Source organism: Zonotrichia leucophrys, chromosome 1 (genome assembly GCF_028769735.1).
Source record: "Zonotrichia leucophrys gambelii isolate GWCS_2022_RI chromosome 1, RI_Zleu_2.0, whole genome shotgun sequence".
Classification (NCBI taxonomy): domain Eukaryota; kingdom Metazoa; phylum Chordata; class Aves; order Passeriformes; family Passerellidae; genus Zonotrichia; species Zonotrichia leucophrys.
In genome coordinates this window covers 112308345-112543462 of record NC_088169.1, presented here as the reverse complement: position 1 = coordinate 112543462, position 235118 = coordinate 112308345, and the positions used below count along the sequence as shown (strand labels likewise).

The window sequence follows — 235118 nt, the reverse complement described above, 5'->3', positions numbered from 1 at the left end:
AATCTCCTCTCTCCTTTCCAGCCTGAGACCATATTGTCTCAGCAGCGCTAAAGCCAAAGCCATCTTCCCTCACAGATATTGAATCCCAATCAGTATACTTGGGAGATGCCTCAAAATCAGATGTTCAACCAGGATGAAGTTTGGAACTTCCCAGGGAGCCAGCTGGAAGTGCAGAAGTGAAGGAAAGCTTTTGCAGGTGGGTCCCACTGGATGCGTGCTGAAGGCAGGGATGTGCATCCCTTTTCCTGAGGGGAAAGAATGTGCAGAGGCTGCTGCTGAGGCTCTGAAAGGAGCTGGGCTTCTTCAGGGAGAGGTGTGCTGCCTCAGCACAGGCTGGGAGTGCATCCAGCCACTGCCTTGTCCTGCTTTAAAATATCAACTGGAGCCCGAGCTCCAGGGGTGGGGAGTGAAATCAGCTGGGTTCCAGGGAACTCTGCCAAGTGACCCCAGGGACATCAGGGGAGATGGGGGATGAGGGTTTTAAACAGCAAGTTCTATGGAATATAGACCTGTCCTTGTCCTGATCCCACTCAGCTTCCCTGGAACCTCTGCTGGCTCCTGACACAGCTGGTGCAAAAGTGGTACCTCTGCATGGGAATTTCCACTCTCCATGAGGCGCTGTCAGGTTATTCCAGCAGGAATTCATCAGGGAATGTGGGGCTGTGGGTACAACTCACCTGAACTAGCAAAGCTGATAGCAAACCCCAAATCCAGGCACCACATAGAGAACAATCTTTGTGCTGGCCTGTCAGCTAAAACCCCTGGGCTGGGAAATTTCTGCAGCCAAATACATGGAATGCTCTAAATCCCAGTAGCCAGCATTCCCCAGGGGGACAATCCAAGTCCCAGGGTGGCAGCTGGTGTCCTTCCCCTGCTGCTGGTGGGACAAATTCCCCTCAGAACGGGCAGGAGCGGGCCTGGGGAAGTGCCGGGAGGTGAGGCCGCTGCAATGTCACCTGGATCGGGAGGTGAGGCCGCTGGAATGTCACCTGGATCGGGAGGTGAGGCCGCTGGAATGTCACCTGGATCGGGAGGTGAGGCCGCTGGAATGTCACCTGGATCGGGAGATGAGGCCGCTGGAATGTCACCTGAATCGGGAGGTGAGGCCGCTGGAATGTCACCTGGATCGGGAGGTGAGGCCGCTGCAATGCCGGCTGAATCGGGAGGTGAGGCCGCTGCAATGCCGGCTGAATCGGGAGGTGAGGCCGCTGGAATGTCACCTGAATCGGGAGGTGAGGCCGCTGGAATGTCACCTGGATCGGGAGGTGAGGCCGCTGCAATGCCGGCTGGATCGGGAGATGAGGCCGCTGGAATGCCGGCTGAATCGGGAGGTGAGGCCGCTGGAATGCCGGCTGAATCGGCTGGGAACATTCCTTCCCTGCAGGAGCCAGAGCAGATCCCTCCTGGCCAGGCTGGGGGCAGCCGCTGGATCTGCTCTGGGGTAGAACCCCCTGCCCTGCCCTGCCAGCAGCCCTGACTCTGCTTTCCCTCCCCGCTCCTCAGGGTGTCAGCGCTGCCGTGAGGGAGCTCAGACCCAAAAACCCCACAGCCCACAGAGTGAACGATCCCAACAGAGAAATGCAGCGTTGTGATAAAAATTCTGTTAAAAAGGCTGTGACAACACTGTAATGGGATTCCCAGGAACCTTCTGGTTTGCTCCTGGGTCTGTTTTTATGTATTTTTAGTCCCTCAATGGGCAGTTTGTAGAATTTATTCTGGGACTCCGAGGTTGAGCAGGGCTGGCTTTGGATTGGCCTTCACCTCTGCTCCCACTTGGGCCGAGCTGGGCGGACTCATCCCCTCAGCTCTTCCCTCCAAACCATCCCTGACTCATTTCCCTGCAGGTGAACCCGGGTTTGGCCCCAAGCTGTCCCCTCCCCGCCTGCCCTTGCCCTCACGGGGTCCCTTCTGCTCCCCACAGTGCCCTGGGGACACCAGGGAGGTCCCTCTGCCTTTCTCTGCCCCTCTCCAGCCCCGGCCGCTCCTCTGCTCGCTCTCTCTGCCCCTGTCCCACACAGCGGGGCACAAAAGGGCAAAGGGGTCATTAATTCAATTAATTCTGCAATTAATTAATGTATTAATTCCAATTCCCCAGTGAGAAGAACACGAACTCACAGCCACCGAGGCCTGATGGGTTCCTGCAGTGAGAGCTCAGCACACATCCACAGAGGTAAGTCCAGCATCTGAAGGAAAAAACAAAACACAGGCGAAAAAAGTGATTTATTTTGCTTCTAAGTTATTTCAAGTTCTTAAAGCCCAGCCAACGTTTGCTCTTGATTTTGGTTGGGTGAATTGTGAGCAGTGGGCACAGGTCATGCCATTCGTGGGGGCAGAAAAAGTAGATTGGGCTCACCTTATTTCAAGTTATTAAAAAAGACTTATAACTCTTTAAACACAACACCCTTCAATTACCATAATGTTTCTTCCTTGATTTTAACTGAGTCTCAGTATATTTTATAAAACTTAAAACAACACCTCCTCCTTAACAGACTCATAAAACATTAGACAAAAAGTCCTAATACCAGTCTCAGGCTTACACAAGAGACCCTCCCCACAACCAAACAAAAAAATCAAACTAATGTACCAAAAGTAGACCTTATTAACATTAAAAATACAGTTCAACCACATCCAAAAATAACTCCAAATTTATTTCCTCCAAACACCAAATACTCTTCAAATTCTAAATCAAAAACTCTTTAAAAAGTAACACAAACCATTAAAAATTATTCAAATATCAAAAACCTATACATAAATATTACTCAAAGCCCACAAAAATATAGAACGTTCTAATCAATATCCTAAATACAAAAAAAGCCCACTATACAAATTAGTACCATTCTAAATAGAACATAAATAAAAATCTTTTACCAAGAAACATAGCTCCCAATAAATAAAACCACCATGTAAGGATATAGGTAGTAATAGTAACCCAACAATCTAAGGTTTCTCCAAAACACTTTCAAAACTTCAATATTTATAAATAACAACCTACAGTAACTCAAGTATTAATAAAATCGAACAAAATTAAACTTCACTACATTTAAGTCTAAATAGTCTTAAATTTCATTTTATCACTGTAATGGTCTAATAAAATTAGGTTTATTATTCCTTACTATCAGAATTAATTAATTCTAAATCTTATTTAATGAAACTTATCCTAAATTTTATTATAAATCATTTTTCCAAACTATAAAGTATATAGTTAATTTTCTTAAAAAAGTAAAACAACTCAAATTAAAACAACTACAATAACACTCTAACAAACACCTACTCATAAGTAAAAAAATACAGTTGATTACATCATCCATTTCATAAAAAATCTGTTCTTCATTACAATGTCTAGTTTTTATCTTTTGTAAATACCACCAAAAAAATAGCAATTACTATTAATATCATACTATTTTAAAATTTTTACTCTATTTCCGTAATACATAAATATTTTTAGAAAGTTACCTTAGGTTCTCCAAACACTTAGTACTAATAGGCTAATTATAGAAAATTATTAATTTTATAATAAACAAAATTTATAAAATTTTATTATAATATTTACAACTGACTTTCACATACTTTACCATCTCTTTATGTAATTACCAAAACCACATAATTTCAAAATCCCACTTTTTTATTCTCTAACTACTTATACATCTCTGAAACCAAGTGAACTCCCTAACTAATCTCTACACTAACTCTGTCATTTAACCTAATATTATCTCATAATTTTACATATTTTTCAAATTTAACAAAAAACTTCATTAAAAACCTCCTCCAAACTATTAATCCTATCACTTTCCTCAGTTATTATTATTACAAAAACACTTCTATAAAAAATCCAACTACAACAATAATTTATTTTTCTAAGTTTCATACTAAGTATTCAGCCTCTCCTACAGCTACATTTCCTGCCCCCTCACACTCTCAGTATCCAAATCCACAATCCTGTCTGTAACCACTTTCAAATCTTGAAAAAATAAGTTTACTATACTCAAAACATCTCTATTCTAAAAATACTTTTAAAAACCCAATTATTAAATGATTTAATTAATCCTTAATCCTAAAATTTTTACTCATAACTACTATTTTTAAAAACATTACATAAAAATGTATTAAGTAATATCCACCAATTACAGTTTAAACTACAATCAAACCCTAATTCTACCGAAATAAAATAATTAACAAAAATCCCAAATGTTTGCTTTATCAAAAATAAATTTCAAATAATTTTAACTTAAGACATTGACTTTATCAATATAACAACTAAACCTATTTTTAACTATTATGTAACCTTCCACTAATTTAAAATTTATCAACGGTTACAAACTCTGAAATAATATACAATATTTTAATACTTAATCAATATATCATTTCACATGTTACTAATTGTATATAATCTAAATAATTCCTAATTAATTTAATTTTTCTCTTTACTGCATACATTATTTTAATCTAATATTTCTCCATACTTATAACAAAAATAATTAGAATAATATCTTAAATAAGTATCTCACAAATCTCCATGCTATTTTATAAACCAAGATGCATCAGTAGTTTATTTCTCAGATGAAAACGTGAAGTTTACTTACATCTCAGCAAGTACAAAAACCCAGGTAAGTTTCAATAAAAAACACAAAACCACATCACACAAACAACCACACTGACAACTCCAGCACTAAAAAATCAATGTAAATACAAATGGAAATTACACAAAAATTCCAACTTACACCTAACGTCTTGTATTACACCCACCAAAAACTATTAACTTTAAGTGTCTTTATAAATATAAAAATCAATAATATAAAATTCTTCTTTAATAATAGCCTAAAAATATAAAATTCAATCAAATGTTATGCCTCTATTTAGTGTGTTTACTTTTAATTATACAACTTGACTAATGAACCAACCTAAACCAAACATTTAAATAACTTCAACTAAAGTTTCAAGTTTAAATACTTTGTCACTACTCAAGAAATCCATTCTTTACTTACCTAATCAATATACCAATTACAAATTATCCATATAAATCTATTAATAAAAATTTCTTAATACACAGTGAGAGGGGAGATGTGGGAATTGGAAAACCAGAAACTTCCAGAGACACCCAAAGATTTGATCTGCAGCCTGGGAAGAAGCTTGGATTGATGGAAAAATACAACACACAGGCATTAACAGAAAAATAATAGATAAAGCAGGGAGGCCTGTGGCTGTTTCTAATTAATGGCCAATCACACTCAGCTGGCTCACACTCTCTGTCCCAGCCACAAGCCCTTGGTATTCATTCCTTCTTTTTCTACTCTTAGCTGGCCTGCTGATGAGATCCTTTCTTCTATTCTTTTAGCATAGTTTAATGCCATAGATACAATAAAATAACAAACGAGCCCTGTGCCCCACGGAGTCAGGGCCTGTCCCTTCCCTCACCCTGCCCTGTGAGCAGCCCCGGCTGGGCTGGCAGCAGTGGCAGCCCCAGGCAGTGAGGGCAGCAGAGAGGGCAGGAGGAGCCCTGGGTGCCTCTGACTCACCCACAGCAGGGCAGGGCTGGGCTGGGGCCTCTGGGCTGGGGCTGCTCAAACACCAAAGGTTTGGGCAACGCTGGGAGGAGTTTGGGGATTCTTCCTGGCCTGAAAGAGAGGAGGAAAAGAAAATTATTGCACTGTGGAAGTCAAAGGATCCAGCTTTCACACTTGTGCTCTGCTGGCTCACTGTGGGGTTTTATCCATGAGAGGTGACACCAATTCAGACATAACAGTGCCCTTTTCCAGCATTTCTATTCCCAACCATTTCAGACATTAAAAGGAAGCTCATTTTTCTTATTGCATTCTTTGCCTCATTTAACAGAACCATTTTTATCTCCCTTGTCAGTCCTTTAGCACTGGGCTCTGTACAAAGGGATGGTGCCTCACAAGCAATCCCAGAGAGAAACCCCTCCAACGCTGCCAGGGGAAGGTTCCAAGGCACTCCAGAGCACAGCCAGCTGTCCCTGCCCTGCCAGGCCACACAGCCCTGTCCCATCCAGCTGGGCTGGGCAGGCCAGGCAGGGGCTGCCCTTCCTCTGGGAGCACAGAGAGACAGCCTGGGCAGCACCTGGGAACAGCAGGGGAAAGGCAAAGGGAAAATGCTTTCTGTCAGAAAATGAGTGTCTGTAATCACAACTTCTGGACAAATTCAGTAACACACTTTCATATGATAAATATGGGCCCTGCCCATCCTGCCAGCCCAGGTGAAAGCAGGAAGGAGAGCTACAGGAACAGCAGGAGGGCAGAGTCCCTTACATGGATGGATTTCCCAAAGTCTCTACTGCACTGTACACTCTGTGCTCTTTAAAAGAATGGATTGCTGCTACAAAAATGATATTTTATCAGCCACAGCCAGGGCAGGGTGAGCTACAGCTGCAGAGCCAGGTGTGGGGGGAGAGCTGGAGAAGTGAGGGAACAGGCAATCTTGTCAAAAATAAATCTTGTTTAGATTCACCAGTGCTGGGAACAAGGCAAACACGCTGTCCTGGATGCATCAGGGACACAGTGGCCCTGCTTTGGCTGTTGTCCTTTGCCCCCAAGCTTTGGCCTCACCCCTCTCCAGAGGAGCAGGGAATTCCTGCAGGGTCAGGGGACTCTGCTCCCACTGCAGGGATGTGCCCAGGAAAGGAGGGAGCTGCTCACAGTGCCTGAGCAGTGAGGAGCTGTGCCACGGGCAGCTGGGGCTGGAAACCCTCACTCAGGATGGCACACTGGCTGTGCCAGGAAGCACCTGCACTCACCTGTGCCCATTCCTGTGATGTGTCAGTCAGAAATCATGTAACCAGCACCTTGCTCCTCACTGCACCACTTAGAAATACATTAAAAACAGAAAAACCCCAAACAAACCAACCAAACAACACCCACAAAAGAGAGGGCTCAGTGCAGCATCACCTCAATGTTCTGCCCAGGGATGGACAGAAAGGAGGAGGAAAGCTGTTCTGCCAGTGCTGCCAGGTCTGCACCAAGCAGTCTGAAACAGCCAAAATTGCCTCACCTGCACTTCCCTCCCTGCCCTGGCTGCTGAGGGACAGAGGCACCACAGAGCCCAGGCTGGCAGCACTCACACCCTGCTGGCACAGACACCTCCATGTTCCATCTCTGGCCCAACAATTCCAGGATGTTTCTGCTGTCCTGTCACACTTGGCAAATGTCACTGACATTGATGCAGGCACAGACGCCCTGTGTGGCTCTGGGGTCAGAGCCCCTTTGGCACAAATACCCCAGAGAAGGTTGGAAGGAATCTGATAAATATTCCTCACACAAAGCACAATTTATCAGATTATGCTCCTTTCTGACCCAGACATGGGGCAGCTGAGAGGCATTTTAAAAACTTGGATTCCATGTTCAGTCTCATGTGAAGGGTGAGACAATACAGATGTTATAATTCACCCATCACAATCAGCAGCCAACTATTTCCTAATTCCAATACACTGTGTTTCTTGGCCTATCAGCTTCTGCCACACCATGCTGTAAATGCCTTAAAGCCAATAATCTAAAATTACCCCCTGTGAATCTTATTACAATGCATCTTTCATAGTTCTATTTCTCTAAGGTATCCAGTCTTATTTACAAAGTCATCCTTTAAAACTTGTTTCTAGCTCCAGTTCTCTCTCAGCAATGCCTGTCCTATTCCATGGCATTTCTAAGTCAGCATTTCTTATCTCAGAATTTCCATACAGATCCACACTATGTGAGCCTTCTGTCAAACTCTGGAAATTTCCTACACATCCATTTCCCTCCCAGAGCTGTTCCCTGCCCAGCCCAGGGGCTGTGGGTGCTGCTGCAGGGCACAGGGGCTGGAGGAGCTCTGCAGTGTGACATTAAACAGCAAAGCAATTGCCAAGCACAAAGAGATCCATCCTCACCTGCTCTGATGGCTGAATCCCTGCGGCTCATCCTCAGCTGTCCCTGCTCCAGGGAGGATGGCCTGGGCTCACACGCTGCCCTGCCAGCAGAAGGGAAAGGGTTAATGGAGCTTTTGGGCACGTTCTGTCCCAGAGGGGTTGGGCACAGGCACGGGAAGCTCTCACACACACAGAAAGGGTTAATGGAGCTTTTGGGCACATTCTGTCCCAGAGGGGTTGGGCACAGGCACGGGAAGCTCTCACACACAGAGAAAGGGTTAATGGAGCTTTTGGGCACATTCTGTCCCCAGAGGGGTTGGGCACAGGCACGGGAAGCTCTCACACACAGATTATCCCGAGCCAGAGCCCTCCAGGGCACCCTGGAGACAGAGAGCAGGAACAGACCCAGCTGCAGCGCTGATCCTGCTCCTGCTTTCCCCCAGGGGCAGGGACAGCATTCCCTCCCGGCCCCGAGAGCCCCAAGGACAGTCACTTATTGGGGTGGCACTGGAGCTGCCACTTTGCTGCCACTCCTGCCCTAGAGCCAGCAGGTTTCTGTGGGAGCAGGAGTTATTTGTGCAGGTCAGAGGCTGCACATCCCTAGAGCGTTCCCTTAGGGACACAAAGCTTCCCACGTGCCTTTTGCAGTCCAGTTTGTAATTTAAGTGCATTTCGGGAGAGTTTAAATGGGAATGAGGTGCCCCGGTGCCAGCCCAGCATCAGATATGGGGCATGAGGAGACTCACCAGACACATTCCCTGCAGACTCTCCCCTCTCAGCGCTCCAGCCGCAGCATTCGCATTTCTCACCGAGTTCTCTTTCCAGGATTCCCAGCAGGAAACTGGTGGCCGCTTCCAGATGCAAATCCCCAAGGCAGCGCTGCTCCTCTCCCCCCCGAACCCCCCCTGCCTCCATCCTTTCCTCCTTTTATAACCTCCGCCCCACCCAGGATTCACAGGGAGGCTCCCAGGTGCTTCCGAGACCCAAATCATTCCAGGTGTTTCAGGAATTAACAGAAATAAGCTCGTCCCTTTTGGGGTAACAAATTATCTCTTTCCCCATTCCCCCTTCTGTCTCCTGTTCCCTAAGGCAAAACACCCGGATCAGGTGGGGGCCAGGGGAAAATGTCAAGTCCAAACCCAAACCAAAGTTGTTTTTCCATCGGTTTCCCTCAGGCCTGTTCAGTTTCCCCGCTGTTCCTCGGCCACAGGAGCAGGTTCTGTCTGGGACCCGTGGGGTGGCACAGGGACCCCCATCCCGCTGCCAAGGTTTTGGAGCCTGTTCCATGTATAACTTTAGATGTCCTCCACATCCCAGCAGCTCTCCAGGGGGAAGGGGACACCACACCACTGGGGGTACTGAGGAGTGACTTCATCCAGCCACACACCTGCAGCTGTGGCTCACTTACCTGTTTTTCCCCATGCCCAGTTTCCCAGGTAACGTTTGGCACCAGAAAGCAGCCAAGATATTGCAATGCTCTGTTAGCACTACAAACCAGAGGCTGGATGGATTAAAAAAAACTAATTTAATAATCTCTTGGTCTCAAGAGATGCCTAATAGCCAGGAGCAGCTAATTCACAAAAGCATCAAAGAACTTCAATCAGACATTCAGTCCAGAGTGACAAGGCAAGGTTTTCTTTCTCTGCATCTGAGGTAAGGTTAAGCTCTTTAACAGCAACAGTGCTGCTGCTCCAGATCTGCTTCAGTGCCTCCAAGTGTGACAGAGGGAACCGCAGCCCGTGAGTCTGCAGGGGAGAAAGAGACACAAAAAACCCCTCAGCAAAGTGCAGTGACTTCGTTATACACCAAGGGAGGGAGCAGCAGGAATGTGCTCAATTCCCACAGCACACTCCTGTGCATGGCAGCAGCCCCCAAAAGAGAAGAGTTTTATCCAGAGCTATTTTACTTAGAGGTACCCCTTCCATGCCGTAGCACATTTTACAAGGTAGGGATGTTTATGGCACATGTGATATCTTCCTGTGGTTTCCACACAGAAGGAAAAAAAAATTAAATTTACCCTCTTCTCTTTTTTAAGGGCAGGAAGGAAGGTCCTGGGATATCTATGTGCAGCCCAGGTACCAGTGTCCAGCCTCAGCTCTAAAGGAGAAGTGAGATTTACCTCAAAAGGAAAATAACAGCCTTGCAGCAAGCCAAGGCCAGGCTGTGCTCTGCTCTGCCTCTTTGCTAGAGTTGTGCAGAGCTGAAATACATTTCAGAAGAGTGAGTTCTTCACTCCAGTGCTGACCTGCCCCTGGCTGAAGTGAGCAGCCCTACACAGGGTGTTCCAGGGGATACAGGAGCTGACACAGGTTTAACGTGACAGAAATGAGGTGCAGTGATCCCCATGGAATGTGGGCTACATCTGCAGCAGCCTCCAACAGGACCTGCTGAAGGACACACGAGTAAGAGAAGCTTTTAGTTGCTCCAGCAGCTTTGCTAACTGGGCCACAGGGCATGCACAAGATATCCCATTAGCATCTGAAATGTTTAATTAAGCATGAGATCACATTACTTAGTTCTACTATTCACTGCCTGGGTTGCAGTTTCAGCTCATCCCAGTACTCTGGGAATGGGCTGAAAATCTCTGGGTGCTGAAGAACACAGCCAAACCCACAGTGGCAAGATAAATTTTGGGGTGTGTTTACAGGAACAAACCTGTGCCAGGCCATCCTCACTGGCAGTGTCATCCTCTGTCCCCATCATGTGAGTTTCTCTCCTGTTCTTTAAGGAATGATACACATAAACCATGTCCCTCCGAATTTCATCCTAAAAGACAGCAGGAGGAAAATGGTCACAGGTGCTCCTCACACTCACCTCACTCCATGCCAGCTCCTTCATTCCAGAGGCCACTGCTACAGCAAGGAAAGCAAGTCACCTTCTCAACTGAATGACCCAAGAGCCACCTCCCAAAGCAAGAAGGGACTCTCCAAAACACCTCTGAAAATTTCTTTACAACCTTCTGCCTGATGGACTGATGCTGTGTAGAAAAAATGCCATTCAAAGCACCTCTCCTGAAAAGTCTTAATGAACAGGTATGCATCAATAAATCTCTAGTCTGATCTGTCTCTTAAATATCACATGGCCATTATCAATCCTTGGTCAAGGCTGTGCAATAAAATTGGAAAAAAAGTTTCCAAACTCTACACAGTCTCACAGCAATGTGAACATAAATAAAATGGAGGAGAAAAATGAAAAAGTTCTGGTAGGTTTTTCTTGAAGGGACACACTCCACTCATAAAGAAAACAAACAAAAAAAGCAAGCACAAAAAAACCCAAAAAACTTTTACAAGATAACTCATCCTGTGTGTGTTCCCCCTCCCCAATTTTTTTAAATTAAGATGACAAAAAACCACTTCTATAATTTCATACTAATAAACCCTCACAGTTAAGCAGCAGAGTAAACACAGAATGATGCAAAATGCCAGTATCTATGTCGTGGAACATTTAATAAGTGCCACTGTCACCCTCTAGGTACAGACATAACTCAGTAGTGAAGACTAAATGTAACCAAGACAATTCCCTCTCTTCAGGAACCCTAATTTTATAACTTCTTCATGTTTTAAAATACAATTTTTTTAATCTATTATCCAGAGCTATAGAGGCCATTTGAGCTGCTGTAATGACCTAGCCCACGTGATTGAGAATCACAGACTATATAATCCTGTGCCTCCCTCCAGAAGGCTGGAATGTGCTCAGCAAACAGCCCCAGGATCTCCTAACAGCAATAAAGGGATGCAGGATCCAGAACTGCACAACCCTTTTAGCACAACAGAGCAACAATTCAATGCCCCCCACTCCCCACCCCAGGCATACAAGGGGGGCTCCTCATACTTACAGCATTCTCTTGATCTGGTTCCACAGTGATGATAGCATGGTCTCTAAACTGCAGCCTGATTTTGCTATCTATTTTTGGCAATTTCCCACCTAAAAACAATAAATTCTCCCTTAGAAAAGGAAGAAAACCAGACATGATACAAATTGAGCCCCCTGTGCACTACCCATTCTATCATAGCAAGATTTTGTGGTTAACCTGTGTTTCCACGGCCACAAGTTCTCAAACTTGTGTTGGAAAGAGAAATGAGAAAGATTTTTTAATTCTAGGAGAACCTTTATTTCAATCTAAGGGAAACAGGTCATCTCTCCTACCAGACACTGGGAATTGACCAAGAGAGGTGTGCAAACACACACAGAGCCAAGCACCACACAAAGTTGGGCCCAGACTGTGATCTTGGCCTGCCAGGAAATGCTCCAAGTTTTAAGAGGCAGACTCAGGCACCAGCATCACATCAGCTTTGGGAAGCTCAAACTCTACCTGGAGTGAAAGGATCAGAGTCAGATCCCAGGCACGGCGGCAAGCGGTGCGTGATGAAATCCTTCTTCATGTCGGACGACCTCAGCTCCCTGCAGCTCTCCAGGCTGTCTGCAAGCCTCCTCAGGAGGCTGCTCAGCTTTTTGGTGCACTCAGCTGTGTTCACCTGCTGAACATCCACAAAGGATTCGAGCTGAACACACCAGGCCTATAGCAGTGAAAATCTGGACACTTCTCTCTTATCTTTGCTCAGTCCCAAACCAAGTTTTGTTTCTTTTACACATTCCCCATGAGCTGTTCATATATCAAAGCTGAAGCAGCAGGACAGGACCACCATAAGGAAGTTCCACAACAATTCACAGCTTCAGTGACTTCAAGATTGAGAAGCTTGGCCTGACAGATCACCTGGATGCAGCATTATTCCCTGAGTCCCACCCACACTAACCATGAGCAGTTGCCTTGGAATGCTTGTCCTCAGTGCCACGTCCTCTTTTGCTGTATCAAACACCAGGCCAGGAATTGCATCCAGTAAGAAATCTCCCCAAGAGCTGAAGGACAGGAAGAAGAAAAAACATTACTGAAATAGTTCACTGAAACAAAACACACATCCTACTTTTTGTTCCTAACTAGTGTTAATACAATGAACAATTATTAAAGTCTCCTGATTTTTTTTATCATGTCCACTCAAATGATTCATTGTCTGCCACCCAGTGGGAAGAAAGAACTCTGGCCAATAAAAGGAATAGGACCTTTACTTCTTAGTGGTTCTTTTGCCCCCAATTTCCAAATGTCTTCAGCTATTCACTGCTTTTCCAAACTGCCCTGCTTATCCCACACGTGCACACCTCTCTGCCTGCTGGGATCTGGTCCAGACAAAATCTGCTTACACAGAGATGTCCCTTTTGTCTTGGTGCCTAAAAATACCTGCAAGTGCCACCTCCACAGCTATTTTCAAATTCTCTTCAATTTTCCAAGGAAATGTTTCCACATCATACTTCCATCTACAAGCCAAATCAAACCACCAGGACTGCTGCTTCTTTTACCTACACTTGCTGACAGCAGGGCCAGAGGAAAGCTCTTACACTTCACTGCCAATAACCTTAATGGATGATGATTCCACTTTTTACCTTGGCAAGAAGAGCAGTTTTGAAGCTTTTGCTGCTCTCTGCTCAGCCCTGGCAGACATCCCCAGGGAATGTGCTCCTGACAAGTCACGCACTGGACTGGCCCTGGGCTGGTGCAGCCATGGAGAAACTGCACTGACTCCTCAAATCTCCAGCAATCCCATGACAAGGAGCTGAATCCTTTCCTTCCCAGCACCCAATAAATCCCTACAGATCCAGCTGGACAAACCCTGCTGTGCCACAGGAAGAAGGAGCAGCAGCACTGACACCCTGGGCTTCCACAGCAGCACAGCTGGTGGTCAGAGATTCATCTCACCTAAAATATGCCCAGACTTTTCTGCCCTGTTCTGCAGCTAACAGAAATCCTTCCCAATTCCTAAGGCAAATAACTCCAAGCCCAGCACCTGAGAGCTGATAAGGTGGCAATAACAGCATTTTCCCCTGTGTGATAATAATGTTTCACTGGAAGGACAAGGACCTGACCCGTGTCAAAAGAAATCTGACTCTCATGCATGGGGTAGAAAATGAAAAACACAGATCAGCAGAGAATATTTGCATGGAAGAATTTGTCTGAAGAGGTGTGGGTGACCATCAAATACAGAAATAAATCTGATTAAAGGAATAACTCATGGCTCTTTATCTGGATTATGAAATGAACAGCAACTTCAGCCACTGGTGAAGGTTTTTTTAAAAGACAACAGTAAGTTTGCAGATGTAACATTATCTTCCACATTAAAGTCTCCAGCTGGTAAATAATAAATACAGCAATTAAAAAGCAATCAAGCTTGCTGCATGAAAACCTGGCAAAGAGGCTGCTTCAAACAATAATGGTCTCACTCCCCTCCTTCTCCCAAACCCCAAAACTTCAATTACTGCTACCTCAACACTTAGATTCTGTCCCTAACAGCAGGGCTTCTGTGTAATAGTGAGTATCTCCCTATATTCCATGGGGGAAGCTGGCATAGCCCTATCCCTGTGGTACCCACAGGAAAACAAACCACACAAGGCCTGAATGGGATGAACAAAGGAAAGACCCAAGCAGAGCTCATTACAAGGTTATTTTTTTTAAGAAACAGGACATCACTTCTTTGAAATACCAGCTTCAGGTCTGTACTACTCACAGACATCACCTGGCAGAGGAAAGCCATGCAAAAGAAGAAATAAAGAGGAATTACTTGTTTTGGTAGGTGCTGATGGTCACGTGTGTTGAATGGGAGATCCCCTGAGGAGTGTCAGCCTGGTGAATAGTCCCTCTTGGGAAGTACAGCAAGTCACCTGGCTGCAGGAAAATCAAAGAGAATTGATACATTTAGGCCACTTGGACAAACCTTACTGTAGTCCACAGAAAATAACTCTGAGCAGACAGACTGACAATATATATTCCTTAAAAATCACAAAACTGAGCAATTCTCCAATGTACACTTTAATAATATAAAGCAGTCTAAGCCTGAAGTCCAACACCTCAGATTTTCCAACCTACTGTCAATATTTGCTCTACACCTGTCTGCAAACACGAGCTTTTAGCATGCTAGAACATGCACAGTCCTGCTGAGGGGACAAAGAATCAGCTGAGATGCATCTGCTGGTAATTCAGTGCCCTGGGAATTTGGTCAGGTCATATCCAAAAGAAAAGGTCAGTGTTTCACAAAAAAAGTCAAATAGTCTGAAAATTTTAGTTAAAACACTTAAAAACCAAATAGAACCTTTCTCCTCCCCTATCTTCTCACCTATGTAAATTAAATATCTCCACAGAGAACAGTAGAGATTGGGGAAGTTGAGACAAGAAAGAAGTGCAAAGCACAAGAAATTGCCTCCACAAAGGAAAAATCAGTTTACTCATGGCTTGTCCTATAAACACCAGCACAAAGAGAAGGGTCATAAAGCAACAGTGATGAAATCTGATTCCATTTTAACCTTATGGTCCTTAAACTTGGTCACATCAGCTACTTCTAAGAGCCTACCAAGCATGATTACTTTTCTTGCTACCACATCCCAGCCCACCTGAAGCAGTTAGATTACAATACCTTTAATGTGAATTCATGTGTGGGACTCCCAATCCTGTCCTCTGGCTCAACGTTGTACTCCCGAGCCAAAGGCACCGTTGGTTTGTAGAGCCTCCAGTGCTTCTCTCCTTCCAGCTGGAGGATGAACACCTGCAAAAGACCATCAATCCAAACTTTTGGGGGCCTAAGGAAGCCCTGCTGCCCCTCACACATCCAGCTCACCAGGTATTTAATTTATCCTCTGAGGAACCAAGCCAGCACCAGAGACAGAGATACTGGCAGACGTTGCTTTTCTGACAAATACAGATTTTCCCTTCCCTGTCCTCAGCTACTCCACAGCACAGCAAATACAATTCCTTTCACATCACCTTGTAGATATCTAAATGCACAAATTTACACTTGAACTAAATTCTTGTACTCTATTTAGAGACAACAGAGAGAATAGTTGTGAAGTGTGATCTGTTTTATCCTGAATTTTAAAACCCCTGTTCCTCTCCAGTCACTTAAACTTAGCCATTACTATTAGTACAAAAACATATCAGGAAACACTTGTAGTTATTTACAAGTTTTCAGTGGAAAACCAGAACTCTTTCTGGAATGTTTATTGAGGGGCAGAGGTGGAAACACACACAGGAGCCCACAAAGGGTCCCACAGACAAGGGGGTGCTGTCCTACCTCGACATCATCATAGTGAGGGGGAAGGCCCTGAGACCCCTGGGGAGTGATGTAAACATTGGAGCCCACCAGAGACCCAAAGTAACACTCCAGCTTCTCCTGAATCTTCCACAGCTCCTCCTATTAAAAAAAAAAAAAAAAAACAAAACAAAAAACAAAAAGATGCTGTTAGTACTGAAGAGCTCAGCCAAGCCTGGCTGCCACCAGGGGAAGAATGGTGACATCCCCACAGCAACACACAGCTGGGAAGCAGCTTCTCCTCAAGGCAAGCACTGCACTAGCAAAGGAGATCTGCCATGAAAGTAATGGGTAAGCCAAAAACTCTGGTGCCTCAACAGAACACTGATGTTTGCTCTCTTCCCTGTACCAACTTCAGGCTGCAAAACGAGGCAAAAATGAGGCTAAACAGACTAAACCACCCTCATCTCATCAAACAGAGAATAACACAAAGGTTACACACATTTTACAAGTGACTCCAACTGTTTGTGCTCAAGCACAAGCTTTACTCATTCATACCCAACATGTGACAGGGAAGCATCAGGAGATGCCAACAACTGAGATCAGTCAGTGACACCACAGTGGGACTCAGCTGGGTATTTGGGTCCTTGTTTGGGCCTTAGATTGTGCTGACACCTTGGGACAAAGAAGGACTGCCTAAATCAAAGCACCTACAAGTATCCAAGTCCTTTACAACAGTGCAGCACCACTGTCTCCTCCCATGCACAAAGACTGAGGACACACAGCTAAAATGGGGTGGTCACTTCCATGGTGCAATTCAATGCTAATCCACTGGCAGGAATGGTGCAGTGTCCTGGAAATACCTGACATGGTTTCACACCTCATCCTTGATTAAGGGGAAGTGGTACAAAACCCCTGTTTGCACAAGAAAAAGTGGGGAAGAAGAGATAATTTAAGCACAAATGCCTAATTATCATATATGCATTTAAAAAGCACACTTAATATTACAGAGAATCATTATAGCATGAATCAGACTTTGTTACTGCAGAGCACTGAAACATGATGGCAGTGCAGAAATATAAACTGTGTTTCAATACAGTTCATGTAAAGATTCCAGCAGGTCACCAATGCCAACCTCCCCTGGGGCAGATATGAAGCCATGTCTAGTGCCACTCAGCAAAAGCCACACCGCACTATAAAGCCAGCATTAATTACAATGAAACAATCCCACCTTAAATCTCTGAGGTTGATGAAACTGTATTGTTGCCTTCTTCTGCTCAAAATCCTTCTTGAGCTGCATGTAATTCACTCGGCCTTCTTTATTCAAAACCTTCTTTTTCCCACTGACACACCTGCAGACATTGACGTCTCGCCCGTAGTGCAGGCCCTGGCTGCACAGCTCCTGCAGCTGGCACAGCTGGAACAGGGACTGGTAGTAAGCAGCCACCAGCACATCATTCCTCTGAACAAGCAGTGGCTTCTGCTCCCAGTAGTCCCTGAAAAACTCCTCTTCCTCAATGGGAGAGATCAGGCTCCTGAAGAGGCTCTCTGGGCTCTCAAAACTCAGGACTGATGGAGAAGCAGCTGTGTCCAACCTGGGCTTTTTGCACTGAGCCTGTGTTTGCTTTGCCACGTCTGCAATCTTCCCTCCCTTCTTGGGCATCTTCCTGTCCAAGGGGAGAGAAACCCAGGACAATCAGCAAAACACAACCTCAAGAGGTCACAGGCCCAGGGCAGCAGCCCTTGCCCCATCCAGGGGGATATCCCAGTTCAGGAGCTCACTAACTGCTCCCAGCCCTCTCCCAAATCCCAGCACACTCCAAAGGGCTCTGCTGGGAGCTCACACCCCACAGCTGGGTTTGTACTAAAGAACATGTGATGGAACCCAGTGGATCATTACCAGAGCAGGAACCCACCCACACAAAGAACCTGTGGGCAAGGGGACATGTAGCAAGAGTTGCAAATTATTCAAAAAATAAAAATCAACTCAGCTTTAAGAGATTGAGTGGCAATATGCAGAGCAAGGTGGAGAGAGGGGGCAGGATCAGAAACTTGTATTTTATTACACTTCCTTCAACAGTAGCAGTTTACAAAAGCGGGAATATTTAGCCTTTCTGTTGATGCTATGTAATTACTAAATCTACAAGCTTAAAACTTGTAAAATGTACCACTTAAAAACCAAAATGCCAAGATTCTGCTTTGATTTCTGCCAAGCTGTCAAACTTTGTGGTTTATGCAGAATAAAAATAATTCTTTCATATAAGTACAGATATTTAATTTTAAAGCTTTAAGTCATTTACTTTGTTTTTCCACAGTATGTTGTGTAGAATTATGCAATAATAAAAAAGTCAATTCACAAATGGTTTAGCTGCCAAGTTCTCAGGAAAGTTAAGGCACAAACTGAGTTAGCAGCAGGTCTGAACCATGTGCACACAGACTTGCCTGGAGTCTGCTCCAGCATTTCCTCCCCAGAGCAGCAGCAGCAGCCTGGGGAGCTGAGCTAAGCATCCTGAGGATGAGCCAGCCCCACCCCTGGAGCAGCAGAGCCTGGCAGCCAAAGCCAAAGTGACTCTGGGCACATCTGGGCGAGTCTGAGAAGCCAAGCCAGGAGTGAGAACATGCTGATGCTTTCACTGCCAAGTAACAATGGCACCTTTCCTCCCAAAAGCAAGTGCTATCAATGTACTGAGATGCTTTTGCCTTATCCTGAAACCCTAACTCCAGCTGTGGGTGGTATTTCCAAGCAGCAGGAAGTTCTCCCGTGCAGCAGGACACCCTGCAGATCCCCCAGCTCCTGGGCTATGCTCCATCAGCAGCTCCTGGAGCAGCCTGTCCCTGTGCTCTCCTCAGTGCTGCAGGAGGGAATTCACATCACCACCTTCCCAGCAGGATGGACATTCCCAGTGCAGAAAGCCATTGTTCTACATGAGGTAAAGAAATGCTTAAAAAAATTAAAGACTGAAAATTAGTCCTTGGTTGGTAGCAAGATCTGAAGATGCTGCTGGCACCAGGATCTAAAACTGGTGCTCCCCAAATGTCAGGAACACAAATGCAACCAACCCTGAATTGATGGGTTTGAATTCCAGACCTAAAGTCATAATTTTAACCTCTCAGCTTGCTCAGATTGATCCAATGAAGTTAAATTCATATAGGTACTGTTCACAGAACTCTGCTTCATTTACACCATGTGCTTCTCTGTAATGCTTTGTTATTTATTACAACTGCAAACCCAGGATTGGTTTGGGCTGGAAGAGATCAACTGGCACAAACCCCTGCCATGGGCAGGGACATCTCCCACTCGATCTGTTTGGTCAAAGCCTTATTCAACCTAACATTGAACACTTCCAGGGATGGGGCAGCCACAGCTTCTCTGGACAAGTGTCAGGGCCTCACTACCCTCACCAGAAAAAATCCTTCCTTATATCTAATCAAAACCTACCCCCTCACAATGTAAAACCATTCCCTCCTGTCCTGCTGCTGCAGACCCTGGTAAAAAGTCCTTTCCCTGTCTCTCTTACAGCATTGAAGTACTGAAAGGCTGCAAAACTATCCCTGGAGAGCCTTCTCCATGCTGAACCAGCCCAGCCTGTGTTCACAGCAGAGGAGCTGCAGCTCTCCGATCATTTTGCTGGCACCCTCTGGATCGTCTCCAACAGCTCCCGGTGCTGGGGACCCCGGAGCTGGGTGCAGCCTCCGGCTGGATCTCACGGGGCAGGATCCCCTCCCTCCTTCCCTCCCTCAGGCCACGCTGCTTTGGGCGCAGCCCGGGACACGATGCGGGGCAGGCTCCGCATGGCCGGCTGCGGGCCCGCTCTTCACCTCCCCACACCGCCGGGTCCCTCTCGGCAGGGCTGGGGCAGGATCCGAGCAGCAGAAGGGGCTCGTTCCGTGGGAAGCAGCGGGAACAGAGGCGGGCACGGCGGCTCCAGGCACACGCGGTGGCTCCGGACACACGCAGCCCCGCCGCCATCCCTCCCCTTCCTTGCCCTGCCCTTGCCGCAGCCCCGCACTCACCCTGCGGGCGGGAGGGAGGGGATGGCTCGGATCGGATCGGGTCGGACCGGGATGGGGCCGGGCTGTCCCCCCACCCCGGGCAGGATGTGCCGCTGCCGCGCTGGGTGTCACGGGAGGAGGCGCTTCCGGGCGGCCGGGAGGAAATGCAGCTCCAGTGTCATTCCTGGGTGTATTCCAACGGGAACGCCGCGCTGTCTGTGCTGGAGTTTTTCATAGGATTAAGTTTTGTTTCGTACACACAACAGTGTCTGGGCTTTAGCTGTGCAATCTTTTCCTGGACCAAAATTCCAGAGTCCCTCTGAAGCTCCCTCAAAGAAATCTTCAGAATCCTTACCGAGCACATGAAAATTTCCATAAGTGTTGTTAATTACCTTTACCAAAGAGGCCTGTTAATGGTTTAGTTTACATTGGCTAATGACATCGGGAAAAGGTGTTAGGTAGGCTTTGCTAAAGCTTTATTCTTGTGTACTGATAGTTTGAAGAACTATAAAACCTTTAAGAATGAAGTTGTCCGGACTTAAAAGTTTGCATCACCTACACTAACACCCACCAGGATGTTTTGTTATTACAGATGGGTGTAGCTGCAGATGTTTAAAAACAGTGAGGCCACATCCTGCACCTCAGCTGGTGACAGAAATGGTGACAAGCTGTTATTTCTGCTCCAGAATTCCACAAAGTTCCCTCAGCATAACTGCCTGAGTGCCATCGGGATGAACACTCACCAATGTGTATTTACATCGTGCCTGTGGTGCTTTAACTCACAGTAAATGTTGTGGGATATTAAACCCACGCATGGGACTGGCTGCAGCACCAGCAGGAATGGGAAATACTCGTCAATACCTTTTTAAAGACTTCCACGCTGGTCTGCAGAGACAAATTGAAAGTATTTATTTCCATACCTGTCAGGAAGTTAACACACACCTCACAGGGTCATGGGAGCTTAGCCAGCCCTCTAGCACCCTCTAGACAAGAAATAGTTTGTTGAAATATTGTTTGTTACCTTTTACTATTTATACAAGCAATAGAATTTTTTAAGCATTATTTATCCTGATATCATCCCTATTATTAATATAATATATATTATAAGCTTTGCTGTAAAAGTGTGCAGTTAAATGTCATCATCATTTACAAGAACAGGACAAGGGGGAATGGCTTCAAACTTAAAGAGAGGGGGATTAGATTGGATATTAGAAAAAAAATTCTTTACTGTGAGGCTGGCGAGGCCCTGGCCCAGGTTGTCCAGAGGAGCTGTGGATATCCCATCCCTGGAAGTGTTCAGGGACAGGTCTGAGCATCCTGGTTTAATGAAAGGTGTCCCTGCCTAGTACTCTGGGTGGGGAGAACCCCTGGCCACTGGTTTCATTCACAGCTGAAAGGAAAAACAGCTTTCTCCACCTGAAGCAAGCCCTGCAGCTCTCTGTGCCTGTACAGATGTGCCTGGAAGGTAAAAGCAGGCAGGAATCTCCTTTCCCCCACACCCCCATGTGAGGACCAGGTTGCTGCAGCCTACCCAGGGCTTGGGCTGTGCTGCACGGCTTCTGCTGCTGCAAATCCTGCAAGGAATTTAGAAAAGGGAACTGATTTGGACTCTTTTCTCCATTGGAGGCTCAGGCTTCACTGTTGGCTACACAACAAATACTTCTTCTTGTAGGGCAGATAAATATGTGAAAACAATGATGTTATATTAGTTCATGTGAAAAGTTTAGAAGACACACATCTGGAGCAACTAGATGGGATCTTCTGAGGCAATGTGGAACATCTGTGAGGATGCCTCACACAGGCAGTGCAGCAGCAAGGCTGTGATGGTGCATTTTTATACACAGCTACACTATACATCTGCTCAGCTGGAGCTCTGCTGTGCTCTCACTGTTGCCAAAGCCTGTGTGTCCTTTGGCTTTGCATTCCCAGCATTGTCATTCCTGATATGGCTCTGCTTTCCATGACAGGATTTCCTGGAAAAGTATCAAAGCTGGCTCAGCTCTGATACATTTTTTTGGCAGCAATCTGTCCCACTCACTGAGTGAGGTTTCAGTCACTCAGCAGGCACCGTGTCACCACTTCTCCAGCTTGGAACTGGGAGCCTGACAAATGCAGCTCTTTGAAAAAGTTAAGAGACGTCACCATGCTCTGAGCAAACAAGATGGGAGCAAGAAAATAAGTAAATTGAACAAGAAAAAAAAAGTAAGTAAATAAAAGAACATAAATAAAGAAATTAGAGAGTGGTTTAGACTTCCAAATTTATTCCCACTTCCTTGACCAATAAACTTGACCAAGAATTTACCTTGTCACAGTTTTTGTCACCAAATGATCATTTTGAACTTCAAAATGATAATTTTGATCTGACTTTGTAAATATAAACTCAGCTCATTAAATGACAGACAAACCCAAGGAATTTAGTGGAAAATGCTCCTTATTTGGGAAAGTTACATTATCTTGATAAAATAATCTTGATTATTTTCTGGAGCTGTGAAAACTTTGTGTTTATCCCTGAATATCCTTAATTCAGCCTCCTTAGCCTGAACCTAAGGATATTTCCATGCAGGATTCATCTGAGACTGACAGGTTTCCTGTATGTGTCTCTGTTTTGGCACAGCTGTTTCCTTTTATTTCCTGGAATTATGCTGGGCATCACTGCTGCAAGGGGCAGATGCAGCTTCTCCTCACTGGAACATTCAATCTCAAATGCCAGAGTGAGAGGGAGGGAGGCAAAACCCGAATTTCACGTGCAACAGAAAGCAGAAGAACTAAAGGCGTGGTTGGTTTGTTCTCTTGAGAAAATGGTCCAAAATCTCTGTCTCAAAGCCTGTGTTTCTAAGCCAAAGGTTCTGCAGGAAGCAGGGGATTACAGCAGGTAGAGGTGAGGCAGAGGTGGGTGACTCATGAAGGACACAGCTCGTGCTGGGGATGCTGCTCATCCACCTGGGAAGTGGCTGCAAGTGCACAGGGTCCATAAATACCTTTGTTATTCCAAGGACTGCTGAGCCAGATTCTTCAAAACAGAGGTCCCATGGTGAGTCATGGACAGCTGACAAGGGTGAAGGGTTTTCTTCAAGTGTTGCTGATGCACAATCTACAAAGCCCCATCAGCCTGGCTTCCTGCACTGCTAAGCCATCATTTCCCCCTGGTTCCCATCCGAGGGCAGAGGCTGCTAAGGTGCACAGGGGTTGCCCAGGAAAATTGGAATGCAGGAAGGAGACATGGACAGGAGCTGTCCCAAGCTGTCCCAAAGCTGTTGGTGCTGACTGCTGACCAAAATGGAGCACAGATGAGGAACAGAGAGGCTGATTTGAGAGGAAGGGCTGGAGTGCAGACACAGACAGGGCAATAGCTCAGGGGGGAGCTGCTGTCTGTTCAGGGGGTGACAAAGGGCTCCCTTAGTGAGCACACAGCTCCTGTGCTACTGCAGTGGAGCCTGTGCACGGGATCACCCCAGTGAAGCTCTGTGTAGTCCAGCTGGAAAAGAGCCCAGACATGCAGGAGTTTTTCATGAAGAGTTTTGCTGCTGATCAAACCAGGTTTGATGTAAAAGTCTCTTTTGGAAAATTGGAACCTTTTCCTCTACTGCTGTTGCATTATTTTTGAAGTATGATGCAACCCTCATACACAAAATAAAGCCTAGCTTATAAGCATTTTTGTTCATATGTACAAACCCCAGTAAAAAAAGTTGAACACAATATATACACTGGGAAATATAATCCTGGAATAGGTGTCAATAACATGATTGTTCTGCAAAATAATCCTGCCCACGTTGCCCTTCAGAGATCTCTTCCTCTTCAGGCGAGGTGTGTCAGCATTGGAGATGTTGGTTTGACTGGCCCTGGTCTCATTCTCCTCACAGGGCTCTGGGAAGGGGCTCAGGTCCAGGTCCTCATCTGCGTCGTGGTAGCAGCCGTCGAAAGCCATGGCTTGCACGGCGTCCATGCTGTACATCCCTGAGGCCTGGAAACAAGGGAGAGTTACTAGCAGGAACCATGGTGGCAAAGCAGAAATGAATAAACCAGAAGATAAAGAAAGCTTTCCCCTCAGTGCTGAGCATGTGGAGAACAGGGCTGTCCCACAGTATGTCTGTCTGTGGGGCCTGTCCCCCTGAGCTGGACATGAGCAAGGAAATGTCATCAAATGTCATAAACCACACTTGTCTGCCTGATCACTGCCAGCTGCTGGCTGCCAGTTCGTGCCTCAGCTCCTGAAATAGAGCAACCTAACTCTCTCCTGTAGGTCTTGTGAGAAATTACTTCAAACATTGCTGGGAGTAGGTTTTTGATGGGATTATTCAATCATGTGAGCAACGTATGCATTCTTTCTGGGCTCCTCCCCTCATGATATTCCAGCAAATGAGTTTACAGAGGGGATATTCTTCAAGCAAAGGTTTTATAAGTGAGAGCTTCACAGAAAGCAGATGTTTAACTTGTGGCTATTTCTGCTTCAGGTACACTTTTCTAAAATTACCTTGTCATTCATCTGGTCTTAGGACACAAAAAAAAAAACAGGAAACAGGGAGGAATATCATACGAGGGCATGCTGAGGTCTATTTCAGAGACAGGAGAAATACCTTGATTGATAGGTATTTGAAAATAGAAGGAAGGTTATATTCCTCTGAGGGGGAAAAAAGGGGGCAAAAAATATCCCTAACCTCTGCCACAAGGGAAAGGAGAGAAATCACAGACCTTTCAGGATCTCAGAGAGGAGGACACTGTGTCCCTTCACCCAAGTGAAAAAAAAAGTGAGATACAGAGTGGAGACAGAGATTGTTACTGTTCTGTTATCACAGGGGTGTATTAGGATTACTCTGTGGCTTGCATGATGCTTTCAGAAGGCAACAAAACACAGAGGGTTGTACCTTGCCCCTTTTTTTGAGCTGTTTTCTCTCTTCAATGGTGGTGAGATAGTTCACCGCTGCGTACTCGATGACTGACAGGAAGACAAAAAGGAAGCTGATCCATAAATACACATCCACAGCCTTTATGTAAGACACTTGAGGCATTGAGGCACTTACTCCTGTCATGATGGTGGACATTGTCAGCACTGTAGTTATACCTGCCAGAGAGAAGAGAGAGGTGAGCACAGCTCTGGCACAGGCTCTGTTTAGCCCATCCCCACTGCAGAGCTGTGTGAAGGAGTGTGACTGACACCCCCTTTAGCTCCCTCCCACAGGCTCTGGCAAGTGGAGTGAACCATGAAGGACCCATCACACACAATGCTGAGAGCACTGAATCCTCTCTCTGCTCACAGTGGTCACTGGGCTGCACAAGGAACAGCTTTCTGTGGCAGCTTTGGGCACTGCCACACACAGGGGAAAGCTGTGGCCATTCTTCACTTCCCAGAGCCAGGGCTGCCGCTGCGTATTTTCTTGTCCAGGAAAATCACTAAAGAATCATTTTCCCTCCCAAGCCTTTCTCAAATTCTACTTCTTGAGAACAGATATAACTCCACAGCTCTCTAAAAGCAATCTAGCATAAAAATGCTACAGCCACTGAAACTAAGAAAAAATTGTTTGCCTCAGTGTGAGCAAAATTTCACCCTCATCTTTTCAATCTCTGCTCTTACATCAGCTGTTCACCTCATTTTGGTTTGCTCCAGCTCAGGAAAAAAATCCAACATGTAACTCAGGCTCTGCTTTTAAAGAAATCAATGTAACTCTGTGAGACAGCACTGTCAGCTGAGTCTCTGCAGCCCTTGTCCAGTTCTACCCCAGTTCAAGTCCACTGGAACATACAAGAACTCTCCCCCTACCTCTCTGCAGCTTTTTTAGTTTGAAGGATGGAGGGATGGAGCTTGAAATACACCATATAAGAGGAAATCAATTTATTTAATGTACATATACTCTTGGCCAAGGAGCTAGGCTTATTAAACTTTGTTGTTAAGGTTTCCTATAAATTATGTATGATTATGCTAATGAAATGTGCTTTATTCATGGAACTCCTGATGCATAACCTTCTGCAGAAATCCATACATAAAAAACATGATCAGAAAAACCATCTTGACAACATTAAAAACTGCCTACTGAGAATTAAAAGGTTATTTGTAAAGATGAAGTTAAATTTCTTCTAAATAAAAGGAATTCATAGATGCATGAATAAAAGTAGGTAGGAGGTACCATAATTTGTTTACAGATTAACAAAGAGATGTATATCTCATGTATTAATAGCTTTAGACTGTGCCAATAGAAAGGGATCTGAGTGGCTACAGTCCTATTTTTTCTAGGAAAAAACCTATATCTTTTTGATATAGTTACAGAGAAAAATGGCTTCTGGGACCAGCATCAGTGAGAAGAAAGAACAGGAGCTTCTTTATTTTAACCTGACAGCTGCAGGACTCAGGTGCATTGTGGTTGCATTAGATATCTTAACAAATTTCCATCAGATCTTCAGAGATCCTAATTTTTGAAAATATCTACTCACTCCAGGGCCATCAATATTATATTCACAACAAAGACAGCCTTGAAGTGGCATCCAATGATACACCAGTGAGAAAAAAATAAACTTCGATAAAAAACCATAATAGCTCCTCTTCTCCTGAGCTGAGGAGTTCAGAACTTTTTGGCTTCCACAAAGATTGTGTGTCTTGCACAGCTAAGACACCAAAGCAAACATTTCTAAGGTGCCCCACAATGAAAGGCTTTGCCACACAGGCAGCTGTTTCCAAGTTGGTAGGCAGACAGTGAATGTTTCTTGAGAAAAAGAAGAGCTGCAGAGCTTTTCCACAGACTGGGCTACACCTAATGATCCATGGATTTGGGGAGGGATCTGACTGCCTGTTCCTACCTGTTACTTTGCTGGGAAGAGGGAAGGAAAGCCCAGGTTTTGTAATTAAGTAAAATTATATCAGGAAATCTGCAGAATCATCCCTTTTTGCTTTTGTGTGAGCTGTTTCCAAAAATAGCAAAGCCAGTCTGAACAAACATCCCCTTTCCAAATGCAGAGACTGACAACAGAGGTAATAACAGTGTTGTTCAGGCAATTATCTGATATTTTTGCTCATGTACTGTGTAAATAAGCTAAGGAAACTCCAAACCCTCCCCCCTCAATTCTATACCTCCCAAAGAATATACAGCAAAGATTTACCTAATGACACCCTGGCAGGAACAGCTCTTCTGTCAATCCAAAAGGAAACCCAAGACAGCATCACCATCAGCATGGCTGGGAAATAGGATTGCAGCACAAAAAAGAAAATGTGTCTGCGGAGTGCAAAGTTGATAAACAGTCTGTTGTACCAACCTATTGGGGAAAAAAAGGAGAGGAACAGGTTGGGGAGAAGAGAGGAGAGCTGTGTTATTTGTGAGCTCTGTTTGCTGGCCCCTCCTTCTGGCAGGAGCAGTAAATGCCTCAGAAACCTTGCCAGCACCTTAGTATTACACAGTGCTTTACAAACTGTCCATCCTCCCTCATTTATGGGAGCATGTCTAAAACACTCTGTTATAACTGAGGCTGGGAAATTGAAAAAAATCGAATGGACTTGAAATGAACCTGCCAGGAGAATACAGACAGGATACAATTGTGCAGTGATGCCAACACCCTGCCTTCCCTGATTTACCTGACAAGAAGCAGCCCTTCCTTCCTGGTTTTTTGGGTGTTTTTGGTGGGAGCTGCCTGCCGGCCCAGCACTCACTTGAGAGGACAGGGTGCCATCTAGTGAATTTAGGGAGTGCTCAGCCTGAGCAGCGCTGCATCCCTGCTGCACCTCCTGCCAGGTTTCAGGGAGGGAAAAAGGCAGAAGTGGGTGCCTGCACAGCATCTGCCTGTCCAGGACCGACAGAGGCATCTGTGAGCCTGTGCTGGAGCACTCCTGCCATCACAAAGAGTGACTCTATAGAGAAGAACATATCAAAATAATATTAAATGTTCTATTGTGTTTTCAGCTTTGTGGAGAAGGTTTTTTGCTTTAAAGATTATTGTCTCTAAAATGGATTTAAATTGCTGCTCCTCTGGAGGCCTGGGAACTCCAAAAGCCTAAACACCACAGGTGCTGTTCACTGAGATTCACAGGACAGGAGATGCAGAACCTGAAATGCAGAAAGCTGCTTTGTGGGAATGATGACTCTCATTAGAGTGCTGCTGATTGTTCTCCACTGTCATTTACTTGGAGGGTAAATTTGCTTCCAACAAGAAACAAAAAAAACAAGACAAAGTGGAACCTCCTGAACAAAACAAAACCTCAAAGCCAAAGCCAAGTGTAAGTCTAAATTCTGATTACCAGATATGCTACAAGTATTATCCCAGTGGTCCCTGGGACTTAAAAAAATCTTTGCTTTCACCTTTATGCTGCTGAATAAGCTCACCAACAGAATCTCTGCATGTTAAGTGTAAAGTTACACTCTGCAAAGTCCAAGATGCAAAGCCCTGGGTGCAGGGCCCTTGTGAGGGTGCCCTGCTGTGCTCAAGGCTCTCTTTGCTTGCCTTGAGTGGTTTTGGATGAGAATAGCAAGGCAGAAAGAAGCCAGCTGAGCTCCTGGGACCCAGTCTGGTGGAAAATATTCCAGTCTCCTTCTGGCAACAAGGACAAATTGGATGCAGCTCTCAGCAAGGCAGAGTTACCATAGCAGGGTATCCACATGCCAGTGGCCCTTGAAAGATGGAGCTCTGTTCTTGGCTCACACAGGAGCAGGAGATAAGGGTGAAGAACCTTATCAAGCTGTGAATTCCTCACTGCTAAGGTGCATGGTAATTTAAACTGGAATTTCTGCATTCAGTAGCAGCCACCACAATTTTGGATGGCCCTCATTTGAAAACAAAAAGAAAATGACCTGTAAATAAAATGCACTAAATAAATATATCTGCTGCTTTCTTTAAAGGCTTTTTTTCCAAAGACTTGTGCACTTCATCGTATTAAATGGAGTAATTTCTCTTTTATTCATCTGTTTTGATATAAAGGGCATTAACCAAAATGAAATGAATTGACTCAGACTGTAAAGTACAATAGCAAGAGTGCTGTTTTCTTTGGTTAAAAACCTATGGTTAGACTACTTACATAGAGAAGTGTTTCAAAATTTATAATTTCATGTAAAACACAAGGAAAACAAATCCTCAACCTGCATGAAATCAAACCATGAACCCCTAAAGCTTTGTGCAGTTTGCCAGAAAGTATAGAGCAAGATCAACAGGCAGAAATAAAACCTGTCTGGGGCAGATCAACCTGAATTTAAAGTATGTTGCACTGACATAAAGTAATTTTTTTTCCTGCAACTTTATGTATAAACAAGGAAAATTAAGCAAATCATGAATTAGACCTGAACAGGTAATAATCTCATATGAAAATCAAGTTAGCAGACTTTTAGTGATGTTACACAGCTCCAAAAGTCAGGATATTTCAGCCAAGAAAACACTGGAATTCCTCTTGTTTGCTTTCTAGCACCTGACCTTTTAGGAATTCCATTTTCAAGCTTTTCTGTATAGCCAGGACATAAAGATTCCTGTAAATTCAATATTCCAGTGGCTTTCAGAGAGGCACCATGATTTTGCAAGAGCTCAGAACAGCACAATTTTGGTTGTGGTTTTTTTTTTTTTAGGTTCTTAATGCCAGATATGAATTTTACAAGTATTATTACGGCCTTTTTTCCCTAACATAAAGTTTTATATTGGTAATGCAAAGAGAACCAAGGCCCCAGACTGACAAGACCTCATTTGAACTGATGTCTCAGCAGCCACTGCCATTTACTAGCAAAGAATTTGAATGTGAAGGACATTCTGCATGAATTTATCCTGTGCTGCTCTCTCCTGAGGAGAGGGGCTTACTGTACCAGTGCTGCTGTAAAAAGCAAGTCCACTGGAAGCACTGAACTCCTCAATGAAGAACTGGGAGAGGGAGATGTGCTCATCTGTGCTCAGGGACTTGTTGCCATGTTTCCAGTACAACATCAGATCATCCTCATTGTATGCATCTGTGAGAGAGCAGAAAGTGAGGTTATAAACTTCCTGAAGTGAATCACTGCCTCTTCCCTCTCTTAGGGACAGGAGGCCACTCAAGCAATCTGGAAAAACCCCAAAGAGACCTTTTTTCACACCAATTTGTCAGCTGGCATGGAAAAATTTTGCCAGGATCATGTTCCATCTTGCAGCCCAGCCCTGTGCCCTGCCAGCAGCTTCCAGCTGAGGCAGGGGTGAAAAAGCAGATGTTTCACACTAACACAAGCACCCATCTTCATTTTTCCAACAAGTCAAATTCTGACATTTTATTTTACTTTTAATCTGTACATCTTTTTTCTCAGAGAAAAACCCCTCATGATTTTTGAGAGATTTTTAGATTTAGGCCATGGAATAAATACCCAGTGGGAATAAAGCAGGGTGCATCAGGGTTTTTCCAATTTCCCAAAGCTCACTGAAAAATCTCAAATTGCTTACAGTTCAGTATGTACATGCTGAAGGGTTCAGGTGACACCTCAAAGCAAGTGAAAGAGGCATAATGCACAAGAGGGAGTGCTGGTAAGGATGCACATGTGAAGAATCATTAGGAATTAAACTTACAGCTTTCCAATTCCAAAGAACAGTTCTGTGTGTCCAGAGGAAACCTGCTGAAATCCATGAAGCACATAGCAGAAACTGTTATTCTGCAGAAAAGTAGAGAAAAACAGAAATAAAATGAAAAAGTTCACACTTTCTTAGCTGTGCACACACCTTAGTACCAATCTGCTGTTTAGAATCCTATTGATTGAGGTTTTCTGACATTTTAGATGCCTCTAAAATAGCTTCAAGATGGTGAAATAAAGTTAAATCAGTGAGAGACCACCTTTTAAGAAAAAACATAAATAATCTTTATTATTAAATACATTACCTTTGATTTTTAAACCCTATATTTGATCCTTCATTAGCCTTTCACACATTTTGGTTTGAAGGTTTACAATTACAAAAATTACCAAAGGGAGTTCACACTTCATTTGATTTCTCATTGACTGAAGTAGATAATATTACAGATTAGAGCAAATATTATTCCAAGGGATGCTTTCCCAGCTAGAATGATTATAATATTTAATTGTAAAAAGAGATTAGCTGCAATTTCTGGAAGCTTACTCTCCTCTTAAATGGAATGCTTTATATTGTAAAAAGCTTAAGGAAATCTAGGCAAAGCCTATTTTATATTCCATCTGCTTTTCCATAAATGTTTAGAGGACAAATACCCCTTTGTATTTAATAAAGAACAAACAAAAAAAACTGAACCTGCTAGGGGCAGCAAATTAAATATGGTAAATATTGCCACATTTCCCTTTCCTGTCACAGCTTGCATGCCATTTGATGGTTAAGTTCAATTTTTCAGTTTTGCCCAAATGGAATCCCACAGGGATTTCAGTGAAGGTTATACAAGTGCCCTCTGAAAACCTGGGCTCAGTAACCACACTGTAGCTGAATTTTTACAAATATAAGACTTTACTGGCCTGAAATCAGATTCTAAGAGTGAAGACATGCATAGGACTTCTAACTAGGGATGTTGTTTCCATCCTTCAGCTATTGGCTAAAGGACATGGGGAATAAGAAAAGGAAGTCTGTTTTAGCAACAGCTCTGGATTTTGCTTTCACTTTGCTTCAATAAAATCCTGGATGCCAGGCACTGAAGAAAAACTGAAATATGCAGATTTATTGCATGTAAGTATCTGGAATTTAATTTACTTACTACATGTAAAACTAGCAATAAAAAAGGGTATTTCAAAGCACATCTAAGGAACAATTCCTGCTTCTCACTTGGAGAATCACTGATGCAAGCCTTAGTGGAGGGGTATAGTTCCTCTGACCCCTCCTTCTCAAGAATTATGGAAATTAATACAGCAATAAAAAGCACACTTCACCTCATTGTTCCTTACTTGAACATACACTACTTAAAAATAGTGTACAGCTGTTGTTGTGAGGATTTCTGCATGTCCTCATGACAGAGGAGAGAAATTCATTAATTGTTGCAACAATTATTACACAGCCACAACCTCAAATGCTTCCATAAATCCTTAAACTGTCCACACTGGATGAAATATCACTTCTGTGCTCAGAGCTAATTAGTACCAAACTGAATTTCTGCAATGCACAGGCCTCAGATCCCTTACCCTAGGGGGAAAATTGCTCCATTGAAACTATTTCTGCCACATCATCCAAATCTCCTTCATAAAGCAAAGCAGTAACATACACAGGGAAGGGAGACACATTAATGACCTTGCTGTTCCAGTTCTGGAATTGCTGTTTCACTTTCCAGTTCCTTTTAGTCCCACAACACTGGTGGTATCAGCACCAAAAATCTGTGCCTATCTAGAGCCCTGGTTTGTATCACTGGCATGTTAACTGGTTGAAAATAGCTGAGACAGTTTCAAAAGACTCAGGAAAAAGAATAAAACAAACAAAACTACCAAAATTATGGTTATTTGTTAATAATTATGGGCTTTACTGTACTCAGTAGCAATACTGCTAGAGCCACTGGTAAGGAACTAACACTTGATATTTCCCTTGATGGGAAACAATATCTGAATGATAGAAAAAATACATTTTCAATCCTCAATTAATTTTCCCACTGGCATACCAGCTTCCCATGATGTGCTACCAGGGGATTAATGCCAGATTCTTACCTGCAAGCATTTCCAGTCATTTTAATTACATGAGAACTGCAGCCATGGATGTTCTCAGGGAAGGGTATTTCCTCACCTCAGGCTGAAGAGCACGTTGCCATCAGGGTACACTCGGAGCATGATGTTTTCCACAGTTGTATCATGGATGAAAGATCTTTTGGAGTGCACAAAAAACACATCAGGCACCCAGATCTTCTTTATCAGCCGTCCATCGAAAGTCATGCTTTTGTTTTTGTTGCTGCGGAATGAGAGCCTCTCATCCTTCCAGTAGTGTCTGAGATACAAAGTCATGGTGAAGTCCTTTGTTTCATTAAAAATAAAAGGAGACAATACTTGTTTTAGTCATGTGCAATAGAAAACACACCAATTACCTATGCAAAGGATCAATTTCTTCTTTGCACATTATCTGAAAGATCCTTAATAAGAGGAACCAAGCACCACTCAATGAGTTTGAATTTGAATATTGATGAGATTTTGTCTCATCCCTGGTGTCTGGGACTAAGACTTCATTTATCCTTAGACAAAACTTCTACATATTTCAGTGGTCTTCTGGATTGGGCCAGCTGTGCAGTGAGAAAGAAGCTTTAAAACCAGACAAGGGTAAATGGAAAAAATGTTTCCTCTGGAAATCTTCACAACCTTCTCCAAGAATGGGCTGTGGTTCCCTTAAGGTTCCTTTACAAAGGGATTAATTGCAGTTCTTCACGAGCACTAGGTCAATTTTTTAAATCCACAAATCTGTTCATTTTGTACAAATATTGTAGAGGGGCTAAATGAATACATTTATTAATCAAATGCATCATAAAGAAACAATTCAATGAATATCATAAGAGTAAGGAGTTAGATTTTACAATATTTTCAATCACTACACTATTCTTTTAATATTTTATGATCCTATTTAGAGAAACATCACAACTGCAAATATACTTGTGGGAAGAGATGGAGAGGATGCTGCAAAGGCAGTGTGAGCTTCTGCACAGCCTGACTGCTCTGTGTTCACCTATATAAATTTTGTATTATTAGGCAGACACCATTTATCTCAGTAAAACAATTGCTTCGGGTAAGAATACTGTGAAGAAAGTTTGATCTTCCCCTGTAATATGATTTTATGGCCCTGTAATATGATTTTATGATTTGGGTAGGTTTGTAAAGGAGTGCAGGAGCTCATACTGACAATATTAGTGACAATTTGGGGTGAAGAATGAACAGACTGCATTCCAGTACCACAGGCCCTAACTGCAGTGTCTCCTCCCCAGAACCATTTCTGGAACTGATCTTCCTCTTTCCATTTGTTATGATCCCAGCTCCATCCATGCCACAATTATGGAACACTCAGATTTGCATAGGCAATAGAAGCAAAGGACATGAAGCCTCATCATGCAATGGAACATTGAGAGCAGAGCACTGCCCACTCTGAGCTGTTCCTCTGGCCCAGGGAGAAATTCAGCACTTACTAATGTAAATGCATGCTTCAAGGCAAGGATGTGCTCTTCAGGGTTTGCTTTCTTTACCTTCATTATTCTGTACCATCCATCTGGATATTTCTGAACCCCCCTGTATTTTTACTGAACCCCTTTATTCCAGTCCTGCTCACCATGTCCACTTCAGAAATGCTGTCAATGCTCTCCACCTGCACATCAATGCCCACAGGTATTGGTGACCCTGCATGGGAACAGAAAGAGGCATGAGGAGCAAAAATCCATCTTTTTAAAGGGGAGACAGCAACACCAGCAGGATACAGAGAGTACTCTATCCCAGAATTTACTGCAGGCTCTCCACCTTAAACACTGAATCATAAAAAGCAACAAAGTAAAACGGTTGTGAAAATAAGCACAAGATGTTCAGTGCTCTTTGTGCAAGCAGACCAGTTGGTTTTGGCCAGCAGTGGCAAAAAAAGTCCTTGTGATGCCACAGCAAATTAATGAACCCCTTGGAGTGCAATTCAGAACCACCATGGGAAAAAGCTGATATATGGAATACATCAAAGATTGCAAAGCTTTCTTACCACTTCCAATGCTCATTCACAAAAAAACATACTTATTCTGACTCCTATTATCTTTAGTTACTGAGCTGTTCAAGGTTTGGTATAGCTGTTCATGAAAAAGCATTGCTTGCTCACAAGGGAAAAGCTGTACACATGCTAATCATGTTCTGTCACTGTGTTGTGTATTTACTGAGTGCATTTTTAGCATGAAGTTACTCCAAATCAATTAAAAATTACAGCCAAATATGAAATGATTTCCACTCTTTTCAGTGGGAAATATCAAGAATGAAGGATTTAGTTCTACATGGGTTATGTCATTCCACTAATTGATTAATCATTTCCTGACAGGGGAGGAAGAGAGGAGCATGCTACAAACCACCACCCCAAGAATATTCTGCTTTTAGCATGAAAATCAGTAGTAATTATTGTACACAGGATTCCAATCACTTTTGTCCAAAACAGCCAGCTAAAATATTTTTTAAGTACACATTTCAAATAACCAGTTAAAAACATCAATACAGTGAAGTCTGAACAGCAACACCTTTTCTAACTTGTCTTTTTCTTGTGTTTTCCTTTTAGCCCTGTCAATCCAAAATAGTCCAGGAACATCACTCTGGTGATAACCAGCCACAATATTGTGTCCCTTTTTGGAATTATCCTTAAAATAGCAGCCTTCCAGGATTACACAGCTGCCTCCAGTTCTTACCAGTAAAGATCTTGAACTATTTTAGAGGTATTTTTAAATCTGGCTCTGTAATCTCTTGATTTTCCTTGTCTTTTTTTAATGGGGAGTCTGTCCCTGCACAGAACAGATGAAGATGCACTGTGCATGGGAAATGAAGTGAGATGTGCTCAGAGTTAGCAGGGCACACCAGAAAATATTTAGGCACTGACAAGAGCTGGGCTCCTTGGCTCAGAAATTGTGTCCCTCTCTGAGAGAATGCCTCCCTCAGCCTCTTGGCCAAAGCCCAAAAGAAGATTCAGGACTCTAGAAAGCAAAGTTTGTTATTAAAACACCAAGCAGTACTTTAGAAAAATGCTGCTGCTTCTGGAGAATAGAGACAGGAAAATCCAGCTGCTCCAGAGGCTGATGCACAGAAGTATCAATGAATATATTCAGCCAGATTCCTTCATATAAAACAACAGAAGTTTTCATACCTCTCCTAAACTAGTTTTGCCCACTTCTTTCTTTGTCTTGATCACAACACCAAAATAGTTTATTTACACGAAATACCAGCTTGTAGCAAATACTGGTACAAAAGTGCCTGGTTGTAATCTGAGTCATCTTTTCTGTATTCCACTGAAATCTTGTAAATTAAAAACAGGTTCAGCCAAAGTAGAAGTCATTGTGGAATTTATACCTGATGTGAGCATCGTTCACAAAAGGCATTCACACATCATTTAAATGCAAACAACAATTTATACTGAATTATGTGGGTGGAACAGGAGGGGAGGGGGAGCAGCTCTCAATGTCAAGAAAGGTTTTACCAGTTCCTGAGGCAAGGACAAATCTAAAGCAAATAAAGTTAAATGTCTCCCATCAGCATTCTTCAGGCAAACAAGGAGCTAAGCACAAATCACATCCCAGAATCAGACATCTGACTTTCTAAGCCTGTGTCATGTGGAGTGAGGAAAAGGCTTTTCTTAGTGACTGCTGCTCCAAGCGTGATGACAGCAGCTCTAGTATTTTTTGTCATTTCAAAAATCACAGACAATTTCTTACCCAAACAAATATTATTCCAGTGTGAGCAAAATTTCCATCAACAATTCAGCTCCTCTGGGCAGATACAAAGGAACTGATCACAGAACTAGAAATCAGTGGCAGCTTATGGTTATGTTGGTTGCATGCACACAAACCAAAGTGCCCCTGTCCATAAATACACACAGAGACACTGATTCTTGGAAAGGACAGCCTGTACTGCACTGGGAACTACCATAAAAATATGCTGGTGGTGACCATGAATAGCATAAAAGAAATCAGAACCTATGGCCAGGAGAAATACAGTGAACAATTCTAAAGTGAATTGAATAAAAAGGGAACTGTTACAATTAAATTCATTCCTGATTAGGTAGAAATGCAAGAAGTGTGAAACAGAGTGCTTGAGAAAAGAGTCCTCTTCTCTGTCTGAAGAAAGACAACAGCCTTACTCATGATGCTCAGTGAGAAACCACTGTCCAGTCAAGCATTCAGCACAGAGAATTATTACAGCACATCCCCTACCCCAGCCCTGATCCACTACTAACACATCAGAGCAGCTGCAAATATTCCCTTCCCATTCTGACTCTACTTTGGCAACAAATGTAAGTAGATAACAAAGACAGTAAAGACTGCACAGATATGATCACTGTGCTGTTCAGTTTTCTCATCTGGAGCACTTCTATACCATTGTCACAAACACACCCAACAAGATACCTATGGCCTCAGTCTGGCCTAATCCTTCATGGTTTTTGGGAATATTTGTGGATGTGATTAAAAATCACCTCCACTAGAAACAGGGATAATTAGCTATTGGGAACAGGCTGCTAGGAACTGTAATTTCTTCATCCCTTGGATTTGTTTTGTCACAAGAGGCTGTTTTTATTAAAAAAAACATAATTACAGTAAGAGTAGAAAAGGTTCCTAAACCAACCAAAACAGGAAAGCAATTTTTCCTACCTCTGTGTCTACATCAAGCTTTCTCCCTGCTAGACTGAGAATTTCAATCTCTGGCTGACCATCAGACAACAGCATCAAATTCCCTTTAAAAAAAAGCAACCAGAGCAAAGCTGTGGCTTTTATTTCCCAGTTTGACAAAACTGGGGATGGCAGAGAGGATTTTGTTATTAAATTGAGCAGCTTCAGTTGCTTCTGGAGAGTCACTACAAATCATTATTTTAGAGGGATTAGTGATTTTCACAATGGTGGCTCCACAGATTTTCAGGATAATTACTCCTCAACAGAAAAAAAAAAAAAAAGCATTGTTTTCAGACAGGTTTAACTTCATGCAAGCCATTCCCAGTCTTTTATTTTAAAGGTTTAAGCATAGCAAAAGAATTCCTTGATGAGCATGGAATTTTATTAATAGATAGCACATCAGGCAAATTCTGTAATACCCTTTCTAAAAGGGATATTATGTAAAAAGGCTATCTATCCTTTTAGCATTTTTAGGATCAATTTCCACAGCAATAATGACTGGTTTAGTGAATGCTATAATATTTTTATAATAGCCAGACCTTTGGGCACACAACAGATTGCACCTGAAGATCTATGGGATAAATGTTGAATTTAGAAACAACTGCACACAGCTGGCTTTGGGTGCTGGAAAAAAAGGAAAGTTTACCAAGTCTACCAGTAGGAGATAGAGACTAAGGCAGAATTAAGATCTGTAGGTGGATTTTGTTCTGAAAAAGAGGAAGAAAGCTGGTTAGAAATGTAAACAAGCTCAAGGGAGTTGAAGCTTTGTGGATTTCTAAAATTTCTTCTGGCAATGACAGGAACAGGAGAATTACTGGCAACAGTATTTTCTTCTTGTTCCTAATATATTTCTTTCTTGTTTATGTAAGGAATGAAGGTGGTCTGGTATGAGCAGTAACCAGCCCTTGAAGTGGAAGATTTAGCAATGTGAAAGAAAAAAATCCAGAGGAAAACTGTTAGAGGTCTTGCAAATAATCAATATATTTCCCCTCCCCTCCTGTCCTGGACCCCCAGATATTCCTTCCAGTAAGAGGTGACAAAAATTCTATTTTCACCCATGTGAGTCTTCACCACAGGGAGAAGACATTTCTCATCTTTCAGGAAGAGCTGTGGTGCAAAAGAGAAAAGGTCTTGGTGGCAAAGAGCTGCTAGAATTGCAGCACTTTTTGAACATACACTGGGCCATATTTTCTTTCCTTCCCTCCCCCCATTTACCTTCATATATAATATATTTTTATATATTATATAACATATATTATGTATATATATGTATTATACATCTATTTTGAAGAGGGAGGAAGCATAAAGGGGGAGGTGATATAATGGGATTTCTGACCCTCTGAAAATTCAGAATGAAGATTATGTTTAATTGCAGATTGAGATGCAAATTTTCAGGAAAGACCTCTTGACCAACTAAATGCTTGTGAATTATTTTCATAATTTCTAACACTTGTTTATGTTATTATCTTCCATATTGGTTGAAAAAGAAGAGATCATCAATTTTAAAACTTTAACTAACACACTTGTAATGTAGGAAACTACAGGTCCTTAAGACACAAGGTAGAAGAAAAAACAATATATATATAAAAAAACAGTACAAAGACATTTATACACACATGCATGTGTTACTTCCACCAGTACTTTGAAATAAGATAGTTCAGAAAATAAAAATATATAGATGAATAGATGTATAATAGGAAAAAAAGTAGATTTAAAGCATTTCTATGGATTTGCTCTCAGACCCCTCTCAGCATGGAGTTTTGGCTGCTATGGCAGTTTGCATTGTGGCCCTCAGATCTGAGCTGATACAAGTCAGGATATGCTGAGAAGTCTCGTTCCTTGTCTGTGCTCACCCTTTCTTGCTGAGTTTAAAACTTGGGGATGAGCATTCCAAGAAGTGCTGGCAGCATAATTTCATTTCTGACTTTTTCTCCACTCCCAGTTTAAGCTGCCTTCTCACTTCCAAACCAAACAGGACCATGATATTACACAGAAGGCAAGAATTCAAACAACAACCACAACAAAAAATTTAGGAAAGAAGAAAACACCACCAGCTTCCATCAACAAGAGCCTGGCTTAGGGAGTAAATACAATGCAACAATGCCAAGTTTAGATTTTTAAAGTTTGGGTGCACTGAATTGTTGGTTTGCCTCACTTATCCTCACTGTATAATGAACTGCAAAGTAACATTTTTAAAGAGTAGGATCAGCTTGCCAGTAGTTGCTGGGTTTGCTTCATTTCAATGCTCTGTGTTTCTCTGGCTTTGATCTCTAATCTGCTAATAGACAATGTCAGGACTAAATTTAAAAATTTACAGTCAGAGTGTCAAATTCTGATTGTGCAGCTGCAGTGGCACTGCAAGCAACAGAAGAATGCCAAAATACACTTGTATAAATGGCAGCAGAGTTGTGTTCATTTGGTAAAAAAATGGATCTGTCACCTCCACAATTATCTCCAGTAACACTGCAGCCAGCAGCATCAGTGCCCAACAGTTCTCCATTTACTTCCCCCACATTTTTCCCTGTGCATGTTTGCTCAGTTTACAAATCCCTCTGTTTTAACTTTGTACAACTTAACTGTAGGTACTAAAAATTCTGGGTCCTGTGGTCCACTCATTTACATGGCATGTGTGGGGCTAAATGAAATCAAGCAAGGCAGGCTTAGATTTAAGAGTTCCCTGAACTGAGGAATCTGCAGCAGCATGAATTTTCTTGCTACCTTTTCTCCTAAACTGGTGCAGAGGGTGATTGACCTTCTCAGGCAAAGGAGCACAGTGGAGCCAGATTAACAAAATCTGTCATTCCAACTCCCTGACAAACCCAGAAAATCACAATGGGGTATAGGAGAGGGGGAAAAGCCCATTCCTCTTCTACAGGTAAAGAATAAATACTTTTTAAATAAAAAAATGTAAATAATAAATACTTGTTTTTCATCCAGCTTTCCTGATCTGGTTTTTTGTTGTTGCTGCACTGATGCATTGTGCTGAGGTGAATAAATCATGTGATGTGACACATGACAGATACAAGCCCCTCATGAGTCACAGTACGGAGCTGCTTCATTAAATCTGATGAAAACAAACCCAGGATTTCACCTGTGGTAACTGCACAAAGCCACAGTGCTGTAAATAAGTCTCAGAGCAGTTCAGGGTTATGTTCTAAGTGCTGTGGCAATGGCTGCAGCAATGATATCTCTAATTTCTCCCTCTTCTCTGGGTAAGATTCCTCCTGCTGCACACTTAATCATCACTGTTTTTCAGAGAAATCCACACCCCATGTCTGCTGTCATAAAATAATCCCAAGGATGTTATTCAGATTCATGTTTCTGTAAAGAAATTTGTCCACTGATGAGGTCACAATGGTTTGTTAAATCTCTGCTACTGCCTTATGAATGCCAAACCACTCCTTACTCCTGCAACACCACTGGAATCAATGGGAAAACAGGAACTCTGGGTTGGCACTCATTTCACTGGGACTTTTTTCACTCTGTGCTGTAAAAATGCCAGTGGATCTGTTCTAGTCTAAGAGTTTCACATTCCACATCTTAAAGGAGTTCTGAAAATTTGGAAGTGTGTGAAGAAAAAGGTGCTTCCCATGCCAGTGTGGCATGTGGGTGACAGAGGAGAAGCAGAGCTGAGGCACTGTCCTCCTAAAAGTTATTTCTGAAAGCAGAGCTGAAATCACAGCCAGGGCAATGTGATGAGTGAGAGGCCTGTGCAGTGAAGTCAGGGGAAAAACTACAGCTGGCTTCAAGAGGAACTGAATGGGCTCTGTGAAGAGGCAGCTACAAAAAAAGGACAAGGAGAAAAAGCCTGGGTGTGAAAAATCCTCACTGCCCCTGGAAAATGACAACTGCCAGGTCACAGGGTGTGTTCTCAAAGCTGCTTTTATGTACATCATCAATACTGGTTTCTGGGATGACCCAGTGATAAAGGACATCCCAAACCTCTGTCTGCTTACATGGAAATGCTGCATTCTTTCTGAGGTGACACTCTCAGAAATTTACATTCCTTGTGAGGTAACAATAAGATGTCCAGATTAACAGATATTAGACAAGACAGGTATTAGGCAAGAGGAAATCTGAATTTCTGTTGCCAAGAAACAGACTGTATCTCAACTATTATTCAAAACCAGGCAAGGTTTTTGCTGTCTGACAAGACATCATTTCTATGGTAACAAGAAACCCTTTCCCATTCTCCCAGTGCATCCCAAGATGTTTTCCTTACCCATTCTCCCTCCTGGCACAATCAGCAGCCCCAGATCCCAGCAGCTGGTGTCAACAAGAGCAGCTCCCAGACCTCAGCTGGCCTCCCAAATCTGTGCTTGTCTACACAACTGATTATTGGTCCTCAGATATTTCCTTTTGGCCTCATAATCCAGAGCAGTCCGGTCTAATTTTCATGAATCATGACAAGGGAAGTGGTGACGCAAAGGCTCAGACAAAGCTTATTAGTGGGGCAGCTTTCTCATTTTCCCTCCCATGAAGGAGAGTCAAAACTGAACCCAAACTGTGAACATCCCATTGAATACTCCCTTGATCCAGATGCAATTTAATTAAATGAACAAATAATCATCACAGTGCCCAACAAGACAGAAACAATATCATAATAACCTGAAGGCCTGTGGGTAGTTGTTGTTGTTGTTTTTAATTTTGTACACAGCAAACAGGATTTAGGAACTGATGGATCATTTCAATCTCTCAAATCAAATCTGATGAGTAAGTAATTTGCTAATTGCTACTGGACTGTGCCATTTACAGGGATACCTTAATCACTGTTCTCAAAGAACCTTTTTCTAATACTATTTTTTACTTAGTTCTGTAAAGCAGACAACTTGAGCAGTTCCTCCTATTGATACACTAAAGGCAGAGAAGCCCCTTGTCTTTGACTATTTCTGTATTTCTTCTTTATTTCCTGAAGTACAACAACTGAGCTGTGCTGCCATTAAGTCTGCCATTCCATTTGAAATGACCAAGTTGAAGTAAACTCCCAGAGAGAGGATAAACTCTTACCCAGCCCAGGCAGGTGCTGCTTACCTCCAAACCCAGGTCTCAGAGCAAAGTCATGGTCCTCTATGTGAAGGAGCTGCTCAGTTTTGTGTGGTCGGACCTTCGTGCTGTCAAGTTTCCTTATTTTAATTTCTCGTTTGCTATGTTTAAATTAAAAAAAAAAAAAAAGTGAGAAACTTATTTTATTTCTGCTGCCCTGACATTCACAGTGCTAGTCAAATGAAATAGGGACCTGGGAATACTGGGCAGCTGAATTTGGAATGTTAAGGGTAAGAACTGTGCTAATAAAGCTGGAGAAAGATATATTGGGAAGGGTTGGGAAATGAGATAGGAGGGTGCCCAGGTCCATGAAGAACACCAATTGTTTATAAGAAGTCCTAGGAAGAACTGCTAGATCCTCTGCTGTTCTCCTCAGAGATTGCAGCTACCATTATACAAGAGAATAGAGCTGTTTAAAGTTATTATTCACATAAACACTTGCAAATCATACTTGGAACTGACACCACATATCCATGATTTAACCACTTCATACATTATCCATACTACAGAGACAATGATTCCTTTTCTTATAAATGTGGTTTTTTTCCTAGGAGCTCAAATGAGTCAATCATTTTTGTAGAAGGACTGAGAAAGGGTGATCCTGGATGTAGGGACTTGCAGGGGGACTGGCTTTAAGTGGAAAGAGAGCAGGGTTAGGTTGGATTCAGGAAGAAATTCTTTCCTGTGAGGGTGGTGAGGCACAGGCTGCCCAGAGAAGCTGTGGATGCCATCCCTGGAAGTGTTCAAGGCCAGGTTGGATGGGTTTTGAGAAACCTGGTCTAGTGGAAGGTGTCCCTGCCCATGGCAGGGGGGTTGGAATGAGATGATCTCATGATTTTGTATTTTACTGTACACATCAGGAACACCTTGCTCACAGAAGTGTTCTCATGGGAATGCAGTGCTTTGGCAGGTTTTGAGATTCCTTTCACTCAGGCTATTTCAGAATAGGTCAGACATTTATTTGCAGGAATGACTTGAATACAGCTGCTTTGCCACAGGCAAAGGACTCTCCCTAGACACAATTTCTTTCATGCCTTCTGTGATTCTCTGGGACTTTGCTGCAAGCAACTGTAATTATTACTTTTGACTGAACAATAGAAATGTGTTCTGAAGATTGGCCCTGTAGCCAAACACTGCTTAAGGCAAGGTATGGAACACCTTAGGATAAGGTGTATGCCTCTATTTACTTATTTTTGTCCTCCCTCTCACTTTTTTCTTAATAAAGAAGCCCAAGAAATTACTTCTACATTACAGGAATGATGAGGTGGCTGTTGGGCTACTCAGAATTGCTGGGCTTGAACAAATTCATTTACCTCAGTATTCTTGAATGTCTCTGGCAGTGCTGTCTGAATCAAATTACCAGGGCCATCAGAAGGTCCATGAAGCATTTCAAATACAGACTTTGGTTTTTGGAGTATGAAATCATGTGGATGGTGAAATGCAAGCCCACGCTTCAGAGAATTAAAATCACCACAGATCAAGCCTGCAGCAGGGTACAATGGGCAGCAGAACTGAACAGCTGCAATGTTCTACATGAGGAAATTCTGCTGCCTGGGATCCAGGAGAGGAGAAAATGATGAATTATGTTCAGAACGCCATGGCACAGCTAATACAGCTGGGAAGCATGAGGTCATTTGTCATCTGATGTGCCAAGGAAAAGGCCTGTTTGATGCTCCAAGGATTTCACTGGAAGAAGCAGGCTGGAACTGATTCATCTATTACAACTCCTCACTGGATGCAAGTCTGTGACTGAGGAAGCCTTTCCCTGGACAAGAGAGGCAAAACATAAGCTACCAGGGCAGGAATTTTCTATTTAATAAGCCACTGGGAAGAGTTCTTCTGGGATTTTAAACTACAAAGCGATTTGGAAGGAGCATGGCCTGCTAACTGCTCAAGGTAATGAGCTTAAGCATGCTGGACAGATTCTTACACTCCTGCAAAGGATTTGGAAGCCTATGGAAGTAGCTATCATGCATTACAGAGGCCATCAAAAAGGGAAAACAGCCCCCAAACTGGGAAATGACTTTGCTGGCAAAGCAGCAAGAGGGGTTGCAGAAAAGGCCATTCTTGCACTGGTAGCACAGACAGAAACAGATTTGTCAAAGTTTACCCCAAAATATGATCAGAGGGATCACAAATTAATTAAGTTTCTTGAGGCTGAGACCAAAGAAAGTGGGTGGGCTGTAACCCTGGCAGGACAGGTTGTAGTTCCACTGCTGCTCCTTCAAGTAATAGCCCAGCAGGAGCATGAGAGTACCCACTGGAAAACAGAAAATCCTTTAGAACATCGGGAGAAAGCAGCAACAGGGAGAAGAATGATTGATACTGTACAATCTATACCAAGCAAGTGTGAAACCTGTTGTAAAAACAACCCTGACACAAGCACAAGAGTTGTGTTAAGGATAACAAAGACAGGAGATCTCCCAGAAAATTACTGGCAAATAAATTTTGCTGAGATGCCACACAAGGAGGGATGGAAATCTACACTAGTAATGGGGAATCCCTTCAGTGGATGGCCTGAAGCTCACCCCAGTCACCAACACAGCAAGGGAAGTAGTGAAAACTTTGCTCAATCCTGTAATTCCAAAGTTTGGGGTTCCTCTGGAAATGTCAGCAGATAAAAGACCACATTTAGCAGGATTCTGGGACTTGTGGTAACCACATATTCCCTGAACAGAGAGAGACATTCTCCCAGGATTTTCCTGGGAAGCTGTGAGAAGCTGTGGGAAACTTAAAAAGAAGGGTTCAAACAATTAATATCTCTCTTTCTGTAACTGTTGTTTATAGATATGGTTCTCCAGAATGTGCCATTCATAGTTCACCAATAGTGTGAGAGAAGATTCCTAAAGGCCAATCAGGCCTTAGGTGCACCATTGTTTCTATAAGAACTGTTGATTTCTAATAATAAGATGTCTTTTCATGCCTTGTGAATCAATCCCTTCCATGGACAGCCTGTCCCAGAACTGGACAGCCCTTTTGAGGAAGACATTTCTGTGAAATCATTAGCAGAGGGATGCACCTAAGGACAGGAAATCTTTCTTTACCCAGCAGCAGTCATAGTAACAAAGAGAACCCTGGCATTGGTGTAGATCTGGGCAATGAGAAAAAGTTCTTGGTCTCAGTGAGGCACATGCTCAAGAAACTACTGCTTCCCCTCATAGCTGTGCCTCCCACAGCTGTATTTCAGACAAGGGCTTATATTATGTAAATTAAATGCAAATCTATAATTACAGTCCAAAAGAGGTCATAAAAAGCACTTGAACTGTTTCAGATCACGCAGGGAATTCACTCTTGCTGGTACTTCTATATTAAATAATTGGGAGCACTAACTTTCTGGCTGAATACTATTGCATGGACCTTGGCATTTGCCAGAGATCTCAAAGAGCAGTTAGTCTCTGCCTACAAAACCAAAGCAGCTAATTCAGAATTAATTAACAATGGACAAAGATGTGTCAGGCTTTTAAAGACAAATTTAGCTGCTCCTACCTAGCCTTGAAAACCATTAGCAAATGAAAGGCTAAAGGTCTGCTCAAGGGCACTTAGATCATGTTTGGTTAAAGCATTTAATCACTTAATGTCATCAGTGTAGCTCCATAAACCAATGGCATGAGTGTCCCATCTGGTTGTCTTTAACTCACCAGGCTATCAAAATTTTATGCTGGTTCAAGGAGAAATAGGACAAGTTCATGGAAAAGAAATCCACTGAAGATCACTAAATCTACAGAAATTACACTCAAGACAGGATGTACTGGAGGAAATTTGGTGGCTTGGTACAGCTGTGAATATTAGGGGGAAATATCTTATTTACCCAAGGTTGTGCTTGCAAGCCCTTGTTATAAACTCAGTACAGTGCAGGGATCCCTGGAAAGATCCTGCTTGGCTCTTCTGTTTCAGAGTTCTGCTAATGACATGGCAAAAGTTCTTGTAGGAAACTAGAGAAAGGGTTTTTTCCCCTACCATCCCTTCATATTCAGAATTAAACTAAGTAAGTTCACGAGAAGAATACTATTAAGGTGCCTTTTGTGAAAAGAATACACTGGATGTCATGGCCATAAGTTTCTTTCCATTGCTGTGTCCCCAGGATATTCTAGCTACTACTAAATCAAAGGTATCCAAAAGGTAGAAGTTACAGAAATCTTATACCAAGGGGAGTCCATGGGGTAATCCACTGTGAGCTCTTAAATGTTTAAATACATCAAGCCTTGAAACCCAGATAAATGAAATAATCAAAATTGCACAGTTCTCTCATACACATGAAAATGCATTTCTAATTGTTCAGAAACATCAGCAATATGTACCAAGAAAAAGCCCAATTTTTTGACAATCAAATGTTTTGTTCTTTGCTGTAGGAAATGGACTATGAGAATAATCGCTTTCTCATGTACTTTTGGTTAATGCTTCAAAATCTTCTTTACAGGAGAATGCAGACAAACAGCTTTGGAGGGAGAACTGGGTTACTCTATTAAAACAGTGGAACTTGTAGGTTAAGTAACATTTTCACATGGGATTCTTTTTAAAAGGCCACCCATTTAACCAAGGCCATCTGTCAGCTGTGTCCCTAATAACTCCAGTGCTGGCTGAAAGATTGTTCCCAGAAAGAAAAAGAAGCTGATGCAAAGTCAGACCCTGATGCAATGTACTGGAGGATAATGCAGCCTTTAGAACAAAAGCAGAGAATGAAACAAAGAGAAATTAAACACGTTTGGATCCTTTGCAGAGAAAAGCTGATTTGCTGCTGTTAAGCTTTGGGATCCTCTGTGGATCAGATTTTCCAGTCTTCTTCCCAGCTCAGAATCACCAGGAGCTAGGAAATGAGGATGTGGGATGCCAAAGCTTGCCTGGTACACAGAAAACTGCCCCACCAGGCAGCAGCAGATGGATTCCTCCTTGTTCCTTTCTGATAAAACACTCGTGCCTGTCTCCCAGGATTGCCACGTGGATTCATGTGCATGTGCCAGTAAAGAGCTGTGACCATGCAGAGCACACTGTGTTGCAAGAGGATTGTCATCAGGATGGCACAAAATTTCCTGTCCCCTACCACCAGGCCCCCTCCTGCTTTGTGATTTGTTAGGTCAATGATGGAACAACTGCTCCCAGCTAAGGCAGAGCAGGATAAATGCAAACAACAGCAGCACATGCTCCCCTCTTACCAGAGACAAAAGTGTAGCAGCTGAGCTTAAAACAGACCTCCCTTGCCACTGCCACTACCAAGGTATTTTATTCTGTTTCCATTTGATTCTTAACTGCTTCCTGAGATTGGCAAAGCACAGATGAAATCTTATGTTGATACTGGGGCCAGTTCTGCTTATTTTCCTTTGTTATTACAAATAATTGTACACCAGCACTCGACTGTTTGAGTCTGCGATTCTTTTCATGAAGAAAATAACTGGCTTGCACCAAACTTGGACCCATAATTTTGAGCAGAAACCCAGAAGTCCTGAGTGACACAGCACCTCTGGGCACCTCTGTTGTGTCATCTCTTACCCTGCATTGCTAAACAGGATTTTATCAAGAATTGGAGGGTTCCAAGTGGATGATTGCACAAGAAATGATACAGGATGTTAACAGCTGTACACCTGCTGCAAGGCATGAAACTTGAGGGGGAAAAAACAGCTTAAACATATCAGAGGAGTCCAATTATGTTACTTTTCTTCAAAATGTGATATTGGACAAATAAACTATGAGCTCCCAAGAAAAAGGAATTTTTCTTGGATTATCACTGGCAGCCACTGGTCTGTTCACACAGTATTAGATTAATCTGGAAACAGGTTGAGAGATTTCACATGGCAGATGTGAGCTGCCTTCCTGGGGAAAAGCACTGACACTTTGCCCAGAAATATACAGGTAAAAACCTCTCAATCATTATTCATTTTCAACCAGCTACTCAATTGAAAGGCCAAGAACAAAGTCAATTTTCAATGTCTAAAAACACTAAATATATTCCAGAAAGGGAACATGTTCTGTCATCACTACAAATAAAGTGCAATTCACCTCATTTAGTGCCATAAAAAAAGTCTTCTGTAGCTTTATAGTGTAGCTACTCTGCTGTTTAGGTAATGGAAGGCACTTTGTAACACTGGCACAGCACTTTGGAAGGCATTTCTGCTTCTTGTGAGGGGAGTTAGAGGGCAAGAATACTTGGAACATCACAGCAAGAATCTGGTAGCCTTGTATCAGACCTGGTAAAAGAGCTGGGTGTGGGTGTGAGTGGGTACATAACTGCATATTTTTGAGACATTCATAAAATCCCAATGTGAAAGGTCTGGTTATGAAACAATAATTAACACTTCACCATTTCTGCTTTGGGAACATCCTATCAATATTATGCACACTATAAACCCAGAAACTGGAAAAACAGGACCGTGAACCAAAGGGGTGTGCTGAAAGGTGGCTGACAGCATGAAGTTTCCCAGCTGAACAGAGACAGATAAAGTCTATTTCTTACCTGTTATGTTTCCTTGGGAATGACATTTGTTGCCGGCGATGAAGACGGTGATGCTGACTGTGAGAGCTGTGCAGCACTGCTGTTGGCCACAGGCAGGTGAGGAACAGAAGTTTCATGATCAGGACCATCTCTTCCCAAAGAGAAATGCCTGATCACCCAATCCACCTTGCTGACTTCTTATTTGTTAGTGTTTTTACCCTTTAGAAACAGCATAGCAGACAAAAGATGCACCTGAAGCAAGGCATCCCTGAAGAGAGAAGACCGGGGCATCCCAGTTCTGATGTCCTCGCCGAGTTCCCCTCGTATTTTGGCAAATCATAAACATTCCCTCAGCTCTACATCCCTGCAGCTTCTGCTGTCCAGCCAGGAGCACCTTGTTTTCAGCACTGGGGAAGGTAGGGCAGTTTGCCTGGCCAGGCTGCCTTGCTCTGATCCATTGCTGCCTCTCTTTCAGCAAAGGCGCGGGTTTAAATTCTCCATCACCCGCTCAGTAACCTCCTGGACATAGCCTGTGCAGCAAAGTGATGTCAAACATTTAATCCCCCTTAAATCCCACACAAAACCATACAAAAATCTGCTTTAATGACAAAGGTCTCTAAATTAATCTTGCTTTCTATAGATGTGTGTATCTGCTCAAAATCATCTTCTGCACAGATCAAGCCCTTTTGTTAACTGGCTACATTGCCCTGTCTTCCCAGCCATTAGCATCAATGCTGGCTCTGTCAGCTGCCAGCACTTGGTCAGTACACACACACTTCCTTCTGAACAGAACAATATCACAGCACAAGCCCAAACTAAAAATGAACTCCTGTTTTGATACTCCCCAATACCAGAAAACACAATTTCCCCCCTCTCTCTTTTCTTCTTCTTTTACTAAGCTCTGCAGCTATTTAATTCACCCTACATTTACAAGGTATGTGCATGTCTAAGATCCAGTATCCTGGATAATTTTATGTTTAGTTCATTTAGCCTGCCCTACCTGCTCAACAGAAGGTTGAATTGCAAAACATTGTATTAACGAAATGTTGCTTAAGCAATAACTTGTACATGGCAGCTAGAAATGATAGTAAGATTTCTTAAAACTGGACAATATTGGGGACACAGCTGATACAGTCAAATTTATCCTCTTCAAGCCATCAGCAAGTTCAGTTGTTATTAAAAGCAACACCATACATTTCTTTTTCTTTATCTAAAAATCAGAGATTTGAAACAGAAAGATCAGGAAATGGAATATCCCACCTCAATCTAGCAGCTGGAGGAGTAATTTGGGTCTCCTAGCAGGAGGCTTCATCCTAAGTAAGACAAACCCAGGAATAAATCCAAGCCCAACACCGTGTCTGCAGAGACTGTGAGCACCCACACACCCTGGGACAATAATCCTGCCATGTGGGCAGCTGCTCCTCAGAAGCTCCCTGAGATTTCCAACTAAACTTCACCTGGGCCAAGAAATAATTCTCAGGTATGGGTGATTTCCAGGTGGAGGTTACCAATGGACAGCTAATTCCCACTGTTAGCCTTAGCTGGGTCTAAGATCAAAGGCTCCCAATCTTAATATCCACATCATTCAGCTGTTTTATACTTTGATCCTTTCCTGTTCAGCAAATTTAGGGAGAAGAATTTTCAGCCTGGCCCAGGGACAGTCACAGAGTGCCTCTGGTGTTATTCCACGGTGGAATTTCCAGACATGGTAAACATGAGCTGCAGTTAGTAAAACCTGTAACAGGTTCCATTAATTTGCACTATCATTTGGGTGGGAAAAGGAAAATAAGACAATAACTCTAATGAGAATTTATTCCAAGTGGAGATAAATACAAGCTCCTGAGCCAGTCTGGTCAAGTTCCCCAGTGTCACTCAGCCTACACATATCCAAGTATTAGCCCACTAATTAATTTACATGTAAGAAAAAATCCAAGAGCCTTTGGATCCTCTTCTTTCCCCACGCAAGCACAGGCCCAAGAGTGGCAGCAAATTAAATAAAAAGCAAATGACAGTGCAGGTTGTGTGGTAAATATGTTAGCACATTTCTGCATGTCTGGCTACCTGCACATCCATCAGAGTGAACTCATTTTCAACCACTTTCCTCAGCTATAAAAGAATACAACATTTATACCTTGTCTTCCCTGCTAATTCTAGTTCCCATTGTTCCCAGACACTGTGGACAAAGCCATATTTTGGATGTTAATATAATCCCTAGCTGAATGCACTGGCTGTTATCCCCACTAAGCAGGAGACACTTAGGAATGGGGACAGAGAGGATGTTCTGGGTGCTGAGGTTTCCCCACCAACAGCTCTGCAGGGTACCTGTGGGTACATCATGTCATGCTCATGTAGAAACCTGATGATTTTGTGTGCTGACCTCAAGGAACTCAAAGGAGTCCATTAGAAAGAAACAAGTCAAAAGGGCTTTGTGGATTTATTTTCCAGCTGGAAAGGGGAGTGCAGAATGACTGGCACATCCCTGGCCAGGCTGCACAGGGATGTGCCTCCCCCAGGAGAGGGAGTCTTTAACAGAGACACAGGAAATTAGAGCTACATCGAGCTATCATCAGCTCGTTTTCATCGAGCCATCAGCACCCTGCTGCTTTATTACTCCTGGCTGTAGCAGCAACTTTACCACTAAGCTGTGCTGCTGAAAAGACTGCTCCGTGGGGAATTTCCACAACATGCTGAATGCTCCTTTGACTATCCCTGCTAAAATCAGCTTTAATTCAACAAACTAACTAAATAAATAAAAAGAAAAGGGCTGCATGCACTGACATATTCACCCACCCAATGTCATAAACACACCTTGGGAGGCCTTGCCTGAGCACAGTGAAAATCCAAGCACTACCCCTCTGTCCTGTGGCACATTTCCAGGAACAGTGCAGCCCACACACATGGAGGGGAGCCTCTCCTGCAGAGGGGAACCAAAAGCACTTCCACTGATGAGCATAAATATCAGTGAGGGCAAACCCACAGCAACAGGGTTTCTTAATGCTGGACCTGATTTCATTTCCTCTGGGGAAGGGAGCATTACACAGAGCAGATTATACCACCACTACAAATTACCATTAAGAAAACAGGTTAATCTCCTAAGCATTTGTCAGTAATAAATTCCAAAAAGATCTCTCTTTGGAGAAGAATAAAAACAAGATAACACATTTTGCTTGTATTGGGCAAGTTGCTGATCAGTTCTTGTTTTAGACACAGAGCACTGTCTCTTTGCCATCAGTAAAATTATTTCTTTAAAATAATCTGTAGCCTATTAAAAGTTTGCCATGCTTATTTTGCTGGGACTAAGCCTGGCACATGGTAACAGTGCATCAGCTCATTGAACAGTTTGCAAACAAGCTAGCAAGGAAAAGAAGCAAAGGTGAACACACCACCTGGTTTCAGAAAATGAGATGCCTTCTTTAGTCAGCAAAATAAAACGTTCCTTCTGGTAACTGCAATCTGGAGCTACAGAGCCCTCTCCACCACAGATCACAGAGCACAGCAGATTGACAACAGCTACTGTAAAAACAAGAACAGAATACCAGGGATGAAGAAATGCTTCAGAGGCTCGAATTTTGCAGAAAATCTGATCCCACCTAAAGGCCATATTAAACATATGGAGATGAAAGACCACAGCATACTATTAAAAAGAAATTAGCTGCAGCAAGAAGAGATGCAGTGTGGAATGGGGAGTGTAGGTTTACATGGCAAGTATTTTTTTCCTCTCCTAATCAGAGAATGAAATACAAGAAAGAAAACATTAATAAGTCTCCTAAGAGGCACTCACTTCTTACAACCAACCAGCAAATCACAGAAAGCAGATTAACCACATCCATGACTCTGAGAGTGTGAATGCAACACAGCAGCACAGGAATAGGCAGCATTTTGCTTTTCTATAGTAACAGACCCAGTGCAGAGCACTCACCATTTATATCATGGTGACTTACAAAATTAATGTTAGAACTAAGGACAGTTTGTCCTGCTTATATTAACACAAATGACAAACCATGTTTCAGGAATGAAGATATCCACTCACATTTCCCAACAGGATGAAGTGGGAGGAAAGCAGAGGCTGGGAATTATGATTCCAGTTTGCAGCTCTCAGAACAGAGCAAGTGCCTTTTCTTTTCATTACAGAACAACCAGCTGTTATTTTTCACTAAGGTAAAGGGCAGCTCATTAAAAAGTAAAGGTCAGCTAAACACTTTCCTGAACACAGCTGTTGTGTGATATGAGGTCTCCTTGGGTGTGCAAGAATCCAGTCACAAACAGGGCAAGGGACCTGTACAAAGTCTGCAGCTTTGAGAGCAGAGCTGGACTAAAATGCCACAGACTGGAGACCAAATTCCATTCCTGAGCCTTGTCCAGTTTCTTATTGTCTCTGTCCACTGCCTATTCATCCAAAGGATATTTTAAAACTGTACTGCAGGATCCTCACAAAACCATAATCCACCAAAGGCAGGTATATATTTTCCCATATAAAACAGCCTCTAAATTCCAGGCTTGAACAGGTGACTCTGTTTGGCATAAGGGTCTTTTCTGCTTTTCCTTGAATCTACAAAACTCAGGCTTCTGTTTGCTCTGGAGCTGTGTTGGCTACACACTTTTTTGTATAATCAGACATTTGGTTTGAAAGAGTGACAAGAAAAACAAAGTAAAACCACACATTTCCCCTAACTCTTTGCATTCCCCATTTCCAGAGCCTCTAAATCAGGGATTCTTTCCCTTTCATCATTCTGCCCTGGACAGAACAATCACTGAATTAATTTCATCCCTAAATCCCTTTACTTAGCTTCTACAGCAACAACCCTGAAAGTGGAACAATCAGTTTTGCTGCCTCTGGTTAAGGAACATCTGCATATTGAGGGTGATCTCTGACAAAACAAGCAGCCACATTTTCCCCAGATTTACATTTGTCACAGCCTCAGTGGCAGAAATCTTTGCCTTTCTGCCACCTCATGCTGAGCACAGGCATGGAACACAACTACCCTACTCCTGCATGTATGCCCATTTTTTCCCAGGAGTAGTTTCTAGAGTTTGTTGCTTTATTTCTGTAGGATTTAAAAAGAAAAAAAAAATCTTTTAGCCTCTTTCCCAAGTCAGAGAGGATCAAGGGGCTGACCCTTAAGCCTGAGCAATTCTCAGAAAGCAAATGTTTGCAGCAGCACACTGTATCCCCAAGAAGAAGGCTACTTTGCCATATGTATGGCCTCAACACTGTGCTTCAATCCCAAAAGCAATATACACTGCATGGGATTGTTTTTTATTCCCTGATTTCCTTGGCAGTCTGGTCAACAGCACAGTCTTACCAGTCAGATCCTAACTGCTGCCTGAAGTTCTCTTGGCTCATTTCCCCCCCAGACCAAAACAAAACAATTCAGCAAGGGTGTTTACTCTTTCCTTGCTGCCAAGCTGATGTGTATTAAGTGTTTCCTCCAGCATTCTCTGTTTGCTGTCCAGGAATCAGCAACATATCTCTGATGGGAACTAATTTATGAAATGTACTGCATCTCTACAAAGCTCCTTTTCTGTCACCAATGAACACAAGGAGAAAAAAAATTATTGAATAGTGGGGAAAAAAATGTGCCTTTCAGCTTTGGCACTGCAAACATTTTTCACCTTATAGTGAAAATAGAGACAGATTTATTGATTAAAGTCTGATCTCTACAGGCCACAGAACAGCTTCAAAAGCCATCAGGCACAACTCTCAGTGGCTGTTTTCCAGGCTTTTCTTTCCCATTGATATCTTCCAGAGAAACATATGTTAACATCACAGAGCAGGTGCTCATTTCAAACTGGAAGCCAATTTTTACTGTGTGAATTGTAGTCCTAAGTAAATATACATTTAAGTTTACATATATTTGAGACTTAAGAGGAGGTAAGTGCATTCGGGTTTTCTAAGGCTTTTCTGTTTTCCTAGGGGCTGACAAAATAATGTAGTTCTAAATCAATAAATATCTGAACAATTCATGCTGAAATCTTGAAGGAGAGAAGCTAAGTGATGGAACGGCAGCAGAGAAGGATGGTTGGAAATCTGCTCATAGAATCACTGAATGGTTTGAGTTGAAAGTGACCTTAAAGACAATCTCATTCCAACCCCCTGCCATGGGCAGGACTCCTCCCACTAGAACAGATTTTCAAAACTCCATCCAACCCGGCCTTGAGCACTTCCAGGGATGGGGCATCAGCCCAGTTTCTCTGGGCAGCCTCTTCTAGTGTGGTCCCCATGCTCACAGGAAGAATTTCTTCCTGAAGCTCCAGCACTTACCCAAACTCTTGTGCTCCTGTTCATCATTTCCCTGTTAAGATAATGCCCTACAAATGTCTGGGCTGGGAGTTACAATACAGGCATGCTGGCTATGCCATGTTCCATCCTTAAAAGATATATAACGTACAGCTGAGATCCTCAACAAAATGGAGCACCTGTGCTGCAAGATCAGCCAGCTGTGATGCCTTCAGAGCAGAAATCCTGATCTGGTAATTGCCTTCAGATGCAGGAAAAGCTGAGGATGATTCTGGAATGTGTCAACATGGATTTCTGTAAGACAAAAAAAGTCACCCAGAGAAATCCAAAGTCTTCCAGCTCTGCCTCCTCACCCTCAGGGGCCAACAAAGGACTCAAGACAGACTCATTTCCCTTTTGCCCCCCTTTTATTTTTGTGGGGGAAAAGCCCTGGGGCTGCTCACTGGTTCACAAACCCCTTTGTTGTCCAAAAAATCAAAATCACTACCCGGTGTGCACCACACCAGTGATTACACACTGAGAGACATTGTGTTCACCTCAGGGCTATACAAACCTGGCTGCTCCCAGGTATTCCACAAATCCAGCACCCAGACTATCAAAACTTTTCAGTATTTATGCATATTAGCAAACAAAGGAATTAGTGTTTACTGACTACAAGTTACACAGTTCTCTTATTAATTAGCATTCTGTCTTCTCTTGGTTCATGATTCTGCCACTTCCAATGCTAATTAGTCCATATGCTCAGTCTTTCTCTTACTTTGGGTCGGTGGTCACGGTCTGCCCCTGCCGGGATTACCTTTTACCCCGCTGGAGCTCATTGCTGAGTTGGCTTTATTGGTTTCCTCCTTATCTTGTGGGTTCTGTCAAGTGCCCGTGTGGCCCGTAAATTCTGCATTATCAGAATAATATCCTCATAAATTATCAGAATAATATCCGCTATCAGCGGCACATCCTTCTTCCCGAGCTTGGTTAACCTCCCCCTACATCTCAGAGCATTAAAACCCGCTGAGCCCTAAAACTAAACAAGGCAATTCTACCAACAATTCATTTGTCCTTCTGCGCATCGCTCGGCGCTTGCTGGCAGCTGTGTTTCACGGATTAAATCCCATTTCTTGTTGAGTAGGCTTGAAAGCATGCAAAGACCGAACAACAACGAGCATCCCTCCGTAAAAAAACTTTTACGTGTTCCATATTTTGCAACACTTTTCCACTAAAACGCGGCTAAACCGCGGGCGTCTCTACACGGACGCCGCCAGCAGCGCCCTCAGGCAGCCGACATGGCGGCCGCTCCCTACCAGCGGCCGCGAGATGGCAGCGCCCGCCGCCCCAGCCCCAGCGCCGCCGGCAGCCGCGGCCCGGGGCGCCCTCCGGAGGGAACGATGAGGGCGGAGGGGAGGTGCTGACCCGCCCGGGGCTCGGTGGGGACGGTGGAGAGGGGCGAGAAGGGCTGGGGAAGGGGAGAAGGAGAGAAAATGGCCGCCGCTGGTGACAGCGCAGGAGGGGCCGCTGGAGGTGAGCGGCCCCGCACGCACCTGAGGGAGGACAGTGTGGGGAAAGGCCAGCGAGCAGCAAGTGTGAGATGATAAAAGCGAAGGGGGGAAAAGAAAAGTGATTGTGAGGCTGGCCAAACATCCAAAATGATCCAAGAGGTTCCCACTGGACGAGTCCGTGTCCAGCAGCCTGCTGTTCTTCACAGTGTTGTTCCTTACAGAGACCGACTTCCAGCCCCTCAGCACAAGAATAAAACAGGCTCTGCTGGCTGTGATCTTAATTCCTTCAGTAATCCTCACTGTATTTTATGGTGTGAGGGACCACTGGAATTCATGTAAAATTGAAATAAAGTTAGCAGCTTCGTAAAGTATAAGAAGGTAGGGAAGCCATTGGAGTTTAGTTGGATTTATTGGAAATGAGACCACTAGAAAAAGGTAAAGGCGTTCATTAGTAAGAAATGAGCACACACACACCCTCTCCCCAAATAATTCAGTATTGGGAATAGCCTGTTTACTTCATGTACATTAAGAATGTTTCAGTTTGTGAAAAGCACCAATCACTTGTTTTTAATTTAAAAAGTTTAATAGGAATAAAATGGTTATAAAAATAGCAATGTAATTAGAGTAGTAAAAATTTGGACTATTTGGATTAGGACAATATGAGACAATAAAAACAAAGAGCTACAGACGGTCCAGGTACCTCTTTCTTGGCAAAATAAGCCCAAAAAAGGACCCATGTTAACAGAGGATTAACCCTTAAAAACAATAGCCTGTTGCATATTCATATGTCTCATACATGATGCATAAATTCCATTCAAACACAGGATTCTGCCTGGTCAGTGTCAGCTTCTTCCTCTTAATCCTAACAGCATCTTTAGGGCTGAGTGAGGTGGGAAGAAGTTAGTTTCTTCTGATAATGGAGCAATAAATTCTCTTTCTCTGAAAGATTTAGGTGTCCTGTGGCTGCTATCTGGTGGGAGTACCTCATTCCCTTCTTTTAAAAAATATCCCACATACATAGTTCCTATTATAACTTTATGTTATAACCTAAAACTATATTTAACACACTACTTAAGAAAACTAATACAGCATAAGATTCTAACATGACACATATAATATTCGTTTTAATATTTGCAAAAAGTACACATTTTTCACAAGTTGATAGTACACAGGAGGAGTCTGCTCAGGAATGGTACTCCTGGCTGCAGCCTGAAGCAGCAGCATCCATAATAGGAACCTGCAGCTGGAGTTCCAGAACCTCCTTACCCAGTGCAGGGATCAACACCTCCCTCCTTGTGCTTGTCCTGAGCACGCTGCTGCCACCTCCTCTTATGCCATTCTTTGTGTCTTGTTTTCATCCTTATTTGCTTGGGGTTGCTTGCATTGGAGACCTTAGATATTTTAATTACTGACTGCCAGAGGTCCCAGTTTCTCTGAGTCTTGTTCCATCAGGCTCAAACACATCCTCCACAATTGTATAACCTGACCCAGACACGGCGTCCTAGTACTGTGAGGCCCCTGCCAGGTTACATAAGGTGACACCATCTGCACTGACATCTGTGACCTGCTGCAGGTGGCATCGCTCTGCAGCACTTGTTAAGAAGGGGAGGAAGCTCCTTACAGCAGAAGTCTTTTTTTTTTCACTTTTAATCTGATCACTTTCGCACAAGGCATCCCTAGCAACTCAGCAATGGCCTTTGTCTGTCACCAATACTAGCTGGAGTGATATATATATATATATGGTGGAAATAAACACTACAGATTTGCTGATGTGGAAATAATTTGAGGGCAAACACAGTAGGCATTTTGCCCCCAAATTTCAGAAGTTGTCAAGTGCAAAAATTCTTCAGGTAAGAAATGCTATTTTGCTTGCCTCCTACTTTGTTAGTCCCGAGTGGTCATGTTTAAGATTTTCCACTAGAGTGGAAAAGGAAGAGTAAAAAAAAAAAAAAAGAGTAAATATAGTTTTGTTTTACAGAGAGTGGTTCTGTGAAGTATTACATTATAGCTTTTCTAGACCCACAGTGCTTAGAAAGGAAGGTGTAAATTTGCTAGGCATTCCTGTGGCAGTCACCACAGTGTGTGGACTTGGAGAATATGAAGAGAAAAAAAATAAATGCTTGGGAAATGCAGAGGTACTCCAGCACCCTGAGATGGCAGGAGTGTGATTAATACTGTTCTCATGGAGGATTGCATGTGCAAACTCTGGCTGAGACATTTCCAGGAGTATGAGCTAATGGAGAATTGACCTTGAGTCCTAGTGACAAATAAGGCTAATTATTTTAAAGGTTCTTTTTGAATAAACACTGAGCTGATTAGAACCTGTAACAAAGCCCTGGGTTTCACAGGCTCATGGATTCGGCACCTAAGAAACCTCTCCAGTATTTCTGAAGTGGATTTTTTCCTTCCTGTAACAGAGGAGCTTCTCTCAGCACACGGAGGACAACGTGCAGCTGTTGTCAGTGCCCACCCTGTGCACCTCACTGGATCAGCCCCAGGCAGCAGTGATATCTCCCAGCCCCAGGGCAGGCAGAGCCTCCAACAGACCCAGAGTTAAAATCAGCAGCTTCAATCCACACCCCGCGACTCCCAGCCCTGCCGGCGTCTCACAAGCACACCGCGGGTGTGGGTGCCTCCCACAGTGGTGACAGCGAGGGGATTTATTCATAGGTGTGTTTAAGACAAAAAAATATCACACTGAAAATGCGTGATGAGAGCATCCCCATCTGCATCTCATCTGAGTCTCCGCTCTGAGCAGGAGGCAGGAAGCTCAGGGCTCTGGATTGCAATTTGTGAAATGTCAGGGAAAACAGAAACTGATTCTGATTGTCTCACTGGAAAAAAAAAAATCTCTCTTTTCTGCCTTTCACAGTGCTGCTTCTACCTCTTTGTTTTTCAGGCTGCAGATCAAGGTGTTCAGGAGTTGAGAGAAGGGCAGTGTAGAGAGTCCAGCACATCACAATTCAATGCAAGAGAGAGACAGGGTCAATGATTAAATCGGCCAGCTTGCAGGGCTTTCAGCACTGGGTAAGGAAAGCTGTTTGAAAAGCTACTTTCTCTCCTGCAGCATTAAGTGAAAATGCATAATTTGTGTTTTTAGGGTATTTGTAGTTGAGAGCATTGGGCAAACATTCACTGCTTGGTTTTCATAGAATTTCCAGCCCTTCTGTTGTCAGTGCTCTGATCCTGCAGGATCTTAACTCCAGCCTGTATAAAACCAGTGTAAAAAAGACATATATTAACACAAATATTACTGCTACAGAGGGAGTGAGGAGGGCAGCTGTATCACTACTGCTAAATACTTTTCCTTACTAAACTCTAGATCAATTATGCTTTGACATTAATCCTTTATCCATAGGAGGAAAAAAAGGGTTTAGAAAGATTGTACATCACCTAAAGTCAGCCTGAAAGTGCAACTATGCAAATTGAAGTAAAAAGCAGTCATGAAGCTTAACATCCACTGGCAATGATTCACACTTCTGTTTACACTTTGGAAATCCTCTTGGCCTTAAATTTTCTCTTGGGGACATGTGTTTTTACAAGACAGTTTCTCACTTTCATCTTCTCCTGCCCGGAACAGAGGCAGGAGAGTAAAGGCTGTAACTCTCAGCAAACCTACCAAGTATAGAAGGGATTAGGTAGGGGTGGTATTATTTGCCTTGTCATTGCTGAAAAGAATGCATTTTCATTACATTGGAGTATCCTACTTTTTAAAGATCTTACACAAGACAAAGGGATTTTTTGTATGTTTGTATGTTGTTCCCAGCTTTCAGGAGATTGAGTTTTCTACAAAGATGTCAGTTGTGGTAAGAGTTTGGTCTTTTCAGCAGCTTAGGGGAAGGTAATCCATTTTGCACTTAAACTGTACCTCTACCTTTCCATGTCCTAATATGCCCTCCATTATTTTAAATTGCTTCATTTTCTTTGCTTACAAGTGCTCTACTTCTCTAATCTTGGAAAAATTGCCCTTCCTCACACTCTACCTTTCTGACTTGCAATAAATTAGCTGCTGAACTCCATGACAACAAAATTGATCATGTCTCCTCAAGCTGTCTCCTTATGTCTCAGGCAAGTTCGTGGGACCTTGTCTTCTCTGACATCTCCTGTCCTGGTTTTGCTGCAGAACCCTCCAACAGTGACTGCTGAGTGAAAGGAGACAGTTCTGGTGCTGCTTTACCTGATTGTTCTGCCACTTTCATGAGCATTTGCTTCCCTGGCTATCAATGATGGCTTTTGATCCTATTCACTTCATAATTGGACAAATTTAAACTTTTGCAACCTTCTGATTGTTTTTTCAGCCAGTATCAGTGCTCCTACTTGCTTCTCACCATTTATAGCCATTAACTGTCCCTTCACAGAGGCAAATGTCTGGCTGTAAATCTGCAGTAAGGGTAGAAGAGCAGCCATTCCTAAAGTTCAGCTCTTCAGCCAAACCTGTATTTTAAGAGGGTTTTAAAAAGTGTTATTATCATAACCTGGATACTCTTACCTAGTAGGATCTAGAAAATAGGAAGGTGAGCAGACTACCAAAATTCCTGCTAATTAGCCCAAGCTGCCTGCAGTATGAGTGGAATACAGTCTGAAATCATTTGGCTTTGGGAGGCCTGTAAAACTTAATCAACAGTTTCATTAATTGCCTTGTCACTTTTTGACCCACAGGGACAGAGTTTCTATTTCTGCAGATAGCAGGAATCCAGTACTAATGTCAAGTCAGTAGCTTGGACTAAAATGAGGGATACTTTGGTGGAGACAGGGAAAACAAAGTTTGTACAGTCTGCATGTAGACTAGAGAACAATCAGGTTTTCTCAGAGGTGATATGCTCAACCCCTGCAAATTCAGGTTGAAAAAGTGTTTTGATTAGAGTTAGAAAAGGAGCCATACCCAGCAAGGTTCTGTCTCCTCACCCCCTATGGATAAATCCTCTAATCCCACAGAAGTAAAAAAACCCCCAACTTTACCAGTGGTTTTGGAATGTCCTTTCTTCTGAAAACACTGTAACTTGTTCAAAATTCTGTGTGCAATCAGCTTAGCAATATTCTGCCTGCTCCACACGCACGGGAATTCTCACCCAAGCCCCCCTGTGAATTCCCTGCCACTTACTGTGCAGCTTCTTCATGCTTTAAATAGCTCCCTGCTCCCAGCTGACATTCCCAGCCCACAGAGATCTCAGTATTCCCCTGCAGCTCCTCAGTTTGGAAAATCTAGAAATAACATGCTGTTTTACTATTATCCTTGCAAGCTGAGGTGAATCTTCTGGAGATAGTAAAACCAAGAGAAGACTCCTGCATGTGCAGCACTGAAATTCTGCAATACATAACTGAGATCTTCAGCTGGGCTCGTTTGTCACCATGGGGTTAAATCCCCAGGATGGCTGGTGCCTCACGTAAGGGGAGCCTGGATTATTTGGCCATAGACTTAGAAAGGTGGCTCCAATTTCAACTAAAAATACATTTGCATTCCTTCTGCCTTATTCTTAACCACACAGCTTCCCTCCCACAAAGGCACAGCCCCTGTGCACTCCTTTCTCCCCTGCCCAGACTGTCTTTGCACAGCCCTGTGTGCCTCTTTCCCAGCTCCCACTCTCAAGCCCCACATTGCTCCCAGATTTAAGTCCCCAAAATCATCCAGAACTCAATTTGTCCTTGCTTAGGCAAAGACAGAGATTTCAGAATTTGAGGGTTGTATTATACAAAGCACATTGGTGGGTAAGATGTTATATTAAAATAAAGTCACAGAAATAATTTTATTCAATTTGCACTAAGGTTTACAATTTTTTTGCAATTCTTGTTTAACCAAGACAGGTTTCTTTCTCAGAAGTACTTAATTACATGAAATACTAAAGTATTGCATTGAATCACATTAAATACCATGAAGTAAACCTTGTTTGTTACTAAGTTGATCACAAAGTATTATTTTACTCAGATGTAGTCTGGACAGAATATTTTCAGATTCACTGTCCCAGAAGCTCAGTAAAACACAGAATTTGCTCACTTCTTAACAAACAAACAAGAGTAAAAGGCTAGATAATAATAACTTTCTTGACATTCCTTCATGTTTCACATCTTCTAGGCAGAGATGCTGGGGATCAGTTCTTTCCTTTAAATTAAAAAACAAAACAAACTGAACAACCACCTCACTTTTCCCAGTGTTTGGTTTGGAAAGACTAAGATACTTTGAAAAAGCTGTTTTAATGTATTTTTTTTTTTTTGGTTTTTGGTTTTTTAAAATGCTCTTGCCCTGTCAGTAATTAACAGATCCAAGTAATTTTAACTGGATAAGTTTTCATTCTATTCTGTTTATTTTCTTTAATTGTACAGCCAACCTCATAATTGGCTGCCAATTCATTCAGAACTGTTCAGTATCTTTGCAAGCTTCTAACAAGAATTTGTTTTCTTCACTAATTATTCTTGAAGAAGGTAATCTATATTATTAAATATTCTTCAGGTCTACTTTCCTGTGGTTTATGAGCTCTGGCTAGCTTCACTCATCTGGAGAGAAATAAGACAAGTAAGTCTCCAGAAAATAATATTAGGGTTTACAACAAGCCACACAAGGGATAGCATTTTGAAACCAACAATTATAGAACTTTTATGTTAAAATATTTCTGTAAATCGTAAGTAAAGTCCATTGGGATTTTTTAAGAATGAAAATATTTTTCCTGGAGAAAACATTTGTGACTGAAAGGGCTGTGTGTTGCCTCTGGGGACCCATTTTACTGAAAGCAAAGATGGGGAGTGACCAGTTGGCTAAGAATCATTGAACAGGCTTAGAAAATCCTGCTCTTGATGCAGCTGATTTTGGCAGTAGCTTGAAAAGTCTTGGTGTGTTCTGGTACCTTTTCTTACTGGCCAGCCATGACCACAGCATTTCCATTTCCCAATTTTTTGGCAGCATCTGTAAAACTCTTGATATCTGAGAGTGCAGTTGCTGAAAGCTTGAATCAAATGCTGCAGGCACTGAAGAGTCTCCCAAGAGCACCATGTATAAAATGCAAAGTCATTATGTGTACATTTCTATAAACCAAATGGGTGCTTCATCTTGCTTTTCTCCCTGGTGTTCATCTGCATCCTTCAGTACATAATTATCATTTTTGACTGTGCATTTCCTTACCTATCAGGGTGTACCAGCTTTGGCTCTCACAATACATTTCATATTAGCTGTCCTCTATGTTTGATACATTGTTTTAGGAATGCAATTATTTTTTGCTGATATCTCCACCACTTTGATTAATAAAATAAAGCCACTACAACAGGAGGTAATTTATGAAACACTAAATAAGAAGCTCTCTCTCCCCTCAAGAGCTAAGACAAGAACAAAATGAGTAATCAGGGGTGATAATTGCATTGTCTCATTCCATTTTCTTTGAAACCTTATTACAGCTGTCCCAAGAACACGTGCATTATGCAATCCAAGTAATGAAAGAGCAGTTCTAAAAGCTAATTATCTATATAAAAATCTAGAGTTGATCCTTTACTCCTTGGAAATGGGAAGGTAATTGCATTGGTGTGCCAATTCATGATCATCACCACTGGGTATCACATCCAGCCTCAGAGTACCAACTTCTCCCTTTCATAAGGTGTTGGAAGAAAAAAAAAAACCTATTCAAATATTGCAGTGAGACCATTCCAGCACAGATGTGATTTTCATTCATCATGGGTCTGTATCTGAGAGAAAAATGCATGCAAGATCCAGTGGCTAAAAACTGAAGAGAAATCTTGTGGCCTGGAGCAGGAGGATTATCCTGGCACCTTCAAGCTTTAAAATCCTTTGAGCCACTACCCACGTTAGGAAAACACTAACATCTCTTCAAGCATTCCTTCCAAGCCACAGGAAACTAGAATGAGAAGAGGAAACAAATCACAAGTGGTTGCATACTTGTAATTTTTTGGTGCTCCACTGCCCACATTTCATGGCATGGAAGTTACCTCAGATGGCAGCAGTGGGGTTGCTCCAGAGGCTCTGATCAAAGAGCAGACCTGGAAACTCTCCTCACTCAGCAAGCCTTGGCTTTGCAGCTACTGCAGAGACAGCAGAACAAAGTGAGAAGAAACATTGCTCACCATGGGGATGAAGACACCGAAGATAAGGGCTGAAATGCTTCCCGACTGAAATGTAACGCTGTGAAAGAAAATGTATCAACTCTGCTTGGGAGTGGATGAAGAAAGTCCTAAGAAAGCAACATGAAACAGTATCTCAAATTATCCATTGTTATTTCCACAGGCTTTCTTGGGGGCTTTGTTGGTTTTTTCTTCAAGAACAAATCATTAGGAGACTACATTTGGACACCAACCTGCCACTTACTGCTGCTTCTGCTACTGCCATGGCCCCAAGCTGATGGTACAACAGCAAGAGGCCAGCAGCCAAAATGCATTAGGAACTCAGCTGACATCAACATCTCTGCTGAATGTCTTGTACCACACTAATGTCTTGGTGCAGATTGGCAGTACAGATATTTAACAGTGACTTTTCTGGACAGACAATAATTAACAGGCATGCAGTGCCATAAACATGCATTTTACAGCAGGAAGAAGCACCCAGGCTCATCTCATGAACAAGAGGAAAACAACCTTGAATTCAGCTATTGTAAATATCCTAGTAGAAAAAGGCCATAATTATTCATCTTTACAAATAAAAATATGACTGATAAGTATAATCCTCCCTTTGGATTAAAATCCAAGTTTGCTTAGTGCTGAGGTAGAAGAGTTTCAATAAATGTAGAAGTGTGTGAGAAAATGGTGTCTAGGAATTTATCTTCCTTGATGATAGATCATTATGTATATGCAAATCATTGTGCAGCAAATAGAAGTTAGAGATTATTAAAAATAAAAATAAACCTGCAGTTTCTCAGTGATTTAGTGAAATGCTACTCAGAGTATAAGGGCAAGTGATCCTTTTATGCAAGAGAGTAGCACATCTCTTACTAGGCCCAAGAGATGAACGAATCATACTCACCAAAATGACCAAAAATTGGGGATCCAAACTTGTTTTGATTAGGTGTGGGATTTCTATCCTGTGCCTTTAAAAGCTGGCAGCTTAGCAAAACCATCAAGCTGCATAATTTCCCACTGGTTAGAAAAATACTGCTGATGATCTCTCAAGTGGAACTGAGCAAAAAACCTTATCTCATGCAAACAGTGAGATGTGTATTTTTGGGGATTCTTTTTTTCCCCTCTGTGTTATATAATAAGAAATCAGGTGTGTTTACCATGGAAATACTGATTCTTCATTTCAACTGCTGGTTTTTAAATAGCTGCCTTCAATGTATATATTGATCTTAGGATTGAACATTGATCTGTTAAAAATGCTAGAATTTGATTACTACACACTCAATGCAGATTAATGAATCTGCAGATTCAGCTACACAAGATCCCTGTGCTCATCCCTCAAGCAAGGATGTTGAGAAATGAAAAAACCTGGCACGTTTATCCTGGACTTTTCAGGCTGTAGTGCACAAACAGATCAAAACCCACCATCCCTTACAGCTCAAACCCACAGCCTTTAACAGCAGTGCATCTCTCAGCTGGTAACTGCATTTTTTTGGCCACAACAAGACCATGTGTTGTTCACAACGGCAGAGCCCAAAGTGATGCACAGTGAATTAAATAGAGAACTAAGAAGCCTCCCTGTGCTGCTGCTATTATGGAATCATTTTTGTTCACTCACCTGGAGGAAGAGCTGCTTTTAACTCTTCCCTTCTCTGCCCTCTCCTCTGCTTTGTCCATCAGCAAAGGGACCTTGCTGGTTGTGCCATTTTGGAGCTGGAATTCTTAAAACCCCGGTTTGGAGATGAGGAATTTCAGGTAACACCTGGCAAATCCAGAGGACACTGCTGAAACAATTCCAGTGTTCATCCACCTACTGCATATGGAATATAAGGAAGAGGAGCCAACTCAAAGGTTTCTGAAGTTCATTATGTTTTTTTCCAAGTAAACAAAAAAAGTAATTTTCCCCTGAAGAGTAAATTATTTTTCTTCATAGTCTAAATTTTTCAGTAAGTGAATTGAATCCGATGGGTTTTTAATGTTCTTGTAAAGCCAGGAAAATGTATTAGAAATTGCTAACATTTATCATGTTCCTTGGTAGAATAGTTAGAGACTTTGGTTAAAAAGAAGCCCCACACAGATTGTCTCACTTGAATAAATACTATTAAGTAAATAGCTAGGGCTGCTAAACAAATTAAAAGGAAACAAAAGATAAATAAAATGATATTTCTGCAAGAAAAGAGTGTCCAAATTTAGCCCATGCAATTTTTGTCAGAAGAGAGAGGCTAAAATTATCTCCAGCTAAACCAGAGGTTCTCACATACTTGTCATTTAGGAACTCTTTCAGTGACATGCAGGCAAAGACTGGAACTGACAATTATCCCAACAGAAAAAAGAACAACAAAACGGAGGTTAGAGGACGCGTTATTTATTGTGCTCATCTGACAGCCCAAATGCAGTGAGATGAGGCAGAAGTGCCCAGGCACTGTTTACAGGAAGAATCATCTCTTGAAATAGATTTTCATTTCCCTTTGCTCTGTCATAATTAGAAATGTCAAATTTCTTTGGGGACGAAAAAGAATAAAAAGGCGTGGGAGAAGTTTTCGCTTCCTCTTCTTCCTTAGGAAATGAAAATATGAGTGAGAATTGAAATATCTGTCTGCAATAAACATAAAATAAATATGTTTTTGCTCAGCCTAAAACATATTTACATTTTTGGAAATGTGGAGTGCATTGCTCATAATCTAGTTAGTTCATCAAAAGTATATTCAGATATGAATTCTTTACCTTTGAATGATGATGAATCTGTTATCCAATGAACTTAGCCTAAGATCCCAGCAAATCAGGAAAAGTTTAGGAAATGCTGCATGTAGAAAGTAACAGGGTAGCTGAGAAGTGCAGGAAAAAGTGGCACACACAAGCTGTTCATAGATTTTGGATACCAAGGCATATCATGTTTCTGAAAACAATCTTGGAAAATTAATTTTATATAACAGCACATCTGTTATAGTCGACTTACCATTGCACACAGGATAAAGGAAGCACAATAAATGTGGTTCACAAAATCCCCCAACCCACAGCAGTAATTGTTAAAAATTAAGTTGACTTTTGCTGCACCTGTGGTGCTGGGTATTTTGGTTGGTTGGCTGGTTTGTTTGTTTTTCTCTTGATTTCTGCATTTAAATCCAGGAGATTCCGAGATCCTCAGGTCCTGTGCACTCCAGCTGGCTGACAAACCCTTACAAGAAATGTTCTTGTTCAAACATGGTCCTGTGCCATGTTGGAACAGCATGTTTCTTCTCTCCTTTCTTCATTTCATTTTGTTTTGTGAACTGAAGATTCTAAGGACATTCAGTTTTCAACACATTTCCGTAAGGAAAAACGCTGCCTGTGTTGTGAGAAGGGTGCAGTGGCTCCAACAACATAAATTCCAGCTCACAGCTGTGTTTGGATCCCAGTCCTTGGCTCTGGGCATGTGTCAGGCTGCCAAAAACTCAACTTCCCAGCAAAATGGGGAGCCCTCCCTGTCTCTGCTGGCTGCTCATGAGAAAGGGCCGTGGCTTCATCCAGTCCCTTGCTCAGGGCAATCCACGAGGCTTGGATTACATGGGAATCAGCTAGCTCTGCATGTTTCACAGCTCAGTGAGCAAATCTGAGAACAAATTGATGGTTTAAATTGAATTTTGCTTCTGATGTGCCAAATGGACCACCTGGGTAGATTCCTAAATCTGAATGTCTGGCTGTGGAGTACCACCCTCTGAGGCAGCTGAATCCCATCCATCTGGCACCCTCCAGCCCACAGTTTAGCCCAGAAGTTGCATTTTTCTGAAGTGCACCCCATCCTAGGGGGTTACCATGGCAACTGAGGGCCGACTGGCAGATGCCGATCCTGCTGCAGCTCCGCTTCTGTCAGAGACAGCTGAACCACTAAAGCTCCATTTTACGGTCTTTGTCGTAAGACCTAAGGTGGTTAAAGAGCTCAGGGCACACCTGCACAAACCCACCCCATTCAGAGCTGTTATTCCCCTGTCAGTGACAAGTAATTCCATTTCTTGCACCAGCCTGTTTGCTGTTTTGAGAAAGCCCATGAAGCACTCAGCTTTGCCATCACACAGCTCACCAAGCAGTGCAGCAGCAATGCCACTAATGGTTTACCATGAAAAACACGTGCTGCCTCTCCCCAAGAGGTTAATGTGAAGCTGCCAGTGTGGAGACACTTGTTAGAAACTGAGTCACTTCCTATTTTTAAGAGGCTGGTGGAAGGGGACTCACCTCAGAAATGTTAAGGCTCCAAACCCTGCTTTTATTGTTAGGCTGATAAGGGATGATAGGCAAATTGTTTTCTCATTCATGCCCAGTTTCTCAGTCTTTTGAAGAGGACTTTTGATGCTGTCTCTCTCTGTAAACTGGTTCTAACAGCATTTCAGAGCTAAGCTGTGTAGAAGCTAAATATGATCACCACTTACATCAGCACTGAGGTGACTGCCGAGCACTGTCAGAGGAGGATGGCAACATTTGACTCACAGCCGCATGTCCTGATGCTACAGCATCCCCTGTTTGCTCTCTGGCTGCCAGAAGCCTTGGTGATATGGCTCAAAACCTTGGTGAGCACAAATCTGGGGCTGTGTTGCCAGGCAGAAGAGATTCCCAGCCTCAATTTCCCATCTCCTCTTTCTTCAGGAATATATCCTGGTGGATGTCCCTTATTTTTCAATCTGTAGTTTCACTGAGATGTCAGCTGTCCTCTCATGGAAAGGAGAAGCCCATTTCTCTTCTGCATCACAGCAGAGTTTGTTATCCTGCATGGATCTGCAACTTGGAAACACTTTGTTAGAGCTGTGTGGCCACTGCCCAGCAACACAGGAGGTGACATCCCTCTGGCAGCTTTTAATGCAGGACACCCCCTGCCATATTGCAGGCACGTGGCATTGGAGCATTTCCCTGCAGCCCAGCTGCACCTCAGTCATCTCTGTAACATCCCTCTGCTTCTAGACTGTCTTTCAGTGAACCAAAGTATCATTGCTGCATTGAAAATTTTCACCCTTCTTTGTGTCTAACTCACCTTTTCATTTATCCTCACATTGTTTGCTTTCAGCTGCTTTCTCCTTCCCAGGGAATGAATATGCAGAGGGAAGTGGAGACCTTTCTTCTGCTCCTCCTGTCTGCTCTCTGCCTGTCCACTGACAGACCAAAACTGCATCTTGGGTTCACTCTCTTAAATATTTGAGTCACTTCTCCGAACTGCTTCATGGAATGCCAGCAAACAGAGGGGAAAGGCAGCATGAGAAGCAGGATGTCAGAAATTAAATCAGTTTCTCATTTCTGTATCTCTTGCCCAGCTCTCCTCTGTAAGAGTATGTAACAGTCCAAATTTAGAGCCTCCAGACTGCAATCAAATCCATTCAGCGCAGCGACGTGGCGTTCAAGTGCTGTGAATGAAGCTGAGTTTCTGAGCCATCACATGGATTTGCAGTGTGCTGGGGGAGTGTGTGACTGTCACCCTTGGTGGCACCCAGGGCCCAGAGCAGGCACAGCGTGGTTGGGAAGAGAGAGGGGCTGGGAATTGCTCCTGCCAGGGGGAGGGGTGCTGATGGAGAGGCTGACTGTAAATCTCAGGGTGTGCCAGTCTCCCTGCTCTTGGGCCAGAGAGAGAACCCCCAGCTTCAGTGTGCTCATTGCACAACCTTTACATGCAGTGGTAGCAGGTGCACGGTATAATTTTATCTAAAAAGAAAAAAAACACCTGAGAAAAATTGGAAAGAATTTTGAAGTAGGTCTTCTAATGTGCTTGTGCCTGGAAAGCTGCTGTAGTGCAACCAGCATCCAAGCCAAAAGGTTTTGTCACAGTGCCTAACACTATTTTTAAAGCTATGTTCATTTAAAGACTTAGAGAACTCTTCCTTGCTCTTTCTAATCCTGGGTAAAATAACCACAAATTATTTTAAAGCACAGTATTTCGAATTTGAATGCTCATGGAATTAAGTAGCAGTCCCAAACACTCTCCCATGAACAAAGTGCTGGATGAGCATCCTCAGAGCTGTCTGCTGACAACTATGGCAACATTAAGTCAGAAAGAATTGAACCCCTAACTCACCTTGCACAACTATGAATGGTCATCACTCTCTGAGAAACAGAAACTCCATCTTGCAACTTGGCCAGTGTCACACTCAACCCACCATTAAAAAGTACCTAGTGTTAATTATCATTCCTTTAGATGACTTAACTGTTACAGGTTTGTTTTAAAGGTATGTGGTTTCTAACAAAATTTCTTAAGAAGTGAGCTGAGGAAGGAGAAAATCTTGGAAACAGGGTCTGAGCATGGAGTCATGCTGCAGAGGGGAAGAAGAACTGCAGTGCTGTTTGTGAACAGCTGCAGATTCCCTGGGATTTGTTTTCCAATTAGTTACAAAGCTCATTAACAAACTCTATTTAGAGGGTTTTCTATTTAAGTGAGATTTTCCTAAAGTAGTAGCCATCAGTTCTTATTTGGATAGTGAATCTGTCAAATTCCATGGCCTATGCCAATGTACAGCCTGCAAAAAAAAAAGGGCAGCATGATAATATGGGTAGAATAATAATAAGGAAAAAAAGGAGCTTGCTTTGAAGAGTAGCATATCCCTATTTTTCCTGTCAAAACACCTTGCTGTGGGTTGTAGTAGTAGTTGTTTTTTTGAACTTCAGTTTGCTCTGCCAGTAAAGGGAAATTAATCTAGAGGGGAACATTGACAGAAAGTTCTTAAAAGGCACCGAGAAGGTGGATGGTGCCTTTTCATCAAAGAGAACAAAGCAAATGCAAATACTAAAAGGTACATTTAAACCTGTGGAAAATAAATCTCTATTACCTTAAATAACTCAGGCTCAGCAGTACAGAATGTCACTGAGAAGACAAACTGGATACTCACACGGATAAAGGTATTTGTGCACTTCATAATTCATGGAAAGAGCTTAAAATTGATTTCACCCCACATTTCAAAGACTAGTTCAATCTGTCCTTAGGCAGGCAGTGACCTCACAGACGCCTCCTGTGTCATTCCCTGTGCTTCAGCTGAGGCTTTTGGGGGTGGCCTCTTGTTGAGTGTGTGACTGGATCAGTAGGAATATGGGCTGGGATCCAACTGCTGCTAATTGCAGCTCATTTCTTCACAGTGCTGCCAGCTCTGCCCACGGAACAGGACTATTCCCAAGGATTGTGAGTGATGGCCTGAGCCTGGCTCAGTGGGATCTTTCCATAAAAAACTGGCTTTCCATAAAAGCGTGGCTCAGCTGTCCCAGGCACCCCCTCTCAGTGTATTCATGCCCTGCACATAACCACACACACTCAGTGGTTATTTTGTTGGTACAAGGCCAGTGAAACTCTTATTAAACATTTACTTTTGGAATTTCTTCCTCAAAAACATCGTCTGGGATATTCTCAAAGAGCTAAAGGTGAACACAGTAGCCTACTGTAACATTTATCTACTGCTGAGGTAAGAAAAATTCACAATCCAAGTGATGCAGGATGCCTTTAACAAACCTGTCCTGCCTCCATCAGGGGAGGCATCAAGAGCAGAACTCAGAGTGGTTTGTACAAGCTCAGCATCTTTGTCATTTAAAGGAGATTCTGTCCTACAGGGACCATCTGCCCAAGCTTCAGGACACCAAATTATTTACCAGGAATTGTAGCAACATATCAGAGAAGTTGCTTTTGATCTTTGCAATGGTGTTAAGAATAACCTTCCTAGAAGTGACACCTGAACCCTTGCTCTTCCCAGCACACAAGCAATGAAAGTGCTGAAGTGGATGTGCAATCCTCACAGCAGGAGAGGGTGCTCCCTGTATCCTTATCAGCATGCTGCCCATCAAATCTGGGCTGTTATTAGGAATAAACGTTTTGGAAATGTCCAAGAGCAGCAGGAACGGGACACTAGAGGGAGCTCCAGCAGCACCACCCACCTCCAGCCTGAAACCAAACCCCGAGCAGAAATTTCCTTCTCCAGTTGCGAGGCTTTGGGATGGCTTATTGCTTTGATTAACTTCTCTGCACATTTGGATAACATTTTCCAATATTCTTTTGCAGCTGCAAACTCTGGAATTGCCAGCATTCCCCATTTCTGCCAACAGCTCCTATTATTGTACAGTTCTAGGAACTCAGATTTAGCCCATTACATAAATGTTAATTAAAAAAACGCCAACCCAAACACTATAGATATCTTTGTTTCAGAAAAACTGCCTGAAAAGCTTCAATGAAATTTGAAAAACCCTCCACATATTACATTTTTTCCCTTATTGAGATGAAATCCTCCTTTTAATCAGTAAGCCTGCAGCTGTGCATCAGGAATTAAAGCTAATATTTAGCCTTTGAATAAATAAGAGACATTTTGGGAATAATGTTCCTACTGGGGAACTGTGGGGAAAAAAAGACAAGATTATTGCTGTTGGTATGCTCTTTGCTGGCAATTGCTATAGCTAAAGCAAAAGTGGCAGAAGCAGCTTTTTTATTTTTAGAAAGATATCCACAGTGATTTATTAAACCTCTCTGGGGAAGACAAAAGCTACCCTCTCCATATATTTACTTGAGGAAGAATTTATTTTCAAGGCAGAAAACTATTAATTTCTAAATAAGAAGAGTCAGGCTTCTGTAGAAACCCCAGGGCTAATTTTGGAACAAATTATCTCAAAAATCAACTACAGAGAACCCAACTGCATCAAACAGTGTGTTACTCTATTTCATTCACAAAATTGCTCAGGAACCCCAGCAGTAAAGCAGAGAATCCTTTTTTATCTACATACTAAACACCTTAGATATTTCCTGTATAGCTCTTTTAAATCTAATGAGAGCAGAACCTCTGTTATAAAAATTCAAGCTTAATTTACACGTGATAGAAAACCACTGCTCAGTGCAGTGCTATGAGCAGCAAGGTTTGAATAGTGCTAAACCCCTGTGTTCCTCCCTTTCCAAACAGATACACCACAAATTCATAACACATTCTTTCATTTCTTACTGATCTAAACATGATTAAAATGTTATCTCATGAGAAAAAAACCTACAGTTATGCTCCCTTCTCCCACAGAAGGGCCACTTACTCCACCAGAAAAGACAGATATCCATATTAGCTGTTCCTCCCACTCCATTTCCTTAACAAACAAGCACCTTACCTTGACATTTTCTCCTCTCTCCTGCTGATGTCAGGTAAACATCAAACACTGAGCAGATCTCCATCCTCTCTCTGTGGCACTGACCTCCTCAGGATGTGATGCTTCCTGGGTTTCGCAGCACTCCAGTGTTTGAGGTGTCCATTCTTCTCACATCCTCTGCCTCAAAAAACCTCTTTCCCCAACAGTTATTTTCTCCTTTGCCAGATTCTCTTCATTGCATCACTTTCAATGATTTCTTAACTGCTCCTTTAAAACAAACAAGGAAACCACCCAGCCACCCTTATCCATCTCCTCACACTTTTTCTCTCCCCTTATGTTATTTTTCCTTTGCCCAAGGGAATGTCTTCACTGTTACTGCCAGCTGAGTTCCATATAATTCCCACTTCTCCTCCCTCACAAATTTCTCTTTATCTCTTCAGTTGTTTTGGTTTTCCCTTTATGTCCCTTCAGCCTGCCTGCACTGTGAATCAGGACATCAGAATGTTGTGCTAATGTTCTTTTTTATTTCGTGTGGGGAATTCCTTTTGTTGATGTCAGCAAAGTTTGTGCAGCTCGTGTGATGAATGTGTATTTGAATGGCAGCAGGGTAATGAAGCCTCCAGTACCCTCATCCCCCTGATTTAGAATTCTTCCCAGCATTCTGTATTCCCCAATGGAGCCTCTCAGCATCTGCCATCCTTGGCAAGAACTGCCATTGAGCAAACAGCTCTTTCCTTCCTTCACTTTCTCTTCCCCATTGCCATCCAGAAATCTGTGCAGGAAGGTAAAGCCCATAAAACAGACTGAACAGCCTTCCCAAATAATTGCTCCTAGGAAACAATGCACAGGAATTTTTAAATACACGTTCCCTAAATCCAGTGGAAATGAAGATGTACCTGCTGCTGTTGCAAAGGCAGACTCACAGATCTATCAGTGAAATACAACAATTTCACAGCATCACAGACCCAAGCACAGAGAGATAATTTTTGCCTACATAAGTGTGGGAAATGCAAGAATCAAGAGATACAGGATCTTAAAAGTCCCCAGTGCTCACTGCAAGAAATAATTGTGCTTGTCACTTCACAAACACTGTAAGAAAGAATGCAAATACTGCAAAGGCAGCAATGGGGTTGTTGTTGCAAGGTGATAAACCAATTGCTGCTCAAAGAAAAACCAGAAAACTACTTAAAACAACCAAATCTTTTAATTAGAAAGCAACAAACATGCAAACAGCAGGTATAGAAATTTATTTGAACCAACGTTTTTACTATAATGAAAGTTACTTTAAAACATTGATCCAAGCTCTCACATTTGCTGTTTAAGGAAAATATTGCACTTGGCATCTTCTAGCACCCCTCATACATGGCAAAACATTTTAAAAACATTTTTGTTTATTTTAACTTGCACACTCTCCCCAAGTCATGCACACAGTCATTCAAAAAAACAAAAGGTTAGGTTATCCAAAAGCAATACCTCAGAATTGCACTAAAGCTCTGTAAGGAAAAATATAATTAATGTCTTATACAAATTTCATTGACTTCCAGGTGCTCACACACAAGTGTTGGTTACTCTTCATCTTCATTTTCATTCTCCTGGCCAGATCCTTCTGATCTGTCACCTTCCAATCGGTCTGCAAAACACAGATTTAGTAAAAAGAAATTGCAAAATTTTCTTTTTCTGGTAAATATTTATTACCTGTTGTCTCCCTAGACTATTACACAATGGGATATGTCTGCGGGTTTTAGGGTAGAAGAAAGTCTGTGTGCACTTACAGCAGAGAGTGGGTAGAAATGTTACCACAAGAAAGAAGAAAAGGAGAAATGCCCTTAAGGATTTCCAGGCATGAAAGCAAAATCTGTGTACAAAAGGAAAAACCTTGTAGCTGCTGACTGGCTGTCAGCACAGAAAAGATGAATGCAAGTATAACACTAAAATGAGATGGTGACTACAAAGGACAGAAATGCTGTGCTGGGGAGCTGAAACTACAACAGCTACAGTTAGAAATGTGGATAGTCCAGAAACTGGGGGATCACTGCCTGTCACTACAATACATCAGAAAAAGTCCCTTTGGATGTAAATATTTAGAGAAAGGCAAATACAGAAATGTGTGAGGGAACATGACTGGCTCAAGAGCAATCACTCAAGCAACATGCAGTCAGGTTTAGAAACTCTCCACCCAGCCATAACAGATTTTTGCTGAAATTGTTGTAGCTGAAGTGTTGGGCAGTTCTTTTAGCATTTCACTCAGAAGAGATAATGACAACTTAAGGAAACACAGGGGCATGGAGGTGCAGCACTGGGCTGGACACATGGCACCCTCCTGGCTCCCAAGGCTCACAGAGCAGCCAGAGGTGAGAGGAGCAGCAGCTGCCACCAGGCACAGCTTCCTTCACACCTCACCCCTGCCAGCCACTGCTCTGCTCAGCCAGAGTCCCCAAATTCACTACTTCCCATCACTTTCACCTTCATCTACAGGTCTCTTGGGTTTTTACCCCATATGCCATGCCAGCCTTCCTACACAGTGTGTGATGTCTCTCCACTGTCCTCCATCTTCAGGGTCAACCCACTGCACTCAGCTTCTCCAGCACCAACATCCAGTTCCCAGTGATGATTCTTCCATGCAACCCTCTTATCTCCAGTTTCAGCCCCATGGGAACTGGAGGGACATCCTGCAGCCCTGGGAACAGCTGCCACAGCCTCAGCAATGCCTCCCACACTCCTGAATCTTCACACCTTCCTTCGCCCCTAGACAACTCCCACAGTCACAGCCAGTTTGTCTTACAGTTCATTCCACTCCTCCCCAATAGTTTTCCCATCATACTCACTGGAAAGATCACTCCTGAAGAGAGGATTTTTCAACATCTAAAAATAAATTTTGCTCTTTTTTTGAGATGAAAAAAAACCAGCTGTAAAAATGTTGCAAGTCTCACAGCAAAGAAGCAATTCCTAAGTATTAAGAGAACCTTGAACAACCCTTGAATCTCCTCACCAACTCCAAGTACAGTCACAGGAACCAAAGGTCTTGATGGTTTCCCAGCCAAGCTGCTCTTTCACAGAGCAGTGCTGTGGACAAGCTTTTCAGAGGTCTCTCACCTGCTCTTATGTGATTCAACGAAGCCAGCATTCGGAGCATGAAGGAAGCTGGAACAGTGATGGTGTTTCTGGTCTCCTCCAGCATTAATTCATTACGAGTTATAACCTGCAGGCAGGGAAGGGAGAAGATCAGCATCATAAATAAACACAGAATTATACTGCATTGATAGGGGCTTGTAGATACGAAGTTTTTGTGCAAAAGCTATTTTACAGAATCCAAAATTACCATAAGGGAGCAATATTTTAATAATTGCTATTGAATGCTGTTGTCTGGGGTAAGAAAAATCAGCCAGTGGACTCTGCCTGCAGGTGTCCAATTCTCTGTCTAAAGAATATTCCAGTGAGATCATGGTTCCATTGTCCACATGCATGGCAGATACTGAGATGAGTGACTAAGAAAAACTCTGGAAATCTTTCACGAAGTAAAGCAGATTGATGAGAGAAAGAGCTGTTTCCAAATGGCAACTGTTGTAGAGAACAAAGTTCTAGCACCAGTGCTGGCCAAGAATGTGGGAAGGAAAAGAGATGAGGTTACCCTCAACTCCTACCTTCATGCTGCTTGAAACTTTTGGAGAAAATCCAAGGAACACAAGCCATTTCTATCCCACTTCAGGAACATTCTTTAGCTCCATAATTCTTTGTAAACAGAGCTACAGCTTGTCTCTAAATGACTTGAAAGAGCCAGTTCCTACTGTCGCATTTTCAAGGAAAAAAAAATCCACTAATGAATACTTTAATTTCTCTTCCTCATTCCTTCCTCAGGGTACTTCCTTGCCATCCTTCTTTCTTCCTCCATAAATTTTAATCCCACACTGTAGGTTATCCCACCTTTTAGACTATATTCTTTTGTTATCATGAAGTACAAGAATTTCTTTAGGTAGAGACAAGTTATGACCATTTTCAGTCTTTGCTCCCAGATCAGCTGCTGTAAGACAGGAAAATAATGAAATTCTTGTTCTCTCTGAGACTCTTCAAGCCCGTTCCTCTTGTGAGGAACATGTTCTTGCAAATGTTTGCAGTTTCTTCTCCCTTCCCAATCAAAGCACCTCTTTTCTGTCATTCTCACCTGTTTGCCAGGCACTTGGCACAGCTGATCCCTCCCTAACAGGAGCAAACTGAGAAGGCAGCAGGCTGTTCTTTATTCCTCTTTCACCCCATATTTCTGCAGTGCATCATCAATAACCCCCCTGACAACCTGGTGCTGAGGCTTTGTCTCCATTCAGAGGTTTGTCCTCATCCCCACTGTCTTTCCCTATTCACTGAGGTCATGGCCTCTCTCAATTTTAAATACATTTCTGTATCTATATGGAACTTTCCTCAAACACAGTGTTTTCTTCTCAGACTTCCCCCCTTCTCTGGAAAATTCAGTTCAGGTATATTGGACACTTGTTCCAGCCAAACTTAACATGGTGAGAATTATTTTATTGCTATGAACATCTCCTGTCCCCTACATAGGTATGTCAATACAGGGAATAAATTAAAAAACAAAAACCATGTAAAATTACAAACAGCACTGCAGTCAATTCTTCTGAGAGTTCTACATTTTTATTAAAGAAAACATAACTGTCTAAATAATTTGCAATTATTAGAAATAAAGGAAGGGAACTAAAGTATAATAATTAATTTTAGCACACAAGCAATACTTCTAAACCCCAAAGGCTCCAAAACATGTCACGACTAAAGCTGTCACACAATATGCAAGGAAGGGTCTCTTCACTCAGTGCTAAAATAATGGAAAAGGTTCAAAACTCACAAGTGGATGGTTTGGGGTTTTTTTCAAGGGATAAGGGCTGTGTGTTTCTCTTTGTTTAAAATATATTTAGCACTACTACAGAGTAATTAAATTATTTAAAAATGTCCAGTCTTCTCTTTCTGTAGTGCCCAAGAGATTTCACAAAAAAGCCTTCAACCTGACCACCCCATAACCCAATCTGTCCTATAATATTATTTACAGAAAACCATGTAACATTTTGATACATTGTGTTATATAAATCACTCAAATATGATTATTCAGCAGTCAGTTATATGGTCACCCCAGGCCAGTTGCTATATCCAGTTATTGCTCTGAGGGCAACATGAAAATAATGAGTTACATAACTTCACACTGGACTTTTATAACTGATTTGGCTTGCAATGTTTGCTTTATTCCATGAGGTTCCCATGTGCAATCTTAACCTTTAAGTCCCTTTTATGCCACTGAATATTTAATAGGATTGATTTTTGTACTCTGTGCTTTTCTGTATATCCTTGTATTACCTTCAGTTTATTTCCCTCATTTTCCCTTCATTTATTAGTTTAGAGACAGGCACTATGTTCATTTATTAATTCCTGCCAGTTTTCCTTCTATATCTGAGTGTTCACACTTCTTCCAACTCCTTTCATGTACATAATAGCAGATCATGTTATATAATTTCTAGGAGAGCTGAGGAAATGCAAAGTGCCAAGGATATGAAAGTCAGCTGTTCTGAAGGGCAGCTTTTTATTTGTAGCTCATTTGCTGAACATTAAATAACTGTGCTAATTCAATATCAGTAATTTGTACCAGAGGCTTTTATAGAATTAAAGACACAACATTACCATGAAAAAGGAGGAAATGTTCTTACCTCATCTGCAAGTTTTCTGTTAAAAATCTTGGATTCTTCCAGTGGTGACCAAATTTTTATATCATAATCAATACCCGAAGAGGCCAGAACTAGAAGTAAATAACAGTAATTCTAAATTAAATGTGTTATGTTTATTGGTATTTTCTGCTCTTAAAAATATTTCACTTGAAGCATTTATTTGCAAATGTCAGATCTCATTCTGAACAGAGCTTGTAATTACCAAGTCTCCACACGAGGTCTGCTCCATAGATTATTTGTTTTTGAATCTATCTATGTAGATATGAAGAAAACAAATGCAAACAACAAGACTCCTTGTTTAAAATTTGAAAAAAACCACCAAAATATACAAAAGATAGAAGCAAAAAGTAAGAGCAAACCCAGCCACTACTGACCCATTTCTGCTGATAAGTATATGCATTAATAATAAAGCTTTAGAATTTGTAGACCCAGTACAAAGGCAGAACCAAGATAATTTCAAATGTATCTTTGATAATTTCAGTGAATTTAATATAAATTTATTTGATATTTAAATATAAAGATGCAATGGATGTTATTATAAATGAAGTATGAAAAATACGAAAAATTGCAGAACATTCTCTAGATCAATGCATGAAAGCCACTGCAGGAATTAAAATTCCGTGGAAAGCTCTCAGTAACTGGGAAGCTGAACAAGAGTAACTGTCCTAGAAAGAGGATGAGCTCTCTTAGTGGCACCTTCAGAGTGTGACACACTCCAACAAGACATCAGCAAAGCTACAGGGCACTTTGAAAGGTGCTTCCAAAAGGAGTATCCAACTCAGGACATTTACAAGAACTCAATTTCAAAAAAAAAGTTACAAGTTCAAGGCTTGTAGGACAATATTCTATGTTCCCCTAAACTATTTGAAAAACCTCCAGCCTTTTTTAGCATTATTATAACAACTTTACTTGCTAATTTACTAATAGCTGACTCTTACAACACAGCCAGGTAAGCTGTGAAAAAAAACAAACCTCACAAATACTTTCCCTGACTGTGTCAGAGGCTGGAGGATGGTTCAGATTTCCCAGCTAGATGTGATTCCTTCTACTGCTTTGGTCCATCTTTTCTATGAAGGATTTCCTCTAAACACAAATTATTAGGATTTCTGTGAATTTTATTAATTACTCTAAGGAAGACACCCACTTCCACTGCATTTTTTGATTAGAGCCAAGAAGAGACCGGATTCCAATATAATTTCCAAATATTGCTGGCATTTCAGCAACTCCATATTTCCCTCATTTGTGTCATAGAAAACATTTTATGTGTTGAGGGCAGCAAAAAATTGAGATTCTTCTTATTACATCTGACAGTATTTCTATAAATTCTGTGCCAGGAGTATTTGATTTCAATAAATTTTTGAGTAAGGAGGGATTTAAGGGCCAAAGGTCATTAGTAAGAGGCAAAATTAAAAGCACTGTTATCTGAATATTATAAAGGGAAATATGAACAACATCTCACTAATCATTGCATTGCTGTGTTGAGACAGAGTTTAGGACTGAAAGGCTCTAGTGCAGATAAGCTGGATGTGCAGAGAGTGAGAATGCTGCCCTTACTGGGGTCAAAGGGGTGAGGCTGCAGGCAGTTCACCACGTGGTTGTCGGCCTCCAGCAGCATCAGGTGCTCGGCAGTGTGGCGGTCCCAGATGAAAATGTGGCCACAGTCTGAGCCACTCATGACAAAGTTGGATCCCCAAAAGTTGGCTTCCTTTATCTGCAAGAAAAGCAAAGCTTTGTAAGACCCAGCCAGTGAAAAGAGCACACTCCTGTGTCTGTACTAACAGTGCTGCTGAAGGAAAGCTCAGCCCATGCAGAAATGAGATTGAAGAAATTTTAAAGGAAACATTTAAAGAAGAGTGATTTAAAAAATGAGAGTTCAGAAAGTTTTAGATTTCGAGAGCAAAATAGCTGCAAACAGGAAACAAAAGAGAGAGGAGTTGGGGCAGACTGAACAGTATGAAAATAAATATCAGCAGATCTGCCACTTTGTGAAGTCACAGAAATTATACTGAAGACAGGGGTATGCAAAGGAGTTTTTAAGAAAAGTTTGGCCAAGTTAAAGTTTGTGACAGGCTAATTCCTGGGGGAGATTTTCCATTACAGAGAAACAGGAGACAAGACAGAAGCTTGTGAAACCTTCCTCAGAAATCCCTTCTGATTTTACTCAGCATAGGACCTCAAAATAACCATTGTGAAATGATATAAATTTGCTATCCCATGTTCTCTACAGGTGAGAGGCTTGATGGGGTGGCAAAGGGAGAAGGGACATTGCTTCAACAACAGCCAGAAAATTCAGTCACAAGATGTGAGCTGAGAGCTCCCCAACACCCTGGTGTTTGTGCTGCAGGAACAAGCCTGGAAGGCTGAAGTGTAGCCTTGTGTGTAGAACTGTTATTTTGAGAGCCAGCAGTACCTCCTACAAACTCTTTTCATTGACATCCAAGGGGCAAGAGAGGTGCCTGTGCAAGCAGGAGCTGCCTGGGCAGCAGCTTGGATTCACACAGAGCCTTTGCAATGCTGCAAGTTCAGTTTGGCATTTAGGAGTAATTCCAGCATAAGGGACAGAATTTTGAGTTTGAGACTATTTACACAGAATCCTGCTATGAATTATTTTGCAGGTAAGGCTCTAAAGAGAGCCATGCCTGGATCCTTATCTTTCTTTTTGCAGACATCCCTCAGAAAATGCCCTGAAGAGAAGGGCAGAGACGTTGCCTTGCTCTGTGCTTTGCCTCAGCTACATTGATACAGATTCATTAGGAAGTTGAACCATTATGCTGTTAGAAATATGTGGTTTATTTCCAGCATAAGTATGCCCAGGTTTAAATTTCAGGCTTGGTAGATCTTTGTCTATAGAATATGTCCCAATGACTGCAGTCAGTGCAATAAAGTCGTCCTGATGTCTAAAAATAAACCAGAGAGGCTGCATTCCTGTAATGAATTCTGATGTATTAATCTTTCAGCAGCTTTTGTCCTATAGCTCCTTTTAATACATATTTTCATTATCCTGTTACATCTAGATTATCCCAAATAATAAAAAAAAATAATTTTCTATTTTAATTTTCAATCATGACCTCTTCCTGTGTCATGTGTATTCTCTTACTCATACTTCTCAATACTCATAAAACCTAATTTTAGCACCCCAGAAATGAACAGAACTGAAATTCACATTTAAAAATTTTGGTTTTCAAACGTTTCTAAAAGTCACTGTTTTAAAAGCAGGACTATAAAAAATGTAAGATTACCAAATTAAGTTTTTAAAAGTCCATTTGCTTGCATAACTTTAATTCACTATATATGCATATACACACACCCATATATATGTATGTACATGTAAAATACATATATATAAATGGTTCATATAATTGACAACACAACTTGATCCCTGGGCTGCTCAGGTGTGTAGGAAACAAAGCTTTTTAAAGCTCTCTCCTTCATAAATTTGAAAAGGAAAAATCATTAGCTCTTGCCTTGCAGGAATGAGGGCATTACTCAAACCAGCAGATCAAAAAGAAGTTTGCAACCATAGAGACCAACAGGGAAAACAAAATTACATTTTCTTTCATTCTGTGCATTCCTTGCCATAGGTGCTGGTGTGAAACAAGGGCAAAAAGACCAAGAAACCAAACAACAAAATCTCTTAAATAATCTATACAATAACAGCTATGCAGACAGAGATTGAATTAAGCCTGAGATGAATTCACTTTTAGTATCTTTTAACCACAAAGTGCCTGATGCCAGGAATTTTAAACTAATCAGGGTTTGATCAATTCAAATACATTTCTGAAATACAGTGCAGAACTCCTTGTCATTAATCAAAGTGTATTCTAAACCCTGTTGCTTATGTAGACTGAAATATGAATTTAGTCAAGCATTTTCCCCTGTGTAATCAAAGCTATTCACACAAACCCTAGAAAATGGTTTTTTGGGGGTAAAGGGACTACTCCTCTCATCAGCTGCAAAATAACACACCAGCTATTTCTGCAAAATACCACCTAGAACTCAGAACTTCACATCTTCAAAATATTGCAAAAACCAAAAAGAAGAAATAGCAAGGAAAGCAGCATCTGTTTTTCATGCATTATTGCTTTACAAACACAGTAACTGCGTTTTTCTTAAAATACAGGATTTGGTTTGAAAAAGACAAGGCATCTAGTAGCTAAATTATAATTTAATAACTAGCACTCCTTCCTTTTTTTAATTCAGAGATGTTAAGGTTCTTCAGAACTCTGATTTGATCCTGACTTTCCCTTCCAAGCTCTTTAAATGGAAAGATTAAATAATAATTTTGAACAGCATGGAAGGGAAAGCAGGCACATTTTGGGAAGTAGGCACATTTTGGGAGGTAGGCACATTTTATGCCACATAAGCTGAGAGAGAAAATGAAAAAGAAGAAAAAATGAAAAAGAAGAAAAAATGAAAAAGAAGAAAAATACCCTAAATTTTAATGGATGTTAAGAGGAGAGACTCTTAAACTCAGGAGTATTTTAACGCCGTTCACAGTGACACGCGTCACACTAATTTTAATTTTCACAGAGCAGTTCTGTGCCTTCCAAGTGACACAGAAGGCCCAGTGCTTCCAGAGCAGCCCCAGATGCCTTTTTTGGCAGGGCCAGCAGGGGCAGTGCCCTGGGTGAGCCCGTGAAGCCCCAGCCCCAGCCCCAGGCCGTACCATGGTGCGGGAGTTGCGGTGCCCTTTGTAAACCATCTTGATCAGCGGCCGCCGGATGTTCAGCGTCTCCAGCTCCTCCATCTCCTTCCTCTCCTTCCTCCTCCTGAAGAGCTCCTGGATGCGCGCCACAGCGGATCGTCTGTGAGGCAGAGAGAGCAGCACTGAGAGCCCAGGCACTGCCAGGGGCTCCCAAACACCAGCATTAGGCACTCCACCACATTCTCCATCAGCTTGACACAGACATCAGCATCATCCCAACTGTAAAATTACAGACGTGAAGGTTTTCCATCCTGGCTTACAACAAGAGTAGCATGCAAGACAGTGGAATGGCAAGTGATGCCAGGTTTTGTTCCCCCTCCGTAGAACAAACTTCAGCTGCTGGCAAAATTCACATGCTATTTTATTTTCATCCTCCACCCATACTGAGGTAGCAAAATTCTGTAGTGGAAAAAAAAAAATCTATGCCAGAACAGAAGTTTTTAAATTTTAAAAAGCCATTAATGATCTAACGTGTCTCTCAGTCTGATTTGGTTTTTCATAAGATCAAATTTTTTTTTCAAAAAAATCTATGCCAGAACAGAAGTTTTTAAATTTTAAAAAGCCATTAAGGATCTAATGTGTCTCTCAGTATGATTTGGTTTTTCATAAGATCAAAACTTTTTTTCAAAAAATCTATGCCAGAACAAAAGTTTTTAAAAAGCCATTAATGATCTAACGTGTCTCTCAGACTGATTTGGTTTTTCATAAGATCAAAATTTTTTTTCAAAAAAATCTATGCCAGAACAGAAGTTTTTAAAAAGCCATTAAGGATCTAATGTGTGTCTCAGTGTGATTTGGTTTTTCATAAGATTTTGTCCAATGTATTTCTTGTCAGTATTCCTCTATGAAAAGATTCAAGATTTAGACAGCTTTTAAAAAGTTCCTACTAAGGAAAAGATGATTTGATATCAATTATTGGAGCACCTATCCTATATGACAGCAGTAAGGTTTACAGCTGGAGATTTCCTAAAATAACAGAGGAAAAAACAGAAGCCAAATTATGTAATTTGTTTTGTGAATGTTTAATTCCAGGAACTTAATTTTTTATTAATCTGTGAACAGACCTTGGTGTCAAATTTTTCCTGTTTAGCTGTTCAGTTTGCAGATCCCCATAATTCTAGCTGTGACCAGATAGTCACATCTCAGTTCTTTTTCTTCTGTCATTCCTTGTCATTATTAGCTTTGAGGTCCTGAACAAAGTCCAAGGGGAATGCCACTCTCAAGAAGAAGCAGGTACAGATTTTAGCAGAATGCAAGAGTGAAATTATCACAGCAATTTATATCATCCTAAAAATTAAACTGATTCAGGAACCTTACTATACTGCTGCCCAAAAGTAACTTGAATTTGTTTCTAAATAATGTTTTCCAATGTTTTAGTCACTGAACCTGGAGACTCCAGCAGCAAGTCCTCTACTCCAGAAAAAAACCCCACCAGATCTAGCTCATCACTAATTCTCTCAGCCAGTGATCTGCTTAGATTTTTGTCCAAGTTTTTGACACAATTGAAAGTTGCACCAAAAAGTTAAAGGTGAAATCAATATTATGCTACAGCTAAGCGAAGGAGAATGAATGTAAGTCATTAATGCAAATTTATTTACTATAAAAACAAATAAACCAACGAACCACACACTGTTTTACTAAGACTGATCACCTAATACAGCTAAGCTTTCAAAATAAATTTTAATACTTTTTTATAGAAACCAGAAGAGTTTTGAAAGCACCAGCCAACAGATCCACTTAACAGTGTGCTATGTATTATAATAAATTTCTCAGATGTTTGCCTAGCAAACAGCACCAGAAAAAGTAGACTACTACTACTTTGTTGGTGAGAGTTTTCTATCCTTTCAATCCCCAGACAATTTCCTGGTTCATCTTTTTTATACTACAGTAAATAAACACACTATTTTTATTTGTATTTTTTAGTTATTCCTTATAATATGCCAACTTTGAACTTTAATCTTTAACAGATTTAAGAGAGTTCTTCACAACATCTTCATACAACAGAGGAGTAAAAAAAAAGCCTTTGTTCTTTATCTACTGTGCTTTAAAGATCACTGAGTTATTCTCCTCACCAGTTTGCTTCTACATAAAGGAAAAAGGGTGACAGACACATGATAGGCTGCATCAAACACTTACAGAAACTTCATTCTTTGTGCAGATTTGGGGTTTACTTGCTTTTAAAAAAAAGATGGGGTTTTTGTGAGAAAGCAAAAGCATCTATCATTTACTGTGGTTCCTTTTGGTAATTTTGGTGCATTTATTTCCCTAAATTAATTAAAGATGTGCAGTGAAGAGGCTGGGAAGTTAAACATCATTAGGACTGAGAGAGCAGTAGACTTGTCCAGCTGTTTCAGAAGGGTTACTTGCTGGACAGCAGTTACAGGCCTTGGGATTAGAAGATGATATTAAAGTAGCTAATTGGTAAAGCAAAGTAGTTTCTTGCACAATTTTTCATCCAAACATCTCTATGAAAATTGATCTCCTCCTCTCCATTTCCCTAGGCTGAAATATGCAGACATTACAAAAAAACCTCAATACTACTCAGCAATCAGAATCATGCATTTTTAAATAAGAGCAGAAGCACAGAAGCAATTTTTGGTTAAAACTGTCTTTCAACTAAATGGAGCTCTGAATTTAACCTCCTCATTTGGGGCCTCATTTCAAAAGGCAGGAGTGGATTTCTATTTAGTTTCCTTGGAAGCCAATGATTACCTTCACCAGGGAGAAGGCAGCCAAGCACACACAGCTGTCATACTGGGATTGAGCCTTGCAGAAAGCAAGAACATGGCAGAGGCAAGTCTGCTCCAGAAAACATAAACATGAGCCCAATTTAGTGACATTTCAGAAGAAAGATCATTACAGGAAAAAACATTACAGGAAAAACCCCTCTCTCTGAGATAACTACAGATTTTCTAGAATTATTTTTAAGTCATACACGTGCAAGAATTTTAAAATCTGACATAGCTCTTTTCATTTGTATTTGTGATGAGCAATTCCTGCCTTTGCCAACACAAACACAGAAGCAGCCTCATCACTTGGAGCATCAGTGGGTACAGAAGTGTGCTGTGCAATTTGAACTGCTCTGAGGTCAGCTTGAGCTGAGCCTGGCTGAGAGCTGCTGCTTCCCTTCCACTGCTCTTCCAAGCACAAAATGTCAGACAATGGAATTTAACACATTGAGTTGGCTCTCCTCAGGCAACCCCATCAATGGGAACAGCTCTAGGAAGTATTCACAGAGCACTGCTTTTCCCCTTATGATCAGCTAGGTTTAAAGCCCTCAAAGTTAATAGTTGTAATTAATTATCAAAAGTCCATTTAAATTAAGCCCGAGATTAATGGAGTAGGGATTCAGAAGTGAAGCCATATTTTTTTACTTAAACATAGGTTCAAGATAGGCAAACAAAAAAACAAACCCACAAAAATTCTGTGATGCAAACTGATTCACAGCTATATATTATAAATGGAGAAAAATGGAAAATATGCATACACATAAGCTAAGTCTGAAAATATAGAAGTTGTCACATAGGGTGTTTTCTGTATATTTAGAAGTTCTGAAAAAAAATTCTGTTTTTTAAAAACAAGAATCTGTACAATTTGCACAATTATATACCTGGTTTGTTTGTTAAAGGACAATAATGCAGTGGCTGCCATAAAACTCATCTGGTGCCTGAGATAACCCTGCTTCTTCCAAACACCATTATCCAGGCCGATAATGGTCAGTCTCCTGAGCTCAGCTCACGTCTCCCTGCTTCCTTGCTCCATCCCTCCTGTCTCTGCTCTGCACTGAATATTGAGCTCAGTATTGATTCCTTCAGGACTGAGGATTTTTTTCATTTCCCAGGTTTCCAAATGTACTCACACAGAGACAAACCTGGTCTATCTATTTTTCATAGTAGACAGCTTTGGGCTGGAAGGGACCTTAAAGATCATCCCCCTAAGCCCCTTCCAGGGACAGAGAGATTTTCCACTGGACCAGTGCTGAGGACCACAAACCCTGATTCCTTCTCTTGAGCTCTCTGATGTTAACATCTTATTTTTTATGCACTCTTGTTGCCACCTTCTCCTTTGCACTGTTTTCCCTATCCAAAACAATTGCAGAGAACCTAAGGCTTATAACCATTAACTTAGATCTTATTTCTCCAGTGCCTCATGGTCATTTGGACAATGCTGTCAGGCACATGGTGGGATTCCTGGGGGTGTCCAGTTGAGTTGGACTCACTTCTGGGTCCTTTCCAACTCAGGGCATTCCATGATCCTGATATTATTTGTGTGTGTATCTAAACTACAGCAGCAAACCTTGATCCAGGTCTGGCATTTCTTCATTGATCCTGTAAAGGAATCCAGGTGCCAGCTACCACTGATCTGCCCAAGAATTCCAAAGGCTTGTCTTAACCACCATATTAAAATAGATTCCTTGACTAAATGCCAACATTTGATTATATTTCTGATATTGATGACTTCCTTTAGGAGCCTCTGAACCTGTGGAAGAGATTTACTGCTGCTGTCAAATTTCAAGCATTAAGACAGCTCAACACCAAAGGCAAAACCATCCTGTTAACAGCACACTGACACTACCCCTAAAACCCAAGTTATTTCACCGTTGATCATACAAAACCAAATGTTTACTGTAATGTCCTCCTAGGTAATTCCCCAGCTTTCAAACACAATCAATGTTTAAACTATTCTCAGTTACAAAACATTTAAAAATTTTCACCTGATATGCTGATGAATGATGATGAAAAGCAGAGAAAAAAGACTGATAAAACATTCTATGCTGAATGCATCATTTATTTTATATTAAATTTATAGCAATATGAAACTAATTCCCCTGGGCTGTGCTGAAGAGCTAAAGAACTCCTTGGTAAGCATGCTGAATATAGAAAGAATGCCTATTGTAAAATTGCAAGTACAAACAGCAAAGATTCCTGAACCTCTAAGAAAGCTGACGAGTTAAATCCAGGTATTCCAATTGCAGCTAAGATGAAAATATAAGACAAAGAAATACAGATCTGCACCATTTTCCTGGAGGCATTTAAAATAGAGGACTCAGGCTAAGTATTTTATGGAACCTTATCCTGCACCTTTGCCTTTTCAGACACAGAAAGCCAAAATGTTCATTTTCATCATTGTAACAACTTTGGGCCATTTCCCCTCTAGATGGCCTCTGGCTGGAATCACAGCAGAAAGTTTCTCCCTCTTACAGCATGTGGCCAAACACAATTACCCAAATTGCCTTATATGTTCTTACAACTGCTTCCCTCAAGTATTTCAATGAAGAATATGAGATCAAGTGATTTTTTTTCATTTAACTTCATTAAAAGCAATATAGTATAAAATTTAGCATCTATCTTTCTAAATGTGTATAACCCAGTATAGCTCTAATAATTATGCTTAGTTCCATAATCTTGTTCAGGCAAAAAATATAAATGGTTTTTGATCCATGTAGTCTTATATTTTTGTCCAGAACTGGATGTTCTCTACTACCAGACAAAGCAAGTCAGCAGTAGCCCATGCAAATAGAACTCGTTCCTCAGCAGCTCAATTAAAAAAAAATAAAAGGAATATTTCTTTTCACAAGCTACACACTTCTCAAATTCCATTAATTTCTATGGCACACGATAAAAATGTTAATAGGTTGTAAAATGTATACACTGCCATTTCTTTTCAATTTCCATGCAACACATGCAGCTAAATATAACTCAAGCAATATGCTCTGTAATTCATAGCATTTGAAGTACAGCAATTCTTAAAATGCCAGTTAGATATGAAAAACCAGAACCTGATAAATCCAAAATATGGCAATAAAAAGGAGGAGGGGAGGAATAAAATAATTAATTACCTCATTATTCTATCACCTATCGCTGTTCCTCTGATATTATATCTAGTAAAGGGAATAACAACTGAAGTCATTCACAAATGCTAGGCACCATGTTTTTCAAAGGTTAGCATCTCTTACAAAATGTGCTCTATGAATTCCAACTGAGAAGGCTCCTTCCCAGTGTATGAGTCAGTATATGAGACTACTTGTATTTCAGCAAAAATAGTATTCAGATTATATAACAGCACACAAAGTAAAGGTATAAAATGCAGTAATTCTTCATAGATCACAGCAGCTGTATCATCATTTCCATTTTACATTTGTATTTCTTTAATTTTAACCTTAGTTAAAGCTAGTTGTAGCTTTTTCCAGGCTTAGCCTCCGCCCCCAGATCAACTTCAAAGTCCAGACAAAATTAATTCAGTCATTTAAGTAGGAAATCAGCCCTCAGAGAGCTGTTTTGACTAATTTGTAAAAATTAAGATCAATCAATTAAAAACTGCACTCTCTGTGTATGAAGAACATTTTGCACAGATTTTTTTTTTCCCTCTCCCACAGATTACAAGGTACCACCCTCTGTTTGAACTAAATTTACTGGATTCAGGAAGTTTTAAAGAAGAAATGCCCTTGCATATGTCCAGACTGAAAGACCTGCACATGTTGTCTTATTTGTCAGACAAGGCACCTTTTCCTGGGGATTCTCTAAAATACACAGGAGGTTATTTACTCTGATGAGTATCTAGCTAAACTGCTCTGCTGTACAAAAGAGGTTTTAAATTTTTTTTCATTTTAGAATATTCTGCGTGCTGCCTAATCCATTTTGTTTAAAAGAGCATGCATTGACTGGCCCAACAACATGAAAAAATGAAATAACTGCTTAGCTTCTTCTAGTCACTTGTGAAGACCATTCCAGTGATATCAGTGGTTACAGAAATGCTGCTGAAAAAGAGTCAGATCTCACATTCTCAATTATTTCTTGTAAAGAAATGTCCTTCTGTGTCAAAACTCTTCCTAGCTGACTCCTAGTCACCATGCAGCTGACTTAGCCAATCAATCTAAGGATCATGGTATTTCTCCACATTTTGGTGCTACTCTTTAAAGTTCTTTTCAAAAATATTAAAGCAGGTGCAGACTTTGCCCAGTCCTTCCTGGTAGCCCAGTTTCAGGTTAGTTGGTGAGAAACGACCAATTCTCATTATGTTTTGAGATTATAAGTATCCACAATATGAGATTATTTGAGAAAAATATCAAACCCTCAGCTTGAAAACATTACAACTACAAATAATATTCAAATAATGGAAGTCTTGTACAATTAGATTTGCAAAATAAACAATATTTTTAAATAAATCTGAAATCTACATCCATCTTAGTAAAATTAAGGTGAGATGCAGCAGGAATTTCTCAATTTAATTAGATCTCTGTTTAACAGAGCTATCAGAAGGGTAACTCTGCCACTTTTTTCCTTAAGAGGAAGCTACAGATCATAATTTCAGAATACAGAATCAGAAATCTAGCCTTCTGTTTCAGTGGAGAAAACTGTACTTCAAGTGGGAAAATGACTCAGACAGATTTCTTTATCTGAATTTCTCCACCTGTAGAATATTCTGCTCAATGTAAACAAGAGCTATTTGGTTTATGAGAAAACACAGCCTAAAGAAAAACAAATTGATTGCAGATAAAACCAATAATGCTACATATTGGAAAAGGCTTATTAGTCAAACATTTTTTTCATTCTGTCTCAGTAGGCTACAACAATCTTTTTAAAAATTTTTTGTCCTCTAGAAAAATGAAACTTTTTTTCTTCATTACACAAAATATGTTCACAAAAGGTAGATTATTGCAGCCTAGTCTTTCTTCTTCAGGAAAAAAAAAAAAACACAGCAAAACCAAACTAAACCAAACCCACAACAAAAAAGACCAAAGCAGCTCCCCCTAAGTATTCTACAGAGAAAAAAAATTTACTTTATTACTCAGATATTAATGCCATTAATTATCTTATAAGATGACACATTGGAAAGTAAAGTATTAGATAAACTTGGAAAAAAGTGAGATTTAGTAAAGGAATTGTTAGATAACACAATTTACTGAGTGAGGAAAGAGAAAAGAAGCCTGCAGAAAGCATCCTGGAGGAGTGGAACCCCAGACTTGCAGGCAATTGTGTGCCCTGTATTGCTACTGGTCCTTGAGCAGGGTGTAGGAATGGAATCATGCAGCACATTGAGGGTAGGGAACTTATTAATGAGGGGACTGTAGGGCCTTGAGAAAATCAGCAGCATAAAACTGAGTTATACACCTCTGAGCTTCCTTCTGGTGAAAGGGAACACTCATCAATTAGGAATGACAAAGTAGGGAAGAGTGCAGGGTGTGCCTGACCACGAGCCCCCACTGGAGCAGTGACAGGCAAGAGAGGAGGAGGACTCAGCCCCAGCTCATTGTGCTCACAGAATCCTCCCCAGACCCAGAGTAACAACCACAGAATTACTCCAGCAAAACCCAAACAGTGCAGGGGGCTGGGCTGCCACATTCAGGCAAAAAGTGAAACATGAAGAGGAGACAGAAGCCAGCATGATGGCAGGAAACCCATGAATTTTTACTGCAAAGAGTGAAAAAAACTTGGCACTCAGTCTAAGGAGACAAAACCTAAAAATGGACAGGATGAGCATCATTCAATGATGAGCACTGAGTGTAAAAATTTATTTCAATCAAAACAGAATGTTAGCACAGAACAAAATGACCAATTTTAGTTCATGTACACCCAAGGTAGCAGCAATGCTTTGAGTTAGCTTCCTACTCATTAAGGGACATGGGGGATTTTATATAAATTTGATCAGTTTGTGAAAGGGATTTTAGGTTATAACAACTGCCATGGTACTACTAGAGAGAACTTCCAGTTCCTTTCACTCTAATATGAGATATAAATACTAAGAGGCCTTAGAGCTATAGCTTTTAGGACCATCAGTGTCTGCTTCCCTTCTGAAAATCCAAATTCCTTTGAGCACACACAGGATGTCTTACTTTTCCTTAGTATCTCAGAGTGCATTTGGAAACTCCTGAAACCTGAAGAATAAGGAGGGAATGTAATGCTCAGTAGCTGAACTGGAAACCTTCACTGCTTGCACACACACAAAAGCAGAACAAAATTATCTGGTCAGGCATTAAACCTGAGCAATGAAAGCCTACAGAAAATCCTAAACCAACTGACTATGAAGCAACTTTTTTCAGATTTTATTTGGGGGAAGAATAAGGGAGCAGGGGACTGCATAAAGGATTTTAATGATATCATTCATTTGGCTGAATGATCTTTCCTAGGAGATAAATTTAAACTGTTACAGGAAAAAAATCTCACTGCACAGAGAGGAAAGGAAGCATGTCAGATAAATTGTAACTTCATTTAGGATGTCCCCACTAGTAGGAAATTGTAACAGCTGTGTGATACCTGCAAGTGTAATTCTTTTCACATTGCTACAGAAACTATTACATTGTAGAGACAACATGGTGCATGGAGGGAAGCTATGAATCCTGCTTGAAAATGGAGATGGGATTAAAATTACAGGGCTTTTCACAGCTTGCTCTTCAATCACTGGATCATAATGAACATTGGCTCTGCAGGGGAAAATATTTCTGCCATTCCATATCTGCCTACAAAAACTTAGTACTGCATGGAAAGTTAATGGGTTAAGACAGAATCTGTGTATATTGCCTCCTTCATAAAAACTGTCATTTAGTGAGCAGAATTACTTGTGCTTTGTAATAAACAACCACTGACTGTTCTTTTTGCCACTACTGACAATGTGCTGGCTTACTATTTCTATTTTAATTGCAAATTATTCAAAACCTTCTCTAGAAACAGCTATTAAATTCTTCCTGATTTCCTAATGAATATATATTGTAAATTCCTGTGAAGAATCTTCATTGCTAGCATAAGAAATTAATAGCACTGTCTTTGAACAGGAGTACAGCAAAGGTATGTGACATGAGGTTAAATTACATCTACAGCTAGTAAAGAGGTATTGTGTGAAGTCTAACAACAGAAATGTTGCTTAAATATTTTTATAGTTTTGAAATTAGTGAAGAAAGGTATTAAACCAAAAATAGCAAATTGAGGGTTCAGTTTACTGAATGATCAAACAAGTATGTACAGCTCTTCATATAAAAAAAGCACAAAGCTTACTAAATGCATGTTTTATTCATGGCAACAGCTAGTCTACCTTTTTTTAACTGACATACATAGTAATATTTAATAACCAACAAAAGGAAAAGGATTACAGTTTCTCTTTCAGAGAAAAAGAAGAATGAAAAATTGAACACATCCATTTTAATATATGTACTGCAAACACACCATTGCTGCACAAGAGCGGTTAAAAGCTCTTGCTTTGCCAGAATAAGAACACCTAAAGTACAACTGAAAGTGATGGTCCCTGTCCCCAAATCTATGAACTTTCTATACGTATGACTAGATATGCAAATACTTAGCACTGAGGTATTCAGCAGGCAAGAGATCAGCATAAGCAGGTATTAGATCTGCAAGAGCCTTCCTGGCTTGCAGGGAAAATGCAGCTGTACAAATCTTACACATAGGCAAATTACACTCAGCCATCAAGCTCTTGGCCAGTTGTCAAAGAACAACTTGAAGGATATGAGGGCTGAGTTTCTCCATCTTTCATTCAAAGCAATGAACAAGAAAAGCTAAAGGAAAACAAAAAGCAAGAAGCATTTGCCAAGCAGAGCAGGTGTTGGCCTCACCTGTGGCCAGGGCCTCCCCGATACCTGGCCCCGGGGATGAGGACGGGGTCGTCGTCGCTGTCGTCGGTTTCCTGCAGCGCCGAGCTCCGCGTGGAGGCGTCGTCCGGAGCCGCCGGCCCCGAGGGCTCCGCCTGCGCCTGGGGCTCCTCGCTGCCCACGGGGCTGGGGGCACTGGGGTCGCTGCTCTGGCTGCACAGGGCTTGGTGTGCCCCCTGCTCGCTGGAGCCTTCTTCCTCTGCGTTCCCAGACACAGCATCGGGTTTTTCTGCTTGAATTCCGGAGTGCTCAGGAGCAGCTTTATCTGATGCTGCTGAAAAGCAAATATTGGGGAAAACAAGTCTCAATAACAACTATAGTCTATTTTAGAAATGGTCAGCAAAGTTAAATTATGCAAACTGAGTTCATATTTCATTCTCTACTTCTTCTTGTAACTACTTGAAAGAGTACAGATACATACTTGCTATGTACAGATACCTACTTGCTTCTGCTGTCTCTGCAGCTTCATCTGTATCTTTCAGCTCTTCAGCACTTGCATCTTCCTTGAGAGATTCATCAGAATCCCCTAAATTAAGCAATTTAATGGTAAAGCACATGATTTCAATTAGATGCACATCTATAATGTAAGCAAGTCTAAACAACACCAGCACTCCCAGAAGAAACCAATCCAAGCAATCCACTCCAAAGTCAATGTCTCTACTGAAATCTCAGCTATCAGTCACATAAAAATCAGTATATATAAACCTATCTAGTTGACCAGGTCAACACACTAACTAAGAAAAATGTAGTAATTTCTTGTTCCTTAATGTATTTAACAGCCTATACTATGAGAACTTAAGCAGCAAAAATAGCATTTGTACTCTTAATACAGACACTAACTATTATTTCTGAAGACAAATGAAGTTATCAGTCTATTAAAAGGGATTTTTTTTGGTATTTTTCTGGAGGTAGTCATTTGACTTCACTGCACTTTTGGCAATGAACTGAGCAAGACAACACATTTAATAAAACACAGTGAAAGCTTGAAGGAAATGTAACAGAATTCCAAGCAATCATTTATGACTGCAAAGTGCAGTTGTTCTATTTTCCTATACAAATCGAGGCACAATATCCCCTAAGAAGAATAATGTTTTTAGAACTAAAGACAATGTAAGTTAATGTTTATATTTATTATAGCTATCTCAGGTTAATGTCTTCTTTCCTAAAAAATTCATGCTTTATTACGGCAATGGGAGTCAGGGACATAGAGGGCAGAATTTTTGCCTTAGCATTAGAAATCCCAATGTTTCTTACTTGTTTCTTCCCCATCAGGCCCTGATTCATCCAAAGCTTTTGTTTTTACAGAGTCTTCTTGGCCTTCAGTTTTGCAATGACTTCCACTCCCTCTAGAGCTTGAATTTATGCTGCTCCTGGCAACATAACATGGAAAAAGAAAATCATTTAGGATCATGTAAATACACAAATAAATAAATAAGATCATTTCAACAGCACAGCCTGACCAACATTATCTATCTCACTGCAGTAAAGTCAGAGCTCCTGGCAGCAGCTACAAGCAATTCTCAGCAATTTCAAAATTCTCTCTTATTGTGTCCATTGCCTCATCCCACACAATTCCTCTGCATCACAGAACCTGGTTCTCTCCTTCCTATCTTTTTCTTTTACCTTTAAAGAATATTGTCATTGCTTTTCCAAATATTGTAAGGATTTGGTTTATTTCAGTATTTGCACACTTTTTAGAAGTATAAATAATCAGAGATCATCTTATTAGAGGTATGACAAGCTATCAACTGAGCACTAATAAATGTTATTTCATTCAATTAAAAATTTGATTCAGATAAAAGTCTCCAGGCCCTTCAACTCTAATTATCATTCCTGTACCTTTCAAAGTATGGACTGTCAGTTCTCAAAGTTTTGTTATTTCTCAAGATTCACTATAAGCTGGTATTTGACATTTACTCCCCATTCATGCTTAGATAATTATTGTGGGACACCATTTTCTCTTTACAATATGGAAAACAAATCCTCAGGAAATATGTAAAATGTTGTGCTGAATGTCACTGAAATTCATGTTTTTAGACTCTAGCAAAGACTTTCAGGAAATGAGGTCTTGTTGCTGAGCTTTCTAATGTGATGTGGCCTAAAACTCAGGCAAATCATTGGACAAAAGCAGAATTATAAGCATGATTCTCAATAATTTAGAGTGTCTCTTTACAAATATCTTCTGACTTGTGGATGTTATTAGCAAATATTTAATATGCTACATTGCTAGAAGCAGCACAGATCATGCTTAGTTGAGATTCTTGAGAATTCAGTCTAGACTTCAGGAATTTTATGTCTTATGTTAAATCAGAGCTTTTACTCTTTTTGATGAGCAATATTCTGTGTATTCATTGCTGTACTGGATTTGGAAGCTGTAGGAAAAATTTTGTTAACCCTTTCAGTATTTCTTCTAAATCCAGAATTTTCAGCATTGCTTCTGAATGGCCAGAGAAGAAGGATGCTGCTAGACACCAGGTGGAGGATTTTTGCTATGTTAAGTCTCATCTCTCTATAAACCTTATCACAGCCTAAGCAGTAAAATATTTTTTTGACTTGTAGGATTTAAATGTCTTCCTCTATTTCATTTTCACAACTTCCAAATCTCAGATTAGGGAGTTATTTGTTCTCAACTGCATCATTTTGTCAGATGGAATTGCATCTTGCTCCTGTTGCTCCACTCTTCAGCACAATGTTTTTAGTCAGCCTCTGAACTGACAATGACTTGCAACTTTGTCCTACCAGAAAATGCTTCTTCCTCTCACTACCCACACCACACTACCCACCACCAAACTCCATGGAATTTGCTGACTAACTGCAGAATTACATAAAAGCATCACAGCAAAACTATTTTTTTCAAAGTTTGCTGGATATTGGAGGAAAAATCAATGTTTCAAGTTTCCAAACTGTGAGCAAGGTGCATGGGTTGTGTCTAAAGCCACAGCACTTTAGAGTGGCTAAATGTGGCAATTTCAGTGTTTACAACTCAGGAACTGAGTCACACAAAGACTCACTTGCAGAATAATTATGTGATTATAGAGATTCACAGTAAATACACAAAAACAAGTCTCTTGTATAAATTTCACATTAGAGTACATCTATTTTATGTTCTGAATGCATTAAGACTACAGCCATTTCAAATTGTGTAGATACATCTAAAAACAGACATAGACCACAGGAAAAATAATTAATAGCTATGCCAGACAAGTGTTATTGATATGTGCTAATCATGAACTCGTCAAAACCAAAATTAACTTGTTCTTACCACTCATCAGTGAAGTCCAGTTTTATTGTGCTTGTAGTTGTTCCTTCTGTACTGTAGTGCAAACTTAAAACTGGTTCACCTGTTCCTGTTCGTGGCTTATCACTCTCTGTAAATATGGGGTTGATAAAGTTTGAACAGGCATTAGAAATGTACATAAAGTTGCTAGAATTCTGAAGATTAATTTAATTATCAAATGTGGCAGTAACATATATATTGTCTGTTTAAGATCTCTTACAGACCAAGCAAAAAGTTAAAAAGTTCCAGAGTAAACACACCAAATTTGCAATGCTTGTAAAATGGTCTAACATTGTATGTAATTATAAGAGCAAACAAAGGAGATGCTGTCCTTCAACATGCAAGTAAATAAAATTTCAGATAGGTATGTGTACACACAATATAATCATTAATAAGCAGATCCATTTCATAGCAAATATATTAATAGGATTATTTTTAAGTGGTATTCAGTCTTTTTGCCTTAGTAAATACACATGAAAAAAAGATTATGAGATCTAGACATAATCAGCCTAGAAAAATCACCATCCTGTACTTTGTTGCCTACTTAGAACCCAGACAACTACCAGTACCCTTAGCCTGCTGTAAATTGTCAGTCACTTGTCATAAAAATACTGTAAATTCATGTTTCAAGAGTTTTATGCTTAAAACCCTATTTTAAATTATGATAACTGGAAGCAGAAGGGAGCACTTGTAAAATGGGCTCATTCACAATTTCCAAAAGCAACAGAAGTGAATGGAACTGAAAACTACAGCATACTGGTCACTGCTCTGCTGCAGAGATGGTTCTAAGGATGTTCATGGGCTCCTTCAGAAGAGAACTGCTCAGTGCCATCTATCCATCCATCCATCCATCCATCCATCCATCCATCCATCCCCTTAAAGTTCATGGTCACCACCTATACACAAATGGCAAGTTTGCCATCAGTCTTGAAGTTGGGCATTATTAAAAAGTTCATGAAAAGCAGCATCAGATGGAGCCTCACTACACAGGTGCCATTCTCTCAAAGGGAACGTTTATTTAGTGTATTCAAATGGCCACTAAAAGTCTCTATAGTCTTGCTTTTCCTGACCACTGAGCCTTTTATCTCAGGATTATTTGGACAAAACCTTCTGTCCTTTCTTTAAGTTTCTAGAATACAGAAATGGGACTATAAATATCCCTGCAGTATTGGCAGCACACTGACAAGTGTAATAAAGGAAAAGCTGCAGATCATCTTTGGAAGTCAGTTAAAACCTAACGTTGCATTCAAACACAAGCCTACAAATTTCCCAACTAAAAAGGTTGTTGTCATAAAAGTAATGACTACAATATTGGCACAGGACACTTAATTTTAAAGATACAATTAAATTATAGCAACTATGAGATAGCACATCAGAATTTAAGCTAACAATCAATGCTCATATTTTTAAACTGCTGACAGGCAGAAGCCCACTCACAGGATCAGAGCAGTGATCAGCTGTGCCAAAAAACTTTAAATATGCACTTCTACATGTTCTGAAGAGAAATTTAAAACCCCAAAACATACCACAAAACCCCTGAAAAAACAAATTAGAATACTTTTTTTTTAAATGAAAGAATTAACAAATTACAACTATGACCCCAATAAGTAAAAGGTATGGGCCCCACTCCATGGGAAGAAAAGCTTATAGCCCTTTAAATTAAAAGTTCCAGTTACATTCTTGTTAGAGTGGAGCAAGGATAAAACTGATTGAAAGAAAGTTTATTTAAGGAACTAGGAACCTATGAAATATAAGGAAATATTTTATAGTGCTATATAGACAGTTTGAACCAAAGTGACATTCTTCCTTAACTAAATGGGTTCTTCCTCTATTTTTTGACAATCTATGATTTTTAAAATCTCTTTTTATAAATGTCTGTTCAGACTTCAAACATCCCTTCCTCAGCAAGTAGAAATATTGATTGATCCCACGTATTGCACAAGTCACCAGGAACTGACACTGAAAGCCAAAAGTGAGAGTGGGAGAATTCTTCAGCTTCCTTTTAACAGCCTCTGACAAGACAGATCTTTGAGCTGGGAACCCGGCTAAAGACAGAATTTCCTGCTGTGAATAATCCAAGACAACCCCCAAATAATGACTTTACTCATGGACTTCCTACTGCTGTGCAAGGTTGGCTTCAGCACAAAACCACTTAATGCTGCCAATCAAAGCAACCAAACCTGGCTATCTACAACGAGCCTAACTGAATACCAGGATTGTATTTCTTAAAATCTCAGGGTCTGAAAATCCAACCAAGATGCATAAGGACTGGCTGCACTTACTCTGGAAGCAATGCTTGTACTTGTCTGCACCCAAAAATTTGAAAGAATTGCTGCAGACTTCACAAAAGAGGACATTGACTGACAAATTATTCTTAAAAGTTTCTGGGAACAGACAGCTGTAAAACCAAACTGGTTAATAGCATTTTCCTAAATGTACAATAACACCAACTAGAATTTGGATGGGGTCAGTTTCTTCTTTCGAGTAGCTTTAGAGCATAACATAGACACTAATAAGAACAAGAAACCTTTAAAAAAGATGAGAGAAGATTCTGATAATAAACTGCAGAGAATTAGTTGTGTGGTGCAATATTTGATATTGAATTTACACTGCTAATGAAAGTTGACTGGGAGCATCTGTGAAGAAAATGCTTTGCCTCCTACATAACTGAACATTCTTTCAGTTATGAAAGAATAACATAAACCCTACAAATCTTGAACTCTGTTTTCTGGGAGAAATGTGATGGCTAAAGACTGCCCAGATTAGAATGAAGCTCTGTTCTCTTCTTCTACTAAATTCATCCCATCAGAGCAGATCTACTTCACATTGAAAATGAAGGGAAGGAGAGGAAAATGGTCCAAATTCTTTGATATAGGCAGTTCAGTTTATTAGTCTGGTTGCCAACTCTAGCAGAGTAATCACTGCTACAAGAGAAAGCTGTAGCTTGTCAACACCTTACTAAATTTCATTCTAAATTACTCAAAAATACCTTGAAACTTTACTTAATTTTGCAGCCAAACACAAGATATTTTGAAGATACTAACAACACTGTCTAAAGCAGACTCCCATTAAATGGTCCATTCTCCAGGCACCCACAGCAAGGAGACACTTTTAAACTATCACTCTTAAAACTGAAGACAAAATATCATTCATAAAACCTGACATGAAAAACAAATCCACAAGCCAAACTACATAACTGACAGCAACAACCTTCAGACCCACTTTTTCCCTAAGAAAATGAACCTGTGCAAGTGTAACTTCACAGACACTGGGGCTGTCAACCATAAAGAGTTAAGTGCATAAGGACAAGTTTACAGATTGCATTTCCTAATTAAACTAACACTGTAAGGAACTTCAAGCCAGTTTGCCACATCTCAAATGCTGCCCTGTTCACTCATCTGTTGGCAACCTCATGAGGAGAGGATAGATAACTTCTCATTTTAAAAAATCCAAAATAATTCCTATCCAGCACTATGTTCTGTGTGAAGATCTAAGAGAGACACTTCTGGAAGGGAGAAAAATTGATCCAAAGAGGACAAAATAAGTTGTGCATTTCAGTAGAACAGGAATTCTGTGAGAATTTAACACATGAAATTTAATCAGGCCTCAGGTTCCCTCTTTACTCATTCCAATTAAGGCAGTACCTTAAAATCCTAACACTGCAATAGATCTAAAGGCCAACCCTCCACTATGACAATCACAGTCCAAAACATTTTTAAAAGTCAAGTGTAGACAACTGTGATCCATTTGAAATCATTTTGTACACACAGCAATGACTTCTGGGTTCTGCTGGACTATCAGAATGTTGGCATTATAAACGGATGGGATTGCAAAAGAATAAAAAGATCTTTAAACCCAAAACCATTCTTAAAACATGAATGCCAACAAGAGAAACAAGTCCAACAGAAGACAGCTGATTCAATTCCAAATTAAGAGAAGGCAGGAAAAAGAAGGAAAGGTAATTCTGTATGAGAAGAACTGTTAAGACCTCCTTCATTAACTATTTACACTGTTTTGAGACTTCAAATGGAAGTGAAACTAATGCAGTTAAACTTCAGAAATTCAACTAGAACTCAGCAAACTATTCTTTTTGGATATCATTTGCACAAAATATTTCCTAATAAATTTGCTCCTTTTTCAAACTCCTAGTTTTACAAATTAGAAGTAACATTGTCTGCTAACAAAGCAGAAAAACCTTGCCTTAAAACAACTGGAGAACTGGTGTACTGAAAAGCAAATGTATTTTGGGTTGGTTTTTTTCTACATATTGAAAAACCTGAAGTGCTTCTATGAGAGGAAATCTCTTAGTTCAAGTAACTTAATGAGGAAAAAACCCCCCAGTTTTCCTAAATTTTTAGTTGTAAGAATCTTAGGAAACTTACAGACTTTCTATGTTAGTTCTAAGTTATTCTACTCTGATCAAATAATGTTTTATTCTGAGTTTAGAATTGAGATCATAACTTGGCCACTTGTTATAAGCAAGGTTTCCATCTAAACCTGATTGTTGGAATGACGTAGACTATTAAACCATGAATAATTAACAAATTTACACATGGAGGTTGAAGGTTATTTCATCCCAAAATGTATTTCCACAAAAAGAATTCATTTTGTCAAGGTGCACCTTGATTTCCCCCCCAGCATTCTGGCATCCTAAAGTAAGCCATAATCTCAATAGTTGCCAAACAGATATTTTTCAAAAGAGGGATTTCAAAATGGCTTTTTAGTTTGGAATGTGAAAGAAGACAAAGCTGTTTTGTGGGGTTTAAGCTATTAAATCTCTACAGACGCTTTGATATGGAAGCATAATGCAGAGTGTTTGGCAATCTATTTTTAAATTAGCATCTATCACTCCTTAATTATTCAGCCATAAATATTCCCTACAGATGACATTGATGCAGCTGGAATAGGGTCACCTCTGGCCCACTGCAGTGCTCACAGTTTGGAGACTGATGCATAATGGGCACAGAGAAAGCTCCCAGGCATTCTGTCCACCCCCAGTCCACAGGGATCCTACAAGAAACACCAGTACCTGTTCAGCAGGAGGGGGGAAGGACAAGGGATACAGAGGGAAGATGCACCTCAGTGCAATGGGTGCTCTGGAGTTACTCAAACTGTGCAGGAATCACAAAGCTGCACATCACTCATGGATAAGAGAAATAATATGGCATTATGAAATTAAAGGTTATTGTAATCTCGATATTTGCCCTTTGATCCACAAAGAACCATTCAGAAAAAACCCCAACCTGTTTAAATAATTAATTTTACTTTGCATTTTACAAAAATATTCCAACTGTCTGTAGAACACATGAGACATTTACTGTACCTACACTGAACCGTAGTAATTGCATGAAGAACTGAGCTTAGGATGGTTTTCAAAAACAACAATTAACCTCACTCTGTTAATCATATTGATCATTAAATAACGAGTTTCCAGCAGATCTGCTTACAGAATTCTACTATATGTGGATGAACAGCATTTTTAGACTGTTTCTCATCATGAAAAGCAACTTTAAAAGAAGCATTGCAATCAGCTATGGCTGGGTATAGCGCATTTCCTGTCACACGCACCCTGTGGCTCATCAAGTGACATGGATCCAAGCTGTTTGTTAACCACTGAAGAGGGAGAATCTGAAACAAAAACGAGATTTCAACTTAAAACATAAGCAGCAGAGAACTGCACAGCAATGTCACGATCATATGTTAGTTTAAAATAAAAAAGCAGCAACATAAGGAAGCTTTGGGTTTGTTTAATGAGCAGCCAGCCATATTGCATTTTCTAGGCATGACAGAAGCAAAGCCACTTGTTTCAAACCATTATTTATTCACTGAACGGCCTGAAGCTTGCTGACATGTTGATAATGAAAATGCCTGTCCATTACCAAATATTTTACTGTGTTCTTCACACTTCTGACATATCAGGAAAAACACTGAAGAGTCACGACTCCTAAAGCCTTTGCTCCAGCTACCAAATGACACCAGTATTTCACACCACGTGCAAAATGTAAATTTCAGAATATTTATACTTCAGCATAAAATACTCCATGGCATACCAGTACCTCCAATACTTAAACACTCTTTTAATAATAATATTTTAGAACATCAAAGCACCAAAATACATCCCAATTATATGACACTTTGGTAGTTGTGCATTCTTAGATGCTGCACCTCTAGAGAACAAGTCTTGATCAGTTTATCACAATAGCACACCCGTCAGTCTTACAAGCATCCCCATCAATCACATAAACAAATAAATAGAATAATCACCCCCCTCAGCAGATAAGTGCCTTTTTTACCCCTGGATACTACCAGTTAATAACTATCACCAGCACTCATTCACTGCACAGACACAACAGATGCAATATTCAGTATTCAGTATCTTCTGTGAATCTATTTCCTTTGTCACCTCTGAAGACCAGATCTTACTTCTATATTATTTGAAGATAAGCTGATGTACATAAATTAATGCAGCATTGTAAAGATATTGGCTAGAGTATTATATCTGGGTTCCACTTGATAACCATCTATTATAAATAAATCCATCCTAAACTGAAAGGATTTAATATCCTGTATTACAAACTGAGTCACAGTCTGCCAGCATCACAGCATGCTAAGTGACTTTTAACATAAATATACATCCTATATCAGGAAAGCAGTGAAATAATACTCTCTCCTACAGGAAGCTCCCTTCCAGCTTTGAGCCAGACTCACCAGTGAGACCTGTTTTGTAGTACAGCCATTAGACCTGCTGAATTGACCAAGCTGCTTTAAATACACATATTCTCAAGCAGTTGTTCACTCCCAGGCATTGGTGGAAGCATGGCAGTGTGCTCCTTTGCCACACTGATATCCAGGAGCAGGGAAGGGGAGGAGGAGCAAAGGAGAGAGACCAGGAAAGTCTGAGGCAGTGTGCTCTGGAGGGTACCTTGCTTTGGGAACTTGCACAGCTTATTTCTGTAACTGAGGAACATTCAATTGGTTCTGGTTTGTCTTCCTTGCTCAACCATGCCCATGCCTTGCACCAAGCACACCTAAGTTAGACCACAGAATTTATCATCTAGATTTATGGCATGCAGCTATTAAGTAGAAGATTTGTAGCATTAATATATTTTACTTTCCAAAAGTGAAGTGTGCTTTATATATACTACCTAAATCAGAAGAGAAGGATTTACAGGGGAGTTTTTTCAATGGACTAATAAGCCACTTTTCATAAGGTAAACCAGAGCAAAAAGCTGGTGGACAGATGCTCCATGTCATGAGATGATCTCCTTGTGTTCCAGCAGACTCAGTACAGGAATCTGTGCCTCTTTCAAGGGCTGGCTTTGATCTTGGACTCACAAAGTTCATGGCTGGGATTAACTTGTATCAGAAAGGCTAAAGGGACGCCAGATCCTGGACTAGAAGCTGAGAAACCTAATGCATGCTGTGATCCCAGCCACGCTCTTTTCCTGAAGTGCAATTCTTTCCAAAAGTTCATATGCCCTTATTTAAAAGGTATTTTGTGCTGCCAAATATTTCACTTGGCTGGAAAAGCTCATCTCATCAACTCTGTAATTCAGACTTGTATGATCAGAATACTGAATTAACATATATTAATTAGAAACATTAAGAAATTACCTCTACTACCCCTTCCAGCATTTCTAATTTTATTAAGACCTCACTCTATACAGCAGTAATTAAAAAAGTAGGTATGTTTTGCCATGTGCATCATTCAACCACAGTAAGTGAAAATGAAAAGGTTTCCAGGTAGGAGTCCATGCCAAAGGAGGCTTAAACCTCCCACATCTCACTGTTACACCCAAGTCTCCATACAACTTTGTGAATGCATTTCACTTTAATAAATGAATATTTAACCAACATACAGGAAACATCCTAAATACCGGAATTAGCATGGTTAAGAATAGAGTTGTTTGTAGCAATTTGAAATCTCCTTGTTTCCTTTTCCAAGCACCCTGAAGCCACAGATCACCAGCACCCCTTCAAGTGGCTCTGCAGTCTGGAACCCCCACCTCAGGCAGGGGAATCAGCATGACCATGAAACCAGCCTAGAGAAGTTCAGGTAAATGCCTCTTTTTTTAATATATGGCTTTGTTTTGTAAAAAAATCTGAAAAATATACTTTTGTAATTTCTTATAAAGCTTTTGAAAAAAAAGCATTACCAAAACTGTGCCATATAGTTAAAAAAACAAACAAAAATCCAAACTCTTACCTGAGCCTTCACAGGCTGGGTCTACATCCCAATGCAGTTCACCACTGGTTGTAATGTCACCAGTACATTCTAAACTGGAGCACCACTTAAAGAGGGAACTGGAGATTCATAAATTTGGGGAACCTCAAACAGAAAATAGAAGATAATTTTAAGGTCAGTTATATGCTGAAGGATCTTCCTATAGTTTGGGCATCAGCACCTGACTTCCCCAAAACATTAGCATGCCACGTCAGTTTTGGTTGAAAAAAAAAAAAATCTTCCTTGTATCACCAGTTTCAAGGTGAGGTCTAAAGCAGTGAGAATTGTTTTAAAGTCCTAAACATGATACATGTAGAGGAATCTAAGAAATTAAATACTTGATTTAATTACTGTAAATAATTGCTTTGCACAGTGAATATGCTCTCACTTACATATTGTGCACTTCAAATATTATTTCTACATCTTCAAATAAAATTCCTACATTTGAGTGTTAGCAAAGAATCTAATGATCAAAACTGCTGTCATTCCCTTGTTCTCCTCCAAAAGCTTTAACACAGAAATTAAGGTCCAGTTTGCTCTGCTTTAGAGACTCAATGTATAGATCAACCAAAAGCTTAAAAAAAAAAGTCAATTTGCAGCACAGGTTCTGCAATATGCCAGCATGCACATGTATATATCTGCATTCCACAGTACAAATCAAATTTTCTTCCTCTAGAAAAAAAAAAGGCTAATATTGATTCATGGTTTTGTGGGTAAGATTAGGTACAATGACCACTGCAGGAAACCTTGATCTATAATATGTTTTTTCTTTTTCACTTCATGACCAGCTGGTTCACATTTCTGTTACTTTTCAAATTGGATTCCATCTCCCTGAAATTCTCAGAATGATAAGTGATGTAGTAATGGTGATGCATATGTGGCATAGCAGCAATAACAACAGGTTAAAAAGGTTCACTTTCTTTGTTGTTTGCATATAGCACATAAATGCAGTTGTTTAAATACTGCACAGGATGTAATGTTATGAAATGCCACAAAAATGCAAGGAAAGGCTAGGTTTTTGAGGGAGAAATCATAAATAAAAATCCAACTAAACTGAAGTATTTACTATAGTTTCTCTAATTAAATAAAGTGGCAACCAAAAAAATCTGAATCCATTCAATACCTAAAGCAAAGGCTTGAATATAAAATAGATCTGATCCATGCAGCACACACTGCTTCTAAAATTCACCCAAATTCCAAATTTAGTATCCACCAAAACAAAATCTCTCTCATCTGAGACCTTTTGTCTCAGAGTCAAAACTCATCTCCCTTTCACATTCAAAACTATAAACTTTTGACCATATTTTTCTAAATAGGTTAACTACTACAGATTGAACTTACAAATTCTCATGTAACTGGGAGACAGAATAACTACCACACAGTCTAATTTTCTATTAAACCTGTAAAAGCTTTCAGCTCTTGACATTTTCTACTTGTAATTTCTTACATGGCTGGGATATTTTTCTCTTCCTACTCAAGCTTCTGTGCCTGCAAAGATAAGGAGTAATAATGAAGTACAAATCAGAAGAAGTGGCCATGGTCTCACGCTGAATTCCCTCCAAAACTGCAATTGCAATTTATACAGGTTTTATCAGAGCAGGGATTGAGAACCTGCAGACACATTTTGTGGTGCAATTTTTTTGTTTGAAAATTTACATCTAGTATGTGCCTGAAAACAGAATATCTGCTTCATGACAGGGCAGCAAAGACAACCTTTCAGGAAAAAAAATAGAGATTGTCTCTGTATAGGAATTTATTACTTTTACAAGACTCCAAAGAATTCAAAACTACTCATTTATTTCTCTCCTACATTATTTCTGAATAACCAGCTAAGCACAGGGTTAGAAAACAATTGTGTCTATGGAGAAGCAAGGAACCAAAAATGTGCAGCACTGGTTTTCCAAAGGAATAGACTGTGAATAAGCAACTTGCAAAAATATATCTTGGGAGGTCAGAAAAGGAAAACAAAACAAAGAAACTTTCAAAAAAAGAAAAGAGCAAGTACAGAGAATATCAGAGAATATCTCCATGTCCAGACTGCAGAAATCTTATGAAGTAAATAAGAAGTGCAAAGGAGATCCAGAGTCAAAAGAAATGAGCTTCATTTGTTCCCTCCCAGAGCAGAGGAAGGAGGAATGCAATGAAAGAAGCTGCAAAGCACAACAGGAATAAATTATTTTTACACATACAAATAGAAAGGAAAAGACAATGTAATCTATTATCAAATTTCTCTAGAACTAATTGGCCAAACATATTAAATATTTTCAAATTTAAATTTCTCTTTTTATAACTTCCACTGTCAATACTGCTGAAGACAGCAATTCCACCCACCAGACCAAACCTCAAGAAGATACATCCCAATGATCTGGAGCTCAGGGAGAAAAATGGCTCCTCTTTTGTCTCCCCAGAAATAAATGTTTCCACAGCACTGAGTAAATCTGTCTTTCAAAGCAATTATTTAGTAAGTAAAATGGTTAAATTTGCAAATTCATTGTCATGTAATGCATGATATGACAATGTAAAATGTAAATGTAAATTAATTTACATGCAGAAAGAGATAAATGTTTGAATATTAGTTTCCTCCAAGGCTGTGTCTGTGGCTCCTGGTGATCCCAAACAAAAGGATTGAATGTTTCCAATAGTTCCCCTAAAGTTCTAACCATGGGGGAACTAAAAAAATTCCAAAAGGCAGTCTTGGGGAGGTCCAAATGATGTACAAGACCCCTCTGTCTCCCAGTCAAAGCATCAGCTAAGCCTTCCCATTTGTGGGACTATGGATCCCACAGTGTGCTGTAGGAACCCCACAGGCAACAGGGAGTAAAAAAATGATATTGCATCCTTGAAGGAGCACTAAGGAAGAGATGGGAGAGATGTACCCAGTGAAACCCAGACCAGCACACCCTTCAGAGGTAGCAAAATCCCCACAGATAAACCTCCAGACATGGTTGTAAACAAACTTTATTCCTTACTTCAATTCAGTGGGAAGCAATTCAGCAAAAAAAAAAATTTAAAATTAAGCCATTTCAAAAAGGAAATGAGAGATTAAGATTTATTGACTGTGTTACAATTTTTTCTCTATCAATACTTAAATTTAATAAGTTAATAAATTCTGATATTCAGTTTGCTGGGAAAAAAAAAAAAAAGACAAAACCAAAATTGGTAGATTTTTGGGGTGATTTTTTGGCCTGGCAGGAACCTGCAGCCCTCTAAAACGCCACCACTACCACTGCTCTTCCTGTTCTCCTACAGGTAAACAGGCACCCATGGGTGCCATCCCTAAGATGGGCACACACCCTCTCAGGATGGACTGGTTTCCAAAACCCTCTAAAACCTCATTGCAATATTTTCTAGTGTAAAAGTTCTTCAAAATTCAGTAACTGCATGCTGTGACTGGAGCATCAGCCACTGTTACATTAAATTGTTCTGTGAGCTCCAGATTAAGGAATAGACTGAACCATGGCAAGATAGCTGTAAATGTGTGACACAATCCTTAAAAGCAATTTAGCCACATCTCAACTGTCACAGGATTTATCCACAGAAGAGGCACTGCTAGACATGACTTTGCAACACAAAATACACTGAATTCTCACACTGCATGCAGCTCACTCATTTTTACATGGTGCCACAGCAAAGTTTGTTTCAAGTTTATGCTTTAGGGTTTGCCTCTTTATGCATATGCATGCTTCTGCCCTAACTTTCTCAAATATGTTATTGCAAACATATTTGAGGCTTTCTTGTGATCATTTTTAATTTCAGTAAGACAAGAGAGAAAGAGGATGGTGAAATGACAAGTTGCTCTGTTCAAAAAACGAGAGCATATCTGGGGACTTTGGCTAGGTACAGGTATTTTCACTACACTTATTGTAAAGCCATAGCACCGAAGAGTGCCAGAACTCTGTTTTACTGAATTGTTCCTCTGATTTAGAACACATGCTACCCCAAAGCCAAGTTGTAAATGTTAATGTTGGATACAAGTAGCACCAAAATGTAATTTCAGTGTGCAATTCTCCCTCTACTCAGAACACAGCAATTTCTTGCTCAGCTGCTCTAATAGCCATTGCACAAGCCTGATACCATGCACCTAAAAAACCATTACCACATAGTGTCACTCAACCCAAACATGTTAGATCAATAAACCTGTCCATCCAGGTTTCCCTGCCCATGTGATGATAAACACCACCACATGCAAGGCAAGACAAGCAGCGAATGCAGGAAATGCCTTGTTCTGCAGGAGAAGCATCTCAGCAAACAACAGCAGCACAAACTACAGCTACATCACTGCTGGAGAAACCTTGGCAAGTGACAACCTGCTGCCTGAGGGTCCTGAGAGGAGCCCTTAGGGGTGGGCTGCTCAGAAGAGGAGGGCTGTGGTGCAGAGCCCTCAGCCAGCTCTCGCTGTCTCTGCTGCTCTGCCTTCTTAAGCCTCAGTCGCTGCAGGCCCCTACGGATTATTGCTAACTCGGGTCCCATTAACTCTGACACACAGGGAGGGAGACAGACAAGGGGGGAGAGAGAAGCAGTGAGTAATCAATACATGGAATATAGAGGAGAGGTGAGGGACTGACTAAAGAGACAAGCAACAGGTACTAAGTGTCATTACAGTGGAAAAAAATTACTAGCAGCCAGAAATCATCAGATAGAAATAATGAAATTGGTTTTCTCTTCCTAAAGGCATCAATCACAGGACTGATATATGCAGGATTTGTGCCATATAATACAGCCCCCTCCCCATCTCCAGCAATGAAACCATTAAACAAAGAATTAGTTAAGGAAAATAGATACAGCCTGGTTACATCAAAACAAAGCACACAACAGATGTATTCATTTTGATGACCCTAACACACAGAATAAATGAGAATATTTGGTGTAAAACTATGCTACTGTGGTCTACAGGTAGTGCTTCAAAATGAATGTAACAGCTTCCTGATGGTTCAAAAAAAAAAACCAGGTAGATTTTGATCAAATCAAACCAGTGCAAAAAGTAAACTGCAACTATGGAAAGAGGTGGCAAAACAACAGCTAAACCAAAAAATAGACTTCTCTATGAATTCATTTTTAATTTCAGACATTGCCTGTGCTTAAGGATTCACAGTCTGAAATCACTGTTAAGTGGTCCTACAGACAAAGTAATTTATAGGATCAGAAGCAATCCTTAGTAGCATCTTCTTAATAGATTATTCTTTTAGTCCCATCTTGAGAGGCTTCACTGTTTTCATCATTTTGTCTTCATTCATTTGCCAGTTAAGCTATTTTGGCATGTTAAGTTCATTGCCTGATTACCAGTACTTTTGCAAACTGCTATAAAATGAGGTGACCAAGCCATTTTTTATTCTTTCCATGCTCTTTGCAGATTTCTTCCACTTACACAAGTGCTGTGTGGCAAGTGCTCCTCTTTAAATAACACAGATTGTGTCTTTAATAGCAGTGCCTGAATCACACAATGTTAAAACAGTAGAGAGCATTACACTGGCATGGGGCCTTTCAGCCAGGCAAAAGCTTAACAAATGTTCTGTAACCCTTATCCATACAGTGAAACAAATTTTCTTTTATTAAGAGAAACAAACCCAAAACCAGAATCTAGTAATTGGAAAGTCAGTGACAAGCACCAGTTAATACTGAATGGTCATGAGGTTTAATGTACTTAGTCTAATATAATTTCTGGGAAAAACATACTCTCAGTTTATGGTTGATAAGGTGTAACAAAAATAAAGATATAGTTCCTAAAAGGAATATGGCATCAGGGAGATTTGCTCTGAATTATTTTCATGTCCCAGAACCATTTATAGAAAGAAAAACTCCAAATAGCCTAAGGAATACTTTTATGGGAATTTCAGTGATGCCTAAAATTGCAGTTTTCAGTACTTGCTGCTGATTCAGTTTCACTGAGTTAAGAGACAGCCACAATTTAAGATGTAACAAGAACTACAATACTAAATATAAAAGCTTCTATCCTGGATATGCTTTCAATATATTCCAGAATATCTAAGCAAATGTTTATTTTGCCAGCAAATGGAGTGAAGAAATAGAAATAAATAAAAAAACTCAGTTATTGTCACATTTCCATTCAAAATTTAAAAGCAGTTACCTTATATCAGAACACATATTAGGGTTAAGCTGTGTACTAATTAGCCAACTGGCCCCCTGCATCGCCTCCCCATGTGTATCTGGAATTTTATTTATGACAAAAACTGTATTATATTTTACTATTTGTTGTACCTAGTGTTTATTAGTGGTTTAAAACATCAGCATCTTAAAACTAATATACAAAAATTAAAAGTTTCCACTGAATGGCATAAGCAGGGCAAGAAAATAAATTTGTGGTATTTTTCCTTTGTGACAAGCATGACAATCTCCAGTAATTGTTCTCATTAGATACATATATTAAAAATTATTCAAATGTTCTGGCAGTAACAAGCTACTGAGATTTTGCACTGATTTTGTTGTTTAATTGTAACTTAAATGTTCCACCTTCTAGAATACATATTCTGCTAAAGAAATCTATCCCACCAAGACCCAGCACCAAATCATTTCTGTACTAACTCTATTTTGAACAGGCACTTCATCTCTTAATATTTTAAAAAGTAATTCAGATATAGAAGCTCAAATGCTCATCACATCACACATATTCTGGAACACCAAACCAACAATAAATAGGAACTGTATGCTTATGCAAAGGTACTGGGATTTCAAACACAGGATTGCCATAAGTGCCTGTGTTGAGTGTAGAAATGATTTATGGAAAGCTGTTTACAGGCCTGGGTTAGGAATTCATGCTCTGATTCTAATGAAGTAATTTCCTGAAAACAAGTTCTTCATTTGCTGATTCTTTGCTACAATAGTCAAACTTGTATCTGCCATGACTTTACACAAAATAGGGGCTGAAAACCTTTTTTCCTTTCTTCCACCTTCCAAAATGCCTCCCCAGTCACCCACTTCTTACAACACACCTCTGTCTGGCCTTCCTACTCAGCCCCACTGTATTGAAACTATTCCTATTAGCACTTGCCCTCTCCTGTCAGCCCAAAAAAGCAGCAGGTTTTATTCACCTTTAAATGCAGGTGAACAAGGTCAGGGAATCCTGTCCTTGATGCAGACGGCAGATTTATAAACTACAGACTGTAAGTACATAAAATCTCACAACTGAGCACAGCCACAGATACCAAGGTACATAAACATTGCAAAATGGACATTCCCAATGCAGCCTGCTCATTCACAGACCCAGTGCTACCCCTCTGCCCAGGGGCCTCCCCTCTTCCTGAACTCACCACGTCACCCAAAAACTTGTTTTACAGTCATTCCAGTACCCCTTTTGCATTGCTTCTGAAACAGCATGCTTATAAGGTGTGCAAACACCTTGCACTACTACATTTATGCCTGCATGAGTCCTGTAGACAATTTTAAGCTGCCAATCTGACACCCTGTTTAGATTTAGTCAAAGAATCTAACAAATATTATATAGCAAATTAAAAAGTATCTATTGTCTGTCAACCAAACATCACTACCCCTTTCAAAACTAAATATATTCTGAAATCCAAAGTAACACTGAAAAAGAAGAAATACTCTTAGAAAAGAGCTAGACTAAGAAATAACTTTAGCTTCATGCTAGCAGAATAAACTTTTGCTTAGAAATTCAAGCACATTCAGAGAAAAATATTTTTCTGGTCAGCACAGATTTCTTAAAATGCAGGCTAGAAAATGCATCACAGTTCTAGAAATCCTCTCTGGTGCATTATATTTTTGAAACTCACAAAGTTTCAATGACATAGCTTGAAGCAATTCTGTTTAATATGGTAGATTCTGACTCTGAAATGTTGAGGATGGAGGTTCCTCCTGAAGGAGACATTCCCCATCTCCCCTGATTTTAACATGCACAGGTTCTGCTATTCACTGCACTGGTGCTGCTACAGCCAAATCCCAGTGGAAGAGGGAAAGATGTCACTATACTCCATGAAGACAACAACAGTAAGTTTAGAAAAATAAGCAAAAAGTTTTTATTTCTACCTCAAAATACTGGTGATCCCCTTGCAAATTTCCTTTTCAGACAAAGCTATAGAGTTGATGGTTTTACTCTTTCTTTAAACCACAGCTGCAACCACTAGGTAACTATAAAACACTTAAGTCTCATTAAGGATGTGCAAGGAAGAAAACAGATGGAGATCTACTACCCAAAATATCCTAAAAGAGAATTGTTTCTTATTTTTCACAAACAATGACAAGATGGATTTCTTCTCACCAGACTGATGCAGCACAGGCTGAGTTGAGGCCCCAAAAGAAGGCCTTTGCTCATTATCAGGAGAGGACAGTAATGAAGTTGAAGGGGGACTTTCTGTTGAAGATGATGTTGAGGGAGCTTGAGCTGACATGGTAGAAGAGGAAGATGATGGAAGCTGTTCAGAACCATCTACTTCCATTGCAGTTTCTGATTCTCTGCTAGGTGCCATGTTATTAGTAGAAGGAGCATCAGTCCGATTAGTCCCACCTTTGATTAAAAACAGAACAAAAAAGCAAGAAAAAGAGCTCAAAAGTAAACTTACTCTGCCTCTAAAGATCCCTGTGCACTATCATTCCTGTAGCAAATAAATGTGCTCAGTTTTTCAGTGCACTAAAATTTTATTTACACCTAGGAAAGGCTGATATTCCAAGCCTGCACATCCACTATAAACACAATTTCTGTAGTTGAAAAGAAGGAAATCACCTCTGGACCGCGATCTCCCCCGTCCTCGATTGCTCTGTGCAACTTCACTGGCTTCTTCAAACCACCTTGACAGCATGTCTGACATCCTCTGCATCAGAGACACATTGGGACTCTGCTCCCCTGTAGAACAAGTGGTGCTGAAGTTTTATCTGCAAGTTTACCAAAAAGTACCTCTCCCCCCACATTTCTTCCAGGAATGGAGACCACCCCTCACCCCCTTCTCCCACAAGAAACAATTCCCTTCAGCCTGTTCCCAATGGCCCTGTCTGTCCTCATTTTCACAGTACAGCTCTCTGACCCTCTGCTGGGATCCCTCATTCCCCTCCTGTACAGCTCTGACCTTAAAAAATGGAATTGCAACAGCCAAAGAAAACATACTAAAGGTGGTTACAGATGCCATAAGGAATATTATCAACATATTAAAAAATGTGTTTCAGAAGCCCATAGGCAACAGAACCACATGCAGATTGTAAAGGAGCAGATGGGATCACATCCCCCAATGTTTCTAATCCACTAATTCCAAATAATGGTAAGAGGACAGGCTTATGTTCTCTTCCTAAACAGCATCTCCTACTGCCTGTGTCAGGTACAGAATCCCAGACACTTCTACTCTAGTTTGGGGAAGCAGGAAAATGAGAACAACACAGATAATCTGGAAAGGGAAACTGTAGGCAGAAAAGGGAAGAAGATTAAAGGGAACTAGAGTCAAATACTTGGAACCCCACAACTTGTCAGATTTAAACAGGAACACATTACAGATGAAAATTAAGATGAGTGACAAAAAAGGCTCTGCCCTGCTTTGGTATTCCAATTTTTGATACCCAAGCATTCTTTGGAAATGGTTTATTTACTAAATTCTCAAGCAATTGAGTAATATATTATAAACATGAAAATTTAAGCATAAAAATTTGCCGCCCTGTGTTACTAAATGACATTATGAAAATGAAAAGTATAACATAAAAATCCTATTGCTTTGAATTCCAGTCCCCTAATGCAACCATTAAAGAGCATTTCATTTGTAATTGTGATTGCATATGAGGTGTGACTGGGAAAAAAAGAAATAAGTGCTAGTGTTAGTCCCTGAGCAATGACAATGAAAACAAAAGCTCTCCTTTACTTACAGCAGCCTAAATGAAACAATATCTTTTCCCTGGTAAGAACATTTTCAATATTTTCAATTTTTAAAATCATTGTACAATAGCAGCTCTGTGCTAAATTCTAGGAATTCCATCTTAAAGCTTGGCTGATTGTTAACTTAAGGACAATCTGAAGCACGTATTTTGGGAATATGTCAGAAAAACTGGAAAATAAAACCCAAATCAAAGCAAGAAAAAACCCAAAATGAAACAAGAACCTAACAAAACACAGCAGCAAAGACAACAACCCTTCAAATGCAAATGCATTTACCATCTCTCTCCCTCTCACTCTCAGGCCTTGCTCTTGGCCCAGTATCTGACCAATCCCCTCTGAGCCGCAGACGTTTAACGGGAGGCTGACGTAACTGGGGGAGAGAAAAAAGGAGAGAAAAGCATCACACAGCTATTTATGTTCTACAGTACAGGATTCTGAGCCTAAAGATAAATCTCTATTTTTTTAAGTCACCTAAATTCATATCTGTCACCAAACACAGAACGTCAGCCTTATGTTCAGACTATCCATGAATAAGCACAACACTTATCAACAAAATGCATGAGTTTTAGCTTTAACAGTCTGAATAAATGACTCTCAGAACTAATGCAGTTTTTATTTTAAACCAGCTTCATAAGGTTGAATCTTTCTGTAGTGACCTGTAATAATTAAGGTTTTCTTAAATTCAGCCTGAATTCTGCAGAAATATTCACCTCTTCACATTAAAAATTATATAAGAGTTTCAGCTTAACAAAATGTGGATCTGTAATTAAGCAAAAGGAAAAATATCAGAGATTAAAAAAAGAGAACATTTCATGCAAATAAACTCTGGTTTATTTTCAACCTAATTTCTTTTAGCTTTTATAATACTTTTTTTACAGCAAGAAGTATCAATCACTAAATGGGTGGTGTTATTTTCAGCAGCTTCAAGAGAAACAGGGAGTGCTTTGCTCATTTAGAAAGGCAGGTCAGAGTTTGAAGTCAAGTGTATTGGCTGGATACTTCTGGCCTTAACAAAAATAAAGAAACCAAACCAAACAAAATCAACCAGCCAACCCAGAAACTGCTGACAATTTTAAACTAAATCCCCTGTGGTGAAAGCACATCAAAGTTTTAATTTTCATGACTCCACTAGCAGATTTCAGAAGAAGTCTTTACATTTCTTCTACTGTATACAACTTTAAGCCAGGCTGAAATAAAAATACTCAAGCAATAACATTTTTAGGGACAACAAGGACAAAGAATAAGCATTTAAAAGCAAAATTCCTGACTATTCCTGACTAAGAAAACACATAATGTAAAATGTGTTTGAAAACATTTAAAAATGGTTCCAAACAGATTCTAAGAAAAAGGAGGAAGGAAATGTCAACATCACACTTCTCACAGCAAAAAGGAAACAGGAATCATCATCATTATCATCACACTGATCCTGCAGTTGAGGACAGCAGGATGCTGACAAGTCATTGAGAACTCCCTTGTGCCCTCAGACTAAAGACGAGGAACTCAGGATACAGAGTTTGTGAAAGGGTGAGCAAAACACCAGAGATAAAAGCAGCGGATGGTTGGGAGAGTGCAGGGAGAGACAGAAACAACCTCATTGCTGTTAAAGGCATTTTTTAAATATAGATCAGAAAACTTAGATTGGAAGGGTCAGCATCATTGTAACTGAGTTGATGATTAACAACTTCTAGAATTTTGGAAATTTTAGTACTGCTCCGTAACAGTGGCTCGCCTCCTTGATCTAAACATCTTGTACTCCCTCATATCTGCCAGGAAATGATAGCTTTTACCAAGGAGTATTAATATTTAATTTCAAGGAATATGCTTCTCAAAGCAGCAGAACACAGAGTGACCTGCCAGCCTTGCTGGCCTTATGCCCCAAGGTTCAGGCAGATGCCTTCTCATCTCTGAGAGAGAGGGAAACCAAACGAGAAGAAAAACCACAGTGATAAAATATGGTAAATAAATACATAAATAAATATGTATTAAAAATACACAATTTTTGTGACAATCTATTTGTCACACCAGCAACATTATTTTCAGATTAAAGGGGAACACAACTGATGGTATTTCTTATGTGCTGCAAGATATAAAACATAAAAGGAGCTCATCTCAACCACTTGCCTCTTCCCTTCTCTCTTCTGCAGAAGGGACTTTAAGCTCTCGTGCTGTGTCATCCTTGGGATCAAACAAGTAAATGTAATCTGAGGAGTAGCTCACAAGGATCTCTTGGCCATCTTCACTGTAACACAGGGATGTTACCCTGCAGGATTTGTTGTTGAGATGAGGAGGGACGAAACGTGCCACCATTCCAACAGTGCCCCTGCCAGCATAATTCCCTTTATTAAAAAAATAAAAGAGGGGAAAGAGAGGAGGAAGAAAAGAATTACACATCTACAACTGCAAATTTTCAACAGCTTCAATAAACACCTTATTTGGGATCCAACAAAAGAGAATCAGGGAAAAGCTACGTATCCTGTAGTTTCTGCAATAATTTTGATCTGGAGAATGACATATCAGATTTTACAATCTTTATTATTTTTGTTTACAAATTCTACATACATTACAAAAAATAAAAAATGAAAACACACTCACTTATATAAGTGTCTCACATACCCACCACATGATGTTGTATGGAAGCTATCTGTCAAATGTGGCACAAATAGAATTTTTAGAATGAAAAATCACAAAACAACAATGCAAATCTATATCTACACACAAATTAGAAAGAAATTTAGTGCCTTTGCACTACAAAGGCAAGCACAGTGCAGGATATTATGGATTTCATGAGATCTCCCATAAGAAGCATCAAGCTCCACCATAGTAGAGTACAAGACAAGAACTTAATTAAATTTCAAGTGGACCACTGGAGGCTGCAGTCCCTGGCTTTTTGGAATCCTGGAATCACATGTTTCAAGACAAAATAAGAGAAATCACAAAATGTCCTTTTCTGCACTCAGTACACAAGGCATTCTGAGATGCCTGAAGAGATTAGACTTACTTTGAAGATTTCTACATTAGCAAATATTAGAGTGAAGTGACTCTGCTGTTACAAAGCACAGTTCCCAGAGAAGGAAGCTACACTTCTGCACTGTTCCACTTGAGCCATTCATCACCTGTTTTGAAAATAACCTGACCTGGGCACTGCTAGTGGGTAGAAATGGTCTCTGCACCATGTGGCTCCTACCTGTTGCCCTTGTGCCAAGCATTCTCCTGTCATAGATCCTCACTGAGCTGTCAGAACAGCCCACAGCCAGGTAGTAGGGGATGGGTGGACAGATAGCAACAGAGGTGGCAGCACGACGACAGTTTATTAAAATATCCTGGAACACACAAAAATACAGCATTGAAACAATAGCTTGAACATTTGAAGTATAATTTTTTGGTTTGTTTTGTTTCACTACACAGGGCCTTCCCTTAGTCAAGGAGATTTTGAGAAAATAGGTCTGGCCTGTGAAGACAGATCACAAATGCATTATCAGAAAAGCCACTGCACAGAAGGAAAACTATCAGAGAAAGAAAGCTGGTACCAGAACAACTGAAAAAGAAACCTAATCAAAACAAAAACACAGGAACATTGAAAAATAGATAAGCTAAACAGACTTATAAACTACCTTGCATCTTGGATTTCCTTATGGAAACACAGTAACTGTGAAGGTGGAAGAGCACTAAATATGCAGAAATACTTTAAATCAATTAAAGAATTAGAGTAGGTTCCATCTACAGGCAGATAACTAACTGGGTAAAGGGGAAAAAAATGAAGGAAACTCCTAGAACTGGTAAACGTGCACAAGGCTGAGCAAAATTAATCAAGACTAGCGATACATACTTTGATATTTTTGTTCCAATTCAATATTAAAATTATTTCTAAAATTCAAGCACAGTGGTCACTGGTAATACCAGTAAGCTAATGTAATTCATTACTAAATCTTTTATTACAGAGGGACAAAGGATGCTCAAGAATACAAGGCTGCAGGTGATTCTCAAGGCTCATATTTTGCCTCCAGTTTTAGTGTAAACCAGACTAAAAGATTCAATTTCAACAATTTTTTTCTACCATATCTGAAGCCTCACACCAAACATTTTTATATTTTTTTTAATTAAAAAATGCCAAAAGAGATAATAAATTTTAAAAAGAAAAATGAAAAGACTCTGCAAATTTTATTGTTCCTTGAGAAACATACTGTCCTCTCCACCAATGACCCTGAAATCTATTACTTCTAAAAGCTTTACCAGAATTCATATCATGTGTTTGTGTGATGCAGAGCTCTACATTTAGGTAATCTCTATTAAAAGATTTTTATTGCTATTTTATTTTACTTATTATTATTATTGAAATCTTTATTAAAAGGTTTCATTCTTACATCTTTACAATCTTCCTTTGTGCAACTTGTTTTGATGCGAGTATCAAACCATCTCACAGTGCCATCCTCACCACAAGAGAGGAAAGTGTAGGGATCATTTGGTACTGTCATAATCTGCTCAAAAGAAAAAAAAGATTATTAATGCCTCCAGAAATAACACTAAATTAAAAATAAAAGGATCAATATTTGGAGCAGCAGTAAGGCTCAAGGACTCAAGTCAAGCTTTCCAGTGAAGTAATGAGAAAAACAGAAAAACTGATGATGTTTCTTCATTTTCAAGAAAAGGTCTGAACTGTTGAAGTCAAAGGAAACTTTTAAATGTCACATAAGATTAAATATCCATAGGTCAAAGCTTACAGTTGTTTCTATTATCTTTTAATGCACAACATACATTTACTGCAAGCACTTTTCAGATACCTTATCAGTTTGCTGCAACAATCAACAAAAGCTCTGTTTATTCTCTATCAAGTAACAGAAGACAATTACAAACAAAGCCCTCAGAAGTCTGAATGGCCTGAAAATACTAAATGGCTTTTATTCCCATTGGGTTAGTCCTTTACATCCCAGGTAGTTCCCTGCAGCAAGTGTGCATTAAAGGCTGCTATCAAGCTACCTCCTCACTGCAATATTTTAATTTTTTTTTGAGAGAGCACTGTACTGAACCATTTTCCTAAGCTCAGCCCTTCTCCAGCTAGGGACAACTCAGATGGAGTCTCACATGAATGGCTTCACTCAAAGCCTCCTCAAGACAAAATAAAAAGGCAAGTGATCATAATGTTAAATATGACCTGAATTCCACAGGTCAGGGAATGCACAGGAAATGTCAGTTTACTTACACTCTGTATCTTAGAAGAGAAAACAGACAATGTTGTGGCACTACTTTTATTCTTCTACACTCTTGCCACTATCAGTAGACATTTATAAAGCAACAACAATGGTTAATAGTGTAATACATCCATGGAGCACAGAGCATGAGTGATTCTTTAACACTTTAAATGAGATGATTTATCACCCTCACCTCCCAAAATTCTTAATAAAAGTAACTTACGGATATCTGCAAATCTCTCTACCTGAAATGGGGTTACAAAGGTGACAGATGAAGGCTTCAGCCTCTCTTCTAAGGCTCAGCACAGTACCTGAGACAATGCTTGCTGTGCCAAATAAGAGTCTAACTTGCAGAAAAAAGGCAAGGTTTGAATACCAACAGAACTGCTGAGCTATGACCACAATCCTTCAATGTATCAGTGTAACATATTGAAGACTAGTTTTCACTACCTATTTCATTCAAATTAACTTCATTTGCATAGCTATAATAATCCACTAAATTCTTCAAGCATTTAGCAGAGCTTTCAGTGAAAACATTTTGCTCCAATAATGTTGCTGAATGTGAAAAGCTCTTATTTTTAGTAGCTGTGTTTTATTTTTGCTCACACTGATGCAATTTCACCCTATCCATGTAATATAACTTGCACGTGGCAACTTTTATGTCCAGTGTTCACAAACATCCTAAGTTCTTTATAAGCACAAAACCAGAGAAATGGAGAAGTGCAAGCCCCAATAATTGAGTCAATATTACTACATTTAAGTTCAACAAGTACATTATAAATATAAAATTGGTTTTCTACTAACTAAAAACTTGTTTGCTACTTAACTTTAAAAGTGTATAGCTGTATGATCACTTCACTGTATTTAAAACAAGAAAGTAAGAAGTGTTCATAAAAGTACATTCCCTTTCTGAAATGTAATTCACGTGAAGGGCAATAAAGAAAAGATTTGGCTGAGAAAAAACAAACTTGTCAAGGTCTTGTACAAACAATAATTTCTTCAGAAGCATGTCTCAAGAGCCTCTCCCACTCTTATTCTCACTCAGAACTGAAAACAATTGTAGAAATATCTCACAGTTTACAACAATCTACACCAATTTCCACACTCCTCTGTTTCATGTTTTTGTAATGTCTTGAACTGCCACAAACTCCAAGGGCTGCATAAATCCAAACCAAATTCCAATTTAGAATTGGTACCTCAGGGGCAGCTTTTAGCTTTTGTTATTTAGAGAACCCAGTGAGTCAAAGTTCTATATTTAACATGATGATGTGGTTGCATACAGCTGGGCAGTACCATCACAATATTTAGAAATTATCTCTCCACTCCAGGAACCTCCCAACCTCAGTGCAAAACAGGATAAGAAAAACAACCTCATAAAGGGACAGAGTTGTTAAAACAGCCAGTGTCACATAGAGGTTTTGATATTCCTTCCATTAACAGTGTTTAAAAGCAGCAAAACCCACCAAAACTGAATCACACTCCTGTCATTCAAAACAATAATAATGCCCTCTTGTTAACATATTTGGGATTATTTTTGTTCAGCAATAAAGACCATTTTGATGGTGCAATATAGCAGGGAAATGTAATTGGTGTAATTACAACCATAAGGACACTTTTACTACAGGAACAAAAATTAACTCTGGCAGTACTTCAGCCACTTTCTTTTTTCACACACCTCTATTCTTTTTATGAGAAGTTTTAAAGATTTTATTCATTTAATATGCAAAGAAAGTGATCTAAAAGCTTGCTATGAAATCTGAGCTGGATAAATAAAAAACCAATGGATTTGGGATTTTTCCCCTGTGTGTGTACTGCACTAGTGTTAAAAAAGCCCCAACAAATAGTGAAAGTAACAGGAACATTTATAACCTACCAAAAAATTTACAACTTTTTTCTGTTTTAAGCATAGTAAGTTTTGCAAGCAGCATCTTTTGCTGTTATTTAAAAGAGGCAGATAGAACAACAAATCTTTCTATTTTCCTAACTTAAGTAATACTTTGCTTCCTCAATGGCCTAATTTATATGAACAAAACTTCCAAGGGAGGACTGAAAAGACTGTGGCTAAATTTACACTTAAAGAGTTAACTAGAATACACAATAGAAAAATTATCTACAATTCTAAACACATTTTTCAGATTAAGTTATTTACACATGCTGAGTTAAGCATTTCTTAGAAGAATCTAAATTGTGAAAAAGGCATGGAACTGCTGAAAAGTTCAGGGAAGAGGGGAGGGGCAGGGGGGAAGAATAAAAATAAAAATGCAAAACAGTCACTTCCCCCACCCCCCAGCCTACCTCAGGAAGAAATTCAGAGCTCAATTTTAATCTGTTTTGCTCAGCTCAGTGAAGGTGAATTCATATGTGCAAAGTGATGTTAATAGCACCACTTTTTGCAAATTTCTCAATTTAATTTAGCACATTTCTCCCTTCAAGTCTACTTTTTAAATGGGATAAAAAAACAATTCAAAAAAGACAGAAGAAAATTTGTAACTCTCACTGTATTGCAACGAAGTTCTCAGCAGTCTGGTTGAAATCTTGGGCAACAATACAATAAAATACATATTTTACTGATCTTAAACTTATGATTTATTTCAGGAGGTACCTCGTAGGTAGTCCCATAGTGGCAGGTGTACTGGCATTGCCTGTTGGTCTCTGCATCCTGTTCAACATTCGTGTAGAAAATGACTCCGTCCCCGGAACAAGAAACAATCTGTTTGTCATTGGTGCATGGCAGGAACTTTGCACTGAAAATATTGGCTCTGTGTCCTGAGCGAATCGTTGTGAGAACCTGAAGAACAAAAGAAAAAAGGAGGCTGCAGCAGGTCAGTGTTTTCCAAGCAAATAAAGCATGGAAAAAACTCAGACTGTGAAATACCAGTTATGCACAGGCTGCCAGGGATCTACAGTTCAGTACAACACAACACACAAGCTGCCTTTACACCAAATTTCTTCTAAGAACAAAGTGGTTCTACAAGAGAGGTTTGCTCAGGCACTTGCACGAAGCAGTCTGCAAAATGCAAGGGCTGGAATGCAGCTGCCACCTTGGGTTTTGCAATGCTGGTTCCAGAGCACACCAGGTTTCTCAAAATGAAACATCAGTCAGGGTGATGGTGCAGCCACTCAGCACTTCTGTGAGGGGAGACTTAGAAGATCTGGGACATTGTAAGCCAAGAAGAATAAGGTACTGCAATCCAAGCCAACTTTATAGACTTTAAAATTTGATGTTACTCTTCAACTCACTCTAAAAAAGGAGAACTGATGTTTATAAGCAAGAATGTTTTGAAACTAGCCAAAAATAAATAAACATTTAAGAACTTGATTATACAGGGTAATAAACCAGGACTTAGACTCATTTATCAACACTAACACAGAGAAACATATTATTTACTTCACCATCACAGCTGATTTTAAACACTTTTTAGTGACTCTTTATCCTTCCTCACATATTTAGTGTACCAAAACTGAAAAAACCTCCACATGCTTTCCTGTGAACAAGTAAACATGATATTCTTATTTCTCCCATCTGCAGCACTTGAAGCAAACTGCATTTTCACCACTCCCATTAGGAAAGAAATACTCACCAAGTTGTTTACAGTATGAAAATTACTTCCAAATTTCCACTCAATTAACTTAATCAAAGGAAGTGTTTTGCAAATGAAGTTTTTCTGTCAGTAGCAGCTCATGACTAACAGTTCAGAAGTGCTATTTCACACCTTTTAAATAATTCCCACAAAAAAAGTTTAACAGTTTATCTGTATATTCTGAAAGATACAAAATATTGATGGCTGAAGTCTATTTTTCCTACTCTACCTAGATAATAACAGAAAATATGGTAATAAGGATATTTGCCAATATGACACAATTACAACACAATTATGATACCAATTTGCTGCCTTTTCCTGTATAGATTCTCTTACTCAAGCCAGAAAAAATTAAGCTAACATAACTGTAACACTCATTAAAAATCACATCTCTAGTACATTTCAGGAATAACACTGATCATTGAGTCTTCTTGCTGGTACCTGCTGTTTTATAATTGCATTTGCATGTACTGGAGAAAAAAATAATTCAAAAATCATCTTCTCCTCTGCTGTTACAAAAAAATAAATAACTCGGTGAAAAATAAAAAAAGGAAAATAAAACATCTCCTGCATTCCTCATTAGGTTTAAGTAGAGAAGTAGCACACAACAGGGGGGAACCGTCCCATGAAAGCATAAAGGTTTAAATTGCAGCACCTTTTAAAATATTAAAATATTTTAATGTAAAAATTATATAATGAGCAACTATCCCCTAGTAGGATATGAAAATAAACTCTGCACAATAGATAACATTGAACATCCTTTATTTGCATGAAAAATTCTTATTCTGCAAGTCACTCCACCAACACTCACTTTGGAATATATCCATCATCCTCTTCACAGCTGTCTTTGCTACCACTTTTCCAGCAGAACTCCCAGTCCAAGAGAAACCCTACCTAGTGATACTGATCTGAACTTTCAGGCTGACACCAAAACTGAAAGGAAGAGATGAGGTTTGGAAGCTCTGGCTTATTTAGGGAGGTGAGCAAAAGGACCTTACCTATAGGCCCAGGCAACACTCCAAACCACCACAGCCCTTCAAGAAAGCAAACTATTATTTTCTACTCAAACTCTCTTCCACCATACCTTCTGTTTCTCCCACACATTTAATTTTTGAGCATATCCTCGGGGTTTAGTTGTCAGCCTCCAAGAGGACACAGCTCAGAGCATCTGTTCTACCAAACTACCAGCAGTTCCTCCAAGAGAAAGGGGTGGGACAGTGCCACTACCTGATGGATGCCAGCTGGCACTGCTGGCAGTCTTTCAGCTGCATGGCAACCCTTATTTCACTACAAATTATTCTCCATCCACTTGCAGGCACACCAAGGCAATGTAATTTTACACTGGAGTGAACTATTTTAATCAAGATTGACATCCCAACAACATTACACAGAAAGACATTACATACAGTACATTACACAGAGCAAAAAATACAGTATTTTAAAAGTGAGAGGAAAACAGTTTATCTGACTACAAGATTTCATGAGAATTACTGAATCCTATTGCTGGTCCTGACACTAATCTGTGGTGAGACCATGTTCCCTTTGTGCCCAGCCATGTACCGTAAAATGGGATAATACCAATGCCACAAAGGATTAGAACTCTCAAGTTTTAAAGCACTGTGAATTTTTATTCCCCTTTATATACACTAGGAAGAGCATGATATTATCTTTTTCACATAATAATTAATATCTGAAAACTGATATATTTAAAAATATCTTTTAATACCTTGAAAAACAATAACTGGCATCCTATTTGAAAATTAACAAGCAGCCAGAAACAAACCTACCTTTCTGCTGTAGGGATTAGTAATGACCAGGTTGGTGTCATCTGAACCAGATAAGATATATTCTCCTGTATCATTCCAGCAAATTGTATTCACCTGCATGAATAAAAAAAAAAAATTGTTTAGACTTACATTAATTCAATTTTCACCATATTAAAACATCAAACTCATCCAACACTACAGAAATAGGAATAAACAAATTCAACTGAAATGATGTAATTTCTAAGCAGCTAGCATTAAAAAAAAATTGTGTTTTTAAAACAAATTGATAAGGGAATCAACCTGCTTCACCTACGGCATCTCAATTACTCCCTCTGCTCCTCAAGAGTTCATCAGGTAAATTAAGCTTCCCACAGTAGCCACAATTTTACACACTCAGGTGCTTTAATGAACCAAATCTACTCCACAGAGAGTTCTCTGAATTTGAACTGGAGAGCATCACAGTGCTCTCATTCCTGCATCTTCACCATATCCAAATTCTGACAATCCATTGCTTTGCACACTTTTCAGTGACCACACCTTCTCAGGCAAAAGCAATGCAGAATCCATCCCAGATCCCTTTTGAAAAATGTGAGTAGGCTGGGAAAGAAGAATCCTACAGTGAGGTACAGAATTGTACTGGGAGAGCTTTACAACACATTTCCTTATCAATTCTCCTTGTCACAGGACTGTGCTTAATAATGTGTCAGTGAAACAAAGCTGTGAAAGCACTCAAAATCCAGGAAGCTCAAGAGGTATCCTCCAAGCAGCAGCTCATGCACAAGCACCAAAGACTGCATGCAAGACCATTATTATTTCAAGTAAGGCTCTAAAATACCTTTTAAGGGTCAAACTGCAGCCATCACCATTTTCTGCTGGCTAGATTCTGTTGGCAGAACAGCTGCCTTAGTGTGATGTACCAGACTGGATTACAGAATTGGTAAAAAAACCACTTTGTTCTGAATTATTTTCTTATGCCTTTTTAAAAATTCACGTGTTTCAAACTGAGCCCCCCAATAAAAATATTTTTTTGTTTAAAATAAACACACCCATTCTAGTTGCTGTTTTAATGACAAGTTGAGTGGGGGTTAGTTGCAAAGTCAGAGTTAGCAGTTTCAGGTGGATCACAGGGACAACAGCACCTTGAAATTCTCAGGTGCAGGAACTTGAAGAGATCTTGGTGTTAAACATGCCTAAGCCAGGGCTAGCTCAGTGCTCAGAAACAATCAGATATTGCCAGGATTTATTAGGAAATGCACAGAAGAGCAGGATACACATCCATGCATGGCAATCCCACGTGTTCCACACTATGCTGTTTGGTTCACATCCCACTCCTGTATTCTCCATTTCTATTACTGCCCACTTGGAAAGAGAAATCATGACAAGGAATTACTGGGGTGCTCACAGATATCTAACACTTATTATTGCAACAAGCAAATAACATGTACTACTCTAGGGAAGGGAAATGACAGAAGATTATGAGAACATGAATGACATGGAAAAAGTAAAAAAGTAATTTTTTGTGGATCTTCACAGTACAAGAAATGGAAGATCTTAAATGAAACAATTCAATTATACATGGCTCTTTAATGAAACTGGAAATCATTGTTATAGAAGACCTTAAGCACCAGAAGTGGAAGGATATACATATTCATCAAAGAGAAATGAAAAATGATCAGAAACAAAGGTGCAGCTTCCATCTCTATCTACCCATTTAACATGATGTGTTCTCCAGAACATCCATCAAATACTGTCTGCTTGCCCTGTCTCAACTTCCTTCAGAAATATGTGCTGGCCACTTTCAGGGCCAGGTTATCTGGCTCCACTGAGCTTGGGGATGACCTTGCATGGCTGCTCTTATGATTTTATAACTCTGGCTGTCAATCACCAAGAACCACAATTTCAACTAGCCCCCAGAACCATCTATCATTGAAATAACCTGTCCTGACAATGGCTGCACTCTAAAATGTTGTCAAACAGTGCACAGCACTACAGCCAGGGCAAACACACAACCCAGCAATGTTTATTTTCATCTACATTTCCTCTCAGGCAGAAAAGTATTATTATCATTGCCCTAAAGAAACCAAAATGCTAATGTAAGAACACAGGAATAGAAACAAGAATGAAACACTGAAAAAACAAGGAAGCTACCGAAAATTTTTAAGTCATGATACGAGAAAGAAAAGTTAGCACAAACAATTAAACAAATTGAGGGGGTGGATGTGTATATTTATGTATAAACCCAAAATCTGAATGACAGCAAAGCAGAGAAACATTGAAGATGCAAAGGGGAGATGAGATTGTCTAAATTGCAGCATCACAAGTCTACACAAGACATCAATCATTCTCCTCCAAAATTCCAATTTCATTGCAATTATTGCCTCAGTTGAGCAATTTTAATATAGCCTGACCAGACCAAAGTTGGTTCAAAAAATAATCCTGAATGACATAACCAAATTACCAGAGGTCTGTAACTAAACAGGCTTTTTTATTCTGTACCCAATCACCTTCTCAGCTCTGCTGGCAATAAATAACTCAAATAGTAAGGAAGTTTTTCAGTGAAATCAGCTTGTTTGGAGTGTTTTTCAGAGACTTTCCAGTCAATATACACAGTGTTCAGTACAACTCACTGACCAACACTGAATAACCCAAATAAATTTGCATATGGATCACTAAAAAACCAGAATTTTAAGAAGTTCTCTTCTCATTCCATGGTAGTAAACTACTAAAATATAATGTAAAACAAGAACGGGGTAGAAAATTGCTTTTTATTTTGAAAAAATATTGTACTACCTGCACTGTCACTCAACACCCAACTAAAAGTATAATGTAACAGTTACTATTCTGAGTTTGGAAACCTTGGGAAAAGGTGATGGACCCAGAAGAAAGGATACATCAAACACAAATGACAGACAATTACTAACAAGCTTAGAAAAGCCAAAGGGTGTGAAATTAGTTTTTTTCTATTAAGTACTCCACATTATTAATTGTATCTAATTTTATTTGTCACTCATCTAGCCTTGCAAGGAGTCAGTGGGCACTTCTGATTCATTAGTCAATTAGTCAGATATAAATTTACTATCTCTCAAAGACAGTGCAGGAGGCAGTGCAGCCAATCCTTAAAAAACAAAAAAGCAAAGTCCTCACTTCCATGCAAAGTGACCTCAGAATCAAGTCTTTTGTGAACAGAAGAGATTAACAGAATACAAAAATAGAAGAAAAGAAATTTAAATGGCTGTAGATATCCAAAATATCAGGAATGTCCCCCAGGCAAAGAAGGGGTAAAAAAGGCAGTGCTTTTCATCTGTGGAGTACAAGGTGAAAATTGTCTCTAAGAAAACACAAACTCCCTACACTGGGTTAAGCCTGGCTTTGAGGAGGACACCTGAAAAGGACTTGTTCCCAAGTGCCATCCTGAAGGAGATGAATGCCATGAAGAATGCTGGTTTGTTATTGATCTGAAAATGAGACTGTACATAGAAATGAGAAGTTACTCCTTCAGGTAATATTCTTTATTTCAAAATGTAGTATTTACTCATGTCAAATGCTTCATCTATGTCCTGCATTTCAGCCTTCCTCAGCTTTCACAGGACCAAACCAGGAAGAAAATAATCAGTATTTTTACCGCAATTCAATGTGTTTTAGAGTTTCTTTATCCTCTACTTTCCTCACACTTCATTGCTGCTGGTCCAGATTGCTTCTCTTTCAACATTTCTCCTTTGGATTTAATCACTTTATACAGAACAGCTCACCTACCTCTGTACATTTCCTCATCTTCTTAAGCTCCCTTTACAGCTAACACAGAAAATGGCAAGTTCTGGCATACAAATGATCTTACTGAATTTGACCATGTGAACCTTGTTCAAAGAGGCAAATCCTGCCCTGGAAGGAAGATAAGGCTACTGGCAGACATCAATAATTCTGCAGAACCAATTCAATTACTTCACACAGTGCTGCTAGAAACTGTGTCTTCAAACCAAGGGGAAAATGGGACTGTTTCAAAGAGAATTGTCCCTGAACTCTGGGGTGAAAATATTCCGATTTTAAACAAAAGGTGTTATGATAATATTACTGTTACAGGAGTGTGGATATGTGAAGTAATTCATGGAATATTCCCTTCTGCACAGATATCCTGCCTGGGTATGATTATACACACAGTTGTATCTCCCACAGGATCTCTCTTCTGTCTAACGGGTAGGAACTTGGACTTTACTTTTATCCTCAATTAGTAAAAAAATTTCTTGCCTTAAGTAAGTTGTCCACCATGTCCAATTACACAGCATGCTTTATACAGAAAATACAAGTCACAGCTTATTCAACAGAGCAATGAAAAAGTTCTTAAAAATACCAAGCAACCAAACAAAACCCCAAATCCCTGCCATCCAACCTTCATTAAAAAAACACAACCACCCAAAAATCAAATCCAGAAACACCTTTTAATAGGACAATATGTCATTAATTGCCTACATTTGAAACGCACGCTGAGTTAACAGTTATGGGGAAAATAAAAAAAAAAAAGCCTAATTACCACTGATGGTAATAAGGAGCTTAATCAGTAGAAGCATTGTAATTTCATTGATTTCTATGCCACATGTTTTTTAACAATAAATAGTAAGAAATTATACTGAGTGGTTGTTAGCCTTAAAAGATAATTCCTTACAAAAAATGACACAGTAAATGAGGTAGGAACTCCTAATATCCCATTCCTTAAAGCTGGAGAGTTCTGAGCAAATTTAACTTCTAAAGACATTTTTTCAAACTGTAGTACTTTAATACTGTATTTAAATACTGTAGTATTTTAAAAACCTGCAAACAATGCTGCAAGTTTACAATTTAAGCATTTTCCACCCACTGAAACAATCAGGCCATATGTTAAAGCATACTTTCAAAGCTAACATAATCACATCAAAGTTAGTTTTCAAATAAATATCCATCAACAGCCAACACCAACAGCCAACACCAAATCTGCAATTTCTATTACATGACACAGAGGCAGATAATTGAATAGAGATCAGTTGCTTAACATTTAACAAGTAGTGAAGAAATATTTTCCTATATTCTATTTTAATAGGAAAAAATGACTTTTTTTACAAGGAAATAAAGAAAAAATAAATAAAAAGCCCTAACCAACTTCAGGAAAAGAAACTTGAAAATTTTAATGTTAAGTATTTGAGGAGATGAAAAATTACTAAGAGAAGAAATTTGGAAGCAAAGTATCACTGTTACAACCTTGAATATGAAAATTAATAAATACACATAGAATCATAGAATTGTTTGGGTTGGAAGACCGTATATAATCATTCTTGTAGCATTTCTTGAAAAAAATTAGAAATGTATATATTTGTTTCATTATACCAACAGCATCTGAACTAGAACATTAAACTTATAATGGAGTCAGCACAGGAAAAGTAGCTCACATTTACACACAGCAATTCTGTGTATAAATCCTGGCCTTTCCCAGACTTTCCAGGCTCACAAAAACACAGGCACATCAAAATCATACTTCTGATCTTGAGAAGGCTGGACGTTAACAACACTTGTTCCTTAAAATTACTACTGTGTTAGTTTAAAATTATATTGCTCCTCAATTAATTAGAAGTCCAAGCAACTCAAGCTAAAATAATCATTATGTTTGTACAGTTTTAGAAATACACATTCAAGTGCAAAAGATTGACTTACATTTTCTTTTTTATAGAATAATTTCATTTTTCAGATATCTTGTACAACAAAAAACATAAATTTCTGCTCTAATCCTCAAAGGTAACATGGCAGCCTCTTTGTCCTGAACCTAGTTTAGGTAAAAGCTTTCTTTAAAAGGATATGTTTTAAAATATCTGGACCCCTTTCAAAAATTAATATTAATATTCAAATAAGCCTTTCAGGAAGGCTTAATTTTGTTTCCATTCCCTATTAGTCAGCATGTAGCACCTGATGATTTGCTTGTTGAAATTGGAAAATAAATCACTCAAAACACTAATAAATTTTTAATTCAATACAGTATAGCAAAAAAAAAAAACCAAAAAAAAAGAAAAGACTTCATTTCAAGGTTTAAGATAGGTCCTAACTGAAAATGTAACAATGTGTTTAAATGGCAGGAGAGATTAAGTCAATCAGCAATAGACACAAGATATTCAAGAAGAAACAAATAGCAAGAGAATTCAGGTGTGGATCTCAACAAGCAGAGTGGTCCTGCTCAGCTTTAATGTACAAATAAAAGATATTTGCCTTTTTAAGTTGAGGGACTATATTACCATGGCAACAAAATCACAGTTGAACAATTTTTAACAAACAAAAAAGCAACAAGTGACTTACACATCCATCATGCACATTCAAGGTTGCTTCAAGTTTTAATCTTTGGATGAATTCTCTTCTTCCTGTGAAGAAAAATACCAATTACATAACTTCTAAAAACTGAAGTAGTTAAGAGCCTGCTAATGATCACTCACAGGTAAAAACCTAAATGGTAAAGAACCAGAATATAAATTTAAATCTTGAAACAATTCATATGGTTCTCATTTTACAAATCCTAAGACAAGCATGACATTTTCTGGTTCTTCCAACACCTTTAATAAGAGTGCAGAAATGCAAAACTAACATTTCACAGGTTCACAGGCTGACGGTCCCTCTAAAACTAATAACATGAAAAAGGAAATTAATCCTGTGGTTATTTGGTTCACTTAGCTGAGAGGGAGCTATGGTAACATAGTTCAAGCAGTACAACCCTTGCATTTGGGAAATTAACATTTAAGACCAGTAACATTCCATTTCATACCAAGTATGTGAAAAGAAGAGATGAAGGATAAAGGTGAAATCAATAAACACATATGAAGACAAAGCCCCAGGAACTTTCATGTCTTTATACCCTATGTACAAACTGATTTTATCACTGCACTCAAAACCACTACTGTACTAAACACATGAAGAGGGAAAACAAAAGTACATTGACAAAAATGTGGTCTTTTCCTGAACTACATGTTTCAACACATGGCTTCAACTCTCAGGTTATACTGAATCTAATATTCCCCAGAAAACACTCTCAGAAAAGAAAAATACTGGTAAATCTAATATTTTTAACTTCAATCCCCATAGCTCTTAAACTCAAGGACCATTTCCCCTTTTTTAATTCTGTTAATACATGTCTCAGAATAAAATTCCAGGTAAGAGCATCAGACTGTAAGCCTATGCCAGGCTGCACTGCTTCCAAATATGTAACTGTGAAATTCACTCAAAATGAACCTTAAAAACCTAGAATTAGGAAAAGAACAGCAAGAGACTCCACATCTGAAAAATCCTACATTTGTGAACTTGCTTTGGTTCAGCTCAAGGCAGAGCCATGCCAGAGCTCGGTGCTGTCTCTGGCAGTGTAGCTCATATTTGGAAAAGTAGTTTCTCCTCTCTCCTCTTGCTGCTTCTGAATGCTTTTAGTTTCTCCCGTACACTCTCCAAAAGAACACCTGCTACCCACACCTGTCTGGAAGCAGGCACTGAGCATCCCTGCCCCTCTCTCTGCTCCCAGGCCAGAACACCCTTCCAGCAGCAGCAACTCCTGCACCCCATCCAATGCTCATGCAGCCTTCCCCCATCAGAAGGTCTGGGCGAGATACCTCAGCTTGGCTGGAAGTAGAAGCCACCTCCAGAATTCAGAATTGCTCATAACACTGCTTAAATACCACATCAGATGAAGATCATACTTGGGCAAAATATTTTTTCTGTTTCAAGAGGAGGTACTTAGTGGGTGAAATGGTTATAAAGTGCTTGCACTTAAAGCACATCTGAGCCAGCTTTAAAATGATAAAAGCCAGACTTCCCTCATGCCTCCTTCTATAAACACTGAACTTGTGACATCTCAGGCGCTACAATTTCTGCTACCCAGGAGTAACCATAATTAGAGAAAAATTAAAATAATGACATCTTAAGCACCATGCTCTATTAGCAAGAATGCATTCTTTGATTAGGAATACACATCTACCTAGTTCATTAGGCTTTCTTTACCACTTCTCCTGATCCATTTTTCCCCCTCCAGGAACACATTTCAGCTGTAGATTCTTAATGGTTGGTTTATTGTACCTTTCTGTGAAATCCTATTATTTTTTCAAATCAAATGATTTCTGTGTTTTCAATGAAGATTCCTACTTTCAGGTTAATTTGATTTCTTCAATTGCTTTTAAGTAAATGTGAATGCTGAGGTGGGAAATATCACCTGCTGCATGCTTAGCTATCATTTTGCACAACAGAAACTTTAAAATTTGCTTCTGGGGTGCTCCTGTAATGCAAAATACAGAGCAGAAATACATGACCTCCAATAGGATAACTTCATTAAGAACTGTATACTCCATAGACCAACACAAAAATACAGTGTTTGCCAGAGCCATCACACTTTCATTGAAGAACAGAAAAAATCTGATAGCAGTGGATGATTGTTGGGCATTGCATCACGTGCATAAAATACATGTGGAACAAGGTGATGTCTGCAGAGCAACAGGCAGGTGCTTGCTGAGAATCCTCTGTACACACAAACACCAAAGATGATTCAAACTAATTTTTAAAAACAAACAGAGGAACAGATTTTACTCCTTCCTGTATGCTCTGGTTTTAATCCAAATCACTTAAACCAGCAAGCAAGAAACAATCACATTTTCAGTTTCAATTTTTATTTCCTTGGAGAAATCTGTTGACAAAAGATATGAACAATTTGTAGCTGTCAGATTAGGATTTTTTGATCTTAATAAGAACACAGCATTCATACAAGCTTCAGTAAACCTGAGATGCAGGCATAAGGTGTCTCATATATTCAACACTTGGCCATTTCAAACATTATTTAAAAATTGTTAGGATTGCATATACGATTTGTTATATATGTGTTTAGTTATTTATCCTTTGATCATTTTTTTATCTAAATATTTGAGAAAGGAATTAAATGCAAACAAAATTACAACTTAAATAGTTTCTATATTCCCTAAAGGAAAAAGGGAGCAAGGAAGAAAGTTAAAATGTTTTTCCTCCAAACCCCCTCTTATTTGATTAAGTACTAAAAGCAGTAAGACTATGAATGGATTGTTTGTAGTTTATCTGATCATTCAAAACTAGAACCACCAGATCTTAAGTGGTGCTTTTACTCTTAAATAAAAACCTGAACAACATGAATAAACTGATCTGAAGAAAATACTGCCTCTGCTTTTGCTGTTGTTAAAAGCTGAGCAAAGTCAGTGAATCTGTGCTCCTTGTACTTCAGCAATGACTCCCACAGGTTCACTTGGTTTGATAAAAATGCTCAGCAGTAAGTATTAGAATTTGTCACCTGAATATTTTTGTCACTGATCCACTTTTATGACATTGAAAAAAATTAAGAAGCAATACCTCTTGGTTTGTTTTGTATTTACTCTTCAGCATCTCAGCTCTAATTGCTGGACTTCCTAACAGTCAGAGGCTCCACATCAAGGGCTCTGCTCTCCCAAGTGACAAGAATCTTCACAATCCTTAATTCCCATTCACCAAATCCAAAGGCTGCCTGTTCCCTCCACTGTCCTACAAAGGCAGCTCTCCTGGCTCCACTTTCAGCTACAACCATGGATGTAACCCAACCTTCTAACAAAACCCCAAAAGTATTTTCCTTTTACAATATCAGCATCAAGACCTCTGCCATGTTTAGATTTTTCCCACCCCAATACTGAGAACAGGCTCTCAAGCCAGAAACTTTTCCCCCTTAACCATGTAGTACCCCTAGAAAGGCAATAATTTAATTCTGTGAAGGTGCTTCAATATTGTGTTTCCTATATTCAAATAAGGCCTAGGACATGGATCAAGTGATCAAGCTGTCATGACCAAGATTATCTCACTGGACACTTGGGGTTTGTTCAAAACTGCTAAGGTGAATTTACTAACAAGAACACGATAAAGCAAAACAAAAAAATAAGCCCTGGTAAATTTGAAATGGCTGTGATGACCTCCCTGTGTTTACATAGCTGAAATTTGGAAAGCTGTCAATTTAATGCTCCACCCACCCCCTTTCACTAGTTATGCACCAAGTGAAGCCTCAAGGTTCAGTGCTGCTCTCAGTACAATGATCAATAACATTCTCAGTTTTTAGCCATCCACCTATTCTCACCAAACATTATGCACTACTGAAGCCTCAAGGTACAGTGAAACTCTCAGTGCAATGATCAATAATTTTTTTAGTTTATATTAAGCAGGAGATTTAGGGATCATTCTTCGTATGAAAGAAGCCTCAACTTGAGTCATTCATGACACAAATTTAAATATGAGAAAGCAGGGGAAAGAGAAGCTGCAATTGTTTCTTTGTAACTTTATGTATTCAAAACATCCACTGCACACAAGGTCAAACCAAACACTGCCTTGCAATTCCCACCTGGAGAATTACCCAGCCTGGGTGTCTGGGCAGAGCTCTAACCTCACTTCAGGGAGCAATACCAAAATAAACCAGCATCCCTTGTACTCCCCACTCACAGTCCTTACAACGCCATTTAGGTCACGATCCTCAGTTTAAGAATTGCTGATCAGGTGCTTCCTGTGTGCCTGTTTTGGCAGAGAGAGACACACCTTTCTTTTGTAAGTAACTTAAGTCAAACCTGCTCCAGAACTGATGACAGCAGACAAGTTAGATGCTCTGAGCATGCAAAACCTTCATATATTAACAACTGGGCTCCAAAGTTTCCCCTTGAAGAAGTACAGATCATTTCATTATGAAGGTTTAGCTTTAAAGCACACTTGTGCTCCACAGAAATTTAACTAAACTTTGATCCAAAGCAGCACCAGCACAGTATAAGATGTTAAAAGACAACCCTTTTTCAGTAATAGACCCCATTTATCAAATGAACACTCATTTATATCAAGCTGGCTCTTTGCAAGGCCAAGTCCCTCAGCGCTGGCTCGCTGTGACATTTGGAATGCCCTAGTTTAAAGCTGAAATGGAGCCAGCATCTGTTCCCAATGCAGAGCACATGGTATCCTGCACTCTGAGTGCATTTCAAAACTTCTCTTGGTTTTTCAGGGTACCATTTAGGCATTTCTGAAGTCACCCCATTTGTATATAGCTGATTTTGCTGGATTAACTACCTCAAACTCTTCTGATCCACATCGAAACACAATTTTTCCAGCAACCAGAATTTTCCATATACCATAAAGCAAACAGGACTACACATAATAAGCACTGAATTAACTTCCATCAAGATAAGTTAAAATTCTTGAAGATTAATTACAACCTTAAAAATCACTTGTTAGTTATGTAGGCCAACACTGGCCCTACTTTATAGTCATTGTGACAAAGGCTCAAGCAATTTATCAAAGGAAAAGAGTGAACCAGCAGTACTGCCAGAAACCAAATCCATGGGTGTGACCTCCAATCCTTTGAACAATGCTCTCTGTTATATTTCCTCACTCTTCTGCACAACTGCAAAAATGCCAAAAAATATAACTCTTGGTTCTGTCAATGTTTAAAAGATTACCTTTCAAGAGACTATGGTCAACTATTTCACTATGGTTTAAGTTCAAAGCAGATAACCCAAATTATTCTTTGTTCTTAAAGATACATCACAAAGCCTGAAAGAATGAACAATACGAAGAAAACACAATTTTTTTTTTATTTTCTACAAAGAGACTTTGCCATTTTAATATGTCAGAGCTTTGCTACTAACCAGCCAGCATCAAACAACATTGTGCTAATCAAGCCTGTACTCAAATCCTAAGATAGGCTCAAGCAATGAGCTTTAGGTAATAAGAAACACAAAACTTTCAGATATTATAACACCAAGACAGAAACTACAGAAGACAGGACACTATGCCCTAAATTATAAATCAGCAAACTATAATATCTCATATTGAGTATATTCATATAGAATCTGATCTCAAAAAACCCACAAACAACAACAAAGACAAACAAAGAAAAAAACAAAACAAAAACCAAACTAAACAAAAAAACCAAACGACCAAAAAAGAGATCTGATGAAGTTTTGGAAAAAAAAAACAAGCAGTTCAGCAATGTTATACATTTTAGGGTAATAAATAAGCATTTTGGAAAATACTTCTGTTTAGGTTTGCTACTACAGAATCTGCAAAAATAGATTACTGTAGGTAAGAGCATGGGTAAGTACCAATGGCTGTAATTAACTTGAAACATGTTTTGGATACTGAAAGGATACACTCCCAAATATAAGCCTCCACTGGGCTCCATAACTGGTAAGGTTACAAGCATTTGGGCTTTAAACCAATGTCTTTGATTTCTGTTTGATATTTACCACGGTTTATGCCTGAAAGATTTCATAAAATTCAGCTGCATTAATACAAAGTATTTAAGGTGTTCTCAGTGACAAAAATGGACAAAAAAGGATAAAGTCCAAGTACCTTTCTCAGGGAAGGCACTTTATCTGTGCTGCACTGACTGGTGCTAAGTGGATTTCATTCACAAGTACACCACATTCTGACAGATATCCTTACACTTCCCCTTACACTGCCCATACTTGTCTTCTGTATTGTTCTTGCCACAGATTGCAAGTGAGGTTTTGTGACAGGAGGAAAAATATGCCAGTTTTCAGCAACTTTGGTATTCATTCAGTCCTTTAAAGTAGTCTGATGATCAAATATAAACTACTCACTGAGACAAAAGGCACTTGAAATTTTTATATTATGCCACAAATATTTCTGATTTCTATAGAGCAGAGGACAAAATTCATATGAAAAAACTAAGAGAAGTTCTATCTATTTAAAAGATAACACATACCACCTTACTCCTCTCAACAGAAAACTATCTGGCATAGCTCAAGTGATTAACTGGACATAGGATTAACTACATGAAAAAGCTTTTGCTGTTTTCTCCACCAGCACTAAAATAGGACTCCCAAAGAAACACCTCCAAATTCCAAAACAGATATCAACACAAAAACAATAGTTACCAGATCAAGAAAAATACACTTTTGCCCTGATTTCTTCTCCAAAGACAAGTCGAAGGAGGCTTCTATTAACAGAAGGGAAAAATAAATATTACGCAGATTGTTGCAAGCTGGAGTAAACAGTATTACTGTAGGTTTCAATACACCTTTGGAAATGCTTTTCTTTGACTTTTAGAAGTCTTCATCTGAAACTATGTGGGCAGCAATGTTGAATACTTTCTTATAAAAATGCCATCAATGCAATAACCCAGCCAATCCTTAACACCACTTGGAGAAATGCACATCAGGAACTCTGCTTTATGTTCTCAGGTGCTACTGAGCACTGTGACACCCAAGGTTCATTAGGAGCTCCACCTCCAGCAGGAAAAGATGATATCCAGGAAGCTGAAATGCAGCGCTGCTCCACCCCAGTGCAAAGTTAAAATTGCTCCTAGCAGAACCAGCGTCTCTCACCGCCAAGCACTCCGGCAAAATGAACACTGGAGCATGTGGAATGGCCAGGAGAAGGAAAGAAAAAGTGGAATTTGCTTTTAAGGGATGTCCTCTTTCCTGCTGAGGAGGTGTGTGCCCCCACTGTCACCAGTCCTGCCATCACCTGCCAGTGCCTGCTGCTTGTCCCACTCTGCCAGCAATTCCAGACGAAGGCTCTGGGCAAAATTAAAGCCTACTATTTAAAGTTGTTTAAGCTAACTCAATACTCATCTTTAAACAGATTAAGAAGTGATTATACAGAAGCTTACCAGCATATCTATAGCCATGTCTTCTAGCAAAAAGCACCCCAGGGCCTGCCTTTCCCTCAAGTGAAACTGAGAACTTGGACAGCATGGAACTCAATTAAGGCATTTAACATTCTGCACACCTGCCTAATTTAACACACCATTTAATCCTGGTAGTATAGGAATTGTACACTGCTGGGTTTGTTTGGGGGAACTTGGGAAATAGATATATAGATACCATAACAGATATGGGTCATAACCCCATGAGATTACAAATGCAAACAACAGGAAACTGACCAGGATTAAAGACAGATTACATCAAAAATTGAGCTCAAGTAGACAGTTGAGCCTTGATGATGTTAAATTAACAGTGAACTGACATAGGTCAAATTATAGCTGGGTATTTAAAAACAAATGGGAGAAAAAAAAAACCTTTTAAACTCCCTTTGTTTAAAAACAAATGAGGAAAAAAACCCTTTCAAAATTACATTGCCTGTTGCATTAAACTATATGTATTCATCCTAGGCAACAAAAACCAACCTGTTTAACTCCAAAGACTTTTTATTTACTGAAGAGCATTCTCAGGACATAAGTGTTTTTAAAATAAAACCAAATTAAAAAGGACCCAGATTTTTCCCTCATTTCCTAGAAAGGTAAATTAACAGGAACAGACTACAATAACTGTAACAAAGCAATGCAACCTAAATACAGAGGTGGATTTGGTTTAACAGTTTTTTATTTTGGTGAAGTTTCAGCAGTCCAAAAAGGGTTGGACAAACACTGATGGCTCAGAGCACATGAAGTTCACAGGGAAGAAAAGGGACAGATTCTCATCTTGCCCATGATATCTGTTAGAGAACAGTCAGCATTAATGACACACTCAATCTTCCCAGAGACAAGCTTGCAGATCCTTGAAGAACAAGAGGAGGAAAATAAGGGGTTATTAAAATTCACTGATGTGACTCAGATTCCATCTCACGATATTCACATTCAATATTTCATGATTCACACACACTAGAGCACTTGGGACACATCTGAATCAGCAGTCACTAAGCTCCAAAGACACAAAAAAGCCAAGACTTGCACTCAAACAGTGAAAAATGCAGCTTTGCTCAAAGGCTGGCAGAGTTTGTGTCTGAACTGATCCCTTTCCTTAGTGCCAGGACAGGACTGGTCTCAAGTGTCAACAGGTTCCTGATACATGATCAGTTATATCCCACCAGACTATTCTGGGGACACTCAAGGATAGCAGATCAGGAATCACATGCAAAGTCACAAGAACTCACAGAGCTGCAGTGCAACATCTTGGAAGGGACTGAACACAGGCAGGTTTAATGCTCTGCCCTAATGCAGTTAATGGAAGCAATCCAACTGGAAGAAAGCTATGGAAGGAAAAAAAATTAAATAAATAAATAAAGGAGAGAGATCTAAAGGATCTCTCACATCACTGCCTCATCCTGAAATACAAATCCAGTACATGCTGTACACCACTTGTTTTTGCAGCGAGAGACAGCTTTCATGTATCAAAGCTCATTATTAGAAGATCAAGGTACAACTTAACTACGAGGCTGTCTGAAACACTCAGCATCAAGGCAGGCAGTTATTTACAAAGCAAACACATTCCCTGTACAGTCTTTAACAGCACACAATGTAAATGCAGTGAAATATTGCAATCAAAAATGAAAATGTATTAGAAGTGCACACAAATGTCTGCAATCTTCAGCTGTCTGCAGAAGAACACTGAGGCTCCAAAGGATATAAAGCAAATACATTTGCATCCTAAGACTGAGTATATTTCAAATATTATAATACATGCAAAGCCTTGGGACTACAACCCACTTACACACACTCCTACTACCTGGCAGCCATTAACACACATGATTAATGTTCTGTTAATCACAGATATTACACATAAGGTTAATCCCTTAAAATCAAAAAGTACATCTGCATAGTTCTCTCCATTTGAAGAAATGATGACAAATCTGCAGACAACCAAAAAGGCCTCCTGAATTTCTGAAGGACAGAAAATCAACAGTCTGAAACAGTTATACCAATTTTTCATCATTTCTTTCTGGCCAAATATATTGAAATCCACCTTCCATTTTAATTAATGTGTCAAAATGCAACAGCAGCAAAGCAGTTGGTGGTTTAGAAAATTAAAACATCAAAACTCAGTAAGTAGGTTCATTGATAAGTTCTGATCTAGGCAGTAGTATAAAAAAATTTTTAAAAAGAAAAAGAAAACCCAAAAAGCAGGTTTCTGCAAAGTAATCCCGCCAAAGAACACAATAACGTGATCCATAAGGGTCTTCAGTTTTACACAAACAGAAGCTGTGCTACTCTGAATCCCCAGCATCCTAAAAACAGCCATTGGAAATAATTCTCTTATTTCAGGACAGAGTGACAGAAGGCACCAAGTAATCCCAGACCCTGCATGAAATTCTTCCTTCTTTAAAAAAAAAACAAAAAACAAAAACCACATAAAAATGATCATCAACAGGTTATCACTGAATGGAAGCAAAATGAGCCAACACTGTGGAAAAGAAGCAGTAACAAACCATATCAATTAAACCACAAAACACACAAAACACACAGGAAGATAAAACTGAAAAAAGGTCTCAACCACATGCAAAGATTTCTAAGACAACAGCAACACAAGCTGCCAAATGTACCTAGATTAATGCTACATGGCTGTACCCCTTGCAGGTCCCAGTGGCTCCTGTCCTCCACTCCCACAGCTCAGTAAGTCTATGCTTGAAATAAGCCCAAAGATAACAGAAGGCTGATTAAACTGAAATTAAAGCTAAGCATTCAGCACTTAGGCCACAGAAATACTCATCTAACCTTAATCCTTCCTCCCAGCTCACATCTCTTTCTGGTTTTCTGATATGTACTAAATTATTACCAGCCAGCATTGTTTTATTTGTTGTTTTGTCCAGATGATTCTGTTACACTGTGCTTTTATTATCCTTTACCAACATTAAAGGCTTTAAAATGGGTGTCTTTATTATCTGAGCTGATTTACTTTGAAGTAGGAAAAAAAAATCATTAATCCTGTATGCTAGGACCACCCCTCACATCCTTCCCTACAAGCTATTTAGACATACATATAGTGCCTTTCTGCTCCTTGGCACCAATTTAATGAGATAGTATCAGGGAATTCATTTCAGACACAGTCTCTTGATTAAACTCCTCCAAATTCAATTTGTTATCAACAAGTCTCAATGCCACATTGTTCTTTCAATAGCACATCTGTAATTTTTTAAGGACTGTAGTCACTAAGCCTTGATTTTATTAACAAGGGGAAAAACTCCAAAGATATCCAGTTTAAGGCAATACCTGATCACTGTCCTGTCTTGTGGATTTTTCAATTAAAAAGCTACATCTCTTTTCTGCAACACTCTTAGGCATCTTCAGCTTTTCTACACAACCAGTGAAGATCCAATGACTACACCAAATTTCCTGCCTTGCTAATGCTTCCTGCCTCCTTCCAATATTAGATTGAGCATGTAAAAATTGTTCTAGATGCGTTTTCCTCCAGCTCATTCATTACACAGTGAACTTCAATTCTGCCTCTGCCTATTTCTATTATTCAGAAATCATTTCTAATGAAAAAAACCTGAGGAGTTCACTTACATCTTTCTATACACGTCAGTAAGTCAAGTTTCACAAAGTATTTGATGTGTAATAGAATATATCACTACAGAACTGTGCTCTCATAATCAGACCATCAGGTACATTTATAATGCTTCTTTTTCAAGCAGCAGTTCATCTGTTAGACTTGAAGAAAAAACAACATAAAACACCTCTACCAGATCTGGAGTTTAGCCGTGACAGATGCATCTTTTTAACTCATGGTGGAAAAGAGAATTAATTCCAGAAGTTTAGGACATGAAATATAACAGTGCACCAGAAAAAAAAAAACCTAAATATCAAAAATATAATGCAAAGAATTTAAGAAGAAAGCCTGATTAAATACTCTGCCCATCTCCAAGTTGGCAAGAACACCAGCTACAAAGCTGATCATGTTAAAGCTGTCTGACCCTTCTTACTCCACATTATTTTCAAAGACCAAGATACCACATGTTAAAATACAGCTGGAGCAAAAGCTGGGGAAAATAATGCCTTTCTTTTTGGTTGTTGTCCCCAGCATTGAAGTTCCCCTTCTGCTGGGTTTGGTTGGTTTGTTTGTCGAAGGAAAGCAAAACAGAGAATGAAAGTTTGCAGTATTTTAAGGAAGTATGTTAATTGCACTCTCACACTCTGGGCAACGTGTTTTAGGAAATACCAAATGTTCAACAGCAACACCCAATTCTATGTTCATTCAACCAGCCACTACTGCTTTTATAAACTGACATGAATGGAAGGCAGTCAGTATCCAAACTAACCAGTTATAATAGCAATTCTTGCCTGGTTTTCAACCCTACTTATGAGCAGGGCAATCAGCTAACTTCAAAACTGTAATTAGCTCTGGGGTTACTGTGGTTCATCCCTACAAACAGGGAACTGTTGAAACCTAAGTAGCTCAGTGAGTTCTCCCTACATACAAATATTCACAGATCTCTTTTTAGTAAGAACTGCTGAAGCTTTACAAAATTTAATCACAATGAACCTAACGACTGGTTTCCTTACAGTGAGTCTTTTACAGACTTCAAACTTTTTCCAAATTTTAAACACCAGGATGATAAAAACGTAGTAAGATATGAAACACTCTTTTAAGAAGGGGGAGCGAGAGCTCATGGGAAAGCATCACAATGCTATCTCTAAGATATATGCTAAGCTTAAAAGAAAAAGAGGGAACCAAGATTTCAGAAAATAGTATCTGCATGAAGATACCAGAGACTGGGGAGAGCTGATTATCTTGATATTTGCTCCTGTTGTATCAAGCACCACAGCTTCCAACAACCACTCTGAGCTAAAACACAGCTCTCCTTTTAAACTGAGAGATTTTCTCTGGATAACCTGCTATGTCAGACAGCAAAAACAAACCAGTGAAACAAAAACCCCAAAACAAACAAATAAAAATAAAAAGGAAAAGTCTTCATTCTTCCTGCTGTCTAAACAGAGCCATTCTTGGCAGCAGGACCCTTCACAGAAAAGCAAATAAACCCATCACATTAAATACTTCAGAGGAATTATGGATCCCTCTTTCTGCAAGAAACCCATGCTGCCATTTCTCTAGCCAAATCATTATATGCTATATTTAATCCACACAGAGGCCTTTATTGTCCTGGCACAGAACACTTCATCTGCCACCAGAACAGGTTTGTTCGCTGGTGGCTGAAACATTGCCACAATGATAAAAAATTGCAAGATTTGGAGATTCCTGTGAAAGTATGCTCAGTAATTACAGGTACCAGCTTCAGGGCAGAATTTCACTTGGATACTACAGTTTGCACCAGTGTTTTTCAGGGTAAAAGCCCCACCATGAGCTACTGAAAGCAGTCTGAAACTCAGTTTCCATCTGTGATCCAGCAGCAGGGCTCCTCACACCAGTAAGAGGATGCCTAAACTGAATTACAGAGAGGTACTGACAGCCTCCCCCAGGGCTGCCTTCCTCTGGAGACCTCAAATACAAGAAGTGTCTGAAATTGAGACTAATTAGCCTACAAATGCAGAAGGAAACAGAGCCAACAGAGACATTGCTGAGAGCCACATCTCCCCCCTGTCAGCACAGCAGGAGCTCTCACCAAGGGATAACATCTGAAGGACACATCCCAGGGATGCACCCACGGCCCGTGTTCATGAGCTGCTCCTCTGGACCTCTCTCCAGAACTGACCAGGCTTCAGAGCAATTACTTAGAGACCTTGCAAAATCAGACAGTTTTTTTACAAGGCAAAATAAATTCCAAAATAAATTCCAGGGGTGAGCTATCTGCATGGAAAGGTACATTACACAGATCCTTCCTGGAGCAGCTGTTTTCAGAAGCTGAGAGTGGCTATTTATAGAGTGCCACTTGATTGCCAGTTAACATGAAGCTAAAACACTGAGTAAATAGGAAACAGCAATTAGGTCTCAGATGTCTTCAAAACATGGTCACTGTCGATATTTCTGATATTTTACACTGTAGCACAACACAACCATCCCGGTGAAGGGCTCATTAAGCAAGCACCAATCACACAGACACATCTTCCTCCAACTGCATTGTTAGTCATGGACTTGCAATAATGCTTTTCCTTTGATTTGGTGGCTGAAAAGGTGCAGCAAGCAAAGATATATATAAACTACATAATTTTGTACCTCAATCCATAACTGTTTGGACAAATTTACAAGGAAATTTTACCCAAACAAAAACCAAAAAATGCACATGGACAATGCTTCGAGTCTCCCACTACTCCTAAGTTACAATGAAATTCCTGTCCTCCATTTGTTCTGTCTGCCAGACTGCTGAAACTCAACTAAAAAATTAAATTATAAATAGGAAGAAGCCTCACTTCCCACGCAGATCAGACCAGCAGTGACCAGCAACCAGTGGCACCCAGCTGCCCACTGCAGTCTGGACCAGGGAGTCAGAGAACAAAGCTCCTACACAGGAGTCTGAAAGAGAAAAGACTCACACCTACACTACCCTGCGCACAAAAAGGCACAGCAACAAGGCCTCTTCTCTGGGAAATCTGCACTTGAACAAGCACACCTCACCAGCAGCCCAATCCGTGGGTTTATCAAGGCCATAAATGCCATTTGGGGTAAAAGTGCAGTGCTTCCACAAGACAAGCACACCCTGTGCCAGCCCCTGGTGAAAATCAGGAGTCAGGAAGGACTGAGCACGTCCTGCCACCACCAATACAGATCCCAACATCAGTTCAGTGGGAAGGCTCTCCCAGGTCCTGCTCTTTCAAGGCTCTCAAGCAACTGAACTTGTTTAGGTGAAAGGAAGAACAGTAAATATGAGACCTTAGCCAAGGCACCAGAGTTCTGTTTTGAACTGAAGTTACGTGCTGCTCCATTTTATTGGAGCAGCATCCAGAAAAGACATCTTGGTAAGGCTGGGAAGATGATTTCTACTGTTCAAATCTTAGTACTTCAACCCTCAGAGACACAACCACATAGAAGCAGAAGAAAAAAACTAACAAAGGTCTTCTTTTTCAAAAAAGGCACTTCTTCAGAATCTGCACACTACAGTCCTAAATTTAACATTGGGCTTTTTTGCTCCAGAGCAGACAAAAACAACAACAAAAAAAAATCTAGTCAGAAGGATTGATCACTAAAAGTTAGAACGATCCTCATTTAAGGCTTGGCCAAGCACAGCCTGAGACATTACCAAAATCAAAAGCAGCTAGATCGTTAGTTCTCAACCTTCTTTTTATTTTAGGACTCAAAATTTCTTTCCAAGGGACTTGTGCACTGCACACACACACATCCATCTCTGTAATCGGTAGAAACCTACCAGCAATAACCTTGATTTCCTCGATTAACCTTTTGTGGATTACTGAGCGCTCAGGGACGACAGACAGAAAACTCCTGAGTTAGGCTCGGTAATGCGATATCCCACCTTAAATTCCACCAGGAAAAAAGCCAAACGACAGACCATGAGCACCGAGCGCAGCCGGGAAAGCCTGCGAGGCACAGATCGACACTCGTTTTGCAGCGCTGTAAATCAAGCTCCGTCTCGAGTACTCGAGGTTCGCACTCCAAGGCAGGAATTGTTTTGCCACACGAGCACAAAGAACGCGTTCCCGACCCTCCGAGCCATCTACCCTGGAGAGACCCTCCAAATCCACAGTGCCACTACCTCCATGGATCTCCCCCCCTCCGAAAACACGAGAATAAATACCAGCGTTTAGAATATTTTTTGGTAACGTTTCTTTACAGAAGCTACGCCACGACAAAGAATATCGACACGGAAACCTCCCCGCGGCCTCGGGAACTAAGAGTGGCGCTGGCTTTAACTTGGAAAGTGACAATTCCTGGCTGGGGCACGGAGGCGAGGGCAGCCCGGGGCTGCGGGGACCCCGCGGAGCGCTTGGGGACACAAAGGGCGGCGGATCGGCTTCCCCCGACCCCGGGAACACCTCCCGGGCTCCGGGACAGCGGCCGCGCCATGATCCCGGAGGCGTCTCCGTGCTTTGTTCGCAGCCTCGGGCAGCTCAGCGCCGGTAAACCCGGAGCCTGCCCGGCGCCGGGCACGGAACGCCGACACCGGAGCTATTTTGAGCCGCCGCCCAACTTCCCGGCTGGATCCCGGCGTGCAACAGTTCCTTCTGGGCAGCAAGGGCGGCGGGCGAGCGGAGCCGCGCACCGAGGCACCGGGGGCTCCTGGCGGGCCCGGGCCACCCGGCAGAAGCACCCGAACCACCCGGCAGCTGAGGGATGGGGCCGGGTGTACCGGAGCACCTCGAGGGTGGTTTGGAATGGGTTTGGAGGAGGCGTCGCCGCCCCACACGGGGCACAGGAAAGTTGGGAGCTGCGGGACAGCGCGGCCGAGCGGGGGAGCGGCGGCGCCTGGAAGGGGCTCCGGGCCCCCTCCTGGCTTGGTGGGGCGCCAAGGACGGCCGGAGCCCGCGGGCATCCCCCGCCCCCGCAGTGCCCGTGCTTACCGAGGTAGTGCCGGCGCAGCAATCCGGGCTCCTCCAGCCCCAGGGTCCGCTTGCGCACGTCCCAGAGCAGGTGTGGGCAGCGCCCGCGGGACATGGCCCCGCGCGGGCGGCAGCGGCGCGCGCCGAGCGGGGGGGGTGCGCCGGGACCGGCCGGGCGCGCGCGATCACCATGGGAACCGCCGAGCGGGCCCCCGCGCGCGCGCCCCGCGCCCGCCTCGCGCCGAGGCACCGACCGCGAGCCACAGGCGCGGCGGCTCCGGGACACGCCCACCGCGCGCGGGGACACGCCCACTCCCGGCCGCGATGGGGACCACGCCTACCGGGCAAGAAGGGGGGCATGGGAGGCCCGAGATTAATGGGCGTCTCGCGCGAGCCGGCGACGTCGTCCCGCCCCGACTGAGAGGAGGGCGCGTCATGGGTGTGGGCGATGGCGTCAGCGCGCTCGGCTCCGCCGGGAACAGACCCGCCCTGTGCAGTGAAGCGGTGTGACGCCGCAAAGCGGCCATCTTGGCTTTGGGCGCATTACTCGCAGCGCAGCGTTCCCCCGTGCCGGCCATCTTGAGGGGAGAGCGAAGCGGAGCCGGCCATCTCCGAGCCTGGCGCCTTGCCCTTGCGAGGGCGGCGGGCGCGCCAGCTCTCCCCAGGTGCCCGGGCCAGCGCGCTCAACCAATAGCGCCGAGCACAGCAATCTGTCCCGCCCCGCCCCCTGCGACGTTGACCAATCAGAGCGCTGGCTGGCGGTGGGCAGGTCCGGGGGGCGGGGCCGGGGCGGAGGAAGGACGCACGGACGGGACGCGGCCCCCGCTCGGTGCCCGCTCGCCCCTCGCTGTCCGCTCCGAGCCCGCTCGCCCCGTCCCTCGCCATGGCCGCCGCCGCCGCGGGACTCCGCGCCTCCTACCACCGCATGCTCGACCGCATCGAGCTCATGCTGCCGCCGCGGTTCCGGCCCTTCTACAACCACCCGGCGGGTAATGGGCGGGGGTCACCTTGGCTCCCGGTTGGAGCGGCGGGAAGGGCGGAGCGGGGGATGCGTTCCGTACGGGTGCGGGGCGGGATCGGGGCCGCGGTAACGCGGGTAGGAGCGGGAAAGCGTTCCTGGAGCGCAGTCCTGCTCCGTAACGGGGAATTGCTGGTGTCTGCGAAGGGAGAGTGCGATCATCGGGCGGCTCCGGGAGGGATGCGCTGCTGCCGCTGTCGCGGTACCGCGGCGCGGATCCAGGATCGCGTGGGATGCCAGAGCCTGGCCCGCGGGATCTCGTGAGTTTAAAGGGACCTGGAGGCCTCGGCAGCCGCTTCTTTCAAGAGAATGTGCTGGAAAAATCATAGGATGGTGGAATGGTTTGGGTTGGAAGGGATATTAAAGATCATCCACTTCCACACCTCCACCAGAGCAGGCTACTCCGAGCCCATCCAGCCTGGCCCTGGCCGCTGCCAGGGTTTCTGATCTTGAAATGTGCCCTGGTCAAGTCAGGCAGCTTTTGGTTTTATTTCCTTTCTGCTGAACCCCAGCTTCTACCAAAGCAACTCGTGCCCTTTGCTGGAGGACTCCTGTGGGTAAAGATTGAGCTCCCCTCACCTGACCCACAGTTTACCTTTCCGTGGGGGTTTGTGCTATCAGGGAGAAACCTCCTGTAAAGTGATCTCATTTAGAGCCATCTACGTGGTGTTTGGCATGTAAACAAATTGCGTCGGTTGTTAAAACGAGCTCCCGATAAAATCCTGGCATTCCATAGGCTCTGTCCCCACTGCGCTGTGTCACAGTGGCACAGGCATCCTTGACTCTTCACCTACCAGGAATATGCCCTGTCAAAGTGGACTTTGGTTTACAGTCGTTTGCTCTATCCTCTTACCATAGCCCTTTCTTGGAAGGGAAATAGTTGCTTCAAAGGAATCACAAAGAGTGAAAAGTGCAGTTCTCAAAATGTTTGATTTGTACTGAATTCACTTGACCAATGTATTTAACATTAACGTATTGTTTTTATATATAAAGAGACAATATGCCCAACACTGAGAGGCACATTCCACTGGTGGGAAATGTGGCAGCTTCCAGATGCTCTTAGTGGATGCAAGGCACAGCAGGTACTGGGAACATCCATGTTCCTTCTTCAACAGAGCTGTAGTGGGAATTGAAGGTTTTGCAGGTTCTCTTGCAGTGCCTGTGGGCTGCTTTTGGTCATCACCATAATGTTGTAATTAATAAATCCATTTTTAGGGATTCTGTGTATATATGTATGTTATATATACACACACATATCAGTCATGATCTATTACTGATGGTGTGAGAAAAGTCACAGCACAAGCAAGTATAGAAACTGAGCCCCTGCAACTTCTGTTTTAGCCTTGAAGGTGTGTCTGTGAGAAAGTTATGCAATAGATGTCACTCTGACTGCAGAAAAAAAAAGTGGGTTAAAAATGAAAGGCTTTTTTATCTCCAGTGACATCTATATCTCTAGTCTAATTCAGGAATATAAGCATCATTGTCATGAAAATATAAATCACTTGTGAGGCATGAAGCACTTTCTGGCATAAAGAAAGCTTCCAGCAAAATAATTGGTGCCTGTTACAAAGTGTTTCTTTGGCTGGCATTGCTGGAGGACAGTGGAGGGCCTGGCACACCAACTCCCCAGGATGCCGTGGGAAAGCAAGGGCTGAGCTTCTGCTCCCTCCCCTTTGGCCTCTCTGGTTCACTTTGCCTGGCTAAACTCAAGTTTTCACTCGAGCAAGAGCTCAAGTGAAGAAGCACAAAGGCTTCTTATATTTCATAGAAGTCATAACTTCTGTAAACTGGTCACACATGTGATATCCAGATTAGCCTCTGGTGTTCCCCTGCTCTCTTGTGCTGCTGTTCTATTCATCCTCAAAAAATTGTGGATGTCAGGAGCTGAGAAGAACTCAGCCAGGCTGGGTGCTCGCTGGAGTGCCTCCAAGGAGAGGTGTTTGACAGTCTTACCTACTTACAAACTTGGCTTGGTACCTTCCCTGTCTCCAGCTGTTTCTTAGCTCTGCAGTCAGCAGTTTGAAATGGTTGAGTTTTCTATTATTAATAAAAACCAATGTCACTCTTATTGAAAACTCTACTAGCTGTTTAGGCAATGTCAATTTAATAATTTAGTAATCTAGTACTCCAAATCTGAGTTTGTGTTTTAGAATAAGATAAATATTAGTAATTAAGGTTACTATGTAAGACTGATTTATTTATAACAAGCTGAATTTGCAGCCTGATACTGACACACCAAATAAGTGCCTAAGAGAACAGCAGCTATATATCTTTAAAGGATGAACATTAAGCTGCTGTTATCAATATTCAACAATATTAGACAAAAGATAACGTGCTTGTAGTTATTAAATGCAGTTTGAAACTTGATCACAAGCAGGGTGGGTTAAAAAGGGCTTTATGCAAAGCTGCCAAGCCAGTTTTTGTTTCCCAAGTCGTAGTTTTAAACTTGAGGGTGGTTACAACTGGAAGTACATGTAGTTAGTGCAAGTATTTTAAAGGCTGAATTATTAGTGAAGAAATAACTCTCATAAAAAGCAGGCAACCAAAGTCCTGGTGGTGACTCCTGTGTAATATATTACAGTGAAAACTTGGCTTCATCTTGCATGTTATCAGAGTGCTGAGCAGTGCCCCAAACATTATTTTTTTGTGATAAAATTAGAACAGTGTCCTGACTGTTTCACAGGGGGGTTGGTACTTTGGATTGTGGTCTCTCATTTAAGGCTTGGAGCAGAAGTCCCAGATTAATGATTTCTGGCATAGTTGTAGGTGTGGCTTTGCAGGGCTTTCTTTTAACCAACCACTTGCTATTTTGGCACCACTGAAAATTATATGTATTCATAAGAGAGTTGTTTTTTCCCCAGGTCCCATGCCATTGGATTTTTCTCCCTTCCTTCTGGAGATTGCATCCTCTTCCCCATAATCCTCCTTTGCCTACTGGTAGATTTTAGGGGTGTTTTCCCTGTTCCTAGGCCTTTTCCTAACTCCTTAAATTATAAATGCCTTTTGCCTGTTCTGGTGTCCTCAATTGCTTAAACGTGGACATACAAAATCCTATCCAGCTGTTGCAGAAATGTATGGAGTGATTACACAACTGAAGGCTGATGCATTGGGTTGATGAATTACGAGTATTAGGTGCCAGAGCTAATGTACAGCAGTAGAAAATGCAAATATAAACAATTCATTATTTAAAAAAAAAGAGAAACCAAAATAAACCAATTTAAACTTACTGTGGGTATTAAAACAGCCACATTTACTAAATAATTTAACTTCTTTTTTCTCCATCCTCCCTCAGGTCCCAAAACAGTGTTTTTCTGGGCACCTATTATGAAATGGGTAAGTACAAGATGCCAGCTGGTGTCTGGGTGTCAAGCCCAGGGCAATCTGCAGCAACACACTGAGCAAGCAGGAGTTTCCCAGCAGAGCCTGCAGAAAGATTAGAGGCTCTAATTGTTAATATATGGGGAGGAAGGAAATTAGCCTTAATAACAGCACAAACTGAAGGGGATACAGTGTGGGGAAAATGCTTTGTGAAGAATTGTGCTTTTCACTGGGTTTCACAAAGGCTTTCTCTTGTGAAACACCAGCTGTTGCTCAAGGTAGGCATGATGCAAACTCATAAAGCATGTGTCTCTTCTGATATTGAGGAATTTGAGAAATATCTTAAGGAAGCCAATTCCTAAGGCTCATAGCTGGAAGCATGTCAGAGTGCAAGGTAGTCTTGACCTAAAAGACAAAGCCACACTGCCATTGTGGCTGTCAGTTCTCTGCCTCCTCTGAGGTTCTGCTTCCCACTGCCTGCAGCCCTGGGCTGTGTCTGTGCCCAGGTGATGCAAATGCCACCTCCTAATTCACTGTGCTCTTCTGAGGTGTTGCATTGGTACAGATAAAACAGGAGCTCTCTGAACCCACGAGGGTTTGATCTTGTCTGATAACAAGGATGTAACCTGCTCTTACCACTGCCAGCTGCTTTGTAACTTTGCCATTGTGAACCCCAAGGTTTTACAGGCCACAGGCAACATTGTGCTCTGAGCTCCAGCTTGGTTTCTTTGTCTGGACTGGAGCTGCAGGAGCCATGGTTAACCTTCCCTTCCTCAGAGGTTCTCCCTGCAAACACCCTCCTGAGCCTGAGCACACAGGCAGCTCTTCTGTGCCCAGGGAGTCCTGGGTGAAAGCACTAGAACTATCTTACTTAGGGGTTTGTTTGGGTGTTTTTGTGAGCTGGTGTTACAGGAACACGAAATTGTAACAGGAACATGAAATTGTATTTCCAGCAGAGGGCAATAACACAACAAACAAAGCAAGCAGTGTTTGCTGCTAATGTCAACTAGATCAGCCAAGCTATTCCTCAGTTCGCCTGCATGTTTTCTGCTATTACTGAAATTATTTTTAAAAAAGCACTTTTACCCCCTCAGATGAAGCTGAGTGAAGACTCTATGGGGTGAAGTTTACCAGCAGTATCTTAGCCTGACCTGTGGAAAGAAGGCCCTTATTTAAATAAGCCTCTACTTGTTGCATGAAAACAAGGGTGGATTTTTTCAGCTGCTTTCAAGCAGCTATGTTCAAATTAACCTTGTTCTTGAATTAATACAAAACTGCCAGTGGCTGGGATTTTATTGCCACACAGTTGTAGCTGCCATAAGTGTGTTCTTTTTCCTACCACAAAGGACTGGAAATGGATGGTGCTCCCAGAGTCTAATTGCTCACAGAATGCATCCCATCTCCTGCATAATGCAGGAGCTGTGAAGCAGCTTCCCCTTGCAAAGCCTTCATCTGTTACAGAAGTCCCAGACTGTGCTCACTGAGTTTCTCTTTGCAGGGCTTGGTGGGGGCTGGACTGGCTGACATGGCCAGACCAGCAGAGAAGCTCAGCACAGCACAGTCTGCAGTTCTCATGGCCACAGGTAAAGCCACACTTACTCCGTGTTTTCACACACAATCTTCCATCAGTACTAATACACTTCTACAGAAAGCCTTAATTTCAACATGCTAGCTGTCACTGTTGCTGTTGGATGCTGATTCTAGGCCAGACCTCTACTTGTCATTAAATCAGTAAGCATTCTGTAATTATGTAACAGTTTTCTACACCTGTCTAAATCTGGAATTGTTCAACACAAGTTGCTACGAGTTAGGCATGAGTGTCATCCCTTAAGTTACCATGATACCACTCACTGCAGTAAGTGACCTCTTTTCCTTCAAATCAAGTCATTTTGAAATCAGTCCAGGATACAGTGACTTTTTTAGAACAGACTCTAAGGGATTTAAGAATGGTAGGGTAATTACACTAACATAAGTGGAAAGAATTTCCAAGTGTTCCAAGAAATTGGAAGCAGTGGCACATGGACTACTGCACTGCTGTCTGCCAAGAATTCTCACACTGGCAGAAACAATATTCTGTAATTCTAGAATCATTTAGGTTGGAAAAGGCTTTTAAGATCATAGAGTCCAACCATTAACCCAGCACTTCCAAGTCCACCACTAAAATGCATCTCTAAGTAACCCAAATAGACTTCTAAGAAACACCTCCAGGGATGGTTCTGCACCACTTCCCTGGGCAGCTTTTTTCCAATGCTTTTCCTGTCTCAAAGGGTTCTTCAGACTTTAATTAATCTGATGCAGTCCTGTGCATTTTGCACAAGTTTTGCATCATCTCCAATGTAGTGCAGCAAGCTGGATATACAGCAAAATACCATTACCCTGACTCTTCTGGAGAATTAAGGTCTAGGCTGCTGTAGACTACAGAGGATCTTTGATATTCAGACTATGACTTACCTTACTGTAGCTATTTCAGAAAAATGCAGTACATACCTGTAGATGTCCCACTGGCACTCTTCACTGAGAAAAAGGTAGGTTTAAGCAAAGCAGTTGTCTAACATGAAGTTGTGAAATTTGTTTACTTCAACTGGCCTATGAATCTGCCTCCATACTTAGGGAAATATCTGAATATTTAATTTGAATTATCTTTAAATTCACCATTTTTTTCAACAGGCCTTATCTGGTCAAGGTACTCCCTGGTGATTATCCCTAAAAACTGGAGCCTGTTTGCTGTGAACTTCTTTGTTGGCTGTGCTGGTGCTTCCCAGCTTTTCCGAATATGGAGGTATGCATTAACAAGGGTACAAGTACAGCTAAGCATTAACCAGGAATTTATAAATGCTGCCAGCCTCTCTGTCAGTGCAACAGGCAAGAGGAACTGAACCATTCATGAAATGTTACAGAATGTTTTTGCTACATTGTTAGTTTCACAGTTAAATCCAGTGAAGCTGTAAATATTTTCAGTCCAGCTAGAGCAGCATCGAATCTGTGTCAGTTCCAGCTGGATCAAAAAGGCTTTTAAGCAGAGCAGCATTTTTCAAAAAAATTGTTTCTTGGAGGAAATTTTAGGAGTTTTCTGGCTTCAGTACTGGCCAGAAATGTAGCAAACTTAGCTACTTTGGAACTTCCTACAAGAATTAAGATATCCTATCCCGAGTTTCCACCCTCAAGTCCATTGTAATTTTAAACCTCCTCTGGTGAACAGATTGCTAGGAAAACACTGTTATTGTAACTGGTGTTCTACTCTATTCTTAGCCTGTGCTCTCTCTTTTTTATTCCTATAGGTATAATCAGGAGCTAAAAGCACAAAAGCAAATGCAATAAAGAGATGCTTAACCCAACAGGTCAAATCTAGCAACGCACAAACCCATCCCCATGGGACCTAGCTTCACTAATTTTAATGTTTTTTTCTCTGAGAAAATAAAAGAGGAAAATGAAGAAGAGCAAATGTTTTCTAAGTGCAAATAACCAAGTATCTCCACACAAATAAAGGGCAACCTTTTAAAATGAAGGCAGAATTGTTTGTCTTGTATTGTCTCTTAAAGAAACTGGCTGGATTTTGCCTAAAAAGAGTTGCTGAGCCTCACCTTATCTGACTCCACTGAACAGTGCTGGGAGTGACACAGTACTGGTGACAGCCAAAGCCTCAGACTGAAGTGATCTCTCCTGTCACAGAAAAGCACCTGGCTGGGGGTTTGCCATATTTCAATAGCAAACAGTAGTATTTGCATTTCATTTCCTGGTGCTGTTCCTTCCCTGGTAGCATAAGGATATTTGTTCCAGCTTCAGCTGCGTGCGTCTTCATTTGTTTCCCAGCCACCACTGCCCTGAAAAAAGAGACAGCAAACAAATGTGCCACTGGTGTTTTAGCTTCCTTCACAACTCCAGGCAGAAGATGGGGGTGTTGAAGACTTAGAGTCAGGAATTCACACGCAGGGGAAAAGATAACTGAGGCAAGGTAGGTTCTGATGAGTCTGTCAGCTCCCCCTTTTCAAAGGCTGTGCCACCATGAAGTCAGTTCTCTGCTCTGCCACAGTTCCACTGGCATGTCTTGGTCCTTGTGGCTTGGTCCTTGGTCCCAGGGTCTCCAGTGGCAAGTTCTGCAGCTGTGTTGGCCACCAAGTGGACACAGTGACTGAAGAATAATACTGCTAGGAAGAGAGGTGGTGTATTCCAGTCCCCCTCCCTTCCCAGTCCCCAGCCAGGTAAGACTCATCCAGCAAACCAGTAATGGGAAAAAAAAAGTGTATTAAAATATTCACAAGATTACAATAGAAAACATTAAAGTCCATTCAAGAAAAAATATCCAAGATAACTGTTTCCAGATGAGTCTGTAAAAGCAAAAGCACTAACAGTTGGTACACTGGCTCTTCATGTAATCAGGCCATGCAATGCATATCTAGCTCCCTCACACAGATTATACACCTGTCTTACAGGTGTTTGTTGTCTTGCACACCTCCAGGACAGAGGTTTATAAAAGAAAAGTACCCAGTCTATGTTTTCAATTACATTTACCACATAAGAACAGTTGGCATTGCAGGGAGACAGAAAACATTGCACAGCACACTGATCTCCAAAGGCATTGAACTTATATTTTAGAGTGCAAAAATACCTGTAAATGAAAGGGCTTATTAGCTTTAGGGCAGTGAAGAGAAGGGAAAGAGAAACCTAAAGAAGAGAATAATTGCTGAGCCTTGTTAATATGATTTTGTAGTCTCCCATATAAAATGTTACACTGCAGAGGTGTGGCCATAGCCCAGAAGTCCCACCCTCCTTCTCTCTTGGTGGTTTTATTGAGGAAGTATTTCCATCGCCTGGGATACAGTAACTTTTTGTATTTGAGGTCCTTGGCAGATACACTAATGATATAGAATTCCAAGACAAAATTCCAATACAGAGTGAAGGTGTTCTGGTCACAAATCAAAACTCCATACCTGACCTCAGTGAATCCACTCTAAGGTGATGCAGCTTTTAAGTTGCATGCACACCTTTACTGCAGTTATGAGACAGATGGTTACCTAGACAGTTCTCACAGGTTTAAAGAGTTTAAAAACCTAATTACAGCTCTTGTCACAAACTGAAATACCACTAAAGCTTTGAGAGAAAACAAAACCCTACAGGTCTCCAGTTATAAATGACACATCAGGCAATGACTTGCAGGGACATATCTGCCCCCCTGTAAAGGCTCTTAATGCTAACATTTTGTGAACATGGTGAGCATCTTCCTCACAGAACAACTGCTGAAGTCAAAAAGGGCCATGGAAACCTGATGGACTGAGTACAACTACCAATTTCCTTAGCTTGATACCTTATTTGTAGTCCTCTTGAAATTCATTTATGATAAACAAAACCATAAGGAATATTTCAGACTGATCCCAGTTTTGTTTGCATGATGAATAAGAGAGAATTTATTGCAAGTCTGTCATCACACAGGCCCTCCCATGTCCACTATCCAGGAGCAATGACCCCTCCTGTTTTAGCCCCTGGCTACTGCTTCAAGAGAGGTGCCTGCTCCTCCTCTGGGCTGCTGCAAGCCTGGCAAGCAGCCCTTGTTTTGAAAATAGATGATCCTAAAAAGAGCTGGCAGCAGTGCAACAACAGGACAAGGACACCACCCTTCATGTTCCTCAAAATCCAAGCTGTTCTTTTCCTCCTGCAAGGAACAGCATCAGCAAATTAAGAGAACAACAGCAGCAGAGCAATCAGAGTTAAACTTCTGGTCAGCAGAACAGCAGAACCAGACCTTGTCTGATTGAAATCTGCTTGCTCTACCCATCAAGGAAGAGAAGTCCTCTGTCTCCTCAGGCTTTTCTAAGTAAGCCAACTCAGCATCAGTCCCTTTCATCAGCACAAATTAACATATCATTAAACCATCTCAGATAACCTGAGGAACGGAAAGTTCACAAGTGTTGTCTCACAATGCCTGAAGTTCTTCTGACTTCAGCATGAATACATTACTTAATAATTATATTGCTCACTTTTCCATTGCCAAAAAAACAATTAAAAAAATCAACAGCCTTGGCACTGGAGTGAGATTCACAGATTTCTACCATTCCTGGGGGAAGACTTTTGTTTCTTTCCAAAAGGATGTTTAGTGTTTTTTAAAAATACTTCCAAGTTCATTGTGCCTTCATAAAGAGGACCCAAGGGAGCCTCCTCAGTGTAGGCAATATGAACATACCTGTAGCCAGACAAGAGCCATGCAAGGAGATGTCTCCTCAAGTCAGTTAAAATCAGCCAGACCAGCGTGTCTCCTAAAGTTAGCACCAGATCAGTCCTAAAGTTAGCACCAGATTCATGTGCTTCCTAAAGTTAGCACCACATCAGAATTGTGCTCAGATTTTCCAGTACATTCCAGCAGGAAAAGAAGCAAACATTAGTAGCAGACTTCAGAGGCAAGGCCAGCCCCATCTTCTCATAGCAGCAAGTTTCTGATCGCCACATTCATCACAATTCTCCTTCTTACTCAAAAATGCTGGGGGAGCAAGATGGTGATGCACAGGGATGAACATGGACAGATCAAAATCAAGTTTCTCCATTAACCACATCCAAAGCATTAGTGTTTTATTAAGTGTAAAATAAATGTTGGGAAGTAACAGCCTGATAGATAAGGAAAGCAGCAGCAGCAGGATTCCTCCTGATCTTAATCATAATTTATACTGGGTTGGAAGGGACCCATTAGGGTCATTTGAGTCCAACTCGATCCTACAGAACCACAGAATCACACACTGGACTGGGTTGGGAAGGACCTTAAAGATCACCTGGTTCCAACCCACCCACCATGGGCAGGGAACCTTCCATCAGACCAGGTTGCTCAGACCCTCATCCAACCAGACCCTGAACACCTCCAGGGATGGGGCATCCACAGCTTCTCTGGGTAATCTGTGCCAGGGCCTCACCAGCTTCTGAGTGAAGAATTTCCTCACTACAGCCACCAACATCAGCACTGCAGCAAGCACAGCAGTGGATGTGATCAACAGAAGGAAGCTTGAGTGGACCAACTACCCCTGAGCATTTCTGGGGTGAGCAGGTCCCACTCTGTCAGCTTCCAGCACTGGGTACAAGCACCATAGCCCTTCATGTGGAGTACTGCTAAAAAAAACATGCTTAATCCATGATATAGAAGAAGATATTTAAAGGTCTCCTGTGAAGAAGAAATTTGTCCATTTTTCATCTTGTATGTGTTATTGCCAAAAAATAAAATGCTAAAATATTTACAGAGTTGTTAGTTAGCCACAGCTCAGTTCTCTACAAGACTTGGCAAATACCTGAAAACTGATGCTTTAAAACTGAAACATGCCCCTTTTTTGATACCAGCCAAGTCTTGGAAGAAGAATTACACAAATTCAGATATTGCAGGATTAGCAACTGACATATGGCAGAATAAATTAATCCATTATTTCCTTCTGAGCCTCAGTTTTAAGAAGCTGGTTCTGGCTTTGAGGACAATGTCCTAAGATCTACTCAGTGCATGTGTACAAAAATAAAGCTGTTGATTTCTAATAAAGGCAGCTGTTGTCAGGAAACCAGTGAAGTCTGATCCTGATGAAAGAATATAGTGTTGACATACCTAATTTTCTTGGGGAAAAAAACCCCACTGTACACAAAATAATTATTTAAATTGCACTGTCATAATTAAAGGATTATCTAAAGTGGTTGTGAAAGGCTCTGCCATGGGCCTGTAACCATTTTTCAAGTGCTTGGTGTTAAGAGTCAAATGTGGGCTTGAGTTTGTTTGGAACAGGTTGCCCAGAGATGCTGTAGAGGTCCCACCTGTGGAGATGCTCACACCTGGGCACAGTGCTGGGCAGCCTCCTCTGGCTGAGCCTGCTGGAGGAAGGCTGGATGATCTCCAGAGGCCCCTCCAACCTCAGCCATTCTGGGACTGATTCTGAAACAGACTGAACTAGGAAATGGGCAAGAATCAGAGAAAAAGGGGTTAGTTACCATAGACCAAACTGAAAACTATTTGCTGCCAAAAAACAACCCAACACAAAACAAAACCACCACATTGGGATGTACAAAACAGAAATCCTTCTTCTATATGCCACTTTGAGAAGATCTCTGCTGGAAGGCCACTTCTAGTTTTGAGCACCAGATTTCAGGATACAATGGGTCAGCAAAAGAAATCCTCATCAGCAGAGATCTTTAATAATCTAGGAGGAGTTTAACCCAGAAAAAAGAGGCTGGAGAATTGTATTCAACCACTAGACTTGCAGAGATTAAGGAATTAAACTGCCCATCCGCATCTTCTGTGCAAATATTGGTCACACAAAAAAAACCACACATCAAAAAACCCAAAGAGCCCTAGATTTCCTCCAGAAGTTGTTCAGCCTCCACTACAGGCTTTTGAGAACAGATAAAGCACTTCCAAGGAGGTGACAGTGGCATAATGGAGCCATGGGAGAGAGGTATGGGAGTACTACAGCTTCCAGAGCCCTTGGAGCCCTTTTTAACACATGAAATGACAGAGCTTTGAGGAAGAAATATTTCACTGAAAGGTTCAACAGAGTCTGAGGTAACCATCTACAGCTACATCCTCCTATGCCTTTAACTCACTCTCTCCTTTGCTTTCACAGGTAAACTACCATTTCACAGAATTAGATCAACACTACCCCTGTCCCTTAAAGGACTAAGCTTGAATAGCTGGGCTCATTGAGAAGTAAACAGTTTTGTGACCCACATTACACAGGTCAGGTAGGCCTAAAGGTTTCCTTCACTCACACTGCTAAGACATACATTTCTGATAGCTAGGAGTCACAATTTGGCTTACATGACCAAGTGAGAGGGTCTAGTTTACACGAGAAGGCAGCCTGTACTGAGAATCTGACCAAGGAAAGATAAATACCCTGTATACATAAAGAATTCTGAATATAAAGAAAATGTCTTCTTTATAGTCACCTCAACAAAAGAAATTAAGCCCTAAAAGCAAAGAAAAAAAGAATCTCCAGGTCAATCTAGGTATCTTCCAGTTTCTCCATTAATAATCAAGATAAAAATATTTTAAAATTGTGATGCGAGTTTTCGCTTTCTCTCTCGTCACACAAGATACAAAAAAAAAAAGAATATTGGCAATTTATAAGCAAAACTCTTACCGCATTTCAACATGCAACATTGGTCTCACTTCTGTACGATTAAATAGACTATTTACACACAATACATATATATCTCTCCCTCTGTATGCACATGCATTGGTCCTAGCCTAGGCATCAAAGGCCACATGTGAGAGTTCTCTGGGTCAAATCCTGCTCAAGAAATTCCAGTCTGAATGTGTGTTGTCCTTTGGATAGCTGAGGATCTCAGTTCTTCCGAATGTCGGCGTAGACCACAGACTCTGACTTGTTGATCTTGTCGCTGTGCTGTCCCCCGGAGTGATCTAACTGCGCGTAAATGACTGGGCCCTGCGGACACAAGCAACAGGCACGGTCAGCTTTGTCCCAGCTGCCCACACTGCCCCTCACTGCCATGGGGGCTGCAGCCAGATGAATGCTAAAGCAACACCACGGAGCTTGAATGACTGCCAAGGGCACTGGGAAGCGGGTGGAATGAACCCTCAGCTGCACGTGAGCTCTAGTCTGCCACCTTTCTCCTCTCAGGAGCATGCCAAACAGCACCCTTGCCTCCCTCCAAACCTGCCTGCTGCCACAGAAAGCAAAATCCAGGATCCCCTGCTCTGAAAAGCAGCAATTCTCGTGTGCTATGTAGCAAAGACACGTGGCTTAGACAGATGCATGCCAGACTTAATATTGCTCTAGAGGAACTGTCCTAGAGGTTACCAGTCAACAGCAGAGTGTACTTGCCAAACTGCTGCTCAGGTCCTGTAAATCCCAGCATGGCTGTGCCACTTGGAAAAGGAAGCTGCAGCCACCCTGGGACTCAAGTCACTGCCCAAGCCAGCGATGGGGCCAAGACTTGCACAGCAGTGAGCCAGAAGTGCTAAAATGGCGCAGCAGTACAGAATTCTTACCTGACCTCCGAGCCAGCCCAGGCAGCAGCAGCTCACAAACACCTTGGGCAGCCATGGCCTCACACCCTGTGACATTTGCTGGGGTGCAGGGGAAGACATTACAGCCCTGTCTTTCAGCTGAACGTGTGAACACTTCCTTAAACACCACATGCTCTAAAACATAGCCCAGGGAAAGCCAACTGCAGCTACTGAGGACAGGACTGCAACCTCCATGGAGCAGAGCTCCAGCAAGACAGGTGGGACCTTGATGGCAAGGGAGCTGCAGCTCCCAGGCTGAACCCTCCAGCTGAGACAAGCACAGGGCTGCCACCACACAGCCCATGCAGGAGGCAAAGGGACTGTGTTATCTCAAGATGGCTGGGGGGGAATTGAAAATACAGAGCTTTTAGCTGAGTTGTGGCTTTTTCAGCAGTTTTTCCTTCAAAACCTTTCATCCATTTAAGTGTTCTGGTGTCCCTTATGTCCCAGGAAGAAATAGCCTTCACTGGCACTCCTCTACTCCCTTCTTGCCAGTACTTTTGGAATCCTGACAAATTACAAAACATTTGTATAGACCTGACAAAAATTTTTCCATCTATTTTCCAAAGCAATTATGAGCCAGAGATGAAAACAGACCTTCTGTACAGAAAGTTAAGCTATTGAAAGACCACAGATAACTTCCTGCACAACTGTTTTCCCCCCAGTACAGTGGCAAGGCTCATACCTGATAAATACCTTGTTCTCTTTAAGAAGTGATTTAAATCCACATTTTATTCCTTCTGGGTAAAGTATTTCCAAAGTAATAAAGAACAGAGGAAGAAGATTGACTGAAGGGTGAAAACTTGCAAGTAGGTATAAAACCCTGAATATAAACAACACACTGAGAAAATGAAAAAAAGAGACACTGATGTCCTAGAAAACCCTGGATTTCAAATCTCATTATAGCCACTTGTTAAAAAAACTTCTCTGCTATTTGCTTTCATGTTGGTCTGGTCTCCAACACTGTATTGAGATTAATAATTCCAATCAGATCACAGTGTCTATATAAATTTCAAGACAAAGTAACTCTGAAGTTTAATTGCAAGCAGTTTTGGAAATCTCATCTGCCTGAGGCCAGAGGTCAAGGGTATGATAAATTCAGCTTGAGAGCATTATCAGCTAAAAAAATTATAAAAATAATAAATCTATCTGCAGGAAGTACTCACTGTGACATTCCAAATTTTGTTCAAGTAACTCTGATGGGTCAATTGTCTACCAGTGGAGTTCACTCAGTATCAGTTAGCACTGTACTGGATTTTTGCCAGTTTAAATATAGTCACTGTGCTGCCAGCAGCATGTTAGTGCTGTGGAGAGACTGACTGCTGTGATCAGCTGATCCAAACCCAGCTATCATTGTCTCAATTTGTTCACTGTCAGTCAACTAAAAAAAGTGGTGGATAACCAACACAGAGAAAAGGAGGGACCAAGGATTTATTGCAGTGTTCATCTATTTGATTCACTGCCAATTGATTCTCTAGCTGACTATAAGCATCACCTGGGCCATTTTAAAAACTGTCTAAACAATTCAGAACTTTCATCTAATCCCAAGTAAGCTCATCCTGACTCTTCAGAACCAGAAGACAGATCGGCACTGCTATATAAAACCAGCATTTCCTGAAGCCTTGCAATTTTTCCATTCAGAATTGAAGGGAAAAAGAGCAGCAGGTGTACCTGCTAAGGGCTTGACAGCAGTCATTAATTGTAAGTTACAAAAAAGAAAAAGGAATTACAAAGTTAGACCACCATGGTCCAACAGGAGTCTACAGAATATTCAAATTTCTCAGATTCTGAATGATGTTGCAACTACAGATTCAGGCTCTGGGAAAGTTATCTGAAATTTCAATCAAGATTCTTGGCATTACAAACTGCTCCTTCTCAGGGTCCTGGGATCCAAACAAGGACATCCATGTGGGAAATCCATGTAGTTCTTGCTTTCACTGTAAATCATTTCTTACCCACACAAATAACAGTCCTGGTAGAACAGCAGTCACTAGAGAATGATGGCAGGGACAAGAATCACCACAGAGAAATCTGACAGGACAGAACAAACCTGCTGAGAAGGAGGGCACAGTGAAAACAAGCAGAGCTGATTCAAGCAGCTGAACACTCACAGAATCAGATATGCAAACTGCAGAAAGCAAGGTACACACCTAAGTAACTTGCACTCAAAACAAAGAAGTGCAGGCTCAGTGCACTTTCAGCTGAGATGTGATGCAGAAAAATACTCAATCACTGATTCTTGAACTGATACATAAATTAAAAAATGAATAAACTTCATTTAATTCATTTAAATGCCACTCTAAGAGAGAACACCTCTGCTACTGTTTCTAACTTGCAGAGGCAGTTTTGTTTGTATTCACAGTTCTTTTCCACCAGTGAAGTACAAAACATTCATTCACTTCCTACACATCCTACCTTATAAAAAAGCTCCAAGGAAGACCACAGGCCTCTGCTGTTTGACCACAGCACTGACTGTGGGAGCCACTGGTCTAAAACTGCCAGGCATTCCAAGAGAGAAGAGTGTGCCTGAATCAGCAAACAGACTGCAACAGCTCTGGGAACTGCTAGGAATGAGTAGCTGCCTTTCACCTCAAAAGCTTGAATACTACAACTCATTTCTTGATTACCAAGAAACACTTGTATGTGATAAAAGATTTCAAATATGTTGATTTGCATGCTGATAGGACCCTTAAAGAAACAACCAAACAATGGCTAGAAGCTAACAATGTAAGTGCAATCAAATGAAATTTAGCTTCCTCACCTCACTTATTTAAATATTCTGTTCAAAATCTGATCTACCCTGATTTCACTGTGGATCTTTTTAAAGAAAAGGAAATATGTTTAGTTGTTCTGTAAAGATGGGGCAAATGCTCAACAGGAGGTAGAGGAACTACTTGCTGCTACAAATGTCTGCCACAAAAAGAAACTCTGTTTGCCTGACAAAAGAGATTAAAATACTAAAAACTAAACTAAAACTGAATGAAACAACCATTTGCAGTATTTTCCAGTTGAGGTCAGCATGCTCACACTTTGTGTTTTCCTTTAGGAACTTACCTGCAGGGAGAACTCTGTCAATGAAGAAACAGACTGCAGTGACTACAGAAGGGCAAAAGCACCCTGACTCTGAGTTAACAATACAAAGTTGAGATTTACTCTGCTGCTCCTTCCAGCACACTGAGACTCAGAACCCTGGGGACACGGAAAGGTGAGGACACTGCAAGTTTTCACACCAAACATTGGAGTGTTTTTGCTTTGAGGATGCAAGCACAGAACAGCATCTGTGTGTAGCTCTCAGGGCACTTGCAAGTACTCCTTCATGCCATGACAATAATCAGCTTAAACTTTGGGGGTTTCTGACCTATGAATGTTGACTCCAACAGCTACTGTATCATAAATCTCAGTGTGCTGGTTTTGCAAAATTTTCTTTTGAAGGGGAGATGGTGGGAATTATTTGTCTCACTCACCCATTCCAGAAGCATCTCCCATGATCTAGAAAAGACAACTTTTATCCAGGCCTTATAGGCAGCGTGCTGTTACAAGACCTAGTCCAATCAAAATCTGACTATTTTTAAATCCTGATTCTATAGCCTCTGTGAATAACTGATCTCTGAAGGCAGAAGGCAGCTTTGTGGGTCTGTGTGCTGAAACTTTGGAAATACTGCACGGCCCTGAACAAAATGCATTTCAAAACCAAACCAGAAGCCCAGCAGAGTAGGAGCTTAGACTTTACTGAGCTGACTCTTAGCACAATTATTTTTTCCTGTATTGCTAATACATTAACACACATCTCCATGATTGTGTCAGGAGAAATTAACAAACCAGGTATTGGCTTCCACACACTACACTGCTGCCACTTGCTAAAAAGGGGTTAATTAAGAAAAAGTCCATTTTGAACTTAAACTCTCTCAGGACCTGTATCTACACAAGAAAATTGCTAGGAACACTCAAATCGAGGGAAGAAACTGCTTCCAAATAAGGAAATCCTGTACTACTAACAGGTAATGATCCATTGCATAGAATCCCTGCCTGACTCATGCTCTGTCCCCTCCCATGGGATGGATGCTAAGTCTGGATAAAAGCCACTTTTTCCCTTCAAAGTCAGCAGAATTTTGCCAGACGCAGCAAGCACAAAGACTGGCACTTTCAAGCCCACAAAAGTTGGGAGGCTCAGCAGAGAGCTCTGAGCAGCACAAAACATCTGCAAGCTGGTCAGCACTTAGCTCCTCCCCTTGTGAAGGAAGTACGTGCCACGGAGCATGAGAGTGCAAGGCAAATTCCTCCCCATTACCATCCCAGAACAGACTAGGCAGCTCTAAGGGGTGATCCATACCTGACAGACATTGACTGTGTCTGTGTTAAACAGATACTCACTGACCACTCCCCATCCTTGCACTTCACTACCACCTGTGTATGTGAATGCACAAGATCACAACTGTGGCTATGATATTTTCTGAAAAATCTTTGCCTTAGGATTTTTTCTCCTGAGAGGCCTCAGGAACAAAATGCAAACATGGACTATCTGCTGCTGTGGAATGCAACAGGTGGATCTGTGATTGGTCTCAGAGTTGTTTCTAATTAATGGCCAATCACAGTCAGCTGGCTCGGACTCTCTGTCTGAGACACAAGCCTTTGTTATCATTGCTTCTTTTTCTATTCTTAGCTGGCCTGCTGATGAGATCCTTTCTTCTATTCATTTAGTATAGTTTTAATACAATATATATCATAAAATAATAAATCAGCCTTCTGAAAAAGAGTCAGATCCTCATCTCTTCCCTCATCCTCGGGCCCCTATGAACACTGTCACACACAACCGTGGCTTTTTATAATTTAGTTTGAAAAGTGCATAAACCTCCATCTCAGCTAATACAGAGATGCTGCTCTTTGAACTGCACCAAGCCTTCTAGAGCAGAGCTCACCAGCCCCAGCTTCCTGCACACCCCTTGTGCAGCACACACACTTTCACCAGCAGACAGCCCCTAAAGCACGAACCCCACCCTGCCTGGATGCTCTCCACAGCAGCTGGCCCAGGCTGGGGGATTCCTGCCTGGGGAGCAGCAGGAGCAGTTACCTGGTGTGATCGGGCGGGCACGCTGTTTACCAGGCCCTCTGTGTCGGAGGGCGCCTTCTGCGGAGCTTGCTTAACCGGAGACATCAAGCTCTCAGAGGTACTGCAGCTGACGAGGTGGCAGAGCAGAGTTTGCACGACAATGTTCAAGAGGCACACAAGAAACAAAACAAAACAAAAAAGAACAAAACAAAAAAAGAAAGAAAAAAAAAAAAAAGAAACAAAAACAAAAGACGAATGATGGCAAGATGAAATGTGGCAGGTTACGCCAAAGTAAAAAAAATGAACATAATGGACTCTGAAATAAACACACGCAATTCTCCATCTCTCCCGAGACACTTCTCTGTCCTTCCTCTGAGCTTCACAGGGAGGAGCAGCTATTAACATAGGACAGCAGCTCCTCCACAACCCCTGGTCCTTAGATACTCTCATTCAACTCAGCCTCTCTAAAATCATGTGTTTTCTTCTCAGTTACCAGTGGTAAACAGCAATTATCTTCTACCTAGAAGCTAAACACTCATTGAGGCAAGTGTTGTACCAGTGCTAGTTAGAGTCAACACTTGCAAGAGCCACCAGCTCTCTCTACACAAGCAAGGTACTTCCTGCCCAACTCTGCATGAGTTCCCTTGCTTTTATAGCTAGGCTGTGAGCCCAGAATAATTCTCCCAGCAGACACCAGTCTGTGGAGCAACTACCTTAAGTCAAACAGGACATTTATGCTGTGTGCCCTCATATAGCTACTTGAGTATCTAATCAGGCAAATCATGGTTTTCAAACAAAAGAATGGTCTTGTGGTGGGAACCAACACCCCTAAAAGAAGGCTGCTTGTTTTCATCCTCTGATTGCTTCTTTTCATCTGCTTAAAGCAGGACTGAAAAGAAAACAAGCCTGTGATAGAAAAATGAATACCACAGAGCAAATGCCCTTAAAAATGGTGACTTCTGGGCAATGCAGAGATGGGTCTCTCAGTGCTAGGTCTTTCCCTGTACCAAAGCACCCAGCAGAGTTCAGCAGCCTCCTCCTTGGCAGCAGTCACAGGAGTGCCCCCTGCTACATACAACCCTCCTAACCACTGGGCATCCTTTTTTCTCAGTCTTTGTAGACAGTGTATAAATTGAGTACAGAAACAAACGAGGACAGTGACATTAAGCAGATCACCTCCTCACAGGGCAAGCATTTTTTACCCTTTGGTAGGTCTTACCATAGCAGATTTAACTCCTCATACATGCAGCAATTAGAAATAAGATACTACCCCAGCCATCATGGCAAGGGGTCATGACTGTCTCAGAAACAATGCATCCCTTCTGTTACCAAAATCATGTCATCATTAATTGCTTTATTCACAAAACTCCTCAGATCTACACTGTCTAAATGTTATCATTCAGGTTTAAGCAACTAATCTACTTAGATTCCTGCAAGTTTTCCAATATCCAAGCTGTCTGAGCCAGAGGAATGCTTACAGGGATTTTACTTTTATTTTGACACAGAAAGAGCTCTGAATTTCCTATGTTTTAGTGAGTGCACTGGCAAATTCACTGCTGGAAGAGATGGAGGGACATCACCTGAGATAAACAACAACTCCACCCCAGTCAGACACAAGACAATGAAACCCAAGCACCCAGTGAAATGCATCATCCCTTTGCCAACAGATTCCAGCACAAATTACAGTGATGTTAGTAGAGAGCTAGCTGGTTAGTCAGCAAAGGAAGGGGAAATGTGTACACACACACAGGTATTAACAGCAACCACCAACTTGATTAGTTACCATGGTGTCTAGTGGGACTGGAAGAGAAGACCCAGCCCTGTTACATTCCCAATCTGGCGTCTATATCAGGATCTCTGTAAGGAGAGGAAGGTAAGCAGGATCCGATCCCAGCACACCAGGGCAGAAAGAAAACAAAACAGAACAAAAAAACACCCAAGTCAGAGCATGAATGGAAACTGTGGCCATGCAGGGGTTCCAGATGCCACGCAGGGCCCCAGCCCACCTCAGTTCAAGGCAGAATGGTTATCTAGGAGTAAGTGCTTCTCTCCACCACCACACACCGGGTTAGCATCATGTGGAAGACAGTCCGTAAGTTTGGAGGGGGTCACAGCACACTTGGTTTCTTTCTACACATCATGCAGAGCTGGCATGGTCAGTGAAAGCAGGATTTAAACCTCAGAGATTACTTTCCCAAGAGAGTAGTTTAATCTGCTACAAGAAATCACAGTGCATCAACTACTGCTCCAGGCTCAGCACCAAGATGTGTCCTCCAGCAGGAAGACACTGGAGAGCAGGTCAGTGGGAAGCAGGGCAAGCAGGCCACCTCAGGCACACTGCTGGGGCATGACACTGCAGGGTTCTGTCCAGTTCTTAGGGGAAGGACACATGCAGAAAGGGAAAACCAGGCTTTCCACACAACTCTGAGCACACACAGCCACCCTTGCTGTATTTAGCCTTACCATTGGGCAATAGCCAACTCACTTTGTCTAAGCTCTCCAACTGGGAAAAGGACAGGGCAAAGTTTAATTTGGAAATCCCCACAAGCTTATTTTTGGAGTTATTTTCTTTTATCCCACAGGCAACCCAAAGAACCTGCAATAAGCAGGAATATTTGTTGGGCAAAGAACAGAAGAAACTTGTATGTTTTGGGGTTGTTTCTAAGAACACATACATAATTTTCATTCTTTCCTAGAGAAGCAAATTACCAGCTAATTAGAGAGGAGAAAAAAGGAAGCACCTCCTCCACCAGCAGCAAGTTTCATCACCACAGGACTCTCATCTGCCTTTGTCAGTTCTTGTTGCTTTTTCATGTGCCCACTCAAAGAACTGTGCTTCACTTTGGGTTTATTCTCCTAACACTAAAAACCCTGCAGGGATAGTAACAGTTAACAAAAAACAAACAGTGAATGAGAATGGATGCAGAGTGGCTACTCCTTCCTTACTTTCAAGTGTGGTGATGAAGGAGGTTTTGGCAAGTATTTTGGTCCAGGCTTAGGAGGCAGACATTGGTAACACAAAAATCCAGTCCTAATCTCAACACACAGCACTCCTTAAAAGTGCATGTGTGGTGCTTTTCCTTTGGAGGCGTAAGGAGAGCTGGAGGGAACAGATCAGAGCTAGAGTGTCTTGGATTAAATGCTCTGAGGCATGTATCCTTGTGTCTGGGGATCAGCTCCAACACCTAGTGATGTTCAGGTGCAACTCATGGTCAGTAGGTGTCTTCAAGCTCAGTAGAGAGGTAACCACTAAATGCAGATGATCACAGTTCCACATGACCATAGCTATCTCTAGCTGTGATTACCAAGGCTTGGCTGAAACAACTCCTACCCCCCTTTAAGCCCTCCCTCTGAGCCTGCTGCTGTTCCTCACATCAGGCAGGGGTGAGGAGGGAGATCTCTTACCCAGAGTATCGTTTTTTAGAGTTGTTCTTTCTGATGACAAGACACACGACAATAGAGATGAGCGATGAGAGCCCTGTAACCGTACCGATGGCTATCCCCGCCACGGTGGCAATGGGGAACGCAGGCAGGCTGTCTGCGGAGAGAAGGGAGAAAACATTCAACTCTTCTGCATCCCTGCTCAACACAACTGCAAAGCACAAATGCCCCTGAGCCTGGGTTCATCTGGAGCAGGAGGCACTAATGTAATACCCAGAAATTACAGCATGCAGCCTGAGTGGCAGTGGCAGCAGGCAGCCAGCAGAGTAACATCAACAGAGCACACACCAGGAGTGTTCTTGGTGTCACCGTCCTTCAGGAGAGAGTTCATGTTGAACCAAAAATTTTTACATGTCAGGGAACACAAGTGACAATGAGGACAACCCTGTCTCATATTGTATCTGAAGGGAAAAAAAACCAGGTTACAGCCATCTGGCAATTCCCAGCGAGGTCAACAGGAAGAGGCAGGCACGCTTGAAAGCAGATTGGGACACAGCACATGGCTAACCCACCAGGGCTGCTGAATGCTGGGTGTTCTCCAGGGAGCATGCAGCACACAGCACAGCTCCCACCCAGCATCACCCTTAGCAGTGTTTATACATGACTCTGGTGTCTCAAAACACAGCCCTGTACATTTTTATAGACTCACTTTTTAACCTTCTTAAGTCAGGATCATTGTACAATACCAGGAAAACATGTAGAAGAACACAGTGTTGCTTTACTCACGTTTTCCCTAATATTATTTTGGGGGAGAGTAGGCCAAAAAAGAGCAGCCAGAAACAAAAGCCAATCAGAGAATGAGTACAAAATACCTACAAGTCAAAGAATACACAGACTACCATTACAAATGAGAAACAAAGTCCTTTCCTTCCCCCCACATCATGGTTAACACAAGGAACATCTCAGGCCAGACGGTTTCTTACAAGACTCTATGCTGCTCTAGCTGCTTATACCAAATACAAGTGAATCAGCAAAAACTCCAACAGGTAAAACCTACACCTATATAGAAAAATCTGTTTCAGACACCTCCATCTAATCATCAAATTGTTGAGATGGAAGTCTTGAGCTTGTCTAGTCCAATCCCCTGCTTAAATTAAGCAGGGCCAAGTAGCACAGTTTGCTCAATGCTCTGTCCACTTTGGATTTGACTGTCTCCAAGGACAGGAGACTCTTCAGGCAACCCAGCTGTCATGGCTTGACAGTGGCCCTACACCAGGCACCACGAGAGTCACAGGCTCACCCTACCCTGCCACAGCTGGGCAAAGGAAGGAAAAGGAAAAAAAGTTAACAATGGTTTCATGAGTGAGATAAGGACCAGGAGAAGCATTTCAAGGGCAAAACAGGCTCAAAGTGAATTCGTTGCAAAGTGAAATGTATTACTAACATAATCAGAGAAGGATAATGAGAAGTAAAATAAATAAAATACCTTCTCCTCCCCAGCCCCTCCCTCCTTCCCACTCACAGCACAGAGACAGCATGGGGGTTTTGGTCAGCCCCTCACCAAGATTTTCTTCCACTGCTCAGGGAGAGGAGTCCTTCTCCTGTGAGGCTGTGGGATCCCTCCCATGGAAGACAGATCTCCATGAGCTTCTCCAGAGTGGCTCACTCTCACAAGCAGCAGCCAAACCACACCTGCTGCAACATGAATTCCCCCATGGGCAGTGACATCTCTCTTTCCATGGGGTATGGTCCTCCAAGGATGGGCAGCTCCAGCCTGCAAGCAGGGCCCTTTCTCTCCACCAGGTCTTCCACTGGATCACAGCCTCCTCCAGGCATCCACCCACTCTGGCATGGGCACCTCCTACAGGGGCTGTGGGTGGATCTCTGCCTCCCCTGTGGATCTCCATGGGCTGCAGGGGCACAGCTGCTTCACCAAGGCCTGCAGAGGAATCCTGGCTTTGGCACCTGAGCACATCCTTCCCCTCCTTCTCCACTCACCTTGGTCTCTCCATGTTGTTCCCCCTCACATAATCTCACCTCCTCCTCTTCTCTGTCTAGGAGCAAAAAACCCCTGTGACCTTGGTTTGATTTTCTTCTTAAATGGGTGATCACAGAGGCATTACCAGCCTCTCATGGGCCCAGTTTTGGCCAGCAGCATGTCCATCTTCTGGGCCATCAGCCATTGGCTCTGCTGACACGGTGGGAAGCTTCCAGCAGCTTCTCACACGAGATATCTCAGTGGTCCCCCGCTATACACAAGCAGGCAGTGCCAAACCAATACACCACCTACCATGTAGGTACTGCAGTGAAAAGCAGCTCAGTTAGTTTGGCAATTTTTTAAAATGAGGCCACCATGGAACTTATTAAATGCTTAATGCAAAACCTAAAGCTAACCTATCATCTATCAGCTCGTTTAAATGGGCAAAGAATGAATATGGCTTTGAACAGTTTATACCACCAGATGTACAATTCAGAACCATTAGATGCACACACAGTACAAAACCAATGAGCACAAATGTCATCGTGCATTTATTCCAATTGAAAACATTGCTCCAGCTCAGTTCAGGATGAGTTACAACCTATTGCAAGAGCTTGGAAACACATTTTCAGACATCCTAAAAATGTGAAGAGAACTGTTGCAGCATTTTCTCCAATGGTGAGAAGTGTTTCAAATACAGGGATCCATTCAGAACCAGATTCTCTTCCAGGTGCCCCACCTATGGGGAAGCCAGCATGCAAGTCTGTTGAAAAATACCAGCTGAATTAGTGTACTGAGGTCAGTCTTTAGCTGCTTAACCTGGACTAAAATCTGAAAAGGCTTTTCCAAGCCAGCCTGACTTTGCCAAACCAGCAGCTGCTTTACTGCTTCTTCATAGTGACAACGATTGTGAGAAAATAAACAGATCCTATTTTATATAGGCTTCATATTCCAAGAAACAAAGTTCTAAGTGATAGCTGGACCTCCAGAGGTCCTGCTCAACCCAAACTGTTCCATGAAGAGAAAAATTAGATAGAGATCTTTCTTACATAAGAACATGGAATGACCTCCTGAGCAGGGGAACACACCTGCTCTAGCAGCAGAATCATTCCAATTAGGACACACAGACAGGTTCCCTAACATAACAAAACTAATGGAATGCTGCATCAGCACCGCCATTTAGGAATTCAACATTTATTCTTATCCTTCCTGAATTATAAATTTGAAATGCAATTACTGTAACAATCATTTCATTGTACAAAACATCACCTTTTGGCTGACCTCAAGTTGAGCAATCAAATGTTTTGGATGATAAAGGCAAATAAAGAGCCAAATTGAGAAACAGAATCTTTGTGCTCTTCAACTGTGACAAATGTTGCCAAATGCTAACCAGAAGCCTCATGTAACTACAAGTAGCCAGGCTCTGAGGTTTTTAAGAGCCACCATGGATTCTTTGAACACCTGAGTAAAAGAGACTGAATGCACACTCAACACAAACACCTTTGCATGGAACACAGTAGCATTTCACTTTCTGTATGTTTGGATCACATGTACAGTTTTGCATTCCATTAAGTATACCAGAAGGGTTTCAAGCAAGCAAGGGTTTTCTCCTTGCTCACCAGACTTCATAAGTCACCCTAACCCTTGAAGCAGCATAATGCAGGAAATATATTCATAGGACTTCAAAATGAGAAAATGTGTTTTCATTAAGCCTTCCATCAGCTTTTCCTAGTAATTGTTTAAACCACAGGAATCAGTGGGCATAGAGGAAAAGGGTATGACACACAATTTTAAAACAGCTAACAGTCCTGGCTCCATTATTAGGACCTGGAAGAAGAGAATTAAAAATCAGTTGCTCCCTCCAGGCCACTCCCCCACCCCCAATAAAAGTGATTTAGACAAGGAATGGAGGGGGAAAAAAAACAAGTGAGAAGGAAAAAAATCATATAGGGTGAATGAATACCTTTCTCCACAACTCTAACTCGGATTTCTCCTGGTTTGACAACAATGTCAGGTGGGTTCTTGACATCACAAATGTACGTGCCGTTGTCCCGGAACTGCATGTTTGATATTGTGATAGAAGCATCTTTCTTGTTAAGATCTCCAGCCCAAGTGATCCTGTCTTTAAATGGTATGTCTTTTCCAGGGTATGACTTCCCATTAGAGTAATAGAAAAACTGCAGTCAAGGAAAAGAGGATACAAGAACAACCCAATTAGCAAGAACAGAGCCACTGTGCATCTCCCACTATTCCAGCACTCTCCCAGAGCCAGCTGTATTACTAAACCTCAGCCAGTAGCTGAGGTTTTTCTCCTCCTGCCTCAGCACTTCTGTGGTCTATCAAGTCTGCCTTGTTGCCTTTTTGATAACATAACCACATTTGTACCTCAATCACACCAGAACAAGAGACTGCAAGTTTCAGTTTTCTGCTGGTTTTGATTTGTTTTGTGGTTGGATTGGCTGGGGCTTTTTTCTGTTTTGCAGGAAACAGAGTTTTGCAGACAAGGAGGTGGGGGAAAGAAAACAACCTGGTAACCTGATAATAATTAAAGGACAGAACACTCCTGGAACACAGCCATCTGTCTTTCAGGCACAGGAAGCTGCCTGCATCCTAGCAGAAAAAGGATACCAAGTTTCCCATCTTGTGTTTTGCTGCGTGTTACTTGCAACTAAAGCACAGCTAAATTAACATGCAATACTCTCCCTTCCTTCCACCCCCTCAGAAAATCCCATGACCAATTTAGAGTATATCTAGCTGTTTTCCAGAAACCTTCAGGTAACTAAATATAACTGTTTCCCAGTTTTTAAGTGACTAAGCTGCACATTGGCTCTGCATTCCCTATACATGACCAAAAATCTTGGAAGAATAAACTTCCTTAGTACAGGCTAAGGAGGAACTGAGTATTTCCTGACCATACCTGCCCAAAATTGGAATTTACAGCAGTAGAAGTGCATAGACTTCTACAGGACAACTCTGCCTTCAAACACATGGGATACCCTAAGAGAGGCATCAAGGCTGCAGGAGAATTGCAAGAGCACATTCTTTCTTAATTGGTGTTCTGCAGGACAGCAAGATAAATCTAATCAGGAATCAAGCTGAATTCCCTTCAGTTCAGTCTCCAGAAAATAATGAAAGAAATTCAGGACAATATTCCAGCTTCCTCTTCCTCCTGCCTTATTTACAAAGCAGTGGCTCTGCCACAGAACAGCCTGCCTACTGCCCCGTATTTCCATTCAAGTCACCTCCTATCCTTTTTCCTGCCCTTGATCTCAGGTTTGCTATTCCAACACCCTCTCTATCAGACCTGCAGTCTGAATATCAGGCCTTATCACTTGGCAGCACAAATCTTGTCCAGATCAGGTATGTGCACATCATGGCCATCTGTCCTACTTGCAGTCAATCTTATTTGTTGTCTACAGATTAACATAAATTCAATGAAGTATTTCATGTGGTGGAAAGCTGGCAAGCACACAGCCAGCTGTCAACATTTTGGAGGGACCCTGCATCAGTCTGCAGCTTTTCCAGCTGGATTGTAACCTTTAACACAGCAGCACTGCATTACCACACCCCTGTGCACAGGGGAAGCCATCCCACTGAAATCTAGAATGCCAAAAGCAGATTCCTCTGCTCTCTAGATCTCCTGACCTGTCCTGGGGGAGGAGAAATCACAAAGTAAAACATGTCCTGAAACACAAGTGAAGTGCCTGAAGCCATCCCTTGCCTGTGGTGGAGTGAGATGACACTCTGGAACATGTGGTGAGGGAAGGGGACAAGCAGGGGAAGCTCCCAGTCGAGGCAGCTTCACCACATGGCCACAAGATTGCCAGTGGGATTCTAAAGGGACACAGACCACCCTTGTAAAGAGAAGCATGGCCTTACCTCAGACATAAGCTGAGCATGAGATTGGTCTTTCAAACTCACACCCACCAAACTATGCAATGCCATGACTCAGGCTCATAAACAAACATCCCCTCTACACTTCCCCAGACCCTCAAAAGAAACAGGGAATTGAGATCAAATTATGCTGGGCCCCTGCTGCTCAAAGAAAATTTGCTTTTCTTTCAGTTGTGGTGATGGCTACATCCAGGTGGAACACCAGAACTGACTTCAATTCCAAAAACAATGTTATGTGCTGAAGCTGTATTCCTGCAAGTGAGCAGTGATGCAGAAAGGGAATGGCAAAACAGGATATATGGGGAGCGGAAATGCACCAACAGATGGCTTCTCTTCACCCATCCTGCTCAGCACTGGCAGGAAATGTGCCCCACTTCCCTTACTTCTCCCCAACTCCTGCTTTGGAGTTGGGAAGAGCTCCCTCTTCAAAACTAAATATTTATTTCACTGAGAAGTCAGAAGCTTGTCCTTCAGAACTCCGTACACCGAGCAAGATGCTCACACACTGGTTTTGACCGACTCTGAGCATTGAAGAGCTCCTAGAGTTTACATGAGCTCATGTCTGTAGCAGAGGGAGGGAGACAAACACAAACAGGCTGAGCAACCTGCTGTCCCCACATCTTCAAAGGTGCCCCAGAGTTCCTTGTTCTGCTTCCTCTAAATTCTCTTTTAGTACAAGGAACAAGAAAGAAGCAGAAGTGTCTGAGGAAGAAGAGGAAGAAGACAGCTATCAACCTACCAAAGACATTTCTTTGAACACTTACATCCAAAGGATATGAGCCCCCTTGGGCCCAATATACAGGAACTGAGCCATGACAAATATTATTTGCCTAAGTTCCTTGCTAGCCTGATTTTTCATTTGTCAAGTAACTATAATATGAGGATATAACTGCTTCCTGATTTGAGCTATTCAATTCTGTTCTGAAACCAGGGAGGACTGGTCTTACTTTAAACCCTCTCAAACAGAGGCTATACAGTACACAAGCAAAACAAACAATACACAATGTAGGACTGCAATTACAGTGGTAATTCAAATTCTCTGACTGCTATGTTCAGCCAAATGCAAAAGGACAGAGGATTTACAAGATTGCTAGATGCTCATCTACTTCATAACGTACAGCTTCAATGCCAACATCCCTCTTTTAAGAATAACAGAGTAACTAGAATATTTTGTGGTCACTGCCCACTGCAGTCTTGGCAGAGATCTAGCAATATTTTCACACAGCACTATAAAAGCCCCCTAAAAATCACAGTGATGGAGATCAGGCACACGAAGGAGGGTCCAATCCATATCTGCTTGCTCCTTAGCACCAACCAGAAGACCACAGGTCAGCTATGCCAGCCTCCCCTCCCAGGTGTGCTCCCCTCCAGCCATTGCTTACTGAGATACGAGTGGCTGCTCCCTCTGGCTGGAAGCTCCAGGACACAGATGCTGCACTGCTGATCACTTCTACAGATGTGAACGTGCACGGGAGCTTGGCGTCCGTCCCATTCTCCACAAACATCTCCTCCGGGGTGTTCACCTCTACTGCTGACACTTGCACTGCATGGCAAAGGGAAGAAAGGAGGAGAACAAGACACATCAGTGCTGCTTTGAGAATGAGCAAGTTCACATCACACTGCCTACAGGGGCAGGAGACAAGAGGCATCAGTAACTCCTGCATCGGGTGATTGCACAGACATTGCATTATACCTGCAATCAAACAAGTACAGAGCAGGCCAAGCATATTCACTTCTCCTTCCTTGTATTATCTGTGACAGGATGTTTCCACTCACAGATGTTTCCTCTACAACACTTTGTGGAAGTCAATTCTATGGTGCAAAGGATGAGTTTAATGCTTTTTCGTACCAGCTGACAGCAGGCATTGTAATAATTAAGCCTCATCAGAGGAACTAACAGCCTGGCCCAGCTATTACTCAGTTTCCTCTCTGGCACACATCTTGTTTCACATCTCCAGATTTTCCTAGCTGTAGGTAAAACAAAGGCTCACCTCCAGAAAGCTGAGGAGCAAACCTCTCTCACTTACAGCTATGCCTCTACTCCTGCCCTCTGCCATGCTCCCAGGTCTGCATGTGCAAGGCCTCACAAATAATCTGTTATAGTTCAGAAGCATGAGAGTAGTTTAATTTTTTTCTACCTTCTGCACAGTGAAAACAGCAAGCAGACCACAAACAGCCCCCAGATTTAAAGTAATCAATGTTGATATTGTGCTTGTACTGGTAGTTTTCCTAACAAGTCATATTCATGATGATTTGGAAAACCAAATCATTGAATCATTGAAGATATGCTTTATCTAGCACCTTCTAAACTGCCAATGCACTACCCCTATCTAGATTTAAGCAGATACATCTCCACATTCACTCAGATTTATGTAGAAAAACAAAGCATGATCTTGTGACATCACAAGAGAATGTCAGTGCTCATGTCACATCCACGTGAAAACAAAAATCATGTCAGGTCACTGCAGGTGGGTGCACATGTAATGTGTGTTCCTGGTACCTCAAATATAAGTTTTGATTTTTATTAAGCCATGATTTTCAGCACAGAGATGGTAACAGCAATCTACTTCTGTTCATAGGAGTCTATGTTTCTGGGCTGCAGCACCTTAAATCTCCTTGTTAGAACAGCAGAACAAACAGAACAAACCTTCCTGCTCCATCAGTACCTCAGCTGATTTGCTTCTCAGTTTTGAAAAAAGTAGCTCATAGTAGGCAGACCAAACAGAAAAATGCAAGTTGAAGACTGTTTAGATAAAATAAAGAAAATCCCACCTGTTGTACTTTGGGCCTGATTAGCATAAAAGATTTGATAATCAAGATGCCTTGGCAAGAACAAACAGAGCTTTGAAGACTTCCAGAACATTGAATCAAGACTGGCTGGCAGGAAGATTGAATCAACTTCTGCAAGCAAGAGATGCTGCAAGATGTATAAGTTTATTTATGGGATGACTAACCCAATCATTGTAGTAAAAAATTACTAGCCTTCCTAGACAGCATATAAGCATATGTAGTCCACAATAAATTTGGATTCTGATCACTACTCAGTCCCCTGTCTCTCATGATCACCAATACTCACCTACCTTAGTCCTTAAAACATGAAGTTTGAGTTTTCAGTCAGTGAGAGCAACCAGCTCTGCAGCCCTCAGAAGTTGGACAGCAAACACCTGGCATGCAAGCAGGGTTGGGAGGAGCACACCACAGTAATTGCAATAACCAAAACCAGAAGAAACCACCATTCATTAATTCTGCTGCTCAAATCCCACACCGTTCACCTCCAAAATTCACTAACTTCTGTCCCATCAGGTTATCTCTTGATACCTCAAGATTCTCCCCTCATCACTGCTCTCATTTCCAAGAGAAAAGGCACCCCAAAGGGGGTGGGGAGTAGGGATGGTGAATTTTCCTCATGAGGTTTTCTCAGAGCTTCCTTTCTCTTGTACACACTCTGACTATGGGCCAAAAAATATTCTCTTGTAAAACAACTACCAAACATTTATTTGGAACATACAAAGACTTCTAGCAATCAAATTAAATGAACTGAGAGCTGCTGTGCTTTATGTATTTTTTTCCAGCTAATGGTGTAGAAAAGAAAAATAAAATAAAATCCATTGTACTAAGTCCAAACCACAGAACAAACCTCTCTTTCAACCATAAAATAAGCAAGATGCCCTCAGTATTCGTGTAGGAAGAAAAGAGCCTGCACAGACATTGTCTGCTTGTACATGGTACAGAGAACTCCTTGCCACACACAGGCAGTGGGTAGCACAGATCTGCCTAATCTAAAGAAGTCACTGTTCTCACTAGAACTGTAGTGAAGCAAAAAAAAAAAAAAAAAAAAGACTTCTCCCTACTGCATCCCTAGTCTGGGAAGGAAGGAAGGAAGGAACTATGTAATCCTGTACAGAAATTTCTATCAAGTTATCAAGTTTAATTTTCATCTGTCCTATTGCTGGCTCACTTTCATGTTCTTCTTTGCTGATTTCTCCCCTCTGCCTCTTTCACCGCTTCAAAAATTCTTTTCCTGCTTCTGTTGCCTTACAGCATCAGACACAGGCTCCTTAAATTACAACCTGACTATTTGGCAGAGAGACCCCAAGATTTATCAGTTGTTCACCCTCAGCCCTCTGATCCCATACTTTTACTGATATGGTGGCTGTTCCCACTGCCTTGAACTCTTTGGCCTCCTCTGTCATAATAAAATCCACATGGATCATCTCCAGCTCTAGCTCTTTTCCTCCTCTTTCCACATTTACCAGGATTACATCCAGGATTACAGCTCCTACACCTATATAAATATTCCAGTTGAAGAAAGTTGGATTTTGAGTCATATTTCAGTCACACTTAGCTACTGCTCTATTCCTCAAGCTTACTCAGCCTTAGTTCCTCTCAAGAGGAAAAAATGATCACAGGAAACTTTGAGAGAGAAGAATGCTTTAGGAAGGGAAGGTCAGCAAGGTACATAGGGCAAAAATAAATATTTGCTCTTCTCCCATCCATCTGCCTTGATCCCATCACCCTGTCCAACTGCCCATAGCTCCACTATTTCCTTCTGAACATCTCATTTAGCCTTCAGCTGCTTTTATTCTTTTCAGCAGAAAAATGGTTCTCATTTTCTCACCTACCATCAAAATAATTTGAAAAAAACCACCTGTGCCTCTTCAGCCATTTCTTTTAAATCTCCAGTGTTGTTCAAGCAGTTTTACTCCAAGTATAATAACTTTCTCCAGCTCCATTTTCAATCCCCACACTGCAATTAAAACTTTCCATCCACATCTTCCTTTCCAGACAATCCTCCTGCTCTTGAAATAGGATAAGACACTCATATTCTTACTAACTTAATGATCTTTTCTTATTTTTCCATCACAGATCTTCATTCTTCACCAATGCTCTCTCTACTCTTAGGTCTCTCTTTCCTCAGAGATCTCATCTGCACAACAAGTTCAAGCTCCCATCCCTGCACTGACTGCTCAGATCTGCGTCTCTGCTCAGGATCCGTCTCCTCATGCTCTAAGAGCAGCCTCAGTCTGACATCTTTGTCAATGCTAAGTTGTCAGCTCACACTAAATGGGACTAAAGCAGAGCTCAGAGCCCTCCATGACTGCTTTTAGCACCATGGACCTGCCATGTGTCTCTCCAATTCCACACCTGTGCAGCACCTCTGACTTTGAACTCTTCCCAGCTCAAGGCAGAGTCTGTTAGAGTTTCCAGTCACCTGTTCAGCTGACACCAGACTAAAACCTCCAGTTTGTACCCTGGCCTTCATTATTGTGATGTCCTTTTTGCTCTGGACAGATGGACAGTTATTGGTCATGATGAGAAAGACTGACTGGTGATCAAAATCCAAATTTACTGTGGACTACATATGCTTACATACTATGCTAGAAAGACTAGTAATGATTTACTACAATGATTGGGTTGACCATCACATAAACAAACTTATACATTTTGCAACATCTCTTGCTTGCAGAAGTTGATTCAATCTTCTTTCCTGTCAGCCAGTCTTGATTAAGTCTTGAAAGTTCTGTTTGTTCTTACCAAGGCATTCTGATGATCAGATCTCTTATGCTAATCAGATCCAAAATACTCTGTCCTGGGTGCCCCAACAGACAGTGACAGAGCAGTAAGTGCTGCAGTTCCTGGTAACCAAGCTGCTCCAAGGGTGACATCACATATTCAAGATCACTGCTAGTGGGAATGACACCAAGCACCCACCCCTGTTTCAGTATGAACAGATTCTTGTCCCCAACCACATTATGTTATTGGTCTCATTCAAAACTTTTCAAATCCAAACTGTGGCACCTTCTGCTAAATGCTGTCCCTCAGGCTTGGGAGGTTCTGCTCAAAAGCTGCAAAATCCTTTCACTTCCTTTGAGCCCCCCAAAGCAAGTGGTAACTGCATCTGTATGAATCCAACAGTGCCTAAGCTGCCAGTGCTTGGAGATCAACATCTTTTAAAACTGAACTCATCTTTTCCTACTTTTACTTGTACTCCCTGGTTGTTTAATCCCTCAGTGATTTTTTAAAAAATATTTTGGGCAAAAATTGTTTTTATTCTACATTTTTATGTAGAAATATGGTTGACCATTTGGTTTGGTAGCATATAACAAAGAAATTCTTCTGTGCACCAAAGTTTTACACTAATTTACACGTAGATAATTAAAACTTCTTTGCAAACCACTGTTTCTACTGAGATCATGGATCTAATGAAAACATTCTCTTAATTAATACTCTGAACACACCAAAATAAGCTCAATTCCCCTGCATTCAACTCAATTTGATCAGTAAGAGACCTAACAAACTAAGAACACAAACAGCTAACATTGTTATTACAGGCATGTTATTTCCATCAGCACAAACACAGCTCGCATGGAAACTTTCCTCACACTGCTAAATACAGGATGCTTATGGCTGCTACCATTCCCATCCTACTCCAGGAAGAGTGTTACTCCCCTCTTTTTGAAATGGCCAATCATCAGTTTATTAATTAATACAAGCAACTTGCTTTTTTTATCTTAAAGACACCTGGTAGTACAGCCATGTATACAATTTATAAATGAAGTCGCTTATGGAGGCAAGGTCTTGACAACATGACAGAAAATTCAGGGTTTCATTATCTTCACTCTGGTCTCCCCAACAGCCCAGAGGTTTCATCAGAAAGGAGGATGTGTTTTTTTCTAACTAAGGGCCTAAAGTCACAAAAACAATATACACTTGAGAATTGGTGCTTTCATTAACAAATACTCTTACTCAATATCAAGTGTCTTGGGCAACACCTCCTGTTGACAGCATTCTCAACTAGGGTTGCATGGCATTTAGTCCTTTCCCCCACAAAGCAGCTGCCCTGTACAATCAGCATGAAACAACAGCAGCCAGACCCCTACAAAACATCCCAGAACACCAGAACAAAATTACAGCCCCCAACTGCAACCACAGGCACTTATGTCCCCCCAGACCATTTCTTCACTGTGGATAAAACACCTGGTGGAGAAGCCTTGGCTTTCCTGCCTTAGTAGACATGCCAAAATTGTTCCTGTGAAACTGCACAAGATCTGTTAAAGCACCCAGATGCTGGACAGAATTTCCACACAAAGAGTTCCTTCACATCAGTTAGCCTTGACAGAAAAGCAGAACCTATGCCTTCCACCCAGGAGCAAACCATGGTGTACTTCACAAGGACAACAACACACAGGTATTGAGAGGCCACATGTGTCCAGCCCCTCCTCATGGACACTGTCCCTGCAGGGCCCCTGTCACCATGATCTTTAATGTCTGCACTCCATACATTTACACAGGACACAAAGGAAAACAGCTACAGAAACCATGACTAGGACAGAGTCACACCAACCAAATCTGACATCTAAGTTTCAAAGCAGCAAAAACTAAATTCCATTGCCTCGAAGGAGGACAGAAGAGCTAAATTTCACTCTCAAATGCCAATTCACCAGAACAGCTTTTAGCTGCTGCCACAGCACCTCCCCAGGTTGCCAATCTTGTCAAATAACCCAGGCTGCTGGAGGAAAGAGAGCTTCCTGTCTCCAGTAACACATTCCTGCAGCTCCAGGAACCAGAAAGCACAGCTGTGACACCCAGCCCATGAACACCTACCGCCTCCTGTCACCATGCTGCTGGAAACCTTCATCCCCCAAGCAGAGACAAGCATCTGCTAAAGAAGCATTCACTTTCTCCTGGCCTCTTTGCACATGCAGCAAAGCACTGCCTGACTCAACAATGAGGGAAAAAATAGCATCTTGTCACCCCAAGTGAAAGGAAAGCAGTTTCACTGAGAAGTCTTGAGCAGGCTGTGGCTAAGCTGTCAAAGCAGACAATAACATCTATGTATCTCAGCCCTCCATACCTCCGTGCACCTACTCTGACAGGACTTAAAAGACAAATCTCCAGAGCCACCAAACTTTGGTACTTCCTTCTCCTCCCACACCTCAGGGTCAGCTTTTGGCATGTTCTCCTCCATATGACACAGAGCTGCTCATTGTTCTGCCAGGGAGGAGCAACAAAAACTATGCTGAGATTTACTTCCAAAGCCCATGCTTTAACCAGAAATTAGAAGAATGAGAAACAGCAAAAAGTGCCTGAGCTCCCTTGCCAGGCAACAGATTTCTTGTTCAGTCCTGAGGAAATAATTTCACTGCTACATCACTCTCTCAACTCTCTCATCTCATAAAACAGAGATGCTTGTAAAGGTGCTCAGAACTATGAACAAGCAGTGTAGCTGCACAGCTTCATGCTCCTATTACAGCACCACTCACATGTCAGGTTTGGGCAGATACTCAGTCTGGAGGCAAGTAACTTCTGGTTACTTCCAGTGCTTTTCCCTGGGGATCACACAGCAACACTTCCCTGCCTGTGCTGCAGGCTGGGACACCAACCAGCAGCTCAGGTACTTTCCAAACCACACATTGCATTTTTCTGCTCAACAGCCCTGAAGTGGTTTTCCTTCCATGCCCAAATAAGTTTACAAGAGCTCAAATGCAAGTAAACAGTTCTTGTTGACAAAGGCAAACCAAAAAAGCGGAGAACCCAAAGGGGGCAAGTTAAGTAAAGCTGTTCAAAGTGCAAAGGGTACCTGGAACAGCTGATGGCAGCTGTTCTACCTCTAAGCCTGCAATACCAACAGACATAGCAAATTATTTTCTGGGCACAAGTAAAGATGCCAGAAAATGGGAACACAGATTACAGAAAGCCAGAAAAGACAGATAAGTCTCCTCGAAATACACCAGATTTTTCCCCACAAATAGGGAATGAAGCTTACTTAGCTAAAGATCTGAGAGGAACTGGGTAAACATCTCAACACATGGCAGAGAGAATAAAAAAAGCATCCCACCATCACAAGCATTTCCTAAAATTGCTATAGCAATCCACTAAAACTGTCACAACTACTAAGGAAATGAGAGTATTAAGGATCAGAAGTTGTAGACTAAAAAACCACAACCAAACAACAGCAAAACCCAAATCCATGGAGTGGACAGTAGAGACTGACATATTGCTGGCTGGGACAAAAGCTTCCCTCCAGGCTTTTTTCTTTTTTGGGTTTATTAATATCATCTCAAGTGAAATTATGTTAAAAACACCAGTCATGTTGCCAACTGCTGATGGCATGCAGCATCTTTTTCACAAAATCCATCATTAGCAGCATGGGAACCACCAATTTCCAAAACAAACCAGGCAGTGGATACACAAGGGGTGTGGATACACAAAGGATGTGGATACACTGTATGTTCACGGGGACACACAGTGCAAAGCCTACATATCAAACATAGGGAGCTGCCCTTTTCCTGACCCTTTTACAGTAACCAATTCACAAAGCTGCAACCAGCTCAGTTCATGCACAGCAAGAAACATCTGCAAAAGCTGCACTTTGCACCATCCAAGGTATCATTAGCATTCCATGAGCATTCACTCCCACCTGCCATCATTCCTGAACCAGAATCATGCCCATCTCTTGCCAAGTGAGCACAGAATTTTTTTCCTGTATACAGAGAGACTCAATTAAAACCTCTTAAATCAAATCTTACCATTTAACTGAGCAGTAAGAAAAATGAAATGACATCACTGAAGTGCTCACCCTCCTCAGCTGACAGAGTATTCATGCAGCCAATCTGTTCTGGTGGGACTAGAGCTTACTTCAGCAGTTCAAGCCAATCCAAAGCCCTTGGAGGACCAGATTCCTTACTGATCCATGGACTGCTGAACATCTGCAGCCAGCTCTGGCACCAAGCTTGCAGCAATCTCACACTTACTTGCTACTGAACTGCTGAGCAAACTCATAACCAGCTATAACCTGCAGCAGCACAAGCACAAAACCAAAAGGAAAAGCCCATGCTAAATATTTCAAAGCATTGTTCCACAAGAATTTGTCAGTGGTGGTGCCAATTTAAATAGCTCACATGCACAGTCAGAATGAGATGAATCTGATCAGGAACTCATCTGTGTTCAAAACAGCCCTTTCACCATTGTTTTCTTTCAAACCAGACCAACACCCTAGCTCAGCCCACTGTACACTGTTTTGTGCAACTGAGGAGGGTTAGGAAGCACCAAGGTGGAGCCTATTCAGCTGGTTTTTCCCAGGAACACTTCCTTTGTGAAGAATTTATGGCCTTCCTCATAGCACACTACATCACCTTCCCAGTTCACATGTGTGGTGATTTCTACAGCCATCCCTGGGATTGGAGCAGTGCCTTCCACCCTGCCAGACCCTGATCTGAACACCTCCAGACACAGAAACCAGTCAGATCTCAGAACTGCTGCTGCACATGCAGCTTTATGGAATTTATTACAAGTGGGAGCCCTGTTCACCACCTTTCACTTGCCCACATTACAAAAACAAGTTACTGAATAACAGGTGGCTTGCAGCCAACAGTAAATGCCTCCAGCAATGGCCATTTCACCCACCTGGAGATGACCTGCCCTGATTTACCTCACCTCATGAACTGAAAGCACCACCAAGCACTGACAACTGCTACACTGCCCAGAGTTTAACCCTCCCTTAAGGATCACAATCTCAATCTGCTTTGAAACACAAAAGGTAGGGTATAACCAGTGTTTCCAGGCAAGCTCCCTTCACGCCCCTTAACACCAGTATGTAAAGCATCAGTAAATGTACCACAAAACATCTTTCTCTGCAGGGCTGGAGGAAAGGGAGCTCACCAGAACAACCACAGCCCTCCAGCTCTCCTCATGCACTTGAAGCCAAAATCCAGCAGCAGCACTGAGTGGAAAGTGCCAACTCAACAGATAGATAAAAATGCAGGAGCTGAGGCACAGCAGCCAAAGGGAACAATGTACAAGGACTGTGGGCTAACCCCAGCAGGCAGCTCAGCCCCTCACTCACATCCCAAGTGAGACCAGGGAGGGAACTGCAAGTGTAAAAGTGAAAAACTTGAGGGTTAAGATTAAAACAGTGTAACAGGGAAAGAAGAAGCCATCACCCACCAGCTTCCATCAGCAGGCAGGTGGTCACCACCTCCAGGAAGGAAGGGCTCTGTCAGGCATAACAGTGACCTGGAAGACAAATGCTGTCATTCCAAGCAGCCCCTTCCTCCTTTTCCCAGCTTTCCTTGCTGACCACGACTGCTGTGGTGCCCTCCCAGCCCATCTGCTGGCAGGGAGGGGTGACAAACAAAAGAGGCCTTGGGGTGTGTAAGCCAATGCAAAACAAGCAACCAGTGCAAAACATTGTTATGGAGGCTCTTTTCACCAGATGTCCAAAACTTAGCACCATCCAAAATTAATTCTGTCCCAGATAAGTACCAATACATTTATTTGATATAAACATTTTCCATTTTTTTTAAAAAAAAAAGCTTATTCAGGACAAGTAACAGAATAGCCCTTTAAAGATAAAAGATTGTGAGGCAAAAACTTTCTTTCAACCTGCTCAGCAAAAAGTACTGGTGTTTACCCTGCCTTAGGATGCATTGCCACATCATCTGTGCTATGGGTACTGCTGACTGTTAAACCCTAATCTGAGTAAACACTTGCTTTTCCACATGACTGCTGTTGGAGATAACAGTGAATCACTGCAGTTAGAGCTCCCCAAGTCTCTTTGCTGGCAATAAAGCCAGTTCAAAACTTCTTGTCCTCTCCTGGCACAGCCTTCTCTTATACAAGATATTCACATCCTCTCCATTGTGCTAATCACTTCTTGTGGGGTGCCACTAACCCAGACCACTGAAATAATACAGACAAACAAACCACACACAACAAAACAAAACAGAAAACAAAAGGATATATGCCATAAGGATGTTAATGTTTTCACACACAGAGCTTCCAGCTTTCTGATGTATTCCTAGGATATCCTGAGTTAGCATTCAATAGTTCAAAAATGTATTTTCTTCCATACCAGGCTGTTTATTTTGTTATCTACATGCAGGTATATTAATGTATGCCATACATGATCAAACCACATCACATCACAGCACACTTGGAGAACTCCCACTACAGGGGCTAATAATAAGCTTTGGATAGATGACCTGATGATGTCTATAGGTCACTTCTCCAGAAAAACAGTAAGCCTTTAGAAACTACTCAGACTAAAATATTTCAAGACAAACGGCACAGGACAACACCAGGTTTCATTTTTTTGGTCTTCCATCTCAAGTCTGTATGGGACACAGGATATCCAGCACTAGTCAGGACAAGATGGGTCCACAGACAGGCAGTGCAATTGCTGTTTAATACAATTCATTCTAATTCATTGCATTAAACAAGCAACACAGCTATGCTATTAGTTACACAATTAATTGTCAGAGACAGTCTGCTGGGTAGCTGGGCCCAAGGAGCATCTGTCTATTTTACCTCATTTTATCACCCAAACATTAAGGTACAGACTTTTCAACATATTCAAGAACTTTTTGCTGCTGCTGCTGCCAGCAAGGTGAGCTGAGAGTTTATGCAGCTTTTGCCTTTGCAGAACCCACTGAGCAGAGCAGGCAAGGCACTTTTCCCACCTGCAGCATCAGTGGGCTGAGCTTAAAAGGACTAACAGCTTCTGACGGGGGTGACTACAGGAATTCTGACTAAAGCTGGCACAGGCACCAAGTGAGCATTGCAACCCTGACTTACACTGTTATTTTCAGGAAACATTTCAAGCAGCAACTGAAATGAGCTCCAAGCAGTAACAGGCACTTGAGCTATTTAACATCTCAATGCTCTGCTTGTTACTGACCCATGTGGATGTGCCCACGTGCACTTGTGTGAGTGTGTACAAAAGGGGTAGTAGGAGAAAATTAATTTCAAAAATGATCAAGCTTTGTTGGTATAAAAAATAATAAAAATATCATAATTATTCTTTCCAGTAATATCTAGACATTTTTTGAGACTATCAGGAGTAATGAGGCACCACCCTCAAGTCAGACACAGGCAGGATACCACTTGAAGTCATAAGTATATGGCTTACAAATGCACAATTGCAAAATACTCCATTTTCTTGATACTCTTGGCTGTTTGCTCCAGCCTCACTCATGCACAGAAGAGATTATACCTAGATTAACAACTTATGCTACAAAATGTCCCCAGAATCACAGACAGCACATCTGACAATGATCCTTCACTCTTGAAGGATTGGGGTTTTCAGATGACTGAGCATAAAGAAGCAAGATCAACGCCTAACCCACACATGCAGGGGCACACATGAAAATAACCCTAGAACTGTGTTATCTGTGCCTAGCTGTGAAGCAACCAGGCTTGGCAGAGCAGGCTGTGGTGTTTAATGGGGCCTGCAGAGCAGAGCACCCTGAGCAATATTCCTGTGTCACTGCAGGCTCCTGGCCACAGCAGCAGATGAAGAGGGAGCAGAGCAGGCACGAGGCACAGCAGCCACGTGTGCAGCACATCACCCAGTCACACTGCAAACACCGCTCCTGCCCCTGCCAAAAAGGCAGGTCTTGATTTCTGAACCTCTCACGAGGGGAAAATCCAGCATGGGGAAAAGGAATGGGAAGAGGGCTCTTCAAAAAACATCAGGAGCCTGAATGACACAGGCAAGAAGAAATGCACAGCACTGATTACCCAGGACTCCTCAGCACCCCAAACTCAGGGGAAGGTCATCTTTTCCTTCTCATCACCAAACTCCTTTGGGTATGCAAAAGAGGTGAAGAGCCTGCACTCTGATCACTTATTCCCATGCAAAGATGTAAACCTTGTTTTCCACAGCAGACAGGAGGAGTAAGGATGTGCAAGGAGAGAAGAAGCCAACACAGGAATAAATTCAGACCTTCTACAATGATCTCCCACAACCCACAGCATTACTGTAGCTGTACCTTTTGTTGTGGTCAGGGGAAATTATGCTTCCTTCTTCTCTTGCCTCCATATGTATTTCCAAAGATCTCAGTTTTACTGTAATATATGAATATTTCACATCTACCAACTTAATCCTAAACACTAAGTCTGTCTCTGAAGATACACAGGAAGCCTTAGCAATCTCTACCTCCTTATTGCAAAATGCACTCATCTTAAACAAATGCAAACAATGCCCTTTGGGAATAGATTTAGGAAGAGGAATAATAACAGGAATTAGATATCAGGAGGAAGTTCTTTGCTGTAAGGGTAGGGAAGCACTGGAACAGGTTGACCAGGGAACTTTTGGATGCTCCATCCCTGGAAGTGTTCAGGGTCAGGCTGGATGGGGCTCTGAGCAATCTGGTCTAGTAGACAATGTCCCTGCCCATGGCAGTGGGATTGGAACAAGATTATCTTTAAGATTTGTTCCAACCCAAACCATTCTAAAATTCTATGAAATAAATTTTGAGCTCCTTACTAAGCACAGTTTCTTAATAAACCTCTTCCCAGACAGACTTATGGTTTTACACAGTTTTCTGGACACATGAACTGAGGAGGCATCAGATTTCTTAATGTCTCCTACTGAGGTACTTCACAAGGTTTTACCCACTAAGAAAGTGCTGCCAACCCAAAATATCCATCATTGGATATATATCCATCATTTGGGGCGTATAATACTGGCTATTCCCTCACTGTCCATGCCCAGCATGTACACACAGTGAGCTAGCATGGGAAATGCGTGAAACTTGTCGAGTCCAAGCGATGCATGGAACCCTTTGAGAACATAAGCCCAGAGGAGTGAAGCATCACTTTTACAATTCCTACCGCTCCATAGCCTTGTACTCACTGGAAATATTCCAGAACCATCTGGATGCAATCCTGTGCCATGTGCTCTGAGCTGACCCTGCCCGAGCAGGGAGGCTGGACCAGATGAGCCCACTGTGCTCCCTTCCAACCCGACCCGTCCAGCGATTCTGCACTTTCCACCTCTACGAGTCATGAGTGCATCACCCGACTGACACAATTCCCCTCCACCCAAATTCCTCACCACTGACCGAAGCAAGCCATTCACCACAACGCCAGCGTCCCCATGGCTCGGTCACGCCGTGGCTCTCGCAGCAAACGCCACCCGCGTCCCCGGGGAAGGACCCACGGCGGTGCCCGCTCCCGGCTGGGCTCCATGATCTCGGGGATCCTTCCCAAGCTCATGGATCCTGTGGAGCCAGCGCTGACACGGGGCCGCCGCGCATCACTGCCCCGCCACCGCGGCACCCTGCCCTGCCCACGCCGGCTCCGGGGGCTTTGTCCCGGCACACCCACCCTTCCCCCGGTGAGGACGGGGGTGCTCGGCCGCCGCCAGCCCGGCTCCGAACCGGGTGGGCAGCGAGCGGCAGAGCCGAGCCGAGCCGTGCCCTGCCCGCGGAACCGCCCTCGGCCCCGGGAGCGGCGCTGAAGGGGGAACCGGCGGCCGGCCCCCCCTCGGTCCCTGACTCACCGGCGGTGAGGGCGGCGGCGGCGATCAGCAGCCACGCCGCGCAGGGCCGCCCCGCGCTGCCTCCGCCCGCCGCCATCTTCCAGCCGCCGCCGCCTCCCCGCGGCGCCCTCATTGTCCGCCCCCGGCCCTGGGACCCGCCCCCCGCCCCCTGCCCCGCCCGCCCATTGGCCGCTGCTGCTGTCATTCACACACACCCCCCGCGCCGCGCTCGCCCCGCCCGCGCCCTGCCCCGCTGCTCCAAGATGATTGGATAAGAGAGCCATCAGTCAAGTCCAGGTGACCTATGGACGCAGGGAACGCGCTGTCCCGCCCCCCAGCCGGGCGCGCCGCTGGCGCCCCCTCGCGGCCGGCCGGCGGTGCTGCGGAGGGCGCGGGCGCCGCGGGGCCGCTCCCGCCGGCGCATCCCGGGGGACACAGAAACGCTGGATCACAGGATCGCCGGGTCAGCGAGGCTGGGAAAGACCTGTGAGAGCATCCAGCCCAACCTAGGACCCATCGCCACCATGCCAACTTCACCACGGCACTGATCGCCACGTCCCGCCTTTCCTTAAGCGCCTCTCCAGCACCTCCCTGGGTGGCCCATTCCAATGTCTCATCACCCTTTCTGTGAAGAAATTCCTCCAAATGTCCAACCTGGTGCAGCTTGAGGCCCTGCCCTCCTTGTCCTGTGGCTGAAAAGGCCAAACCCCACCTGGCCCCTTTCAGATGGTTGTAGAGGGTACCAAGGTCATTCCTGAGCCTCCTTTTCTGCAGGCTGAACATCCCCATCTCCCTCAGCCACTCCTCACGGGGCTGCCCCGAGCCCTGGCGCTGCCCAACACTCACCCTGCAGTGCCGGAAGCTTGTCCAAGTGCCTTTGGAGGCACGGTACCAACCATTCCAGCTGGCACTGAACCTGTCTGGAGCATCACTGAGAGGCACAAAGGTGACAGTCACTCCAGTGGAGCTGTGCTTCCCGTGGCCAAGAACCACCAGGAGCTGTGGGGTGACTGTGGCCCGTAAGGACCACAGCGGTTTCATCATGCATGTTTTCCCAACCATGCATTTTAAAGAAGTTGCACAAGCTGAGTCATATCTCAGGGCTGTTGCTCACTGCATCCCTGAGCTCCAGAAGCCTGGGGGGTGCTCTGCTCGTCCCAGTGCTCCATGGATGCTGGTCCTCACCCAGATCCCTGTGCCACCAGTTTCTCTGCCGCTCCCTGGACACCTCATCACATCTGCAGGTGAAAGAGGCCACAGGAAAAGTCACTCTGTGCCATGCTGAGCTGTGACAAAGCAAGCCTGCAAAAAACACAGGCAGATTATTTTCTTTCCAGCTGTGATGCCAGACACCACCTTAATATTCTCATGGGGTTTAAAATGTAACAGCTTGTGCATCCATTATTTATACCCTAAGGAAAAGCTCTGGAGCACATTCCTCATCTAACTGCTGTACGTGCTTTCCAGAAACCCAGCCTAGCAGAAATCCAGGGCACCTCTTGGGAATAAATCTCAACAGCACAGGCAACTCTTTGTGTTACAGGGAAATATCACCTTGTTTGGCTGGCACCTCATTTGACTTCCCTGGTGGGTGGGTCTTCAGCCAATTGATCAATACCCTGCTTTCCAAAAGGGGCAGAAACTGATAGGCAGTGATAACATTTTCATTCCAAGCCCTTTTCCCTCAATCCTTCCTCTGAGCTCTTCCTTTCCATGGAATCTCCACCCAACCTAACTGCTCTCCTGGGAGGCTGGAAGTGCTCTTTCCAGCATGGAAGCACCTCAGTACTCAGAGATCCCTGCTCACCTCCAGCTCCTTCAGTACGGCACAGTTTAAAGCTGTTCACTCCTCTGAAGAGGCCAAGCTTCACCCTTCTGGGTAATTTTGCAAGATAGTAAACCTAAAAAAAAAAAAAATTATTTTTAAAAATTGCATTCTTCTTATTCTCAAAGTGACTGTCCTTCACAGAGCTCACATGTTCCCTTTTTGTGTCCTAAACCTGATTTGGCCACACACAGCCCTCACCTACCATGTCCCTTCCCTGAGATTACATTGCCACAGGAACAGCCCAGACTTCCCCGTTTGTTGTGTAGTAACACAGGTGTTCAGTACACAGAACACCTGGGACAATATCTGGTCTTCTTACAGCAGAAAATTCTTTATCCAGATAGATATTATCAAATTACTCTCTTCTGCTACTTCCAGAGAGGAAACAGGGTGCTGGGACAACTTAATTTGTCCCAGGGAATATATATTGCCTCTTCTTCCTTCTTGCTGTGTATGTTAGAAATTCAGACCTTTGTTATCCTTATTAACCTTTGTTTTGGAGAGGTTTCTAGTAGCTTAGAGGATTTAGGTGTTTAAAAAAAAAGGAGGTAATAATTTCTAGGAGGAGGAAAAGAAAATTTTAGACTGATTTTACATTTTTAATGGTTTTGACTGCTTTTTCTTTAGCCTGCATCTCTGTATGTCCTAGAGGAATTGTACAGTGTACACTGTTTAGTGTGCAAAGATATGCACTCCTGCAAAAAATATCCCACCCAACACACTCACTTTGAATTAGTAATAGAAGAACATGAGAGAAAAAGGGGAAAAAACAGGCTCTATTTCTACAAGAAAGCATTTTGTGTCCCTTATTTTTTCTTCTGCAAGTTGGGAGAAACTGTGACTAGCAGATAATGCCACATTCATGTTTACTTTGGTTAAACAGAAACGCAGGGTTTTTCCCAAAACTCAAGAGCTGGCAGCAGCACAGTTATTGCATACAGACTTTGAAGAGTTTGGAAACTATTTTTCACAGAGTCTGTGTTGTTGAGGCTGGAAGGGACCTCTGGAGATCACCCAGCCCAACCCCTCTGCCAAGGCAGGGTCACTTTGAGCAGATTGCACAAGGAAATGTCCAGGAGGGGTTTAAATATCTCCAGAGAGGGAGAATCCATGGCCTAGCCGGGCAGCTGTTCCAGTGCTCTGGCCCATTAGCACAAAGAAATTCTACCTCACGTTGAGTGGAACTTTTTGTGATTCAGTTTGTGGCCACTGCTCCTCATCCTGGCACTGAAAAGGGCCTGGCACCATCCTCTTGCCATCCTCCTTTGAGGTATTTATACATATTGACAAGATCCCCTCTCAGTCTTGTCTTCCACAACTTGGCTTTTTCATCATTGGATTGAGAAGAATGTCTTGGATCACCCACTATACAAGGATGAGTGTTCTCAGGAAAACTTAGGATGGAAAAGGACGGGAATGATGAGCTATTCCAGTGCTGAATGGATGCTAAGGAGCAATTTCAGTCATGATAACCTTTCCTGATAACCTTGATACGTAAGAAAGCACATAAAATAGAACCAATTTGTCTTCCTGTCTCTTCCTCCTACCTTTTCCCAAGCTTCTTGGAATATATTGGACTGTAGGCAAAATGAGTTTAGAGGCTGTTACTGTAGAGAGGCAAAGGCCAAGGTAACAGCGACCTCCACCCTGGCCAACATCAGCGTTCCAGGACTCTCTGTTTAAACAGCTCTGCATAAAATCATCATCTGTAAGTTAGGAAAGTAACGTTACCTCTACCCGGCTGTGGTGCAGTTTGTTATTATGGAAATGAACCACGGATTTCCCCTCGCCGCGCTGGGGTTTGTGGCCTGCCTGCCGCGGTCCATGGCTTGCCGCCTACGAGCAGCTTTCACAGCCACAGGGAGACGGGGCGGCCCCTCAGGGGCCCGGGGAGCGCCGGCGGCCGCAGGGAAGCGGCTGTGCCCCCTCAGGGACCGGGAGCACTGCGGGAATTGGGAGAGGCCGGAGGTGTAGCCGTAGGGAAGCGACTGTGCCCCCTTAGGAAGCAGGAGCAGAGCGGGAATTGGGACGGGCCGGAGCTGTCCTGGACAGGGGCTGTGCGGCGCCATCGTAGCGTTCCTCTACAGGAGAGAGAATAGCGCTTTCACGGCGGCTCGTTGGTCTAGGGGTATGATTCTCGCTTAGGGTGCGAGAGGTCCCGGGTTCAAATCCCGGACGAGCCCTAGTTTTTCCTTTTTTTTTTAATCTTCTCCGCAGCAGCGGCGGCTCCCGCACACAGCGAACGGCCACCGAGGGGACTGACAACGAGACCCACTCGTTCTTTTTTAGTGCAAGAAAAACCTTAAAGAACTCACCAAGGACCGGCCGCTCCTCTTCGTCTGGCACCGGGCGTCGCTACTCCCGTTTTTCTCAGGCAGACCCCGCATTCCTCCTCACCGAGCCAGCGCTGCGGGGCCGCTCCTCGCCCTTCAGCCTCGGCTCACCGTACCGGCTCGAGCGCCGTCCCCGCGCCCCCGGTCCCGCTCGTGGCGGCCCCGAGGCGCAAAAGCGCAGGGTGGGCCCGGAGCAGCAAAATATAGGAAGGGGGCTTGCGCATCCCCTTCCCAGCGGGCTCGTCCGGGATTTGAACCCGGGACCTCTCGCACCCGAAGCGAGAATCATACCCCTAGACCAACGAGCCGCTCTGTTGAAGCCGTCCCAGCTCAGCACTTCACTGCCATCCCGCCTCCTCCCGCCCAGGCCGCCCACGTCAGCGTTAGTGTGGGTCGGTCCTTGCCGACCACCGCCGGCGGCTTTTCCCAGCGCTCCTGAGCACACTGCTGCTCTCCCGAACTGCGCGGGCCGCGGCCATTTCTCCCTGCTCGCCCTCTCCGTCACCTTTCTCAGGGTAATCCCTGGCATCGCCCTCTCCCGACCCTACGGCTCCGCTCGTTAGCGACGGCTCCGCGTGTCCGCGGGGGGGGCAGCGGTCCGCGCGGCGCTCCGCTGCTTTTCCCCGCGCACACCCCGCTCCCGCGCTCCTCCGAGGGGCGCAGGAACAACCCGGCCTTCCCATTCCCATCCCCACTTCCACTCCCATTCCCGCTCCCGCTCCACGCGCGGGGGCGCTGGAAGCCGGGTGAGTTCCTTCCCAGGGGAGGCGGAGGAATGGGACAACCCAAGGCCCCCCATCCCCCCCCGCCCCCAGCGGGTTTGGTTCGTGCCGGGCCGCGCCTGCGCTGCGCCCCCTGGCGGCGCGGAGGGGTCGCACCGGGTGGGTCCCCCCGCGTGTCCCGGTGCGCTCGGAGCCCCCCGGGCTGATCCACGGGCGGGACAAGCGCCCACGGGAGCCGCAGGCACCGCCCTGGGGCTCTGAGCACACAGCACCTTCCTGGCTTGAATCCCGCGTGTCCCTGATGTGCTCTGTCCTGCTAATGCTTCCTGACATCCTCGTGTTTCCACGCCTCTGCATCCCAGAGTTTTTTTAAAAAGTCCTACTCCTCCCTGTTCTTCAGTAGTTGCTGTCTCATATTAAATTTAAATTTTGAATCCCTAATGCTAGTGGAAATCTCACCCCTTTTTTTGCCTGCTGCTACCAGTTCTGTCCATTCTTCCTCAGGCCTCTTCATTTCTCCAGGAAGAAACAAAACACAGAGATTTTTGTTTTGCTTTGGTTTTATTCCGCCATTTATTTATTCCGTTTCCCCCTCAATTTCCATTCCCGTGCTCGGGACACACACACACGTTCTCTGCACAGGCACACATGTATCTGTATGTCCAGTAAGGCACAGCCACTCACATCCACTGTGCTGAGAGAGGGAACAGGGGCAGCCAGCGATTGCAGCCTGCCTGGAATACAAGCTACAGCAAGCAGATTAAAATGGATTCAAAGCCAACAGGGCTCCACAGCATGGCTCAAAAGGGTGTGCAGGTCGTGTCTGCCAACCAGCCCATGATAATTGAGGTCCCAGCAAGTGTGATCTCAGTCCATGTCACAGTATGGACATTTTCTGTTTGGCCAACACAGCTTCAGGCACTGCTGTCAGGAAACTGGTCAAGCAAGGGTCTGACATCCACCCTCCCCCAAATATCCTTCAGATTTAAACTGTAGTGACTGCCAGCCCGACTTTCAGTAGCCCAAGAGTGAATGCATATCTAGTACAGGGCCTAAGTACTTTGGGGGGACTGGCTGCCTGAGCTTCACCAATTCAGCCAGGCAATGCCAATGGAAATTCAGCCAGCTAAGACTTCCTCTTTCACCTGCACACAATGAATTGGCTGTTTCCAGGAAGCTGGGATGCTTTCTGTAATGACGGGCTCTTGGTGGCCACACACCAGAAGTTTCTAAACAGACTGGGCAGGGTTTGGAAGTGAGAAAGACTGAGGGACGAGCAGCCCTTCTAAATCTGGACTGGAGCCCAGAGCCAGATAAGAGAACATGCCCTATTGACCTACTCAGCATGTCTGTTCTTCGCATACAATCTGCTGCTTGTCATTTTCCACCACACTAAAAGCACCCCAAAGCTGAAGCACACAGGACCTACCAGCCTACCACAGGTGGCTGTTTCACAGATCAGCCCACTTCAAATGGATTTTATTTTTATGTTTCATATTTATATATTTTTATGATCAATGTTCTAGGAGTTTTCCTTGTATCAGGGTTCACATTGTCTGCCATACAACACATATGGAGAAACAGTTATGTTTCCTATTGTTAAAACATTATTTACTGAAGTTTTAAAACCCAAAGAAGCTACCGAAAAGGCACTGTACATGTATGTATGTATGTAACTGATGAACTTCATCTAAGACCACTGCAGGGGAGAAGAAAAAGACATTTTAGAGCAGGATGAAGAAGCAGAAGGACTGTGAGTGGTGGTGGCTGTTTCCTCCAGGACAGTGGGTATCAGGTCCCCAAATATCACCAAGGAACTCCAGCCAACACCTGAGTTTTGAACCCTGAAGAGATTGCAAACAGCCTCCTGTCCCAGCTGTCCCAAAACATGATGGTGCCAAGCAAAGAGTCAGAGAGTGGCCACTCAGCTCTGTGATGAGTCTGAACCTCAGGGGATTTCTGCATTCTGCTCCTCTCCTGCCACTCAAGGTTTTCCTGTACCTTCCATCTCGATTGGGTTGGATGGCTCCTATGCACATATTGTCTCCTCTGCCCTGACTGGGTGTGTCCTTTTGAGAGGGGAAAATAAGTAAGGAAATAATGAAAAATAATCATGGGTCTAAGCAAAGACAGTGCTGGGGAGTGCTGGGGGTGCTTTGGTGGTTTCTGTGCTGGGAGGCAAAGGTGAGCTGCAGGATGACCTCTGGAATCCTTCCTTCAGCTGCTCCTGGCCAAACCAAGGCAGCATTTGAAGAGGAGGTGGCTGAGATGGGACAAGACACATCCTCAGGCATCTGTGGCTATGTCATCAGTGGTTACAGAACACAAAGGAGGAGCATGGAACAAGGCCTGCTTCAGCCAGGGGAAATCTTTTATTTCAGTGGCAAAGGGCCATGCTTGCATGCTTTCAGAGCTGATCATGAAACTGGGGTGCCCTGGGTTTGCTGGCAAAGCTAACAAGCTAAAAACATAGGGAATATATATATATATATATGTACACATGTATACATACATGTGCACACATATAAATATTTATATGTAAGGAGTCATACTGATATAGTGTATACATGGCTACTGCTGGGGAAATGTGCATTTTACTGCAAGTACTTTCAGATTGCTTACAAAACAGCAATGCAGGAGGTGCCTGGTGAGCAGAGCCTCTCCATTATACTGAATGCACAATCAGCTTTGCTTCTTTCCCATCCCCTCTGTAACACCACCCAGGAGAGCTGCTTGTTTTGAGTACCCTGCTTCACAGTCTCTGCACGCCTGAGATCTGAGGCTTTGACATGTGGGGAGCAGCAAAATCATTGTTGTGTTCTGTCACAGTTGCCATTTTTGCTAACAGCAGAACCCTCAGGTGCCTCAGGAGCCACCACCACGCTGGCCCATCTTACCTGTGTGTCACAGCTATGCTGTGCCCTGGTCCTGTGTGGCAGGCACTGAAGGCTCACTGGCAGTCCCTAATCCCACTGCATCCTGCAGTGGCTCAGGTGCCAGCGCTGTTTCCTCAGTGTCTGATGTTCTCTGTGTGTCTGTGCTCTCACTGCTCTCCTTTGTTTCAGCTTCCTCCTTCTCCTTGTCTCCCTTTCCTTGCTCACAGGCAGTGCTTTGCTGTTCTTCTCCCTGGGGACTGTCACACATCTCATTGTTTCCAGAGGGAGGCTGAGGAGAGTTCTCTCCTGGGCCATCATGACACACTTCCTCCTCCTTTGTATTCCCTGTGTTATTCTTGCAAGGAGTAATTTCCTCTGCCTGCTTTTCCCCCTTTCCCCCATCTTCTGATCTACTGGATCCTCTCCTTGATGGGGGCTTCTCACCAGACTCTGCCTGTTTCTTCTGCTCTTTGCTCCCTTTTTCTTCCTCCTCTGATCTGCTGGATCCCGTCCTTGAGGCTGGCTTCTCATCAGACCCTGCCCGTTCCTTTTGCTCTTTGCTCCCCGTTTCCACCTCCTCTGTCTTGCCATTGGGCCCAAAGACCTCATCTTCCCTGGCACCATTTTCTGGAGAGGACAAGCTGACCCCCAGATCTTCCCCATCTCCGTACTCGGACAGAGACCTCCGGAACCTTCGGGAGGGAGGCCGGCGCTTTATGGATCCTCGCGTCCGCACCTGGGGGCAGGGAAAGCAGACAGCAAAGCAGTCAGGAGAGGGGAATGGAAAGCAGGAATGCACAAATGAGGAAAATGCCACTGGATGTACCAGTTGCAATGAGACAGATGAGGCAGGTTGAGGAAGGAGTCTGTACTCCACCTGGTGATGGTCAATGCAGGCTATAGCTCCTCACTTAAGTGCTGAGCGCTCTGGTGACACCTGAGAAACTGAGAAACTCTGTGTGGCTCCCCAAACTGAGCCTCAGCCACCTCAGCCATTTGCTGGCACCTGCTCACAGCAGCCCCTGGCACCAGCCACCCCATTATTGCCCAGCTGAGGTGACTGGGTCCTGCCCCTCCATCCCACACACTGGCAGAGAGGAGCCTCCACACAGCTACACTGAAACGCTCTTTGGAACCTGCTGCACAAATCTTCTCTCTTGGCCACACTCTTACAGCAGGACTGAGGGCTCAGCCTCCTCTTCCTCCTCATCCCCAAGCAATAAGCAAGCCTTGTGGAATGGAGAAATCCAGCACGTATCCCCTACCTTGTTGTAGAACTGCAGCTGCGTGCTCTCTGGGGGCTGATCAAAGCTGACTGGTGTCTCGCTGGGCTGGCACTGGGTCCCTGGGCTGGTGGGCGTTGTGGGAGGTGTGCTGAATGGAGAAACCAGGACTTTCACCCCAGGGCTTTTGGGAGACACTCCCGGCAGCAGAGCAGCTGGAGCAAAAGCCAGATTGGCCTGCAATGACAAACGCCCATCAGGGGCATGCGGGGCAGCAGCGTGTGCTACGCACGACAGCCACACAGGGGAACCCCTGCCCTGCCACAGCTCTCAGCTGTCACAAGCCACAGACCTCCTGGCTCTGGGTTCCTCCTGGTGACACTGTCAACAAACATGCCTGGGCAGAGAAGTTATGACTGGACATTTGTCTTTCCCTGGCAGCTGGAACTCAGGACATGTTCTTTTGTCATCCTGAGGCCTTTTGGGATTTTCCAGTGACCCAGCCAATACACCACAGTGCAGTGGCTGAGCTGGCAGAAAATCTGAACAAGCAGCCAGCAATGGTTCAAAATTTAAATCTTCCTGCATGTGCCCAACAGGAGCTTGCATTTTCCAGCCTGATCTTGCAGAATGACCTGTGCAGCTGTGAGAAGATCATGGAAAGCAGCGAGCTTGTGATTAACTGTGGCAAAACACTTCCTGCTGGCCTCTCACTGGGAAGCTCCCCTAGGCAAATGTCCTTGGGTGCATCAGGAGGGACAGGGCTATGAATAGGCTCAGGTTGTGTCAGGGTGGCCAGGAGGCTCTGGAGTGACACGTGCTGCTGGGACAGGCGGCTGGCAGGGGCAGGGCACTCTGTCTTCAGGCCATCGAGCGCTGAGCTGCCCTCAGCAGCACAGATCAGGCACCAGAGAAGCACAAAAAGGGCAGGAAGTGCTGGGTGTGCTGTGTGTAGCTGCAGGAATCCAGAGGAGGGAAGTGCAGTGCAGAGCTCCCAGGCACACACAGGGGACAGCCAGAGCCTGGAGCACACACCCCACTGCCAGGACTGTCACTGCCTGGAGCACACACCCCACTGCCAGGACTGTCACTGCCTGTGCTCGAGGCCAGCTCCCCAGTGGAGAGCAGGGGACTCAAGTGAGTGGCACTGCTGTGAGGAAAGAGCTGAAGGAAGTCTCAGCCAGGGCTTCCCTCACTTTCTCTCAAGAGCTGCACCTAAACTGAGGCCCTGCCCCTGCTCAGGCAGCGCTGCTGCCGTGCCCATGCCCAGCCATGTACTCCAAAATCCAAATGATCCTGATCCATGCACTGACATGCTTATGGGCACACCTGGGGATCACTGGACTGCTTCTGGTGCCCATTACCATTACCAGACCTGCTCTGCCTTCCCCTTTGTGTGTGGTGGGGCTGGATCCTCCCCAGTGAGGCCCTGTTTCCCTGGCTGTCACCCCTGGCTCCTGCATCCCCGTCTCCTCTGCAAGGGAAGGAGTTGTGACCAATGTAAATCAGTTTTAATCTGCTGGGGAAGCCATGTGGGCTCTGCCAGGACCTACCTGCAGCTTTTCAATCATGGGTGAACTTTTCACCTTGACCTTGGGAATGGGGCAAGCATTTGGCGACCGCTTCTGCAAAACAGAATGAAACAGAACATCACAGTGTGGTAGGTGGAAAAGACGAAATACAATAAAGGCAGAAAACTTGGAAGAGATAAGCAGAAACTGCTTGTAGGGAAGCAAATGAAGCTTCATATAGTGCTCCAACACAAAAGTTTCTTTTTCTTCATTCCTGACCCCGTTCTGCTTTTGCTATCTAGTCATCCTAGGGCTAGATATATGAATCCCTCTTCTGGGCAAAAAGGGCTGCTTGCTGTCTGAAGTGTCTGAGTTAGGTGATGTGGGATGGCTCTGCTCCTACACTGCCTTCATTAAAGTATCTAGCCTGTGGCACAGTTTCTCCTGGTATTGTTTCAGGACCAGGCAGATTAAAATTCTACCTCTTAAACCCTTAATGTTGGCAAATATTGTGAACTTTCTGTCATGGGAAAGACTTTCTGCCACCACTTGAGTAACCAAGTTAAAGGATATCCAATTAGTATAAGCAGGAAGGGCCTAAATGGCAGGAAAGGTAGAGCTATGAAAAGGCTGGAAGCAGTTTGAGAAAGAGAGAGCATTGCTTTGAGAAGGGGCATATTGCTTTTTTCAGAAAAGGAAGGAATCTAACATTTTAAAACTTAATGTTCCTTTGGCAGCAAGAGCCTGTAGCTCATACAGAAGGAGGACAAAGAACTACCTGCTTGTTAAGGGCAGGTGACAATGTGAAATTTGGTGGGTAGACCTCATACCCTGAAATACTGAAGGACAGAAGTGACCAAAGAGGGCCTGAGGGTAAAATTTCATAAGTAGCAGCCAGCTTACTGAGACCTGCTCATTCCAGGGTCCTAAAGAAATATTCTGTGGGTATTGCCAACAAGCCCTCTCTTCACTCTGGATCAATTATTCCTTTTCCTTGAAGATGGAAAAATCTCATGAGCACAACTATTATCCTCATTACGCTCAACAAACAGCATGGGTGCTCCCTGTTCAAATCTAATAAATACCAGTGGTTCCTCAACAGTGGTAACTGGATGGATCCATCAGCAGCCAAAAGCACCAGGAATGGGCTGTGCAGCCATGCTGCAGGAGCAGGGAACAGCATGGGGCTGACTCTGGGTCAGGACATGTGTGAGAGCAGGGGCAGGTTTGCTGCTGCCTGATTGATGGCTCTGACTGCAGCCTGACCTCTCTGCCACCTCCAGGCTCGTGTCTCAGGAGAGAACAGGCTGCAGAGAGGAAAGACCTTGTCCCCCTATTACATTGATACTCACTTGCTCATCATTGTCACTTGTCTCAGTTTTGTGGGAATACAAGGGAAGGGAGCAGGGTGGTTTCCTCCGAGTTGGCTTATGTGGTGGTACCTAAGAGAAGAAAACAACCAACTCAGCAGCAGGGAAATCAGGTTTCTTAAAAAGGAAGTGAAATTCAAGCACCAAAGGGCATGCTGTGTGAGTGACCTGCTCATGAGGCAGGGCTCAGCCTGCCCAAATGAGTCATCCAAAGGCAGCAAAAGATGGTACTGGCACATGGCTGTGCTTGTGGCATGTAGAGCCCAGTCCTAGTGTTGGAAGAGCAGTTTGTATCTTTTTCTTTGTGCAACACACACTTTTCTAAGCTGTGGAGGGTGGAGAAGCCTTCCCAGAAACTTTGCCTGCAAAGCACCCTCCTGGAAACCCCTTCACACTGGAGAGGTTGTTACTGTTCTCTTTCCTGTCATTACCAGGATTTCCTCTCACTGAATCTCAGCTGCCTGGTTCAAGATTTCCTCCTTTATGTCTGATACATTTTGGGGCAAAAAGGAGAATTCTGACTTTTCCAGAATTTCAGCCCATTAATTTCTCTTATGACATAAAGCAGTGCACAGGGACAAGGCCTCAGCTGCAACCTTAAATTTGACTAAGAAACGAATTCTCCAGAGGAGAAGGAGCAAGGCAACTTAATGGCAGGGACACTGATTCCTTCTGAATGTCCTTGGGCTCTCAGAACTAAGAGAGAGCTCCTTAGGAAGGAGGGATGCATAGCACATAACCATTGCTCTGCTCCTGCAGCCAAGCTGTCTCTATTTTTATGCCAGGCTTGTAGTCTCCTGCCAAGCTGTTAACACACTTTTCATGTGTTAAAAAAAATAATCCAAAATAACTGGCTAATATCTGTAATCTTGGATAATACCCACAATTAAATATTTGCATAATTTTGTTACCTTCTCACAGGCTGGTATGTGAAAAGTTGGATTATGGCATCTTTGCCCTCTCTACAGTTGGCTGCCTTGGAGGAGCTGTGGACCTGATGTCACTTAAATTCTGGAGGTGCTGCACCCAGCCATGGCACTGCTGCATCTCTAAGCAGTCCAGGGCAGCCCTGCCCTTATCCCTGTGTCATGCCAGGAAGCAAAAATGTGCCTTGTGGAAACCCCACCATTCTGCAACCATGAAATGCTGCTGTGCCACAGTGGATGTGCCAGAGGTTCCCTGGCTGACAGGATTCCCCTCTGCTGGCATGGGCCAAGCAAGGGTTAAAGATCATCCCTTGGGTCATTAGTCTGAAGCCAGCTTGAGAAAGCTGGTGGGGAAGTGACAGATGGCTTGGAGAGAAAAGACAGGAAACTTTGTGCTCCCCTGTCTCTGGAGAAAATGAGTTTCTCTGCACTGTGAGGCCCCTCCACGCTGCCCTGGCTGGGGAGCAGCAGAGGTCTGCAGATAACACAGGAGAGGTCTGGGAACTTTCTGCCTTCTGAAGGGTGAGGGACTTAGTGCAAGTAAATCCCAAACCTTCAGAAGAGGAAATTACTCTAATGGGATGGACTGTGTGTGCTGGCAACTGGAGGGAAAAAACCAGAGCTTGGGAAAAGAGTGGCTATTCCCATCCTGAGAGTGCTAAACTCTGACAGATGATGGCATGCCAGCCTGCAGGGCAGAGGTCACCACTGCATCCAGCCAGGGACAGGAGGGTGACAGGGAGGATTCCCTTAGGCCAGGCTGGGATCCAGAGCTGAGGGGCAGAAGGGAGAAGCTCAGTTTCAAAAGGTGCCTGAAAAGGGCCATCAGCAAACATGTATGCTTCTAAAAGAAAAAGGCATAGTGATATAGGAGGCTCTCTGAAAATGTCCTCCTTTCATAAATAACCCTGACTTTTCTTCCTAAGAGAGGTATTCTAGTATTTTGCTTAGCTGGAGAAAGTCAGCGTGTGAGGCAGTGCTTGGCATAGTGGGATGTCATTAAAATAAAGTTCAGCATGATAGAGATAGGCACAGAGTCTGAAATATCATTGGGAAGAGGCAATGAAGGTGAGTAAAGAGGCAGCTTTCTCTCAGACCTACACAGCAGTAATAACCTGGAGGAAATTCCCTTTTGATGACATGCCACTGGCTGCTACACAGCATCATCTGTTGTTTGTGTCTTTTCCCATCAATATTGGCTATTTCATTATCCACTGCTGCTGCCTGCCCACAAAAGCAGCCCAAGCAGGACATGCTTGCACTGCTGTGTGCTGCTGTTGGGTAAATCTGTGCACCTTACCAAGCTCTGCAATGTCCTGGTTACTGTCTCTCCCAAGACAAAACACTCACCCACCAATCAGCAATGCATGGAAGATACAGCCCCAGCTTGCATTGCACGAGGAGATGAATCCTTTGTGCTGATCCAAAATCAGGGTGGATTCATGCTCAGATCAGTGATGTTCCAGCAGGAAGAGACAAGTGATTAACTTCCCACTCATTTCCTGCTGGTGGCTGCAGAGCACCTTACCTCTTTTCCAGGGATATTGGCTGCTTGCTCTTTGAACTTCCCTGCTAGCTGAGCCACCGAGGGTGATGCTGACTTGTCCACCTCTGAGTTGGTCTCTGCTGGCCTGTTCTGACAAACCAGGAACAACAAGTTGTGAGTGAAGGCTGGAAAAAGCAAGCCTGTGTATGTGTTACAAAGTTCAAGAGTAAGCAAGGACTTGAAGCAGAGTTTCTCACATCTGGCATCAATCAGCCAGCCTGAGAGCAAGAGGTTTTGGAAGACAGGATTTAGCAGCATTTTCAAATATCCCAGAAAATCAGTAATTCATGCAGAGCCTTTCAGCTCCAGCTGAAGAGCCCACACTCAGTACTTTTCAATGGAAGCAAACCAGGTGTCTCAGGCCACGTGTCTGCTCCTTTTATCCTTGCAGTGAGCAGATGGAGCAGGCAGTAATGTACATTCCCACACACATCCTCATCCCTCTCATACCCTTGTTACTGCCCTGGTCACCATCAGCCTTGCTTTTCCAGTGGTTCTGCTGTGATTCCAATCCTCACAGCAAGCCAACATCTGCTTGGAGATGTGTCCCTTGCTGCTCTGCTTTTTTCTCAGTGCAACACTGAGGTGGGGAGAGGAAGGAGGAAATACCATTCTGAGAGAAGCTGAGAGAAGCAGGCTGAGAGAAGCCTCCCCTCCCCTGGGTCTGCAGCAGGCTGAGAAGCAGAAGGCTTGTGCTGAAGTCTGCATGAGGCAGCTCTTCCCACACCACACTGCCCTGGTGTCATCCCACATTCACCTTGTTTTTTTTGCTGTGTGCCTATTGAGCAGTGTGAGGAGAAAGCCTTGAAATCAAAGCTGTTAAAGCAAACCTTTGTTCTTCATCTCTAGTATCTGATGCTGGGGAAACCAAACCAGAGGAACTGAGAATAATCAACCAACAATTGTTTTTCCAACCAGGAATAACAAGCCCGATTCTGTTAGAGGTGGAGAGCTCAGAACAAGAAATCAGGCTACAAACCATCAGTAAGGAACCTCACACCTCACAGCTCCCTGTACCACCACCAGGAACCCATGACCAGCACCACACTTCCCACCCCACTGCCTCAGAGCCCTTTCTGTTTCTCAGTTTTTGTTTGCATGGTGGAGAAAAGCCTTTCCCTTTCTCAGAGACCTGTAAATAAATACTCCCAATAAATGTTATCTTCTTTTTCCCAGGCCCACACGGCCCTGTAGGTGTCTGCCATTCCCTGTTAAATTTCCCATACACTTTGGAATAGCTTTCCTGAATCCAAGGAATCATATCAAGCTGTCTCGTCCCAGTGACCTTCATACACCTTCCCCTCATCTTTTCACCTTTCACTGGAGTAATTACAGGCAGGGAAAGTGGCAGATAATGGAATGGAAGAAAGAGTGAGGTAAGCAGATCAGCAGGGCAACCTGCTGCACATGAAGAATGATGGCTGGGCTAAGTGGGGAGAGACACCAGTTCCAAGATGCAGGCTGTGGATCCCTGCTGTGAAGGGACGGCAGGCTGGAAAGAGGAAAGAGCAAAGAATGAACTTGGAGAACACAGAATGGACTGGGAGGCTTGGCTCATCATATCAGCTTCTGGGCATGGCAGAATGGACACCTGAAGTAAGGACTCAGTTGAAAATGAGCAGCTGCAAGTGCTCTATCTGTGGCAGAAAGGCTGCCTCCCTCGTAGTCCATTTTTCCTCCAAGAGCTTCTTTCACAGCCCTTTGCCTTTTCCCAGAAAAGACACTGAACTTCCTCTTGGCCCCTCTGACCTCTTGCATTCGGGGTGAATTTTTCCTTTCTTTCTCTTTCTTTTCACTTCAGCCTGAAAACACAGCTGCCTTTCTTTGATCAGAGCTGGGAGGGTTCCATGGGTGTCCTGTGCTGGCGGCTCCTGCGGGTGCGGGGCGCAGGAAGCTCTGAACATGCCATTCTAAGATTAGCACCAGTAGCCCAGGGGCTGTGTCCTCCACAAACTGCCAGCTGCACACTCTCCCATTATGGAAAATAAAGAACAGGAAAGGATCCTTACTCAGATCCCTTCTGGCAGTGACACTGCTGTGCTGTATCCAGCGTTTTTTACAACTTTTTCTCTGCCTCAGGTGATGTGGCAGGCTCTGTGTCTTCTGGTCAAGGGAAGGTGTTGTATTTGGGTATTTGGGTGCAAAAAGTTCCCTTCCTTGCACTGCAAGGAGAATATAATTCCTTTGACTCCCAGGAGCTGGGCTGGCAGTCTCCCTCTCCTCCTTCCACCACTGTGAGGAAGGTGGGAAGCCTCATTTTATCACTTTCAACCCAGAGCCCTCAGCCCTCAGCCTCTTCCACAACCTAAGACTGAGACATCTGCTTCTCTCACCCCAGAGCTCAGTGCTGGCTCTCTCCTGCCCCATAATATTAATTATGCAATCTTTCCCATTCCTGGTCATGCTGCCGACCTTGGTGAAATAACCCACCACTACTCTTCTAAATGGTTATGAGAAGTAGCTCTGTTCCTTTTCTCCCTCTTTCTCTTTTTTTTTCTTTTTTTTTTTTTTTCTAGAATGGTGCAATTACTCACACATGATTTTTGTGCTTTTTGCAGTCAACTGCTGATTCTTTTTCCTTTTCAGAAGAAAAGCATGGTCAGCCTGCATGGGCTAAAACCACTGAGCTAAGGTTAAAGGCTTAGTCCATCAGTAATTTGGTGACTGATATTCTGAGATCTTTTGCTGTTCCATAAAAATAAGCATTGTATGTTCTGAGAAATGTCAGACAGAGCTGTAAATGGGAATTTAATTATACCAGCAATGTAAGCATGGCACTGTCTGCAAAAAAAGGAAGTGCAACTACCAAGTTCTCTGTAAGGGACTTGTTTCACTTTTCTCTTCCAAATAAATTTATAAAACTGAGTAAATCTGAAAACGGTTTTCAGAACCATATTTCTTCATCTGCTTTTAAAACTGAGCCTAGTCCCTGTTAGCATTGGGGAAGAAAATTCTGCCTTTATCTGTGTCTGAGGTACAAATGTGCCAGTCTGAGCCTCCCAAACCTCTCCTTCCTTATGCATTGGTGTCCTTGCCTCTCTTGTGAGAGCAGAACTGCCACCAACCCCTGGCTCTGCAGACTGTGTGAAGGGAGGCCACTGTTTTTAGCACAGATCCTGCTCCTCTCACTGGCTGCCTGGGTCCACTGGATCCTTACAGAAATGACCTGCTCCACTGGATCCCCACAGAAATGTCCCACCATGTACCTGGTTTGAAAAGAGGAAAGTTCTACTGGCTGTCATTCAGTGCAGAGTTTTGGCTAAATACCAGCTGAATACCAGCAGAGATCCATACTTCCCTAACCTCCTTCCCTCTCCTACAAATCCTCTTACTCATCTGCTTTTGCAGGTAGGACATTTTGGCCAGATGTGTCGCCTTTTATCTGAGAAACAACACCTCCACAGCACCTTGCAAGGCTGGAGTATTCAGCAGCTATGAAATCAGTGATGCTTACACAAATTTTGGCACTGGTCCTGTGCAACTATCAGCCCAATTCTCATGCAACTGCATCTAGACATGATTTTGAGGCCAGTCCCTGATCTCCATGGTTTGAAAATGTCCTGTTTTCAAAAAAGCTTCACAGGAATGATTCCCTGTAGCCTGTTCTCACACCAGCCCATCATGCCAGATCCTGTGCTCACACAAGTGCTACAAAGCTCCAGTGTGACTCTCATAGGGATCTTTTCATTGCTGCACACATAATCTACCTCAGCAACAGCAAATAAGGCAAAAATAATTTTAAATACAGTGTCTCAGAGGCAGATACAATAAGGTATCCAAGGCTCAGGGCCAGTGACTTGATTACAGATTCAGAAAGGGTGATATTCAGCACCCAGTGCTGCACCATGAGAAGGGAGTTGTCAGAGTGCTAGTGGAAAACAAGAAGGTGTCAGTTTTTGGGGCACAGTTTCATAAGCCCTGGGTTTCAGACAGCTTCTGTTTCCAACCACTCATTCTCCCCTGACCTTTCCTTTCCCCCCTTCCCCCCTCCCCTGCACCTGTGTGAGTTTGTGGGGCTGTGCTGTAAACTGGAGCACTGAAATGATCCAGGCTTAAAATACACCCCTTAACTCTTTACAGGGTTATTTTTAACCCGGATCATTTCAGCCTTGGAGCTCACAGCATGGCCCACCACGTGCTTGCCCTGCTGTAGTGGAAAGGGAGGGAGAGGTGACAGGGCCAGCCTAAAGCACAGAGGACAGGGCTGGAGCTTTAACTGCTCCAGCCAGAGCCAGAGGAAATTACATCCCTATGTGTCCTCCTGTTCTGACAAGATAGAAAAATCTTATTTTTGCATGCCTGCTGGTAGAGGCTGGGCTGGTCTGTACCACTGGTGTTTCATGAGGAGCAGCCAAGTCCAGGCCATGACCTGTGAGCCACCACAGGGAGCACATCACTGGTAAGAAGCTGCCTTTAAGCACCCACAAAACACCCATAAATACCATGTCAGCCACCCCCAGCAGCTCTAAATCAAACAACAGCAGCCACAAAGTGTAAGCAGGTTCTCTCTGCTGCATGGCAGAGGCCAAGCTCTACACCTGTAGGACCTGCTCAGCTAAGGAAGGGAAGGGGGATGCATCTGTGGGCAGAAAACTCCTGAAGTCAAAAATCAACCATCACCACACAGCCTGGAGGCCAGAACTGGGAAGCAGTGCTGTGGTTTTGCTGGGATTAAAGCATCAATCCCGACCAAGGCTGGATTTCAGGAGGGAACAGAGCCTCTTGCAGACCCTTGCTTCCGTGCCTGGCTCAGCTCTCCCAAGGCAAAGCATTCTGCACAAAGCCTTGCCAGGACTGACCCTTCTCATTTTTCAGTGAGGTAGCTGCAGCACTCGAGGAGCCAGCCAGCCACAGCCCCTGTCTGCACAGGAAAGCTTACACCAAACTGAGCTAGCTCTCCCAGCTTGCAGGGCAAAACACAGCCTTAATCTGATCGAGGTGCTGCTTTTCTGCCTAACTGAACTCATTTGCAAATTGGCTGAAAGGAGCTGTTCTCAAGCTCACCAGTGCCTGATTCTGACACAGAAAGCAGCATTTTGGGAATGGCACTGTAAGCTGCATCAGGGAATACAGCTCCTTTCAGGGTTCCCCAGGGGCTGGAGGGGGTGAATGTCTCCTATTCCTGCACTGAGGTGCTGCCTCCTCCCCAGAAATGTTCCCCTGCAGAGCTGGGGTTTGATGGACTGGAGATGTCCTGCACATCTCAGACCAAGCAATGGAGAAGTGATGACAGCACAGCTCCAATTTGGGGTGAAGATTTCCATCATCAAGAGCCAGTCTCTTCTCCCTGACCCATCTTTGATGCAGCCACAGAGGCAAGCTGGAGGCAAAGGTCACTGAGTAGTCACACAGGGCACTGTCTAAGGTACGCTTCCTGTTTATCTGCAGAGGACATGAACTCATGCTCTGGAAAATGCACCACAAATGCATTTCAGTTATTTTGGCTCTCACATTCTTTAAGTGCAGATAAGATTAGATGGGCAGCTCACAACGAAGTCCTCTTTAAATCGACTAAAGAAGCTCAAGAGTAGTTTTTAATTAGGATTGGACCCGTGCTACTGAATGGAAAAACCTCTCTAATGTGTAGCTTCATTCAAAGTAATTTCTCTGTCTCTGACATTTAGACGAATCCCAGCTTGCACCCTCCTGCCAACATAACCTGAACTCATTTGTTTATCTGTACCCAAGTGAGAACATCAGTGGCATCAGGATCATACTGAAAGGGGAACATTGTTTGGACTGGGAAGGGAGGGGCAAGTAAGCAGGGTATGTTCAAAACACAAACTCCCCCAAAAGTGCAAGCTGAAAGAAGAGAGGGTGGGAAAACACCTGAATCACAGTGTGAGGAATCAGGCAGCACAAAGCAGGAGGTGCTGCTACCCACAGGCCGAGCCTGCCTGTTCTCTGTGACCCACAAAAGCACAAAAACAGGCTGAACACAGATTGCCCAGGAAGTAGGTGGGATCTCACTGCCCTTGGCCCATGTTCCACATCCCTAGAAGGAAATCTCATGATGCTTGTTCCGACTGCAGCTCAGCACCACGCTGGGCCCTGGCTCAAGAAGCAACACATCCCAAGTTGTAAGCCCTGAATAAACAAAACTCTTCTTGCTACTCTGACCCCTCTTCAGCCCAGCAAAGCATCCCTCTTTGCATCTCTCTCTTTACTGTTCTTCACAAATCATTCTCACTGGAGACCTTCCAGCTCTCTGTTTCAGGAGGGATTTGTGTGATTTATTTACTCACTTGGCGTCTGATCTGGCAAGGAAGCTGCTCCTTGTCTCATTGTAGTAAATTTTAATCATTGGCAGAAGCCCCAGCTGGAAGTGGCTGCAGCTGTGGCTCTGTGATACCTCCTAGCCAGCCCTGTCCATCACTGTGTCAGTGTAGCCTGCAGTACCTTGGGAAGCATGGCCAAGGCTCCCACCTGCCTTTCCTACCATTTACTGTACAGCAGGGGTGATGTTTACTGTGCTGTGCTCCACCAGAGCAAAAGCCACCCTGAGAGCCACCTCTGCACCTTCCTCTGGTGGGGCCAGGCTAGCCCTGAGACCTTTGTGAGCATTTACAGCATTACCACAGTTACTTTACAGGATATTCCAAGAATATCTTGCAGGTCTTTCAAATGTATCCTAAACACTACCAAAAAAATAATACTTTTCTACTTCTGTCTTTCTGCAATATTTTCTTTGATCAGCCTTTACCAGATGCTAAACAGCTCCATTTCACAATCCCAATGAGAATTTTGTGAGCTTTATGAATGGCAGCATGCCATGCTGCCATGCAGAGTCCTCATCCTTTTGCCCCAAGCTGCCATCAGATGGCTGAGCAAAAAGTTGTCTCAGTGTGCCATGGGCCTCTCACTGCTAGAATGCAGGAGTGAAACATCATAGAAAGCTGAGCAAAGAAAGTAAGATTTCCACTTCAAAGATACAAGAATAATTCAGGAACTGATACCTGGCCATAAAATCTGGTTATGAAAGAGAGTAAAGGTTTTTTGAGGAGTATAATGATGACTCCAGCATGCTCTGCAGAATCCTTGGCTGCTGTTTGCCAGGACAGGCATTTTGAAGGTTGTGCAAACAGGTTTCTAGTTTGATTTACAACAAAAGGAGTTAATTTCTCATATGAGAGTGTACACAACTGTGCAGGACAACTGCACGTCCAAGATAAAGCTTCATCTACATTGTGAAGCCTCAGCCAGGGCAGAGGAAGCCTCCACATCTGGCTGATGTCACACACAACAGATTCATTCCTGCAGCTTTGGGGAAAGCAATCTGTGAATTACATTGTGAATGCTGGAGCTTGGCCTCCAGATTTCTGAACACACTAAAAAACCAACAGGACCTCAGATTAGGCTTGGGACCATTCTGAGCTCCTGGCCCCAAAGATGGGTTTTAGATTCCTCTGACCCAGCCACACATCTCTTCTGTATATATCTCTACATAGCTGGAGATTGTGGTTTCCTCAGACAAGGGACTGCTCGTTAATTGAGAATTGTCAACAAAGTAAAGAAATATTGGACATGGAAGTTTTGGAGGCAGTCAGGAGAAGGTAAGGAGTTCTACTTACACATGATGCCTTCAAGGCAGTCAGTGTTGCTAGGACCCAGAGATCCCCAGCAGGCCTCCTCAGTTCCCTCTGAAAACAGCAGCTCTCACAGCAGCCCTAACAAAGATTCAACTACAACTCCTAAAATACAAATGGCAGGAAAATACTTCTCTTGAACTCTTTCTTTTTGAAGTATTTTCAGTGGAAAGCAAGCTTCTTGCCTGAGGCTAAATCACTGCTGGCCTTTCTCTCAGAGTCTATTGAATAAGTTAGCCACAAGAACAACACAGAAGTATGACATTCCTTGTTAGAGTGGCACCCAGGTCAACCTTATCCCACCACAGAGAAGTGAATATAGGATGAGTGTGTGCCTGGCCTCAACTGCAAGGCTATATCACAGGGTGATAACGAGGAAGGAGCTCTGACCCTAACCCAGGGCAGAACAGTATGAGGAATGTGGACTACAAGGGATTGTTTTTAAGAGAAAGGGCAGAAAAATTCCACTTTACATAAAATATGTAAAAATATGTAACACTTCCCTGAGTTTGGAAAGAGTTTGCTTTAGGGCAACATTCTTCTCAAGACTTGCAGTGATCTGGTCTTGATTTTCTCATTCTGAGAGTTCCCTTGTGAAGTGCTGCCATCTTGGCACTTGGGGTCAAGCACTGCCCAAAGGGTAACGTGAGGATATTCCAGCTCAGCAGCTTCCATCCAGAAGGCTGCAAGAAAATCTCTCAAATGCCTCACTTGAAAACTACAGAGGGTTGGATCTGCCATATTTAAAGGCTAACCAAAGCAAGATTTGGGAATTGGATAGAAGTTGATAAGTAGAAGTTGATAAGAACGTAAAGTAAAGCAGTAAAGGGACAAATGTTTCTCAAAGGAAGAAGCACTGTGCTGAACCCATCCACTACACTGTAAATAAATGGTTTGTGTACTCCCAGCCTTGCCTACTAAAAGTAGAGGGGAAACTCGTGATGGCTTTCCATCCTTTAGTAGTTTGAGGAACCCAGGTCTATTTGTCCCTATGAGGTACCAATAGCCCAGGTGTGCTGGGCCATGGGGACCACTGGGTGGTGGCTGGAGTGAGATGCTGTGGTGTCAGCAGAGCCAGGCAGTGCCAGGCAAAGGAGAGCAGCCAGTGCCAGACACACAGGAGAGGAGCTGTGTCCCTCACAACAGAATTAGAGGAAACATCTGCAGACATCGGGAAATTGGATGAGGTGGATAAACTATCTACCTTCTGTTTCAGAGAGGGACTACAATGAAAATTAAATGAGATAATCATTATTTTAAGCAAGTTGTTCTTTCCTTTGTGCCATGGTAGGTAGGTAGCTCTCAGGAGTGCCTGGCCTGTGCTTGTCAGGCTCCGTCTACAGAGATTAGCAAGAGCAGAAAGAGTCACTGTGAAAGGCACAAGTGAGATCTTGAGTCTCCCTTTTGGCAATGAGAATATTTGGCAATTGCCTGGTGCCTGCATGTTCCCAACACTGCATGGGCTGATTAATCTCAGCAGCATTACCTCAAAGCACTGTCAGGAGCATGTGCTGAGAGGGCAGTGTATGGCTTGTGCACTTTAATGCCTGCACAGCTACTGCTGCACACCCCCAGAACTGGCCCTGAGGCAAGCAGGGTTTCACCTGTCAGGAGAGCACTCAGGTGACCAGGCAGGTGTGTGAGGTCTCCTCTGCCCCAGCAAACCTTGAATTCTTTGCTACATGTTGGAATGGCTTAAACAAGCAGGCTGCCAAGTGCTTGCCCTAAACCCTGGATTAAAACCCATCCCTTGCTGGGCAGACCAAAGGGTTTGAAGCCCACACTCTCAGAGAACAGCACAGAGCCCAGGCTTCCTGAGCAAGTGTCTTATTGCTTCTGGCAAAGGCTGCCAAGAGTGGTTTGATCCAGCACCACCATGACCAAAAGAGGCAGTGAACTGCAGCACCTGGTCCCTGGCGGGCAGGGTGCCTGTGCAGGGGCAGCATGTGTGAAACCTCAGCCTGTGCCCTGCAGAGACACAGTCAGCTCTTGGCTCTGCTGTGCCCTGAGCAGGAAAAGGCATCTGGCTGTTCAGCCATGGCTCTCTGTGCAGGGGATGGCAAACCAGTTAAAATCAATCATTTAAATAAATTATTTTGTGTGCGTTCCTTTGGGAATCCGTGACTGAGGTGACCACAGAAACCTCCAGCAAAACATGGGTGCCACTGTTTCCTTTTCTGCAAAAAGTGCTTTTTGTGAGATGCCTGATCCTGTTTGCCATGCTCAGAGTATTCTAATGGGAAAAGGAGTGCTAGGAAGAGATGAGGATGTGGGACAGGGGGAATGCAATAGGAACCCAAGGACAGGTCAAGCAGGGCAAATCCAGGCTTGTGCAGAAGCAGTATCCCAGGCACTAGTTAAATTTTAATATAGAGCAGGCAGGTGCCCAGTGAACTGGAGGAACCTACAGGATCAGGGAGTGACTGCAAGATATGGATTGCAGCCTTTCCATTCTGCATTAATCCTGTAGTTGATCTATGACACGATAATTCCCCTCAATTACTCAAAAATCCAGGGAAGAATTTTAGTGCAACAGCTAAAATGAGATTTGCTCCCACAAGCCAGAATGCTCAAGAGGAAAGACACAAAAGGTACTCAAGAAAGGACAAGGTGACTCCTATTGCAGGGAGAAGACTGGAGGTTGGGATAGGAGGTAGGAAAGTGAAATAAAAGGCTGTTAAGTACTTGTAAGACCTGAGGGGGAGAGGCTGTGGGACACACAGTGAGATCATCATCATCAGGATTATTTGGTTTATAAGACACATAACAACATTTGCCTGCAGACAGTGACAAGGAAAAACAGGAGGGCTAAGCAGAGAGGCAAAAATCTACATTGCCAGCCAGGCCAGCTGCCTACAGACAAGGTGCCCAGGGTGTCCAAGAGTGCAGGGAAAACACAGAAGCCTCACTAAGGGGTGCAGTGAATTCAAGGAGGAACGGCCTCCGCCTTTCCTGTCGCAGGGCCCTGCGTCTGCAACTGCCTCACAACAAGCCCAGCACAGCTGCTCGCAGCCAGGCCCAGCAGCCAACATGGAAATCATTCCAGGCAGCAGGAAAAGGATCCTGGATAAAGCTGATATCTGGCTGGATGTGGTCATACCCAGCCACACAAGTGGAAAAAGAGGGAAAAGCAGGGAGGCTGTGCCCACACAGGGAGCATGGCAGCCTTTCCCTGGAGGGGCTCCATGTAAGGGGGTTCTCCTGCCACCTGAAGCAGCACAGCTTCAGAAATGCACTATGCTGGGTTTTGAGCCCAGACACAGCACACAGGGCTCTCCCTTTGACTCTTTGGGGTGCACTGCTGTCTCTGTTCAGAGGCTGAACTATTTAATATGACACAGCTTCAAGAAATAAAGAAGTACAGAACTATTGAAAAGCTGGTAGTTTACGGTGTGGCTTCTGTAGGTGGAACTGTATTGCAAACCATCTGACTACAGCTCTACCACTGCAAACTGGAGCTCAGCCATCAGCAACCTTGCACTGAGACACAAAAAACAAATAGCTGAACACAGATCTCTACAACTACTAAGTCTGACTACACTAGGAGACCAAATTAATACACCTCTTCCCTTTATGAAGTCCTGGAAACTCAGTGTCTTGCTGTTTCCTTCGAGGTAATACACTTGTTTTAAAAATACTGGCTGTATTTATCTGAAACAAACAGTTTCTAAAAAAAGGGTTTTTTTTTTTCTCATGTGGCCTTAAAAGAATGGTGTTGGTGCTGCAGAGCTCTTCTCTTGCTCCGAGTGAACACCAGGGACACATTTGAAGCAATTGTCCATCAAGTCTACCATATCTCTAAGTCTCTTGGGGGAAACAGCTTGTGCTGCTTAAATGGGAGTGCTATCAGTAAGCCAGAACCTTGCAGCAGATACATTGAGCATTCCTATTATTTGAGGTTATGAAAATTCAGATTGGGATGCTGAAAATAAAGTCCCTTGCTCTGGAATGCCCTGTCAAATACAGCCCTCAGCTCCTCACTTACAGGAGGCCACAATGAAGGAGGCCAGTGGGAATTCAACAAGAGGAAATGGCCTCAAGCTGCCCCCCAGGAGAGGTTTAGATAGTATGTTAGGAAAAATTTCTTCACTGAAAGGGTTGTTCAAGCACTGGGACAGGTTCCCAGGGAAGTGATGGAGCCACCATCCCTAAGGACAAGGATATGTAGCACTTAGGGGCTTGTTTTAGTGGTGGGCTTTGCAGGGGTGGGTTAATAGCTGGACTTGATGATCTTACAGGTCTTTTCCAATCTAGATGATTCTGTGATTAACCTGGCAGCAGGATTTCAGTGTCATCTGAGAGCTAATGCACCACTTCCTAAAGTAATGGAAGATCCCCACTCTCCTTCAAGCAGCACTACTTTTCATTTCTCCAAAATTAAATTAGGTGAACACCTACACAGTTTTCAGCTTAGTTCAGGAAGACATCTGGGTTTTCTGGTATGTCAGGCAGGATATGGATATAAAGTCCTGTCATGAATTCCTTCTCTCCATCTGATGGGAGCCCTGTAGCAATAAATACTGTCTGAAAGCTTGCTGATACAACAGACATGAGCTATAACAGATATCTAAACTGCAGATAATATGCCTGAAGGGGGGGAATGGGTTATTTCTCAGAAATCATCCATTGAATAAATAAGTTGATGAGGTTGTGTTGTTTTAAGAATCCACAGACACTCCCAATGTGGAATTGCTCCGCTGGAGCCAAGGGCTGATCTGTACCCTGGCAGGGTGATGCTGATGTCCTGATTTACAGCTGACAACAGCTGTTAGCAAGATGTTGCTCTGCCTGGCCTGGAGAGCATTGCTTCCCCTGTGTCTTCAGCAGCTTGTCCAGGCAGCCTCTGGGATGTGTCCTGGAGACTTCCAAAAGGCTGCTTCCAAAAGCTCCATGGCTGGAGGGGCGTGCTGGCAGCTCTGATGAAGAGCAGTGGTGGCCACTGTGAGATGTAGCTGCTTTCCTGGTGAGCTGCCTTCACCAGCTGCTTGTTCAGAGCTCTGCTCCTGGCCAGGGCTTCCCTCAGGATCCTTCTCAGCTTCCCAGTGCTTCCCTTCCAGACATCTGTTTTTCTTAATGGTCTGGGAACTGTACACAGCTTGTCAAGCTCCCCCAAATTAATTGGTGCCTCTCTGTGTGTACTTCCAGGCCTTCTTCTGGGGAGCTCTTGCTGCTCTAGGAGAGTAAGGGGTGAGCTAATGGAGGAGCAACCAGCAAAACCTCCCAGGCTGCCCACAGGGCAGGAGACAGGAAATAGTGAGGTCTGTAGGGCAAGTGCTCTGCTCTCACGTGAGCAAGGAACTCTAGGCTAAGACACAGAGTGGAGAGATGGCCAGGAAGGCTGGACTTGCATGTGCATTACTTCAGTGGGGAAAGAAAGGCATAAACCATGTTTATCCTATTGTGCCTTGAAATAAATCATTATTTTATGCCATCTCAGCCATGGTGCTCCTTTAAGTGCTTTGCTGTAGCTTCAGACATGAGGGAAAGCTACACCCTGCTCTCACCTGCAAACCCTTGGGCAGCTGCTCTGTTCCATTGCTGAGCCAATGGAACAGCCCCTGCAGCAGAACAGGTCTCAACCCAATGGATCTTCTCCCTTGGTTGCCTCACAAGGGGTCAGGAAAAAAAAAAAAAAAGATGAATTTCAACACGAGGAGGCTCAGACTCAAGATGGGATGGAGGGAGGGATTGCTCTTTGCCTAAAGAGTGGTTAAAGAGGATGAACTTTAAGCAAGTGCATATACAAAAGGCAAAAATTATCTAATCTGAAGCTATTCAGAAGGTTAAATTAGAAACTGAAGTCACTGAACTGTCAAAGAAGGTGCACAGAGAATGCAAGATGCAGGGACAGTTCAAAATACTTCTGATAAATGCTGTAAGTAGACTCTGGTCCCTCCCCATTTAAACTCAGTTAGAGACAGCCTAGCTGGAACAGCACAGGGATTCAAACTCCTCTCAATTTATCAGGCTTGGAACAGAAAATCAGAAGGGTAAATGAGCCTACACAGAGCTTCCAACTACAGAGGCTTCCAGACTCATCAGTTAGGGCTGTGCTATCTTTGTAACACATTGCTATTAAATTAGGTCTACACTGGATACAGGCAGGACAGAGAAGGAGGTTCATATTTATCTAAGCCAGGAATTTAGTCTAAAAAGGTACACAGATATGGAGTGGAGGAAAGTGATAGCAAGCACTCTGCTGGCAGCCAGCTTGAGGTGTGAGTGCTGAGCTGTACCCACAGAGATGCCTTGTTAGCTGGACCCTGGAGGGCTCAGTGGCCCCAGTGGCACTGAGGAGCTGGGGCTGTAAAGCTGCTTTCCCAACCTTTGGCTTCATCCAGAGTCTCCAGCCTGCAAGAGTCCTGAAAACTGGCCCAAACACTGGGGAAATGAACCCAGGCAGCTGTAATTTGCTGTTATGTTTGAAAGTGCCTGAGTTTTCAGCCCAGTCTGGATCGGCCATAATGGTGCATTGGAAATTTTGTCTTTTCCACAGGTAAACAACTCATCTATATCCTAAGGAAAATGCACCAAGCAACTCCTGAGCTGCAGCTTGGCCTTTGACATAGATTATTTTTTGGTGATGTGAAGAAGATAATGATCTCTGCTTCTGATTAAAACTGCTCATAAAATTCTCCCAAAACGCTTTAACAGAGAAACCCAGTGTTCATAAGAGATTTGAAACACTCTACCCCTACATCTGTGCTCCATTTCTTTTACCTGCTGGCTGATTGGACCCTCTACATGTTCTTTCTCTCTGGCAAGAAGAGAAATTAAAGTTCCTTCAACCTCAGGCACAGTTTCCCAGGTTCAAGCTGGGCCACCGGAACCAGGTGTCCAGGAAGTGTGGGCTCAGTGCCTGCACAACTCTTGCTCAGTGAGTGAATCAGCACTAGGAAGCTCTGGCCAGCAAGGCCCTAAATTCACAGGTGTTGAGAAGAAAGATTAAATTCAATTTTTGATGTCTGGAATCACTGGAAAGATCCAGTGATTTTTCAGTACCTTACTTGGCTAGGACAGGATGATGCATAACAAGACAATGAGGTCCTGATGTGAGTGGAAAAGGCAACTTTGCATTGAGCTGGGAGATGAAAGACACAGTGCTAGGATTGTTTCTGTTTTGAAGGAGTAACCAGTGTGTTCAGGAATCCATCCCTGTGCTCTTCACAGGCTGTCTGGAGTACCACGTTTGCTTGCACAGAGAGCCCCTCTGCCTCTAACTGGGAATGAACACCTTCAAACTGGGAATGAACACCTTCAAACTGGGAATGCAAACCCTGGCTTCTCACAGAGGGACAGTGTCAACAACTCCATGCACCTTGTAAAGACTAAATGGGAAACCAAATTAGACTGTGCACATTTCCCAAGTTAAACATGCCCTCACTGCAAGGCCCAAGGGGTGAAATTCCTGGGAAGGCTGGCACACCAGCTCGAGTGTGTGTCTATGAAAACAGGGCATGTTTCATCTGAACTTACATCAGGAGAAACATGGCACTTTCAGCAGAAAGGTTTTTCAAGATGATTGACTTGAGTAAGCCATGACTGCTGTTGTAGTACGCAGTTTTAAAGGATAAAGAAACCTATTCTAGAAACAGGAAGAAAGAATAAAAATAAAATTGGTTTTGTGTTTTACACAGGCAATAAAATTACCATTCCTAGACTCTAGCAGGTGTGATGCCAATTTATTTTGACCTGAGCTTCCCACAGGCAGAAGTTTGCTGGGCTTGAACAGTGCACTGCAGCAGGGAGGGATCATAAACACTTTTTGGGCCTGATGCTCAATAGCCACTGGTTTCTCCCAGCAGCCCACACGTGCTGCAGAAGCAGCACAGTGCTGCCCCTCTGGTGGCCCTATCAGTACCACTAACCTGAATACAACTGAAGATTGCTTCTTATCTTTCCACCACTCAGTCCAGTCTATTTTTGAATCATTCATGGGAAAAAGATTTTCTACTACATTTGGTTTCCACTACGCTACTCCAAACCATGCCAGACCTCACTGTTAGAAATCTTTCCTGCTATTTGGTGAGATATAAATCTTTCCTTTAATTGGATCCCATTATTGCCAGGCATACTGCTTTTTCTCATGCACTAACAAATTCTGTTTCCTCTCTGCTAACAGTTTTATAGTATTGTCCTCAGACTCCCTGAAAAGCCACAGTGATTTGTTCAACTCCAAACTTCTGAGGCAGAATTCCCTCTCTTTAGCATTTTTGTTCCTTTCTGTGCACAAGAAGTCACTGGTCTGGACCCTTTAGATATCCAGGCTTTCCAAACCACACACATTAATTCTCTGTGCATTTGAGAAGCCTGGGATGAACAGGAGCTTTGTTGAAGCTGGCAGTGGTAAACCAATATCCTTTGTAGATTAGCCACCAGTCATCCACACTGACCAAAACCCTGCATGCATCTCATTAGAAAGGGTGAAGAGGTGTATTTGCATATGCAAAAATAACAGCTTACAAGTTTTCTACCTGTTCTATAGGTGTGGGAACTCAGGGCAAACTACTAATATAGGGTTTGAGCTCTTTTAAAATCTGGTGATGAATAATGAAGGAAAAGCCATGCGTGTGAATACGCTGTAAACCTTGCAAAGGCAGGGTGGGTCCTTGTTTGCAGAAGACTTCCAGAAACACCTTCAGCAAGTGATGTGCTTCAATCTGACAAGAACTTGGTGCAGCCTCTTTTCCTGTCTTTCAGAAAAGTGGCACTAATGGGGCAGATAAGGCTTATCCTTACAGTACATCACCAGGACCCAGATACTGGTGGTAAGATATAAAGATACAACTCAGATTTGATGTAAAGGCATTTCTGGCATGAGACTGCATAGCTGGATGAATTGTGACCTGCATGAAGTGACTGAAATCCATGCCTAGGTGAGACTCTGTAGGAATTAAGTGCCCCATGCCTCTGTCACAACGAGGTGTGAAGCAACTCTGCAGTGAGTGTGTAATAACAACTTCTCCTTACACAACAGCTCTGCTGTCCCTAGACCACATTCAGGGCCTGCTGCCCTGTCTGCAAAGCACCAAACAAGGTCCCCCAAAGAGGTTTCCTTGCTGCTGGGTTCAGCTGCCAGCTCAGATCCCAAATTCAGCCTGTAGAGCTGCTGTTTCAGGAAAAGGAGCCTCCACCTCTCTAAAACACCTCTGTTAACCGACCAAAGTGGAAATGAACAGGGCTGGTTCATTTCCATGATAAAAGCCAGCAAGTTTCCAAGCAGCATCTATTGATAAAGCAGTGCTGATGTTTTGCCCTGTTCTCCAGATAAGCAGCTCCTGGGAATGTATGGGAAGGTATGCATGACATGCTGCCCAACTGCAAAACATCCTGCCAATTACACTGTGGAGCACAGGACAGAAGGCGTTTCCAAAATGCTGTCACCATGGCTTGGGAAACTCAGGCAACCAAACTGGGGAGTGGGGAGAGGTTCAGAAGAATTCTCCCTCTTGGTGACACAGGAAAAGCCTTAATTCCATTTATTCTGGAGTCTTTGCTAGGGGGAAGAAAGGGCTCTGCAGCACAGCCCATGGGGTTTGGTTTTGCTGTTTCCTGTCCTTCGAGAGGGAGGCCTCCAGTCACAGGGATGTGGAAGTCTGGCAAACCAGATCCTTTCCAGGACTCTTTGCTGCAGACATTTACTGTCAAACAGGTCTCAAATCTGCCCAGACCTGAGGGGTAAAATGGGGTCATATAATACCTCTCCCAATTTATTTAAATACTCTTCCCTTTATTTTCACAGACACACTGCACAAATGTGTCATTTTGATGGGTTTGGGAGGAAACACTGAAAACAATCTGTATTTGAGGTTGAACCATTCTACTAAGCAAAAAGAAAAAAAAATAGAAGATGGGAAAAAGAACAGTTTAACTTTTAGAATGAAAGCCAATCATCAGAGCTTCCTGAGAAAGGGATATTGCTTCCTGGCAGAGCTAACCATGGTGTAATGCCTGTTCATAATCTCATCTCCACAGCTGCAGGGTGGGCAGAGACCTCTCTCAGCCCAGCTCCCCTCCTGTCCTGCTGCTCTGGGGACCAGGAGGGTCACAGATTTCAGCCCCCCTCACCTGCACAGTTCCCATTCCTGCATCCCCTCCAGGTCAGTCCCTTGGGTGACAGCTCCTCAGTGCAGTTTTCCTAAGGACAGGGTGAGTGCTGCCCAGGAGGTTGCCCAGAGGGGTGAAGTGAGCAGAGAACTGCCCTCAGCCCTGGAAAAGCTTTCCCTCTGCTGGGTCAGTGCACCAACAGGAAAAATGGAGATCTAGCAGGAGTAGGTGCAGAAAAGAGACAATGGAGATGTCACAGAATTAAATGACATCTGTTGGCAGGCACAAAGAAGGGGGGAGCCTTCCCAAAATACACCTGGCTGCTGCACCCCTGCACCCATTACACTACAGGGAGCCACTCAAGTGAAATTCAGTCTTGGACTGTTTCCCTTTGCTGTGCAAGCAAAGTTCAAGTGTCTCTAAGCTCCCAAGCCCCTACAGAGAGGCTGGGAAGTGGAATGCCATTACTGCTGTGGAATATGGGCTGCAGAAAGCCACAAGCACTTTCAGTGGATGCCTTAACTCACAACATCTGCAGCAAGGTTTGGGAACCCACAAGCCATGGGAATTAGACAGCTTGGGCCAAATCTGAAGATGTAAACTAACAAACCAACACAATAATTTCTAATACTTTCTGTACCATAACTGCAAACAATGTTTCATGGCTGCTTTTCTTTACAAGTGGCTTAGCTTTCCCCAGTGCAGTTTTACACATTTTTGATATGACCTCACGTTAACAATCTGTGGTATAAACTTCATTATTTCTTTTCATCTGCCATAACACTGGAAAGAAAATTGATTGTCAAATCTATTTTGCATCAAGAAGATGGGCGAAAAAAAACCCCCAAACAACAAAACAAAACACTGATGATCAACAGACACAAAATTACGTGAACTGCAAGGGCAGGGTTTTGCTGCCTTTAAGAAAGAGATGCCAACTATCTTGCTTCTGTGGGTTTTTCAAAACTAGGGTCTTCCTGCCAGGGATGTGATGGAAATCAGCTGGCTAGGTCAGCCCTCTGCCCTTTTCCTCCTAATGCTGGTAATCCTCATGTGTCCCATTAGAGCAAAGAGCTTGCCAGTTGTGCCAGCAGGAAAGCAGGGAGCAGCTCTGCCTGCCACTGATCAAGCAAGCAGGGAAATGACAGGACCCTTCTCGTTCCTGCTGCACAGGATCAGTAAATCTGGTTTTTAAGCAAAAAGTCTGTGGTGAGCCTCTGTGTCCTGCCTGGGAAAAGCCCTCAGGAAGAAGCAGAGAAGAGAATCAGCTGGTGAGAAATCAAGCTCTTGCTCTTGGCTCTATTTTAACCTAATATCTTAACTTCGGGACATTAAACACCATTTTGGAGGCTTGGGACAGGACCAAGCATGCTACTAATAAAATATCTTGGACATTGAGATGTTTTAAAAATAAGAATGGATTCAGCAATCTACAGATGATAAAAACAAACCAGGTAACACAAGGAAAAGGTGGGAAATAGCAATCTACGGATGATAAAAATAAACCAGGTAACACATGGAAAAGACAGGAAATAGAAGTAAAGAGACAGAATCAAGAGCAGGGAGCTCTTAGGTCAAATACTTCAGAGAAGCTTCCTGGCCACCTGACCTTCCACAAGTGTCACATGTGTCTCCAAAAAGAAATGGCAGGTGTGTTCCCTTCTGCTCAACAGAGACAACGGAAAATACTCGAGGGGCGCAATCCTTTGTGTGTGGAGAGGAGAGGGGGTGAGGGAGTGTCCTCAACATGCCAAAATACCTGTTTCAGCCCTAAATTATAACAAATTAGGAGCTCAATTCCCCCTCCCCTCTGAAACATGAAAGGATACTACAGTGAAAAAGAATAAAGCAAGTGTTACAGTGATTGACCTAGGCTCTGTCAAACCTGAAAACCCTTGTAAAGCCAAACATTTGTCATGTCACGTAAGTAGCCTGTGCTGAGCTGGTTCCACCACTGCTTAATCCTTCTACACCCCAAAATCTGTTTAGATAATTCAGCTGAGGACATTTTTTGTAACAAACACACCTAAACAGGCCAAATGTTTAACCCTTGCCTGTGGGGCAGGGCAGCACAGATAACCAGGATGGTGATGTTAGCACCTGGGTGTTATCACAATTGCCCAGCTGAGTTATGCACTGGAATTCTTCAAAGAAAAGCTGAAGTGGTGCTTGAAGCACACTGTTCCCTGGCTCTGCTGAGTGTCCCCTGCTATTGGGGCTGCATCCATGCAGAAAAAGGCTTATCTGGGAAGATAATATAAAGTGTTTAGTAAGGTCTCTGTTCAGCAGAGAGAAATACCAAATGTCCTCTTTCATAATTTGAGGTTTTGCCAATGTTGTAATCACCTTTCTATTTCCTGTGCCCCTCCTAAAAATAAATATTCCTTTTCCCTTGCCACTTTAAAAGACTGAAAAGCTCACAAATCCAGCCTGACATGACCAAAGCAAACACCACCATTCCCATTTTAAATGAATGGGAGGGGAGGAAGAGAGAGGTGAACTGCCTTGCCCAAGAGGGTGTTACACAGGAGAAGGCTTGAACATAAACCCCAGGGAAGCCAGAGTCCTGTGCCCACCCTGAGACACGAGATCCAGCTCTTCTGGAGCACGGGGTACACAGAGAAAAAGGGACAGAAAACCTTCTGGGGGTGTGCCACTCATCTACCTCACTCAAGCACAGGCTCTCGGGTCGCCTTCCCTGACCCAAAATGTTCTATTGAAAGGAAAATGAGACCTCCCAATCCACCTGGGACAGGAGCCACACACAGCTGAGGGTGTGAATCACAAGTGCTGCTGCACGGGTGGGGAAGGAACCAACCCCAAGGAGCTTGGAAAGTTTGTTCTCTTATGCCCCCATTCTTAATGACTCCTTAAAATCTCCTTTCAAAATGATACCTTATAAAATCTAACACAGCTAGAGATAATTTAGAGATTTAACACATTTAGAGACCAATAAGTAAACGGCAACTCTTCCTCGTTCCCCTTTCACAGAGGTAATTTTTTCCCAAACCATCCCCCTGCTTTCCAAATCTGGATTAAAACCTGCAAAAGAGTCTGAGGTGCACGACAGGAGTCGGGGTGGGAGGAAAGAGACCTTGATCTGAACGCCAGCAAAAAGATAGTTGGAAGCTGCCTTCAGGGAGAAATTGCTTTGCAAGGTGGAGCTAAAGCAGATCGCGGAGCCAGTCACAAGCTAGTGGAAATAAAAAAAAAGTTTTCTTTACCTCCATGTCCTGCAAGAAGAGAGGTGTCCTCCGGGCAATCCTTCTTCCCCACCCCTTTCCCTGTTATCTGTGGGAAAAGTTCAGGAGAGGCAGAGCAGAGCGCGGAGGGCTGGGAGATCCCAGCTGCTGCTCAGCCCGAGCGGACAGACGGACAGACAGAGCCCGGCCAGTGGCCCTGCGCTGCGAACAAGGAAGAAGGGCGGGTGGGTGAGAGGAAGGGAGGGAGGGACGGGAGGGGAGGGGGAGGCAAGGCAATCAGGGTTTAAATTTAGACACAAATCTAAACAGATACTGTCCTTCCCGGAGCGCCGGGCTCGGGAGACAACAAGCAACAAGCTGTGCCTCCGCGCCCAAACTGGGGGACACCGCGGGTGCATTTCCTCTCTCCCTTTTTCTGTCTCCTCCTTCCTATTTTCTATCACCTTATCTTTACTCCCCTCCCACCCCTCCGTTTAGTCTCTATTTCTCTTCACTGCTTGCAGTTCCTGCCCTGCTATCTCTGCTTCGATCTCTCCGCTGTCCACACTTCCCTCTCCCAGGGTCTCTTGCCTGTTTGTTTGTGAGGGGAGAATCCCTTTCCTTCTAACTGCAGCTTTCCTTTCTCTTCCTCCTTTTCGGTAATTTCACTCGGCAATGAACTGTCTTCAGAAAGGCAGAACAGGAGGAGAGCAATGGTGATTATGGGGCTTGGGTAGAATTTAAGGCGTTGTCCTGGTGTGTGGCTGGGACTCCCAGGAAGGACAAATATCTGGGTGATCCCGCAGGGAGAGGACAGGGCTGAATTGTGGGCACCGGCAGAGGGTGCCCATGCAGGGCTGGCACTGTCCAGCTGTAAAGCAGGACCAGCTCTTTCTGCCTTGAATTTGTCTCTCACACCACCAGGTCGGAAGGTGCGGGTTGCCCTCCTCTCCCTTCGCAGGGATGTTCAGACTTGTGCACTGAAGTGAGACGCTCCCGTGGTGGTAGAGAAATTCGGATGGGGAAAAACAAAGCTCCGGGATGTTTTTGCTGCAGTTTCCCTTTCCGCGCCAATCGCAGCGTTGTAAACCGGACATCTCTTTTAGCAACTGTTTGCATGTGCTCCTTCTCAAAGAATTTCAGTCCCCACCTCTCGAGAGCAGGGTGGTGCAGAGGAATTTGGAAACGCTCCCTTTGTCTTCTGCTGGCTTCCTCGCCCTGAGTGCAGCTGCAAAGTGACACAATGTCATATCGTCATTTTGGCACGGTACCTCGGGGGCAGAGGAGAGCTAAAGCATGTTTTCTAGAAGGGATGCATGCTTCTCCCTTGCAGTGTTTCACAAGTCCCTGCTGGCTGTGGCTGAAAACGCTCCAGCAAGGATTTAAATGTGAGCATCATGATACCCCAGCTCCCTGTTACTGATAGTGGTTCTCCCAGTGCAGTTAACTGTTGCTGTCCTGCACGCTGCAGGACTCCTGTGGAATTTGCAGATTTAAATTGTGATCCAATTATCTCCCAGATTCAATATACAATAGTCACTCTGTCCTTAGCCAAAAGAATGATAGGCTGAGTTGTTACAATCTGAAGATTGGGCAAGAGGACTAATTAATCTTCTGTTGTTGAAACACTGGATTAGATGGATTAGATGAAACCCCTCTGCTGTAAGCAACCACAAGATGCTCCAACTGTAGATATAAGAAACTAAAATCTCAAATAAATACAAAAATGGAACTACCACTTGTTTGGAAATCCTATTGATTTCTTCAAGTCCTGACAATGGTACATTAGGACAGGGAATAGAAACTGAACTGAGAAACAGGGTTGAGGCAGAGAGGGCAGGATTCTTGTACTGCCCATGCTTTGCCTGCAGTGGGACAGCAGGAGGATTTCAAGCTGAGGGATTTCACTGGACATGGGTCACAAATGTTGTTTTCTAGATATCTGCCATGTAACACACCGTCAGTGACACCTCCCATAACTGTTTCCTGCTGCTCAGGGGCTCTTTCAGTATTTTCTTTCTGCTTTCAGGGGCTCTGCTGTGCAGAGGAAACCATTTGCTTAGGTGTACAGAAAAGGAAACTGCTAGGGAGAGGCAGTATCACTTCACCCATATTAGTAAAGCAAAAGCTGTTGCAGCTGCCCCACCACAATTCTTCACTCCATTTATTGCTGCCTCCAAGTATCTTGCCACAAAGCAAACCTTTTCTGCCTGCTGGATTCCCAAATGCCATTGCTCTGGGCATAGTATGCAGTACTCTGAGCATTTTAATCATTTTGTCTGTACTTCTGACACTTTTCCATGCTAAATCTCCCTTCCTGAAGGAGCAAGGGGAGAATGCACAGAAATATGGTGTCTGTTTTTCTCCAGACAGGAAGACATGAGGTGTGGATTTGTTTTCCTCTCTCTTGTTTCTGGACTGAAAACCACTAGAAAATTTGAACAAACAACTCACATGCTTTAGCTGCAAGACCTCTGAAACAAACCTTATTAAGGGAGGTTCTACAGAGAAACTGGGTGTTGCACATGATGTGCATTTGCAAGTATTTGGAGGTATCTTCCAGTATGACTCTTTGCATCCTTCTGTATATCCCTGCTTACAAACCTGGGATGTAGCAGTGTCTATGAGACTAACTTGGTCTTATACCCAAAAAAAAGTTCCACATCTGTTCTGCTCTGCAGCAAAGAAAAAAAAAGTAATCACTAGTGCCATTAAAACAGTAAAACAGGCTCTGGGGGGAAATTTCATTTGACTGAGAAAATGCTGCAGTTGTGGCCCCCTGGATTTTGCAGCTTCCTGTCTGATTCTTTTCAAGACATGTGAGGCCAACACAGCTTCAGAAGAAATGACTGGCACTCCTGCTACAGGCAGCACGTGGGGGAGAGGTGCAAGGAACTCCTTCATCCTGGCATTCCTTCCAAACAGGTGGTGTAAGGGGTTCTGCCATGCTTGGAAACACCATGGGCAACATTTGCTGGCTTCTTGCCTTATTAAGGATGGAGAGTGGAGCCTCTGCAAGGTGCTCAGAGGGAGCAACAAAAAGGATGTGCAGAGACATGGCTATGCTTTATTCAAAAATCAGTTAGTTAAAAGTGCATTGGAGGGCATCTGAAATTTTGTGTCTGGCATTTGTGTCCGTGCAGTTATCTCATTTGGGTGTGTCTGCCTAGCTGCCAAATCTGGCAAGGTAGGTTTGTCAGGGTGGTGGGAGAGCAAAGGGTGGAGGGAGCTGTGGGTTCCTGCAGGACAGATTGCAATTCTGTGCTTTGTTAAGACATTTGTTGAGGGGTTTAGTAGAGCTCACCTGTCAGTGCCAGTATCTGAGGTCGTTCTGTCCACCTCTCTGCCTGGCCTTGGCTGCTGTTACCCACATCCTTTCCTGGAATTCACACCACTAACCAGCAGCTGTTTCTATATTGGGCTTTTGACCTCCTGAAAATGGGGTTTCAACCCTTTCTGTTCCCACTCAAGCAGCTCAATTCTCAACTGAAAAATAAAAAAAAAGGGGAGGGATAAGGTAACCACCAAAGAAACAACATTTGCATTTCAAAGATCAATCAGCTCGAAAAGCCAACATCCTGTTTTGGGTTGCCTTTACACATCAGGTCTGTCACTTGGCAGCCCGACAGGAAGCGAACGTGAGCAGCGCTTTTCTATGGGAAACTCGCTTTTCGAGCCCACCCTGTGCTGAGCGCGCCCCGAGCTGCCGGCGCTGAAACAACGCCGCGGCCGCTGAGCCTCGCCCTCTGCTTCGGGGGCTCCTCAGCAGGAAATGAACTCCGCTGGAACGCTCCCTACCACTGACATTGCTGTGCTCGGGTCTGCAGCTGCAGGGAAGCGCTGCTGAGAGCACAGACACACGGACACACACACACGTGTGCCAGGCTCTCTGCACCCCTGGGAACTGATGTCAGTGGGAAAGTCCCGGTACCAAAGGGAGTTCAATGCAAGGATGTGGTTATAAAGTGGCTCTCACTAAGCTGAATTGGAATGTGAGTTTGTGTCTTTTTCGTGCTGGCCACCTAAAAAAAGCAGGTGGTAGAGAATAACTGAAAAATTGATCAACTTGACACGTTCTGACTGTCAGCTGGTGCCTGAGTGCTAACATGATGGTTCAGACTAACCAGGCTTCTTAATTAGGGCTTCCTAACTGCCAGTTCTGGAAAAGCCTTCCTAAAAGCCTGTTCCTCAGCAGAGTAAAGTTAAAAAATGGTGCATGGCACAAGAAGAATTTCACCTTGTAATAATGAGATCACAGCGAGGTGGATCACCCTGGGCCCACCAGGGGTTGGGGGGTGGTGTTCAGATAACTGGTGTCATCTCTTGCAGCACCTGAATGTTTTTGGAGAGCTCTTCTTTCTCCTGATCTGCTTGGCTTCAGAGAACAAACTGAGCTGGGGTGTTAAGAGGCACGGCTGCATCCCACTGTACTCATATAGTGATGGGACAAATATTATCAGCATGAGCCACTGACAGCTTGCTTCCAGACTGAACAATTCCTCTATGGTTACTAGTTTTAGTACTCCAGGCTTATATAAACCAACAAAACCAATCAGAACATGGCTGCTGACACAATTCTGGGTGTCTGTGCTGGTTTTGATGTTCTCAGGCCAGTCCTACTGCCCATCTCTCAGTGTCCCAGAAAGCAGCACCACAAGCAGTGGCCCTCACCAGCAGCTTCCTCAGCATGCAGCCCCAGCTCTGACTGAACAGGATTGTCTGACTGAAAATGGACCAATATTTCTGTCCCTAACAGGTTGTGCTCAGAGGAATCTTGCCTTGCCACTGCCAGTGTGGTGAATATTAAAAAAATAAAAGGACTTTTGGCTGAGCACCAGGCCAGCGCTGTAATAACTTTACCTATCTTCTAAAAAATACACCAAAGAAAGAGTCACAAGCTGAATTCCCAAGCAAGGTAATTCAGGAAGTTTGAGGGTGAGAACAAATAAATGTCTTATTTGTCTGCTCTGTGTGCCACCTGTAGCAGCAGCAGGGCTGACACCTCCTCAGGAGAGAATCCAACCAACATTTTTAGAAACAATTTGCATGGTGGGTCTCATGTGGCACCAAGCACTGGCACTTCAAAGCACTGAGCGCTTCAGCTTTTGCCAGAGCTGACTCACAGGTCAGTCTCCTCTGTCACAGGCAAGTGACTTTAGAGTGACTTTAATCACCCTGGCTGGCATTTGGACGGGAGAGCCACCCTGGCTGGGGAATCGAGCGCTGCACCCAGCGAGCCTGCACAGCCCCGAGGGTTATCTGGGCACAGAAAGGTTCCTGTGCACAGACAGACTGCCTGACCAAGACAGGGAGCCTGGAGCAGAGCACAGCCAGGCTGTGTCTGAGCACAAACCGTGCCCAGCCCATGCAGCAACCAGAGAGAGCTGGCTGGGGAAAAGCAGCTCTGAAGAGGGCAGACAAAACATGACACAAGGCAGGACGGAAACCTTGCCCACTTTCTGACTAAAATACATCTCCTCCAGGGACACAGCCTGAAGCCCATCACATATAAAACACACTGAAATTAAGATCATTCCATGAACTCGACCTTGGAGGAAGGATATCTCCATTTATGGTGAGATATTGCTGTCTATTCACTGGCTTTTAAATGCAGTGAGGCACATGATTTGGAAAGGAGAACTAGTAATGCCTACCAATACTTTCTTGAGCCTGTTATGCAAGGATGCTGAGAGCCCCTAGACAATATTGCAGCACAACAGAGAGAATCCTTCTCCTTTCTCTGAGATCTAACTGAGGAAGTGAGAGAGCCTAGTGGCTGCACATCAGGGGTTTAGAGCATCCTTTTTTTCTTTTTTTTCCCCCTATGAAAATTTCAGTTTGTCCTGAGCATCTCCAGGAGAAGGCAGCAGCAGGAGGCTCCATGTATCTTTGAGAGGAGCAGAGATCTCTAACCATGGAGGACAGCAGGGATCTCTAACCATGCTCTGCAGGCAAGGAGTATACTGGAGGAAAAATTATTTTGTTCTGCCTGTACAGGACAGCAGGGAATGGATGGGTGGTGTATTTTCCTTGCTGAGTTCAGCCCAACAGGATGATCCATCTGGGCTGCTATAAGCTGTGGGTGCTGTGGGGCACCTGGGGCAGATGGTGCTCACAGGACAAGTTAATTTGGTTTTCTCAGTGCTACACTGCTGTTTACATAGCGTGGACATACTTGGATCCAGGTGGAAATACAAAAACCCACCATCTTTTAGGACCACTTGAATCAAGTCTCAGTATTACCCCAGTTTAAAGCATCTCTTTATACAAACCTTTATAAGGTTACTGAGCACAAGGTGACGGATAAAATAAGCTAAGTGTTTATTTGGGTAAGTGATGCTTGGAAGAGCCTTCATTGGAAGGTGGAATGGTGATGACAAAACCAAGTCTTGCAGAGGCAAGGGCTCTGACATACACCCTGCAGTGTGCAAGAAGTAAAACCTGAGTTCTGCCCAGTGGCAAACCATTCTGTGGGCTTTGGGCCCAAAACAGATAGTCCTTGCTGTGATATATCCCTGTGATTAAAGGATAAGGTTTTCCCAAGGGAAGGCTGGGCCTCCAACACCTGTGGTGGCACAGAAACAGCCTTTGAGGCTGATTTAGCAGTGGGCAGGGATAGTGGGACCTTTGGTGCCACCCCTTGGATTGCAGAATGACAGAATCATCATGGTTGGGAACTTCAGGATCCCCGAGCCCACCTGTTAACCCAGCGCCCCGTGCTCACCATTAAAGCGTGTCCTCAAGCGCCATCTCCACGCGGGTTTTGGACACTTGCAGGATGGGACAGACTTCCCCAGGCACACAAAGCAGGGGCGATGCCGGGGGCCGGCTGCTGCCATGGCCTGTTCCGTGTCACTCTGACCCCGCAGAACGGGAGGTGTCGGAGCGGGGGGCCTGGCTCGGCACAGGCGGGAGCCGCCGGGGCATCTCCGTGACATCCTCCAGGACACAGCAGGGACATCCCGGGACATCTCCGGGAGCCGCGTCCCGCCAGCGGCCCCCGCAGGCCAGCGGGAGCGCTGCCGCCACCTTCCCTTCTTCCCGCGCCGGTGCTCCAGGAAACGGGATTGTGAGGGGATTCTGTGGGATGGGGCCAGCGCGGTGAGGTCCGAGCAGGCCAACAGTGGCACCCTGGCCTGGAGCAGGAACAGCGTGGGCAGCAGGAGCAGGGCAGGGATTGTCCCTCTGTACTCGAATGCCATGTCCAGTTCTGGGCTCTCACTTCGGAAAAGGCCTTGACGGGCTGGAGCAAGTCAGGGGAAGGGTCTGGAGTGCCAGTGCTGTGAGCTGAGGGAACTGGGGGTGTTGAGTCTGGAGAAAAGGAGGCTCAGGGGGCACCTCACTGCTCTACAGCTAGCCGAAAGCACGGTGTGCCCAGGGGGACTTTGGTCTCTGCTCCCAGGAAACGAGGGACACGATGGGAGCACACGGCCTCAAGCTGTGCCGAGGAGGTTCAGGCTGGACATTCAGAGGAATTTCTTCACAGAAAGGATGATTATTCATTGGGATGGGCTGCTCACTGGAGGTTCCCAGGGAAGGGCTGGCGGTGTCAGTCGGTGCCGTGCTCCGGGGCACTCGGCAGTGCTTGGTCACAGCTCGGACGCGGCGATTTTGGGGTCTTTTCCATCAATTTGGTGACGCAGAGCTGGGCTCCCATTG

At 42.8% G+C, this 235118-nt stretch overlaps 7 protein-coding genes, 1 long non-coding RNA gene and 2 other non-coding genes across 36 annotated transcripts; 3 read left to right on the top strand and 7 right to left on the bottom strand.

The window, feature by feature from the left end:
• The first annotated feature begins 68 nt into the window (after positions 1-68).
• Positions 69-5809, top strand: LOC135455071 (golgin subfamily A member 6-like protein 2). Of its 11 annotated transcripts, XM_064727916.1 has the most exons (5): positions 69-196; positions 535-1331; positions 2096-2170; positions 4534-4604; positions 5046-5809. In XM_064727916.1, exons 2-5 carry the CDS (start codon positions 950-952, stop codon positions 5172-5174), a joined length of 657 nt encoding a protein of 218 aa, XP_064583986.1. In that variant the 5' UTR covers positions 69-196; positions 535-949; the 3' UTR covers positions 5175-5809. The 11 variants fall into 11 exon arrangements, 6 of the variants coding, with proteins under 6 accessions (XP_064583986.1, XP_064584003.1, XP_064583994.1 ...); XR_010442259.1 differs by lacking the exon at positions 4534-4604 and having other exon boundaries at positions 75-1651; positions 5048-5809; XR_010442261.1 differs by lacking the exon at positions 4534-4604 and having other exon boundaries at positions 75-1663; positions 5048-5809.
• Positions 5810-9358: 3549 nt separating this feature from the next.
• Positions 9359-20079, bottom strand: RIOX2 (ribosomal oxygenase 2). The gene is made up of 10 exons (XM_064727907.1): positions 19936-20079; positions 17153-17588; positions 15964-16083; positions 15310-15438; positions 14461-14564; positions 12607-12709; positions 12165-12330; positions 11688-11776; positions 10508-10618; positions 9359-9597 (listed from the first exon to the last, which is right to left on the bottom strand). Exons 2-10 carry the CDS (start codon positions 17582-17584, stop codon positions 9439-9441), a joined length of 1413 nt encoding a protein of 470 aa, XP_064583977.1. The 5' UTR covers positions 17585-17588; positions 19936-20079; the 3' UTR covers positions 9359-9438.
• Positions 20080-22154: 2075 nt separating this feature from the next.
• Positions 22155-55128, bottom strand: GABRR3 (gamma-aminobutyric acid type A receptor subunit rho3). 8 transcript variants are annotated; one of them, XM_064703662.1, is made up of 14 exons: positions 54859-54993; positions 51980-52109; positions 51405-51510; positions 49857-49909; positions 48849-49126; positions 48618-48696; positions 42161-42273; positions 34066-34133; positions 32548-32771; positions 30397-30479; positions 29673-29813; positions 27001-27153; positions 24777-24973; positions 22155-23875 (listed from the first exon to the last, which is right to left on the bottom strand). In XM_064703662.1, exons 5-14 carry the CDS (start codon positions 48940-48942, stop codon positions 23573-23575), a joined length of 1455 nt encoding a protein of 484 aa, XP_064559732.1. In that variant the 5' UTR covers positions 48943-49126; positions 49857-49909; positions 51405-51510; positions 51980-52109; positions 54859-54993; the 3' UTR covers positions 22155-23572. The 8 variants fall into 8 exon arrangements, with proteins under 8 accessions (XP_064559732.1, XP_064559728.1, XP_064559740.1 ...); XM_064703658.1 differs by having other exon boundaries at positions 51983-52109; XM_064703670.1 differs by lacking the exon at positions 51405-51510 and having other exon boundaries at positions 51983-52109.
• Positions 55129-74606: 19478 nt separating this feature from the next.
• On the bottom strand, positions 74607-148696 carry DCAF6 (DDB1 and CUL4 associated factor 6). Of its 4 annotated transcripts, none has more exons than XM_064727782.1 (21): positions 148451-148696; positions 132607-132668; positions 126319-126411; positions 123553-123738; positions 120126-120239; positions 118949-119084; positions 117886-118100; positions 116041-116134; positions 114634-114753; positions 114172-114417; positions 110246-110413; positions 103283-103342; positions 97700-97805; positions 95692-95807; positions 94880-94963; positions 94402-94711; positions 83802-83940; positions 80690-80846; positions 79118-79206; positions 76515-76620; positions 74607-75051 (listed from the first exon to the last, which is right to left on the bottom strand). In XM_064727782.1, exons 1-21 carry the CDS (start codon positions 148542-148544, stop codon positions 74987-74989), a joined length of 2760 nt encoding a protein of 919 aa, XP_064583852.1. In that variant the 5' UTR covers positions 148545-148696; the 3' UTR covers positions 74607-74986. The 4 variants fall into 4 exon arrangements, with proteins under 4 accessions (XP_064583852.1, XP_064583861.1, XP_064583869.1 ...); XM_064727791.1 differs by having other exon boundaries at positions 94402-94708; XM_064727799.1 differs by lacking the exon at positions 110246-110413 and having other exon boundaries at positions 148451-148695.
• A 475-nt stretch (positions 148697-149171) lies between these two features.
• On the top strand, positions 149172-156270 carry MPC2 (mitochondrial pyruvate carrier 2). Its single transcript, XM_064727880.1, has 5 exons — positions 149172-149418; positions 152740-152780; positions 154264-154348; positions 155433-155544; positions 156044-156270. Exons 1-5 carry the CDS (start codon positions 149313-149315, stop codon positions 156081-156083), a joined length of 384 nt encoding a protein of 127 aa, XP_064583950.1. The 5' UTR covers positions 149172-149312; the 3' UTR covers positions 156084-156270.
• A 717-nt stretch (positions 156271-156987) lies between these two features.
• Positions 156988-192441, bottom strand: MPZL1 (myelin protein zero like 1). Of its 6 annotated transcripts, none has more exons than XM_064727856.1 (6): positions 192331-192441; positions 178427-178587; positions 175114-175327; positions 171197-171329; positions 169575-169648; positions 156988-162160 (listed from the first exon to the last, which is right to left on the bottom strand). In XM_064727856.1, exons 1-5 carry the CDS (start codon positions 192404-192406, stop codon positions 169615-169617), a joined length of 618 nt encoding a protein of 205 aa, XP_064583926.1. In that variant the 5' UTR covers positions 192407-192441; the 3' UTR covers positions 156988-162160; positions 169575-169614. The 6 variants fall into 6 exon arrangements, with proteins under 6 accessions (XP_064583926.1, XP_064583899.1, XP_064583917.1 ...); XM_064727829.1 differs by lacking the exon at positions 169575-169648 and adding an exon at positions 167813-167918; XM_064727847.1 differs by lacking the exons at positions 169575-169648; positions 192331-192441 and adding exons at positions 167813-167918; positions 191891-191966.
• A 3807-nt stretch (positions 192442-196248) lies between these two features.
• Positions 196249-196320, top strand: TRNAP-AGG (transfer RNA proline (anticodon AGG)). Its single transcript has one exon. It is a non-coding gene; the product is annotated as a tRNA-Pro (tRNA).
• A 386-nt stretch (positions 196321-196706) lies between these two features.
• TRNAP-CGG (transfer RNA proline (anticodon CGG)) lies at positions 196707-196778 on the bottom strand. Its single transcript has one exon. It is a non-coding gene; the product is annotated as a tRNA-Pro (tRNA).
• Positions 196779-197740: 962 nt separating this feature from the next.
• Positions 197741-227988, bottom strand: RCSD1 (RCSD domain containing 1). Of its 2 annotated transcripts, XM_064727750.1 has the most exons (6): positions 227502-227987; positions 206627-206734; positions 204155-204244; positions 202845-202916; positions 201334-201528; positions 197741-200804 (listed from the first exon to the last, which is right to left on the bottom strand). In XM_064727750.1, the coding sequence occupies exons 1-6, from the start codon at positions 227505-227507 to the stop codon at positions 200103-200105; spliced, it is 1173 nt and encodes a 390-aa protein (XP_064583820.1). In that variant the 5' UTR covers positions 227508-227987; the 3' UTR covers positions 197741-200102. The 2 variants fall into 2 exon arrangements, with proteins under 2 accessions (XP_064583820.1, XP_064583830.1); XM_064727760.1 differs by lacking the exon at positions 204155-204244 and having other exon boundaries at positions 227502-227988.
• A 568-nt stretch (positions 227989-228556) lies between these two features.
• Positions 228557-234419, bottom strand: LOC135455006 (uncharacterized). Its single transcript, XR_010442234.1, has 3 exons — positions 234184-234419; positions 230764-230945; positions 228557-228687 (listed from the first exon to the last, which is right to left on the bottom strand). It is a non-coding gene; the product is annotated as an uncharacterized LOC135455006 (long non-coding RNA).
• Between the last annotated feature and the right edge of the window lie 699 nt (positions 234420-235118).

Bases quoted from the DNA above. Each gene is read 5' to 3' on its own strand.
- LOC135455071 (XM_064727916.1), top strand. From the start codon at position 950: ATGTCACCTGGATCGGGAGGTGAGGCCGCTGGAATGTCACCTGGATCG. The intron at 1,332-2,095 runs GTGAGGCCGCTG...CCAATTCCCCAG, and splicing joins AATGCCGGCTGAATCGGGAG to TGAGAAGAACACGAACTCAC. The intron at 4,605-5,045 runs GTAAGTTTCAAT...TTCTTAATACAC, and splicing joins CAGCAAGTACAAAAACCCAG to AGTGAGAGGGGAGATGTGGG.
- RIOX2 (XM_064727907.1), bottom strand. From the start codon at position 17,584: ATGCCCAAGAAGGGAGGGAAGATTGCAGACGTGGCAAAGCAAACACAG. The intron at 12,710-14,460 runs GTAATTCCTCTT...CCTGTCCTTCAG, and splicing joins ATCAGCACCTACCAAAACAA to CTCTTGGGGAGATTTCTTAC. The intron at 11,777-12,164 runs GTAGAGTTTGAG...TATTGTTTTTAG, and splicing joins CTCTGATCCTTTCACTCCAG to GTGGGAAATTGCCAAAAATA.
- GABRR3 (XM_064703698.1), bottom strand. From the start codon at position 48,942: ATGTTTATGATTTGCCAAAATACGAGGGGAACTCGGCGAGGACATCAG. The intron at 27,154-29,672 runs GTACAGTAAGCC...TTTCCCCAATAG, and splicing joins TGCTTTTTACAGCAGCACTG to GTTGGTACAACAGACTGTTT. The intron at 23,876-24,776 runs GTACAACCCTCT...CCTTGTTTCCAG, and splicing joins AGCTCAAAAAAAGGGGCAAG to GCCTCAGGGATGTACAGCAT.
- DCAF6 (XM_064727782.1), bottom strand. From the start codon at position 148,544: ATGTCCCGCGGGCGCTGCCCACACCTGCTCTGGGACGTGCGCAAGCGG. The intron at 103,343-110,245 runs GTTGTCACTTGC...TTTTTGTTTCAG, and splicing joins TCAGGACCCTCAGGCAGCAG to ATTCTCCCTCTTCAGTGGTT. The intron at 97,806-103,282 runs GTGCGTGTGACA...CCATATTTACAG, and splicing joins GTCACTTGATGAGCCACAGG to AGAGTGATAAGCCACGAACA.
- MPC2 (XM_064727880.1), top strand. From the start codon at position 149,313: ATGGCCGCCGCCGCCGCGGGACTCCGCGCCTCCTACCACCGCATGCTC. The intron at 149,419-152,739 runs GTAATGGGCGGG...ATCCTCCCTCAG, and splicing joins CTTCTACAACCACCCGGCGG to GTCCCAAAACAGTGTTTTTC. The intron at 154,349-155,432 runs GTAAAGCCACAC...TTTTTTCAACAG, and splicing joins TGCAGTTCTCATGGCCACAG to GCCTTATCTGGTCAAGGTAC.
- MPZL1 (XM_064727822.1), bottom strand. From the start codon at position 178,732: ATGCAATGTCTGTGCAATCACCCGATGCAGGAGTTACTGATGCCTCTT. The intron at 171,330-175,113 runs GTATTCATTCAC...TTCTCTCCGCAG, and splicing joins AGTTAGAGTTGTGGAGAAAG to ACAGCCTGCCTGCGTTCCCC. The intron at 167,919-171,196 runs GTAAGAGATCTC...CCACCTCGTCAG, and splicing joins TCTAAAAAACGATACTCTGG to CTGCAGTACCTCTGAGAGCT.
- RCSD1 (XM_064727750.1), bottom strand. The intron at 202,917-204,154 runs GTGAGTATCAAT...TCTGTTTTGCAG, and splicing joins CAAGTGACAATGATGAGCAA to AAGCGGTCGCCAAATGCTTG. The intron at 201,529-202,844 runs GTAGGTCCTGGC...TTGTCATTGCAG, and splicing joins CCATGATTGAAAAGCTGCAG to GCCAATCTGGCTTTTGCTCC.